Raw genomic sequence first — 236892 nt, 5'->3', positions numbered from 1 at the left:
CCAGGTCACCAGACGCTCAGTCTCCCACCTGTAGGCAGACTCATCGCCATCAGAGATGAGTCCAATGAGAGTGGTGTCGTCTGCAAACTTCAGGAGCTTGACAGACTGATGGCTGGAGGTGCAGGTGTTGGTGTACAGGGAGAAGAGCAGAGGAGAAAGAACGCAGCCTTGTGGGGATCCAGTGCTGATGGTCTGGGAGTCAGACACGTGCTTTCCTAGCTTCACGTGCTGCCTCCTGTCAGACAGGAAGTCGGTGATCCACCTGCAGGTGGAGTCAGGCACGCTCAGCTGGGAGAGCTTGTCCTGCAGCAGAGCCGGGATGATGGTGTTGAAGGCAGAGCTGAAGTCCACAAACAGGATCCTGGCATAGGTCCCTGAGGAGTCCAGGTGCTGGAGGATGAAGTGGAGAGCCATGTTGACGGCGTCGTCTACAGACCTGTTGGCTCTGTAGGCGAACTGCAGGGGGTCCAGGAGTGGGTCAGTGATGGATTTGAGGTGGGACAGGACAAGACGCTCAAATGATTTCATGACCACAGAGGTCAGGGCAATGGGTCTGTAGTCATTTAGTCCTGTGGGCCTTGGTTTTTTGGGGACAGGGATGATGGTGGAGGATTTGAAGCAGGCTGGCACGTGGCAGGTCTCCAGTGAGGTGTTGAAGATGTCCGTGAACACTGGAGACAACTGATCAGCACAGTGCTTCAGGGATGATGGAGAGACAGAGTCAGGACCGGCTGCTTTGCGGGGGTTCTGCTTCTTAAAAAGCCTGTTGACATCTCTCTCCAGGATAGAGAGAGACGTTCCTTTGGTAGGGGAGGAGGGGGGTTCTGGTGTGGCTCTGATGTGGAGGTTAGTGTCAGGCTTGTCCCACTGTCTTTCAAAGCGGCAGTAGAACTCATTCAGATCGTTGGCCAGACGGAAGTCATTAATGGAGTGGGGGGGTTTAGGTTTGTAGTTTGTGATCTTTCTGAGCCCTTTCCAGACAGAAGCAGAGTCATTGGCTGAGAACTGGAAAATTTCTCAGAGTACAGTCGTTTAGCTTCTCTCACCGCTTTGCTAAACCTGTACTTGGACTCTTTAAACTTGTCCCTGTCCCCACTCCTGAAAGCTTCCTCCTTTTGCCTCCTGAGCTGACTGAGCTTAGCTGTGAACCAGGGTTTGTCATTGTTATAACTCACCCTGGTACGTGATGGGATACAGCAGTCCTCACAGAAGCTGATGTATGACGTCACAGCCTCTGTGAACTCATCCAGACTGTTGGAAGCAGTCCTGAACACCTCCCAGTCAGTGCAGTCCAAACATGCCCGCAGATCCTCTATGGCTTCACTGCTCCACTGCTTCGATGTCCTCACAACAGGTTTACACAGTTTTAGTTTCTGCCTGTATGTGGGAATCAGGTGGACCATCACATGGTCAGAGTGGCCCAGTGCAGCCCGGGGGACGGCGTGATCAGCACCACTGATTGTGGTGTAACAGTGGTCCAGAGTGTTCCCCTCTCTGGTCGGGCAATTAACAAACTGTCTGTATTTGGGCAGTTCATGACTGAGGTTACCTTTGTTAAAGTCACCAAGGACAATAACTACGGAGTCCGGGTTGGTCCGCTCCACACACAGTATCTGCTGTGGCCTGTGGTGGGATGGAAACACCGACCAGGATGATTGAGGTGAACTCACGGGGGGAGTAGAAGGGCCTGCAGTTTATGATGAAAGTCTCCAGGTCAGGAGAACAGTGCTGCAGGATCACTGTCACGTCTCTGCACCAGCCACTGTTTGCATAAAAGCAGATTCCTCCACCTTTGGTTTTGCCGGACAGCTCTGTGTCGCGATCCGCTCTGAAGAGCTGGAAGCCGGCCAGCTCCAGCGCAGAGTTCGGAATCGATCCACACAGCCACGTCTCCGTGAAGCACAGGACGGAAGATGAAGAAAAGTCTCTGTTCTTCTGCACCAGTAGCTGAAGTTCATCCAGCTTGTTGGGCAGTGAACGCACGTTGGAGAGAAAGATACCTGGGAGAGGTGTGCGGAGTCCGCGCCGGCGGAGACGCGCAAGCGCACCGGCACGTTTTCCTCTCCTCCGGCGTTTCACTGCGAGAGTAACGGTCAGTGACCTCTGACCAAAATGTCCAATAATCCCGCAGATGAGTCGAGAAAAGTAGGAAAAAAATCCACTGGAGTTGTTTCTCTGATATTAATGAGCTCTTCTCTGGTGAAAGAGCTCCGGAAACCAAAGCAGAAAACTGGATTTATAAAGAAAATAAGGCAAAAAAATGCGCACCAAAACACCGAGGCAGCCATCCGCGGCGCCATGGCAACAGAATTTTTTTTTATGAACTCACCATGTGACACTACACACTGACATGAACATGTTGGGTAAGTTAAGTTTGGGGCAGGGTTTTTTTTTTCAGGCAGCTTCGCAGACTCATGAAGAACGGGAATAGTGAGGACACAGTCATCTGGACCAGACAGGACCACAGTGTCCACTGTCACAGACTCACAGACGGGTGTGTTCCCAGTGAGTTCCTGAGGACTGTCCCACTATGAAACCATCAAGGGCATCAAGACTGTAGACTCCCTGAAGCCTTCATGCACACTTTCCATAAGGCCTCATCTCAGCAGACTTTTCCTGAGGGAATTACCCAGAGTTCATAGTGTTGTGACATTAAACAGTGTTACCATGGTTACCAGGGGGCGACCAGAAGCATAAAAAAAAAATGTAAACAACTGCTATAAAACGGAAAAAAGAATAAGAGAAGAAGAACGTTAACGAACTCAAACATAAACTTAGAAAAAAGTGTCTGTGTGAGAACAAACGGGTCAGGTGACTCAGCCTGAACTGAGTGTCGTTATCTGTGATGACATCATGATGACTTCAGCTTTCATCAGCTCTGATCCAACATTAAGTGAAAATAAATAAAAATAAAAAACCACAACTGTACACAACATGTCAACAAGTAATGTGATGTCACACTCCTCCTGATACTATTTTGAGCCCACACTCAGTCAAGTCTGTGAGGGGTCAGGACTTAGGCCTTGGGGGGGACATTGGAATTGGGCCTATTTGTTCTCGTACTGCACTAGTGACGCGTGGAGACGGAGTTTTCTACATGAAGGAGTAAAAAGTTTTAACGTTAGTGTCTGTGTGTGTGTGTGTGTGTGTGAGGGAGAGAGAGAGAGTGAAAAGGAGGAGTTGAGCGAATCAATGCACTGCTCTCAGCTCTACTGTGAAATAAAGTTTTATCCATTAGAAATAGTAAAATATTTCACTTCGTTATGAAACTGTATTGGGACGAATCAGAGTGTGTCAGTAGAGGAGGCCCAGAACACATTCACATTCACATTCACACTGCTCAAAGAATGTGGCCACATGTAGACTAGACCACATCTGAATGGGGTCTGAGTGATCGGATCTCAAATGCGTCCAAAATGCATCTTGGGTGGATTCACACCTGAACTTAGAGCTGGCCACTGGTGATCGGATCACTCAGGACAGATGTTAGTAGCAGGTCTGAATGGGTCTGAACAGGTCTTATTGGGTCTAAACAGGTCTGAACAGGTCCTAACAGGTCTGAACAGGTCCTAACAGGTCTGAACAGGTCTGAACGGGTCTGAATGGGTCTGAACAGGTCCTAACAGGTCTGAATGGGTCTGAACAGGTCTGAACAGGTCTGAATGGGTCTCAACAGAGCAGAGTGATCAGGATCCTTTCATAAGAAAACACAAGAGTCATCTGGCAAAAGTCAGTTCTGGTTCAGCCTCTGCTGAAACGATGAGTCAATTTATCATCAGCACAAAATTTATCTGCAACTTCTTTATTCTTTGATTTCGTGTTTGAAATACATTTTTTAAAGCTAAATATCAAACACAGGAGAAGATGCTGGAGAAGTGGATGTGAGAAGGACTCTTGAGCTTGACTTGGTTCTGGATCTGAAGACTGGAGGTGGATGGGGTGGAGGAGGGGCGCAGTAATTAACACTGAAATGATGCTGATTGCAGGAGAGAGGAGAACAGATTTTGACAGTGACAACGTGATTGGCCGGGGAAATCTGATTGGTTACTGAAAACACCTGATTACCAGAAGTGGGGTGAGAGAGGGAGGGAGTGAGAGAGAAGAGTGAATGAATGAAGCATAAAGATGAGGAGAGTTTTCCTGATTGTACTTAAGCTTAGGTTCATTTTCCTTTGCTCATTCAGCAATGTAAATTTCAATTAACAGATTAATCAGTGATGAAATTAATTGTTAGCTGCAGCCCCACATACAGTCTCATCCAGCAGCCCACTCCTCTGTAGCATGCACCCTGGACAATGATGCTAATTCCAGCTTTTCCATTGTTGAGACAAAATAACTACTGCTTTAACTAACTTTAACTGTAAAACCCTGTCTCATAGTTTTATAAACTGTGCAGTGCTGAGATGTCTTCCTAGGCTTCAAACTGAAACCTGTTTATTCTCCAGGTTCTACAGCCAGTCAGTAGGTTGCTTCATCAGATTCTGTATTTGTGGAACAATACAACAATGTGTTGACATAAAAAAGTACTTTTAAATAGTTAACTATTTTAAAAGCGAGTATCACAGTACTTGAACTCCAGTAAAAACTGGTGAACTACTTTCACTTGTATTGGAGTAATATTTGACCTGGAGGATCTGGACTGTGATTACCCTTCAACAGGTCAAGAAGACAGGCTGGCAAGGCAACCAATCACAGCCTGCTGAGGCCTCCAGCTATATTTGTAACGTGCAGGTTATTGTAGTCCCTCGAGAATCCTTCATGAGTTCTACGTATCCTCCTCTGCCACTTCAGACAAAACCTTTTTCGATCCCTCCTCCGTTAACATGCTCTAATGTGTGTATAAATAAATAAATGTAACTTGCGTCAATTCTTAACAGTCTCTCTAATCGAGTTCATTCTTATCGTACTCAGTCATTTCGGACAAGTGAAATATTTCAATGTACATGTAATGTGAATGTAAATGTCACATTTCCTGTGGGTGGGTTAGACGTGGTCTCGTTCAGGCCCACGCCCACGTGGCTCATTTCCTCCTATAGAACGGCAGGGATCGCCTGTAGCGGTTTTCCCCGGGAAGCTCCTGTTGGCTGTTTCCTGAGCCGCTCCCACTCTTTGAATAAACAGCACACTTCAGTGTCCGCCCGCAGGCTCCTGCATCCCTTCACGGACAGACAAACAGACACACACTCTCACAATAAACTGGCAGCACATTGCTCTTCTGTCTGAGGAGTTACTCCCAACAAAGACACACACAACCCAGCCCACTCCCTTTCCTTTTCCTCCTTTTCAGCAGTTTTACTCATTTGTCTGTTCATCCTCCCTCCACCCATTTCTTTGTTGTTTTTAAGACACTATAAATAACAGCAAACAGTCAAAGTTCAAGTTTTACTGTGGCTGTTTTCACTACACATAGTGGGGAAGCATTTTACTAGAACTACATTATGGTTCTGATACATGTATGGAGAAAACGGGAACCTGGTGATGTTGCAGCTCCTACAAGCTAATGTGTAAACTTTGTCCTGAGGGTGGCGCTAAAGAAACAGCCATGATGTCATTAAAATCTCCTTTGGAGCATGAGATACTCAGCATATTTCAATGTATTTTCCTTACCAGAAATGGTGTGTAATTGATTGCCCAAAACATTACATTCCTGCCAAGTCAAAATTCTGATAGTGTTGCAAAATACCCATCAATTCACTGGAAGGACCAACAGACAGTTCAACTGACTGTCATCATCATTATTTTGTCTTTATTTTCTACGTTCAACACCAACATTTGAAATGTTCTCATTTTCCAAAGTGTGTACACCTTGCAAGTACAGGTTAAAGGAAGATTGTGGTTAAAGCTCCATCCAGTCTAAAGGTAGATGTCCATGTGTTTGTGATTATAAAGCAGGTCTAGGTTCTATATTAATACTGTGAAAGTATCAAAGCCTCAGTCCCCAGAGAAATGCACACAGCCTGTATTCAGAAACTGAGCCTTAAAACCAGCCGTCAGGACTTCTGGAACTTTGTGATGTCACAACAAAGCAGTCACTGCCCTCAGCCATGCCTCAAGCCCCGCCCACCCGGTCCCACCATCCAACCTTGCAGGTTTTGGTTTCTCTGAGTGTTTACCTGAAATCTGCTATATTTTTATTGGATCACTCAGAAAAAAGCTAGCCAATCAGAAGAGAGACTCAGATCCTCTCTTCTGATTGGCTGACTGAGCTGTTGTTACTAGAGCTCCAGAGAGAAGCCTGAGAGAGGAGATGTAAAACTACACTGAGATGGTTTTTGGTTCTTAAAAGCACAAATATATCTTCTGATGGAGATCAACACTTCAGATAAAACACAGGAGAAGTTTAAGGTTGTTAAAAGTCAGATATTAAGTGATGGGAAGCAAATTCTGGTTTCCTGTATGAAAGTCAGACAGGAAACCAGTCGCCAAGCGCTTGCTCTTTGTGGGAACTGTTGAGTTTTTCTCTGTAACAAAGTGCCTTGACCTGACCCTGTAAAGTGCCTTGAGATAATGTATATTATGATTTGGCGCTATACAAATAAAATTGAATTAAATTGAATTGAATTGAATTGAATTGAATTGATGCCCATCCACCACCCCAAGATCCTCACCTATATTTACCCCTGCACTACATTATGAGAATGCTACTTCCTGTATTGTTACTGAACGTTGGCAGTGGACATAAGTGGTGAAATGTGAAGTCATCCAATATGGAAATGAACTGAAACAATAGCAAAGACGTTGTTCCAGCAGTGTCTCCTACTAACACTCAGTGCTGGTTTCTTTCAATAGTGACCACAATTCTGAAAAATCTGATTGACGCCTAAATCCCCAGGCCCAACTGCAGGAAGTGCAAAAGAAAAGTATTGCTGCATGTCAATATATTTATGAGGTACAGATGTGTGAGAATGTGGATTTGAATTAAACCTCTTCAGGAGAAGTGTGACACTGACAGGACGCAGCAAAGGAAACATGCTCCTTGTACAAAAGGACGGGAGAGTATAAGATCCTGACATCAGTTCTCCCGTTCAAAAGTGTCATACTGATGATGATTTTTGCCAGAGAAGAGGTGAGGAAGAGATTTCCAAAAAAACAGAGCCTTATTCACTGGGGAGCATTGCAGTGGACAGTTTATGTCTGCTGTGGATCGGCCCAACAGGTTGTGGTGTCAGTCAGAGATGTAGCCACATGGTAGCACCTCAAGATAAGTCTGTGCTCTGTACTTCCTATCACCGGCAGATAGAGATATCGGTCTGTCCATTTGACCTCTGCTGTCACGGATTCCTCTGAGACTCCTGAGCCTCAGGCCTCGCATCTGGAGAATGCTCCTCCAGGTCAAACACACACACCACCCTCCATCCTTCCACTCCTTTCTTAGCTTTATCCTACGTCACCTCCTTCCTCCCTTTGGCCTTTGACCCTTGGTCCTCCCTGTCAATTCTGAAAGGGGAAGATGATTGTGTGGCAGAAAGAACTTAAGGAAGGAGGACAGACAACAAAGCTTTTCACAGTCAAAGCAGAGGAAAGGAGCATTTACTTTAAACAGAACCCCCTGACACTGAACCGTCTCAAAACCTCTTTCTCTTTCAGAAAGATAAACACACACACACATTCCCAAACACACACACACTGTACTTAAGGCTCCAGATGTGGCTCCACTTGGTACCAGGCTTCTGATAACAAGGTGTGGAGTGTTCTGCGTCCTACCATTAATCTCATGTCAGGCCTCCTCCCACATCAGATACACTGTGCAGAGGAAAACACCGAAGAACGTTTTCCTGATGAAAGATTTCTTTTCTCATTTCAACCATCACCCAATCAAATATCACTCACCCCTGCAGCTCAACATGATAGAGCAGAATAAACCTTGAGAGAACCTGATTCTGTGAACAAGGAGCTGAAGAAATATTCATTTATAAAATATAAAACATATCTTTATTCATCACATCAGCCCTGGTTCACCCTGGTCTGTGGAGAGCCAGAGTGATGGAGGAGGACTGCTTGTTAGGAATGAATTCAGTTTATAGAAATGGCTCTTATCCTCTGGTGGATCAGTCAGTACAAACTCTAACTGTCCAGCCAAATTTCATTAAAACCCACAGAACTCATAACTTCAAGGACTCCAAGGAAACCAAATTTGTCATGGTGAATTTGGAAGAATGATTCTATTCTATTTGATGGACATTGTAAGTTCATATCTTGACCAAATACTGAATGGATTACTGTGAAAGTTTGTACAAGACATTCTTGGTCCTGAGATGATGATCTCCCATACCTGTGGTGTTCCCTTGACTTTTTCTCTCAGCGGCATCATTTGATAAAATCTCATTTTATCCACCACATTGGCTCATGATGAAATACCGTCTGTCTCAGCTCTGCTAAGTATCAAATGCTCGGTATAATGATGACAAATCTTTGAGTGTGCAGGGTGACAGTAACCAGCACAAACAACAAGAAGGAAAAATATCCATGTGTTACCACATATCCTGTCCCCAATGCTGCCTTCATTTTCATAGGTTCTATATTAATACTGTGAAAATATCAAAGCCTCAGTCCACAGAGAAATGCACACAGCCTGTATTCAGAAACTGAGCCTTGAAACCAGCCGTCAGGACTTCTGGAACTTTGTGATGTCACAACAAAGCAGTCACTGCCCTCAGCCAGGCCCCCAAGCCCCGCCCACCTGGACCCACCATCCAACCTTGCAGGATTTGTGAGATGGTCATGGATAAAAGACACGACTATCTGTTTCACACTGGAAGCAAACACTGGTCTCCGGTGTAAAAGTCCTGCTTCTAATGCTGACTCTCTATACTACATCACGTGACTTCCCTCTAGACAATAAAACATAGCTATGGGCTGCAGAGAACTTGTGGGCTGTCATTTACAGTTGAACGGTCATAATGGTCAGCATAATAATTAGAGTGCATTCAGGCAGGAAACACAGCTGTTCTTCTGTTTGTTGTCAGAATGAAAAAACAAAAAACACCAAATTGGAAGAAATGGTTGATGATTGTCTGTTGAAGGTCCAGCACCAAAATGTTGCAAATAAATCTCCCAGAGCAAGTCAGACAGTGAGCGGGATTTTTTAATTGCTACTTCAGATCCATTCATCCTGCTCCTTCACTCCTGCCTCACTAAAGAGATATGTGAAGTGTGTTTCTGTTTTAATGCAAAGCAGAAACCATATCTTTGTCTGTGCTGCCTAATGTTACACAAAAAGCAATTTGTAACATCAGAACTGAAGCCTTTCTTCCAATTTGATGTACTTGTTTTTCATTTTTCTTAATTCTGACAACAAAAAAGGAAAAACAGCTTTATTTTTCTATTTTTGGTTTAAAGCAACAGAAATGGAAATACCATGGTTTCTTTTCTTCTTTTTTTTGTTTTTGGTTTAAAATGAACTGGCAAACTTCCTGAGAGTACACGTACCCATAATAACCTGTATTTTATAGTCTTTAAAAATGTTTTGTGCTCCATTGTCTTTATTGTGGTTCTGTTGGAACGATTTTCTTTTTCCTTTCCCTGATTACCGACAGTTTCTGTTGCCAAATTAGTTTCCACATTAAAAAAAAGAGAAAGAATGACACGACCATGTTGCTGTTAGTCTGAGAACGTTCTAAGTTTCAGTTATGTCACAAATATCAGTGAAATCTGCACAAGAAGAAGAGAAACTTTCACTCTTGCTCTTGCTGTTGATGTCAGAGGTACACACAATAAATCTGCTCAGAGCCGATACTGAGACTCCAGTAAATCATGGGGAGGATTAGAACATTATCTCCCTGCAATCAGTACCATGTCTCAGAAGAATTTCAGAAAGCTCTGTTATGGCCGGGGAGTGAAGCTGGGAGGTGGGAGCCATCGGTGGGAGAGGAGATGTGCAAGGGGGATGCTATGTTAGAAGTAAAGTGTGTGTGTAAGGAGAGGACGGTGGTGGGGGGGCCGTCAGTGTTTAAAGGAGACCCAGAAGGTGCTGAGGAGGTTACTGGTGGGGAGTTGGGGGGGTACAGAGAAGAATGCATTCTCACATTCCTGGCATGCCCGTGTGATTGTAGCAGGCTAATGAGGCGTGGGAGGGAGCGAGTGCTGCCCCGCGCCCACAGAGCGGACAAAACGACCGGAGCGTCAGCCGGCACCGAGCCCCTGAGCTCACGGCTGAGGAATTCCAAACGCCGGACATGAGAGGGCTCGGCTGGTTGCCAGGACTCTTCTAACTGTGCACACACCACACACACAAACATACACATTTATACCAGGGTGACCGAAGCTGGGCTGGTACGAAAAGTCAGACATCAGCCAGTTCTGACCATCTACACCTGACATGATGGAGACTCTGCCTGACCAAACTAAAACCTGAGGATGAACTGGTTTCATTCCTTTATTTACAAAAGTTTAGAGTCACCTGAGGATCCAAACGCTGTTTCAGAAAGAGATCAAATTTAGGCCTTAGAAAGATGGGTGTGTGGGTGTTTGTGAGGTATTTTCAATGTGTTTGTAAAAAGAAATCTCCCACAAGTCTGAAAAAAAAGTATCACAAAAAACAATTCATTTTTTAAAGAAATACAGATGCCTTCTTATGATGTATCTACACAGGAGGAGTTTCTGCCAAAGGCCAATGAGTAATCTCAGACACAAAGCTGTAGTGATCAGCAGTCTGAGTGGCTAAAGATAACATCAGAGTGGATGGAGAACATCCTTCCCACTCGTGATTCACAGATGACAAGAGAAACAAACTCAGTCACATTCAGGAAGCTCTGTCACACATCTTTCCTCTCCCCCTCCCTCCATCTTTCATTTTTCCCAGTGACTCACTTCACTCAACCACTGATGTGTACACACCTATTGGCAACCCACCATGATGTCACCCACTGGTTTGCAGACTACAGTTTTGAAGCCTCAAGTCTGGCATTTTGCCTGTCGCCATCTTGATTTTTTGGAACAAGAAGTGTTGGGAGGGTGACCTTTGAAATGTAAAAGGTTACATATAACTAATTACCATGTTAAAATGGAATAAGTAATGGAACTGTTTTAATTGCCTCATCAAAGTAATGTAACGTTGATTACCTTTGGCAGGTGTCAGTCAGGGAAGACTGACAAGGCTCATTGCTCATTGTTCATTGTTAGTTGGACTGCAACAGCAAGGCCAGCCCTGTATTACAGCCCTATAAACATGAATGTGACTGACTGACTGACACAGTTGAGTGATAGAGTTACACATTGGTCAGTTGAATGCTATGTGCCTGAGTCATTGGTCAGCCGAGTGTTGGACTTTTCCTGTGAGGTGTACAGTATCTTACCTCAACATCCTGAAGGACAGTTTGATTAACTTTCATTAATGCAGCAGGTTACACCAACACAATACACTGAAAGTGGATCATGTGAAAGAAACACAAAACAAACGTTCTTAGCTTAATGTTGGTTACATTTCTGTTGGCTTTGACTGAATACCATTACCACTGTACCATGGCGTTATGGGTTAACAGTCTATGGTCAACACAGGTTACCAGCCAGACCACGAAGTTGCCACGCCTTGAGGCATACCCTGCTTTATCATCCATTTTACTCTAAACGGGCCCATAATTTACAAAACGAACATGATGCTGTAAATAGTGAAGAAGACGTGAAACTAGCCGTTGAGACCATAATTAGTAATTCATTAGTAGGCTAAGATGTTTTCTCAGGTTGTGTTTTCTGAGGAATGCTGCTTTAAGGCACCTCCGCATTGGCTTCACTTTTCACAGCTGGAGTGTCCATCTATTTTTATATCCAGTCTACGGTACATAAGCCCAGTCTGCTCAGGGTCCAGCTGGTCTGATGAGGTGCTTCTTTCAGGCCATGTAATGGGGGGTGATCTGCAAGGCAGTAAGTGCTAAAGCTAACATGGCATTCCTGTAACCAGCTGCAGGAATTAGGATGGCTGCCAGCAGTCATGCATGTAGGCACACACTCAGATATTTATCAGTGCTAATCAGACTGAGTGACAGTGTAAACATGACTGACATAACTTCCTGATCTTGCCTGACCACTTCTACTACAAGAGCACACAGAGAGCGTTCTGACCAGGACAGACACCGCCTTCAAAGTCAAACAAAATCAGCCAATGTGTCCACTTTTCGAAAATAATTGTGCCATGAAAACAAGCCACAAGTCACAAGGTAAGTGATTGACAAGGCATCCAGACATCAGACTTAGGTTTGACCTGTTCCACTTTCACTCAAGCTTCTGCGTTACACTGGTTGAATCAGACTAAAAAATGTCAATCAATTATCAGCCACAATTAAACTGAGGGTGTTTTTCTCTGCCAGTGTCGGAGCTTATCACCACCTTATCATACCTGGACAGGGGACAGGTCAGCAGCTGTGTCCGTGTATGCTGCTGACTGAAACACACGGTCAGTTAGAGCATCCGCTCGAAAAACTAGTGCCTCAGCTGTCTAATGATCTCTACTAGCAGCTACTTTCTTATACACAGTTTCACTGTAGATCCACTGTTAATAGAAAAATATTGATCATAGCTGCTTTAAGTTAACTGTGGTATTGCTAAACCACTGTGGATCATTTCCAGTTCTAATGACCGTCATTATTCCAACATACTGCTTTTTTTCAGTAACAGAGCAGGGTCTCAAATCTATCCCAGAGGCTAATAGTCCTATTACTGAACTACCTGTTACACACTCATGTCACACTACCACAAGCAATCTGTGCATGTAATCAGACAAATACACAACACACCCACAAAGGATCAGTGGCCTACCATGTGTACACACTCACACCACTACTGTAGCACATATAGTACGATCCTGCACAGCGATCCTGACATCATTTGACCCGGGAGTGAATGCTGATTGTGTCCTCTCACACTGATGACAAAAGCCAGATCTTAGCGGATGCTAGAGGTTTTTTGTCCAGTGAAAAATGTGACTCCTGATGTCGTGATCAGGTCTTTGAAGCTCAGCCTCTACAGCTTTTTATTAATGAGTCCTAACTGTTCCAGTAGCAGGAAACACCCAGGAAAACCTCCACACCCCTGATCTTATCTCTCCTGTGTTTTCCCAGACTGCCCACAAGCAGCCAGTGGAACATGCATCACATCCCCAAAAGCACAATGGCAGTTATGTGATTCTAAGTCTTTTTAAAAAATACATGTGTTGATTGTCGTTTAATTTTGCATTCAAAGAAGGATCTGATTAAATGCAGTTGAGACTCGTCGGTCAATACAGATTTGGAGCTAAGTGAATGGAGGCAGAGGGAAAGTGTCCTGAAAGCAATTGCTGGGATGTTTGTGAATATCTGTCGTCATGGCTACAAACGACTGGCAACAACTCAACGGTTCCTGCAGGGACCCAACGGCCTGACTCTAATCCAAAAATCAAACACAGCACCAGCTGGACCAGTGTTCCCAGTTGAGGATTTTGTGCTGTTCTGTGACCCATCCTCATCATGTTGCAAAAGCAGAAAAAAAAACAAACTAACTGTTATGTCTCAGAGAAAGAAAGAAAAATTCCATGAATGGATGATTTAAAAGGCCTGTTTGTGTTCAGTGATAGTGCCTGACTTGCAGACAAACACCCAGAGGTCTTTTGGGGGGGAGTCTAGGTCGTATCGACTCTGTCAGACTGTCTCAACTCAAGTCTCAAGGCTGCACATATTCAATTCAGCTCAAATCAATTTCATTAATATAGCGACAAATCATAACATTCATTATCTCAAGGCATTTTACAGAGTCAGGTCAAGATCTTACAAAATATAAAGAGAAACCCAAAAGTTTCCACCATGAGCAGTATCCGGCAACAAAAGAAGTAAAAAAAAACAAAACAGGAAGAACAGGACCAGACTCCGGGTGGGCGGCCGTCTGCCTCAGCAATAATCACAGCTGGTTTTCAGTGCAAGTGTAACTCATGAAACAACACCAAAAGTAATCCAACGATCAGTGGAGGAGGTGAGATCCCATCACAAGTGGTCACTGGAGACACATGCAGAGACGCATTTTAAAGCAGTTGTGAAGTGACGTACTTAGAGCTGACCACTTGTGATAGCGTTACTGAAGACAAAGGTCTGTGCGGGGCCTAAGAGTCCTTAACAGAGACCAAATGCATCTATAGCAGATTCCAGGTAAATATACGGACAAACCAAATCGACTATTGTCACTGTTTTGTTGTGACATCACAAAGTTCCAGACAGCTGGTTTTAAGGCTCAGTTTCTGAATACAGGCTGTGTGCATTTCTCTGTGGACTGAGGCTTTGATACTTTCACATTGTTTACATGAGAACTACAGAGACTGTCCTCCTTAGGTTTTGTTGCTAGGGGACATCTAGTGGTCGTAGTAATGATGACAGGAGCATTTGCGGTGACGTAGTTTATAGAGCGACAAAGTCCACGTCAGGAGGGTTGGGGTGGAAGGATGGATCAACAAAACACAGCAATATGACAAAACATTGTTATTATTGTAACCATGACAACAAAGATCATCTAAAGTTGAGGATGTACTTATTTTAACTCATGTCACTATCTTTTCCTAAATCTAACCAAGCCATGACTGTTATAGAAACCACGGCGATGAAGGGAGGTACACTGTGAGGTCCATATCAGCATTTAACCTTTTGGTTTGTTGTGTATGATCGAAGGTACATGATAGGATTACACAATCATATTGCAATATTACATAGGTGGAAAAATGGCGTCCTTTAAATTTGTTGTGTGTTACAGGATCAAAGATCATTCTGAGATTCCTTACGGTGGTGCTGGAGGCCAGAACAATGCCATCAAGAGCAATAATGTGCAATAATAAAAAAAAAAAAATCTGAATTTAATTGCAACTAATTGCTGGTCATCCAGATCTTTATGTCCTTGAGGTTAGCTTAAGTTACACCATCTGGGTGGCCTGATGGCGGAGTGGTTAGGGCGCGTACCACATGAGCGGAAGCCCTTGGCAGGCGAGCGCCGGTTCGACTCCTGACCGGTCTGACTCTTTCCTGCGTGTCATTCCCCCTCTCTCTGCCCCTGTCCTGTCACTCTCTACTGTCCTGTCAATAAAGGCAAAAAATGCCCAAAAAATACCTTAAAAAAAAAAAGTTACACCATCTGATTGGATTCATCAGGCCGACAGGTACAATTGGGTATCGTCTGCATAACAATGTAAGTTGATGGAGTGTTTCCAAATAATATTGTCCAAAGGAAGCATTTGAAAGTGAACAGAAGTCTAGATGTAAGTCTTTCATGTCTGTGAATAACATCCGAACAACACTAAGGAGATAAATCTCACAGCAGTCATATCCATGTTAAATAACTCCTCATTTCTGTGAGCGAAGTCCAACTAACAGGCATCCAACAGACCCATGTTATACTTCAGCCTGTATTTGAGAAAAAATGTTGTGAACATGAAGACATGCTGACTGTATGAATCTAAACAGGTCTTTCCCGTGATCAAAGAACATCAGTGCTGATGTGACTTCACCCCACGTCCTTGAGTCGTGGACCATTTTAGGAAAGAATCAAAACCAGGGGAACACATTGTCTCACAGCTTCCTTTGTTATTGAAAATGTCCCAGCAGCAGAGCATTGAGAGCTGTGGGATTGGACCAGAGTGGGTCTGCCCCTGCTTTCTCATGATAAGGGAGGCAGGGACAGTCTGGGTGAATGATCAGTACTCCGGGTCTGCTACACTGGCTACTAACAGCTGAACACACTGCAGGAGAGAGGACTGACTGAGCACAATACAGCAGCAAGCCACTGTGGGAGAGAGAGAGGGAGAGAGAGAGGGAGAGAGACACTGAGCAACAACGGTGCAGCCAAGGAAACCACAGAAACACTCTTCCCACAAATCCCCAACTCTGCCGAGAGAGGAGAGAAAGAAGCAGCAGAGACAAACAAAAGCATTCTTGGCTTTCAGTTTAAAAGAAGAAAAAGACGACGATAAGTTGGGCAAGATCATTTTCTTAAGATACAAATTCAAGGAGAAAGGCGTGACAGGACGGTTTATGATCTGTGCAACAGTTCCCAATACAAAGTAAGGGATTGTAGTGCAGCGCTGCATGAATGATAAATGCATCTGGGAGAAGCAACGTGTAACTGGATGAGAGCAACAATGAGGATCGCGTGGCTGCTACTTTCACTTGGTGAGTCTGGTTTATTTTCAAATATATATACACCTGTGATGTTTCTCCCAGGCACTCTGGTGTGTGTCCATGAGCTTATGTGGGTCTTTGTATTTTTTTCTGCCCATTTTCTCTCTGAAGTTTGAATTGTCTGCCTGCATACATCTCTATTATAGATTGTCTTCTTGGGTGAAAGCACAAAGGCTCTCCGTGCAGCAGCATTGCTTCAAAGCTGCAGAGCACAAAACATAGTTTAAAGACTGAAATCAGCTGTAAAAAGACGACGTGAGCATCAGCAGTGTGATGCTGCAGGAGGTGCGCACTGAAGACTCAGAGCAATCTGACTTTCCTTAAATCACAGAAGTTAAAGTAGCGTCATGTAAAAAGTGAATGTTCTGTATTTTAAATTTTACTGAAGTATCAGCACGACAGCAGTTAAATGTAATGACTTTTCTGATAATTGTGCAGTGGTGGAAGAAATATTAAAATCCTTTACCTGAGTTAAAGTACTGTACCAATACAATAATGTAAAAAATCCTTAATTCAAAATCCTACTTATGTAAAAATACAGAATATATATTTTTTTTAAGTAGGCTACTTAAAGATGATATACTTTATATTATTATATTTGTATTGCTGATGATGCATCTATGTGTGAGTAACATCTTAATGTTGCATGTGGAGGTGAGACCAATTTTGTTTATCTTATCTTATGTATTTATTTATTTATTTTATATGTCCATCATATACGGTTTTGAATGAAAAATCATCTCAACTGTCCGACAAATGTGGCAGCAAAATAGAAGTACCTCAGAACTGTGATTAAGTACAGTACTTTACTCACCGTCCTCTGCTGGATGTAGTCCGCATAAACTGATTTCAAACATTTTCTTGTCTGCAAACTAATTTACTGTCTTTTTATTTCTATTGATGACACCATAGAAATGATCCAAGTCCTTGAAGAGAAAAAAAAAGTAATGTTTTCCTGAAATTTTGAGGAATGTTTAAATTTTAAAGTTTAATGTGTTGTTCATTTAACCATCACTAGCTCATTGATTTTGTTGTTCAGATTTACCTCCGCATTTGATTTCACTGGGGTGTCTGTGGGAGCCTGTGCTGTACGCTACAGTGTAGGTTACAGTTTGAGCCCATGAAGGTGCAGGGCGTGTGCAGTTTACTGGTGTTAGCAGGTAACACCACATCTAACATCTCATAGGAAAACAGGAGGGGGCTGTTTAATGCAGAAACAAATTCAGCTCTGAGAAGAGAAACGTGTCAGTGGATGCTGCTTGTGAAAAAGCGCCAACACTGAAACGTCCTTTAAACAGGGTCCACGTCCTTTTGTCTCCTCTTTGCCTCTTAGTCCCACTGCTGCTGTGTCAGCTGTATGAAATCTGTAGGAAAGTGGCCATAATCATGCCTAATGACACAGAGCTGAGGTACCTGCCCCTCCACCCCCCACCATCCCACAGTTAAGGCCTCCCTAGTGCACCCTTCCTCAATATACACACACAGACACACACACAGTCCTCCAAGAGCTTCATCCAGGGACAGAAGGAGGCTGAATAATGAAGTGCACTCCTGACCTCCCTCCCTGGCTGAGAGTTTTTCTTTAATTATGCACCTCTCTCTCTCCACTACAGTCGCTGGATTCAGATGGGAGGCTTTTATTTTTTGGACGTGTGAAAAAACATGCGACACAGCCTCAAAACTCAGTCTGAAGGCTGTCACCACTTTTTCTAAAAATAAAAGCCAGGCATGTTTTTGTGCGTGTGAACATGCATCTGTGTTTGTTTAACGCCATTATCACAAGCATGGTTGAAAACCTGGTCATCAACACTGTAGTTGTGTAGCTGTTTTTGTACTCTTTGAGTTCTTCCTACAGTAATACTAGTCAGTAAAATTTCTCTGAGCTCAGTTCTGAGCTCGACTACGTTTAAGAAGGCAGAACAGTCTGATCTGAGCAGCAGGTTTTCACTTGTTGTTTTTACACTTGTTTTTGTGCAGATTTAGCGAACAGGATTTAACATGTTAGTGAGCTTTAGAGTTGCTCTGACCATTGGACGGAGCCAGGCTTCCTGTTTCTCCCTGTTTCTGTTCTTTATGCTAAGCTAGGCTAAAAGTCCGCTGCCTCTTGCTTCATATTTACTAAAACCTACAGAAATCAGCAATCTCAGCAAGACAGTGTACAAGCATAAGCCTTTACCAAAATGTCAAATAACTGCAGCAGCAATTACATTAGTGTAAGGGGCAAATCACCTGTTCAGTGTGATCACCATTGGAAAATGCACCTCAGGATCTCAGGATTGTCTTTTGGCCACAAAAAACACAGCAACTCAACCCCAGCCCTCACATCAGAGGGTTCATCTGCACTTGGAAAATTTCCATATCACAAATGTAGGAGCTTTTTTTTTTTTTTTGGAAAACTGTACACAAAACACATTTCAGAATTATTGGTCGGACCGACATGTTTGTCAGCTTGTATCTGATCTGTGGTCCTCAGTGAGTTTTCTACAGTGTGAGTTGTACTGATCACACTTGTGTTGATTGTAAAATTATTCTGCTGGGGCCAAAGTCTGGACATGTTTGTTGTCATAGTGCTGTCACATCTGTCTTCACAATGGCCATTGTGTCGCTGAAAATTAAACAAATTGATCTCATGCTTTTCCACAATATGTATTTCTTGGTCGACTCAGGCTTCACCTTGTTTTGAACCATGCTATTTGACTTTTCCACTTCAGCTTCTGCCTCCAAAACCTCTTGTTCTTACTAACTCAGCAACTAGCACCTGAAAGATGACAGGTGACTATAACTATTAGTTTAGGGAAGACTCCTATGGTTAAGACATTACTGCTCAAATAAATTCTTTGGCGTCGGGACTATAGGAAGAAGGCAACATGATGAGTTATCAGTGCTCCCCAGGACTTCCTAACCCCTACACAGGCCATCTTTCTTGTGCACTTGTGGGTTCGTGACTTTCCGTTTCCTACAAGATAACAGTTGGTTGGGGTTCCTGGCCTGTCCGGACACCAGCGGCCGGGGGAGACGCTGCCTGCTTGGCACACCAGTCTGGTGTCTGCACTGGCTGATGGGAAAAAAACTTTATCAACATCCCAGTTCCCAAGGAGGGTGTGGTGTCAGGAGATGCCTTAACCCCCCCACCGCCCCACCCGCTTAGACAAAGGGAGGCTTTCCATCCAGCTTGATGGTGGAGAAAGTGATGAGTGGAACCACTGTTTGCAAAGATGTTGACACACTCAGAAGAGATTCTTCCTGTGAACTGACAGATTTGACAGATTTAAACTAACACATCAGTCTCCCTGCAGGTAGATATTCTATGGCAGAGAACACATTGTTCTGTGTTACATCATCATCATATGATAATGTAACAGTGTTGAAAACCCTTCAGAGGTTGGTGCATTCAAGGATCCTCTGATATCTCCTCATTTCCTTAGATGTTCTTTACATCCTTTTTAACCACTTAAAGCTGCTGGAGATGATGAGGAGATGTGTCCTGTCAAACATGTGTCACAGAGAATGAAAACAGTTTTGAGTCTCACAGCTCTCATCAGCCTCGTTTCTGAACAGCTCGTTAGCTCATTCTCATTCTGCACTAAAACTTCATGAAGTGATAATATGTCACTGTCTTTGCTTCAGTGTTTAGTCTGTCCTCAACATTCACTGCTAGTTATTATTAGATTTTGTTTCTCTGGATTTTACATATATATATAGATAGATAGATAGATAGATAGATAGATAGATAGATAGATAGATATATAGATGATATATCTATCTATCTATATATATCTATATATATATATAGATATGTATAGATATGTATAATTTGACATGGACATCACGGTTACATTGGACAAACCAGATGCATTGCTTGAGTGTGTTAGTATACATGCTAATTCTCAACATTTGTCCACGGGAGGCTTTTAAGAAAAAAGTATAATAACAATAACATTAATGACATTAATAATATGAATAACAATAAAAACATAATAGTGAAAGAAAGCGGGGCAATAGAATGTAAAATATTACAAAGACCATTTAAAAAACGGTGTATTCAGAATTAAATACGTGAATGAGCTATGGATTATAGAACATTATTCAGTTTCCTGCTCATTACAACACAACAAAAATATCATGTATGATGTAAAAATATAATGTCATGAATCTGGTGTGTTTTGGAGAATAGTAGACAGGAAGTCTGGGCTGTGGCTCAATAAGTAAAATATGATTAAAAACAAGGGAGTCACATCAGAACCAGAGTCCTCCATCTTTTATTGATTCTACTTTCCTCCTCTTCAACACCCTGGGAATGAAATTACAGTGCGACTCAGACTCCCAGCCTCCTGCAGGTCTCAGGCACCCGTAAGACCCACGTGTCAAGTCCAGATGCAGTGGATCTGTTTTTTAAAGTCCAGGCATGGCTGGCATGTTTCAGGGAGGAACCTCTGTGTAAAAGCCCAGCGTTTCATCACTGTCTGATGCCGCAGATAAAGAGCCGCTCGCCATAACCTCTCACTCCCTCCCTCTACCCAGCATGCCACGCTGCACACGCAGGTGTCCATTAATCAGGCCTGTGGCTGGTACCATCTTGGTCCTTCACCTACCTCCTCCTCCTCATTCTTCTCCTCCCTTCATCATTTCCTCCTTATTTTTTCAGCAATCTTTCCATCTGCCTCATCACTTTGTGTGAACTCCCCTCACGCCTCAGCTTTTAGGAAAACAGAAAATGGCTCCTTCTCCCTTAGCTGTGAGCAAAGTGTGTGTTTGTGTGTGTGTGTGTGTGTGAGAGAGAGAGAGAGAGAGAGAGGGAGGAAACATGTCTACACACTGAGCCCAATCCTCTTAAAGGTGCATTCAGTCAAAGTACAGAAACATTTCCTCACTGAACCTTGGTGGTATCTAGCTGTACAGTTTATCTGCTCAGGTTTATGTTTGATTTTGGGTGAACTGATCCTTTAACCCCAATGACCTGGTTAGTCTTTTTCCAATGGAAAACCTCATCCAGATGTTCCTCAAAAATCTTTTTCAGAAAATAAAAGTATTTGTATAATTTCCAGTGGACATTCATTACTGTAGGAACCACACCTCAACCACTCACTACATTACACCCACCATATCAAGTATTATCTATGTTTTTCATTTCTGTCATTACACTGAAAGCTGTTTTTCATGCTGTTGCTGAACTATAGGCCGAGTTATTTTGGATATTTATAGAGATTTCTATAGTCCAACGTCATCATCACCTGGTTCCCTCCACAAACAGCCAATAGGATTTCTCCGTTGTGTTTTGGATGATTAGAGAAAATCAGCAACAGTTTCTGATCCTGACAGGTTTGGTTCAGCAGGATCATCTTCACTAATGACTCCACTTGATGATGTTTGAAGCCTAAATACAATCAGCAGCAGTAAAAAGCTCATATTAGGCTCTAAACCAACGACACCACAGTCACATGACTTCACCTTCACCACCACCAAACTTCAACCTGTAGTCTGATTCAGCTCTGAGCTCTTCTACAGAAGCCTTTCCTCTGACAGAGTTAGTGAAAGTTTGTAGAAACACAACGAGGCTGCAAAGGTGGACTGGTGAGGAGATCGGATTTCATGTTGGACTGATGACGTTTAACGTCCCCGACAACCTCTGTCATCTCATTTAGACTCTTGTTAGCAACCGGCCTTTTTTAACAGACGGAGAAGCTTCAAGAATCAGGACTGAGGGATTTACTGACGGATTTTATCCTGTAGAATAAAATGTGAAGTCGTCTTGAGCTGCTGTTAAACACAGACCTTATTTCAGTCATCAACCAGAAACACAAACAACCAGAGACCTCAGGAGGAAGGAGTAGGAGGAGCTTTAGGACTCACTCCTGCACAGCTTTATTGACAACTTACTGCAGACATGTTGTCTCGAGTCAGACTCATCTGCTCCACCTTTACTGGATGTCACCAACTATCAGCCCAGTTTACTGAAGTAATGAAAAGGCCAACATTCACATAAACACATCTCTTCTTCTACATTTATTTTAAACTCATCTCTTCTTCTCTGTTTCCTGCTCTGTCCACTCTCCTCCAGAGTTTTCAGGCCCTAAAACAGAGACTTTCAGAAACGCTGCTGGAAGTGTTTTAGTCTAAAACTCCAGGGTTGTGTTGTCGTCTGGACAGACAGAAACAGAGACCTTTGGAAACGATGACGTAGATGCTCACAGAGGCTCCTGATTGGCTCTCATCAGCCTGGACTACCAGTGGTGAAACAACATGGGTAATGAATGAAAGTGCTACTGACCTTGTCGTCTTTGCAGCAGCTGTTGTTCAGTTCAGGTCTGGATTTGAACTACAACTGTCTTTGCTGTTCTTCCTTCAGAGGATTTACTGGAACCAACCAACTGAGAGGAGACAATCTACTTCCTGTTTGTGTGTGTGTGTGTGTGTGTGTGTGTGTGTGTGTTTACCATTAACACACCTTGCAGGTTGTATAAACACACTGGTTTCTAAGGACAGGGATTGTGTTATTTGTGGATGTTGTGGGTGTGAGTGTTATTTTGAGTGTATGTGTGTGTGTGTATGTGTGTACTTGTACTTGCTACATAGTAAGGACCAAAAAAAGTATTTTACCAACAGAGTGAGGACATTATGGGAAAGTGAGGACATTTTGGCCAGTCCTCACTTTTTGAGAAACCTTCAAATCACATGTTGAGGGTTAAGACTTGGTTTTAGAGTTATGGTTAGAATTAGGTTTAGGTTAAGGTTAGGGTCAGGGTTAGGGTTAGGCACTCAGTTGTGATGGTTAAGGTTAGGGTAAGGGGCTAGGGAATGCATTATGTCAATGAGTGTCCTCACAAAGATAGAAGTACAAGTGTGTGTGTGTGTGTGTGTGTGTGTGTGTGTGTGTCCGTGTGGGCGGCAATTTCCATGTGGCCATTAGACTTACAGGGTCTCAGACCCCTCTTCACTTTCTCTCCTCTCACCCCTCCCTCCCCTCTCTCCTCCCTTTCACTTGTCTCTCTTTTATTCTATTCATATATTCACCTTCCTTCACTAGAGTGTCCAGTGTAAAGACCCCCCCACCACCACACACACACACACACACACACACACACACACACACACACACACACCTCCTCACCCTCCTGTCCCCAACAACCAGTCTCAGTCCCATAGAGCTGCATTAACACTCTCAGTGGGACAGGCCGTACCCCTAAAAGGCTCCTGGCTGCAGTAGGGGTCTGCAGCACAGTGCACATTCACCGTCAGACACACACACACACACACACACGCACACACGTGACTATAATTAACGGTATATAATGGCTGATTCCTACAGAACTGCTTACATTCAGTCTACCACAAATATCGGCTGGGCTGTTGCAGCACAGATGTTAGTTTGAAGTGTGAAACATCTGTGGACTAAAATGAAGCCGAATGACAAAGGGTGAGACCACATGATGTCTGTGTGTGGTACGAAGCTGGAGCCAGGAGACAGTAAGCTGAGCTCAGCCAGTGGCCTGGCTCTCTACAAAGTTTAACTGCACATGAACAGACAAGTAAAAATTAAGGCTGTCAAAGTTAACGCGTTATTAACGCATTAACGTAACATGCCTTTAATGGGAGTAATTTTTTTAACGTGATTAACGCTTGTGACATTTGAACCTCGGGCCACTCCGTAGCTCCGGAAATCAGGAAGCAATGACCGAGGTCGATGCCGTCGTGAGCAGTAATGGATTATTATTAACATTATAGTATAATGTTACAGTTAGTAAATTGGTATGCCCATCTGTAATTTTTTTTGTTGGGCTTTTGTTTTCGTTTATTTCAGCATCTTGTTTTACAATGCAGTTTGCACATGTTAGTTACTTGAACTGAGAGTATTTCTCATTGTAGCAATAAATAAACATGATTTTTTTGCATAAAGCAAGCATTTGTCTATTCTCATGTTGAAAAGAGTATTACAATTTGAAAAAAATCAGTTTAAGGTACATTTAGAACAGATTAAAAATATGCAATTAATCCTGATTAACTATGATCACTCATGCAATTAATCGTGATTAAATATTTTAATCGATTGACAGCCCTAGTAAAAATATAAACCTGCTGTTTCACAGTTTTCTGTGCTATAACTATTTTTCATTTTTATTTATAGTTAGCTTTTAGCAGGACTAGTTTTTTTTGTGTAACATTTTTTTTTCTTGATCATGAAAAGCTAAAACTGACCCCCTCTGACCTTCTCTGGTCAGAGGGTGGAGATTGGTTGAATTGTCCGCTCTTCCTTACAATTCCGGACCCTCCCCCTCCCCCATACCCACCCCATCCGCTTAAATCTCAGTGAATATAAGCTAAACACTGTCACGCTCCACATGCTCTGTAAAGGACCTGCTTCAAACTGATCTGGGGCCGTATCACAAACTTTCCGTCTTGAGTCTTAAGTTAAGATCGGGCGAGTGGAACATTTCTCTGACGTGGTATTACTGAGTCAAATCCTGACTAACTTTATCAAACCGGTCTTATCTCAGGTTAGGAAATCCTAGATACTCAATCCAGCATGGGTTATCTACGTCTGTGTCTGTTACCTAGCAACAGACACTGCTTTTCTCGTCTCATCTCAGAGGCATTTTTGTAACGCATTAGATTTCTCATTAAAAATGGTCTCATCACAGCCATAGCTGCTCGACTGACGGCAGGATCGAGGCTGTCCCGTTGTCATCAAACAGGGTCTGCCATGATGCCTCAGAGACTCAGCTCAGCCTGTTGACATGTTGTCGCTTGTGTCAAAGCAACAGAGGAGCAGGGATATAGATGAAACAAGTCAGCTAAGAGCTGGAGACGTTAAGATAGATCAATGGTTAGCAGAGCTGATTTAAGATTTTGGGAAGTTAGAATATTAACTATTCATCAGTAATGAATTTATTCCTAAATTAGGTCCTAACCATAATTACCATGGTCACCAAACAGTTAAGATCTGCAAGTTAGGAAGTTGCTGTGATAGATGGCCATTTCTTTATCAGCCTGACACAGTTTTCTGTGGGGGGTGATTTGTGCTACAAAGTGAAAAATTCAATTAACTAACAATAAACCTCCACTGAATTCATCATGACTGTGTTTGGATCTATGTACATCAGTTTATTCTATTTTATAAACCATTTGGATTTCCTCAGGTCATTTTTCCAGATGAACACGTGTCAGCTCTGCTGCTTTGTTCTTTCAACCTAATGAAGGATTTTACATCTGTTGTTGTAATTAAGAGAAGGTGTCTGTTGTTGCTTCTCAGGAAAATCACCTCCTGCACAGCGATGTGTTTCAGGTTTGTGATTATGTTGGAATAAAGTGATAGTGATGCTGGACTCATGTCTGATGGAGGTTTCCTCCATCCTGTACCATAGTGACCAGTTTTGTTAGTCAGTTAGTTTTACGTCTTTAACTGTGTCAGTTCAGGTAAATTGGACGCTCTCTTCCTTGGTATTCTCTGTGGGGGAATTTCTTCATTTTGAAAACATTCATTTCTCCTGAGGATATACCAAGAACACCGTTTTATTGCTGTGGTCACAAATTTAAAAAAAAATGACACACCACATCACACCAAGAATATTAATCATAATTAGAAACAAAATAATAATCTATATTAATATTCAGGGAAGACATTTTCTTTGATGGGGGGCAGTAAGGAAGCTGGATAATGGACAGGAGGCCCTATTAAGGGTGAGAACCACATGGCTCTGGTCTCAGAACTGACGTCAGTCTGGGGCCTTAGATAGGATCAGTCAAACACAGAGGGCAAATGTCACTGTGATGTACTGTATATCTAAACCCAAGTGAGAATAACAGGTAGACTGGCAGAGAATACATATAAGCACTTCTTTAGGAACAGCTGTACACCTGCTTATTCAGGTAGTTATCCAACCAGCCACTCATGTGGCAGCAGGGTAACAAATTTAGGTGAGAAGCTTCAGTTTCAGGGACAAAATGGGATCTCAGTGAGTTTGACCGTGACATGACTGTTGGCTGGTGTGAGTGGTTCTCAAACTGCTGATCTCCTGGATTCTCCTGGATTTTCACAGCAATGAAGTCAACGTGGAGCAGAGTCTGAGAGGAAAGATTCAGCATCTGGTGGAATCAAGGACATGAAGAACTGAGGCTGTTTGAGAGCAGAGGGAGGAACTACCCACTGTTAGTACAGTTTTCCTAACAAAGTGCTTAGTTAACGCACGGTACAAGTCGCACACAAGCACAGATCAACAGAGCTGTTTCCTGCCACTGCAGGGAAACGGGAGCCAGGGAAAGGACAGCAGGTTGGTTCTCACACCGTCTGCTGTCTGACCCTCCACAGGTCACACCAGGAGGCAAACGAGCTGAGCAACAGGACCATGTTATAGTGTCTGGTCAGCTGGCAGCCATGAGCTCCACACACACACACACACACACACAGAGAAAGAGAGAGAGAGAGAGAGAGAGAGAGAGAGTTAGCCAGATAAAGTTATCTACCTAACTCACTAATCTTGCTTTGTGACAGACGGCCCTGTTGTTGGACGCTGTACATGTGGGAGTAAATGGAATTATTCTGATTACTTGTTTAAATGTAACTTGTTCCACTTTCTTTTTTACTAGTTTTGTGATTTAACTAGAATGAAGTTATTTTCACTTTTTGTTTTTTTAATTATCAAATTTGAGACAAAAAGGGGACATGATCACAATAAACGTATGATCACGTGATAAAGATAACATGCTGCTATTCAAGAACTCCTGCTGTTGTTTAACTTATAGCAGCAACAGGGACACTGCATCAAGCTGAAAAAAAAGACAAACGGCTTATTATTCAACATAAGACGTATAGGATTTTAGTGAGTAGAAGAAATGCCAAGCTTACCCCCTCCTTCCCAAACTCTTAACCAAAATTTCAATTGACTCAAACTCAATCAAAATTTTGATTCTTTTGGTGAGTGCAACAAGCTGTAAACACAGCACTGACATGGAGTCATACTTCTGTCCTGGTGAATCTCAGTCCAGTGTTCCCTCTCTTCTAGCTCAGTGTTTGGTCTGAAATATTTCAGATCTGATCCCTCAGACCACATTCAGAGGTGGTCCGGACCACATGTGGCCACATTCTTTTAACAGTGTGAACCCGAATGCATCCTGGGCCACACTGAAGGACCGCCTCCTCTACTGACGTCCTCCGACACAGTCTGATTAGTCCCAACACAGTTTAAAAATAATATTTTACTATTTCTAATGACTGAAACCTTAATTACACTGTAGAGCTGTGCACAGTGCATTGTTTTGCTCAACTCCTCATTACCACTTGCTCTCTCGCTCACACAAACAGACACACACACACACACGTACACAGAAGCACATTGACAGCAGACCCATCTGTCAGACTGCCTAAAAACAACACCACATACCTGTTTATTGTGGAGTCTGAGCTGCACTGACCTTTGCTCTCAGACTTCTTGATGTGAGCTTCAGCCACAGCGCTTCATCTTCTTCTCTTCTCTATTTATAGTGAGCAGGACAGGATGCTGCACACAATAAACTTGGAAGCACCACACCCTGGGCCACAGCCTGTTTCCAGGACTGTGTGAACAATCCTTGCCTGACTCCCCAGCCAGAGAACAATGGCCTGTGCTGCGTTTTCTGACCTCCACACATCACATCCACACACAGCCGCTCTCAGCATATGTGTGGTAACAAATTAAAACAATCGTGTTATGTAACACATCCTCAGATGTTTTAGCGTGCTGGAGCTCATGTATTTCAAATAACCTTACTACTTTATTCCCATCTTCTTTACAGACTCTTACAGATATCCTTATTATAGTCCTGGATGTGTGTGTGTGAGACAGTTGGTTCTTGTTTTTTTGTTTTTTTATAACTAAGCTACTAATATATAATATATATATATATATATATATATATATATACATATATATATATATATATATATATATATATATATATATAATATAACTAATAAACATCAGTTTGGCTTAAAACTCACATGAGACAAAGAATCCATCAGGTCTCCATTATAATTAGATAAATCGGAATTCTCTGTGACTGTATTAAACCATTTTAAGACAGACATAATGTTCACTTTGGCAGATCAACTATTGCTTTAAAGGAGTGCTATGTTAGCTTTGCTATTGCTACATAGCAAACGTTAGCATTAGCAGCTGTTTACTCACCAGTCTAGAGGAAACATTGTGAGTTCAGAATCAAACTTCATTCTTCACTCATCAACATCTGTCTCAAGAGTCTCAATGTTTGTCTTTCTCACGTCTTTTCTTCTACTGGAGTTAGCATGCTAACCAGCTAGCTCCGGCCCTGGAGACGTAGCTGCTTTGAGGATGTACTATAACCTCTAGTACTGTAAACACAATGACGGCCGAGGTTCTTGTCAAACCACAATTACCACCTCCTGCTCCTGGCAAGAAACCACATTCAGCAGCAGAGAAAACTTACAAAGTTCAATTTTCAGGAGATTTTAAAGTATACACTTTTAAGTATACACCAGGTATATCATCAGCAGCACTACATGGACTCATGGAACAAACCTTTTAACATGTATTTCGAAAACAACTCTCAAATGTTAAAACTGCAGATCATCAAGGTCATTAGTGTGATGTGTTCAGGTCATGTGGGCTGGACAGGAGAAATGAGAGGGATTCTTATTTAAATATTGCTGTCGGTCAGAGAGAAACATTTAAGCATATGCATTTAAACTTGCTAGTGTTGACTGGCACTTCAGCTACTGTAATTCAGAAATTCAGAGGATTTGTATATGTATTTTACACATTTTGAATGACAGACAAAAAAAGTCCCTGAAACCTTCATCAGTTTCCCCTCCAGCTTATTTTCACGAGCTGTTGAAGCTGCAGTTTCCACAGCATGTGAATGCAGCATTAGGACAGTGCTAGGAGTTAGCAGATAAGAGTCTGTTGTGGTCAAGTGGAGGCTGGTAGAGCTGAGCCTGTCCTGTCTCTGTTCAGCACAGACACGTCTTATCAGTCTTCAGCCTGCTGCCCTGAACACTGTGACAAAGAGGGTAAGACTGACTGTTCTCATCTACAGTACATGTGCTGCTTGTTGTTCTGACGCTTTTTAACACATGTAAAATCTGCTTCCTGAGGGTTTTTACTTCAGAATAAAACATACAGCACATATTTTGTACCTACATCCCCTACTCCTTCAGAGTTCCCGAGTTTACCAGAATGACTTTTAGAAACCCCCACAGAGATCCAGATGTTGTGTTGAGGGTGAAACAAATAAAACTTGTTCATCTAATGTGTCATGATCATGGCTGTGTTGAAGTCTGGGATACTTTCTACATCTGTTAGTGTGGAAATGGACCCAGAAATTTGAGATTTCCCCTCATCTGTGGAGCTGGAAAGATGTTCAGCATCTCATCGTGTGAGGTGAATTGACCTGAGTTAACAGGGTGGAGCTGGTTTCAAATCTTCCCAGTTAATCACACTTTATTGGCACTATTTTATCATTTCTTCAGAAATGACTTAAGGAACTATTTCTCTTTTTTCCCATCCACCTGATGTCTCTCTTGTTTGCCCTCCCCCACCTGTGACCCCTGCTGACCTGAGCTGTCACTGACACATCTGTTTCTTAGCAGGGGACAGCAGCTGTTGACCCTGCTGCTATCAGTGCCACGGATGTCTTTACCTCACACACACATTCTTCACCACACAGCCTCCACACACACACACACATACACACACACACACACACAGCACCACCTGTAGTCTGTCAAATCCACTTAAACTGCCCACACTGATTAATTATAGCACCTTAAAACATCTCTACAATATTAGAAGTACGGCTTTTGAGTTGGAGCTGCACTCATTAGTATCCTCACATCAACAAAGGATCCAATGACTGTGTGTAATGTGAGAGGACAAACACCACTCCAATGAATGATCATGTTGCCCTGTAACTGCTAGATGTGGAAATACAGCTGTTTTATAATTGTTGATTTAGTGTTTTCAGCTTCTCACATTGCTCCCAAGTGACCAATGTGAACATAGATAGAACATAGATTGAAATAAATGAGACGGTGTCTTTTCCACTGAATTGTTTGTTTTCATGCTGTGAGTAACCTTTCATGTTTTTCCCTTTAGGTCTCCTACTCCACAGCGTCCGTCCAGTTACGAGTAACACAGGTGAAACACCTACAGGAGCTACAGGGGTTACAACAGTTCCACTAAAGGCTGAATCAATTGCAGCACCTACACCAGCAGCACCAGCTGCACCAGCTACAGCAGCTACAGCAGCTACAGCAGCTCCACCAGCTACACCAGCTACAGCAGCTGCATCAGCTGCATCAGCTGCATCAGCTGCGCCAGCTGCTCCAGCTACAGCAACTGCACCAGCTGCACCAGCTACAGCAGCTGCACCAGCTGCATCAGCTGCAACAGCTGCTCCAGCCACAACAGCTGCACCAGCTACAACAACTGCATCAGTTGCACCAACTGCACCAGCTACAACAGCTGCATCAACTACACAAGCTGCACCAGCTACAAATGATGCATCAGCTGCATCTGCTGCACCAGCTACAACAGCTGCACCAGCTGCACCAGCTACAAATGATGCACCAGCTGCATCTGTTGCACCAGCTATAACAGCTGCACCAGCTGCACCAGCTACAACAGCAGCCAATACCATAGTACAGACACCTCAGGCCTCTGTACTCAGTAAAATGTCCAAGACTGAACCATCTGTCGCGCAGACAGGAAACCCTAACCACACAAAGACAACCATCACAAAGGCCTCAACGGATGCCACAGCAGGACAACAGCCCATGACTCACATCAGCATCACTCCCAAGACGAATGGAGGGGGTAAGTTCTCCTATGAATTCACCATATTGCAACATGATAGTAACATATTGACCTGATGAGACCTCTATGATTGAGGCTTAATTTCAAACTTTGAGAGTCCGGAACTCACCCAGAAAAAAATCCATAAATACTTAACTAATGATACAGATAGACCTAATTAGTATAAATACAACCAATTAAGCAATATTACTCCTAAACAAAATCTTGCTTGCAACAAAACAAGACAGGTGCAATTTTCCTTTAGAGGAATGAAGCATTTCAGTGAAGTCTTTGAGCTTCTCTTCTGATTCGCTGACTGTTTTCTGATCAGAAGAGAGGATCTGAGTCTCTCCTCTGATTGGCTGACTGTTTTCTGAGTGATCCAATGAAAATATAGCAAATTTCAGGTCAACACTCAGAGAAACCAAATCCTGTAAGGTTGGATGGTGGGTCCAGATGGGCGGGGGTTGGGGCGTGGCTGAGGGCAGTGACTGCTTTGTTGTGACATCACAAAGTTCCAGAAGTCCTGACAGCTGGTTTTAAGGCTCAGTTTCTGAATACAGGCTGTGTGCATTTCTCTGTGGACTGAGGCTTTGATACTTTCACAGTATTAATATAGAACCTAGACCTGCTTTATAATCACAAACACATGGCAGCTACCTTCAGACTGTACGGACCTTTAACTACTACATACAGATTTGCATGACAACAAACAGTGTTTTGTTAAACCAGGAATGCAAAAGGGCAACATAATCAGTATCAGCTGAGTTTTAATCAGGGAGTCCCACTGAGATCAAGATCAAGATTTGTTTCATCATTCATCATCATCATGAGCCCGGTTCTGTTGGAGGTTTCTTCCTGTTAAAAGGGAGTTTTTCCTCCCCCCTGTCGCCAAGCGCTGCTCTTTGTGGGAACTGTTGGGTTTTTCTCTGTAACAAAGTAAGGTCTTGACCTGACCCTGTAAAGTGCCTTGAGATAATGTATATTATGATTTGGCGCTATACAAATAAAATTGAATTGAATTGAATTGAATTGCTTCCCAGTAAAATTACACTCAACTGACCCACGTGGACTAAAACCACAAAAGATGGAGCTGTTAGTGGTGGCCTCAGAAGGGGCTGCTTCATTATCTGGGGACATAATGTTTAATGTTCTTGTATTATTTCTGGTTGAAGATGCAGACAAAACAACTGTCACAGTTACAAGAGGTGGGCAGACAGCATCAGGGGCCCTAGAGCCCACTGGGATCTCAGTGACCACCAGCAACCCCACAACCCTGACCAAAGCAAGTAATCATGTGCCTACGGACCTAACTAAGACCATGTCCCTGAAAACCACCACCTCCGCCACCATCACAGAACCTCAGCTAAAGAGGTTGCAGGTGAGACATACTGTAATGAAGGGGAACAGGACGAGCCAGAATGTAGTTGCTCGTTTTTGCTTTAGAAATGACTCTCGTGAATTTTGCATGACTCTGGGGTTATTGATGCTTTTCACTGACACACTTATTTTCTCACTTTTCTCCGCAGTTTTCTCTAAACAGCAAACATGAGGTAAGATTTTGCTTTAGTTTGAGTTGTTTAGAGCTAGACTAAAAGAAAGTGTTAGTCTGCATGTGTATGGTGCTAATGTAGCCAGTATTAAGAGTCTTAGTGTTGGGTTGCAGAGAGTCATGCTGAAAATGTCTCCCCTCCCCTTCTGGGATGCATTGAAGAGCTGTATGGGTCAGGGGACAAAAGACTTCCTCAGTCTGTCAGTGGTGCAGGACAGTGACAGCGGTCTGTTGCTGATCAAGCTCCTCTGCCTCAGGAATATACTGTGCAGAGGGTGCCGGTTGCTGTCCATAATGGACAGCAGTTTATTTACATTTACATTTACTCACGCTTTTATCCAAAGCGACTTACAAGTGAGGGACAATAGTGGAGCTACAGTGCAGTGGGAAACCATTGTGCGAGTTTTAGGGACCATATCTCAAGTCCTCAGAGGTTGCACGAGGAAGTGCATCAAAAACTGCTAGTTAGACATGTTCAGATTTTTTGGAAAGAAGGTGCTCTTGGAAGAGATGAGTTTTCAAGAGATTCTTGAAAATAGAGAGGGACACCCCTGCACTGATAGAACCTGGTAGCTCATTCCACCATCAGGGAGCTACAGATGAGAACAGTCTGGACTGAGATTGCCTTGGCTGCATAAGGCTGCATGATTGAGTTCAAGCAGATGGTGCAGACCCAGAAACCACTCAATTTGATTTGGGCGTCCATGGATAGCCAGTATAGGTCGATGAGTAGCGGAGTGACCACTGAGCAAAGAGGAAGGCCCACCAGAAGAGCACTGCAGTAGTCAAGGCGAGCGATAACCATAGCCATCCATGCAGATATGTCAGAGAGACAAGCTGAGATCAACGCAGCTCCTGCTCACTTAACCAGTCTGTCCAGTCACGTAGCGTCTTAATGCTGCCTCCCCAGCAAACCACTGCATAGAAGAGAACACTGGTGACTACTGACTGGTAAAACATCAGAAGGAGTTTACTTCAGATGTTGAAGGACCCCAGCCTTCTCTGGAGGTACAGCCCCTTTTTGTAAAGTGTGTTCGTGTTAGCTGACCAGTCCAGTTTTTCATCCAGTTGCAGCCCCAGGTACTTGTAAGTCCTGACCCCCTCCACGTCGACCCCCCCAATGGAGACTGAAAACATAGTGGGCCTGTGCCTCCGGAAGTCCACCTCCATCTCCTTGGTCTTGGAGGTGTTCAGTTGCAGGTGGTTTGCCCTACACCACACCAGTCCTCCACCAGGTTCCTGTACTCCCCCTCCTGCCCATCCCTGATACACCCCACAATTGCAGTATCACCAGAAAACTTATGCATGACTCCGAGTTGTATTTGAAGTCAGAAGTGTACAGGGTTGACAAGACAGGAGAAAGCACCGTCCCCTCTGGTGCGCCAGTACTGACCACAGTCTAAAGAGGAGCAGTCCCTTAGCCTGACTCCTCTCCCAATGAGATTATCCAGGATCCCAGGTGTGGATCCACCCTCATCTCAGTCAGTTTGTCTCTCATTAGGAGTGGTTGGATAATGTTAACAGTGCTGGAGAAATCGAAAAATCATCTAAAATAACGGTGATGTCTTAGGTTTAGGAAAAGATGGTGATTTGGGTTAAATTAGGTTCTTCCTCAACATTAGACAATTTTTGTTGTCATGGTTACAATAATAACAACAAACAGTGTTAGAAAATAGAAACAACATAAACTGCTACTTTCACATGGGAATCAAACACCGCTCTCCTGTGTCATATTCCTGTGTTTTGTTGACCCATCCATCCACCTCAACCTCCTCCTGACGTGGACTTTGACGCTCTATAAACTACATCACTGCACTTTCCCCTTTGATCCTGTCATAATTACTACCCCTAGATGTCTGTTTGACTCAGTCCACACACTATCCTGCTCACCCAAATACTCACAAGTCAGTGTTAAGTCCCCACAACCCCCCCCCCCAATTATTTTTTCAATTATTCAATTATTTCAATTATTTTCCAGTTAATCTAATATTTAATAATAAATGCATTGTTAATATGTGAAATATGAAAGTACTATGCATCATTTTAATGGCCTCATAGTTTATATCAAAAGTCAACCTTCTACACACTAGTCCATGACATTAAAACACACTACAGTCAAAAGTTTCAAAAATAACAACTGTAAAAAAAAAAACACAAGCACCTCCCACCACAGGTGGGGGCTGTGGGTGGATCTCTGCCTCTGTTTCCAACAGCACAGGAAGCAGTGAAGTTTGCTATTATAAAAAAAAAGGATTCCAGTCACTGGGTGGAAAAAGTGTATTAGTGTGAACCCTTCCTGCCTTTCACTAGTTTCCTTCGTTCCCACACCTCACTCATATACTCGCCCTCTCTCTCTGAGAGCCTATACACAGCTGTGCTGTCTGTAATACCCCAGAAATAATCCTCACATCAGAGCACAGGAAGATGTGACCTCAGCTGTCACCTCTGACGTTCCCGACCATACTTCCTGACAGTGTAGTAGAGGCTTGTTGAAGGCTTATCAGCTCATGAATTATTTATGGAAAAGGAGGATGCGATGTGACGTTGATGACTTTTCATGTACTAGAATTTTAGAAATTTCTTAAATTTTTTTTAACATTTGTGATATTTTACCCTCAGAAAGATCATGACAGAGAACTGGTGGAGGTGTGCATGCGGCTGATGGTGAATTTGCAAGATGGAAACTGCACCCTGACCTGGAGGCAGCTTAATGGCAAAGTACAGTTTGACAGTGTGGAGATAAATGGCAATGGTAAAGAGCCCTCCTCCCTCTATTCAAATCTTATTTGTTACTTTAAAATAAAAATTCTACAAACTGTCTGCAAACAAATCAATTCAAATTTCACTTACAGTGAAAACCAGCCTTGCAACCCATTTCTATGAAGAAATCTCCAAGGTAAGGTTAATTCATGGATGTTACGTTCAGTACATGTCAGTGCTTCAAATTCCTGTGAACTTTAAAAGGTGCAGCAGGACACCACTGGACACCACGGCGTGAAGAGAACTCATTGCATTGTTGTGTTTTCCACTAGAAGAAAGCAACAGATAACAGAACCCTGATCGCCATCCTGGCCTCCTGTGGAGCTCTGCTCATCATGATCGTCATCCTCGCCGTCTGTGCCTCCCACCACCGCAAGCCGTACAACGAGAATCAGGTTGGTGCTCAGACAGAGTCTCTGCAGGTCTTTCTCCCTTTGGCCTGTGGAGATGAAGCGTTCCCCTGTTCCATCCACTGGTTCTACTCATGGTGTAGCTCCATAGACAGCAGTGGTCAGTCAGCTGATCTGTCCAGACTGAAATGTCTCAACATGTTCCCTGCAAGATAAATCCTTTTACTGGTCAATTTTTTCACTTATCCAATAATATTTCTCCAAACCTGGTTCAGAGGTGTTACTCAAAAGATGAATTGTGACCTCGTCACTTTTCCTTTAGCACCATCAACATTTGAGTTTGAGCAAATATCTAATTAGTAAATATTAATAATAGCTCGCTAGCATGCTAAACTGAGATGGTGAACATGGTTAACCTGCTAAACATTAGCATGTTATCATGTTACCATCCTAAAGGACCAAAAACAAACTTCTGACCTGACCATGTCGTTTTTATGTCTCTATGCCGGGGACAGAAATTATATTATACATGTTATATCCATATCTGCATCTATATAGATAGATAGATAGACAGATAGATAGATAGAACTAATTAGATTTTAATATGAAGATCAAAGGTCAAGGTCACTGTGAGCTCACAGTGGCTCACTCTGGCCATAACTCTAACACTAATTATGACACAATTTAACTCAAATGTCTTCAAGGATAAAATGAAGTGATGACGTTTTATATCCAAAAGGTCAAAGGTTAACTTCACTGTGACATCATAATGTTCTGAAAAACTTCTGGCCATCATTCAACGCTGTAACTCGGGGAGAAGAGACTGTGAATTTATTTCCTGATACTAGAAGACTAGAGCTGACTCTAGTCTTTACAATGAGCCTCTCAGAGCTGTTGCAGTAAGTTACAAATAAGTTACAGATCCTTAGCTGCATAATTCACATAGAATCACATACTGTTTTGAAGTATGAAATGTATAAAAGCTCAACAATAGAAAGATCATGAAGATAATGAGAATCAGAGATTCTGACTTGAGATTGAGTGACATTGCTGCCTTAATACCGCAACATATCAAGACAAATTATATATTGCATATCATTTTTACTCTTAATATTGTTTGCAGGGACGTGGAAATTAAACATATTGCTTTGAAAAACAAACCACACTACCCACTTTCAGAGAGTACTGTGTTTTCAGAGCCCCAGAAAGTGAAAACAGTGAATCTTTCATTGTGACCTCATCTAACACAAGCAAACAAAACCTACCTCCTATCAAATCTAACAGCCTTCCTCTCATTAACTGATAGGATTGGTTTGCAGTTTAGAATAATGTCCTGTCCCCTGCATCCATACCCTGTTACACACATACAACATTTAATCTTCAACCAATCACGTACACTCTAAAAAAAAAAAACGTTGAAACTATTAAAAAATTGGTTCAGTTATTTTTCTTCTAAATAAAACATCAGAAATATCCACAGCAGCATAATATATCTTACACAGATTAGATATGAATACACAGTTTTTCTGGAGTTTACTTTCTTATTCTCTTCAGCAACACCTTACAGAGGAGCTGCACACGGTGGAGAATGGTTACCATGACAACCCCACGCTGGAGGTGATGGAGGTGCAGCCAGAGATGCAGGAGAAGAAGATGGTGCTAAACGGAGAGTTCAACGACAGCTGGATAGTCCCCATCGACAACCTGCTGAAGGAGGACATACCTGACGAGGAGGACACCCACCTGTAGACAGAACAAAGGAAGAGAAGAAGAAGGGGACGGTGACAGGACCTGGCTAGTTCAAGCCCAAGCACACAAAAGAATCCACATTTTCTTGCCTACTTATCTTACACTCCTGACCCTGGGATCTTTTCTTACATAGAAATGGATCCTATGGAGCAACCAAGCCACCACTTTAATGCTGTTGACCTGCTCTGTCTGATCTTTCATTCTTATTTCTGTTTCACGCTCAGTTGCAGCAGAAATACATCAAACACTGTGAGGATCAAGAGCCAATAAAATCAGACAGTGGCCTTGAAAACAAATTGTTTGAAATCCACTAAAACAGGCAACAGTACCTGCACAGTAGACTGGTTTTAAAGGTCCATATTTTAGAGCTGATATCAAGAGGAAGATATGTTAGTGGTTTAAGAACCAAAAACCACCTCAGTGTAGTTTTACATCTCCTCTCTCAGGCTTCTCTCTGGAGCTCTAGTAACAACAGGTCAGTCAGCCAATCAGAAGAGAGGATCTGAGTCTCTCCTCTGATTGGCTGACTGTTTTCTGAGTGATCCAATGAAAATATAGCAAATTTCAGGTCAACACTCAGAGAAACCAAATCCTGCAAGGTTGGTTGGTGGGTCCAGGTGGGCGGGGGTTGGGGCGTGGCTGAGGGCAGTGACTGCTTTGTTGTGACATCACAAAGTTCCAGAAGTCCTGACAGCTTGTTTTAAGGCTAAGTGTCTGAATACAGGCTGTGTGCATTTCTCTGTGGACTGAGGCTTTGATACTTTCACAGTATTAATATAGAACCTAGACCTGCTTTATAATCACAAACACATGGACATCTACCTTTAGACTGGATGGACCTTTAATATAAGTGTGCCTTCCTTCAGAGCACAATTCAAAGATGTTAGTAAATGTATTTTGTATTTGTTATAATCTAAAAAGTCAGAGAGTCCCAGACCCTAGAGGGATTGTGCTTTTTCTTCTGCTGATTTGAACCCAAGCGTCTATATATACAGTATTTTTATATTAGCTTCTACATGCATGGAAGAGCCGGGGGATTTGGCAAACTCTTGAGTTTGTATTATCATTTGGCTCCAATATCAGCTGCCTCGGCAGTTCCACAGTGACTGACTTAGGTAGATGACCTCAGGATACCTGAAAGAATCCTGGTGATTTTCCACAAGTGTGTGTGGGCTATGAGGACACTACCAGTGGCTGTGAAAGCTGCACTGGTACAACTGAGTACTAACCTCATTCATAAAAGATGCAACTTGCCCATAAAGACACTGGGTGTATAGAATAAGAAAAAAAAATGAAGGGCTTTAATCTAAGTGGCCACATGTTGCCTTGAGGCTGTATGGAAGTCCAGAAGGGACATATTTTGTCTTGATATGTGACATTGGCTTAAAGTTGTTTTCATTACAAAATGATTACACAACAATCAAGAACAAATGCTCCAGCTTCCATCTCATCATTTGAAAAATCAGTAGAGCTGGAACAATTAGTTGATTAGTCAGTCAACAGAAAATTTATTGAAAATCTGATAATCAATTAATTGCTTAAGTAATTTTCAAAGCAAGTTCAAGTTCACAGGTTCCAGTTTCAAATGTGAATAACTGCTGTTTTTTTTTTTTTTTTTGGGTCGACTGTGATATTACACCACGCACCTTTGGGTGCTGGGCTCATGAAACAAGACATCTGAATATTCCGATTTTTTTTAATAACATTATAATCAACACAATTCACTGAGAAAATAATTGGCAGCTATCGATAATGAAAATGATTGTTAGCTGCAGCCTAGTCTCAACTTCTGTCCTCCCTGTCCTTCCATAATGGCGGAATTCGCTCAGTGTTCATGAAAAAAATGAACTGATCTCATGTTTCAATAAGCTTTACCTTCTTTAATCACAAAATGATATCACATTATTTAAATGCCTTATTTTGAAAATTCAAGGATAATTCCAGTTGACTACATTTTGAGTCTTTCTGTAGTTCTGGCCTCATTATCATCGGTTATTATAAACTGTATTCACCAAATGAATTGCTGAGGTCTTGACTGTGCTGTTACAAAGTAAGACATGGCAAGAAACACAAGCAGTGAGAGGATCTTTGGAGGTAAAGTGAAAGTAACCCACCTGAAGTATCAAAAATACTCTGTCACTGCACAGGAACTGTGTGGGTGCTGATGGTTAGCACAGTAGGTCAAAGTTCAAATTAAAGCATCTGTGCACTGAGGGTACTGCAGATGTCAGAGCATCGTTTTTGCCCTCAGCTCCCACATTTAATTTCTATGTTTAAATCATCAAATAAATTCAGTCAGGTCAGTGACGACATCTGTGAAGCAACTCTACCAAGAGAATCATGGGAAATTATTCATTATCCTGTGATTATCATTTGTGGCCACAGTTCAGCAAAAGTCTCAGTTTAAAGTGAAGGGAACCAGAGAACCCGACCTGTCACCTTCAGTTCCTCCTCCAAACAAGCTCTGATTATCTGACTGCTCCTGTTTCTGTTGGACTATGTAATATAATTACAGCTGGTAATAACACTCAGCTTGTAATACTGTGGAATTATCCTTCACCTACATTAGTTATTATCTGACCACTGAACATCTCTCACTCATTGTTAGAATGATGTCATTTGGAGTCGAGGTGCAGAGAAGGGTCAGATTTTTCACAACACACTTTCTCACAAAGGCACCAACTCCTCAGTAATAAACATAAAACTGGACTGAGGCTGATTTCACTTCTTTAAGCTGATACTGGTCAACACAGACGCTGCGCCGTGTCTGATGAGAACGCTGTAAATAGTGTGTAAATGTTTTTTATTCTCACTGTTGCTGATGCTGGAAGGGTCGAGTCATCTGATACCTGAAGATGTCGAACCCTCACCTGAACACTTGTTTTTGCCTTACTTTTATTTTTGAATTATGTTTTGTTCAGTTTAGTAACGTACTTCCCTTTAAACCAAGTAAGAAATTTATATACATTTACTTCCACTTCAAACTATATCCAATTGAGTCCATCACCTGCGGCACTCCCAGGCAACTTCTTTGTGTGTGTGTGTGTGTGTGTGTGTGTGTGTGTTTGTGTGCATCTGCACTTTCACTTTTATTATAGCGGTGCCATTTTCACCAAAGTACATGTAAGTACAAGTATTTGATGTATTTATGGTTTGTTTGCTACTGAAGGCAAACAGCAGGGGTCTGACACACTGGAAGCTGTAAACTGTCGATCGTCGTGGCGATTATATTCAGATTTTCAAATAAAGGAAGTTTCTCCACTTGGGCTCTGAAGTCTCTTTCTGTGCAGCTGTCAGTAATTCCCCAACAGGCCCACCAGGCGGCAGAAACACCACAGAGGCAGCAGTTACGAAAACCTGAACAAAATACAGTCTTTATTCATTATATACATTACGTACAATGCAATACTACAAGGCTTTCTACACATTCACTGTATCCACAGAGTAGTGCTCACTGATCTGAGAGTACCAGCCACAGAACTCCTGAGTCCCACTCAGGGGGCTGAGAGGAGGGCGAGAAAAATACTAAATTAGAATCCATACAGCAAACTGTGTTAAATGTAGGAGCTTTTCCCTAAAATAACAAAAAGAAGAGTATTTGGCATTATGTCTTTCACAAAGGTGCTTTCAATGAGTCTTTTTAAACACAGTTTTCCTCTGGCACAAAACAAATTCCACAGTTCCACACCATCATTACATTCTGTAATTTTCTACGAGAGAAGCATCCTTTGTTGCTCTCCTGTCTTTTTATTCATCACACTTCTGTTTCCACTTTAGTTGGTATAAGGGCAGAAAAAGTATCTGCAGAACACACAGAAGTGTAGCACACACGCCATCCTCCTCCAACAAAACACAACATGCATAATTATTCCAGGTGATATTTTCTGCCACTGATGAATGAAAGGCTGTTTGTTTGTCTGTTGCTCCCTTCAGATGCTGAACCGTCTGGAAGCAAACACACAAACAAATAAAGAAAAAACAAACAAACCCTGAAGCTTATTAATGTGAAGTGATGGAAACCACTCATCTCCAGTGTCAACACACTGACAGTGATGATGGGACCAGCAGAGCAGCCACAGTCACAAGAAATGTTTTATACAGCGGCATCTTATATAACCCTTCACTTCATCTAAGGTTTTTCTGTCGTCAGTTAACATTCCACATCAGGTGCATTAACTGTGCAGCATCCAGCTGTTCCTCAGGTTCTGGAGATCTCAAGCTCATGTCCGTACCACTGATTTTTGTTCTGTCAATTTCAGCTCACTGTTACAAATCCTTTCAGGAACAGTTGGACATTTCTGTGAAATGCTCATATTTGCAGACTTACATAAGAGGATTGATAGCACTCTTATGTCTGTGCACTAAATATGAAGCTATAGCCAGCAGGTAATTAGCTTAGCATAAAGACTAGAAACGCTAAGCTAGGCTAATTCTGAATCCATATTCAGCACACAGGCATGAGAAGTGCTGGTGATCTTCTCGGCTAAGTCTCAGTGAGAAAGCAAAAATATGAACTATAATATATAAAATAATGATTGCTCCTCCATCACTGCAGCCAGCTGCTGCAGGTCTCACCCTGCCTTCCATCAGCTGGTCTCCACTGGTTTCAGTTCACTTCAGCACCACAGAACAAATAGATTTTTACTTGTGACATACTGTAATGATGCAACTCATCTCAGGGTTTTCATTTCATACAAGTGACATTACTGCAAAGCGGCACCACCAGTCAGAGGTAAACCAGTCATTTCAGCCTCTCCTGCTCTGGTCTGACCATGTCAACATTTGTTAGTACTGCTTTAGAACAGACATTATGAATATTACATCATGTTTCATTTACCGAGCCCCAGTTTGTATGTTTCATATAACGTTAAAAATCACTGAGCTCAGAATCCAGTTTTCTGAAATAAAAATCAGACAATCTGTTTCTGAGACAAGTAGAATATTTCATCGCTTAATTTATACCACGTTACAAAGACCATGGTTATTTTTATATTTGTACACATATTTTCATAGTTAGCCCCTTTTTTTGTGTTGTCATTTCTGTCTTAACTTTTAAAAATAGGTTCAAAGAACATGGTTTAACAGCCTCCTGCTGTTTTCAAACATCACCAGGGTCGATTATTCATAAACAGACTCTGTGAATCACAATGTGAACACGAGACACACAAACTGGTGACAGTGGCTTAAACTAGTATAGTCGTTTCCTTTCAAAATAAGTGCGTCTATCAGGCGTCTATAAAGTGGGATTTATATAAGTGAAGTATTTAGGTTTCATCTTGAACTCTCTGTTAGAACATTCGCAGCAGGGGTGACGGGGACGACCAGAAGTCGATGTGACTGGGGGAGAGACAATGAGATCATCTGTGGCTCTCACTGGACTCATGAAGGTTTTGTCCACAGGATGTTAGTGATCGTCTGACTGACGCTCAGGTAAGACGACAAACTAAAGGCCTGAACGGTGGGACCTTGGTGAGCACCAAGCACCCTTAATTTGGTGACAGCAGGTAAATAGGTCAGGGTTCCTCTCCTGAAGCTGAGCATGACCTTTGACCTGCTGATGGAAGACTTGAGCAGCGTCTGACGTTAACTCACCTGCTCATTCATACATAGGAAACTGCTCTCCTCACTGAGATGTCACTCTTTTGTCTTTCTTTTGTCATCTGCTGGGGTTCCCTTCTTCATTTACCAAAGACAGCTCAACTACAAATCAGCAGTTTCACACAATATCAAATATCATAGTGGTGTTATCACAAATAACAATTTGAGCAGAAACCCCTCCCACCTCAAAGCATTAATGATCCTGGAGGGAGCTCAGTCTCAGAGGAACACACACCGAGCAGCCAACAGCAGCCAGCTCTGTGTCTGTCACATGAACTTATACTGTGGCCACTGAGATCTCTGGGCTCTGATTGGCTGGAGGGTGGGGAGTAACCTTCAGAGACCAGACAGCGTAACACATCTGTGACACAGGTGTTTTCTTTTCCATTTTAAATAACTGCGGCTGAAATGAACTGGCTGCAGTGATGCTGAACAGCCTGGAGCTGGGGTTATTTGTAGTGAAGTAATTACAGATAAATAGCTGTGAAGTGATTCAAATTCACACAGGTCTGATTAATGTGTGAACCTGGATATTAGAGACATGGTACAGCTGGTAGGAGGGGAATACAATCATACTTCTGGGTTATATTTCATTTGAACTTCAGATTAATCTTTTTTTCTATTAATGAACACATAAACAGAAAAGTGAGAAAAATCTGTTACGAAAGTAACAACAACTTGCTTTTAATTTCATGTCATGGCATTTGTTGGCAAGTGGCCACAGTTTAAGTTATAATGACTCTAATGTAATGTAGTAATGTAACTTGTTAGGCTGGTTCTGCTTCACTCACACAGACTTTTGGGATTTGAAGGAGAAAAAAAAAGTAAAATTTCATTTATCAATTATTTTCAAACTGACGGACAATCCTGTCAACACACCAAACAAACCTTTGTGTCAAACTGGAGCTTCACTCACACACTCACTGTTCGTGGCCCTTGACTTTGTGTCAGAGACGACGAGACAAGGAAGAGCATGATCCAGAGTCTGTTCAATCCAAGAGTCGGCTTAAAAAAATCCTATAAGTATATTTACACATTCTGTACATCACTTAACCAGTTCAAATTCAGCTTCAGACCATGAATGACTGAAGCCAAATTTACATGGATAACAACCAAAACCAATATAACTGTATATTTAGATATATATTAAACTTTATCTATTAGAATCAGTCCTCTATTGTTCCTATATTGAAAATGTTTGCTTGAACATCTGTCTCGGTCATTAATAGGGGCTTGTGTTAGCTGACCAATCATCAGACTGAAAGCTCACATTTAAGCCAGATGTGTGCTAAAGTTTAGCACAGCTGATGTGTATGTACTAAAGAACAGGAGAGCTGACCTCAAATGAAATAAATACCAGTCAACCTTAACTTTCACTACAGCTGACCTGGATGGACGTCAGCTCATCATGTTCTGACTCAAACACGCTTGATCCACTGTGTGGCTACAAAGCACAAAGCCAAATGCTAAAGAAAAGAAAAATGCAATGAAAGACGACTGACAACAAGTCCTTCTTTTTGGCCTAAACCTTTCTGGGAAGAAAAATCAAGTCAAGATTTAAAAAAAAAAAAAAAATAAAACACACAAGTGATATTTGGCAGAGTTAAGAGGGGCTTAGTGTGCTCCTAGAAATCTTCATCAGCAAGGAAAAAATGGAAAGAAATGGGAGGGAAAAGGCACACCCACGCACACACATGCACGCACAAACGCACACACACACCTCAGGCTGTCATGGAATTTTGCTCAAAAATAGTGATGTTGATGTGTGTGTGTTTTTGACTGTCACCATCAGGTAACGCAGCCTGTGATGGTGGCGGGTCAGTGTGGCGGAGGTGGAGCTGTTCCAGGTGAAGTGGACTCCCACCAGCAGGGTTTACCATTAGAAAAGTAACTGGTCTCTCTCTCCTCCGTCCCAGCAGCAGGGGCATGGGTGGTGTGGAGTCAGTCCAGTGGCTGAGGTGATGGGGCAGGGAGAGGTGTGTCAGCAGTGGGAGGGGCTAGAGGGTGATGAGGTCTACCAGGTTGCCCTTGGGCGGGGTCATACTATCTGGGAAAAAGTTGACCAGTGTGTCAAAGAGCTGAGTCCGCTGAGCGTACGTCTGGTCTACGTCTGAGAAACCTGACAGAGACGGAAGGAAACACACATCAGTGGCTGCAGACAGGAAACAGACAGCGATCATCAGCTGTGATCTTCCCCTTCCTGTCATTTAGACATCGTGAGGTGGAGTGAGCGGTGTAACAGTGCCACTAAACCCCTCACGTTGTAATTACCACAATGACACCGTTAGTACAATAGCAATGGAGTGTGGGCTGATCTGGGCTGACTCTCTCTGTGTCTGTGTGTGTGTGTCTGTGTGTGTGTGTCTGTGTGTGTGTGGGTGTGTGTGTGTGTGTGTGTGTGTGTGTGTTGGCGGTGGGGGTGGGGGTGGGGGTCTCGAAATAAATGTTTCCCTGCCTGGCTCTCTGGCGTCGTGCTGGGGCACCAGTTAGGGACAGGACTACCTCCCTCTTATAAACAACAAACAGAAACAAAGGAGTAAAAAAAGAAAAAAGAAAAAAAAATAAAATCAGACAGACTCCCTCCCTCCCGAACGGTCTGGGAGGGGTCAGAGCTAGAGCCCTGCTCAAGATCCTCAAGGCCAAACTAACAATGTGTCAGGACAACCTTGAGGGAATTTGTTTAGATTTGGCACAAACAGTCTCTTGGACTCAAAGATGAACTGATTAAATTTTGGTGAACAAAGGTCAAAGGTCAAGGTCACTGTGACCTCACAAAACATGTTTTCATTAATTCACTAATTCTGACACAATTTAACTCAAATGTCTACAGGATAAAATGAAGTGATGACATTTTATAACCAAAAGGTTAAAGGTCAATTTCACTGTGATATAATAATGTTCTGTAAAAAGACTTCTGTCCATTATTCAACGCTGAGACTGTGAAAATGTTTCCTGACACTTGTCTGGTCGGTGGAGAAACCAGACAACCAGATGTTTCACAGATATGTTATATAGTGTTGCACACAGTTTTTGTTGACGTTTAGTTATATGATTCATATACCTCATGATTTATTTATCAGGTCAGTTCCACTGAACTTTGTCACATTTTGCTTCCATTGATCTTTTCCACCTCAGCAAAGCAAAATACATTTTTATGACATTTGAGGATTTTTTTCAAATTTATGGCAACAAATGGTCAGAGTAAGAAGCTGGAACCAGATCAGTTTCTGCTTCTGCGGAACAAATAACTTCATAATTGTTGCCATTGAATTTTCTGTTGATTGACTCAATTAACTGACCAATTAGGACTAAGACAGTTATCAATAGTAGTGCTTATATAATAAATACATTTTTTAATTGATAACAAATTCATACTTCTGACAATTTTTTATGTTGAGTGATATAAATAAATATTCTGTTTGTTTTATGAAAATCTACTGAATTAAGGAACTTATGACATCACCCATTTACCATTTCTTCCAGCACTCCCACAAGCCCTTGCACTACTGGTGGAACTGCATATAATGTCTAGAAACAGTTGGACCTTCCAGAACATAAAGTTTATTGTTGATGTTTTTGGCTTAGTGAAAAACTGACTGATTTATTTAGTATTACTAATTTATTTGATTTTATCGTTTAAGCTTTGTCTCTAACAGTAAACACCCTCTGACAAAAGTTACTTATATTATTATGTTTATACCTCAGTGTTGACGCAAATGTTATCTGAAGTGAGACATGACAACAGACTGGGAGGTGAGCTGCACATACAGGACATGTGGTTGTATGAACATGTATCAGGTTTTTACCCAGAGGGATGAAGTCAGAGCTGGACTTGAACAGAGCCGAGGGCAGGAGCTGAAACTGAAGCACAACACAAACGTCTGAGGCACGTTAACGTTGCACAGCGCTGAACAATAACAGCCTGAGCAGATGTGACTACATTGTGACTATAAACCAGTTCACTTTCACCACCCCATCCTCAGCCTTTCATCTGGCTCTGAAACGTGATGAGTAACGACACATTTCAATCTAAAGACGGCACCATACCTCTTTGGTCTCGTCGGGGTCTGTGTGGTCCACAGTGAGAGACAGGTCGTTCTGAAGGTACTTCAGTGCACTCAGTGGCTCTGACTGGGCTTTCTCCTCAAACCTGACAAATCAAAGCACACTGGTGGTGAACATCACTGACACACAGTGGGACTGCAGTTACTGCAACTAACCACTAGATGACAACAGAGCCAAAGCAAACATAACCCCAAAGGCGAGCAGCCCAGTCTCTCATCATGACTCTGATGAAGATTTTACTTCATTTTACTACGTCAAAGGTTTGTGTTAAATCAAATATTTGTCATTTTTCCATCTTAAAGTGATAGTTGTGGTTATTTGAGGTGAGGTTGTGTGAGGTAATGATCTAAAGTCAGTATATTTATCACCTGCAGTAGATTCAGATCAGTTCAGAGAATCAGCAGGAGCTGAGTGATGAGCTGCTGAACTACACTGTATGAAACAAAGTACTGCATTCCTATGCACAAGTGCCTCAAGTGAGTCAAACAGCTGATCTGTGGAGTAATACAGTGTGTTTGTGTGTAGCAATGTGGTAGTTTAACACTTCACAAAGTGTAGTCCTAAAGTAAAGAGGTGTTTGACGGCAGATAAAGTGGTGACAATATTCAAAATAAAGCAAACACTTCAACTGATATTAGTTGTTTTCTGAGGTCACTTTCTGGACTTTTTGTTAAACAGATGCAACAGAGCATAAACTGTTATGTAATGACTATAAATGAAACAAATTTTAAATAAAAAAAAATACAGATGCAGGTGAAAAGATTCAGAACATTGAGGTGTACCTTGATGACACTCAGATATCAGTTCATCTTTAAAAGTGTTAACTGTGTGTTACTGTGGGGATGCTGCCCTGTTTAACAAGTTCAGTATTAGTACTGATAACAGATATCTGATACAACACACACAATGCAGCAGTGGCTGCTGGAGCTTAAGAGGCAGCAGACCTGTATTTCCTGATGAGGTATCTGCAGTGACGGAGCAGGTACTCCTTCGAGGGCCGACACAGTTTGAGGGACCAGAAGTCGTCCAGACGCATCTTGGGAGAACAAGACTTCCCAGGGTTTCCACCAAACAGGTAATGCACCTGGAAATACACACAAACCAATGAGAAGTCCTAATCTTTGCCATATAGAAGCGCCCCCCTCTAGGGAGGCACTATTAGATCCCAAGGTCACACACCAAAAGACTCTGGAGAAGTTGTTTCGCCCCAGGCACACCAAGTAATGAGTGAGGACAACTACACTTTGTTTTATACATTTACACAAATTGCACAAATTAATTTGTGACCACAGTATCGTTTGTTCATTTCTGTTTTTATTACAACCTTTGATCTCAGTTCTTTGGCTATTATTAGTGTATGTCTCTGCTTCAGTTCATTTCTGCTTTTATTATTTATCTTGTTCCCTCTGATCTGAGTTTTATTCGTTCAGTCTTTTTGTCATTCTGTACAGAGGAGCAAGTTACAACAGAAAGCATTTCCCTGTCATTATTTACTGAGAGTATTTGATGTGCATGTGACAAATAACCTTACAGTTGAAAATCCTAATGATAACTATTCACTACTTATGACAGAGTCCAGTTTTTATGCCAAGCACAATAAAAATAGCATCGATCTTCTCATTTAAATTTTCATAAGAAATTAACAAATTCCAAAAATGTTTAACTATTCTTTAAATTAAAAAATCTGTAAGTTTATATATATATATATATATATATATATATATATATATATATATATATATATATATATATATATATATATATATATATATATAAATAAAATGCAGCCAAATATTATCCTCCAGAGTTTTTGTGGCAATTTTCCAAAAAAAAAAAAAAAAAAAAAAAAAAGCAGAAATATTTAAAAACTTTGAGTAAGAAAACAATTGTGAAGGTTAAAAACTACTTTTGTTACTTAAAAAATGATTAATTTTTCTGTATTTTTGGAGGAAATATTGCCTTTAAAAGTTCACATCAGCTGTCAGTTTTTTTAAAATAAGTAATAACTGGGATCATCATTTTGTGTCACTATGTGAGTGTTTGTCACAAGATCTAAGCGATAGTTTACTTAATAAGTGTGTGTGCGTTGTTTGTGTTACCTTGTGCATCTCATCGTACACCAGCTGGTGTGCAAAGCGTGGACACGGCTCCTCCTCCTGCATAGCCTTACTCGGGTTTTCTTTCAGTGCCTGATCATTCTTATACACACATGACCTGAACACACACACACACACACACACACACACACACACACACACACACACACACACACACACACACACACACACACACACACACACACACGAGGAGGAGGTAGCAAATTTACATTTGTGACAAAAACTAAACACCTCCTAAAGCCTTCAAAGAAAAACTGTTCGAAAAATCCAGTTTGTCTCTCACACACACACACACACACACACACACACACACACACTTTTGTACTTCTATCTCTGTGAGGCCACTCATTGACATAATGCATTCCCCAACCCTAACCTTAACCTAAACTTAATTCTAACCATAACCCTAAAAACAAGTCTTAACCCTCAAAATGTTATTTGAAGGTGTCTCAAAAAGTGAGGACCGGCCAAAATGTCCTCACTTTCCCAAAATGTCCTCACTCTGTTGGTAAAATACTTTTTTTGGTCCTTACTATGTAGCAAGTACAAGTACACACACACACACACACACACAGGAAACATGAATTAGTATAACCAGCTGTGAGTGGAGGGGTCAGGCACTGCTCTGAAATGTGTGCAGATTTGTGTAAAAGTGTGTGTTGTTTTCATGTATGCTCTCTGTTATCTGTTGTGGTGAAGCTGGTGTGTGTGAAAGTACTTCCTGCAGGTGTGTGTGCACTCTTTCTTGTTGCTGCGGTGATGATCACAGAAACCTCTCTGCTGCTGACATACTGTGTGTGTTTGTTACTTTTTCTTTCTTCACTCTGTCTCATACCAGTTGTTGCGGGCGATGTCGTAGATCCAGAAGGAGTTGCGGACGTTCTCCTCACGTTTGTCCTTGTCTTTGCTGAGGCCTGACAGCACGTGGATCTCATTGAGCTCTGGGTCAATGGTGGCTCTCTGGGTAAAGCCCGTCATTGGCACTGCAAGGCAAAAAACAACAATAACAAATTAGCAGGGAGGTCAACTTAGAAATAAAAGCATTCACTCCTCAGGTAGGGTGGAGATTCAGCTGTGACAGGAACTGCCAATGTTCAGAGATAGAACAAACTCCAGTAATAATAAAACTTCCCTCTCACTAAAATGAAAAGAAAAGGTAAAGCAGTGAGCAGCAGTATTAGAGGCTTCTACAGAAAACTACTGGATGACATGGCAACACGCCGCCATGGCAACAAGGCCCAGCAGAGAGTGAGAAGCGTGCAGATGGAGAAACACCAGTACAGAATCAGAATCAGAATCAGTTTTATTGCCAAGTATGTTTTCACATACAAGGAATTTTTTCTGGTGATTGGTGCAATTGAGGATCAGGGGGATCAGCAACAGTGGGGCTCTCTAGCCTTGTTGATGAGGCTAATAGCAGATGGGAAGAAGCTATTTTTGTGGCGAGAGGTTTTGGTCCTGAAGGACCGCAGCCTCCTGCCAGAGGGGAGTGTCACAAAAAGTTTGTGTCCAGGGTGGGAGGAGTCAGCTACAATCTTCCTTGCACGTCTCAAAGTCCTTGAGGCGTACAGGTCCTGGAGGGATGGAAGATTGCAGCCAATCACCTTCTCCGCAGAGTGGATGATACGCTGCAGTCTGTGTACTGTTGCTCTCTTGAGCTTACAGCAGGCCTGTCACCTGCTGTGGGTAGAGCAAGGCACACAGACTGCAGGAGCGAGGGTTCGATCCCCTGCACAGTTAGGCAGTTAGAAATGACAGATGTAACAGTATTTGTAGGACCGCAATTATTTAATACTACAAATTGCAATCAAATCGACCTCCAAGCCTTTGTTTGCTGAAGTCTATTACTGTGTATCATTATATTTCAATCCAGTTTGTCTGTAATGTATGATCCAACTGAGAGACCAGACAGCTGAGCTCAGTTGTTCTGTTAATTAGAAACTTAATCTAATGTAGCTCTGTCCTGATATATACTGTAGAAATGGCTCAGCACAGCACCGCCATGTTTAACAGTTAGTCCATTTCCAGCAGTCCCACTGACGTGATTTTTTTTCCAATGAAGAGTGCACACAAGAAGCACAACAGGCATGAAATTCATGATAAACCAGCAGCTCCACACTCCACTGACTCAGCATCTGAGCTGCTGTGCTCAACTGCTGCTTTACAGCTGTTTTTACTTCGGCCTTACTGGTATTACAAATTGCACAACAACGTCTTCTCTCACAGTGAGTGAAGACATTTTGTGTGTGTGTGTGTAGTCTGTGCTGTTGTGCAATGATAAGTGCGACAGACAGTAGGCAGAGCGACAGACAGTAGACAGAGTGACAGGCAGAGCCACAGACAGAGCCACAGACAGAGCCACAGACAGCAGACAGAGCGACAGACATGGTGACAGACAGAGCGGCAGACAGCAGACACAGCGACAGACAGCAGACACAGTGGCAGGCAGTAGGCAGAGCGACAGACACGGTGACAGACACAGCGACAGACAGCAGACACAGCGACAGACATGGTGACAGACAGAGCGACAGACAGCAGACAGAGCGACAGACAGCAGACACAGCGACAGACAGAGCCATAGACAGAGCGACAGACAGCAGACACAGCGACAGACAGCAGACACAGTGACAGGCAGTAGGCAGAGCGACAGGCAGAGCGACAGACAGCAGACACTGCGACAGACATGGTGACAGACAGAGCAGCAGACACAGCGACAGACAGCAGACACAGCGACAGGCAGTAGACACAGCGACAGGCAGAGCGACAGACAGAGCGACAGACAGAGCGACAGACAGAGCGACAGACAGCAGACACAGCGACAGGCAGTAGACAGAGCGACAGACAGCAGACAGAGCGACAGACATGGTGAGAGACAGAGCAACAGACAGCAGACACAGCGACAGGCAGTAGACAGAGCGACAGACAGAGCGACAGACAGCAGACACAGCGACAGACAGCAGAGACAGCGACAGACACGGTGACAGACAGAGCGACAGACAGCAGACAGAGCGACAGACAGCAAAAGCAGCGACAGACAGCAGACACAGTGAAAGGGGCAGACATCAGCAAATGAAGACTAACAGAATCAGGTGCTGCTGCTGCTGCTTCAGTGCTGAGCTCGGCCTGAGCCACAGTAAACATCAATGTGTGAGACTCAGACAAAGAGAGCACTGTTTAGGCTTTCTACTTCCTTCCTACCACAACACATACTCTTTCTTGTTCTGTTTCACTCACACACCCATTTGAATCTGTCTATTCCTCTCTGCCATATTATCACAACGTTCAGATTCTCTCTTCCTGCCTGGCTCTGGCAGGGTAAAACAGAGGTGAGGGGCTGGTTCCCAGAGCTCCATTTATACTGTGTTTGATGCAGAGCTCAGAGTGCGGCAGAGTTTTCCTTCAATCTGCCCATCAGGACAGGAAGAGTCTGACTGCTGCCAGAGCTTTTTAAGCGTACAATCTGCCACATTTCCTTTGATGGAAACAGAGAATCCAACAAACAGAGTGTCCATTAAACTGAATGCAGCAGCAGAGACTTTCCCAAAAACTGTAAAGTAATGGCTCAGAAAAAGTTTCTCCAATTCTGCTTATTTTTGTTTATCTTTTAAATACTAGATGTATTACACCCTACTTTGGGGTGTAATGGTTCTGAAACTGAGAGCAAAATTGCAATACAGAAGTCAACGATCTCATGTCGAATGCAAGAAGAGTCTAGGAAATAAAATTCTGTAATCTATCTGCATAATCCAAAAAAATATCCACTAATTCCAATATAAACAACAGTGCTCACAATGTGATTGGAAAACTGTGCTGCTCCAACCACTGACTGCCCCTTAAATTTCCTAAGTGTCAGCACTAGTTTGGATGGAACGAGGATGAACAGAGAAAACATAATTGACCTCAACCAAACATTTTACATTAAGAGAAGGAGTTATATGATTAAATATAAAAAACGTAAACAACAATATATAATGTCAAGCTCCAAAAACCGAGGTAGCATTTATGGCAGGTGTGTCTGACCTCTCATGATTACAGTAAATACACAAAGAATTCAACTCTACATTTCAGTCTGTTCCCCACCAGCCAAGTTAATCTGCTAAACTTTTGTTCATATTTCTGCCCCCTTTAAAACTTACTTGGCGATACAATCAACAGCTATTGTATTTGATGATGAAGCATTGTTAGAGATTTTCTAATATACCCATACTTAGTGATGAGACACCCACACCATCATCATGTTACAGCTTCATTATACCGGTTCAAAGAACTACTTCATCTTTGTATTATTCACATGAAAAATCGCATGTTCATTATTTCAATTCAACAATGAAAAAATCACAATCCTGTCAGTTTGGAAAGGTTTAACATCTCACCCATGCCAGAGTCCTTCTTGGTGCCATCAGATATGATCTCTACGTGGTCTCCATCCACATCGTAGCTAAAGAAATCATTGAGGTAGGTCTTTGACCTCTGACCTCCGAACACATACAGACAGCGGTTTCTCTGTGGAGAGAGAGAATGGGTTTGGTAAACAAAGATACAAACGAAAGATACAAACAAGCTCATGGTGTCTAATTAAATGAATCAGACAGGATTATCCTCACAGGAATAGAAATGGACTCACAGTGTGGAAGAGCATGCAGTGTCCGATGCGGGACTGGACATCCTCTGGCCCGGCGTTACACGAGTCTTCCCGCAGGAGGCTCCACGTTCCAGCCTGGCAATGGTAGGCATACAGGCCACTGAACTGAGGTTCTGACGTTCGACTGTCCTCCACGCTGCCGTTACACGTCAGGATCCGACCGCCAAACGTGTAGATCATGTGCTTCTCTGAGTCCATGCACATCTGCAGGAGGATTAGGGTGCAAGGTTAAATACTCAGCTGGTGTCAGTTACCCAGCCAGTGTGTGTAAAGTGTTAGAAGGTCACAGATTCAGTCTACCTGGTGGTCAAACACCAACTTTGGCCCTCCATCAGCTGACGTGTCCTCGCTAAGTAGTGTCCAGGTGTTGGCATCGATGTCGTAGCGGTAAAAGTCACTCTTCAAAGACTTGCTGTTCCTGACGCTGGAGTCCAGGTACCGGCCCAGTGTGTAGATCTGACGCCGCTGGGAGTCGATGCACATCTTGTGGCAGGAACGAGCACTCGGACCACTCTGATTGGTCAACAGGAGACAGACTTTTATAGTTCAACTCTTTCTCACTCTCAAACAATAACCAGTCTTGAAGAGTGGGGTATCGTGCTATAGCATATAATAACCAACCATTTCTCTAAATGTCACCTTAAATATACAGAAACAACTTCACGCTCAAAACGCTGGAACATGGTGAACATTTGAGGCCTTTAAGAAGCCAATTTTCTCTCAACACAGATTTATGAAAATGATTTGGTACGTATTGGTGTCATTTCTCAATAACCAGCTTCATATCACCAAGGTGTTTTCTGAGCCTTCTCACCTCTTTCTCAGTGTCTCTGGAGATGCAGGCCCACTGGTTCTCCTGAACGCTGTAAGCCCAGAAATCAGCAAGGTCCTGTGTGCCATCCCAGCCCCCAAACAGGTACACGGTCTCTGCGGGGGACAAACAAGTGCTCAACAGTGGGCACGCTGCAACTAACAGGGCACAAAACCTCTTCTCTTTATGTGCATTCTGTTTTAGAAAACACTGCCAGCAGCCAGCCCAGAAGTATTCTACCATCCACTCAGTGCTGTCACACATGCAGGTTAAGGTTTAGCTTTAATGCAGTGTTCATGCTTCCCAAGGTAGGATGGACTGACACAGAGTCAGTTTTTGTAGACAAGTATATGAAGAGGGACAGCAGTAGGGACAGGTACCAAAACCTGTTATTAACAGGCCCGGGGCTAATTTATTAAAGACAATAGTATTGATAAGCTCCACTTTCATAGGTTCTGCCCTCAGCACTGGAGGAATCCAGATAGATTTTTATGGCGCACAGTATGATCACGCACAAAAATATGAAGGAATACTTCAACTGTCAGTGTTGCCTATTCATTAGCAGGAAGAGCTTTTTAATATCTTTTGACCTTGTAGCTCATAAATACTCTCAAAGACATCAAGTCGTCTGCTGCCAGCTCCGAATTTCCATTGAACAAGTGTTTTTATGATCACACAGCGAGGCAAGAACGCTCTCAAGGATGTAAGCAGACATGTTTCCTTGTCAGACATCAAGAGACTTCACAGCCATAAGCTCAGAGGATTCACCACAAGACAGTAGAGAAGGAGTAAAGGTACATGGACTAAAATCAACCTCTGTCGAATGATGCAAAGAGGGCAGGGAGCTCATGACCCAAAGCCACCACCTCATCTGTCAAACGTCGAGAAGAACTGGTGGCACTGGTGGAAGAGCCTCTGCTGATGGTAATGGGTCAAACGACTGCAAAGTATTTTGTTGAATATGATAATTTGTTTGACTTCATGTGCATCTGACCAATCACTCCGAATCCCCAAACCTTGGACACTATCTGTTTACAGGGCTCTATCTCCCACACAAAACTTTTTGTACCGATGTACATCGCCTCAATTTAAAGCTGAGACGTGGCACAAATCACATTCAAATCGAATGTGACGAAGCTGAGACTGAAGACAACTACCCAAATATCTACAGTCTGGACTCTACATGGGTCTTTTGATAGAAGCTCCATAATCATCATTACAGGTTCTATTCTCTGCACACATGTTATCATACTGAGGAACAAAAGGGACTCAGGAGCAAAAGTAACAAGATCACGACAGGAAGGGACAAAAAAAGAATTCACGACAGGAAGGGACAAAAAAAGAATTTGTTTAAAGTAATATGCTCCCCCAGCTCAGACAGCAGCAGACACTGCCCCCAGTTTTTCAGATGGCTGGGGACTACACCACCAACAATGTTGCCAGATACAGAAAAAAAACAAAGGTTATGTGTCTGTCAAAACAAAAGCAGTGATTTATGTGCTGTTAGATGAGGGATGTGCTCAGGATCGTTTACTTTTGAAAGGGCAGGGCTGGAGGTGGGGAGGTGGGGGGTTAATTTGATTTAACAGTAATACAGATTTGGATTCTGAGTCTGTGTAGGAGGATATGAGTCACAGTGTTAGTTGAACAGCCAAGTCATAACACTGGCTGCGTGGGTCTCACCAGTCTGGACGTCAATGACCATTTGATGTCCTCCCCTCATCCCCGGCCTGTTGTCGTCACCGTCACCTGCAAAGAAGCAGAGCAAGGATGGTGTGTGAGCATGTCAGATAGCAGATCATGAAGAGGAAAGTGAGAGAGGAAAATGTAGGATGGATGGAACAGTGGGAGGGGTAAAGGGCGGGAGGGAGGAAATAAGGACAAAAAGGGGTAGGTAGCACTGGTTTAGCTACAAGGCCACAGAGCTTTCAGTGAACTGAAACGTTGGACTGACAGATCAGGAAGATTTCCACTTGAAGAGACGGTCTCACCGTTCATGTCATCTCGGTTGATTTCTTGAGCACTTGTACCTTTGTTGCATTTCGGGATGATCTGGCTCCACCTGGGCTTGTACTCCTGCTGGCTGATATACTGGTTAAACAAGCCGTCTACCAAGGAGAGGAGAAGGTCAAATATGGTTTAAAAACACAAAAAAAACCACACTATTATGTGAGCAGAAACCTGGATTTCACTTGCAATTATTTCAAAAATTCAAAAGGCAACCTTAATCTCAGCATTAAAATCAAATGTTCAAGTCCAAGCACCGTACCTCTCACAGCTTTGTCTATGAGCTCCTCACAGGCATCAAAGTCTCCTTGCAGCACCAGCCGGTCGTGCAGGTGGGTGAGCATGGGGTGCTCTAGTGCTATCCGAGTCTTCTTCTGCAGCGACTCAAAGGCTTCTGTGTAGTTATGCTGCCGGAAGTGCTTGAGGCAAAGGCGGATGGCTTCCTGTTCTCTGTACTGCAGGGGCAGTGGGGAGGGAGAGGATACAAATCAAATCAGTCCCGTTCAAGGATGGATATCTAACTTGAAACAGTACTGAAAATGCCAACTTATTAGTTGTGTTTGCTTACTCTACATCATGTTTATCCTAATTTAAAAGGTCACATTAAGGTAGATGATCATGTGTTTTTGATTATGTAGCAGGTCTAGGTTCTATATTAATACTGTGAAAGTATCAAAGCCTCAGTCCCCAGAGAAATGCACACAGCCTGTATTCAGAAACTGAGCCTCAAAACCAGCTGTCAGGACTTCTGGAACTTTGTGATGTCACAACAAAGCAGTCACCACCCTCAGTCACGCCCCAAGCCCCACCTACGTGCAAGATTTCGTTTCTCTGAGTGTTTATCTGAAATCTGCTATATTTTTATTGGATTACTCAGGAAACACTTGATTTTGCCAATCAAAAGAGAGGCTAAGATCCTGCAAATATATCTTCTGATGGAGATCAACACTTCAGATAAAAACACTGGAGAGGTTAAAATATGGACCTTTAAGTCATAATTTTGTTAGTTATTAACTGAACTTAACTTAGGTTAAGCTCTTATAGAGCTGTTTGTGCTAAAGGAAAATTCCATTTTATTACAACTTGCACCATGAGACTTTTTTTTTTAGTAAAGTCACAGGATTCCCAGATCTCAACATTAAATTGGTGAATCCATGTTATTTCTAGTTTAGTTCTCAGTCAGCTGACTAATCCATCTAATTACTGATTCAGGCTCGCTCAATCTGTAACCAACCCTTCCCATTCAACCCTGCATTGCTCACATCCACGAAACCATCGGGCACTTACCTTGCTATACCAGTTAAGGCAGGGCTGCACCACATCAGGATCTTCAATACCATGCAGCTCAATGTACCAGATGCTGAAGTTAAAACTGGGACCCCAAGACATCAGAGGCACTGAGACATGCAGACAGGAGGAGAAGATGGAGAAAGAGAACAGTGTAAAAAGACTGAGATGTTTAAGAGTCAAGAGTCTTTCATTGTCATATGCACAGTAAGAACAGGTGTTGGCACCATATAATGAAATTCTTACTTTGCCAGTCCCCCATCGACACAATTTAAGATTATGAACAATATAATAAAAATATGTCATAAAATATTATATATATATATATATATATATATATATATATATATATATATATATATATATATATATATATATATATATATATATATAGAATGCATAGATTTAAATATGTATTTACACTTGTGAATATGCATGTACACATTATTGATGTAAACCATGCAACACAAAGCTCACACAGCCCTACAAACAGGATCAACTCTTACCTATTTTGACAAATCTGCAAGGAAACATCTGCTCATCGATCTTGTGCTTTAAGGTGAACGTTTCCTTGTTGAAGTCATTCTTAAGGCCACTGCCAGGAGAAGAAAAGAGTGAGTTCAGTGAGTTCAGATGAGAACAGCTTCTGTAGCTAGTGCATTTTGGGTAGCAGTTCAACTCTGGCAACCATTAATTGTTTCAGTCATTTTCATTCACTCACTCATTCATGGCTTTCTCATGTGTGGATTGGCTGCTTTTTTTATCTGCCATTTTTGGCACCGAGTTGCAGGGCAGCACAACCAGCACTACATGTCTATACATGATTTTATCTCCACCAGCAATATTGTGTCTTCACTAGTACATAGTCAATTCTGTGAACCTACTACTGCAGGTGGGGCCCTTCCAATCATTTATATATTCTGACATTTAACAGTCATTACATGAAAACGTGAAAGAAAATAGATACCAGTAGAACTTTTTCTATTGTAGCTTATTAAACAACTGAAGTGCAGTCACCCATCCTGGTGACGTACACCAACATTTTTCTGTTTGTAAGTGAAATAGAGGGAACACAAGGCACCAGGACCTTTCACAGGCTCACAGGTTATTACGTGCCTTCGGTGGAAAAAGGTCTGTAATGTCAGTGTTAGAAACAACACGATAAAACGTCCTTGCAAATGCTTTATTGCCTCAGGGGGTTGCATGAACTTATCCATAGTCGGATCTTCCTATGTCACCACGTGAAATCGCTAATATGATCATTTGAGAGAGAGAGAGAGAGAGAGAGAGAGAGAGAGAGAGAGAGAGAGAGAGAGAGAGAGAGAGAGAGAGAGAGAGAGAGAGAGAGAGAGAGAGAGAGAGAGAGAGAGAGAGAGAGAGAGAGAGAGAGAGAGAGAGAGAGAGAGAGAGAGAGAGAGAGAGAGAGAGAGAGATCCAAATGTTTTCGACACAATCACACGTTATTATGTGACGATATAGTTTGAGAACTGCTGTCTAGCTAGTCTGAACTCACTGTGATACTAATGTGGAACATGGGCTGAGCATAGACCGACAGTGCGATGACCTCACTCTGCCTTTGTAGAATCCAACTGAAAAGTCTTCAAGCCATAATTCATTTCCCCTGAAGCACCTGTATGAAGCAGCTGATCTGGAGAACTTTTCTACTTCACTTTCAACAGTAGCACCAGGACATTACAGCTGCAAGGTAGGCTCCTCATCACTTTTTACTATAATTATTCTGAGTCAGTGTCATGTTTAATTACTTAGAATTTGTGTACCATTCAAAGATGTATGTGTGTATTCAGAGAATGCACAAAAGACAAGGTGACGATTAGACACATGGCATAAAATAAATAAAATGTATATTATGAATATTATAGGACAAAAAGACAGAAAAAGGAAGAAAATTTCTTACTATAAAAGTAGAGGGCTAAGACTTGCTACGATGATAATGTTTTCAACTTTTCATAAGCAGTGACATCTCACCTGGACAAAAGCTCTGTCATGTTCTCTTCACTCATCCCACCAAACACTTTAAACTTCTTCAGGTTGCAGACATGAGTCTTCTCATACTTCCCAAAGGTGATGCTCTGAACAATTGCTGGCCTTTCCATTTTCAAGATTAAAAACTGGAGGAAAAACAGAGGGAAAAAGAAACAGAAGACCTGAAATAGACTAAAAGAGGGCAAAGATGACACTGTTAGTGTGTCTGGAGGACTGAAGAGACTGCCAGCACCTATGGCATGCAAGCCCAATGGACCCAAGAAGCACTGAGGATGCACCGAGATCTAATCAGGGCAACTGTTTAAGCAGTTGTCCTGTTCAGACCTGGTATTACCATGAGTCTTCGGGGATCCAATCACAAGTGGTCAGCTCTCAGTATGTCTGTTCACACCTGGCTTTAAAATGAGTCTCCACATCTGTCTCCAGTGACCACTTGTGATTGGATCTCACTTCCCCGCTTCATATGCAAATAAACAGGTATGTGGTGTTGTTTTTAGACAGACCAGTCCATTGTCAATGTGCTTGTGCGTATGCGCGCGCGTGTGTGTGTGTGTGTGGGAAAGAGAAGTACAAAGGGGTTGAGTGAATCAACACGCGGCTCTCAGCTCTACAGTGAAATGAGGTTTATCCATGAGAAATAGTAAAATATTTTTGGTTCATGATGAAACTGTGTTGGGACTAATCAGACTGTGTCAGAGGACGTCAGTAGAGGAGGCTGTGGCAATGTGGCCAGGATGCATTTGCGTTCACACTGTTAACAGAATGTGGCCACATGTGGTCCAGACCATCTCTGAATGTGGTCTGAGGGATGGGATCTCAAATGCGTCCTGAATGCGTCCTGGGTGTGTCCACACCTGTATTTAGAGCTGTCCACTGGTGATCGAATCACTCAGGACAGATGTTAATACCAGGTCTGAACAGGGCCAGTGTGTATGCGAATGTGTCCTAGGCCACACTGGAGACCTGCTTACTACTGACATCCTCTGTGTAAGCTGAAGAACATACTCATTCATACTTATTCAGCTGGTTCTCGCATTGCATAAACTGGCTTTGTCCACACTGTGTGAAAATGTAGAAGCCCACAGAGGAATATCGCAAGTGCGTAAAACATCTAGGGTTATTTGGTTTGCCTGGAATAGACCTGGTCCATAGTGTTTTGAGTTCTTCTTCTTTTTTTTAGTTTCCATCAGAATGGGCACAGTGTGTTACTGCCTCTGGCCAGTTAAAAACAACAATGCATATTGGTTATAAGGAAATGATGTACCTGTTCCCATCACAAGTGGTCACTTGAGACACACAGGTGTGAGCTGACGTACATTGAGCTGTCCACTTGTGAATTGACGACCCACAAGTCATGTTAATGCCAGGTCTAAAGAGGACAGTTAACAAAACAACAGGGAGCAACATTTTCTTTCCACTCAAGAAAGATGGGAATATTCTATCACTCCACTTCTTTATCAATATTTATCTGGGATTAAGCTTTAATAACACCAAAGTCATTCATCAGTCTTTCTACAGGAATTTCACTTGCAACCTTTATAATCAATAAAAAAAATAAAAGCAGCTGTACTGCCTTTTGACTTTCCTATCAGGCATTGATCTTGTTCTCTTGGCCCAGTTTGTCATAAGTCAATATGTGATAAAACTGCCTGATTCTCCCATCAAGCACCTACAATGACTCATACGTTCAAGAACATCATTAACAGATCCTCACCTGTAATTTGACCCACACTTTTTCGTTTCATTTTGTTGATAGAGGGGGAATAAACTACTCTAGTCATCTGTCACAAACAGCCTGCTATGCTGTTGTTCAACAGAGATCAAACTGATGTACACATTTCATGTGAATGACAGAAGCCAACACTGGGAGTTCTTGAGATTTATGAGCTGTTTTTATAGATCAGAACTGTATTTGCGTTGAAGATAATTTTTTCAGCTCAACTACAATATGTGGTTCCTTTAAGTATGTCAGTACAAATGAATAATGGTACAAAATCGATTAAACTAGGACAGGCCTATAATAAGCTAATTAAAGCCCCCCCCCAACTACTGTGGTGTTTTTATTTTGCGCCAGTTGTTTTCAATAATACACTCCAAGACAGAAAATAACACAACCACATATCAGCATAGAAATATTTGAATAACTCAAGATTGATATCAGTACTGCAATTCATTCATTACATTTATTTATTTATTTTTGATCAACCAATTCATCTTTCAGTCAATGAACTGAAACAATGTCAATGAGAAGAGTGAAAGATTTCCATCAAAATCTCACAAACCCCAATCTCAATTGTCTGATTTTTTTCCAACAAAGAGTTCAAAGCATTAAGATGTTCAATTTTCTGTTCACTTAATAGAGTTCAAGATATATAATGAGAAAAAAAAAATCTTTTCATGGTACAATGAAGGCAGACAGTTCAGACCTGTTTACTGCTGGGTGAGCTCTCATAGTAGATAACATGAAAAGCCTCAAATGTGCACAATTTCTCTGCACACAAAGTACAACTGTCCATGTGGTGTTTAGATATAAAAGGGCCAATAAGATTTTGAGATGAAACTTAAAAAAAAATAAATCATAAATTATTAACAGTATTTCTATCTTCAAGCCTGTAGTAAAGTAAAACAACACACAAGCCTGTCTGGACTTCACAATATGCTCTCCCATCAACCTCTGTCTACAGAGCACTCAGTTTGTAATTCCTACATCTCCTAACGCAATCGTCCTCAAAACTTATCTGTAGTATCTGGGATCCATTATCGCCTGCATAACTCAATGCACAGGTAACAGTCCTGTCAAAGTGTTGCTGCATGTGGAGATCCACCTGCAACAATGAAGTCATAAGGAGAAACAGTATGTGTGAGCAGCAGTGGACCTACCTGTGGCGGGTAGTTGCTCTCAGAAGACCATCTGGAAGATTGATCATTCGGTTTGTCCACCAAAATATTCCTAAACACACACACACACACACACACACACACACACACACACACACACACAGAAAGGGAGGGTATTAACAGTATCTCTGTTCTTCATCACAGCAGCAACATGACATCGCTGTCATGATACAGGAATCACAGTTCACCATAAGACAGAATAAACAGGGCTGAGTAAACATATATAAGTATAAATGCTGCAGTTTATGTGGTCCAATGAGTCAATTTAATTAGTACAATACCGAAACTATAAGTTAGCAGGCTGTTGTTGTTAGCTAGCTATCATAACTAAACTGTTGGTACTACACCAGCAACAGGGGAATGCTCTAAAACTATGGCCGACTTCACTTCTATGTTATAACATTTTGGAGTTTCAATGTGTATTTGCCAACCATAAAGTGTGACAGTTGGTTTCCTAAATGCAGTTTCAGGTAGCTGATTAGCTGCTGTTGCTAAAGCACAGCTCCTCAGTTAGATAACAGCAGCAGCTAGCTACCTGCTTTAGCCCTACAGTCCAGTTAGCTAAAGTGGACGTTCGTTATTAATGTACTACGGTATCGGACTGCAAATTACTGAACCAACTTCGAAAGTACGGAGCCACTCATTAGTCTGAGGTTGCATATAATTGGCTACACTGGTCTCAAAATTAAGTAGTGGGGGATTATGATCCAACACAAGCTCTTTTCAAGAAAATAAAATATAAATTAAGGTAAACAAAGCAGCTAAAATTGGGGGACATCTATAAGCATGATATAGATGACACAGGCGATTAACTACAAGTTTCAAATAAATATCTGATGTATATCTGTTGTTATATGGACAATCATTAGAAGGTACTGTTTAGCTACCAAAAACGGTTCAATGTGCCATCAGCAACATGATTGTCGGGTGGCTAAGTATGCAAACCAAACGCCCCTGTCGCTCCTGACGAAGCTAACGCTAGCTGGTTAGGATCACAGACGAGCTAGGCCTGTCAGCCGGCTGGAACTAACACCGGTGCACTGTGGCGATAAAAGACCAGCTGTACCCACATAACCGAATGCATACGCTGGGTCAGCATCTGTGTGCATTACTCACTCAGGTAAATATGTAGAGGAGTAAGAGCTCCATTTAAAAACGCTGAAAGTCAGGACTCTGCTCTCAGGAACGACAGCCATCTTGTTGCAGAAAATAACAAGCAACGGGAGGCTAATACAGAGGGAGCAGCAACGGTCTTAAAGAGACAGTACACCCTGTTCTTTTCGGGTTGTATGCAATATAGCAAACTTATTCAGACACATTTTATAAAGTGCGAAATAAGCTGCTGTGCCCTTGTTTTCATGTCAATTTATACAGTTCTTCAGTTAGTCTCTTACAGTTTCTTAGTTACATACTGCCATACAAAGTCACAACATAAACCAGTTGCCATACAGTGAACCTGTGGGGGGTTTTTTTGTGTGCCCAGCCTGGCTGGTAATCCTGCCTTGGTGGACTGTTATTATTTACAACTAAACAGAGAAAATACTGAAAAGTGTCCACAGCAATAATATTTAGTGACAGTTATCTCAAAAAGTGAGAAAATATTTTGGATATTCTGTGAACTGCATCTGTAACAACAACAATACTCCAACAGGTGTATGTAGATACAACACATGTGCTCTGTCTTTACACATATTGTACGTACAGTAGAATGTACATATTTAACTTTGTAGATTTTCATGTCAATATCTTGGTATACAGGTTGGTAAAAGTTAATTCTTAACTTAGGATACACTAGTTGACAAAATAGTCTCATCACAAGCTTTCGATCAGATAACTTGTTGTCCATTAGATGGAGGAGATTTGGGGAAGATCATGTGCTAAGATCAAAAGCTAAATAAAGGCTGAATATAGACCTTGTGGTGAAATTCAATTTGAAATGAAACTGAGTTTTTGGTTACTCAAATATTGTATGGGCTCTGATAACTGGTAACCATCTGATAACGTATGACAGGCACAGCTCATATTGTAATACAAGATTAATTGATTAAAGAAATGGACTGATGATCAAAAATCAGAAGCTCTGTACCTCCGGTGGCATGAGCAAGTACTGAAATACAAGCGTGCTCTCTCCACTGCTAGCACAGCCCTTTTATCTAAGTTAATCAGTAACAATAAACAAAATCCTAGATTTCTGTTTGACACTGTAGACAAACTTACTCAAAAGCAGCTGTCCCCTAGCTGCCCTTTATTGTTCATGATATTTTGGAAGTGAAACAAACATTAGATTCAAGATCAGTTCTTCTTCTCCAGCTTCTGCAGAACCAGATGAGCATTATGTTGAGTCCCAGATAGTTTCTGCTGTAACAAATTTTGAGATTGTATCTCTTGACCTCTGGCCAGTTTTGGGAACATCAGTGCTGAACATTGTTAATTTATCACTGACTACTGTCTCTGTCCCCACTAATTTTAAAACTGCTGTGGTTAAACCTTTACTTTGAAAACCATACCTTTATCCAGGGTCTCTTCTAAAGGAACCGGGAAAGAGTTGTCTCAGGGGCTTTGGCCTCACTTGTCTAACAGTAATCTTTTTGAACCTTTTCACTCTGTCACTCCACTGAAACAGCACTGACTAAAGTAATAATTGATCCTCTACTTGTATGGACTCAGATGCCACCCCTGTGCTTACTGAACCACAGTACAGTTTTTGATAGCATAGATCATTGTATACTCCTGGACTGATTGAAAAACAAGTTCAGTGTGACCTGGCACTTAAGCCCAACTTATCTGAAAGAGCACAGTGTGTCTGATATAATAATACTATATCAGCAAATTCTGATGTGAAATATGGAGTAACTAGGGCTCTGTTGTATTTGAGCCTCTGTTTGAGATGCTCTGGTTGGTGATGAGCTGCAGCTCACTCTCGGCAGAATGTGTAGCCACATTGTTTCTGAAAGATGTCACATCAGGAAAAGGGCGAAAAGTTTACCCCAGTGTCATGTTTACATCACTGCTGATCAGAGTGAGAGCCGATAAACACCAGTGACTGCTGCAGAATCATTTGACCCATGAGTGAATGCTCTTTCACCAGTGTAAAAAGTGCTTGATTCACAGTCATAGTCAATCTTCACTACGCAGATGATGCTCAGCTCTATGTGCATACAAGGGATGGCGATGACTTCTCAAATTTTGAAATTAGAGGTCTGTTTGTTCACTGTGAAAAGCTGGATGTCTTGTAATTTCCTGCTCGTAAATTCAGATAAAACTGAGAAGCTGGTCATTGGCCCAGCCAGTGACCCTCAACAACTGTGTGATTTCTCATAGTCCCAGCCAAGAATCCAGGTGTCACATTTGATCCTACCGTCTCCAAGAGTGCCTTTTTTCACCTTCATAACAGCTAAAATTTGGTCTTTTCTGGCCATGACAGATGCTGAAATCCTTCATGGCTTTGTTTCATTGAGACTTGATTATTGTAACGTTTTGTTTTCTGGCCTGGCACACACTAGCATCAAGTCTTCAATTGGTTCAGAATGCTTCAGCAAGAATTTTAACTAAATCCAGAATGTTTGACCATGTCACACCAAGTTCATGACATAATACCCAAGACAGCAATACACACCACTACCCATAGAGGCTACAACCCATTATGCTTATCTTATTTTCTGCTGGATTTATGACCATTACCACCTTCTTGCAGAATGTATGTCGCCACTCCTGCCCGCAATCGCAAACTTTCTGAACATTCACGCCCACACAATAGAGTTCCATTCATTTTTGTAACATTATTTTTATTCAGCAATAAATAAATAAAACAAAATAAAATACATAGAAAATAAATTAAAATCTCTCAGCTGTTGTGAAAACTTTACAACTGTTAGGCTAAAGCTTCCAAATTACTACATTTGCAAATATCACAATATTAAGAATAAGAAAATGAACAGCAGCTTTGATTTGTTTTTAGCTGTAGCTACAGTCAGATGTAATCATAACTGTTTATGTTATTGCAAAAAGAGACATATGACTGGCCTATGCTAATAAATAACTTAGAATAAATTAACACAATTAATGAAACAAATGAATGAAACTAATGAATCGCTTGGCCTATATTGCTGTGGAGGAAGAGAATGTTGCTGAACGACTGCAGTCCCAGGCTTGTGCATCGTTACATGCTGGCACACAATAGAGGAAACATACAAGTATTGAGAGCAGCCATTGAAGCACACTGTCTGGGTTGGGGTTTCCCGAGAGTCGGGTGCTGAGATATTCAGCTGTTTCATCATTGACAGGCTTTGCCACTGAACATCTCATGTATTGCCTTCCCAGATGAGCTTTGCTTTTTGGCTGGTGATGGCTCATCCTCTGCTGTCTTTGAGGATCTTGAGGTGCTTGAAAAATATAAATAATTGCAAAGTTCAGTTGTGATTGGGCTCGGGCGTTGCCAGCGGGATCCATAACCCCCCCAAACACTGGGTCATGATGGGATAAAGTTTCTGACCTTTGTGGGATTACTGCTCCCATCATTCTGGACATAATACACATTTTGTTTTTGTTTTTTGTTTTTTTGCCCTACAAGAAGTCAGCCATTTTGGATTGAATCAATTTTCATTTTTAAAACATGTTGAAGGTTTTAGGATGTGTAAAAACTTTGCACCCATGTTCAAACTAGTAAGTATTTCAATTTATTATTGCATTTAAGAATGGCCGTGGCATGTCAGCTCTGTAGTGCCCCTCATTACCTTAGAATTTTCAAGGTGCTCAGAAACTCAGAAACTTCGCACATGCATCACAAGTGGCGTAATTTGATATCTGATATGGGTCTTGGGCATGGGTGTGGCAATATAGCTTCAGGGTGCATTGGATTACGTTTCGATACGTTTTGATAACCCAATGTGTGACAAGTTACAAAAGTTCCATTCAAAACAGGAAGTGTTGCATATCTTAGAAACATTCAGTCCTGTTAACACCACACTTAGCCACAAATATGAAAAGTTTATATCTCATAATTGGCTGCACTGATTCATACAAAATTCAGTTTGCTTTATCTAGGGTCATTACTCAGTCCATGCATTAAAATGATAGCTGGGGTTATTTGACATGGGGTTGTGTGAGGTACTTCTAGTCAGTTCACCAGTTCATCAGATCACCGGCACGGGAGCTGAGGGATGAGCTGCTGTGGACAGGGACATCTGCAAAAATGTGTTTTCGCCATCAAACAGCCCGTTCCCTTGTACTACTAAACATTGTACTACTGCATTACTATGCATGAGGACAACTATGGTACACACTGTATGACTCTGCAGATCAGCTGTTTGAGTCAGACAGAGCTAAGCATAGTTGCACCTGTGCGTAGGAATACGGTCGTTCAGCAGTTGAAATATGTAGTCCTAATGGAACATGCTGTTTGACAGCAGACAAAGAGGTGAGAATTTCAAATAAATCTGATATTAGCTTTTTTTCTTAGGGTTTTTAAGTGGCTAAAATATGTGTTGTTGCTGTCCCTGTCCACAGTAGCTCATCACTAAGCTTCCGTGCCGGTGCTCCAGCAGTTTACATGGAGGTATATCCATTTTTTTCTGGCATGTGATGATGTTGACATGGATGACATTTAGTCTTCTGTAGCACTCTGGTACTTAATTTTTTAGTATTACTCTTGGTTGGTTTCTAAAGTATTAAATAGATTTTAGGGCAATAAGCAATATTTTTTATGAGGCAGAAAATGTATTAATCATTAATCATAGGCCTCATGGACACACACGCGCGCACGCACACACACACACACACACACACACACACACACACACACACACATACACACACAGAACGAGTGAATGTAAGTGTAAGCAAAACTCCACAGGCCCCTTCAGTGGATACAGAGGAGAATGTCTGCAATAAACTTGCTGTATTTTGTTAATTTAATCTATGAATGATCTTGTGTGTGTCTATAGCATCAGAAACACTGTGAGGATCTGAGCAGTCACCGGTCAGACGCAGCCTGGAGGACAGAGCTTTACTCACTGTCTGATCTGAGCTCAGAGTTAGTCACCGTGCGGTGATGTCACACACAGCCTGACTTCACTCTGACAGGATTAAATGACCAGCGTCATCTTCATCACTAACTTCATCTGCAGCACTCACACCATCTTCGTCACCGTCACTATCTTCATTACTGACAGTGATCTTCATCAGTGAAGATGATTATGACATTGCTCTTCATCAGTGTCATAATCTTCATCACTGTCATCATCTTCATCACTACACAGTAACACCACTATGATAATCATCTTCATCAGTAACACTGAACTTCAACAATGTTATGACTGTCATCATCTTCATAACCCTCATCATCTTCATCACTATCATCATCATCTCTGCCATCTTCTTCATCACTGTCATCTTCTTCATCACTGTCATCACTATCACCACCACCAGTAACACCACTACTATCACCATCTTCATCACTGTCATCATCTTCATCACTTTGATCTGAGATCAGCTGTTTCAATCTAAGTCAAGTCACATTCATGACTTGACGTCACATGATGATTTACTCATCATCATGACATGACTGTGAGAGGAATAAATGACCAAAAAGAGACATCACCAGCCTCATCTTCGTCATCTCATCTTCATCACTGACATCACTAACATCATCTTCATCACCCTCGGAAAAACAACAGTACAGTCTCATCAATCATCTTCATCACTATTATCGTCACCAGTACCACTTCTACAAACATCGTCATCTTCATCATCATCACCACCGCTACTAACATCATTGTCTCAGGCAAACCATCATCATCATCATCATCATCATTCCGGGAAAAACAGCAGTATAGTCTTAGTGTTTAAGGCCTGCTGATCAGGGGCGCAGCATCTCACTTCACCGGGACGCGCACTTGCAGCCGTGAGCGCGCAAAAGCGCCATCACGTGGGAGGTCCCTTTAAGTTTCCACTGACAGCGGCCTGAGCGTGTCACATGGACATGATATAATGAAAGGGCAGGAACGGAGAGCCAGAGTGCGGAGCTCTTGGCCGATGGAGAATGGGCCGGGACGTACGCAGTCATCTAACAACAAGCAGCAGCCCTGCAGGGAGAGGGACAGAGGGGCTGAGCCGAGCCCATCCGATCCTGGCCGGGGCGGGCCGAGTCGGACTCACTGCGCTTCATCGGACGGGACCTCTCCATTCGCAGTTGCACCTGCCAGCTATGACACGCACTTTAAAAGAGGAGGAAAATGTGGCCTGGTCCCGGAGCAGGAGAGGAGCGGCGTTCAGTGGGAGTGAAGTTGTGTGTAACAGCTCTGCTGATGTGGGATCGGCTCAGTGCTGCTGCCGCAGGTGCGTTTGCGCGCTTGTGTTGTGCCCGGTCGTGTGCTACATTCTGGTGAGGACTCGCATCTCTCCGCTGTTGGAAAAGTGTTTTTGTCGGAGAACCCGCAGTGTTCCTGCAGGGGAGACTCTGATCATGGGCCATGTGCGTTTTCTCGCACTCTGTGGTCGACCGTGTCCGCATTCCACGTGTTGTTGCGCACACAGAAATTGAAGTTGAAGTAAACAAGTGGGAATAAGGCCTCGCTGTGGAGCTGGAAGACAGTGTGCTGATGTTCAGCGCGGCGCTCCAGGCTGGACTGGAAAGATCCCGCCCCTCTATTCCAACCTCAACCTGATGCGCCGCGTCCACAAGAACAAGTGAAGCTGCTGATGATTTTATGAGACATTCACAGCAAGTTCACAAGATCAGTCCCAACGAGTAAGTCTGGCAGACTAATTTCATTTGATTCCTATCAGAAAAAACAAGTTTAGTGTTAAAGCAGAGAATTTAATTGTGGAGCAGTTCTCTGATTGAATGAGCAGTGATGTTGGATTAAAGGTTCAGAAACTGTGGCTGCAGCTTTCTGGCTGTGAACAGGAGAGATCCCAACCCCCCCCCCCCCCCCACCTCACACACACAAACATATACACTCATGCACACACACAGATGTTGTCACAGGTTACACAGACTTGCATTTAGATGACCCCATTGAACTGGTCTTTAATCCAAAATTTGTCCCCAAAGGTTATGAGCCCAAAGCCTATGGGAGAAACACACACACACACACACACACACAAACACACACACGCACACACCAGTCAATATTTTGCTGATTCATAACAGGGCAGTCACATCTGTGCGTGTGTACATGACAGCTAATTTTGGCTTCAGTCTCAAGCAGTGAAGCGGTGAGGAGAAATAATTCACTGTGAGTTAAATGTAAGCGGCTCTTCCGGAGATGCTCACTAGCAGTGGAGCCTGACTCTCAGACTGGGCCAACTGCAGGAAGCACCAGTTGTTGGAAAAGATTGTCCAGATGTCTAGAAGTCTGAGTGATCGCAGAGTAGTGCAGAGAAAAGCCATGTGGTGTTGAATATGACAATATCAGCAGTCAACTGTTTCTTGTCATTGTTTGCCTTATTGATACATCTACCTGCAGGTTACATTTACATGTCCTTTAACTCACATTCATATTATACCATATATCTGCAGGTTTATGCAGATCAAGCAACAATGTATTTGCTTTTGATGCACTTACCACATGAATCATCTCCAGACACACACCATCCCACACACCATCATGTAAGAATCACACTGATCTTATTGTTCATCCTTCCTTCGGGTGATCTGTAAGCAGAATGATACAGATGCACTTGTAATTTGTTTAACGTACAAACCACACAAAACATTTACTATTCCATACTGAGCCATTTAAATTTGGGCTGAAATTATTAGTCAATGAATCAGTTAATTAATCAGAAATGAACAACAAATGATTATCACTTTGGTCTTTAAACTCATTTATGGAGCAGAAATATCAAACTTGTTTTAGCTCTCCTGCTTTTTTCTGTTTCATGACACTGGAGACTCAGTATCTGTGGGGCTGGGACAGAGCAACACATTTGAAGACATAACAGGCACTAACAAGATTCATGAAACCTACATTAACACATAGTTATGGCCACTTGGGGGCAGCAAACACAACACTGACGTTATCACCTTATAAAGTTGATATGGTGAACATGGTAGCAAACAGCTGTCTGTTTACTCATCTAGCAGACTAGCTGATGTAGCATTTCTGGTTCAATGATGAGTCTCAGTGCAGAGATCCCGCTCTTTGAGCTCTGTGTTTGGTCTCCTCCAGCTCTTGAGGGAAACGTCTGGCTCCTCAGCTGCTAAATGCTCAACTCTGTTCAGAAGTTGCTCTTGGACTGTGTCTGGTTGGAAATAACATTGTTGAAAATCAAAACAGTTCATCTGTGGGCTCTAAAACTAAATCAATGAGCATTTCTAGGCAGTAACTAGTTACTAATAACACATACAGTAACTGGTAACTAGTAGCCGACATTGATAATATTACTTTCCCCAGTAATAAAATTTCAGCCCCAAAATGACATTTATCTCAATGAAGTCATATAACGAGTAGAGCAACGATTTACTGTGGGCTTGGAGTAATAAGTAAAGTAATGACGTAACTTTTGAAAAGAGTGATGGCTAATGAGTAAGTTTTTGAGTAACAAGCCCAAAGCTGCCAATGAACTGCAGAGTCAGGGGATCAGTGTTTAGGGTTTGTTATTATGAGAGATACAATTCACATTAAATGAAGTTATTTCATGATACATTATTAATATAAAAAGTTGAATGAGAGCGTGTTTAATTTATTGTAAAAATAAGAACCAGTCCTCCAATCTGAACCACCAACAACCCTCTGATACAATAACGCCCCTACGGCAGCAGGTGTACCGGACGGAGAGCGGCGCACCTACCTCTGTCACCATGGTTACTATAATAACAGTCATGGCTTGGTTAGGTTTAGGAAAAGATGGTGATTTGGGTTAAAATAAGTACTTCCTCATCATTAAATGATCTTTTTGTCATGGGTACAATAATAACAATTAACAGTCATGGATAATAGAAACAACATAAACACCACTTGTCACATGGGAATCGAACACGGCTCTCCTGTGTCATATTCATCCATCCACCCCAACCTCCTCCTGACGTGGACTTTGTCGCTCTATAAACTATGTCACCGCACTTTTCCCTTTGCTCCTGTCATCATTACTATTTTACGACCACTTGATGTCGCCTAGCAACAAAACCTAACTATGGGTCATATCAACCATAAGGACCAGTCTCAAAAATAATCAGAATGAACACACAGCTGCTTTAAGCCTGTCAAGAATCTGATAAAATATGAAATTACTTGTTATCATCATAAAACCAGTCATTAAAGTTTCAGTTTCCCCACTTGCTGCATTTTGTGCTGTAAAATCTGTGGTCTGCGTTAGACTCCAGGGTAAACGTCATGTTACTTGTCAAACAGTGTTTCTCAGTGTGAATTATATCAAGCATAAGATGACGTTTGAGGACATGATAACACTGTCTCCTCCTAAATGCTTCGTCTTATTACTGCTTGCTGCTGGTTCCTGCTTCTGCAGGAACTTGGCTTGTGTCACCTGTGAATTCACACCTCTGCCTCTGCATCCTTGTGTTCTTTTTCTAATCAGAGCAGCTACACATATTTTCCTTGAATGGAGGACTTGTCTTTCTCTTTCTGGTAAACCAATCAACAAATGTGCCCTAACATGTAGGAGCAGGGCAGAACATGAGCTTTGCAGCACTTGCATGATAATGAAATTTCCAATAATCCTGCAGCATTAACCATTAACTAGCATTAATCCTGCTGTGTTTGGCCTTATTAGCTGAGAATAAATCCATCAGCCTTTTAAAGCAAACAGCTCTAAGCTGTTATTTCCGCCCTTGAGAGCATTACTTGGCAAACATATATGCACAGAATTCCACCAATGAGCTTGAAGCTCAGATTAGTGGCATTCTTGAAATGGCTGTGTCAGAGGAGTCCAGTGGTGATAACATGGCCTGCCTGTTTGTGTGTGTTCCTGTTTATCTGGCCCTGTTTTTGTGGGTGCATGCATGTGCTTACTGAAGACAGACTTTCCCATCTGCGTCACAGGCTGTGTGTGACGTCTGTCAGATGTTTGTGTTCGCCTTGTCTCAACAAATAGATCTGTTTCATTTGGACATAAATAAGCATGTGTTGTTTTCGCCTTTTCCTCCTCTACACGTAAATGGCCAGCGCTTACAGATTTGATTCATCCCTTCCTCCTTCCAGTTAATGCAGCTTAACCTTCCTCCCTCCATCCTGACTGACTCTGGCTCCTTTCTCCTCAGCAGCAGGAAAAATCTTTGCAATTTGTAGCCGCAGCATCAGAGGCTAATCTGAGACATGAGCCCATTACTTTTTTCTCTGCTGTGCGTTTGCTGAATACTGAAGTAAAGGGTGCATTTCTGTTGCTATTGTTTTGTTTTGTTTTGTTTTTTTTTTGTTTTTTTTTTAGTCTGTGAACTATGTACCACAGTGCGAGCATAGCTCAAACAGCCAGCTGTGAAATTTGTATTTCCGCTGGGTTTATGTGGTCATAATTAGCAGCTCCCATGTGACTGGGTGTGTGTGTGTGTGTGTGTGTGTGTGTGTGTGTGTTTAAACTTGTATGTGAGAGCATGCCTGCGAGCAGGGGTGTGCATGTGTTTACATGACAGCCAACCAAGAGGGGAAATGACGCAGGAGGCAGCGGATGGGTGAGAGCTGCAGACATTACGCTGCTGCAGAGACAGAGAGAGAGAGAAATAGAGAGAGAGAGAGAGAGAGAGAGAGAGAGAGGAGGGAAAGGAGCAGGAAAACCACAGACAGATTTAAAAAAAAAAAAAAGTGCGACAGGAACAAAGAAACTAATGAGCGATCACTTTCTCTTTTTCTGCTGTGGACTGCAGGATGGTCGTCCTGCCTCTGCTGCCTGATCCACTGTAAACACTTACCTTCATGCAGTAAAAATGAGTCAGTGTCCACGCAGGTTGGGCAAGTGCACATTTGATTATGAAATGTGTTTACCCTCCGCTCAATACAAAAGTAGTGACACAGGCTTTTGTTTGTCCAGGGCTTTGCTTGTTCCAGCTCTGAGCCAGCCTCCCTGCTTGCTATTCACAGTGACCTCATCATCTTTCTGGTCGGCTGCCCTCCCAGACTGGAGCAACCTTCTTGGCTGTCAAAAGACTTTCATAACAACCTGGGTAATGGACACTCCTCAAATATTTCCTCAGCAAACGCTGGATGTCCTAAGGGATGAGAAAGTGACATGGGAAGATGGTTCTCAAAGCAGCTCATGAAAGACCCAATGAACCGTCTGCCAGACTGTTTTATCCAGGGGAGTGGTGAAGGGAGAATAAGCTGAAAACCTGTGTACCCAGTGATTAGGTTTAGAGTGTGCTCACCTTCTCAGGCTGACACTAACATTATTGAAACTGGGCTCTTCTGTGACTACTCAGCATCTTCCTGTAAAGCCCTGCTGGCGTTCCTGAGAGGCTGTCCCCACGAGAACCAAACAAACAATATCATCACTGTTTGGCTTTTCATAGACATTTATTCTTGGTGGGACAAAATGTCAACCTTTGTCTTGAGCATGGTGTAAAAGCAAAGGCCACAGAGTTATCTAAATCAATAGGGTGTATCCTCTTTGGAGCATGACTGTGCTCAGTAAAATTCAGAGACAGCTGCCTGTTAGGTAACTCACATGTTCCAGTGTGTGACATTGAAACGATTTATAAATGTTTTATTTGGATTTTGTCCATTTTATGCTATGATGATTTATCTACATTTTATTTATCATTTTTATTTGCCTTTTTATTGATATTTTATCTGTAGCACTTAGAGATTTGCTTCAAATGTAAAGTGTGTTACAAATGAAATGTATTATTATTATTATTATTATTTTATTTATTCAGGGAAGCTTCACTGAGCGCCACAGTCTGACCTGCTGACCACAGAGCAGGCCCACAGTTCAGAGCCCGACCAGTTTGGGGTCAGTGCCTTGCTCAACCTCAGTGGTGGTAATGAGGGAGGGACAATCACTGCTATTTCACTTTAGGTGCTCAGACTTGTTCTGCCCGTCTGGTCCAAAATGGTAAGAGTGTATCCTCTAGTAATCTGGGTAGCAATCTACCCACTGTAGGTCTGAATTCAATTTGAAAACTGTTGTGGTGAGGGGAATGTTGGGTTCATCACAGAAATCAGTGGGATTCATTCTCTGGGAATCAGGAATATATTTTCATTTACCGCTCTATCGCTGGTTAAACCCAAATAATGTTGATGTTTCTTTCTGCAGTACACAAACCTGTGATGGCTTTGAGTGCACTGCGTGCCTTCTTTGAGGCGTGGTGATCAAACAGTGAATGGGGCTGCTGTGGTCAGAGGTGACTGGCAGATTGCATTGTTAAGCCTGCAGCATGGAGGATGAGTTGGCAGAGAGAGTCTGGCCTGGCACCAGGCTGCTTGGCATACAACTGGCCTGGGGAGGACGTGAAATGAAACCTCAGCAGGGCAGGGATAATGAAGGAGAAAAGTGCCTGTGTCTTTATTAGAGAGGAGGGGAGGGAAGAAAGACAGGGAGAGAGAGAGAGAGAGAGAGAGAGAGAGAAGGCATCAACAAAATTGTATTGAAGAGAAAGAAAGATTATTATTATTAACAATAATTATTATGATTATTATTTATTACATTATTTGTTTGCAGCAGCAAACAACTGTTTTCAATGTAACGAAATAGAGGAGTCACTGCGTCTTGAGTTGAGAACGAAGCCATGCCCCCTCGGTGTGGGTTGTAATCTACGTTTCTCTGTACTTTGTGTAGTATCCGGTCTGCTAGCGCATGCATGTTCGTGCGTTTACACGAGCATGTTAGTGCATGTGAGTCCCTCCTGTTAAACTGTTGGTCCTCCCCACATTTACAAAGACACAGGCTCCGCCCACAGGTGAGATGACACAGTGCAGTACGCAGCCTGACCTTCCAGAATCTCCTCCACTGAAGAAGAAACCACGTTTTTGAGGGAGCCAGTCCTGGTCTGTCTGTACAGAGGTGGAGAACCCTACGAGCTGCTAAAGGCTCCAGCTGGTCTCAGATCTGGTTTTCTTCTCCTCCATGTGTCAGTGACTTGATGCTTCATAATGTTAATGTCTGTTTTCATTAGTGACGGCTACAGAAGCATGCTAACATTAGCTGACTGCTGTTACCAATATTATGAATTTTTTCAGCTAATGTCACTGTTGCTAGCTGGCTTAGTGTCAGCATTGCTGTGGAGCATATCATAGCAATGCTAGCTTGGGCTAATAGTTGTGGTTAGATCGTGTTCACAGGGTAACTTTCCTCAGTTGTGCTTCTCATTATGTTTTTAGTGGCTATACTTTCACTGGGCTTCGTAACACTGCTGACTGTAAACATGAAAGAGGGTGGGGAGGTGGGGGTGGGGGGCTGTTTTGGTCTGAGATGCTGTTGATCTAGTGCAGCATCTAGTGGCAGTGTCGATCGTTGACAGAACCTTTGATATTACTCTGAGTGTTTGTTAGTTTCCATCACTTCCTCTCATTCGGCTGAGCTGCTGTACTGCGGCTTTAACAAAGATGTAACATTTTCTGCAAGCGGCCCACCGTCCATATGTCTGCTGGTCAGAGCAACTAAACCATAAGATAGGGAGGGAAAAGGGACTGCAGGGGCAAGATAGAAACACAGAAATCTTAAGAGGAAGAGAGGAAAAGTGATGGTCTGGGTCGTGGATGTGCTGTAAGTAAAAGACACCACAAGCTCTTGGTAGTTGTGTTTTCTCACCCTCTCTCCCTCCCACTCTCCACTTCTGGCACACATAAAAAAAACACACACACACGCTGTTGTTGTTTACTTTGGAGTTCAGAACAAGGCATTCACACTGTAGAGCATGACCAAGACAGCTCGGCAATCAGAAAGTATTTACAGGAGCAGAATGGAGAAGAGCACTGATAGCTGGAGAGCAGGGATATACAGTATCTGTACACGTACTGGTAATGATGAAAGGATAAGCTGTAGTTGGATGTGTCAGAGAACAAAAAGCTGGAATAGATGTAGTAACCAAAGAGATGAAGGGAGTTCGTTGGAGAAAATATGCTTTAGAAAGACATTGTACAGATTTCAAAGCTCCATATTTTAACTTCTCCAGTGTTTTATCTGAAGAGTTGATCTCCATCATTAGATATATTTGTGGTTTTGAGAACCAAAACTATCTCAGGCTTCTCTCTGGAACTCTAGTAACATCAGGTCAGTCAGCCAATCAGAAGAGAGGGTCTGAGCCTCTCTTCTGATTGGCTGAGTGTTTTCTGAGTGATCCAATAAAAATAAAGCTTTCAGGTCAACACTCAGAGAAACCAAATCCTGCAAGGTTGGTTGGTGGGTCCAGGTGGGCGGGTTGTGGGGCGTGACTGAGGGTGGTGACTGCTTTGTTGTGACATCACAAAGTTCCAGAAGTCCTGACGGCTGGTTTTAAGGCTCAGTGTCTGAATACAGGCTGTGTGCATTTCTCTGTGGACTGAGGCTTTGATACTTTCACAGTATTAATATAGAACCTAGACCTGCTTTATCATCACAAACACATGGACATCTACCTTTAGACTCTAATGAGGGTGCAACAACGAAAGATGTTCTGTGGAGGGGAGTTACTTGGATATAGCAGAGTCTGAGCAGAGATGAAGTGTCTCAGTAAGGTGGCGGGCCACCAGAACAGCTCCAGTGCTCCTTGGCATTGATTCTCCAAGTCTCTGAACTCCTCTGGAGGATGAACACTATTCTTGCAAAAGATGTTCATCATCAACCCGAGGGATTTTTGAATTTCCCCAAAGGATTATTAAAGTATGTGATCGATTTGTCTCTGTGGTGTTTTAATGATGGTGGTGGAGAGCACTGTTGAACGTGTCAGTCCCAGATCTCCCATAGGTGTTCATCTGGGTTGAAGTCTGGTGACCCTGAAGGCCACAGCATCTGATTCGCATCATGTTCATCATGTTCATCCATTCAGTGGATAAATGGTTGTTGTTCCCCAGTGGACCGGGGCATTGTCGTCCTGGAGGAGACCACTCCCACCAGGACAGGAAAGGTGATCACTCAGAGTCAGCCAATCACCTCACTATAGGGTTTGGACCTGTGCCGTTCTCTTGGTGTACGTCACACATGCACTCGCCCACTCGTCGAGAATATGGTGAAGGATGACTCATCTGACTACATCACTTTGTTCCTCCTCTCTGCGGAGATGGAACAGATCAGATCATTACACTCAGGCGCTTTTGTTGCTATAGCCTTACTTGGTCTGGTATGACCATTTGTTTGTTTTGGCTCATGTGAGATTGATATTCCTGTTTAGTGGACATGACTGAGTCAGTGTGATGACTTAATGACTATATTTCCACATGTCATGGATAAACATGTCACTGGTTTTATCCCAAACAAGACACATGTTGTTTCCTACTTGTGATGATGTCTTTAAAGCAGCTGAATTTAGAGAATCTTGGAAAGTGAATTTGATGCTATGTACAGAATCTGTGGGTTTGAGGAATACTTGATGACTCAACGTGAGTTTATACAAATGAATCCAAAGGTGGGTACCTCAGAAGATGAGGTTATATTTGGATGGGGAGCTGGTGGATATTAAAAATGAAGAAGAAAGTTAATGGAGACCTATTTGTCAGAGAGATAGTTTTTGAGGCTATAGCTGGACTTTTGACAGCTGGATGAGTGAGGAGGCAGTTGGAGTGGAGCTGTCAAACAGGAGATAGTTTCAGTGGAAGTGCAGACCTCTGCAGCTCAGCTAAGTAGGCCAAAGGCAGCAGGGAGTGTCACATGAACCAGTGCTGCTATGTTAGCCATTCTCCAGTGTCCTGTTCAGCCACAGAGGGGAGGAGAGGGAGAGAGAGAGAGAGAGAGAGAGAGAGAGTGAGAGTGAGAGTGAGAGTGCGTCATGTATCCCATGCTGCTTGACGTCTGTGCATGACACTCTAAACCACACCACTGAAAAGGGGAAGTGCTCATTTCCATTGGCTCGGAGATGGCACTGACCATCTCTTTAACCACTAAACCACTAAACCAGCACAAAGGTCAGGAGCTGTGTTTTTCCCCCGGCTGAGGGCTGACATCCAGCTTTTATCTGAGGTCACAGAGACCAAAGCAAGTTCAACCTGGTCCTCAGTGTCACAGCAGCTCAGTCCCTTCACCACCTGGCATGCTCTCACACCACCTACTCCTCCTCCTCCTCCTCTTCCCTTGACACTCTCTCACAGCCATCACTCTGCAGGCCCTCTAAAGTGAGATACATCCCCAAGGCAACAGAGGGCACGGTGGCCCAGAGGGGGAAAAAGTGAGGAGGGTCAAAGGAGCAGTTGTGAGGCCAGAGTGATGAGTAGGGAACAAAAAACAGACAAACCCAACAATAGTGCCCCTGCTGCTGACACGGCTGTGTTTGCTGGAGGATTTCTTCCTCTCAGTTTGTACATTCATCTTCTGGGAGAGTTTCTTCGGGCTGTATCTGTCTTTGTCCAGCATGTGGAGGAGGAGGGAGTGGGAGCTGGGGGGGTGGTCTCTCCAGTTTCCCCAGTAACTGGAACCAAATAGACCAGCCATACCAGTTCACTCTTCAGGAGGAAGTTCCAGGGTTATGTGGGGATAACACAAGATCTCGGGTTCCTGCGAATTCACAAAAACAGCACACAGAAGGCTTTGTTTCTCAGAAAGCCTCTTGATGTGGTGGCAATGATGCTGACATTGTAGTGTGTTTTATGCACAAACATGCACACACTCGTTCATCCCTCATCAACCACATCCACTTCTACATGTTGATGAGCGATGCAACAGCTCCCCTCTTCCTCGCTGTCTTTTGCGTCACAGTGACTGGCCTAGATTGTTGGAAATGGACCTGGAACACTTGCCGTTTTTAGCCTTTCCCCTGTCTCTCCCCGATGAAACAGCAGAGCACCACTTTCCCACAAAAATTCCCGCTGCCCTTTCCTACATGCAGAATGATGGAGAAGAGCCAGAGCTGCTGCTTCTACGGGACAGACCAGCTCTTTTCCATTGTGCTGGATTTCATTCTTTGTGTGTTTTTTTTGTGCTTTGTCCAACAGTAAAATGTTACTTATGATTGTGAGAATGTTGTCGTCTGTGGAGTAACAAAGTATTTTGTGATGAAACTCTCACACACACCAACTCAAAGCATTGTCATTATGCCAGAGACACAGACATACAGGGAACAACTTTGTTCACAGCGACGCACACAAATTATGCCACACACACACACACACACACACACACCCATAAACAGGCTTACTTAATGACAGGCATTTCTTATTGCACTGATGCACCACAGTGGCTGCAGCGTTATCAGTCAGATATATGAGCTCGTATCTGTGTCACAGTTCAACCAGTCTCCAACCTGAACAACCATCAACCCTATGATACCAGCCCCTACCAGCAGGTGTACTGGATCTTGGTTGTCATGGTTACAATAATAAACATGTGGACTATGCTGAGAGTGTTGTACCTACCTTCGTCGCCATGGTTACTATAGTAATGGTCATGGTGTGGTTAGGTTTAGGAAAAGATGTTGATTTGGGTTAAAATAAGTGTGTCCTCAACATTAGACGATCTTTGTTGTCATGGTTACAATAATAACAATGAACGGGCATTGATAATAGAAACAACATAAACTGCTACTTTCACATGGGAATTGAACACCGCTCTCCTGTGTCATATTCATCCATCCACCCCAACCTCCTCCTGACGTCACTCAATAAACGACATCACCACACTTTTCCCTTTGCTCCTGCCACCATTACTACAACCACTAGATGTTTCCTAGCTACAAAACCTAACTATGGGTCATAATAACCTGCTGACAGATGACCTGTGGGCTCGACAGTCTCCACATTTCAACAACCAAATTTACCAAATTCAAGGGATGATTATGATCAATATGTTTATGTTTGGTTTTCTTTTTAAAATAAATAAATAAAAGAAAATGTGTCTTTATCAGTTTCTTTTCATATGCGGTTAATGATCATCCTGATAAACATCTCTTTAGAAGAAGACAGTTTCAACAGCATGGCCATGCTAAGTCTAATCTGACTATTGTGTATATTAACTATCATGAAAGTGCAGAAATGTCAAATGCTGTGTTTGAGGTTAATTTAGAAACAGTGGCACTGTTACCTAGTTAGTCCACTGACAAGTTTTCATCAATCAGCTGATCCTGGCTTTAAACTGAGATTGCCTGATGATGAACAACAGCTTGCAGTGCAGAAAAGTTAAAGCTATGTTTGAGGTAGTTTAGAAACACTGTCACCATTACAGAGGTTGTCCATCTGACAGCAGTGACAGGTTGAGCCGTCCTCCTCACTACATACAGTATGTGTATCATGGTCACAGTTTTCTAGTTGCTTGGGAACAAGCTGAAAACACAACACTGATATACAGTATTATCACCTGACAAGAGGAAACACGATCATTCATGTGGAGCGGTGTTTTCCCCCACCTGATGAGTCTCAGTCCAGTGTCCCCTCTCTTTGAGCTCTGTGTTTGGTCTTCTCCAGCTCCTAAGGGAAACATCTGGCTCTCCAGCTGCTAAATGCTCCACTGTGTTCAGCAGCTGCTCTCCGTGTGTCTGTAGCTGTGACTGTGACTGTGACTGTCTGCTGTTTGCTGCTGTGCAGGTTGTGGACAGTAGAAAACCTCTGTCTGCTGCTGCTGCCAATGAGGCTGATGAGACCAGTGAGAATGGATCAAAACATTAAAGCTGCCGTAGTTGCAGATCATGCTCCTTCGCAGTTCCCACGGCAACACATATCTATTGCTTACCTAAAAGCAGCACTCGTGTGTGCGTGCGTGTGTGTCCCTGTGGTTGCCCCAGGACTCAGGAAATCAAACAGGCAACATGCAGCTTTCAGGTCTGACAGGGCTTCAGACTCATGTGAGTGCATTATTGATAATGTTAACACTTATTGCATAAATACATTCTGTGTGTGTGTGTGTGTAGGTGTGTCTGTAGTGTGTTCCATTTCCACTAGGTGGGAACAAAGTGCAAAGCACAAACAACACATGCACATTATGGCTTCTGACAGTCCAGCGAGGTGTTAAATGAGTGATGGATGATGGGTAATATGTTGTCAGTCCAAGCTGCTGATATTTACCATTTGTACAGCTTCTCCTACACAGGTTGTGTGTGTGCGCTATTTCATTCAATAAGTGTCCTTGCTGTTGTTAGAGGTGTGAATGGGGGAATATTTTATGATTAAACAGTGAGGTGAATGTGTGTGGGAGGGTCTGATGAACCAAACACACACACACACACACACACACACACGCACACATTGAGCTGTGGCCTCAGATCCCCTCTAATGGCGTTAGGCAGGCTTCAGCAGGGGAGGCCAAGCTGCTGTTCATTTCAATTAGAGACATGTCAAGGAGCGATCCTGGGCAGAGTACACACCCTAATTTAGCTCATTTCATATTTATGAGGGTGAAATGCAAACAATACTTAAGAACTGCTCTGCTGCTCCCAGAGGAGTGTTTTCACTGAAGATGGCTGTAATATGTCAGGCCTGTGTTTGGATCTTTGACTAAAAGTGTGTGTTTGGGAAAGAAGATGAAGGCTGTCCAGATATTACAGTTTTGCTTGTGTTGCTGAAGTGTTTACTCAGGAAAGGCTGGGAGTGTGTTTGCAGGAGTGGATGGTGCTTGTGGGTATCTGTGTGTGTGTGTGTGTGTGTGTGCATGCGCAGCACCTGCAGTAAGCAGGCTCTGTTATTCAGAGCCCTCATGGCCCCTGAAGAGGAGCTGGATGTACAGCAGCAGCACATTATCAGAACCAGTAAGAACAGTGACCAGTTAAAGCTAAAAGACATGATTATACTTCTGTTTCAGGTGGAAACGATGTCTCTCCTTCCTTCAGCGCCTGTTTTCATTCATTATGTAACGTACCGGCCTCTTGCAGCAGCAGTAGGCTATGCTCTCTGGAAGCTAGCTTGACTACCAGCTGTAACATCTATCAATCCTGTCATATCTGTGGGCGTGGCCGTGTCCTGCTGACAAAGGCTGGGGCTGGACAAGCGGAGGCAGGGAAGCAGCGTTTTCTGGACGTAGTTCACACTTCACTGGCTCAAAGTTCAGTTCACACAGATTAAAATAAACTGGTCATGGTCACAATGTTTAACTAAGCTCAGGGTCCCAAAAACTGTTCATTTCTTCTGTTTTGTTAAATGAGCTGGTCTGAGTTAACCTCCTCCTACCATCCACCCCCACCCCCACCCCCCACCCTTCATCACTGCTACTTCCCAAACTAAATGAATTACTGTTCTGTGTACTACCACAGAATCACAGACACACACAGCGTCAAACATCACCCCTGCGTGATGCTGCCAGCATGCATGCCATGTGTCGTAAAACCCTCAGACACCTTCATAAAACACAGTTATTATGTTTTTTTAGCCAAATTAGTTTGGTTTTAATCGATCACTCTGACAACACTAATCAGTACTTTGGTTTATTACCTCATACCAACTAATGACGTTCCCATCAGTCCCAGATTGACTGTCTGGTGTTTGGACATGTTTAGTGCTAATTAGCAAATACAGCACGCTAAACTAAGACAGTGACAGTGGTCAACATTATGCCTACTAAACATTAGCATGTTAGTATTGTCATACCTACAAAATAATAAAGACATTAAGTAAAGTTGGACCTCATGGTGAGGCTCTGTGGCATCTTTAAAACATTGTACGACTATGTATCACTCAGCCCTCAGCTGTTATCATCCTGATCTCGGCCTGTGTCTTACAACTAGCATGTGAACTAGCAGTGGCATTAAAGGGCACAGGTAAAATAGTAGATGACAGTGGGAAGTGTTAATATGCAGCATATTTTATACATTGTAGTGGTGCCAAAGGAAATACACTCACAGTGGACATAAAGTTTGAATTTTATTGTTTTTTTTTCACTGTTCATTATTAAAGAAGGAGTATGAAACTTCTGAAAGTTGAAATAACATGTTCCACATTTTACAAATGAAACTTGTCAAGGTAGTAAAGCTTGAGTAGATGAAATGGTTCATTGTGGAATGCACTTGGCACCTGTGTTGGACTCGTGGACAGGGAGAGTTTTCTTCTAACTGCAATCTAAAACCTTGATATGCTGTAAATAGTCTGCAATAATGACTTGTTATTAATAGAGACATGTAGAAACTGGTATGTTCAGCATGGTGTCCTAGCTCAGGATGAAGTACCTGTACTTGTGACGCAGAATCATAAGAGTTTCAGCCTAAAGTGGACATGTGACGTGGTTGAACGTTTTTTTTCCTGGTGTGATATTTCATGTGTCCCGGTTGATGTGTGACTGAGGACTTTTTATTTTGGTATCACTTCCTCATTGCAGAGAGTTAGAGGTGGCAGTGACCTGTGAGCTGCTGTAACCTGCTGCTGGGATCATTTCACCTGAGTCATGCTGACACAGAGTCAGGACGGCAAGAGGGGGGTGGAAACTGAAGTAGAGCAATGACTAAAAAAAATGGAGTAACAGTGAAACTGGCACATGCACACACAGCTCACATGTTATTAGTCAAATGGAAAGGAAAAGTTGCAATGTGATAATCTCTATTATCCTCTCTTGATATGATTGGCTCTCTGACTGCTCTGCATCTACAGGTGTTCTCTGTGACTCAGAGAGTCAAAAGTGCTGCCTCTTATGGCATGTTTCCATGGCAACTGTGGTCAGTCGCTGGTGAAGCATGCAGGAGCCATTTCCTAATAAACCAGCTTTTACTGTCTCTCTGTTTTCTCCTGTGGAAAATGTAAATATGCCTGAACGCCTGAGACAGGAGAGAGGGAACAGGACACTGTGCATGTTCGCAGGGAGGGAGAGTTTATAATGGCTTTCTCCTCTCTGCTACAGGTGTTGCACTGCCCTTTAGTTTATGACCGTTAATCTGTCCACAGACCCTGTATGCATGCTAAATGGCAGTAAAACGTACAGTACACGGCAAAACAACTCGACATGAGCTGATCGTGCTCTGTGGAGAACAAATCCTCTGAAGCCACATTTATTTTTTTAAAACAGCAGTGTCTGATTTTTGGGCCACTTGGGGGCAGTGAACACAACTGTGACATATTATTACATTTTAAGTTGATATGGTCAACATGCAGCAAACAGCTGCTTGTCTCAACTCAACCCCCCACCCTTTACCTTTATCATCTCTCTTTTTTAAGAAAGCTAAAATGACATGAGTGTTTCACAGTCTCCAGGGATTAAAAGAGCTGCTGTTTTAACTATAAAGCCATTTTCAGAATATTCAGATTGAATAAGTTTTGGTTTGTAAGATTGGAACAGTGTATGGTTAATTGCTTTCAGTTCATTTGTGTGTTAAAAGGTGAGGAAGTCTCAAAGTGGTGCCTCAGCAGACGAGACATGTAGAGAAATGAGACCTGGAGGACACAGTAAGAGTAAAATCCTTCAATGAGGTGTAGAAACAAATCTTTTGACATACTCTCCATGTGTGGGTGCAAGAGTTGATGCAAAAGAGTTTGTGCGCAGAGGTGAAATTCAAAATGCAGTCATTTATCAACTACAATAGCACTCCCGCCATTTACATACTGAAATGTCCCTGTGGCCTGGTATATGTGAGGCAAACTAAATGTGCTCCAAAACAGTACTGCAGAATGGAAAGCTGCTATTCACACCAAGAATCTGGACTATATGATGACACGTCATTATGTGACTGCAAATCACAGACTGAAACCTGGGGCGTGGAGAAAGCGTTCCCCCTAAAGCAGAGAAAGTTCAACTGAACGCAGGTGAATAGACTAAAGTGTATGGACTCTGTTTCAAATCTGTTATTTATTCAGTGTAAGAAATGAACGAAGTTTAAATGTTCCAATATGAAATGTTATTATTAAGTAGCTGCTATTTGTAACTCCAAACAGCCTATAGCTATGCCATGACAGATTATGATTGTGTCTCTTTGTGGTGGTTTTGCATCCATTTATGATTCATGAATATCCGCAGCGTCGAGGCGACAGGTTCTGGGCATTAGTCTGGGAGGAAGGCTTTGTGTGTTTGACGTGCTTGTATAGGTGTTCTTCTACTGTTTGTCCTAACCTGCTCAGTCTCACAGTTCTCTCATGAAAACACAGGCTGTGTGTAAAATCCTCCCTCTCTTTTGACTTTTGTACCAGTCATGTGAATGTCAGCCTGTGAGTAATACTATGTTCTTTCAGTTTCAGAATTAGCCAAAGTGGATCAAGAGATTATTAATTTAGCAGGAACACAAGACAATCTTCCTCTAAAACAACTTTCTGCTTCTGAGTCACCAGTTGCTGTATAAGCTGTCACGAACAGCACTGACTCATGTGTGGCCAGGATGCGTCTCTTCACCAAAGTGAACGCATTAAACATGGCGACCCTGCTGTGCGACTGATGCAGGTGCTGTGTGTTTGTTTTCTTTCCCATGTGTCACACGTCTTGGCCACTTTCCTCGACAGCCCATCATAACCTTCACTTCCTCCCTGCAAATCCTGACAGAAGAATGGTAGTCACTTTGACATGGCCAGTCTGGGCGAGGCCTTCCATGTTGAGCACAAGCAAATTTCCCATGAATTCCCCAAAGGGTTGATTAAACTTCTGTGTACATCTGGAATTCCTGGGAAGCTCTCAGCACATTACCGTAAGTGTTGCAGATTGTTTTTCATAGGCTGTGACGGGTTCTCTTGCAATGAAGTTAGGAGATTGACTCTAAGATGTGACAATTTTTACATGTATCGTGAAAGATTGTAAAAATCTACTTATATCCCTCTTTGCTGTAAATGCTCAGACAAAATTTATTCTCCCTCCTTTTAAAATCCTTTTTTATTCCTTCCTTTATCCCTTTGCATTGTTTTCAATCTGTCCTGCATAATCTACATGTTGATCCAATATGACCTGCATTAACATTACACCTTTCAGTTGAACTGTCAAGATTAGATGTGCTCACAGGGGTGAAATGAATCAAAATAAACTTTAGTATAAAGTTTAACTTTGAAGAACACTGATATGCAAATAACAGACACTGCCTCAGACTGCAATACCCAGCACAGCAAAGATGCAGAGCACCTCCTCTGTGGTTCTGGGATGGTTTGACAGAGTAATCTCAGGAATGCTGTGGTTGCAATTGGGGCTTGGCCCCATTCAGCGGCTACAGTGTTTTTTTTAAGACCACCATTATTATGCAAAACTTTACAATCAGTTTCAACTTAATGTGTTATCTGCCAGATTGATATAAATGTATTTAAATATCATTAACTTGAATTAAATAGCAGAGAACACCATCCACATATTTCCTCTCTGGTTGAGGAACCTCTGATTCATCGGGTCCTCCCCAGTCATGAAACCAATATGTCATTATTAATATGAGCAGCTTTTTGGTGTACTTGTATAAGTGCTGATTCAAGTTGGCAATTTTATTGAATAGATTTATACTGGAGTGACACACTTCACTACACATGACATCACATCCATCAGGCACTCTGAATAACCACTGAAAAACTGCCTGTTGTAAATTGGCCAAATGTGGAGCCAGTGTGTGACCAGTGTAGAGCTCAACCTCCCAGAATTCTTCAGGTTTTATACCTATACCTGAAATCTACCCGTGGGCACCAGATGCTATGACACAAAGTCTGCCAGCTGATTTTACAAGCAGCAGGAGCCACGAAGCAGAGTTAGCACTGAGTGGCTAACTCAGTAAGGAGCTAACAGTGACCTCACAGCCATCTCTTATCCTAGCACCTTTATCCTCCATGGATTGGCCTTAAAGGTCCCGTGTTGTATAAAATGAGACTTTCTTGTCTTTTTTTAGTAGAATGGAATAGAATAGAAATAGAAATAGAAAGCCTTTATTGTCATGGTTAGCTCTGTATACAATGAAATTAGGAGGGCTGCTCCTCAATTAGCAAAAGGCAAACAACATAAAAGAAATACAAGACACAGATAATTTTCAGTAATAAAATAAGATTTAGTATAAAGCATTAAAATATGAGTTGAGTGTATTATATTGCACAGTAGTAAATAATATTATTAAATTGGTATTGTACATGAATAAATAGCAGAGTGAAATGAACAGCAGTTTGATTGTTGATTATAACAGTAGTGACAGTACTGCACAAAAGTAAAGCACTATCTCAATACTTATTTGCATAGAAATTATAATAAATTGGTGCATATGAAGCAGGTCTAGGTTCTACATTAATACTGTGAAAGTGTCAAAGCCTCAGTCCACAGAGAAATGCACACAGCCTGTATTCAGAAACTGAGCCTTAAAACCAGCCGTCAGGACTTCTGGAACTTTGTGATGTCACAACAAAGCAGTCACCACCCTCAGTCACGCCCCACAACCCGCCCACCTGGAACCACCATCCAAGCTTGTAAGATTTGGTTTCTCTGAGTGTTTACCTAAAATTTCTGTTATATCTTTATTGGATCACTCAGAAAACAGCCAGCCAATTAGAGGAGAGGCTCTGAGTCTCTCTTCTGATTGTCTGACTGATTGTCTGTCTGACTACACTGAGATGTTTTTTGAGATGGTTTTTGGTTGGTTTTTGGTTCTTAAACAGATTTATCTTTTGATGGAGATCAACATGTCAGATAAAAAACTGGAGAAATTAGAATATGGAGTTTAAAAAACACACACTCTTTCTCTCCCACATGCCCGGCAGTCCCAGGTGCTATCTTTTATTGTGACAACCATTTAGTGTGGTCTATTTTCCTATAGACACACACAAACACACAAGTATAGGCTTATATAATTCTTTAGATATTGTGGTACTATTGTTAGCTTATAAATAAATGCTTTTGAATATACCTGCTGGTCTATGTAATGTTCCACAAGAGTGAATCCTTCAACCTTTACTAACTATTGACATGGTCATCGAGGTTGTAGTTATTAGGTTAATTCTAAATCAGTCAATTGCAATCAATCAATAACCAAATTTTACTAAACTGAATGGGTAATTTGACCATACTTCCCTTTTTAAAGGGTGGTGTCCCAAGGTAGATTTAATGTAAATTAAATTCCAAGGCTGAGTGTCACAAAAGACGAACAAAAAACAAGAAACAAAAAAAAAACAAACCATAAGCTGGCTCATGAAAAATACCCTATGACAATTAGTTAAGTAGAGGGATCTGTTTTTTTGCTGTTGTAATTTGAAATTTCCAGTCTTTTCAATTAGATTAATGCGCTGTCGACTCTGTGCTCTTATCTTTTTGGAATAATCACGTCAAGCTCCTCTATTTCATTCAGACATTCTCTCGTTGAAGTTGTTGTTACAAAATGACCTCATGTAAGGGCCAGGGAGAAACGACCGACAGAACAGTTCGTCTTTGTTTAATGATGTTTTGATTGGAACGTGTGCCTCTTATTGCTGTCAGTTTGAAACTTGTTCTCAGAACATTTCTAACGGTCCACAGAGCTTACATTCGCTTCAGCGAACTTGCAATTACTGGTTAAACCACACCAGCAGTTTCCTGCTGCAGAGAAAGAAAAGTACCTGCATGTGTGCATATGTGTCAATAATAAACCTTTATTATTAACTGTCTGTGTCATTCTCTCGCTTAATGTGTCATCAATAGGCCTTTAATGTTAATGTGTCCTCTGAGAGAGAGAGAGAATAAGAGCTCTGGTTTTGAATCAGAGGTCAGCGTGGTGTCATGTTATTTTACAGTTGGCAACTCATCTCGTCTTTCTTTTGTTCAATGAAAAATGAAGCAGTAAAACAATGGCTTACAAGTTTTTTTTGTAAAAACAATAACTGCGGGCTTTTGACGGGAATAAACCTTGTCTGTAATGTGTCACCAGAAGCCTGTCAGAGGGGTCACACCCTCTGATTTAAAAAGAAAACACAAAAACCATGAATATGTGGAAGTATTAACTACACAGCAAAAATGAAGTGTGTTTTGAGATGAGTGTCTGTGGGAGGGTTTTTTGAGATGAATGTCAAAGTTGCTGTGAGGCCTGTTGCTGCAGCCATTTAATCAAGAGAGAAATAGAAATAGATGTAAAGGCTGGCTTCTTTGCTGTGACGTCTGTGCAGCCCATGCAGCAGTCCCTCACCTAAACAGGGATCCAGTCCAACGTGGCTGAAGTGCAGTAGCACGTCACTGAAGTCTGTGGTTTTAGCCTGGACAGTTGAGGCGGTGAGGCCTGAGGCTATGCCAGCAGTGTGGAGCTCTCCATCCGCTCCCTGGTGACATTCTGCCGCTGCTGCACCACCGAGTTTTAGAAAAAACATTTAAGAAAACATACAACAAAAGGAAAATGTAAATCTAAAAAGGCCTAAATAAAATTGGCATACACAACAGTGCAAATTGTTGCAATGTGCCATTTAGTAAGCTGGGTGGTGCTCTAAATATCTGCCACCATAAGGAGCCTTTTAAAAGCACTATGGCAAAAAAAAAAAAACAACCTTTAGGAAGTCACATGAGACATATGAATTGGCCAAAGAAATTATGTTCCGTTTTCAGTCACAGTTTGGTTAGGTTTAGGAAACAAAATTAATTGGTTATGTTTAGGAAAAGATCATGCTTTGGGTTAAAATGAACCCTTTCACAATGTTAACCACAAAATAAAGCCTCTCTGCCAAACTTCTCCCATGTTGCATATTCAATTGTTCCAGGAGATCTTTAACCGGGTGCAAATATCCCTATTGGCTACAACTACCAAGTTATAAATAGCATCTGCCTTATTAAAAATACAGTCTTGAGGATTTCCCTATTTCAGCCATTTTTAGGAGCTAAATTTTGCATGAGATCCTAAAGCTTTGAACAATGTCATTGAATGAGTAAAAGAAGTGATAAAAACTGACGGGTCCTGTAACATCTGACTGATAACTTTACTTTTTGAGTATTGCTTAATTTTTCATTCAAGTACTTTTTTCTTTATCGTATGTTTTGTACATTACCAGGCTTAAGGTGTAATACATGTTTTAACATTGTTTATTACCTTTTCCTTAAAGAGCTAAATAAAACAGTTGTAAACCAAAAAATGAATATTGGAAAACATTCATTAAGAGCAGAATTGGATTTTCACAAAATATTTCTATGAAGAATCACAATATGCAAACCTTTCCAATATGCAAAAGATGTACTCGCACTCATGGATCTAAATTAGTAGAGCTGCTGATGATTCTTTGATGTGTTACTATCTTGGTGCAGTTTCTGTGATTCATCTAATTTACACAACACTGGAAGTTCCGTGCTTTATCTTTTTTCCAGGGAATCATCTTTGGTCGGACATCCTCTTTTAGGGTGGATGTTAATGCCAATGTGGAAAGATGCATTCTTTCATAGTTAGTAACAGTGCACGACTTCCAAACATTTATATGTAGTTGTTAGCTGATTATAATGATACTGATACATAAAGTGGCAAGGATTAAGTAGAAAGGGAGATGCAGTGTGTTTTTAGGGCAGAATTAATGAGTGCGAAGAAGAATAACATCTGGATAATGGGATAGAGAGGATTGATTAATTAGAGGGTTCTTGACAAATGATTGGACATAAGCTGATCAGGAGGAGGAGAAACTGAATCCAGTTGGAGATGTGTGTCATGAACAGAGAACTGAGAAACCTCAGACCATTTCCTGTCAGCTCAGCTCTTTTTTTCTCCCTCTCATTTCCTGTCGGCGTAAATGATCAGACGAATCAAACCTTCACCACTCATAAAGTGATCAAGATATGACCGCTCCTTTGACGTGGACTGTTAGATCGGTTATGATGCGACTTTTAGTTTGCGGTGTTGTTCAGTTCAGACGCTGAGCACTCCCTCAGCGACCGTTGATGGAGCGGACATGGTACCAACGTCTGCTGCTGCCTCAGGCTCACACAGCACACAAAAAAAATGTGAATAAGGTGAAATCTATAAAACAGAAACCCCTGCTCCTCAGGTGCTTAGGTGATCACAATGAGATCAAGCTTTTCTCTCTAATAACAGAACAGACACACAACCTGCAGAATTCAACTGTAACTGATAAAATGTCAATAAAAGTCCCAATTCAAGTAAGAATACAGATGCACACATAAAAACAATAAGAAAAGTAATAAAGTTGAGGCACTTTAAGATGACACATGTTTTCTTGAAAGAGTCTCTAGAGCAGAGGTAATCAGAGGGAGGGGGCTTTGAGATATAGTATCTGAGGTGAGTGTGACTGTGAGGGATTTGCAGTACAGAAGAGATTGTGTTCATCATTTCAATGTGGCACGGCTATCCTCAGCCTGTCAATCCAAAAGTGATGTTGGATTCTCTTTCCTTTTTAATCTCATCTTCATATTCATTTCCATGGGGCAGCTCCAGTGAGGCTCTCCAGGGCCATTATGCTTGTTAATCTGGTCTGATCACTGCTCCCTCCAAAAAGCTCTTTGAGTATCTTTAAATGTAAACACCAGGCCTGGTTTGGTACCTGGTCCCAGCTGCAATTGGCCTATTTTACAGCTGTGGGAAAGGACCTAGTCCTTGGCACTTTAAGGGCGGGTTAATCTCGAGGTGTTGCCTGGAATGTATCACACTTCACTGCTGTCTTTCTTGTGTTCTGCTCAGAGATGTTCTTCACATACAAAGTGCAGAAAGGTTTACAGAGCTAGGCATGTCATCTAAGCACGCAATATACATGTAATTTAAACATGTAATGTAGTATAAATACACATACGTGTGTGTTATGAATTATATATATGTGTTATACAGTATATGTTGTATAGATGGTGTGATGTGATTGAATATAAACTGTACAACTACACACATAGATATGGACAGGATGCATCTCAGTGTTGGTTCTCAGGCTGCCTCTCCTGACCTCAGCACTGACAGCAGGCCATGGTCCAGGTCCAGGTCACAGGGTCCTTAACTAGCCCTGGTTCTGCACTGTTGTGTGTAAACATCCTGCAGGGCAGGGAAGGGGCGCTGTGTGGCGCACTCAGCTGAGTGCGAAACCCTAGACAGTGCTTTGTGGTCTTGTTCCATGGTCTTGATCCCAGCTTCTGTCCCTGAGTTTTGTTGAGCAAGGAGGGAGATATGGTGTTAAAGGCCGAACTGTAATCCATAAAAAGCATGCGTATGTAGTTTGCTCCCCTCTGGTGCAGGTGGGTGAGGATTGGTTCGACCAGTAGGTGAACTGTAGTGGGTTGGGCTGGGGGAGTGGGGCAGTGATGAGCAGATGTCGCCATGTTGATCTGGCTGAGAAACCTCTGCAGCTGGTCTCCATGGGAAACAACCATGCCTGCCATCTTTTTTCCTTGCAGTCCTGGACTAAGAGCTAGTACTTCAAGGCCTTTTTCTCCTGGGCTTCTTCACAACTCTCCTCCCACAGCACTGTCAGCTCAACTAGAATTATTATCCAGCTTTCAGTTGAGCACAGTACAATATCTGGGTGAGGGGTACCACCTCCACGAACTGCAGCCTTCTTCCCACATCTGTGCTCATCTCCTGGGATCTGGTGGTTTGCAGCAGGTTGGGCTTTGGTCTTTTGGTTGAGAGAGGCCTGGCTCCCTCCCTGATAAAGGTGATGGCCTTCTTCCTGTCTGTGCCAGCTGGCCTCTTCTTTGGCTCTCTCCTGCTCTATGGTGTCAGTAAGAGATAGAAGCACCTTATCATAGCGCCACCTATACTGTCTCTGAGTTAGGGATGTTTTACACCTGGACAGTATATGTGCCAGTGTCCCCTTTTGGCCACATAACTTGCAGTGTGGGTCCTCCCTCAGCCCCCATGTGTGCAGTTGCGCTGGTGAAGGAAGGGTATTGTACACAGATCACTAGAGGAAGGAAATACAGAAGGGCTCTAGTCTATACAGCTCTGCCCATGAGATTTTACGCTTGGGTAGATCCCATGTGCCCTGGGACCCTTGCTCCACTGCTCTTGACATCAACTTTTCCTCCTCACGAGACTGCACTTCTGCTTGGATCATGTCTTGCGTCTTCCTTACACTTGCAGTTGGAAGTGTGCAGAGCCAAGGCCTTGCCGTCCGAGTTGCCGATGATGTCTCAGTTTCTGCTCTACAGCTGCACCCTGCACCCTTTGCACCCTGATCGGGTTGGGACGGCTGCTTGCTTTACCAGTTCGTCAGCTAGTCCCTCAGGCTCCATAGGACTCTGGTATTTCGCCACCTTGAATTCCTCCACAACTGATGACGGGGAGGTTGTAGTTGCCCTGATAGGATGTAAAGGCCCACTGAAGAAAAGCTTGGGGGAATTTCTAGCCATCTCCACCGGTGCTTGTTGGTTTTCCTCTCGATGCCCTCTACAGCAGTCATAGGGAAGTCATACACTGTGAGGCGCCTTTGTCTTTCATTTATGTGTTTGGTGATTTTGTCAGATGACGTCATAGTTATAAAATCAGGATTTGACCATTGGCGGACATACCAGGTTTAGACCTGGTCTTGTTTCAAGTGAATTCAGTATGGTCAACTCTGTATGTGAGCTGTAAGTGAGCGCTGCTGCTACAACTCTTGCTGTTGTTTTCACCTGCTGATGTGAAACTCTTTTTTACATAAACACATAAGAAATGTGACATTTGAAAGTCAAGCGCTGAACTTTTGATATAAGAAATGACCACGTTCTTTGCACAATGGCTCAGTGCTGGTCTTTGTCAGATTTCCTGACAAAGCTGTTGCTATTTTGCTCACCAGCTCGATTAATCTTTCAGCTTCCTTAGACTGAAGTTCCCAAAACAGTCCCTGCACCCACCACAGTATCAGATGGTAATTTCATAAAAATTGCTATGAGAACATTATGTTATAGATATGAGTGTGTGATGGATTATATAATCTGCAGAAAGTCTCTCTACACTGTAAAACTAATTCATGTGGTCAGTTTAAAACTGAGGTTAAATTGCTGCCTTAAAAATGTGACTAAACTCAAAAAGATGAGCTTTGTTTCAGTTAAAAAACATATTTATCTAATGATCATTTGTTGTTGAAAGGTATAAAGTGTAAGCTCATGCTACTTTCTCCACATCCATAAGTGGCAGCATTTCACCTCTCACACTATTTCAACTCACAATTTCAAATTAAGATAACCTGTATTATATTCATATCAATTGTAATTTCTTCTTAAGTTAACTCTGTTTTTAAGTTTTCAAATTAAGTTGACTAATATTTCTTATTTTCAAGTTTGCCCGTGCTGCACAAAACCATACACCATGATCTGTGTAGGATAGACTTACTAATCTTCATCCTGGAGAGCACTGTTTTCATTATTATTACCTTTGCACTATAAACACACAGCAACTTTACATCACGTTTGTTTTCATCAAACAACAAAAAAGCAGCTTCTCTGGAGAGTTTTGCCTCCTCAGCAATGCATGCTGGGAAGTGTGTTAATATATTTGTTCAAATTTGTTTCTTTAAACACTTTCACCTTCAGTGGTTCATTCATTCAACTCATTTCAAGTCAAAAGACTTTCACTTTAGAATGACTCATGTTTATAAGTTCTTGTGTCAAAAGTAGAATTAACTTGGCATTAACAGAATTTACATGTTTACATTAGGTTAATGAGAAAAGTGTATGATTTTATACAGTGTATGTCTGGAATGACACTTCTGCAAAATACAAGTAAGAACATGAAACTGGAGATCTATGCAGAAAAAAATGCAACTGTAGTTTGTGAAGTCTTACAGAGGAACTAATGCACACACCTTCTGAATATCAGCAACACAAGCAAAAGTGCAGAAAAGAAAGAAACATTTGGAAAAATCAGTCATTTGCCTCTGTGCAGTCTGATGAAGTATGTCCTAAGCAGGTTTTTGTAGCAGACTGAAATAAAGTAAAAGCGATTTCTGACAGGAAGTTCGCTTCGGAATTTTTGGAAAATAATCTGCAGAACTGTGAAGTATCCACAACAGGTTTTGTAGTTAATGTGCTTAAACTTGCCAAAGCCAACTAGTCAAATGTCCAGAATGTGTAGATTTAGTTCAGGTAAAGCACTGAAGTCATGCTCATATGGGCTGATCAGCAGTTTTCAAAATGCTTTACGATGACAAACTCATAGCTTGTAACATCCAATCACATTCATGCAGGTCTATAGCATGGATGTTATAACTGTTCACTGCTGATCACACTCATGGCAACACTTCACTGCCACAGCTCCCTCCACCGCAATGACCTCCTCCTAATGTGAAGTTTTATATTGTTGATATAATGAAGATTTATGCTCATATACAGTATGTGTTTAAGGGGAATCAGCTCTTTTAGCAGAATCCTCATCACTGCTTGGATTCATTGAGAACCTCCTCAAACAGCAGAACCTTTTTCTGACAAATTTACAGCACCTGAATAACCATTTGCTATAAATGCTATAAAACCTGGGTTTTAGCTCCACTCCACTGTCTTCTTCTAGAATACATTTTAAGGTCATTTTGTTAGTTTATAAAGCTCTCAATGGTCTGGGAACGGCTCACATTGGTGGTTCTCTATTGTTTGTAATCCTTCACAAGCCCTTAGATTTTCTCCTGCCAGGCTTTTAGATACTGTTTTATGTACAAGAAAACAAACAGTGCAGTTTTTTTTTAACTATGCTTCAAAACTAGGCTGCCAGACACTATAAGAAATGGGGCTCTGTGAACATTTTTAAATGAAAGCTGAAAACCTATTTATTTAATTTGGCCTTTGATTAATTCTCTAATATTGAACTATTCTACTGTTTTTTCATTTACACATTTCATTATCCACTGTCTTTCTATTGTCTAATTTCAATGTCCATCTCTTCGGCCTTATTTTATTGAACTGTTTCATTATTTATTGTAAAGCTCTTTGAGCTACATCAACATCAAGTCTTTGACTACTTAAAGCAACATGATCAGTTCTTTGATATAAGTGTCTCTGACTGAGGTGTGGACTGTTAGTGTCCAGCTGTGTTCCTGAGCTTGTGGTGCTCTGCTGGCCTGACCCAGGTCCCTGGTTTACATCGCACTGGGGACCTATGTTGCATCTCTCTCTCTCCTCGTTTCTTATCATCTCTCTCCTGTTTGCTGCAGCAACAGTAACCCACCACACACTTCATGTTCATCCTGCTTGTCATCTCTCATCTGCTTCCTTGAGCCACTTGAGTTCTACACGTAGCGACAGGTGACCCACAGGTGTTACAGCAGCGGCTCCGGTTTCACCCCTGAGCGGCTCTGTAACCTGCCTGTTTTACTGTTTACACTTATGATACCAGATTACATCGTCCTCCTGCACGAACAAGTTGGGTAATATGATTGACAGGTTGCTGAGACTCCGCCCTGCCTGGTGCTTATTGGTACTTCTGGTCCAAATGTGTGCACCAATAAGATCTGCCACTACGGCTGCTGACAGATTTAGTGGTGTGTTTTTGGAGGATGCTCTCAGTAGCTATTCTAAGAAGAAACTATGACCACATGTGAGGCTTTTCTCCAGATAGTGTTGATGGGGCTGACTTTCTTTTCAAACACAAACTCAATTTGACTTTGTAATTAAGGTTTCTTTTGTTTATTATAGGTGGAGTTTGAGCCAGCACAGTGCAGGTAATTACATTTTCTCCCTTCTGCGTCTCCATTCTCTACATCCGGCTGTTTATCTTTAAATGTGTGTGTGTGTTTGTGTGTGTGTGTGTGTGTGTGTGTGTGTAGATATGAGGGTCAGACCCTGACCTCAAATCCCTCATCTTCTTCTGTTGTTGCTATCTGTTGTTGCTATGATTCATCCAGTCATGCAGGTGAACACAGCTCTTCAAAGGAACACTGCGCGCGCACACACACACACACAAACACACACACACACACACACACACACACACACACACACACATACACACGAACACACCCACATACATATACATAAGAAAACTGGTTTACTTAGAACTGTGTGTGTGTGTGTGTGTGTCTGTGGTTTGTGAGTGGGACTGCGAACTGTGAGTCATGTTCCTCTTTTCATTCATGATCGTACGAGGCAGCGACACTGTGACGTCGAGAGCAGAAAGGAGAGGAGATTAAAACAGAGGAGAGGACAGGAGAAAGAGGCACAGGCTGATGAAGTATTTATTCCCACTGCTCTCTCCCCATGTGTTGCATGCTGGGTAAAAACATAGCCGTGAGTACTCTGAGATAACGTAGCTTGTTCTGTCTGCTGGTGTCTGTTATTTGAAGATCAAACAGTCGTGTCTGCTGTTGGTGTGTCCGTCGCTCCCTCTCAGGCTGATGTGACTGGGTGTGAGGGGAGCAGGGCTTTGAGGTCAAAGTGCACTCGTTTTGGAGGATTCATCCTCAAAGATCAGTTTGCTGAAGCAGGAGTCTTGTGCGTGTGTGTATAAATGACCTCAGACTGGACTCATTGCCTTTGAATCGTCTTCACTGCTTAAAGATGCAGCATTTCGCTTTTTGATTGACGTATTCTTCTCATTCAGAACATTGTTCTCATTACTTCTGTGTAATGCTAGAAGCTGCTATGTGGAGGAAGTTGCCATGTAAAGCACTTTTTTTCCTCGGCTGACAGCAGCCACAGAGGTTAAGATTAATATATTTCATCTGCAGAGGGTGAAGGTAAAAAAATCCAAGTATTGTTATCATTGTAATTGAGTTTCTGCTGTACATGGTAAATTGATAAGTTGCATAATTATCACAAGTGAAAGAACATGAGTTTTGTAAACATTTTACTTTTGCAGAGGCATAGTAGGTCTCTAGCGCCCCCCTGTACTGTAAGCTGTGATTACACTGCCTGCCCATTTATGATGAAACAAACCTTCATTAGCATTTTATTCAAGCAGTGTGACCCTTCATTTAACTATGTGACTACACTACATGTGTCGATATGCAGTAAGAGTCTTTTGATACCTTTTGCATACAGTATGAAGCAGCTCTATGTGGGACCAGAATACGCTCGATGCAAGGCCTCGAACCGCTACTAAAGGTTTATTTGCTGGGAAAGAAAAACCCACCATCATATAGAGTGGCGGACAGAAGTAGACAGTTATGAAGTACTGTACTTCAAAATATTTCTTGAGTATCTGTACTTTACCTGATCATTATTAATTCGGAAACTTGCGATTTTTACTCCACTACACAGAGGCAAATTTTGTACACTAAGACAAATATTGTGTTGCATCTTTGACACCGCTGCATTTCCATGAAGTTCTCGTTATATTTAATTTTATTTAATTTTATTTTGAAAATCTGATAGACCATAAGCTGTGTTCATCACAGCAGAAAAACCAATCACAGTCAACTCCTCCACTGTTAGTCATGTTTGAACCTGTCAGTGCCCTAATGAGGCCTCGTTAGATGAAGATTCTTCATCAGAGACCATGACCTGATCTGAGGTCTGTGTTTGAAGGTTTAGAAATAAATGTATTATCTATTATCTATTGTTGATTCAGTTGTGTTCTTATGGTCATGTCTTCAGTCTTTGTATCTGTAGTCACTTTATTCTCCAGGTTCTACAGTCAGTCAGTCAGTCAGTCAGTCAATCAGTCAGGAGTTTGTTTCAATAGGTTCTAAAATGTGGAACAACACAATAACATGTTGACATTAAAAACTATGTGTTTTTGAATACTTCAGTATTTTTTTAAATGAAGTACTCCAGTACTTTAACTCAAGTTGGAGTAGGAGGAGCTGTACTGTGGCTCCAGTGATGGAGCTGTGGACTTCATCCAGATACCACTCTCTCAGAAAGTGATGCAGCAGGTGTTTGAAGGATGAAAACTGCTCGAGAAAGAAATTCAAACCCTGCATTGTCACATCTTCATACCTGGCCAATCACTGCACAATGTGATTGTAAGATTGTTGGTTTTGCAGATTTACATCAAGCACTTACACCATAAGACTGAGAAACACTGGGTTTGGATTTGCAGGTCTGAACCAATGGGGTGGGAGAAGTCTGAGCAGCAGTGAGATAGTGTGGAAACAGTGTCATTTAGTCCTAGTGTCTAGTAGTTTAGCACCTGACAGTGGGAGTAACTTTATAAGCACTTAGACAAAACCAACGAGTGTTCATCTGTTGTGGTATGATTCAAGCTGGTGGTTGTGCTGTGTGTCAGTGTGGCAACTGGCAACTGCATGGGAAGTAGTAATGTGGTGATTTGGAGCAACACACACACACACACACACACACACACACACACACACACACCCACACACAAAAAAAAACACACACACATGCATTCATTCACCAGCAGTCCTCCCAGACAGAGCTGTGTTCACTTCAGTGAAGACACTCCTCTGATGTCATTATGAAAAGGACACACCATGTGCAGATGAGACAGTGAGGACAGACATAGAGAGGGACTGTGTGTCAGCTGACCAGATATCAAACTATGGTGTTTAATGGAAACATCTCTGTCTCTAAATCTTCCCTCTAGTCTGAAATTACACATTGGGCCAAGAAAATCCCCTCACTGGGGGACTTTTATCTGCTACATACAAATATTACTCACTAGGCTTTCATTTACGACAGTCAGATTGTGAAGATATTTAAAGGAAAGCTCAAAACTAAAAATAGCTGCATTACTGGAACCAGTATGTAATTTCTTACCCTTTCTTACTGGTTGTAATATTTGTTTTTGTATTCCTATGTTGCCTTTCAGATTTTTTATTACTTCTGTGGAGTTTTATAGTAGAAGATTATTTGTCAGCAGTACAGTACAGTATATCTGTGACAGGATGTCTGAGCAGGGATGAGCAGCCACCAAGACTTAATGTCATTGGCTGAGAGACTAACAAACCTTCTTATTAAAATTCAGATGCTAATTATGACAAAATTTGACAAAATGTTGTCTAATAGGATAAAATGAAGAAGAGATAACATTTTATATCTAAACGGTCAAAGGTCAACTTCACTGTGACATCATAGTGTTCCATAAGTCAGGAAGAGATGGGAGATTATGAATCATTAGTTTCATCATGAATTCACTGCTGACTTAAAGACAGACTGATTCAATTTTGGTGGTCAAAGGTCAAGGTCGTGGTGACCTCACAAAGGTGACCTCCCATTCTTGGCCTCGTGAAGGCAATATCTTAGTAAAGCCATCAAGGAACATCTAGAAATTTGAAATTAATGTCCACTTGGACTCAAGGGTGAACTGATTAGATTTTGGGTGTCAAAGGTCAAAGGTCAAGGTCAGTGTGACCTCACAAAACACTTAGCCAATACTCAAGCCTTCACACAGCAATTATGGCAAACAGGGATGTAATCTGAAACAAGTCTGAGTGGCGGAGGCAGACAACCTAGTTTAGTTTATTGTCTCTGGAAATCATGTGAAAGGTCCCTGGGACACGTCCTTTTGGCTGCTGTAAGCTATTTGTCTTCTCTTGTACAATATGTCTTTCTCATCCTCAACCCATCAGTGTTTTGTGTGCCTGTTGTGTTCAGAGTGATTACAGGAAATCTCCGTAACATACTATCACCTGCAGCTTGACTGGTTGGTGGAAACCAAAAGGCAGTAATTCTACTTCAATCAAATGTGACTGTGGCCGACAGGCTCAACTTGGCCATTATATAAAACCTCTGTTGACCATTGCTCGCAGGTCAGTGTCAGTAGAGCAACATCAAAGCTGGAAGTTTCTAGATAGATTAGATTTCAGTTGGCAAAACCTGTATTCATATTTCTAAAAGAGCATGGGGGTCTAATGTATGAATTTCCCTCCATGTCTAACGATGTGGGGGAGAGAGGTGGTGGTAAATGATGGTAAGACCGTAGAGATGCTGTAACTGTCATTTCACTATTCTTTTAAGATGTATCACCATGACAACACATATCAGAGATGAAATCAAGTATTGAAACCTGAACTACTTGTGGAAAACGTATGTTTGACTTCAGGACTAAATCTGGGGTTTTCCCCTTCACTTCAGCACAGCCAGCATCTGGAGGCCATTAGAGGAACCTTCACATGGGCTTCAACACTCAGCTGAAGGGTCTGCTACTTAGACACCTCATAAGAAATGGTAAAAGCTTAGAAATGCATCCTGGGAAATGAAGAAAATCCACTATGGAGATTGGTGACCCAGGTTTAGAGAAATTGGTTATATGAAGGGAGGAAGTAATGGCAAAAAGACATTTCAACATCATAATGTGTGTGTGTGTGTGTGTGTGTGTGTGTGTAACCCCACTGACAGCACACACACCAACAGTGTGTGCCTGTAAATGCTACATAATGAGGACATCCTGGTCCTGACTTTCTGACAGGCCTTCAAAGAGCTGCTTGAGAGTTAAGACTTGGTTTTAGGGTCAGGCATGGTTACGGTTAGAGTGAGGGGCCAGGGAAGGCATTATGTGAGTGTCCTCACAGAGATAGAAGTAGTGTTTGTGTACAGGGCAGTCAGAGGTTCAGGCTGTTGCCAGGATTGACTTTGTTTGGCAGCTTCAGAGCTGCTGTCAGATTCCACTCAGGAACACGATGTACGGTGCTCTGGATGTACCAAAACCAGCACCTTGAAATTAAACCACACACACACACACACACACACACAGCTGAGATGGCTGGCAGAAAAGGTGCTTTGTCATAGTGCTGCAGTTACATCATTAACAAAACTGTGGTGCCATTGGCAATGATTGACGTTCACTTCCCACCAGTGAGATGATGCTGACTTTCTCCTCATGTTAACACTGCAGTTGATAATAGTGCTTAAGAGTCATCTGAGCCAGGGTAGTTCCTCAGCCAGTCAGGTGATCTCTCTCTCTCTCTCTCTCTTTCTCTCTTGGTTGTGGTCCTTGTCTTTCAAACCCAGTGAATAAATGTCTCTGGATCCAAGGGCAACAGGAACAACAGCACCACTGTGTTGCCCTCTGCGGACCTGTGTGCACCCTGCTTCTGTCATTCACACTCTGTGTGGGGAACCAGCAGCCTGTGGTGGGAAGAGACTTTACACTGCCCTCATCTATCAACACCACCCAGAAGGATTTATAATGATTAGATGAGGAGAAAGTGAATTTTTTTTTAGATGTTAAAACTGACAGTCTGTATACCTCCATGTGGATTACAAAATGTCACCAGTGACTTACTCACACTGTATATACAAGCATGACATGTTATATATTGGTTAAAGGGAAAATTTACCCTAAACCTGAATTTGAGGTTTTTCATGACAACGATCTCATCTTAAGCATAACAAAGTAGTTTTAGTTTAAACTTAACCAGACCTTGAAGGAACCCTGTGAATGTGATATATTCAGTGTTTCTGCCTGCTGCCCCATCTCTCCCTTCTAAGCTACTTTAAGCTAACACTTGCCGCTAGTCCTGTTCATATAACAAAGCACCACAGATATGAGCGTGTCCCAGTCCTGGGGCCACATTCTTCAGATGCTGCATTCATAAACTGATTGTGTCACAGCAGCACCACTAGACTGTCACGTTTCTTAGGCTCCTTCAAATGTGGCTGAGAAATACGACCTTCTTTTCCTTGGCAGCGAAGGATCCAACAGGTGGATCCTTTATGGCCCAACATATCCCAAGATTCATTGCGCGCTGGTAATGAAAATAATACGACAGCAAGAGAGCCTTGAATGTTAGTACTGGGTTTTCAGCTCAGAACAGTTAAATTGTGGTGGGTTTATTCATAGTATTTTCTGTAACTAATGACCTGCAGAATCTGCTTCCTGTTTACACCAGCTCGCACATGCCCAGTGTATGCGAACGGTCATGTACATATATGTTTTCAGGTGTGTTAGTTTGGACAGAGATGGTTTCTGAAACCGAGCTCAAACACTCGTCTGGACATTGTTGTCAGATGAAAAACAGTGTGCAGTGTGGACGTAGCCTGAAGATGCTGTGGATGCAGTCTGCTTTCTCCACAACCGGATGAGTGGCACCAAACATGCAGCTCCACACATGAGGTCGTCCTTCTGCTAGCACAGCTCATTCAGTTTTCAGTGTAGATAAATGTGTTAAATGATCAAACTCCTACATGACAAATGTTCTTCTGTACATTGTGTGTTGTACACACTACTAACGGTTTTGTGATATGATGTGGAATTCTTCACTTTTTTGCCTGTTAATCAATCAATCAATCAAAGTACTTTAATGATCCCAAACTGGGAAATTGTTGCGTTGCAGCAGCAGCATAACAACATAAGTGCAACGCCACCATCGGGCTGATTGGGTGATATGTTTTGTGAAGCATTTACACATCATTTCTAGTCATGGTGCCAAGTTTCATGTCTCTAGCTTGTTCCAGCTCATGACAAACTCGTCACTCAGTCAGTTCTTCATTAGTACTTGTCCTGTTCCTAAAGAAGCTTTGTACCAAGTTTTATGATGATTCAGCAAATGGAAATTTGCATTTTTGGGCTTGGATTACAGCGCCAGCACGTGGCTGATCTGTGGCTGAACCTGCTCTCAGGTTTCTTGCACATCATTTCCAGTTCTAACACTTCTTTGCTCAACAGAAGGAAGCAGCTTAATAGCTCAAAATTAAAGCTGCGGACAGCAACAAGTGGGTCAGCTGTGTTTTGTCTTAAGTCTTTGCATGCAGTGAAAAATAAGACATGTCTTATTGGAGTATTTGATCAAAGCTCGACGCCAACGTCACCTTTAAATCAGTTTTGGACCCGACCCAGTCTCACAGGTTAATACGAGATTGGTGACTGAGCTGATCGAGCTGCTGCTGGTCACTTCAGGCCACAGCATAGTGACAGGTGCAGATGTTGCAGACAAAAGCACTCCACACGAGTTCAGTAAATTACCTCCACTTGTGTTTCCTCCTGCTCAGGCCAACAGACACACACACTCACTCCTCTCCAAACACACCTTCATTACTTATACAGTGAGATCATTTTCACAGTAGGAGCAGACTAGCATCTTACTCTGAAGGACTAAGAACTGGTTTCAGTTGGATAAAGAAACACATAAGGTATAAAGTAGATAACATTTTTTCCTGTGGGACTGGCTGCTGATCACAGAGGGCAGTGAAGACACGGAGCTCCTTATGTAAAAATGTGGTCTCTGTCTTTACAGGTGTCACTGGAACTTAATGTATGCTGCAGACGCCTATGTGCTCCAAATTATCAAACAGGACTGGGATGGCACACTACTGGGACAAAGGTCTGAACCTCTCTATCTCTTTGTTTGTGTGTGTGTGTGCACGTGCGCACACATGTGGTTAATACCTCTTTATGCTTTTGTCCTCTGGACCAAATTGTTTACCTGGCTGTGGAACGAGAAGAATGTGTGTGTGGGCGAATAGTGTGATCCTACCTGTTGTGAAAGGCTGTGTGTGTGTGTGTGTGTGTGTGTGTGTGTGCGCTTGTGGGTTTCTCTGGCCCATGGTGCCACTCCCTCTCTCTGTGAACTTTGCCTCCTAACCACAGTGCTTTTGTAGCTCCATCTGGGTGTGTAGATGTGTGTGTTTTGACAGTGATGTGTACTGGCAGCCACACAAGCAGGATGGGAGGAGTAAAAGGTCGAGAAAAGATGGAGGGAGATGAGTAAATGGAGGAAATGAAGCCGGTCGTGTTGTATTTGACGACTTGTTTGAGTAGGTGTGTTTTTTTTTCTTTATATCTGAAAAGATAAAGGTAGAGAAAAAGGAAATACTGTGTCACAGTGTCCGAAGCCTTTGCCTGTCCCCTGTAGATCATTTATTCTGCTGCGTCATGCTGCCATGTTAGCGTGTAGCTACCATATTTATGGGGTGAACAAACATTAGGCAAAGTCTTTTTTCACAATAAAATGTTTGTTGCTCACGTAAAAGCTGGACTGTCATGGTAACTTGGTTTTGTCCATTTCCATAAAACTTACCAGCATCTAACTTCATTTTCTCAACATTCTCGCTCCCGCTTCGTTATGAGATTTAACTAATCACACACTCGACGGCCTCGCTTTTAGCACAGACACGTCTGAACCAGTGGACTCTGAAGGCAAAGCTGAAGAACTCAACTATAAATATTTACCATTAACTGACAGTGACACAGTGAAGCTGCAGGATCCTGTATTTTCCTGTGTTGTGTCTCAAACTTCTTTAACTCACTGCACAGAGCTACTTGATTAACAGAAAGGACAAGAAATGAATACAAAAGAGAGTGCACAGAATGAAAAGGCTTGGCTATTATGTTCCATATACTGTAAATATGTAGACTATTGTTGTTATTTTCTAATGCGCTGGTAAAGTTTCCACATGTATCTGCACATGTGTCTAAAACTGCCATATCAAAACTGATCTCGGAACTGTGGAAGCTGAGTAAAGCTACTTTCAGACAGAACACAGCAACAGCACCGCCAACAACAACCCATTATTTCCACTGGCTTGTGTCGCGCCACAATGGTTTGCACTTTGGTCGGCGCAGCGCACAGCTGAGTAAGCTTGCGCAAATCAGCTAGATTGAACTTTGACCGATGTGCACTGTGACAAACACGTGCGCAGCCAATAGAAACGAGGCATCCAGCCAGGCACGGAAAGTAAACGGACGGTGGACCTGAAACTGGTCACTGTGGAAACAGAACTCCTTCACAAGTCTAAATTCCTCAAGCTGCTCTCTGTACCTGAGGACACCCACAGACTCTTCTCACCGCTCCACTGCCTCTTTTTACCAGGGCTAGTGCTCTGTCCTCCACGACTCCCCTGAACAGTGCGCTGAACATGGCAGCAAGGGCAGTGCAAATGGTGTTCTGTCTGACAGCCGCGTAGAGGGCAGCTGTAGCTAGTCACCTGTGAAAGATCCCAGGATTATCCACAATGTGCAAACCTCTAAAAAATGGCCACGCCCATAAAAATGACAAATGAAAGATAAGATGGCTGGCCAGTGAAGCGGCCTGCTGTGGCAAAAGGGCAGTAAATTACAAGATGAATACAAACAGGTGATGTCAGTTCTTTCACAGGACAGAACGATGTGAGGAGAAATATCGCTTCAACTTTGATGTCGCTCTATTTTTAGTTTTACATTTACATTTACATTTAGTCATTTAGCAGACGCTTTTTTCAAAAGTGACTTACAGAAAGGGGAACAATCAAGGTTACATTTAATTTAACTGGTTAAACACTGCTAGCTCTACTTGTCCTGAGTACGCCACTAATCTGAAGCCACTGACATTCAATCGTCTACCTGTTATTACACACGTCTGAACTAACCACAGACCCTGGACTGTCCCGTTGTCATCGCAGGCATGTGAACTAACCACAGACCCTGGACTGTCCCGTTGTCATCGCAGGCATGTGAACTAACCACAGACCCTGGACTGTCCCGTTGTCATCGCAGGCATGTGAACTAACCACAGACCCTGGACTGTCCCGTTGTCATCGCAGGCATGTGAACTAACCACAGACCCTGGACTGTCCCGTTGTCATCGCAGGCATGTGAACTAACCACAGATACTCAACTCAACTGCCCTGCTGTTATTCCAAATGTGTCCTTAGCAAAGACACTTGACAGCCTGGAGCCCTGCTGTTATTAAAGACACGTCTGAACCTCTGGATCTATCTACAGACACTTGACTTTCTCGCTTTACAGACATATGAACCAACCACAGATGCTGGACTATTTAGCTGTTATTATAGCCCTGTCTGAACCGACCACAGATGCTCGAACTTCTTGGGGTTATTTCAGACATGTCCGAACCGCCCCTGACTCATTCAGGTCTCTTGTGTGGAGCTGGTGACGTTCAGCCTGTGAGTAACTGACTAACAGGAAATGTTTTTTTCTTAAAGGCAGCTAGAGTCATAAATATTGAACAAACAATGATATGTCCTGTGCATCCTTGAGGCATGATATGATACTGATGAAAAAGGGACACAAGTTAAAAATGTCAGTGGGATTTTGAAGAGAGAAAAGGTTCCTGCACACACAGAGTTTTGGTAATTTTATTGAATTTCCATGTTTAGGTCCTTTGAAGTTCTTGCATTCAGGGAAGGGGGAATTATGCACAAGATTGTTTTTACATAATAGAACAGCTATAAATAACTGTGGCTTGGACTGGGAGAAGTCAGGAGTGTGATTTACAGTAGCTTGCTCTGGTATTGTAACATCATAAAATGATAATGTAGACCTTTTTGGTCAGATCTGTTTTTTCTTTCTGAAGAGATCTGCCAATAGAATCATCCCCATAGATCTTTACTCGGCTGCTTCAGGCTACCATTACCATCATAATGACCAACAGTAGAGACTAGTCCACTGTTTCAGTGGAGCAAATAAATTGACCTTGGCTAATCAGATGGAGATGCTAGTGCAGCAATAAGGACACATCCCTCACTGGCTTCCCATCAGGTACACTACTCCCAGTGTTTACTGAAAGCAGCAAATCAGACACAAAGACAAACAAGCAAAAACATGCACATAAGGCAGTATTTGGTCTGTTGTATGTATGGTCTTGGATTTTAGTACATTTTAGTACATTTTGCAATGATTTATAAGTTTAAAATAATTACTAGTTAGCAAAGTAATATTGGCTCTTTAATTACAGTAATTAGGAAGACAATTTAGCTGGCTAGTAATAACTAACCAGCAAAAACAATCCAAATACAGCCAATTTAATACTGGGTGTTAAGCTAATTGATGCATAAATTCAGTGAAAGGGGAATTATACACAAGATTATTGTTACATAATGGAACAGCTATAAATAACAGTGGCTTGGATTTGCAGAAGTCATGAGAATTACTTAAAGTATCTTGGTGTGGTATTGTAACATGATGATGATGTAGAAAATGTTAAGTTCAATTTCAATCCCTGTAAGGGAAAATATAAAGGCTATAACAGAAGGGTAATAATAACATCATTTAGATGTAAATTTTATCATTTGCAATGAATGTTTTTTACATTTTCTGATGTGAGAAAGGGATGAAAGCAGAAAGCAAAATATTGTGAAAGGCAGTTTGGGATTGTGGGTAAATGATGAAACAGTGCAGTGCAGAATTAGGTGAAAGTTCATGAGCAGGGGGAAGGTAGGGCATAGGACATATATATATATATATATATGTGTGTGTGTTTATATATATATATATATATATGTGTGTGTGTGTGTGTGTGTGTGTGTGTGTGTGTGTGTGTGTGTGTGTGTGTGTGTGTGTATATATATATATATATATATATATATATATATATATACTGTATATGTATATGTATGTGATGTATGATGAACAAATTGTGTGGTCTGTGTGTGTGTGTTCTGTGTGTGTGTTCTGTGTGTGTGTGTGTGTTCTGTGTGTGTGTGTGTGTGTGTGTGTGTATACATGCAGACAAATTACCCTTTCCCACCACCGAAACTGAAGGCACCTCTCTGAATTCCTGATCACTAAGTCACTTTCTATTGAGCACCAGCACACACACACACACACACACACACACACACACACACTCACACACACAGCCACAGTGTGTGAGAGTAAACCACAGTAATGCATTTTAGGTTTTGTGTGTATTTTGATGCAGAGGCACACACACACCACACAACTTACTGAAGGCTCCCTTTCTTCTTTAAATTCAAGCCCAGATAGATACAGTAGATGGGAGGAGGAGGAGTGGGGGGTTCTGCTTGTGTCTTGCCTGTTGAGTCAGAGCTGGTATGATGACACTTTTATTGGTGTTGCGGTGTTGCGCACTGAGCTAGCGCTTGTGTTGTGGATTCAGAGATACTCTGCGCTGAAGGGAAGAGGACAGACTGAGCCTTGAGTGTGAGTCTTTCTCCACAGACACAGTAGGCAACTTCCAGCTTTTTCTCTTGTAAGTGTGTGTCGGGAGTGTGTTTGACTTATTGACTCTGTCTTTAATTTGAATTTTTTTTACAGCTTGTGTCATGTGAGGAATTCAAATTGGCTTTATTTGCATCTATGTAAGCACTGTCACAAGAACAGGTGTGTGACACATACTAAAAGGTGCCTGTGGTGAGGGGTTTATAAGTTGTAAATAATGACTTGATTAGTTGTTAATCAATGATTATTATAGACATTAATAACAACAACCTTTGTCTCTCTCTGACTGGTGTTTGTTGACACCTGTGCTCTTTATATTTGCTCTTGAATTCATCATTCCTAACCCACCATAGTCGTGAGTCCTCAGAGTGAACAGCAGTGGACTGAGCACACAGCCCTGGGGGCCCCCAGTGCTCAGTGTGATGGTGTTGGAGGTGCTGCTCCCAATCCAGACTCACTGAGGTCTCCCAGTCAGGAAGTCCAGGATCCAGCTGCAGGGGAGGTGTTCAGGCCCTGCTGGCTCAGCTGTCTAGTTAGCTGCTGAGGAATGATTGTGTTGAATGCTGATCTGAAGTATATGAACAGCATTTGGACGTATGTGTCCTTCTTGTCCAGGTGGCTGAGTGCCTTGTGCAGGTTGGTGGCTATGGCGTCGTCTGTTGACCTGTTCTGGTGATACGCAAACTGAAAGGGGTCCAGTGTGGGGGTCAGCAGGGTCTTAATTTGCCTCATGAAGAGCTTCTCAAAGCACTTGATAATAGTGAGTGTGAGTGCAACGGGACGATAGTTGTTGAGGCAGTACACTGAAGACTTCTTTGGCATGGGAACATTGGTGGTGGCCTTGAACCACTTTGCAACAATGGCGTTGCTCAGGGAAATGTTAAAGATGCCAGTGAGGACATCTGCCAGCTGATCTGTACATCCTCTGAACGCTCTACCAGGGATATTGTCTGGTCCGGCAGCCTTCCATGGGTTCACTCTTCTGTGGGTTCACTCTGCCATATGCGCCTTGTGTTGCCGCTCTCCTGGACGTGGCTGTGGATTATCTGGGCATGTGCATGCCTTGCTGCTGTGATGGCCCCAGACAGTTTGGCCCTCGCTACTCTTAGGGCCGCCCTGTGGCCTGCTCTGAAGGCAGCGTCTCGTGTCCTCAGTAGCGCACGCACCTCTGCAGTAATCCACGGCTTCTGGTTGGGGCGTGTGACGGTGGTCTTGGAGACAGTGACGTCATCAATGCACTTGTGTTCCAGAGAGGCAGCTGCACTGCCACTTCTCTCCTAAGAGATGGCAGCGTGAACGTATACTGTGGCCACCAGTCTGAATTCTTTCCACTTTGCTTCTGGGATTATGTTTTTCTGTCAGTTTGGACAGTGGGCAACTAGAAATAGCCTCCACCAGCACTGCTATGGAAAAAAGCTAGTTTAAGTTACGAATCAGAGCTGTGGATTCCAACAACTGGTCATTGAATTTGTGATGAAAACATGATGCTGTAACAGAATTTAAGAATCTAAAAGTGAAGTTATTCAACCTGCAGACAGTACCATCAGTTTTCTCAACGCTGTCATCTTCAGCTTCTGTTTACTGTTAGAGGTGCAGATAACAGGGCTTTAAGGATGTATAAGGATCCTTGTGACAGGAAACGCCTATAAAAGTTCTTCCTGTCTGCGAGCTGCATAGCTATCAGTTAGCAAATCAATACTTATTATTGAAGAGTCGTATTTATGACATCAGCTTCTGTCCCATAACTGTCTGTTGACCATTTCTGTTGATGCTCCAACAGAAAGGTTCAGTAAAAGTGAATGGAGCCAAACAGCTAATAACAGACAATAGCCTCAGACCTTCCAGACAGTTTGTTACAGGACGAGTCATCTGAGTGATTCCACTGAAATTAATTGATTTTGCCCCAAAATGATCATCTGTTTTAAATGCTCCCTAGTCTGTGCTCACACACACACACACATACACACACACACACACACACACACACTGTTGACTCAGCACTTTAGCGCCCCAGGTTTTGCTGGTGTTGGAATCCGACCAGTGTTCGTGAATGGCTGTGAGGTCTGGGCATGGCAGTGATGTGCCTTTGTTCAACACTGCAACGGCATCACATTCATAAAAGCTTTATTTCTGCACACACACACACACACACACACACACACACACGTTACATTTACATCTTTAGGTGACTCTATTGTGTTGTAGCTCACCTGTGTGTGTGTGTGTGTGTGTAAATAGAAGCCTCATTCTGTCAAAACGTGAATCTCTGCTGGGGGTAAACTAGACTTCGGCCTCATTAGTGAGGAACCTGCTCATCACTCAGTTCACACGTGTTCTGTTTCTCCCTCTCTTTTACACACGCACACACAATTACACACACTTGTAAAGCTCCCCACCCAGGTGTGTGTGTGTGTGTGTGTGTGTGTGTGTGTGTGTCAGTGTGACCATGGAACACGCTCTCTAATTGGAGGGCGAGCTTGTGCTCTCACCTCCTCTGAGCAGCTGTATTTTTGTTTACTGCTGTGACCCAGATAACTGTGTTCCACCTGTCAGACAGAGACAGACGACTGGAGGTGGTTAAAGGGACAGGTCACCCCAAAGATGAACTGAAACTAAGCTTTCCCAGGAGTGTGATGTGGTTTCAGTGCTCTCCTGTTGTATACCCACAGAGAGGAGATACAGACCAGACTCTAGTTGCAGTTCTGGGATTATATCCACCAAACAAAGCACTTCGTATATTTGTAAAATAGAATTTAGAGACTAATCTTGGTTGTACGTGGAAGTAAACAAGCTGCCATTACTGCACTGGCATCTCAATTGTAAACCTGCCCAATGACGCTGTAGTTTACACAAAGAACTTTATTTTTTCACTTTTATATAGTTTTTACCAAAATATAAGATCCATGTAAACAACAGTTGTTCATAATCCAAACAGACACTTCCTGCCTTACGCTTCCTGGCAGCATAAGAAGTGAATTTATAATTTCAAATGTTTCATTTTATATTTATTAATTAATGGATATATTTAATCTACACACAATGTAAGAAATCATGGGACTTTGTTACATTGCTACTTTGTTGTTTAATAATCATGAGCTTACAAACTACACAGCACTTGGACGAAAGTGGTGCAATAACATCAATTTCTCTCCCAAAGCTTATCATAAACAATTTCATACCAGTGTGTTTGAGATTAAATTACATTCAACTGCATGACTGTGTTTGACTGTGTTACCACAGTAACAGCTGAATCAGGAGAAGGACAATAGTTTTTAATGTGTTAAGATAATTGTCATGTCAGTAAAGTTTTATTTTGCTCAGTGTAGCGTTGATCAAACCCCAGGACAGATCTGCACATGGACAGTCATATGATGTGGGCATATTCTCATATGCATATCAGAAAACCTGATGGTTGTGTGGACATGTGGACCTGGGTGGCGACCTGGGTGCATGTGGATGCAGAACCCATGAACAGCCTGTGTCAGGGACTGTGTCAGGGACTGTGTCAGGGACTGGTACATCTCTCTTTAAATGTCTGGTTAATAGAGAGTAAACACAGAGGTGTGAGCAGGTTATTATTTGAATACAGAAGAAGCCAAGAGAAAAAAACCTACACAGTAATTTGTATATGAATATAAATGTACATACACTGAATCTGAAGGGTCATTCCTTACCAGTGTAAACAAGTGTAGTGCCCTTGACCTTTGACCTCGGTGTGGGAGGAAATGTGTCTTTATTATTGTGACCCTTAGCAGCAGGCTCCTCTGTGTGAAGACAAGTGTGACTGTGAGGGATACCCGGCAGGGAGTGCATGTGTACTGTGTCCGCTTTTCCACAATGCCCTGTGTGTCCAGAGAGAGGATGGGGAGGGTGGGGGTGGAGGGCAGGAAGTGCAGCCACTTGGACAGAACCGCTCTTTGGCTCTGGCAGCACCATGGAGACGGGGGCTTGTTTTATAGAGTCCCTCGGCCATTCGCTTCATGTGTTGGTGGCTAACGGCGCACAGTTCAGAGGAACTGTTGGTTTCTGTTGTTTTCTTAGTGATGGTCGATGATTCGTGTGTGGTCCTGCTGTGTATAATAACACCACCAGAGTGGTTGGTTTAAACTCATTAGCTGGTATTCCACTGTCTTCTGTCATTCTTCTGGCTTCGCTGGGATCCTGTCCAGCTGCAGGAAAATGAAGCACTTGGCATCACGCACAAATCCAGGTACCTTTACCTTTACAAAAGTGTTTGTGCACACAGGAATCAAGGAAATGCTGACAGAGAAACAGAAAGAGGAAAAGTAGAGCATGGAGGAAAACACGCACATGCAGTTTCACCTACATTAATCACACACGTGCAGCAGAGCAGATCCATCACTGCTTCTCCCTCTTTACTCACATTTTTTGGCTTGTTTGAGGGAGACACACCCACTCTGTTTCATAGGACAGGACACACACACACACACACACACATACATCGAGGGGAGTGTGTAACTCTGTCACTGTCAAGAACTATCACTGGAAGTAGCTGCTCAAGTAGAGGATGGTATAAGATGTTCTGAAGAAACAACAGGGGGGGAAAATGAAGTTGTTCTGACGAACCAGACAGTCTGAAGGAATGGAAGGTATCTGTTCACAAATGTTTCTCATGAGGGAAAACTGGGAGAAGGCAGGAGGAGAGGACAAAAACCCACTCACCTACACACACCACAGCACAGGAGATGGTGAGTGAAATAGATATAGCAGTAACTCTTATTTTATGGCTGTATAAAATGCAGATCTAATGCTGGTAAAGTCTGGCTTTTGGCTTGTTTACAGGAGTGTGAGTGTGCGTGTGAGTGTGAGTGTATGTGTGTGTGTGTGTGTGTGTGTGTGTGCTTCATGCATGCTCTCTTTTCCTGAAATTCGACCCAGGTGATTCAAACTTCTTCTACAGTCGGGAAAATGCACCAATTTTTCCAGCTTTCCCATCAGATCCCAGTGGAGACAGGGAGAGCATCAGGGTCTCCATGGAGATACTGGCAGGTATCAAACACAGATGGAGACAGAAGCAAGGATGCTACCGTGATGCTACGTAATGATTATTACCAAAACTCTGTGAAATCCAGGAGTCCTTGACACAGCTATTGAGTTTAACCCCCCCCACATGGAGAGCAACAAGGACTCCCATAAGAGCGTGGGAGGTGGTCTGTGTAACGTTATCCAGCTAGCTAACAGAAGCATGAACAGAAACATTTCCTCCTAAATTTTCTTTGCCTCTTCTTTGTTAATTGTTATTCAGACCCTTCAATTATTTTGAATCAATTCATCTGTGAACAAGTTTGACAAAGTGGGAAAACTACATGGCTAAACAGCGCTGTCACTGTCTCAGATGATATCTCACGTCCCGATGCTGTATCAAGAACCTAGAACACTGACCCCTGCTGGTCTTTTCATCTAATGACAGCAGGACTATATCCTTACTATTTGAATAAAACAACCACACTTCATAAAACTATTTGAGTATCATTTGTATATTAACAATCCAACATAAGTATAAGCTGCAGTCACTACAATGGACACCAAGCTAAGTTGTTAATGAAGCTCATAAAACTATCCCCAGGCTGCACAGACCAAGAACTGAATGGAAATTCACCAGTACCCTATTTTATTCAATTCAACCCAACTCTCTCTTTACATCAACATTTTGTGATTCGCTGCATCATCAGCCTGTTTCCTCAGGCTTGTTAAAAGCACGGTTATGTTCACTCTGCTGTCCACAGTGATCTTGTACCTTTAAAATTAAACAAAGGTCCACAGTTATCACCTTAAGGACCATTTCTGTATCTTACAGGGTACTTTTCTGACATATGCACCTTTAGGTACAGAGGTAATACCCCTATTCCTCTGTGTGAATGTGCAGTCACAAAAAAGGCATTCTAGTCTATTCTATTCAGTACCTGCCTGGGTCTGTTTACCTGCCTGCGTGTTTTCCCACATGAAGTCACGTCAGTGGAAGGTAAGCGGATCGCCGGGCTCTGATCCATCCTTTCTGCCAGAAACAATTACCCCACCATGTCTCAATAATGCTCCGCTGTCACCAGACAAACGCCAGGTAGACAGCACAGAGAGAGAGAGAGAGAGAGAGAGAGACAGGTTGTATGACAGGCAGAGGCTGTGTGTGTGTAGAAGTCAAGAGGTGAAAATCTGGGGGTATTGACGAGAAGCCAAATGCTGGTAGGGAGTGAAACAAGCAGCAGTCACACAGTGTTCACATGGACTGTAACAGTCACAGCTGTACAGCAGACACCAATCCACTTTCCTGGTGACACATCCGAGCTGTCAGACTGGGTGACACAAGTAATAGATTATGATGTTAGACGACAACCTTTTATACTCAGGAAAGTTTGATACTTAGTATTAACATCATGACAGCCAGGTTTCTGCACCCCTCAGTGCAGGAGAGATGAGGAGGCAGTTTTTATGTTGATATTGAGATAGATTGAGAGTGAGTGGTTTGGATGATTCAGTGTTAGAGAGGTGCAGTTGAATGTGACATCCCTTCATCCGTTTGAATGCATCTGAAAGACAAGCCGAGGTCAGCGCAGAGACCGTGGGCTCATCTGGTGGGAGTGACAGGCACACTTGTGTATCATCTGTGTGGCAGTGATTTGAGAAGCCATGCTTGTGATAACCAGACCCAAGGAGGTGGTGTATATTTCAAAGAGAGGGGGGCCTCAGCGCAGAGGCTTGGGGCAGCCCTGCTGAGAGCTGATGGGATGTGCATGTTTGTGCTTGCTGTGACAAAGCAAAAGAATGATCAGTGAGATGGGATTTATAGTTCTGTTATTGTTTGATACATCTGTTGTGGTTCTACAGTATTTTCATTGTTTTCATTTCCATCTTATGAGAAATTACATTAAATATATTCCATGTTCACCAACCTAGACTAGCTTGATAGTAGCGTGGTTGTTGAAATGTCAGTGGGTCACCAAAGTTGTTACAATTCATTAACAAGGTATTCCATCCAATAGCTATGGAGATGCTTCATTCAGAACTAAAAATGTCAACCTGGTGCTGGTGGTAGTCACAGGATCACCAGAGTCACCAAGATTCATCCTCTATGGAATAGGAAACTATTAACATCTGTGCCATGGGAATACAGTATGTGCTTTCTTAATGTATTCTTATGTGATACAAACTTTAGCAGCAAACCCAACAGATACAGCCCAACAACCTTGGCAGCAACTTCACTCCTCAGCTGCCAAATGATTAGACTGAAACACTGATATTGTCCTTTTATCTCCAATCAATGAGGGAATTTCCACTGGCAATTGATTAAGCTCACACACATTTGTCTAACTGCCCAAACCTAATTCCTCTCCTGTACCTGCTCAGCCTGTCCAAGCTTAGAGGTTGGAGCCAGCCTCAGTGAGACCTGTGATGTGAGCCTGCCTTACATCATTTCCTGCTGGGCTGGGAGCTGGCTGTGGCCACGCCAAGCACTTTGTTTGAGTTGGAAGTAGTGATGGAGAGCCCGTGTCACAGTGGGTTGTGTGTGTGCCGTGGTGGGTGTTAACGTGCTGTGAGAGAGCCTCTGACTCTGCAGCTCTCAGCGAACACAAACACACAAATACGACTGAGGAGCAAGAGCTGTGATGTCATCCTGCTGTTTGATGTGTCTTTATGTGTGTGTGTGTGTGTGTGTGTGTGTGTATGTGGTCATTATTATAGTTTTGATCAAAATGCCTTTAAATTCTTCTTGAGGTCACGGGAGGGACATCAATTCATTATAATGTCAATACAAGCTGCTTGAAAAACATCAGTTGCTCCAGTGCAGATTCTGGCCTCGGCTTTTAAAAGTCCAGTTCCAGTCCCACAGCTGGCACGGACCACCCCTGACATCAGACGGCTTTATGCTGCAGTCAGACAGGAATGGCAATATGAACACCAGTGTACAGGAGATGATATGGGCAGAGTCGCTCACAAGCGTCACCTAGCAAGCTAGCTCTAGCATTCAACTGGTGGGAAATGGTACGACAGATCAGTTATTTGAATGAAAAGCCTCACCCTGTCTGTATAACTGGCTGGATATTCGTGACTCAAAGTTCAGACTCACCTCGAGGGATGTGCAGGTTGAACATGGTTGGATCTACTGGCAAAGGACGTGCTTTTCTTCACTGAAACGAATGGGGGCCAAATTTTGGTGTAACTGTGGACGACTGGACTGATGATCCATGTTGGGGTTCGGGATGTCACAGTACTAGAATTTTGGCAGTCGGTACCTATACCAGTGAAACTGAACAGTTCTCAATACCAAATTCAATACCACAGCAAAGAACAGAGAACAACAAGGGCAGGGTGTGGGGTTCACCCAGGGCACCATACAAGCTAGAACCACTACTGCTTCCCTGCATATTAGCTATGAATGATTTTGTTATATTGATATATAATATATAGATATCAGGTCTAAGCCTGGGGACTCTTACTGGAGTCTTGCCCTGATCCGGATTTGAATCCCCTGATCTGCTGCTTGAAAGATAGCGACACTATCACCACTAACTCATCAACCAATACATGGTCTGTACAGATTAATGTTGTGTTATTATGTAACATTAGTGAAAAAATGAACAAACTTCTTCTTAGCTTAGCTGCAGTCCTTTAACTAAAGTAGGGTTCTGTCCTTTCAGAGCAAACTGAAAACCTTTACTGAAGACTGATTTTGACAAGAAGCAACAGGTCTGATACGAAAAGAAGGCTGTACTTAAATTCCTTTGTTAATGACACCTTGTTCCGGCTCCTGTTTGTTTACAGTAATGATATTTACCTGTTAGTTACTGTAGCTAAGGTAGTTTCATGTGGTCTTCTGTAGTGCAGTGGAAAGTCATTTATAAACTCTCACAAGTCAATTTGTCTCATAAATTGTTCGATGGGTGCAGGATTATGGTCACGCTGACAGAAACTTTTCATCATGTCCCTCAGTGATTACTACTCTGTCATCACAGCCATGTTGCCATTGTTGTCTCCAATCCCTGGCAGAGCGGGGGGGGGGGGGGGGGGGGGGGGGGCTTAATAAAACCACAGTTCCTGTTTCAGTGCAACAAGAGAAGGCCTTTTGTTTCATTTACACACCCTCCTGTTTTAAAGTAGACACAGAGTTGTCATGTCTGACATTGCCAGCAAACACAATACACTGTATCTGACTGACAGCCCAGTGTATGACATTAGTGTGACACGTTCAGTGGGTGTGTGTTTGCCGTGTGTGTGCTGACTGTTAGTTGTACGACTCAGTAACACATATGTGCTGTGAGTCAGTTTCTGGCATCAGGTCTGCAGAGTTTTCTCAGTACAGCTGTAGTTTCCCAGTAACTTTTTCTTTTTTTCTTTTGACTTTTGTTATCAGTGCTGAAAGGTCACAGTCAACACCTCTGTACTACCAGGATTAATCAACTGATTATCAGAATAGGTCTGAGTGTTTGCATGTGTGAGCTGGTTATCGAGCTGTTTGAAGTGAGGAGCATGGAACTTGTTCAAGTAAGTGTTTTACTATCCTGACAATGTTTGTATGTTCTGAAACTGACAATTATGTGAACTTCACACAGTGATTAGTCAGGTATGCAAAGGAGGGCGTGACCTTCTCTTTTTCTCTTTTTTTATTCTTCATTCAACTACTGTCATTTTTTGTGTGTACAGCCAGATGTGGGTTGTCCCCACTGGTACAACCCACTGTGGTCCAACAATATGTTGTACAACTTGGTTTGTTTCTAAGCATATTGAGCCTTTACATGTCTCTGGCTTGGAGGGGCGTCTCCATCTCAACATAACCTGTCTCACGCTGTCAGCATATTCTTAGTCCAATCCTGATCCATTCATGCTCAGGTTGCAGTCTGCTCTCCCTGTGTTTGATGGCTGTTGGGCCAGACTGAGCACGTAAGAGGGAACCTGCCAATAGATTTTTTGCTTGCTTTATTTGCCCTCTTTATTACAGTCTACAGAAAAACTGCCTTTTTCTGTTTCAATGAACTACGCAAATAAAGTTATGGACAGGTAATTCATTCATTGGGCACTTTTTGTGTCTGTCTACAGACAGTGTGGAGGGTAAACCACTAACACAACACAATCTACTAACACAACTCCACTTGCAGGCTAAAAACATCCATTGCACTTCCTGTGCGTGTGTGTTCTCAAAATATATTTTGCACTGACTAATGTGTCCCTGTATGATCTCCGATGTCGATTGATGGATGACTGCTTTGTGTTTGCTCACTGATTTTGTCTTCACTAAACTGCCAGTACGCACATTTTTTGACCTCCAGTTGGTGATTGCTCAACCATATGTGGGTTGTGTTTGTCTTGGCCCCCTTTACATTTCTGACAGTTACTCAGCTTTATGCTTCCTCAGGTTTAGTATCTGACAGATTCTGTTTTTGAAACTACAGATCTGAGGTGCTTCCTGCCTGTGGATATTAATTATTGATAGAGATGTATAGAATACAACCGCCATGAGGGTGTGTCTCTTAAGCTGTGGAAGTTTTTCAAACAGAACTCGCCCTCAGGCCTGACTGGTATCTTTTATTTCCAGTGATTTAGAATTCCAACCTGGTGTGATGGGAATGACAGATTTTGACATAGAGGTGCAGGACATCCTGTCATTATAGATTTTTTTTTCAGAGGGGAAAGCGGCTCTGCTCACTTATCGATTGTTCAAAGGCAGACAGAGTCAGCACTGGCATTCAGTTTACTGAACAAACCCTGCTACATTTTGATGGAAACTGAGGAGAGTGAGAAGAAGAGAGAGAAGGTGATGCGTGAACCTTATGTACTTATGCTGCAGGGCTCTGTGCTGCACTGGGTGTTGCTTTAATTAATCAGGTTTGTTCTGTATCCTTGCTCATGGTGGCCCACCTCTGGGTTTGAGAGGGAAAAGGCCAGTGAGGGAGAGAGACAGATGCAGACAGATCATGTGAGTGTCTCAAGGTGAGGAGACTGATAAGGAGTGTTAAAAACTCAGCTCTAGATCCCAACGTTTTGCAAGGACATCAATTTGTCTGAATGTCTGGACTTAATGTGCAATAATGTGCAAGACATTTACCTGTAGGATAAATTTAAAAAAAGAAAATAGAAAAATGATGAATGAACAAATAAAGAACACATTATGATTTAAAACACAGTGAGAGACAAAACCAAAGCAAAACAAACCAAAGCAAAGCAGGGGACTGACTATAGATTACCTTTGCCTATAAAAATTGATTTTTAGAAGTGGTCCAAAGAGTCAACAAACCTGATTGGGGAAGATGATTCTAGAGGGTTGGAGCTGAAAACAGCAAAGGGTTATATGTAATCAGTAGGATCTTGTAGTATGTTCTGAACTTTACAGAAAGCTAATGGAAGGACGCAACAGAAGTAACGTCGGAGCAGTGGTTAGTCTCGAAGCTGCATTTTGAACCATCCGATTCAGAGCAGCTTGACTGAGACACGTGTTGATTATGATCAGGTGATTATAATAATCAAGACTGGAGAAACTGAAAGTGTGGATTAAAAGTACAAGATCTGTATAACATATTATGAAGATCTGTTTAATATAAGATATGACTTTAGTGATATAAAAAGGACTGGACGAGTTGAGTAACCTGGTGGTCAAAAGTCATATGCTGGTCAAAGATGAGAAAAAAGATTCTTAGCAGCAGATTTGATGTTACAGTGAAATAGACCAATAAACTGATGAACTGCAGGGGCAATGTTATCAGGTGTAATTAAAAGAAATTCAGTTTCATGAGGGTTCAGGTGGAGGAAATTTAGAGATGTATTTTGTAGTGGCGGCTCAGCAATCATGGAGGGAGGACAGTTGATTCAGAAGATTGGGTTGAGCAGAGAAATAGATCTGTGTATCATCAGCATAACAGTGACATGACAAGTCTTTAAAGCAGCTGAACAGGAGGAACCAAAGAGAAGAGGACTGGTCAAAGAACCAAACCCTCTGCACAGCAGGGGAGTGATTGTTGATCCAAACATTAAAATGTCTGTTAGTCAAACAGGAATTAAACCAGTTTAGAGCATAAAAGGGCAGGAGTGATGGTGTCAAAGGCTGCAGTCAAATCAAGAAGGATAAGAATTGTATATTCACCTCATGCATAGATGTCATTGGCCACTCTTAGTAAAACAGTCTCAGTGCTATGTGATGAAAGCCTGATTGAAATTGGGTTGAATTGGGTTTTTAATAAATGGCTGAACGCTGGCAATTTTAAAGTGAGTTGAAGAGTAGTTGATAATGGAGAGCAGGCTGGGACCTTAAACAGGAAGGACGTAGTTTAGGAATTTTGTGGGAACTGTATCACAGAGACTTAAGGTGGCAATGCATACGAGTATCAGTGTTTAAAAGGATCTCCAGGTAGATGGGAGAAAATTCAGACAGTAAAACAGGACAGCTGAGTTGGGTGGAGGGTAAAACAGTCCGGGGAAAACTGGACCTCAAACCATCGATCCTGCCGACAAAAAATGATTTGAAGTTTTTACAGTCCTTAGAAGATGAAGGGGGAAGGAGAGGAAGAGAGGGATTTAGAAGCTGGTTAATCATACAGAAATATAGGGTTGTGTTTATTACTATTAATCAAGACAGAAAAGTAGGCAACTCATTCATCTCCTATACTCTGGTTCAGGTTAAACAACAGGGCTGTCATGTGGAGGGGGTTCAAGATACTTTCTGCTTTCCTGTACTCCCTCCTTAACTGTCTGACTGAGACGGTCCTGAGATGGAAGTGCATGGAGCTGAAGAGTCAAGGACTGATGTGCACCAATCATTAAACCAATGAACCTGATCGCTCATATCAGTGAAGTGAGGAGGGCAATTTAAAATGAGCAGGCCACTCATTAAAGATGTGAGAGTGGATTATGCATTTCTTGGTGGTTGTAGGAGGTTGTAAGGTTAAAGGTAATAAATACATTTATGGTCAGAGACAAAGTGTTCAGAGTAGAAACTAAATCAAGACTGTGTATGCGGTTAGGAAATCTGTGACATGTGAGTCAGGGGGATTGTCAGTATGACTGTCAAAGTCACCAACAATAACACATGACAGTCACTCAGTAACTCACTTCATTGAGGTTGGGGGGTGGATACATGATTACACAGTAAATCACACACAATTGTTAAAGTTTGGATTTGAAAACTGTTAAAAAACTGAATGGAGTACAAGTCCAGTGAGGGGATTCTTAAAAACAGTTGCAATACACCCACTACATTAACCCAGGTGCACTGAGAAGAACAAAACTGGTGGGCAAGCTTCAATAGAGGGGGTCACTCCTCTGATTTAAGAGGGGTCTCAGTTATACAGGAGTAAGAGGCTGAACTGGAATCACTACAGCAGACTGTTATCAATCAATCAGACACAGAATGCATCAGGTAATGGGTATTAAGTCACTGTGGGGACCCAGACAGGTACAGTCAGACAGACTCACTTCAGGTCACGAGGTAAAAGCCTTGCAGGACTGTAGTCGGAGTAGACGTAGATGATTACCTGCTTCCCAGTGTCCGACAGTTTGTCGACAAGGTTCATGAACTCCTCTTTGAGAGTCTCAGACTGTTGTTTGTGAAGTTGTTGGTGCTGACATGCAGGAACCTGGCCAGCTGAAGGTTCGGTCACTTCATACTACTACATGCCCGACCGTAGAGGTGGCGACAACAAGCACCAGGTGCCGACATCCACAGTGATGTCATCAGCGCCTTTCCGAAAAGTCTACAAAGCTCAGAACGGCTCTACAAAAAAGGTGGAGTGCTCTGAAAAAAGACACTTGAAGAAACTTGAAGTGACCAGACAAAACAAAGCAAGTCTCAGCAGTTGGAACTGACGCTCATGTCAGGCTGGTTTTCAGTCCGATCTGAACTTGTATCAACACAAAAAACAGGTGAATTCCAGTATGAGGTGTGGACAGTCTGTCATACTCTTCAAAGGTCCAGTGACAGCTTACAGAAAACTTTACCTGACTCGTTTACGAGGGCTGAAATACGACATTTGGCTTCCCTCCAAACCAGCGTTTGGGTATAAATGATTACAAACAGGTTCACACATCAGATTCTCTATGACAGAGATACTGATGCTGAGCAGCTGCCAACAGGTTTTGAAAGAAGACTCCTCATTTGCTCGCAGACTGTTTACGCTCTTGCCAGCGGACCTTGACATGAATGTTTCACTTACAGTCAGTCTACACTTCTCACAAAACACCCACATGCCTGTAGCACAATCAGACATCAAGTGGTCTGTTTGAAATTGGGGGAGATTAGGCTCCAGATGAGGACATTTTTGTAGAGTCACAGGGGCAATGCGTCAGCAGTCAGGAGATTCCCGGAACAGCTCTTACTTTAACGGGCCGCTCAGTTTTGGGAAGCTGCTGTGGCTCAGAGCCGAGAGGGAAGCAGAGGTTCAAGATTTACAAGCTGGCTTGTGGTTACTGCTCCTGCTGACTAACTCTGTGTGTGTTTGTGTGTGTGCGTGTGTGTGTGCGTGTGTGTGTGTATAAGCTATTAAGTGGCCGAGGGGGTGAGTAGGTGTTGTTCAGGGCTAAGAGGTGATTTAAAGACTTGCTTTACTGTAAGTCTGTGATGTGTAAAGATTACTTCATGACCTCCCCCCAAACCCCCCTCTCTCTTCCTCTCTCTCTCACACACATACACACACACACACACTGATATAACTCCGTATTTTTTCTTGAGTGATTTAGGTTACCCCTCCTACCCATGGTGACCCTACATCACAGCACAGACACATATGTCTTGTCTTGAGATAATATGATTTAGAGCCATCCAGTGATTTAAAAACAACAAAAAAACTTTAAAATGAATTCTGTGACAGGTCACAGTTGGCAAGTGTAAAGACTTTAAGGCTGGAGTAATGTCAAGACAAATAACAACAAAGGCTGAGAGTCATGTTAAGGGCGTCATGTCCAGATAAAAACCCAGTGAGGTTCAATCCACCCCCAACTGGGATAGATACACTTGGGAGGAGCAAAGATTATTAGATGGATGAATTAATACCTTCTCTACATCCGGCAGTCAGTGTCAAAGGCTTCATCCTTGTTGCATTTGAACATGGATGTTCTTATATCAGAGAGCTTATGGCTGTTAGAGAGTCTACTGGTTGCAGCTGCATCATGCTCCAGTTGTGTCATGTCCCCGTCAACTCTTCATCATGATTCAGATGACACAGTCTGATTCACAGTCCTCAGGGTCATGACATATCAAGACATGCTAAGTCAAATTTTCGATTCTTCAGGATATTTCCTCTCATGCTAAAAGCTTCCTCAAAACATCTTCAGAATCTTTGACGGAGCAGTTGTAGATTTACTGGAGGAGTTTCAGAAGTGGAACTTCGAGCTGTTCTTCAGCAGACACATTTTCAATAAATGTTTTTCCTGTTTTTTCTGTTCTTCAAGTGCAACGAATATATAATATATTATAGCTCATTTATCATCAGTGTGGCAACAGAAAATACTTTGTGGCTGCACTTGTTCTCCAATATAAAATATATTAGCAGAAGGAAAACTTCAACATTCTTTTCCTCTTCTGCACAGACTCTGAAGAAATGACAAACTTGTCTATGAAGTCAATAACACAGTACATGGTTCATTAAATAGCAGTCTCATATTAACTGTCAATAGATAGAAGCTCCTCTCACAGAGAATGAATCATGGATGTACAGGATATAACAGTGGACACGGACACGGCACCTGTACTGGCAGAGAGAAACAGCTCTTCTCCAGGATATAATGTGGAGCAGACACGCTGCCTTACTCACCGCACTGTCACCATGTCATGTCATATGGGAGGTCTTTGTTGTCCATGACAACAGTCGATTATAATCTGAAACATACCATGAAGGATAACACCATTACCTACACAGCTGTTCCTGGTCTCTCTCTCTCTCTCTTTTCTCCTCTCTCCTCCCCCCACCCCCCCTTTTTTATCTCCTCCTAAACCCAACCGGTCGAGGCAGACACCCCCCCACCCTGAGCCCGGTTCTGTTGGAGGTTTCTTCCTGTTAAAAGGGAGTTTTTCCTCCCCCCTGTCACCAAGCGCTTGCTCGTTGTGGGAACTGTTGGTTTTTTTCTGTAACAAAGTAAGGTCTTGACCTGACCCTGTAAAGTGCCTTGAGATAATGTATATTATGATTTGGCGCTATACAAATAAAATTGAATTGAATTGAATTGAATTGAATTGAATTGAATTGAATTCAATTGAATTGAATTGAATTGAATTGAACTGAACTGATGAATTCTGGAAAATCTGCTCGTGGTGTGAAAAATGCCACATTCTGTTGCTTTAGTGTGTCACTGCCTGAGCATCTTTCTCAGCTGTGTGTCAGCTATGTTTACTGTGTGTGTGTGTGTGTGTGTGTGTGTGTGTGTGTGTGTGCACTGTGAGGCAGAGCTCCCTAACTGACTTTATGTATCTTAGCTGAGGTTGGTGCTCCCTCCTGTCGCCATCAGCTCTGCCTCCATTAGCATAACTCTGCACGCTGGGGCTCATCGGCAGGAGCTCCGCCTGGACTGTGCCACTGATGCACATTAACATACACAGGAACCCAGGGCTGTACAGACTGCTTTATGGTAATGTCACTGAGGAGATAACCAGCAGTGGTTTGTCTCAGGGTCTGACATTTATCCATGCATCCAGAGGCTGGTTAATAGTAATCAAGGGCCCTATAGCAAAATAATGTGGGACAAGGCAAAGTTTGACTGCTTGTATCCAGAGATTGGCATGGTTGGATTCAGTCTTGGAGGAACAATGCGTTTAATACTAAATTTTGATGCAACAATAGATAATTCACTGACCATTAAAAGGGTCAAGTCTTTAAACCCAAACAAGGCACTTTCCATGCTACTGGTCTGATTTTGGTAAGAGTTATTTAGTGTGATCAGGAACAGAATCACATTTTGACTGAGACTGGAAGCATAAAGCATTTTTATCAGTCTGATGGATTTACTGTTCGTTAAGGTCAAACATATAAAAGACACATGACTGCTACTATACCTGTCAAAATCTGGTTAAACTCTGGAGAATGGTGGAAATGGATAGACGACGTATTGCAGTGTGAACTGCACAGTAGGTTTACAGTTTAATTCTATACAGGACGCCTGGTTTGATTTCTCATTTTTCAGTCAGATGTTGAATATGAATCACAAATGACACTCTACTGAATTATTAATGATGGGTTGGATCTTTGACTCTGACGTATTAGCTATGCATTAATTGGATTTCTAATGAGACAGAGAGCAATGTGAGAGTATGTGAGGGACAGAATGAGGATTCTTCATCAGTGGCAATCACCAGGAGCTGTTTTATTGTTTCTACAGATTGTCCAGCACATTTATTGGTGTACTTCAACATTTGATATGTTGTCTTTGTTCTGTTTTCAGTTAAATGTGGGTTTACATGATTTGCTGTTTTTATTTACATTTTACACAGTGTCCCAACTTTTTTGGAGACGGGGCTGTAACACAATGAACAAAAGTAAAACATGACAAAACAGATGACAAACAAGATGCAAATGCAGAACAAAGTCGACCATGAGACAAAGAGAGAGAAAGGTACCCAATGTAACAATCAGTGTGACTGAGAGAGAGAGAGAGAGAAAGGCTCCACCACAGGTGTGAGTTATATTTGCTTTCCAGGGAAACTCTTCATGCTCGGACACAACAAAGCATCAGTTTTTATCACCTACACTGTGTCAACTGAGGATCGCTCACTTTCATCTCGCTCTCACTTTCAGACAGCGGCGCCGCAGTATGACTAACAATCGCTGCTAAATGGCGTGAATATCCTGTGCATCTCTTCACCTTTACATCCATCTGTTCTTTCACATCTCCATCCCTTCCTGAAGGTTAACTGTAGTGTACGTGAAATGTATAGTGTCTGCGATGATACTATGACTCAGAGAAGATTCTGACTCCAAAAAATAGACTTGTTATGAAAGAAGCGCGATTATCACTGCAGTGGAGTGTTGCACCAAAAAAATAAATGTTATATAAACTTGCCGTCGTCATCATTTAACATCGTTTCTACGTCTCTGCCTCCAGGCTCAGAGGCAGCGTGGACAGACGGAGCAGCAGGGAGGATGACATCACCATCACCATAGGAGCCAGGGCCTACCATTCATGCCAGCGGTGTGTGTATGTGTGTGTGTGTGTGTGTGTGTGTGTGTGTGTGTGTGTGTGTGTGCCTGTGTTTCAGCATGTCACTTCCTGGGAGAGAATAGAACAGGAAGCCGGAGTGAGAACCAACAACAAGCACTCACCTCACCCCCACAAGGAAGCCTTTCTCCCCCAAGAGAGACAAAGGAGGGGTGCTTGTGTGAGTGTGTGTCCCTAACTAACTCCTGCATTCATATGACAAAGGGCCGTTTTGCATGAACCTTTACTGATTCCATTTTCTTGTGGCTCAGGTCTGACCCTCACAAAACCTCTGTAATCACCTCTTCTTCTGCACACACTCTTTAAAATGTCAGATCAAAGTAAGGTCTTGATAACAAAGTAAGGGCTTGACCTTACCCTGTAAAGTGCCTTGAATTGAATTGAATCAAATCAAACCACTTTATTTCTGTAGCACAGTTTAAAAAGAAGCTGCAGTTGACTGAAGTGAAACAAGTAAAATGTGCAGATAAATTACAGACAACACACATGCACACACACCTAGAGAGCCACAGAAAACAAGTTTTTGGCCTAACTTTAAAACATTGACCGGACTTAGGCACAGTCCCACCTCAAACCACTGCTTAGGAAGGAAAGGAGCAGCTCATTGGACGACCTCAGCACTCTGAGAGGACAGTGAAGATGTCCACCATGTCCATCCACTTTAGCAGAGGCCAAGGGCTGTTCAATGACTTTCTGCTATGACATGACAAGTGTTGCAAGCACTAGAGAGCACATCCATGTGTGTTTATGAGGGTGAGAGGCAGGATGAGAGGCAGGATGGGAAGCAGGGTGAGAGGCAGGGTGAGAGGCAGGATGGGAGGCAGGATGGGAGGCAGGATGAGAGGCACGGTGAGAGGCAGGGTGAGAGGCAGGGTGAGAGGCAGGATGGGAGGCACGGTGAGAGGCAGGGTGAGAGGCAGGGTGAGAGGCAGGATGGGAGGCAGGGTGAGAGGCAGGGTGAGAGGCAGGGTGAGAGGCAGGATGGGAGGCACGGTGAGAGGCAGGGTGAGAGGCAGGATGGGAGGCACGGTGAGAGGCAGGGTGAGAGGCAGGGTGAGAGGCAGGGTGAGAGGCAGGATGGGAGGCACGGTGAGAGGCAGGGTGAGAGGCAGGGTGAGAGGCAGGATGAGAGGCAGGATGGGAGGCAGGATGAGAGGCAGGGTGAGAGGCACGGTGAGAGGCAGGATGGGAGGCAGGATGAGAGGCAGGGTGAGAGGCAGGGTGAGAGGCACGGTGAGAGGCAGGATGGGAGGCAGGGTGAGAGGCACGGTGAGAGGCAGGGTGAGAGGCAGGATGGGAGGCAGGATGAGAGGCACGGTGAGAGGCAGGATGGGAGGCACGGTGAGAGGCAGGGTGAGAGGCAGGGTGAGAGGCAGGGTGAGAGGCAGGATGGGAGGCACGGTGAGAGGCACGGTGAGAGGCAGGGTGAGAGGCAGGGTGAGAGGCAGGATGGGAGGCAGGGTGAGAGGCAGGATGGGAGGCAGGGTGAGAGGCACGGTGAGAGGCAGGATGGGAGGCAGGATGAGAGGCAGGGTGAGAGGCAGGGTGAGAGGCACGGTGAGAGGCAGGGTGGGAGGCAGGATGGGAGGCAGGGTGAGAGGCAAGGTGAGAGGCAGGGTGAGAGGCAGGGTGAGAGGCAGGATGGGAGGCAGGGTGAGAGGCAAGGTGAGAGGCAGGGTGAGAGGCAGGGTGAGAGGCAGGATGGGAGGCAGGGTGAGAGGCAAGGTGAGAGGCAGGGTGAGAGGCAGGGTGAGAGGCAGGATGGGAGGCAGGGTGAGAGGCAAGGTGAGAGGCAGGGTGAGAGGCAGGATGGGAGGCAGGGTGAGAGGCAAGGTGAGAGGCAGGGTGAGAGGCAGGATGGGAGGCACGGTGAGAGGGTGTTTTCAGGTGAAAACGTTTTGAGTCCACTCTAGCGTTTCCAGGTCTGGTAAGTAGATATCTCTGTCAACAGTGAAACACCAGGACAAAGGAAAAGCTGCTAAATCTCTTCTTCTTCTTTGGTTTAAGGTGACAGAGTGAGCCCCCCACCCTCACTGAGCAGCTCACATCATTTATTTGCAAAAGCTCTGTTTACTCAGTGCACACTAGAGGACCACTTTAAGATTTGTGGGAACTGTTTTGGAACAGCTCAGTCCTGTAGGGAGAAAAACGCCATTTTACTCTGGGAGGAGGGAAAACTAGGTTTGTTTACAAATGTAGGACTCAATCATTTCCAAAGTCATTTGCTGTACAAATAATGTTATATGTGTGTGAGTAAATATATATATATATATATATATATATATATATATATATACACACACACAACAGCACTCTGAAGTGAGATGATCATCTGTCTGCTATGTTGCGCCAATTATAACATTCGGGATTAGCACTGGGTCATGTCTTTGACAGTGTCGCTGACCTTTGAACTCCCCAAACTAAGGACAGGGGAGATGGGAGAGCGTTCCCCATGTAAACAGATAGGCGGTCACATCACCATACTGTTTAACAGAGTAGCATGGGAGCTTGTAGATGTCACGTCGCCCTCATGTGCCTACAAGTAGAATTACAGGATTCAGGGTTTAAACCTACATGACAGTCTGACAAAATACTGTGTCATGAATTTAATTGCATCTCAATATGAGGTCATATCTGCCTGATTCATTCCCACCACTGCCCCACCCTCCACCACAGGTGGGAGTCATTTAACCCCAGATAAAGATTTTCCAACCTGTCCACCCTTTGCCGCAGTCACTACAGATCATCTGACACCCACCGTTCAAACACCTGTAAGGCCCACTGTTACAATGCAGCATTTGCTGTAGCCTTGTTGTCATGGCGATCTGGCCGATTATGTAAGTGCAGGGTGCCAATTCCCACAAATGGCGAGAACAGAGGTCTTTGTGCTGTGACACGAGACACCACACACACACTGTCACTGCTTCTCCCTGGATGTGGTCCTCTGTCACACAGGAAACAGAGGTGTGTGGACGGCTGAACAACACAGCCTGTGTTAGATATTTAACCTCATGTTGAGCTTTTAAAATCACAGTTTTCTTCAGTTGAGTGGGGAGAATTTGTCTGCTGAGTGGCACAATTTGCCGTCAGTTGAAATAGATTAAACATTTTCTTTATTGTGTTGGTAAAATCTGACGTTTAAAATTTTCTCACATTCCTGTGACCAATGACATAATGTCACTGATCTGATTTTCTTTGGTTTTCAGTTGACAGTTTGTTAATTCCCTGTCCTGAAAAGCAATTATTTTTCTCTGTAATCACATAATGTGAATGTTGATATGAACACACAGCAGTTGTCATCACCGTGTTGTTGGCTTTGTGAGGTTGCAGTTCAACCATAAGATAAGGATGTGTTAAGCCAGTATGTCTGTGCCACTTCTCCCCAGATGTTGGCTGAGATGCACAGTGTTGTTTTTTGTCAAATGAAAAGAGGAACAAGAAGAGATTTAACAGTTCTAATGTGCAGGTGTTTCACTGTGCACAGAGCTCTCCACTGAAACTACCTGGAAATGTTACATGGACCTGTTCACATGACTAAACTAAAAACACAATATGAGTGTAAGGACTGCATAGGTTCAACAGCTTATCAAATGTTTTTGCTATGTTTTGCTTTAACTCAATGCTATTATTATCAAAAATATATACAAAAATATGTATACACTCAGTTGCACAAGTCAAATCTGGACCAAACACAGCATGGTGGCAGATTCTGCTTCCAAATCTGGACCAATTCTCATGCACACAGAAAATCTTCCGGATGTCAGCCATTACTGGAAGATGACAGCCAGAATCTGCAGAGATGTGGAAGTATAGGGGCCAGACTTGGGTTAAGGACCCAGGCATATGTTTGGCCAGAAGTTTGATTTTGCTTTCTGGAGATGTCCTTTGCTCAGTAAAGCTCAGTGAGCTGCAGGCTGGTCTGGCTGTGAGGTCACTGGTAGCTCCTTACTGAGTTAGCCACTCGATGCTAACTGTGCTTCGTGGCTCCTGCTGCTTGTAAAATCACCTGGCAGACTTTGTGTCATAGCATCTGGTGCTAAATTCAACTTGTTCACTGTTGGTTAATCTTAGGCAGGCTCTCATCACTGCTGCTGAGAAGGAGTTCAGTGCAGAAGCTCATGCTGCAGAGAGAGGGGCAGTTACTGCTGTTGTTGCCCCTGAAGGGAGCACAGGGGTTTTGTTGACATGGGTCTTAGACCACACAGTGACCAATGGAAGCTGGCTGTTTATGGGCAGAGTGGTGAAACCTGAGGAATTCTGGGATGTTGAGTTTTAAATTAATCTTATTTCACCATACCTAGGTGGATATTGGAGCGCTGAGGCAAGGAAACGCACGACAGATACAGTCAGTTATTAAATGTGTGTGAGCTGTAGCTGATGGGAAGTTAGATGAGCTACTGTTGGAGTAAAGGCTTGTATGCAGCACAGTCGTGAACTATTGTCATGCATACATTCACTGGGCTTTCCACTCCATTGTCATGTGATCCTTCTTCCTGCAGGATCAATGACAGCGAGCATGAGGCAGTAGTAAGTAGATGTCATTATGTTCTCTATGACTAAAGTAACAGCATGTTTCAGTCGCTGACAACATCTGGTATGAATTTCTAGGAAAGCAGACACGACTGTCAGCACTGTTTGTTGTGATGTCTGTTCTGTTTCAGTTCCTCTCTGCTGCTGCAGGCAAATTTTCATGTGCTAACCGCTGCCATGACAACCACATTCATGTTTCAGACAGACCTCTTCTGGATAAGAAGCACTGTTATTTTTCTCCTCCTCATCCTCTGACAGACTGACACATGGAAGGATGTCTGTCAGAAAGAGTACGACTGAACTGACTTGACTTCTGTGTGTATTTTTGACAAATGACTGAGTCTGGGTGTCCTCATTCTTCATTACTGGCACTGCTCAATGCAAAAATTAACAGTGGGCCATTACTCAGGGCCCCTGTTTGACCCAGAAACTATGGGAGTAGATTTGTCTCAATATTATTTGTGTGAACACATAAAGAATGTGTGATGTGTTAATATAAAACACATTCAACAAACACACAAACAAAAACATTTTACAAATATAAAACCCCTCTGCAAATACACAGATTCCACAAAGCAATTTTTTTTTAAACAACCAGCGATAATTCTGATACATTCCTTATTTTATTGTATTAATGTGACACAGTGATTTAATATATGTTTATTTGTTCTTTGTATCCAGCGCACACCTCTGTATTTCTGTTTGAGTAGAAAAGGTGAAGGATTAGTGAACCATTCATCTGGATTTCCAAACAATGTCTTTCTTCAGAGAACATTTACACCAAGTAAGTTCAGTTGATCAAGATTTAAGCTACAAGACTTCTGTCTCATGCCACTGCGCCGGCGACAGCCAGGCCGGAGGCACTGGCTCTATTTTAATGATCCAAAGCACATGGTGTGAAGTACATGGTGCAAATGCATCTAGGGTGTGCCCATATCACTTTTGCTGCAGAAGTCACTGTGCCAGGCACATGGTTTAAAGAAGTGTGCACCCGCCTATGTAGACAAACTGAAATACTGCACCACTGACTTCAGACCAGGTTTTTGTTGGTCAGTCGTGTAATCACTTTCTGCTGCCTCAAGATAGCAATGCACCAACAATAATGCGCCTCAGACGGTGCTCAGACGGGCGATGGGTGTCTTTGCTATTTGAACATCGTGGACACTTGACAGGAAAATAACAACTGTGTTACAGAGCCCATCATGTTTTCAGGTTGTCTGTCCTTCACATTCATGTGAACGTGGTATCTCAGAAACACCTTGAGGGAATTTCTTCAAATTTGTCACAAACATTCACTTAGATTCAAACTGATTAGATTTAGGTCAAAATTCAAGATCACTGTGACCTGACAAAACACTAATCATGACACAATTTAATTCAAATTTCTGTAAGGATAAATTGAAGTGATGATGTTTGACCAAAGGGTCAAAGGTCAATTCGCTCTGCAAAAACACCTCTATTATTCAGAAAGGACAGATTTTAGACTTGTTCCTGCAACTTGTCGGGTTGTTGGAGTAAACGACCACGAGGCAATGATTCTAGTTTTTCTAGTTTTTTCTTTTCTTTAATTTTTTAGTTCTCCATCAAGTGGTAATGAGCTTTCTTACTGGTCTTTTTTCTGGATTTCTTGATTGATAAAATAAAAATAGGAAATATGAATACTCTGCACAATCGCTGTTTTTTGTGCCAAAGCACAAATAATGCCATACCCAAAATGAAAAGATTACTGTCCATGAACCCTTTTGTTTACAACCCTGAAAGGTTTCCAGAATAAAACTAAACTGAAACTTACAGTGGCACAAAAAAATCTTAAAAACAAAACATATATACTGTGTCTATATGTTTCTCATGCCTGCTTTTCTTCTTTGACTGCTCTGTTTTATCTGTCTGGCTCTGGTATTGCAGTGATACTGGGATCTGTCAGATGATGTTTATTTAGAATAAAGATTCAGCTTCAATCATAACAAAGATAACAAAGCCCTCTTCCTGTTTGGATCCAGGTTCCTGCTTGTTAAATATGTAAAAAAGTAGATAAGAATAATAATAGCTGATAAAATATAAAACATAACTCTCGCTCCCCGCCGTTGGCTCATCTCACCGCTGCAGCTGTGGTCCAACACCAAATCATCTTCCCCCAGAAGCTGGTTTCACGTGGTGGTTTAGATGTGTGTTTCTGTTGTCTAGCACCATTTGAAATCAGTGTTCTTGGGGACAGGAGGACAGCTCCGGCAGTGAGTGAGCCTCAACAGGACAAGCACAGGACAGCCCCTCCTCATCCGCTTTCTCCACTAAAAGATAACTGATTTCTCCTGATGCTTAGAGCCTGCTGCGGCCTTCTAGCACCATTTGAAATCGGTTATAAAACCGTGGTTCAGTGCATCTGTGAGTCTTACTTGCTAAACAACCAGAAGAAAGTAACTACTGTCTCCTGGCTCTTTGACTCAAGCTGGAGGAGATCACTCCAGAGTTTGAAGGACTCTCACATGTTTTACCTTCTACCATTAAAGGAAAACAACTTGACCTCAGTTGTAATAAATCCAGTTTTTTCATATTTATTGTAAGAGTGAGCTTTTGTGTCATTTATGCTGCTGCAGTTCCTGGAGGCTGAGAGAGGTCACAGTCATCCTCAGTGAGTGAAAGGCCTTTTACAAATACACACAGCTTATTATTTCCATGAAAATCTCTCACATGAAGCAACAGAGATCCTGTGTTGGAGGAGGTTGAACATCGTCACAGAAGACTCTTCCTGACAATGAACCACAGGTCAGACAATGTCATTGTCTGTTGTCAATCCATGATGTGAAGAGGACATTCACTGTGTCCAGTTCAGGGGCCTCATCCTTCAGAGGCTGCTGTTGAAGACTGACTGCATCACAGTGGAGCGACAAGGCTGTCCCATTTCAATGGCTCCTTCAAATGCATCCTTCTTCCCCAAGATTCATTTTAGAACAATGACAGCAGACGGTTGATGGGGCGGCAGTTATATTCAGACATGAGCAGGATAAACAGACTTTTGACTTTTTTATAAATTTTTTAAGTAGAGAAAATTCATTTTTAGCGCTGTGAGCAGGGTTTTGAAATTACATTCATGTATACAGTATATTGTTGTTAATGATGATAAAGATTATTTGTTTGCTCTTCATAACAGCATTATCTCCTTTCCCTTCGTAAAGGAAGGTCCAGTGCATCCTATGCTAAAGGAGATAAGATAGGAAGCACTGAAGCTCCTTTCCGTATCGTTTAGAGAAATCGAGCAGCATCATGGCTGCTTCTCTGACACATACGGGTCAACTCACTCAGTGTGAACCTTCCTAAGAAAAAAGACTTCTGGACCGCAGCCTCTGAGGGGCTCTGGTGTGCAGGTCGTGAATGGCAGGGAGGGGGAGGTCTGTAACTGTGACAGTTTGTACCATCATAGCATTTGTGTCAGAGTGGTTGTGTCTGAAGGATTCTACAGGAGATCCTCCTCACTTTGACTGAATGAATTTAGTCACAGTAGGAATTTATTCTGTAACATGTTATGGATCATACTTCCTGGTGGCTCTTTCACATCCTGCTCCTTTTATATTCAGTACAGAACCACATACACCCTCTGTCCTACATCTTCAATATATGGCAACAATAACCAAGCAGTTCCAGTGACTGAGTCTGTGACTGAACTTCTCAAACTGACTGTGCCAAGTCTAATCAGACGCCTTGCAGCATTTCAACTAAGCTTAGATAGTAATGTCAGAGTAAGGTAAGTAAGTAAGAGTAAGGGCTATACTATTTTATGAATTCCTTTTCTGACAGATGATCCATTTGTGAACTGTTAACTTATACGTTGGCCTGAAACTTTAAATTTGTTAATACTGTCTGCACAAAAATATAAACTGAAATGATCAGGGCTTCAAAGGATCTGTAAATAACATTTTAAACAATAATACAGCAACAAACAACTTTTTTCTATGTAAATATATAGAGTCACAGTGTCCTGAGCAGAGAACGAAGCCACGCCCCCTCTGTGTGTGTTTTTTTGTTTTGGTATCTGGTCTTCATGCATGTGCCTGCCCAGTCGCACACTTCTGGCAGCAGAACTGGTGCTGTAGGACGAACCGAAGCTCAGGTTAAGGTGCTCGGTACCGACACTCATAAATACCTTAACCTTACCCTGTAAATTCAAACCATGGCTGATTGGTGTTATGGGCCAAAGTGTGCGACACAGCATCCCCACACCATCACACCTCCAGCAACAGCCTGGACTGTTGACCCAAGGCAGGTTGGGTCCATGGATTCATGAAATGAAATACATGTCTTGCACAACTGATGTTCTGTTCCACAGCGTCATCATTAAATATTTGGATTGGAAACGCTGGCAAGGATGTATTTGTTTGAATAGTAGTTTGTTAAATACATTCAGAAAAAAAAAAACAAAAAAAAAAAACAACCTGTGGCCTTTTCTCTCTGTTCTCTTGGCTTCCTGCGTCACCTCTGGCTCCACCCACTGATCCCTGGTCGGACATACATAGAAATTGTGTTATAGCACATGTTTACCTATATCAAAAATATCACAAATATGATTAATAGTAATGTGACCAGACACACATCATTCTTGTAGGTTTCACCATAATGTTTTCAGGTGCTTCTCCACGTCACAAAGACTAATCTGTATCTACAGCAGCTTTCATCCCAGAAATAAAGTTCAAAGTGCTCTGCAATAACAAACAGGGACACAATACAATAATGACCACACAAATGACTTCAAGCAAGCTGTTTAAAAATACATTAATATCTCGATGTGCCTTAAAGGGCCATAGTAGCAGGACAAACTGCTCTAAGCTGTTAACTATGGCTCATATGAGGGCTGCATAGAAACAAATCTTAATACACATGTATGAAAGGATGTACTGAGCAGCTCCACTCATCGTCTGCTTCACTATTTGCTCTCACAAGGTTTGTTTTGCTATTTTACCCACAATCATTTAAGAGGAACAAATGATTGTACAAGTGTAATGCTTCACTGTCTGTCAGTGTGATATGTAACGTAACATGTTAACAGCAGGCTTTCTGTATGACATGAAAACAGGCTTGTATTTTGTTTGGATTCTCTTTAGTGTGTTCCTCTGTGAGGAAGCTCCCTGCAGGTACACAGCTGTGACAGGTGATGGTGCTGCAGACTAACACCGTGCTGCTGTCCTAAATACCCACTAGATGATTCATGTAAATAATCCATGTTAATAATGAAAATAGCCCCAACAAATGCTTCATGGGGAGCAATGGTTTTAAAAGAAATGGGTACTGCTGCTTTCATGTTTTGACTTGATCCAAAATTTTTGTAATAGAAATGTACTGACCCTGCCAACCTTCACATGCCTGTGATTTTTAAAGGTCCCATGTTTTACTCTTTTCCTATGTTTTATTTTAAGTGTTGATCTCCATCAGAAGATATATTTGTGGTTTTAAGAACCAAAAACCATCTCAGTGTAGTTTTACATCTCTTCTTTCAGGCTTCTCTCTGGAGCTCGAGCAACAACAGGTCAGTCAGCCAATCAGAAGAGAGGATCTGAGTCTCTCCTTGATTGGCTGACTGTTTTCTGAATGATCCAATTAAAAAATAGCAAATTTCAGGTAAAAATCCTGCAAGGTTGGATGGTGGGTCCAGGTGGGCGGGGCTTGGGGTGTGACTGAGGGTAGTGACTGCTTTGTTGTGACATCACAAAGTTCCAGAAGTCCTGACGGCTGGTTTTAAGGCTCAGTTTCTGAATACAGGCTGTGTGCATTTCTCTGTGGACTGAGGCTTTGATACTTTCACAGTATTAATATAGAACCTAGACCTGCTTTATAATCACAAACACATGGACATCTACCTTTAGACTGTGTGGGACCAAAAGCTTTTTTCTGTTGCATATTGTTCTTTTTCTTTCTTTACATTTTCTATCCCTCTCTATTATACTTCCTAATGCTAAATTCCAACCTGCAGAGCCCAGAGAAAGCTTACACTTTGACTGTAAATACCTTAGTTAACCAAGCTGACAGAATGAGTTTAAAAATACACATATAAAACACATATCAAGAAAAACATTTTCAAAATGTATTCAATGTTTAGATTTTGAGAAAGCAATTGTCATGAATGTGTTTTAACATAAATGTGAATGTGTCTCATCACCATTGTTTTACCTGTCATCTGTCATGTAATGTGATTTATATGTGATCTGTTTGACACTGTTCTGCCTGTGTTACATTTTGATCCTGTTCAGCTGTGTCATGTCTGCTATCTCCTGTTCTACTCTGTCTCTCCATCATCCCTGAAGCACTGTGCTGATCAGCTGTCTCCAGTGTTCACGGACATCTTCAACACCTCACTGGAGACCTGCCACGTGCCAGCCTGCTTCAAATCCTCCACCATCATCCCTGTCCCCAAAAAACCAAGGCCCACAGGACTAAATGACTACAGACCCATTGCCCTGACCTCTGTGGTCATGAAATCATTTGAGCGCCTTGTCCTGTCCCACCTCAAATCCATCACTGACCCACTCCTGGACCCCCTGCAGTTCGCCTACAGAGCCAACAGGTCTGTAGACGACGCCGTCAACATGGCTCTCCACTTCATCCTCCAGCACCTGGACTCCTCAGGGACCTATGCCAGGATCCTGTTTGTGGACTTCAGCTCTGCCTTCAACACCATCATCCCGGCTCTGCTGCAGGACAAGCTCTCCCAGCTGAGCGTGCCTGACTCCACCTGCAGGTGGATCACCGACTTCCTGTCTGACAGGAGGCAGCACGTGAAGCTAGGAAAGCATGTGTCTGACTCCCAGACCATCAGCACTGGATCCCCACAAGGCTGCGTTCTTTCTCCTCTGCTCTTCTCCCTGTACACCAACACCTGCACCTCCAGCCATCAGTCTGTCAAGCTCCTGAAGTTTGCAGACGACACCACTCTCATTGGACTCATCTCTGATGGCGATGAGTCTGCCTACAGGTGGGAGACTGAGCGTCTGGTGACCTGGTGCAGGCAGAACAACCTAGAGCTAAACGCTCTGAAGACAGTGGAAATGATAGTGGACTTCAGGAAGAGCCCAGCCCCACCCACCCCCATCTCCCTGTGTGACTCCCCCGTGGCTACCGTGGAGCATTTTCGCTTCTTGGGAACCACCATCACAGAGGATCTCAAATGGGAGCTAAACATCAGCTCCCTCATCAAAAAAGCTCAGCAGAGGATGTATTTCCTGAGGCAATTGAAGAAGTTCAACCTGCCAAGGACTATGATGGTGAACTTCTACACCTCCATCATTGAGTCCATCCTCACCTCCTCCATCACCATCTGGTACGCTGCTGCCACGGAGAGGGACAATAACAGACTGCAGCGTATCATCCACTCTGCTGAGAAGGTGATTGGCTGCAATCTTCCGTCCCTCCAGGACCTGTACGCCTCAAGGACTCTGAGGCGTGCAGGGAAGATTGTAGCTGACTCCTCCCACCCTGGACACAAACTCTTTGTGACACTCCCCTCTGGCAGGAGGCTGCGGTCCTTCAGGACCAAAACCTCTCGCCACAAAAATAGCTTCTTCCCATCTGCTATCAGCCTTATCAACAAGGCTAGAGAGCCCCACTGTTGCTGATCAATTGCACCAATCACCAGAAAAAATTCCTTGTATGTGAAAACATACTTGGCAATAAAACTGATTTTGATTCTGATTCTGATTCTGATTCTTTATGTTGTGTCATTTATTGTTGTTTCAGCAGCTGGTTTAACACCTGGCCAAGGAACAACAAACACTGACACAGTTACAGTGATGCTGATTAATATCCCTGAGAAAATAAACAAGACAACATCTCTGCGGTCAGTTGTATGGATGGTGAAGTGCTCTATAGCTACTCTACTGCTGTCTCATCTTTTGACTGTCATTTTTCATTGTTTTTAAAGATCTCATCTTTTCTAATTACTTGCATATAAAATGTTTTTTCGAGGTGTCCCATTCACCAGATGATCTTATTTTTGTGGTTTCGTTCAAGACACATGGGGAAATGCATGTTAATGCCAGGCCTGGACAGCGCCCTTGATAAAGGCTGTAACATAGGTGAGAGAGTGTGTGTGTGTGTGTTTTACTTTCATTCCAAGTTGTGTTGTCCTTCAACTAACTGCAGACATATGTTTTTGAGGGTAAAATAAATTCTTTGGGGATGATCCAGACAGAAACAAGTGAAACACTTACTCAGTGTATCATGTCATCATCAAAAGATCAGAACTTTATTTTTAAATTATGGCTAATAAACAAACAGTCAGAGAATACAGTATTTTTTGGAAATTTACTGAAAATGACTGTCATCATAACAGCTGATCAAAGTTTAATTTAAAAAAAAAGTGTCCTTGAAAACAACGCATTTCCACCTGGGAAACATCTGGATCAACAGAAAGAATCTTACTGTACACAGTATCAAAGAGGGCCTGGTACAAAGTTTATTTTCTTCTACTTTTTCTTAACATGCAAAACTCACTTAATGTGGGGGTTTGGAAGATTTTTCCAACACTGTCCAGTGAATATAACAGAGGAGGTCCACCCTGCAGGGGTCACAGACGGAAATCCGTGCTTCTCTAACATGCCCTGCAGAAGTCGTACAACTGTGTGCTGCAACAACGGTAGCAACAGCTGAGTTCAGAAGCTTTGTGCAGTTATATTTACAGGTGTCATCTGACACAAATGACAAATTATCACCTATTAATCAAAGTCCAGAACTTCATATTCATGGAGGCTCAGGTATGAAACCTGGCACCTGTTTGTGTTTGTTGGAAAACAGCACAAGTGTGTAATGTTTTGGTTTCAGTTCATCTCAGTGTTCCCAGGTCAGATCTGTGTTTTACTGCATAAATCTCCCTTCACTGGAATGTTTTCTTTCATCTGACCACCAGATTTGTCCAGGTCAGACCTACACACAGTGGCTTCTTAAGCTGTGACAGTAATTATAAGACTGTATGAGAATATACCTGGACACACAGCTGAGTGTTTCCTGCAGCTGACTGAATCTGGGCGTCAGCGGTGAACCAGTTTCTGCCTGCTGCTCACTCGTGTCCACAGGCTGCGGGCCGTCTGAGCGATGGTCACCCTGCGGGGCAGACGGAGACTCTTCAGAGGCTCCCTGATGCATGCCAGCACTCCTGGCTCTGTGGGCTGCCCCAAGTATTCATGGGAAATGTAGTTTATTCTCCTCAGCTGTTTGCTGTAGTAGTTCCTCAGTTCACAGAGCTCCTCAGCTGCAGTCTCAGAGATGCCTGAGGCCTGGGACGGAGAGCTGGGCACAGTGTTGGTGTGGGTGTCACCATCTGGGGACAGAGACGGAACATCCACCACCTCTACGTTAGCACGGGGTTTCCTCCTCACTCTCTGAGGGGTGGTGGATTTCCTTTTTGAACAAGGTTTAACTTGATGTGATGGTGTTTTCTGAGCATCACTAACACCTATGTTATCTATGATGTTAATTTCAACATCAACCTCGACTACATGTTGGGTCATTCTGGATCCTCTCTTGTCTTCCTCCTCCTCTCCATGTCTGTCTGTCAGCTGCTGGTCTGGTTGCTCTGTCCGTCTGTTTGTCTGGCTGAGTGGCTTCAATTCTTTTTTCCTGGACAGGTTCCTCTGTTCTTTAACTAGTTTCTGTTTGGGCTGTGGGGGACAGCTGTTGTCCATGACAACGGGGTCAAAGATTATATCATCCTCCTTCTCACTGGCTTTAACAGCTGATGTGTCCTGTAAATAAGAAAACCAGTGTTAATGAACAACAGTAGTGAATTGTTAAATTATCATCCTGTACCAACCCAGAGGATGTGTTTGTAAAGACAGTTCAACATCTGCAGCCACAGTCATCTTTTCTTACAGGTCCTCTAAAGCAACACGTAGCTGCTCTGTTTATAAGTTTATCCTACCGCTCTATGTAGTCAGTGTCATGTTAGCTGGTGCAATGAAATGTTAGTGAAAGTTAGCAATAGCATGCTCCTGAGTATGCACACTGGCACCAGAGACCATGAGTGACAGGCTTGGGCAAAACTTATATTTTAGTCTTCTAAGTCGTCAGACAAATAGAATCATTTACAACCACAATGTCTGCAAAGAGACAGAAAACCTGGCTGCTGCCTTCCTGTCAGTGAACTAGTGAGCTGGGTAAGTAAGGCTGCCCTCTAAAAACACAACTGATTTTCCATCAGTGGCAGGCCTGGTTTTTACATCTTCACAGAAGAGTCTGAGGCTTAGGTAAAGAAAGCTGTGGGGCTCTGATGTGCCGTGAACAGTTATTTTCCAAACAGGCAGTGTTGTTAGACTCTTTCAGATTCGATTTTACTGGGTCAGATTAATACATACAACAGCAATTAGAGGAGATGGTGGAGGTTGTGTAACGCCCAAGCCTGCTGGTCAGGAATGATGAGATGATATCATGCTTATGATTATACAACTTATAAAGCTTTTTATTAATTGTTGACTAATATACATATAGACATATTATACATCATATATAACAAACAGATTCTCAGTGCTCAGTCCTCCAACACCCAGACAGTCTGATCTAAATGTAAAGATGAAGCACAAGTCTGGACAGAGCCATGTCAAAAGAAGCAGTAGTGAACAGAATAAAGAATGATGGACTATACTTTGTCGGCTTGTCCTCTCAGTGGGGTGGGGGACTAGGGGAGGTCTGTCTTGATTTTCTTGGACACACGGGCATCTCCAGCACTTTGAACTGATCTCTTTCCCCCTTTGGCTTTGCCCTGGCCACTCGCAGCTTTTACCTGCAGGTCATTGACAACAGTCTTTTACCTGAGAGGGTTCACACCTACATGGAGTGGACGAGGGACACTAGAGGGGAGGACATGGGACACTCAAGTCTGGACAAAATGTTCATGACAGCATCTTCCATTTTCTCACCACAGTGGCCGAGGACAGGGATCCAACAATCGAGTCTGTACTTAAAGGATCCATTTGTAAGTTTTGCTATTGCTTCATAGCCAACTTTTACTTTTAATGAATAGTTGCTAAAGCTACTAAAGTCACTAAGATAATGTAATACTCTAATTAGCATATTCATGATGTCATCACGTCATATTTTTCATCCAGCCTAGTGTCAGCTGGTTTAAACTGGTTATCTGTTTGCTTCTCTGCTCACTGTGCTCATATATACAGTATTTTCATACAGCTGAATTCACTACATTTAACCAGCAGTCACGTCCACATCTGCATGGTAACACTGGCGACTCTCTTCTATGGAAGGTTTGTCCAAAAAGACACTGTAACATTTGTCATTAGGTGCTTCACTTTGAAAAAAGTCACTAAAGGTGTCTGAAAAGTCAGTAAATCTAGTGATAAAAGCTGGTTACACTGTCAAGACACTTCTGATGATGTAATAGAAGCTGTTCATGTGAAAGAGCGATGGCCAGTAGGGAAACTTCAACACTCTGCTGGCCGACCAAAAGTGGAACTTCACCACTCAGTCATTTGTGGAGACGGAGACAGCAACTGGAAATATGTTGGAGACTATGGTGGAAAAACCTTGGAAGGTTCTAAAAAAAGTTTCTGATGCTCCAGATAATGAAGAAACTTGACGTTCAGAGGAAGGATTAGAGTCTAAAAAAAACATGGATGTGGCCTTGCTCTTGGACAGATGGGTCTTTGTAAAACAGTTCTGCACTGCAGGTTTAACTGCTCTAAACCTAAAGAAAAGCAGCATCTGTCTTACTGACTTGACTTCCTGAAACCAGCTGTTTGGTATTTTAGCTTGATAAATTACTTTAATGTTAAATTATCAAAATTAAATATTTACATAAAATTATTTTTAACTCAAGGATCACTTGCTACTTCTCACAGTCGATATCATTATTGCGCCATACTTTGGTCACATAATGGCAACCAAAGCCGAATCCATTACAGCTGAGCCAGTCATGATTTACTGATGAAGACAATGAGAAGCCTGCAGACATTAAGTATTATTTTCAATAAAAATACTTAACTGACTACTTATTTTAGTGCTGCAGCTCATAATCGTGAAGTATTCACATCATTATGAATCAAAGGGAGCGGAGATTATCTCTTATCATCTACACCAGTAACACTGTCACCTCACACATTTTAAACAGCTGGGCCAGTCACAGCAGCAGGGAAGACACACAAAAATGTGTGTTTTAGATCAGCGGTGGAATCTACATGAACTACAATGATTAAGTCTATGATTAATCACGTTAGAATACTAATGATCATCAGCAGCAGGTGTGTGGTGACGGTGTGAAGCTTCTTTGTCAGATCTTGAAAATAAAAACACAAAAACTCAAGTCATCACTATGTGAAGGACAGAATCTGATATAGACTGAATGATGATACGTATACAGAGTAAAAGTGACAACATTTAACTTAAATTCACTCGACTTACCTCCGTGGACTTTTAGAGACAATTACAAAATGTGTGAGAACATTTTAAGTGATATGGAGGAAACACATCAGCCACATAAGAAGAAGAAGAAGAAAGTGATTAGAGAGACTTCACACAGAGAACAGAGAGCGCTGGAAGAAAAAACACATTACTACACAAACACAGCAGAAGAAGAAAAGAAGAGCCCAACATCTACTGGAGTCAGAAGATTTTGCTTGCTTTTACAGTATGTGGTGACCAGTATGAATGACTGGTCTGTTTCCAGCAAATCACCTGGAAGAGAAGAGCCAATGGTTTACTTATCAAAGCAGAATCCACGGCTGCTAGTGCCATCATTATAATGTATTCCTATCCCCAAATGATTCTGTTGTGGATGATTGATGTTTACTCCCAGAAAAATGTTTGCTTTAAGACTCCAGTATCAGTTGGACTCAAGATTTCACATCATTACTTGTGTAAAAAAGGCACAAATAGTTGTGCAAATTCTGAGTCCTTGTTTTTTTTTTTCAGCTGGTGAAAGCACCTGGCAACTCTCCTTCAAGGCAGTTTACAGCTTCTGAGATTTAAAAATGATCTGAATAATACTGGTATAGTGGTTTAAACAGGACACTAACAACTGTCTTCAAAAGCTGAAGCAGAGCCAGATGTTCACTTAATACAACAGTTTGGGGCTGGGCAATACGACTTCAAATCAATATCATTCATATTTTCAAACTTTTGTGTCTCTACAACACAACCCATGAATATCTTACTAAAACGTGTCCAGCAGTGTTTCCATAGGTTTGTTTTAGGGGCTGAAACCTCAGAGTGAACATCAGGAGTTAACGTAGCACAGGTGATGTGTTTTAAAACTAAAACATGTCAGTGTGGATGCAGCCTGAGGCTCAGTGTTTGTGCTCATGTCGTCCATATTTCCAGCTTCACTTGGAGTGAATGCAGACTAACATTAGTGAGACAGGGCAGAGTCATGTGACTGAACATGAGGTAGTATTTTTTTCATTACAACAGACAACACTTCTACATGATGCAGAGTTTGCTCAACATGCTAGAGCATCTATCCAACTGTTCTGTGACGGATCAGCGTGGACTGTACTCACCACAGCAGACCCAGACTCTGTGGTCCTCATCTTCATGCTGAGTGTGTGAGCCTGGCTCTTCAGCAAAGGAGCTTTACGGCCCAGCTTCATGTAGAAGTAGGTGGTGTATGGAGTGAAACTGAAGTCCTCTCTGAGGTCAGTACACACAAACCAGACAGAGAAGAGTTACTCATGTCAGACAGAGTCCAAACTGTCTGTGTGTGTGTGTGGAGGGGGGTCTAGTTTCTTCTTTCCACATTCTTCACATTGTGTTATATCTGGGTTTATTCTGATTGGTGTCAGAAAGCGGTGCTGTTGAGAGACTGATCAGAGAGTTTGAGAGGGAACACTTAATCTAAGCACAGACTGCTACAGGGGACTCATCAGGGCTCAGCTCCTGGGTTTAGAGATCTTTAGAATGGAGGGGGTCTGGAGCTGATTTAAGGTGCATAGGTGAGTGCTCTCTTTTGAATGTTAATACTCAGCAGGTATCAGTCTGGTTCTGCTCCACAGGCATCTGTTGGTGTTTTTCTCTGCATACGTAAAATCACTCTGCAGAAACTGCAGGATGATTGTCCCACAGGGCAAAGCTGTGATGACTGAGTGGACCCCACACTTCACTACTTAACAGTGCAATGGGCAGGATAACACCATCAAATGTCTTAAACCAGTTTTCAGTTTGTAATATGTAAATTATAAAATTGTCTCTTAATTGCATTTGGAGCTGTTAGAGCTTTTTGTGTCACTGCATTAACTGACATGTTGAAACTCCTCTTACTACAGCTGTCCGGGTTTGAATCTGGCTCAGACAGATTAGTTTCAAAAGAAACTACTGCCAGCTTCACAGTTGAATCCCAGCTTCAAAGCTTTGAAGGTGAGAAGCTTAAAGTGTTGTGTCTGAAAGCTGTCTGTCATTTTAACTGAACAGCTACTGAGCTGCCTGCAGCCTGTGTGAACATGAGGCTGTTATCTGAATCATTTCTTGGGAGCCAGATCAGTGACCCTGTTAGTGTATCTGAACAGCAGAAACAGGCAGAAACAGAACAGACTCTGACATGCAGAGAGCACATTAACCTGACAACAGCTGAGAATTTATTTTGTTTTTGTTTGGCTGTTAATGAACAATAATTAACTACAGCTGAGTGAATGGCAAAATCAATGAATGCAGACTGAACCATCCACCTCCTACAACTTCCTACATGAGAAAATATGTAAGTTCTAATTAAAAGTTCTGCTGCTGCAAAAATGCGAAAATTGCACTCAAGTCATAATTTTTAACAGTTAATTTGTTGCACTGCCACTGGTAACCAATTAACTGGGCCAATAATGTAACAGTCAAGTTGGTGATAAAATCAAAACACTGTCCCACTGATAAATTTGAACGGAAGTTGAAACACTGAACAATGTAAAATCCCTAACAAATGAACACAACCAACAGAGCATGATGTCACCTGAGATATCCCTGCAGCAGCAGACACACAATCACAGCTTCAGCCTGCAACCGCGAAAGCATGGTGGTCTGAATCATCTTCCTGCGCTTGGCAGGACCTTTCCCCATCCAGGCCTCCACCAGCTTCAGAGGAGTCAGCCTCTCATCCATCGATGCTGCCAACTCCAGAATCTGCACCACCTGCCTGGCATGCTGGGTAATGTCCACAGATGTGCAGTCTGGAGGAGTGGAGATGAGATGATCACTTAGCTGGGTCACTCAAGATATATTTTCAACAAGAAACTAAACAGATAGTTCAAGTCAAACATGCAAGCATGAATCCTGTTAAAATACATCACAGACACACACCTTTTGCATGGCGGCAAGTATCACACATCTGGTTGCATCCTTCATCGTCCCACACCTCATCAAAATGAACAGCCATGAGAGAGCGGCGGCACCTTCACACAGCAAACATGAGACTCAAGAGGCGTTCAAGTCATGCGGTGAAAGCGTAACAGTATGTGAAGTATTCTGTGTGAGTGTGAGTGTGTGTGTGTGTGTGTGTGTGTGTGTGTTACCTGTCGACATTCTGGCAATAGTCGACCATCTGCAGCAGCTTCTGTTGACCTACGTTCTCCATCACCACCATGGTGCTGATCCTGAAGATGTCAGAGAAGCCAAAGTAGACGATGCAGTCAGCTGGACGGTCATCTCGACCTGGACACACACACGCACAGGAATTTGAAGGAGGTCTATTAGCAAAGCAAAAATGCAGGAGCAGTATACTGATAAAACTGGGTCTACCTGCACGTCCACTCTCTTGGTAGTAGTTCTCGATGGACTTGCTGATGGTGTGGTGGATGACAAACCTGACGTCAGGCTTGTCGATGCCCATGCCAAATGCCACAGTGGCTACAACCACCTGGAGAACAACACAATCATGCATGACATGTTCAAACATGACACCTACAACTGCAGTATTTATTATTTACCCTTAAATTTCTTTATACAAGGCAGCTGCACATGTGGCCCTGATCTTCCTTCGAGATCTCAGCCCCCCCCCCCCCCCCCCCCCCCCCCAACACCAACACCAAATACCACAATGTGTATCACATCCAAGTACCTTAATTTTGTTGGAAGTCCACTTGCGGTGAACCCGGGACTTGTCGTCAGGGTCCATGTTGGCATGGTATGGATACGCCAGAATGTCCCTCTGCTGCAGTTCAGATGACACAGACTCTGCATCCTTCTGAGAGAACACATACACAATCCCTGTGACAAACAAAACACACACACACACAAAGACACACACACGTGAATATTTACAGTTCCATAATATATTCTGTCATATCATTATCGCTTTAATTTTACTGTTTGCTGCAGTACCTGACTGGTCCTTGTATCTGCTGTTGATCAGAGAAGCGATGTCCCTTATCGATGCATCATTGTCAGAATCTTTAATACGAACCTGAGAAAAATCTGACTGTTAGTGACACTCTTACATTTCTTATAGGAGTTATATCAGTTAAGGTATCTCTGCCTCGGGAGCAGCAGGATCCAGATCCACCACTACTCATCTTTACTATTAACCACTGTTACCTGTCATTATTATTGATAACACTATTACCTACACAGCTGTTCCTGGTCTCGCTCTCTCTTCTCTCCTCTCTCCTCCCCCCACCCCCTCTTTTTATCTTCTCCTAAACCCAACCGGTCGAGGCAGATGGCCGCCCACCCTGAGCCCGGTTCTGTTGGAGGTTTCTTCCTGTTAAAAGGGAGTTTTTCCTCCCCCCTGTCGCCAAGCGCTTGCTTGTTGTGGGAACTGTTGGGTTTTTCTCTGTAACAAAGTAAGGTCTTGACCTGACCCTGTAAAGTGCCTTGAGATAATGTATATTATGATTTAGCGCTATACAAATAAAATTGAATTGAACTGAATTGAATTAAGTCCAACAGATGTGAGCAAGAATCCAAACATGTCATTCTGGACTTGTCAAGAAAGTTGCAAGCTGGTTTTAATAGAGAACTGCAATGAATTGAAGCTAATATCTGTTATAAAGTTTCATAATAATAATGGGCTAAACAAGCAAAACACCTTCAGGTCATGTTTTTTATAAACAGGTGCAGATGATTTTTAAAAAGTCAGATACGTGTGTGTTAGCAGGTGGAAGTACAGAGAAGCATTTGGTGTGTGTTTGTCCATAATGCAGGTGGCTGAGGTGTGTGAGTGAGTGTAGTTGCCATGGTGACCACCTCGTAGTAGAGATTGGTCCGGTTGAAGGAGGAGGTGAGTGTGATTGGCTGTGGCACACACAGGATCTTCTCACAGTCCTTGAGGACGCTGCTGGTTGCCGTGGCAGTGAGGCCGAGGAGCGGCACTTTGGGGAACTGCCTCTTCAGGATGCCCAGCAGCTTATAATCTACACAGTGACACACACACACATTTTATCAACTCTGAACATGAACCGTCTATGTGATCTGACAGGGATGAATCTTGGAGGAACCTCTCACCTGGTCTGAAGTCATGTCCCCACTGGCTGCAGCAGTGCACCTCGTCCACAGCGATGCGACTCAGCAGGTTTGCGCCGTAGGCTTTCTCCAAACGAGACATGAGCAGCTTGCTCTTTGCAATCTTCTCTGGAGTCACATACACCAGCTTGAAAGGGGTTTTCACATCTGTCATTCCAGCCATGACTGTCTTAGCGTGCTCCTAAAAAAAAATTATAAGAATTATTTTTCAAATTGTTTCTCATGTGAAAGCAGAGATTCCAGTAATCTGATTTATAAAAACAAACTGCTGGTCCTAACAGTGATACGATCAACATCATTCAGTGTTTGTCAGATGACTCCACACTTCTCACAGAATGTTAGAAAAGCTGCACCTGTACAGCAGGAGATAGATGTCTTTATCATTGTGTGCTAGAAACAGTGACTGTAAAAGTAACAGTGAAAGCTACAGGCTTGTAATCTGAGAAGGTCTGACAGGTGATGACTCAATGTTAACTTTTAAAGCTGTAATCCAGGTGAACAAAATTAAAAGAGATTCTTAACTTTACTTTATCTCTCCTTTGACTCTTGTTGTGTCTAGGTCAGAGAAAATCTGTTTTACTAGTCTGACTAATCAGATCTCAAATGCGTTGTGAATGCATCCTGTACTTAGAGCTGTCCAGCTATGATGGGATCACCTGAGACAGATGATGTTGCCAGTTGATGTTGAAAAAGTAAATACAGACCACCAATAATAACTGTTGTTTCTTTTTGGCCATATGGGGACAGTGGAATCAAGCTGTAAACACATCAACATATCATCACTTTCAAAGCTCTTTTTACGTGCCTGAACAAATCTTCCCTTCATCACCTACAAACCATCCAAAACGCTGCTGCCAGGCTTTGAACCAAATCTAACAGATGGACACATATGACACCTATTTAACCTCTCTGCACTGACTTCACATTGATATTAGAATCCACTCTAAAATCTTAGTTCTCACTTTTAGAGTTTTACATGGCCAGGCCCCAGAATACATCACAGAGCTCCTTCACCCCCACACCACGAGTCGAGCTCTGAGGTCCTCCACCCTGGGTCTTTTGAGCACTCCATGAACACGCTTGAAGACCACCCGGGGGTGATTGGGCCGTCCAGTCAACAGCTCCTAAGCTCTGGAACAGTCTTCCACTAAGTTTGAGAACCCTGGACTCTTTTAAAAAGCAACTGAAAACCCATCTGTTCAGACAGGCTTTTAGGTAGCATGTGGTATTTTATGCTATTTTATGCATATGGTATTTTAGTCTTTCATGTGTTTTCCTCTTGTATATCTTCTGTTTATATTGTTTTTATTTTTGCTCTTATTTGTTGTATGTTCATTTTAATTCTTTCATTTCATTTTATTCTTTGAATTATGAAGCACTTTGTGACTAGTGTCTGTGAAAAGTGCTAATAAGTAAACTTTGCTTGCTTGCTTAGCTTCGAGGAGAATGAGACGGATGGACAGTTTGTTCTGTGGAAGGTGAAATCTGTGTAGCTCTCTGGAGAAGAAGGTGAGCTGAGGTGAGATGTTACCTTGCTACTGGACGCATTCAGCATGACTGCAGACACATCGATTGACTTCAGGTACATAATCTGGTCCTCCATCAGGGACACCAAGGGAGTGACAACCAGTGTAAAACCTGACACACACACACACACACACACACACACACACACAGACAGTTACAACAGGACAGCTGAGTCAGTAGCTGTGACCAAATTCAGGAACCATATCCATCAGGGGCTGCATTTGAGTCACAGCAACATAACCAGACTGTCCCATTTCAAAGGCTCCTCTAAATAAGGCCAAAAAATGAGTCCTTCTTTTCCTGGGCCACAAAGGATCCAACTGGTGGATCCTTCGTGGCCCAACCTATCCCAAGATTCACTGCGTATCAGTAATGGAAATAATATGTCAGCAAACACCACCAACAGAGAGTCTGTAGATCACACTGTTAAACATAAGTGTTGTGTTTCAGCTCAGTTCAACAGTAACTGTTAAAACTGAGGGCCCTAAAACCTCAAGTTCAGGTGAAAAAAAGTTACGCATTGTCAAGATTGCTAGGCAACAGGAGCCTCGCTTTGTGATGCAACGGTACTGTCGGGCACAACTGGTGATGTTAGAGAAAATCCTCCGTAGACCAGAGCGGCAGCCTTCGCGGTCTACGACAGCTACCTTCGTAGACCACTTCCTCTGAAGGATGCGGCCACTGAATTGGAACACAGCTACTGAGTGTGTAAGTACTCACAGAACAAACAGAATTAGCTTTTGAATTGAAAAAGTGGTGCGAGCATGAGCAGTGTAAGGACAACATTGTGTGTGGCTCAGTGTACCTTTGGAGCAGACTGCAGGCAGCTGGTAGCAGAGGCTTTTTCCTCTTCCTGTAGGCATTACAAGGAAGAGATCTTTGCCTGACAGGGTCAGATTGATGGCCCTCAGCTGCAGTGGTCTGAACTTGGAGAGTTGGAATGAGTCCTTTAGGTGCTGTTCCACTTCTTTAGACCATGGAAAATCTACCAAACATCAAGACATTAACAGATTAACACACAAACCTACTGACTCTCAGTGTGTAGCCAGGTGTGTGCATTACCTGCTCCATCATAGCACTGCATCTCCTGCTTGCTCATTACGGGATCAGCTCTAGATGACTTTGCGGAAGCTGAGGATGAGGATGATGATGACTGTGCAGCGTCACAGGCCTCCTCCAGCCGTTGCAGCAGTGCATTCTTACGAGAGGTCAGCTCGGTCTGTTTCTGCAGGAGCTCTGTGATCTGCAGCTCCACCAACTCCAGCTCAGCCTCCACTGAGTCCAGCTCTGCCTGTGCATCTGCAGAGGAAGAAACAGCAGGAACACTGTCAGCAGGCTACACTAAACCAGTGATCTGCTGAGTCCTAGAAGACAGAGACACCTCTGGTACTGTCCTACCTCCAGCTGCTTACATTTTACACTTTTGAATCTTGCAATGTCAATTATTGTTATATGTGATTTTTATTATAGAGAGAGACACAGACAAAACTGGCAAATTCTATTGATCTGGGTTTTTTTTTATTGAATTAAATATATCCTAAAAAACTAATTCTAAGATGATATGGTTGCTGATGTGGATATATCAGTGGAGAAATGACTCCTTTTTGTAGGAATACAACCACTAGAGGGAAAAAGCTGACAATGTTTCTTGCCATACAATTCCAAATGGGTGCAGATTATATGATAATAAATCTAACCAAAATTTTAGGCTAAAATTAGGCTAAATGTGGGATTTAAAAGGTAACTGGATTTGGCATCTAGAGCCATGCTAGCATGTAAGGCTGCACTAACATCCACATTGCTGATGATGTCACATAATCACAATGACAACGCTAACAAGCCGACGCTAAACTGATATACTGTTCACCATGACCATCATCTAAGTTTAGTGTTTAGCACTAAAAACGAAGAACAGCTGAGGCTGACGGGTATGTCATTAGTTTTGTTGGAATTTGCTCATGAACAAATTGAAATCAGCAAAGTGATCACAGCTCATCTTGAGGGGGGCATGACTGTCTGAATCAAACTTCATGCTAATCCAGTGAAATGTCAGAACGACCAACAGACTGACAGAGCCAAGTTGCTATAACAACAATAAATGAGGTGCTTCAGTCAGTATCAGTTAACTTTATGAAGACTGTTCAGTCTTGGAGACTGACGACCCGAGGTCACCTGTGCCACAGTCTCGTCCACACTGAGTTCATCATGCTTTGTGTGCACTGAGGAAGGAGACCGAGATGCTTTGGCACAATAAAACTTACTGAAGGGATGATGTTGCTGTCCTTTCCTTAATTTTGAAATTTTGAAATATATAAAAACTAATTTCCAGTTGTAATGTTTGCGGTCCTAAGTACAGTCACTGTTAATTAAGTGCAAGACATGGTGACATCACCTAGCAATAAAGATCAGGGCCCGTATTCACAAAGCATTCTATCTCACCACTCAGAGTTCTCCTAAGTTGCGCTAAAAGTTTCTAACTAAAAGTTTTTTAGTACTAAATTCTCTTCCCAAAGCTGCTGAGACCAGCTTTTACTTAGGAAAAGCGAAAACTCCTAAGCTAAGAGTGTAACTCAGTTACTATGGCTGACGTCAGTTTCCATGGACAAGCTTGCTTGCAAGACCATAGTGATTGGTTGATGAAAGATCGGCATGTGCCGGTGAAAACGCATGCGCAACCTCCCGCAGTAAAAATTAAGAAAACAGAAATAAACAAGCAAATTAAATAATTACGGATGACATGCTGTTTACATAAGGAGTGGATTCTCCAAAATACATCTGTATGAAAAGGTTTGTGTAGACCCGGAAGAATTTAATTTTACAATAAAAACTTACATTCAATTCACTCAATGTTGTTTTATTTAAAAATAATAAAGTTGAAAACTCATTCAAACCTTACTGCGGGCCTATTGACCACCTGTTGTGCCTGTTAAAATGTAGCTGCGGCCCCAGCTGCGGGTTGAGGGAGGGTGTGATATCCACCGTCCCTCACCAAGTGTCATACAGCTGGAATATGATGCCTTTCAAACAGCTGCCTCAGACCACTCTCCATTATGATCCACGAATCGTGTGTAGATCCTCACCAGTTTGCAGAAGTATAGTAGCATTTTATACAATCCATGTGTTGATGGTGCGTTTTTTTTCCTGTTTACAAATAATAATAATCCTCGTCTTGCGATGGTGCAATAATGATTACATGCGTTCCATATGTGGCACCGCTCACACCGGGTAGCAGCCTTGCAGCGGCTTTATTTCTCTGTCGTTGGCGTATTGCTGCATGCAGTTGCATTTTCCCGTAGCCATATAGCGCAGCGTTGCGAGGTGACCACAGCCCTTTGACAAGTCTCTGTGATCTGGTCTTAGTGAGTCAGGAGTCCTCTCCACTACTTCTAACTTCTCCCAGACTTAGATGCTAATTTCAGCGCTAAGAATACTCTTAGTCAAAAAAAATGAGCAGTCCAAAAGTTCGAACTGACACGGCCATTATTTTTAGGAGTTTCTCCTACATCGGCAGGTTAGAAGCTACTTTTAGCCTTAAGATGCTTTGTGAATACGGGCCAAGATGTTTGTACTCCTTACAAGCTCTACACGTTTTAACGCTGTAGCTCAACTTAGAGCAAAGTGGTCTGTTAAATTAAATTAAAAATAAAAACTGATATCTAATAACATTTATTATTAGTGAGGCAATGATTCATCTTACTCTAAGCTCACACTTTAACGAACATACTACAGATTTGGTCATTAAAACATTAACAGTGTTAACAGAGAGTTCCTCTCTGTAAAAAAGGGACACCAGACAAGATGTCAAATTAAGCTCTGAATTCAGACCTATTGCTCATAATTGATTTTTAAATTTTTTTTTTTTTTTTTTTTTCAAAAGAGCAGTAAAATGTTTTTTTAAGCTTTTTTTACAGGTGTGTTCAATTCCTCTCCACTGTACATTGCAATGTGGGGGACTAGTGTTCAGCCACACCACACACAGATATGAACAATTGTATCATATTAGTTTCCTTTTTAACAACATATTTAGTTGGTTGTTCCAGTATGAATATACTGTATGCTTGAAATAAAGATTTAGTATTAAGAACAGCTGAGTACCCATCCCCAATAATTTAGTTCTGTTCTTGGCATTTCTTTTAATTTGAAATTTTTATATAATGTGAGTCTGACATAGTGGAAATCAATGAATACCCTCTTCTCTACCTGCGAGTATAATGGCAGTTGGAACTGTGACATCAAGGGCAGGCCCTTAATACCCAATCCTAGCATGAATTATGTGCAGCAGGTTTCAGTCACTGGACTCACTGGAGGATACTGTCAGGTCTCACACATGCACAGGTACTAATCTTCAGAGGCTCACACTTACACAGCTAATGATCTCTTTCTTTTTGCACCACCCCTATTGTCTCTTCGGGGATGTGGCAGAGTTATCTGCTGTTTATCCCCATGATGTCAACCTCCCCTCAAATAAAAACAAGTGCAGAATTACCACTGAGGATAATGCTGACCGTTTACATCTAGCGCTGTGGCCGTGTTTGGTCTTCAATGAGCTTTAGTTCATATCTTGAGCAAATGAAACTGATGCAAAGCAGTTCAGTCACTAAATATGTCAACAGTTTGTTTTTGGACTCCTGGCTGGATGATGACTTACCATCATTTCCACCACTAAGATCCATATTTCTCAGACTGATTTGCTCAGGAAGGATGTTGTGATTCCCTGTAAGACAGAAAAACATGCTCAACAAGTTCAGTTTTGAACTACTGTTAACTTTTAACCTTCAAGTCCCATTTTAGAAATGCTATACTTCTGACTGATCTGTACTTTTAGAGTTGAACCTCTCTTGTATTAATGTTATGATAATTAGGGCTGAACAATTTACCGAAATACATCAAAATATCAATATGGTCAAGTGCAATATCCAAATTACAGGAGTTACAAATTTTTGAAAAAGGTAAAACATATCACAATATACCATCATAAATGAAGCATTGTGGTGTTACAGTGATGCCCCAGCCTACAAATCATTTTCTCCAGATCTAAAGCAACTTGCTGTTTGGTACAGACATAAGCAAAAATCACATCATCATCATTCTTATATTTTTCAGTTAGAATGAAACGCAAAAATTACCATTCCCACTAAAAATTCTTTTTTGCATACCTTTCAGCCCTAATGATAACATATGGTGTTATTATCATATTATCATTATATACATGAGATGCTACATACCTGACTGCACGTTTATGTTCACTGTTATGCATTTAATAAGTTGATGTAAGTGAAATCTTACATAATTCCTACATTTATGATATTGTTATTAGGTGGAATATTTATTCCAATTTCCCACCACTGCCAGTTCACCTATAAAGGAGCACTCTAACAAATGTAACAAAAGTTAAAATTGAAGATACCCCTAAAATACAAAGTAAAATGAGGGTACAACGTTAAACGCGTTAAATGCCAATTTTGTTCCATTATCTACATAGCCACATTGAAAGCATCATCACGTAAGCTAACTTAGCTCGACAGCGTTGCACCTGTCTCATCACACAGGCAGTAGTAAATCACCGTTAGCTGTTAGCTTGTTTCAGGTTATTTTAACCAACCCCGGATACTGGAGCATTGGATAGACAAGTCTCTCTCTCATGTCACAGTCCTCTCTGGCAAACAAGATATGCAGTGTTCTATTGAACTATCCCTCTCTGCTGTAGGATACATTTGTGTATACGTCTAGGACAAAACCCTGAAAAGGCTAAAATACAACTAACTCACCATTCAGCAACTGCGACCAGGCCCCTCTCTTGTTGTTGAACTCCTTCACGGTTGCTACAGACAGACCGCGCCGGGAGAAAGAAATACTTTTTGTCAATGAGTAATGTTAACCCTAAATTTACCCTGCAAGGCTGCCTAAAAATTTAGCCTGCTGCTCCAGCATTGACACACCCATATCAACCATAGCCTCCCCTTTAAGTATTTAATTGGTCAAGTTTTTATAATCAGTTGTTCATATATAACCCAGGAGGCCTGGATCATTGCAAAAGATCCTGCTATCCAACTCTTAGTCAGCGCTGCCTGACAGAATAAACTCAGGACAAAAGTCCCCATAGCTAACTGTGATGCATTCAAGAAACATGAACATTTGAAGAATCGAAATGTTTCCCTTTTTAGTAAACATTCTTGTAATATCCACTCTATATCCACTGTGTGATATACCAGTAGAGTAGATGTAGTTTATACACGCTTCTACTACTTATAACTTAAAAAAAAAGAGGATGGTGGAGTTGATGCGTTGAATGCGACACGGGTCTATTCCGGAAGATAACATCGCGAGAAGATGTGTTTCCGGAAGACGTGGCTGTTGCTGCAGTGGCAGCTGTCATCCAAATTATTTTAAGAGAAGCACTTGAATAGCATATATAATATTTTCTCTACTTCTGTTTTACCTTTGCCTGTTTATTCGACGTCAGGATGATTTCGCTAACGGACTCCCAAAGTAAGAGCCTTATTATTTGTGCATCTCTGTGGGTTTCTGCCATTTCTATCAAACCGGCTTTATTTGAGCTGCAGCAGTTGGCTAACTAGCAGTTAGCAGCCAGTGCTAGGAAAGTTAGCTGTGATTTTTCTATCTTGCCATGCCATGCACTGTGGCCGAAATAGCTAACAGCTAACTCTTACTACATACCTGTGTTGTGTAGCCAGTGGTAAGCCCATGATTTGACAGTAATGTTCAGTTATGTTGTGATTCCAAACCTCAGAAGCTTTGACCAGCTTCAAACACAGAGTGAACAACGGAGCTCTTGTGGAAGCTGCAGTGAAATCACTATTTTCATTTCTACTGTGATCCTTTTTAGAAGCATTACTGTTTATTTGTTAACTTAATTGCTTTCATATGAAATAGTGGAATACTTGTACACTTAACAAACAATGACACGCAGGACAAAGCTTCTTTGACACTGTGTCCTGTTTTTATCATGTTTTTATCTAGATGAAGAACATGGCCTGAAATCATTACCTGATTGTCAAGAAGTTATGGTTGACTTGGTCACATATAATAATGTGATAAACAATCAAGACAATTTACGGTCCACCATATGGTGGTCAGTCACATTTTAATAGTCTCATTTTAAGGACACCCAGCTGTACATTGTATTATAAGAGCTAAGTGACAAACTCAGACAGGATGATTTAAATTAACTGTGGTATGTGTATGCCCTGCAGAGATTGGGATGGGATTAACAGGCTTCGGCGTGTTTTTCCTCTTCTTCGGGATGATCCTGTTCTTTGACAAAGCACTGCTGGCCATTGGAAATGTGAGTGTTGCCACTTCATTGAACTGATGTTATCTCTGCAACTTTCTTTCCTCTGTGTTACCTGGTGTTGGCACTGGTTTTTCAGGCATTCAGGTCTGATGGACAGAATCTGTAGTATGTAATATATCCATAACGTATTCAGCCACGTGCTATCATAAAACACACAGGCTGGTAATTTTCCAGGGTTGGATATCCCCTTCATAGTTTGCTATTGACAAATGGTGACCACCCACCTGGTTTACAGTGCTGATAAAGTCAGTCCAAGTAAGAGCCAGCGCAAGAAACGTGTCTGACACCATGTTTGTACATTTCTGCATAAGTATAAGCACACACTAGCATAAGGCCAGCAGTGTCAGAAGTGGCTAAATGGCATGATCTTTCAAGGCCAGACTGAGTTAACCCTGATGACATCACCATGTCTGCCTGTAAAGCACTTTGTGTTTGCAAGAAATAAGAGTGTTGTAGTGTTTTAAGTGTTCTATATAAATAGTGCCATCTAAATCAATTTTACTCTTGTTATAATGACAACACCAGGGTTATTGTATTTTATCAGGCTTGACAAATCTCCAGAGCCAAAATGTCAGTTTCACAATTGGGCCAGCACACAGAGGACAGTGAGGTATTAGTGCATCTCCAATATCTTTGTATCTTATATAATACATGATTTTGCTTTATCTGCTGAGCTTTCCTCTGAACTGAATTTGATGTAGGTTGTTTTTAGGTAGCTGGTTACACAACTATAATTAATCAACAACAGTAAGGAAATTCCCATCTCTTGTCCTTATATTGATACTTGCATCAGCCAGTGCTTTCTTGCAGTCTGGCTGGATGCTGTGCACAAGGTGCAGCAGAAAAGGTCAAACTATTCTAAGTATACTCTCTAATGTTGTTCCACTCTTCTTTATTGCTGTAGATCCTGTTTGTTGCTGGACTTGCTTTCGTCATTGGGCTGGAGAGGACCTTTCGCTTCTTCTTCCAGAAGCACAAGATGAAGGCCACCGGTTTTTTCCTGGGGGGCGTGTTTGTGGTGCTGATTGGCTGGCCCATCATCGGAGTGGTGCTGGAGATCTATGGCTTCTTTCTGTTGTTCAGGTAAGAGGAAACAAATGAGGCACAAGCTGAGAAACAGAGAGAGCAAACTGTGTTGGAATTTCCCATCAAATAGTGAAGATTATATAAAAATGTCCATGTGTTCTTAGTTTCCACATCAAACAGGATGTACATGTGGACATCCTGCTAGGGTTACAGTTTTTCAAGTCTGTCTAAAAACAGCAGTCAGGAGCCCATATCAACACTGAAACCTGAACATTTGTGAACCTATTATTTAATAGTGGGAGGGACATTACTTGAGTGATTTCACTGAAAGTCCAAAGGCTCAGACCTAATACACTATCTAAATCCTTGACACAGGCCAACAAGACCTTGACTGGTGTTGCCCACCACCACAGAGACTGTTCCCCTGTAGTGGTACTTATCACCTAGAAGAAGAGATGATTGTCCCACACATTGCATCCTGCCACCCAAGTATATCAGTGGCAGGTGTAAAGAGGCAGTGAAGTCAGAGTAATACTGTGCTGTTTTACCTGATAAACTATTTGTCACTTGTACTTTACACTGAACTGTGAGGACAACATGGTGATTTCTGACGTCACAAGTGGTCTGAAAGAATACACCCCTAGTTTTGTTTTGTGTTTGACCTGGGAAGGTCAAATCTTGGAAGAAGATGGAGGTTCAGTCAAGCTTCCAGTTCCTCCAAACAGCCCTCCCTCAGGATGATTCAGAACCCAAACTGAGACTTGATTAGGAATGGTTCAGTGCTCCAAATATAATGAATATTGCAGCAGCTAAGACAGAACACTCAGGTACAATTTGTTATTTGTGATTGTAAATTTAGTTGTTATTTGTTAATTGACTCTGTTCTTGACCAAGATTCAGTTTTCTATCTGTATCTCATGTCCTTTTGTTTCCCCATCCCTCACTCTCTCTGTCACTTTCATTACATCCAGGGGTTTCTTCCCAGTTGTAGTAGGCTTTATCAGAAGAATACCTGTCCTGGGCTCCATCCTAAACCTGCCGTTCATCAGTGCAGTGAGTATTATCTGGTGCTGCAGCAACCCTGCAGCTCTGCTATGTTTACACGCAGCATGGCTCATTTTTGTTCATTAATCACCCTGTTCAAACACCACAATCACAACACACTAACTCAGCTGCCCCAGTCAGATGACAGCTCAGCTCCTGCACATCCCAGCTGCTCAATCAGAGACTGCCTGTAGTTACTGAGCAGGTGAATTCAACACAATAGTGATATTCCAACATGAAAAAGGCAGTTTTAGAAATGAAATGATGTCAAGGTGATCTACACTTAAACTTCGGTCTTAAAGGTGTATAGATGGCCTGTCACTGTGAGAGGTAGCAGACACACAGTTAGTTTTGTGGCTAATGAACATGCTCCACCATGCTGTTGTGTGGGAAGCTTTGTTTTGAGGTAAATGTTTCTCTGTCTGTGTTTTTTTTTTTTTTTCCTTTTCTTTTCTTTTCTTTTCTTTTCTTTTTAAAGCCTTCGTAAGGCTCTGAGGACAATCAGCAGTCGTGGTCAGTCACTGCCGATTTTCCCTTGCATGCTAACATATTAAACACGCTTACAATATTCAGAAGACCAATGTCTCATGAATCATAAGGAAAGCATATATTTTTGTTCAGGGAGTGGTACCTTTTCTAATTTATTTATTTGACTTTAAAGGCACACACCACAGATAATATGGTGATTTTTGAATTGCTCAATACTGAGACAAATTTTCCTCTATTTTATAAACTATTCAAAAAACAAGTTGTCCAAGTTATTCATTCAATGCTACTTTCAACATCTTTGCAGATTTTTTTCTGAACTTTTTTTTTGACAATAGTTGGTGATCTACAATAGCTAGAAAACAAAATGGTACCATGTAGAGTTGTTCTGATTCTGATGCTAGTATTGGAATTGCCTCAGAAGTAAATTAAAATTACTTCTGACGAAGGTCGAGATGGAACAAAACGTTATGATGACTCATATACTTGTGATGCTGAGCAAGAGCAGTGTGTGAGATCTTCTTTCTTTTGAGATGACATTACCCAACACATCTGGATCAGATCTCTGGATGTGCAAATATCCTCACTGAGATAATAATGCATCTAAAAGCAGAAATCTGATGAGATGGGGGTCTGTGGTCTAATTTGTCACTTTGACCTTGACATGAAAAAGTTTGAGAACCACTGCTATAAACAAATGATTTAAACAGCATTTGTATATGACTGAATCTGCCCCAAGTTGATAACTCTAACAATGGTCACCATACACAGCTTGTATGGTTAAAAAAAAAAAACACTTACAAAGGGTTTAATCTGAGCCATATAACAATGACAGCAATGATATCACATCCATACAGGGTTAGTAATACATAGCTGTTAAAATGTTTTAACACATTAGTGTCAGGTCGGTACTCGGTATCAATCAATACCAATATCATTAAGGAAACACTGGGATTGGAACATCTCTGTTAGCATGCTAACTCACTGACATTAACTGGTAGTTAGCAGGCTAGCTAGCTTGGTAGCTAACAAGACAGAAATTTAAAATAGTTTATTCAACAGACAACAACTGATTGACAATCAGCACCAAATAATGAATGTGTTGTGAGACCAGTTTGAAACAGTCCACCTGAGTCTCACACGTCACACCTCATGTACAATGACTTCATCATCTGAAATTCTTGTTGTTTTAAGTAATAACCATTTAGTACAGAATGAAATCTGCACTCAGACAAAATTTTTCAACATGCTCACAAATTTGATAAATCAAATGTCTAAATGACAAAATAACCAAAAGTGTCAGGAGCAAATTCTGTTTGTCCTGTTCACCTGTGGTGTGTCTCTGTAAGTCATGCATGCTTTCCTATAGACATGTTTCAGGAGACTGGCTAGACAGTGCAGTGCAGCAGAATCACTCTCACACTTTGCATCTCATTGACAGCTCCAGGTCTGTGTCAGATCTTTACACATGAGGAGGACGACAGTTAACACGGTTTCTTTCTTTTCTTTCAGTATGTGGACAAAGTGGGCGAGAGCAACACCATGGTATAACAGTGACTTTTTGTACAGCTAGCTGTTTGAATACAGCAGGTTTTATAAAGCAACACAATCTCTTATTTGGCTGATTGAAAGCAGCTAAGGTTATATGTTCAGATCCCTCCCTCCTCCAGCAGGCAAAGACTGCTTTCTGTCTATCTGTGATTTCACTGGTCGGCGCTACCAATCAAAGGTTCATAAGCGCATCACACCACCAGTCTGTTACTAAAGGATGGAGTTACTAAGGTCACTACAATAAATATTTCAAATGCTATTGATCCCCTCACCGTCGAGTGCATCTGGCATGATAATGGAGGATGGAAGACTCCCTCAAAGCCTCATCGACTGAGGACTTGCTTACTCCGTGGAGAAAACAGACAAAACTACCCCCCTCCACATTGATGAGAAGTGGACCGACAGCTTGCCATGTTGTCATGTTTCTGTGCCTGTGCTTTAACTTTATTTGGACAAAAGCTTTTAAGTCCAGCATTTTGTCTCTTTGCAGTTACCCTGTGACACTTTGTCTCTTGCAGCTATCTGAATACCAAATGTGGCTATTGTAAAATTTCCCCATTGTTACATGTCATTTCTGTTTGTGCTTGGCTAATGAGTACTTAAGTATAAATTATTTTTTAAATGATCAGTGCTTGACTTTATGTATAGTGAGGGGCTATGGGATCATATTAGTATTTGTGAATTGTTTTACCCCATAAACATTTGACTGTGTTGACTATTAAAGTCTGGTCACACCAGAAAGGCAGCAGCTAACTCCTGATGACCCATGGATGGTGAAGTTCATCCAGGTGGTGCTACTACTCACAAGGCTGTAGCTGATGATCTAACCGCTAACATGCCAAGAACATGCTAGCGCTAGTCAGTCACAAAAGCTCTCCAAGATAGCTGGTTTGCTAACTGTCCATAGTAAGATAGGTAGCTGAGTTGCTAACTGGAAACCACTAGGATCTCATCAGAGGAGCCTGATCCCACTGAGGCCGAGGAGGTTCCTACTCTATTTTAAGGCAAGAGGGATATGAAACTGTAAAAAAGAGTAATTGACTGAAATAAACCATTAGCAAATTTCATTTATAAAAAGTTGACAGGCTCCTGCTAATCTGTCAGTGTCCAAAACACCTAAAAATGCTCCGAAGGCGGTCTTCCTCCCTGACCAATCAACAACCAGAACACAATATTTACTTTGCGTTGGTCCCTTGATAATTTACATATATTTTACTGTGCTCTCCACCACTGTTGTACATGAGTGTGACAAACTGGTGGTAAAGCAACAGTCACACAGGAGCAGCATATCAGAGAAGAAACCCACTTTAAAACAAATCGCTAAAAACATTTTTTCAGATACGTTTCCCTTTTTTTATCCAGCAGTAGCTAGCTACTTGTGTTAGCCAATGTAATAGATAGTGCTTTTATACAGCTGGAGGAAGAGGAGATGCATTGTCCATTTCTACAGTCATTTGGGCAGTCTGGCTTTCCATTCCCTCAAAATTCAGAATCGTGACGATTATATCCTGCCGCTTGCCACAAACAGCAGCAACTCAACTGAAATGATTTGATTTCCTTTAAACTTTAGTTGTTAAAAATGCTGGTGTGACCTTTTGTCCTCTTCTCCAGAGCATATTAGTGGTTTTTGGTCTTCCGATCTTCCAAGCTGCCATCGTTTTCACTTCATTTTGGTACACCGCTACCAGAGATTTAAAATTTGCTACATATTGCTAGTCATTTTTATTGACAGGATAGCTTGTGATGATAGCATGATAGCCTTTGCTTTGTTAAATGAAAGAAAAGGTACAAAAAGGTATCAAAAAAAGTATTGCTCTGTGTTGGTGCTGAATCTTCTCACTGACAAAATTTTCAAACAAGTCCCAACTTTTGAAAACTCATCCTTGTTTCAGTTAAAATCTTAACATTTAAGATTTAAGAATTCGCAAAGTAGCAACTTTTTTGATGCCAGAGGCCAAATCTGTATTTTTGAAGAAGAATGTTTCCTTCAAAAGTTCTTAAATATATATATACAGAAACATGGTTATATGAGCAGCATGTTTTTAATCTCTGCAAGATGTTTTCACAGTTTACTAACCAGAACTTTATGAAAATAGTCAGTGATGTGAGTGTAAACCATTTTTTAGCATAGTTCTGGTTTATTTAAACTTGGACCCTATTAAAGTCTATGAAACTATGGAAATAAGACTCCAGTGGTAATAAACATCCTGTGGACTCAAACATGTAAAACACTGGTATGATCCTTCAAAACGGAAAGGTCTCCCTTGATTTCAGAGTATTCATAGTTGAGCAGATTCACGCAGGTTTTAAATGTTCACATTCTCCTGTTTTCATTTGTTTTTGAAAGAAAATTTTTCTTCAGTCACCAGAGCTGAGTGAGTCCATTCTTCATCTGTGAGCCTCTCTGTTCAGAGCGTAGAGAAAGCTGAATTCACCTGTGAAATGTTTTGCTCTATGGCAATTTTGTAAATATACTATAGAAGTTAGCTTTGTATCTGCCATCCATGTTGTTGGTAATTTACTCTTGTTACTGATTCTCTACAACATCTGACATCCATATATCCTAGAAATACATAAAGCTCAAGCAGTGGAGTAACTTACCCAAAGGGAAAAGTGGAGGAGAAAGAGTAGAAGAGGTGTAGCAGAAATGAGCCCAGGGAATCATCCATCACAATGGCAACAAATCACAGGACAAACCTGAATGAAATGAAATTTAAATATTAAAGATGTGTGGATTATCCAGCTGTAAAAAAACTATGCTGCACTGCTAACCTGCTTCATAGCAAGTTAACTTCACATGATCATATCAGCGCCTGCCGACAGCCTGACCAATCAGATCACAGGAAACACGGAGTCCCAACGTGGACAAATGAGTTTACAATAAAGTGGCAAATAATAAACATCACTAGATATATTTATAGATCAGACCTATCGTTTTGCTGTTGCAGGTTTCTGGTTTTAAAACAGAGTTTCTAACAAATTATGAAATTATTAAATACACAATAACCATAAAAGCGCTGAGTGGTTAGGCCACATACCAAAAGTTAAAACTCTGTGAGCAGCGAGACCGTGGTGCTCTGTTGTTACAAAAATAATCCACACAGTGTAAAATATTTCCCATGATTGTCAATCCAACACGCCAGTCAGACTGAACCACCTTCTCTTCCTCTCTCCTCTCCTCCATCTCTGCAGCAGACATTATACTTATATAAATATACTTAACTATACTAAAGATAAATAGAAATACTGTCCTGAACCCTTGCTACCAATGCTAGCACTCGTTTACAGTCCTTATCCTTTACAGTGTATCCTTACTTTAATATTTGGAAATTATTTCCAGAGGTTATACAGCTTCTTATCGTCATGTGATCATATTGTTAACATTTCACCTGATGGAATATCACTCTCTGCTGTCACTTTGACCAGATGTACCTGCAGGTATCACTATTTCATCTCATATGACATGATTCAACCAACTCCACCTCTTTTACATGTACACACTCGTAGCTGGAGGTTAACCCAGACGTCCTACATCCAGCCCTACTCCTATCTCCCTCTGGATGTCTGAGCTCCTTACCCTGTCTGTAAAGGTGAGCCCAGACACCTGGAGGAAGCTCCATACATCTGCGGTCTCATTCTGAGGTGGTGAGGAGGGGTGAAATTTAGATCAACTGGTAAATCAACCAAGGAACGCGATGCCAGTATTGTTCTGGTTGTTGAAGATGTCTCTGTTGTAGCATCATTCTACATGTTTGACCAATAAAATATATAAAAAAATTAATTAAATTGGTATAAGAGATCCCATTTTCTATATAGCGACCTCCCTCTTTCCTCTCAAAAACAGAGAAGGAACCTCCTCTGCCTCTATGGACCAGCCTCCTCGGGTTTATAAGAGATATCATGTAATGGGCAGGATGAACAGGAGTGACTACAGCAATCAAGAACTGTTCAAAGTTCATATTTTCCTGGGACTATTGTTTTAAGACAGACTTGAAAAATAGTGAACCTGTCCTTTAAGTGCAGGGTAGGAGGTGTTGTGTGACCACGTCTCAGGGCTAAAGTGTTAATATCTGTTGTGAACGGTCCGACTCAAAGATGAGGGTGAAGAGCTGTACAAACATGGCAATAATGGCACACTTCCTCGGAGACATTTATGCTGTTGCACTTGGTTGTTCACATGAAAACTGATGCAAAGTTGTGTGAAAAATGAAGAAGTTCACACCCTGCCCACTTTCACACCTGCACACACCTGGCTGTCAGTGAGGAGAGTGGCTGACAGTGTGGAGAGGGCTTTGGCAGCATGTAGACCTTCAAGTGGGAAATGCACAGAAAATATTAACCAATAAATTAATAAAAATTAGGAACAATGATAATATCTACCATTTTTTTTCTGGTGCCTGTAGTGGACTGGTGTGTGGGGGAACTCATGATCACACCCAGCAGCTTATGCTAAAATAAAAATAATAATTCTTACCGTATCAATATTGTACCTGGTCTGATATGATGTTCATATCCAGCCAGCTGTTCATAGTTCTGGCAGACTATGAATGTTTCGTTACTGGTTAACCTACTTTTTAGGCTCAGATGGGGACTTGAGATCTACTGTACTTTTGCCTGAGGTTTCAGCAGCCAATGTTTTTCTGAAAATTAAACATCCCCCTAGTGTATGACTGTAACAACTTCAGTCATAATCAACCTGACTTTAGTATTTATACGTCTGACAGCAATGGAAAACACAAGTCAACTCAAAATGCAATTACATTTTTTAAATTTTTGTCATGTTTTTAATGTTGTTTTGTGGTGTTTTTTATTGATAATGCGGAAGGAAACTGGAGCACTGGGAGTAAACCTGCACCAACACAGGAAGTATAGAAACCCCACACAGCAAAGACTGAGGCTGGGAATCCAACCCTGGCCTTTGCTGCGAGGCCACAGTGTGAAGCACTGAGGCACCGTGCGGCCCTGGACGTTTCTCACAGCAGACATTTTGACTTAAAACACAAGTGTGACTGAATTAGATTTACAATCAGTTGGCAGTTTATCAGTCCTGCAGGTGTTTCTGTCATATCCACCTCTTTTCTCTCAGTGAGAGATAACAGAAACAACTGTATAAATAATGGAGCTGTATCAACTGCTACTGTCAAAATGCTGCTGTGAGAAAGGTCTATTAATGGCTTTCATCTTGAAGGAAACAAGTTCTCTAGATTCTTGGATGTTTCTCTCCACCTCATCGACCTGCTTCAAGTCAGGTGAGGTGGAAGGTGTGACGATGTGTGAACCTATCAAATTATTTCCTTCATGATGAAGGGTGTGCTGTAGATGGGTTATGCAGAGTCATCATCATTAGGAGTGATGCACATGAAAGTCTTCCTTATTGCTTTTCTGAAAAACCTGGCAACTTTGGACTTCTTTGGCTTTAGAGTGAGCTGGGTTTTCAGATGGATCTGTAAGTACTTCACAACAGCATCATAAAAAGATGTGTCATCTGATGCTGCTGCAGCCTCCTGTAGTTTTTCTGGAGAGCCGAACTCCTTGAGAAGGTCTTTAATCAGGGCCTGGTTGAGTTTTTTCATCCTGTCTTGGGTTTTTGTGTCAGCAGAGCCACAGGTGTTGGTCTGAGCCTGCACCATGTCTGACAGATGCATGATGATGTCTGCAGTCTGGGTTCTGCTGGCGTTGACTGAGTCTTTTGTCATGAGCCATAGCAGAAGAGAAGTGAAGAAGTTATTGGTCATTTCCTCTCCTGTAGAAGAGGAGCTGTCAGCTGGCACTGCTGAGATTCCCTGAACTGGTTCTTCAGGGGTCGAATCCAGACTGGGGTGACATCCCTCCGGACTGTGGTCAGGCACTGGTGTAGGCTCAGGGCAGTTTTCACCAGATTCCTGTGAAGCCAACTTGTGTGAGCTCAACATAAGACTATCAACATGGTCTCTGTCATTCACGCCATCATCATCATCACCATCATCATCACTGAAGGATTCAGATAGTGCAGCCTCATAAGGTGGTGACCTCTGACCTGAAGGACAGGGTGTTGACAGGGGATAACTGTCTCTATCTTTGTCCATGTCTGGTGTCTCACTGAGCCATTTGAAGAGAACGTCATGCTCTGCAGTGATTCACGTTGCTCTGGTTCCTCTGGTTCAGGGATCTCTGGTGTTGACTCAGAGCTTTTATAGCTTTTTGTGGACTGTTTGTTGGCTGCCAACACTCTCCCAGGCACTGGGATTTCAGCTTTTTCAAATATCTTCTCAGACGTGGTAGCATTATGCCCCATGAGATGAAGAGAATTTGTGCTGGCCACTCAGAGCTGTTGATTACCTCAGATGCTATGGAGTTTACCTTCTGTGAAAGGTAAAAGTGCTGACAGGTAAAAGTGCTGACAGCTCTTCAGCACTTTGATATATGTCCTGTGGGACGTGAAGAGCGGCAGTAAAGCTACGAGAAAGGGAGTCTCCTAGACATATGTACAAAGATTTGCTTATATCAGCCTGAGATTCCCTGAGTAAGCTCTCCTCGATCACTGGTCTGACAATTCTCAGGACAATAGCAGAGAGTGTCTGAACCACTTCTGTACACAAATCAGTCAGCGTAGCTGAGTCCTGAGCCCCCTCAGCTAACATACTACACTGTACGTGGAGAATCTTTCAAAGTATTTTTTCACTATGGGCAGAAGAGCCTCTGATGTGATGACAGTACAGTTGTCCATTGTAGACAATTTTTGTTTCAGTTTGTTTGAAACTTCCTGTAAATGTTCTCATATGATCAATGATTTTTTATGCATATTCATATTCCTGTATAAAGTGTGCATTAAGATGTGATCAGTAGAAACTAGACTACAGCTCTGCCTTAACGCTTCAGCATTTTGTCGGACATACAGATTGACAAAGCTGTCACACAACCAAATAGAAAGCAATACCTTCTGTTATCTAAAATGTATTGTCTGGTTGTGTCACGTGGCATGAATTGGAGCACATCAACACTGCTCTCTTCCTACAGTTATATTAAACAGCACCACTTCATTTCTGAAAAAGCTCTTTTCTTCCAGAGATCCACAATGTGTCTGGTGCCCATCTTCCAAATGCCTTCTCAGCTGTTGTAAACACCCTGGCCACCTTCCTGCCTCAGTGTCTGGGAGCTGCCCAGACTCTTAATCATCTCCTTGTAAACTGGCATCAGTGACAGTAAAATCCAGGGACCCCAGCCTCACTCATTCTGCAGACGTTGGGTGATTCCATCCATTACTACTGGATGAATTCCAGCTCTCATCTATTGGTGTTCTGCTTCAGTGAGCACGGTGCAAACATATTAATATTCCCACAGGGCGGGGAAATATCACTGCTCCTATCGACAGTGACATCACCCAGAGCCAGGCCACATTTTACATTAACGGCCTGCAGCTCCAACCTGAGTGATTAAAACTAAGGGCCGCTGGAAGTGCTTATGGCGGTTGTTTTAATGCAGAAATATTTACAGGCTACCGCATTCCCCAACGAAAGGAGCAGCATTGATCGGTAGCTCTGTTCATTCACTCTCCCAACGCCCCCGTTTCATCATATTGGCGTGACCTATAGCTGCTGGCATCATGAAGGAGCGGAGCCGCCCCCCCCCCCCAGGATATAAATACGGAGCAGGACAGTGTGCAGTTACTCTGAGCCTGTTACTCCGTCTGCTCTGCTGGACGCCAGGCCCTTAGGACCTCTGACACAATGAAAGTAAGTACATGACTTTTGGTTTAACCGCTTTCACTTTTTTCTAGACGTGGTATCCAGAATTATTTGCAACCTAAAAAAAGTTAAAAACATTTTTCTCCAGGGCTGCTTTAAACACAATAACATTTTGATAAACGACTTATTCAAAATTTGAAGTGTTTTCAAATACTTTCTGGCATCACTTGACTGTCGATGAGTAACATCTTTTAAACAAAGCTCGTATCTACATTCACAGCCACAATATTTTTCAACGTTTAAAAGTTACTACATTAATTGAATCATTGCTCATGACGCGCCTGTTCTGTGCGTAATGCGTTAATTACGCACCAACATGCAGGTGTCAGATTGAGTCTTTGCTGCTTTCTCTCCCACAGGGCTTGAGGACCATCACGATCACTTATGTGCTCACCCTTTTACTCCTGGCGACGTTTATCTCACAGTCGTGGAGTGCGCCGAAGGTAAAGCTGCTTTATCTCTCTTCATGAAACTACTGACCGTGACGTTTTCACTCACTAACTGAAGAAAGGGCTCATAGTCTGAGAAAGACTGGATGTTAACGGACAGGAGGGCAGAATTAAAAGACAACAACAAAATCCTTTTCTTTTCTTCCTGAAGGGCTCCTTCCAGCGGAGAAACTGGACCCCGCAGGCCATGTTGTACCTGAAGGGCACACGTATGTATTTACCTTCTGATTACATGCCTGTATGGAGACCCAGAGTGTTCAGTATTAAATAAACAGGTGGAATAAATTGTCACATGAATGAATACACGCACATTATGTCATATAATTACATTATACATTTTTTCTGTTTTATTTCATAAGGTGAAGTTAATCAAGACAAACATGGCGCAGTTATGACTTTGTGATGAAGAGAGACTGTATGGGAAAGAGAGAGAGAGAGAGAGAGAGAGAGAGATGGCAATCATTGTGTGAAATAATAACAGCTGTAACCGAATTAAATACAACTCTCAATGTGAAAAGAATTAACTGAGTTTTAAAATGTATTGGATCATTTCACAGTGGCATGGTTATAATACATAACGTGTGTGTATTCATTTATGATATTGTTATCTATTTCTTCAATAAGTGAGCACTTGGGTCTCCAGATTTCTCTTAAGACAAGGAGATAAACTGGTATTGTAGCTATTTAAAGTCCTTTCTTATCTGGTTCTACCCAAAACTATTTTTTCTTTCCAGAGGGTCGCAGGTTCATCTCAGAGGACCGAAAAGAAGGAGATGTCTATGACACATTACACTTAGGTACACTTAATTAAAACAAAATATGTCACAGCCTCTTTTATTTGATTTGATATTTGATAATTAATAAGAAAGTTTCCCTAAATGTTTTCCAAAGCAGTCTGAGAGCTGGAATCAACATGAAGCGCACAGATAATGTGTGTTTGCTGTTTGTTCCCATCAGAGACCCGCAGTCAGAACACAGAGAAGCTGAGTGTGGACCAGGCAGCCACCGTCCTGCTCAACTACCTGCAGCAGGCCAGAGAGGGAGGTGAGAGCAACAGCTGTCCCAGCTGTTTATATGTATGTCTAACCCTATGTAAATTGTTGTATTATAAATCACATTTACCTTTATGTGTAGATAAAGCTGTGTTTGCACCTGTATTCAAAAGAACGCCATCTTTTACTCTCTTGACTGACAGTCAGTTCTAGTATTTTCTAGTATTTCCGAAAATCAAAATATCAAATTTAAGGATTTTTAGCCCAAAAAACGTGCAGAAGAGGAGGTAGTGCTTGTTTCAGTCCTCAGGAGTGCCTGGAGGTTTGGAGGTTGTTCAGCAGGGTCAGGGCTTCCTGCATCAAGCATAAGAAGCAAAACCCAGGGCAAAAAAATGTAAACAAAGCACCTGCTGCCGCTCATAAATCTCACTGCTGTGAGCACACCGTGAAAAGTGAGAGTGACCCAGTTGAGCACATCAGCATTTTTATTGAATCAGACCTTTTCCATCTGGATTTTGGCAAAATGTGATTTTGAAAAGTGAGGGGTCACCACCACTCCCACTAGAGATTATTGTGGTCCAACTGGATAACTATTACTATGACTAGTGGATAAGTACTGGATAACCCTCACTGTAACACCAGTGTCTGCAGTTCATTTATGTGCAGTTTTAATGGTTTTAAACTCAAAAACATCTGACCCCCCTCTCTGAGCACCTGCTTGACAAAGGTTTTGGATGCATTTTTAAAAGCCCCCCCCCCCCCCCCCCCTCCACCCTCCACCCCCCAACACACACACACACACACGAAAGTTTTTATTTGTCCTTTGCTTTGGCTTTATCGCAAGATCCATATTTTAGTTCCATGATTTAATGTTAATTTTCTCTCTCTCTTCTAGCTGATGAAAACCCAGACGAGGTGTATTTCCAGGAGCTGCCTGTGTGGAAGAGAGAATTCTTCTGATAGGCTTTCAGACATTTGTGAAGCTCCCAGAAAACCCCATGTTTGTTTTTGAATCTAAGTTGTTCGGTCCTGTGTGCAGGATACAAACAGCTGTTTTGTAAATATAAATTCTGTTTGAAATGTGATGTTTTAATAAAAAGAGGTTGAATTCATCAGTCTGGGATTCTCTGAGGTTTTACACTTCCTTCACAAAATGTGTCTCAATATCTTTCCGCTGATCACAAAGTGTAAGATAAGCGTACAGTAATTATAATGGCATATAAAGTATATAAATCATTCAAGATTATACTATATGAGCATGTAAATGAGGGACATCACCAGTTGCTAAATTGTCTTTCAGCATCAAATATTTACCCCCTTTTTATGTGCATACACAATTTCTTTAACATTTTGTCTCAGAAAGATGTGGTCAAAAGTATGTGGACACCCCTGCCCACATATACAGCATAACTTACTGCCCAGTATCGGTGCTAGCTGTGGGCAGCAAATCCCAACCAGCTTCTAACATCTGAGGGAAAGACTGAAGTCAGATAAGTGGAGTCTGTTTTACTGACCATGAATCACAAGTCTGTCTATATATAGCTTGAATGTTTTGGTTGTCATACATTTTAGGCCATGTAGTGTATTAAGATTTCATTTTGTTTCTCTGTTCAACACAAGATGTATATCACAGTCTCAAGACAGTCAGACAGAGTTATGGAGGCAGGTGGGGCTGGGTTCTTCCAAAATCAACTGTCTTTACAGTGTTGAGCTCCAAGCTGTTCTGACTGCACCAGGTCATCAGACTTTATGTGTTCTCAATCATGTAGTCTTCCTTAAAACACAGAGAATTATTCCATCTCTGAGAGCAGCACCAGGTTTATGCTCATTCATTAAACTGAACATAGAGATATGATACCAGAGAAAAGGGCATGTCCAGGCCGGAAAATAAAAGCAGGTAAAAAAAACTCAATGTAAATGAGATTTTTTTTAAAGCACATTTTTTGTTATTTTCTTAAGTTGGAAACAACACAACTGAAAAATATTCTTCACTTTGTCATCAAAGCAGAAGTAAGAATCAAAATGTCTGGTAGAATTTGTCAGTCCAATTTAGATGACCTCAATAATGTGACATACGTCGAAGTGAAACAGAATACATGTGGAGTATATGAGAGTGATGTAAATCAGATGCTACAAATGTAATTGGATCGCCCAAAGTGTGGCTAGAGGAGGACTGTTCTCCACCCACACCTCCCTCGTCTTTGCTGTTAGACCAGGAGGAGGATGGGTGAATAAACCAGACCTCAACTACATTCTCTGGAAATGAAAACAAAGTTTTCACCAACTGAAATCCAAACATGTTCGTCTGACCCATGAAATTACTCTGCTGGCTTTTACAACCCTGGAGCTCGTGATCGAGATTATTTTAAATACTATGACTGATAAGCTTGTTACCCCAAATTACATTTGATTGGATATATGTATGTACTTTATACGCCCCCAAGAATGAGTGATGAAAAAATATTTTAATGTTTTACAGGAAGAGATATTGAGATGAGAATTAGCATGTATGCTAACACACTCAAGCTATGCATCTGGTGCGTTCAATGTAATTATATTTATTATATATATAGGAGAAAGATTTGGATATATAAATACTCAAAGAGAGCTGTTTAGACATGTTATACATTCGACAGAAACCAAACAAAAACTGAGCAGCACAGGAACACAGGAGTAGAACTTGTAAAATGCATTTTTTATTTCACTGTTTCACTAAGCCAGACAAGTATTTAGGCTGTTAGAATTCTTGGATTGCATTGATAACATAAGACAGTGTCATCTGCATAGTAGCTGAGGACAACATCTTTATAACCTGACTGGGAGGAAGCATGTACACTGAAAACTGCAGTGGGCCAGAAATAAAGCCTTGAGGAACACCACTGAAAAACTGAAATCCAGAGGAACAGGTCCAGGCCTGTCCAGATTCATTGAGATCCAGAACAATGATATGTAGTGTGGCCATCCTTGGAAATGGGGTCACTGTAGTATAGCCGACCCAATTGCTATTTAATGTATCCATTTACAGAATACATTAGGGTCCTTTTGCAACTGTTTTAAATCCACAAACTTTCAAACACCCATGGATGCAGTTGAGGGAGGTAAGGTTTGACCTGGCAGCAGCAGAAGTGGGAGTACAGTGGAAACAGGTACGTTTACTGTAGCAGGGTAGTGTGCTGTCCCTCACTGCTGTACAGTAGCTATATGTGGTAATCAGAGATATTTGGTTTATTTCTGTGGTCATTCTGTACACACTTCACTGATAAACCTGTGTACAATCTGCTGCTGCTCAGTTTCCTGATTCTCCTGGTTGCTTCTTCTTTCCCTCAGGCATGGCACCCAGCACAAGGGGGGCCTTGATGTTCAGCCGGTCCCTCTCAGCCTCCTCGTCATCATCGTAGGGCTCATCATCATCATCCTCCACGTCACTGTGGTGGGGAGTGGAGTGGAGGGAGGCTGAGGGAGAGGGGGGTACTGAGTAGGGGCGTGGGTAACGGAAACCCTCCATCTATGGAGATAAAGTTATTGGAAAATACGGTGATTGTCATTTTCTAGAATATACTACAAACCTTTCAGTTCTAGCACAGACTTCAAACTTCCTGCAAACAGATTATCCATCATAATCAGTTGCTCCGTGGATTGTACTCATCAAGTGTTGCATTTATGTGCTGGTAAGAAGCTGCGACATCAGAAATCTCAGACTTGTCCTCCTCTTGGAACTTTTCATCTTTTCTTCTCATTTTAGCTTTTTGCTACATTTTCTCTTTCCCTTCCTTCTTCACTCCCTTTCCCTCTCTTTTCTTTCCTCACTCCTTTCGTCCTTTCCTTCCTTTACTTCTTTCCCTCCTGTCTTTTCGATTAGATAAATTATAACTCTGTCATATGGATATGTTTTCACCTATATTTAATCTAAAATTGATTCTAATTATGACTTTGAAAACCAAATGGATATGAATCCTGGAAATGATGTATCAGGTGTAGTATCAGCTCCAGTAATTGAACCAGAGGAGGAAGAGCCACAGTAGAAGGGAGAAAGTCTTATTTCATGTAGCACAGCCATGTTCAGCCTCAGCACCATCCAAAATGATGTCTTGTCATTCATCCAAATGTTACACTGTCAATTAAAGCCTTACCAGTGTGGATCAAATCCAACAATATGCACTGTGTGTCAGTCAGTACATGAGAGGGATTATCATGTACATCCATGTGGAATCAGAGGAAGGCTGTGGTGCAGTTTCTCAAAGGGCATTTCACTGGAAACCAACAGCACGAAGTTTTCAGTTTGTTGCACCACTAAGATATTAACAACCCCACAAGTGTGTAAACCTGTTAGTCTGCTCCATTTTCCCAGGGAGAACTCTTATAGTAAATAACATTTTGAGGAACTTCTCTAATTCCCTGTAAACATAAAGTAATTGAAATGAATAAAACTGGCAAATAATTTGGCAGTTTCAAATTGCTAAAACCATTTCTAGCATTAACACCAATGATTTAGACAAAATAAATGTATTGATTCTCTTGTTCATTCATTCACTCATTCACAAACTGTGTCATTTCTTTGTGCAGCATTGCTCACCTTCATGGGGTCCACTTTATACTTCTCTGGGAAAGCTCTGCTGAGGGCAAGTTGGCGAGCATGTACATAGAACTGTCAATCACAAGTCAGCAGAGATGTTCAATCAGACAACATTTAACTGAACTTCTAGCATGTTTGTCTCATATGTTTTGAGTTTCTTTAAAGGCATCTCAGCTTCATAATCATCGTTTGGGCTTTTATAGACCGACTGAAGTGGTGTGATACTTTGATAGGATCAAAAAATGTCTTGTCATTTGATACCAAATATCAGCATGCAGCATACTGGGACCAAGATCTAATACTGCTGGTGACAAACATGTTTGAGTGTGTAAAGACAGCAAACTGAAAAATAAAACTAAAGTAAAACTAAAATTTGTGCCGTGATGTGTACTGTCATTTCTGTGAAATGGATTTAATTTAAAAAAGTCTTTAAGAATCGTTAGTGAAATCAAGGTATTGGTGTCAGTACCAAGATCAGAAATCTTTGAACAATACCCAGCCCTAAACAGTCCCTAGTCCTCAACACTGCACAAGAGTTCCTGTGTCCATCCCAACTTTAAATCTGAGACGCTGTCTCTGAGTACAGTGGCGCCGGCAGCTGTAATCCTGTATGCACTGTATGTACTTTTTTTTATGATTTTGATTGTTTATTAAGCTAATTGAGGGAATCCATTGTTTCTTAATGCCAAACATTTTTTGAGATTTCAAAATGCAGATACACACTCTCTCATGTTCTTATAACCCAACAATATCAAGGGTAACAAAAAATGCAGTGAACTACAGCTTTACAATTAGTATTAGAGAGAAAAGCAGCTGAAATGCAGCAAAGGGCCTCTGGCTGGAATCGAACCCGGACCACTGCAGTTGAATATGAGCTCCTGAAACCTGCACGCTCAGGTGAGTTACAACATAGTGTGGTCACTTTTATGCACAAAGGCAATCATACATGTATTTTCTCCCAGCACTTGTCAGTCTACTGCTCATTGATAAACTTCTCCAATACATTTTGGACTATGACTAGTTTGGTTATATAATCCTGCTGGCACCACTGTCTGTGTAAAGCCAAAGTAGATATAAATTTACTGAGAAACAGACCCGTCCAAGGTATCTCCAGTCCAGCAGGTCTGACAGCCTCTCAGTGCGGTTGCGCTGGATGATGCGCTGACGTCGCGACTGCTGGCAGAAACTGAACATGAACTGGGTCAGCTGGTTACAGGACTCCTCGGCGGAACGGAACCGCCGGTCCACGATGTAGATACCTGAGTGGGGGGGGGGGGGGGGGGGGGGCATAAGGATGAGGATGAACACATGTAATGCTTCAGACCAGAGGAGGCTGGTCCAGAGAGGAGGAGGTTCCTCCTCTATTTCGGAGAAGCAAGAGAGAGATCAAAATAACAAAAACAGAAAGCAGTTGCAATAAAAAATACCAAATCTCATTATCATTTATAAAATTATATTCTCTCTTCTTATTATTGAAATTCTGACTGAAACGCTCCAGCGGCGTACAGCAGCATATTACAAAAGAATCACTAACTAATTACATTTGTATATGTTTAGGCTTTTTCAACCACTCCAAAATCTTTTCAGATTTATGTTTTTTTTATCAAGCAGTAGCTAGCTCCTCATGTCAGCCAACACAACAGTTAGCTTGTAGCAGCTGAAGGATCGCTAAGCTAACCGTTGTTGGGCTGGTTTTCCTCCTGTCCTCCCCAATTATTTGAGTCACCAGCTGCCACTGCCTCAAACTGTGTGTGTCTGTGTGTGTGTGTCCATACCATAAGCAGCAGGATCTGTGATGTGCTCCTCCATAAAGCAGCCGAAACCTGACAGGTTGGTGGTCACACTGGGGATGCCCATAACAGCACATTCACCTGGAGCACAGGTCAGAAAACAGTTACAGGTCATAACATCATTAAAAGATTCAAAAAAACCAGAAAAATCTTCTGTGTGCAAGGGGCAACTTTGAAAACCAATAATGAATGGCCGTGAGCTTCAGGTCTTCAGGCAGCACTGCATTAAAAACAGATACAATTCTGTAGTGGAAATCACTGCATGGGCTCAGGAACACTTCTGAAAACCACTGTCTGTGAACACACTTTGTCACTGCATCCATAAATACAGGTTAAACTCTACCATGCAAAGAAGTAGAAGAAGTAGAGGAGTCCAGAAACTAAACTGGCCTGCTTGCAGTCCAGACCTGTCACCCACTGAAAACATTTGGCCCATCATGAAACTAAATATATGACAAAGGAGACCCTGAACTGTTGAGCAGTTGAAGTCCTATATCAGTCAATAATGGGACATTCCCACATTCCATTCCATTCCAAAACTCCAGCAGCTGATCTCCTCAGCTCCCAATTGTTTACAGAGTGTTGTTAAAAGAAGAGCTGATGAACACAGTGGTAAACATGACCCTGTCCAAACTTTATGAAATGTGTTGCTGCATCAAATTCAAACTGAGCAGATATTTTTCATAAAACAATACAATTTCTCATTTTCAACATTTGATATGTTGTATTTGTTCTGTTTTCAATTAAACATGGATTTACATGATTTGCAAATCATCTCATTCTGTTTTTATTAACAGTTTACACAGTGTCGCTACTTTTTTGGAAACAAGGTTGTAAATAAAATTTAAAAAATTAAAATAACTACTCGATCGGAACATGTGTTATCACTGTTATCTGTCATTATTATTGATAACACCATTACCTATACAGCTGTTCCTGGTCTCTCTCTCTCTCTTTTCTCCTCTCTCCTCCCCCCTCCCCCCCTTTTTTCTCCTCCTAAACCCAACCGGTCGAGGCAGACCCCCCCCACCCTGAGCCCGGTTGGAGGTTTCTTCCTGTTAAAAGGGAGTTTTTCCTCCCCCCTGTTGCCAAGCGCTTGCTCTTTGTGGGAACTGTTGGGTTTTTCTCTGTAACGCTATACAAATAAAATTGAATTGAATTGAATTGAATGTGTGACCACATTCAGCACAGGCATGTGGACAGTAACCTGCAGGGCAAGAAGGGTGGTGTTATGACTGCTAACATTAGCCACACTCAGCAAAACAATATGACATTATTTACTCACAGATGCTGAGATCCTGCTCAGTTAGGTAAGGTGTTCAGGTAACACAGCTCATCGTGGAAGTTTTGACTGTTCTCTGACCGTTTTCTCACTTTTAGACGAGTCTTAATTTAATTGACATTGACGTTACTCATAGGACCGTTCCTAGTGTGTAGACATTTATGCACTTGTATATGATAGGTTGCAGTGTTAAGGCAGAAAGCTACCAGGTGTGTATCCCCATGGTTCATAGTAGGAGGGGAACACTCCGAGGTTACAGCCACGAACAAAGTCCTCATAGTCCATGGGCAGCAGGGGGCTGGTGGAGGACAGGAACTCAGGGTGAAAGATAATCTGAGAGAGAACAGAAACATGAGGTTGTGGAAGTACAAATGTTTATTTTATTATTTTCCATTTATCAACTCAACAGGAAAGACTTATCTTTGCTGCAGTATGTGAATGGTAAATGGAAACATTCACCCATTCACTCGCACATTCATACATCACACCCACACACACACTCATACACTGGTGGGTCAGCCATCAGGGGCAACATGGGGTTCAGTAACCTGCCCAAGGATGTGAAACAATAAAGATCTTAAACCTTATTCATGTTTCTCTGAGGATGAGTCTCAGTGTTGTGGTGACCTTATCACCCTCTCATCTTTTTTCTACATATAACAGCAGATATCCATGGCCATCAGAGCATGAGCCCCACTGCTTGACATCCACCTGTGCTTATCTGGAATTCATCATCATTTTCCTGCAAAATATCATGTGACTGCAAAAGAAACTAAATATAAGTAATTACTTTCCACATCTTTGCAGATGAAAAAGTCACTATTCTCCGGATTAAACAAACTCTGTTTATGTGTTTACTCTTTTCTAATAGATGAACAGTCAAATCTACCAACAGACCAGTTACCATGAAAAAAAAAAGTTAATTAAATAATGATGTATGATAATAAAATGTGGCGATGAGGCAGCTGAACTCTTTCGAACCACAAAGTGCTCTTCACATGTCCACATAAAGTCCTTCACTAGTTCTGATCAAGAGCTTGTATTTCATTATGATTCACAGCCCACAGAGGACGACACAGTAACGATGAACACAAACGCACAGGACATGCTGTCTACCTTAACGCGGTCGTTCCTGGAGTTGAAGAGACCGATGCGTCTGACGTTGGACAGGATGGGGTCTGTTGAGTCATCCAGCATGTTGTGAGTGGTCACTGGAGGGAGGCTGTGTCTCTGCAGCAGGGAGTGAAAAGTGTGTCTTAAAACAGTGAAACATACAAGAGGGAAAGGTAAAAGGGAATTACACATTACTTACAAGATTATCATTATAATTTTATCATCATCATCATCAGTCATTTTAAAGGGAATCAGCTGATTCCTGAATTATATCATTCTGAATTTTTTTTTTAAGATATTGATGATGATGATTTTTCATCTTTGTTTCGTAGCTAGTGTTATTATCCCCACACTGCCAATCAATTTCACCTCAGGGATAATAATATTAATAAATTGATCAGTCAATGCGGTTTATTCCCACTGCTTCAGGACAGAGGACTGAATGATGTTGTAGTCTGGACAGATAATTCATGTCTCTGAAAGTCTGTCCTCTCCTGTGTCTCTGTGGAGGACAGCGTCAGAGTCATATACTACATGTCAGGTCGAAATAAACACCAATGTCTAAAGCAGTGAAGTGACAAAACGGGTGTTTGAGTTTGAGGGTTGGTCACCTTTCAGAGATTGATTCTGAGAAGTACTGAACAGCGCAGGGGAACAACATCTGATTGCACAACAGCACAACACAACACAAAACCAGCAGTGCTTTGCTTATACGTACAGGTTCCATAAATGGTAAATGGGCTGCTTATATAGCACTTTTCTTGTCTTATTGACCACTCAAAGTGCTTTACAACGTGAGCCGCATTCACCCATTCACACACACACACACACACACACACACACACACACACACACATCTACAGTGGAGTGCTTCTAACATTCACACACACTTATACGCTGATGGGACAGCCATCAGAGGCAACCTGGGTCTCAGTGCCTTGCCCAAGGACACTTCGACATGTGGACCGGAGGAGCCAGGGATCGAACCACTGACCTTCTGATAAGTGGATGACCTGCTCTACCTCCTGAGCCACAGCCACCCATTTGATGTAATCCTCTAAAGGATTACATCAAATACAACAATACAATTATATCATAACCCCCATGAATTTTTGAATAGTGTGTGTGTCATGCCTCAGCTGGATAGCTGAGTTCCTTTTTTGTTTCCCCCAGTGTTCTTTGTCTTGTACTTCCTGTTTTATTCTGATACTCACCTCTTTTCTCATTTCAGGTTCTTCACTTCCTGCCCTCATGTGTCCTCCCCTTGTGTGATTACCTGCCCTGCCCTAATGTGTTGCACCTGTGTCTCATTGTCTTCCCTCTCCCAGAGTATTTAGTCTCAGTGTTCCCTTCCTTCTGTGCCAGTTTGTCTTTTTCTTTGTGACTATGTTCCAGCCTTTATTCCCCGTGAGCCTTATTAGTGTCTTGTCTTGTTTTTGGTTTTTGACCCTGCCTTTGCCTGCTGATTTGGATACCTTTGCTCCACTGACTGATCACCCGTGTACCGACTTTGCATTAGGACATATTGAGAACTTGCAAACTGTGTCTGTCTGCATCTGAGTCCGAGCCATTGTTCAGCCCTGACAGTGTGAGCTGACCCTCATCAATGCAAACATGAAGGACTGCAGCTTGTGTCTATTAAAATGTAAGAATTGTGCACATGTCGCTGGTTGAAGAGGAGCAACATCCTTCTGAGTGTCACGAAGATTTGTGAAATAAACGAAGCTGGTTATGGATGAAAGAATGACAAACAGAAAAATAATCACAACAGCACTTCCTCCAATCACCAATCGGAGTGGGTCTCTGTTCCGTCACTCCCTCACACTTGTAGTCAATACTACTTGCATTCGCTCCATTTCCGATGAAATATTGACATTGGCATAAATTCATGTAATTGAGAAAGACCTTTGAACAGGCTCTCTGTGCTGTGACATACATCACCTCGACACAGCCAGCCTATTGACCCCATGCTCTGGGGCAGAGGAGGGTAATTAACCCACGCTTCGCTTGGTTACAGCTCTGATGTTCATTCATGCTTTTTGCTCAGTGGAATCTCATGTCCCATAATTCATCCACAGCGGGGGCTGTCGCTTGCATCAATCTCTCCTGAGGAACCAGATCCTTTCATGAAAATAGAGCCAAAGACATGAGAGCAATCTGGGGGAGAGATATCTTCCAGAGCATTTGCTATTAACATAGCTGTCACTGACTGACCAACTGACCGACTGAATGATTGACTGACTGACTGACTGACTGACAGTGTTGCCTTTGTTGCTTTTCAGACCCCTTTAGCAACTTTCTCTTTTTCAAAAAAGCTACTCTTTAGACAAAGCTCAGCTACTTTCTGTAGAGAGTCACCTGTACTGTCCTGCCAGCGTGAGCTCAGGCTTCCCTCCACAGGCACACTTCTCTAAGCACATTCAACTGACCGCACAGCAGCTGACATAGATGTGAATGAGTTTCTAACTTCCTCACTGATCATTTTACATTAAATCAGCTTCAGTCACAGCTTAGTCTTTGTCTGTAAGTGATGTGTTAGATTCTGTCAGACGACGTCATGATTATAAAGTCAGGATTTTAGCAGCAGCTTGAAGTGACTGCTGGTTAACATGTCGTCTTAATGGACCACAGCTCAGTCACTGTTTCAAACTTCTTCTGCTGTCATGACAACAGAAACAGAAAGACCTGTCAATGAGAACAGATTTATTGGGATATATATATATATATATATATATATATATATATATACATACATGTATTGTTATAATACTTTAATAGCTCATCAGTTATGTCCATTTCCAACTACTGTTTCCTGTATATTCTGTTTGGAATTCATTCTGTACACTTTTGTTTGTAATTTGTAGAGTTATGTTATGAGATGGATGGTTGAACAGGACTCTGGGAAACAAAGTTTTGTCACCAACATGAGAGGGTGAGAGAAACAAGAGACAAGACTGGAGAACAGCAGGTTATAATGAAACTTTACTGCTTGCTGACTATGTAAGACTCAAACAAGGCCATATGTGGTCAATACAAGGTAAATATTAGAAGCAGACGCAGGTATCAATAGGTTTGTAGACATTAGATGGCAGAAATGAACCAAAAACCGGTGCTTAGTACTTATTTAAACAGAAGATGAAGGAGAAACACAAACAGGCTCCAGTACCTGAGTGGCATAGATGGCTCGCTTCATGATGGTGAAGTCATCTCGGTCCAGAATTGAGTTCATGTCGGGGATATTCCCTCTGAAGACACAGCGAACAATAAAACACCAAAAAGAAACCCTGCATTATCTTCATTTATCACACAGGAGCAGTGCTGATGCACACACAATTTCACATCAGTGTAATCTCTCACCAAAATCAATAAAGATATGGCTTCACATGCAGTATCCATGGACTTACTTTAACAGAGCATCATACAGCTTTTTTCCAAACTTCTCCTTCACAGTGTGAGCTGTGTCCCTGTGAGAGAAAAGTCAAACCTGCCTCAGAAATTCACGAGCTTCCACTGCAACGTTAAACTCATTCAATCCCATACAATTCACAAACACGATATTAGAACAAAAACCGAGGCAGTCGGCCTGAATTCTGAGACCATCCTGTAATTCTTGAAGTTAGAGAAGTGGGCTTGTGCCTTGGAGCTACCAGTCAGTTCCTGGACCAGCAGCATAAATCTGGGCAGGAGACGTGAAGGAGCAGTGTGTTTGCTCTTTGATAGCAACTGCTGAGGTGCCCTTTAACCCCCAGCAGCTCAAGTGGCAACAAGTCCTTCAAACTAAACAACAGAATAGGTGGTGGTTGTAGACGCCATTCAGAATGACTCACGAGTGTTTTCTGACCCAATGCTCCTCAGAGCACATTCGACAGACGTCACAAAAGATGCACAAACCTGTTTACCACATCCCAAAGGTTCTACTGGATCCAAGTCTGGAGACTGTGGAGGCCACTGAAGTTCACTGAACTCACTGATTGAACTCTAGAGACTGTTGTGTGAGCAGCATTTTTTTTTAAGGAAGTGCTCGAACCAGTCTGGCACCAACAATCATGCCACGGTCAGAGTCACTGAAATTCCAAGTGGAGGTCAGGTGACCCTGATGAAGACCACAAACCGACATATGTTGGGCTAATAATAAAGTTCTCCTCTCAGTACTCTACAACTGAGACACAATCACCATGGAAGAACAACACCTCTCCAACATCATCCAGTCTCTCACTGGAAGCAGTGATGGAGACTATGATGTCAACTGTGAAACTATCACCTGAAGAAGTTTTATGTTTTACGCCAGATGCTTCCCAACAGGTGGCACATGCAATCACCTTGTATTAGTACATCAGAAAACAAAGTCCCTGAGATCACAGTTCTCCCCTTTCTTATGTTTGATTTGAACATTAACTGAGGCCCCTGACCTGTGTCTTTAGGCGTTTATGCATTGGGCCGCTGCCACGTGATTGGCTGGTTGGATAACTGCATGAATAAGTAGGCACACAGGTGTTCCTACAGTGCTTGGTGAGTGTATTTCTGTTTGCCATCAAAGGCGTGTCCTGTTTAATCACTGTACCTGGATGTGGGTTACAGTGTTAGTCAAATGTTTTATATGTAAATGTGCAGTATCTAATTCTGCTGCTATTGGACTGTTGTTCAGACTACAGAATGGCGTACCAGAGCTGTTTGCGTATCGCCTGCCCCTTCAGTGATTCCACATTGAAGTTGTCAGTTTTGGCGGGCATAATGATGAAAACTACCACTGTTACATCATTTCTGTGGACCTGTGAAGAGAGTGGAGAAGAAGAGGGGTGTGGGGGGAGGGTACGGAGGGGCACAGGCAGAGATGCATGGTTAAGTATAAATGTACAAACAGTAGAGTGGTTCTGAATGCATCAAGCCAAAGCACCTCACCCGCAACAGGTAGTTGAGTCTGGACAGTGATTCGAGGAAAATATCAGCTCCCTTGTTGGAGAACTCATAACGTCCAGCGATGAAGAAGAAAAGAGTCTTGTCCAGGTTGAAGTCCAGATGGCTGCCAGGTGGTTAATAATCACCATCAGGTTTAATGAAGAGGAATATGACAGTCATCTATCTATCTATCTATCTATCTATATATACATATACATACATACACATATATCTAGCCAGCTAGCAACTCGCTAGCCACCTCTTCAAGTTGAAACAGAACTGCATGAATAAAAAAGCCTCACCCATAAAAGTGTCCTCTGACAAACTCCTGGATACGGGCCTTGCTGGTGGAGTGCAGGTTCTGGAACTCGTGCATGGCTGAGAACTTCTTCACATTTAGTCCATTTGGAGTCACCACATCTGCACCATCAACACAGCAACAGGAGAGCTTTGATGACAGTAGGCTGACAGTTATATAATTGGTCAGTTTTCCCTGATGGTGGTGCTAGAGGAGGTAAGGGGGTCAGCAAAACTCCGGGTTCATCTTCAGGGCACCATAAATATTCATACTTAATTTCATACTGTAGACCCATTGTTGGACAGATGGTCAGACCAACAAAGTGACCAACCAAACTCTGTGCAGGTAATCCACTGAATTACTGAATCATTCTAATTGTACTACTGAATTAGAGCAGTGAAGGGCTCCCCACCTGGCTTCCTGTGCAGCATGTGGTTGGCCTCCACAGCAGTGATCTGAGAGACTGTGGTGAACACATGAGCACAGTGCACTGCCGCTCTCTCCAGACAGTAGCGATGGTAGATCTGTCTCTCACCTGCCTCCTTGTCAATGTTGAACTGAAACACACACACATAGCTTTAAATGTAGACATCATTCACAAAAACAAATTCACACATTGAAAGAGAGAAAAAAAGATAAAGTGTAGAGTCTACAGACTGTGCCTGACAGGAGGAGTCAGCACTCAACACGTATGTCATGATTATAAAGTGTCTCATTTCTGTGATATTTAAAAGCTCAGCGATATAGGTCAGCATTGGGAAGTAGATGACTGTCATCCAGGCACATGTAAAGAGCCTCTGTCTTTGTGTAATGACACATCAGGAGTTTCTGGGAGACTGCAGCTCACACTAGCTGTGTTACAGTTCCATACAACATGCAGTAGTTTGATGGGGCCACTCTGGGTTCATCATTTTATCTATATGTATAATTGTGCTTAATAACCATATTTATAGTAGCTTTAACTACATTAAAACCCTGTGATAGTCTAGTTTGACCACAGCTATAGAGGCCAAACATCCTCACACACCAACCTGTGAAACACAACAACACAACACAACAACCTGTGAAACATTGTCCTCAGAAACAAACAATATCACAATATCCTTGACTTACAGACACGGGAAGGTCATCATCTGACACACTTCACCTGGGCCTTCCTGACTATGAAAGCTGGCCCATGTGCTCATTTGTTCTCCCCTTCCAACTGCTTACATCCCTTCATTTTGGTATCATCTATTGCTTTTGCACATACAACACCTTCACAGTACATATGCCACTCATCATCCACTGCTTTCACAGCTAAACATGCTGATCGCCACACCCAGTTACTCATTTCTCTTTTTCATTATAATAAATTGTTTGTTTTGAGTAGAACTTTGTGTGGACTCTCTACTTGTCATATTCCCTGAGCCAGTTTGTGACAAAAACAGCTGTTTATATCATTCTGGATAAGAAATGCTATTGTGAAAGTCTGACCTATAAAATCAGATCATATAAGAGATAACATATAACATATAACATATAACAGATAAGATAATAAAATCTCAGTTAAGATATAAGATCCATCTGAAAAACTGTGTATTTGCATCACTGTGTTTGAATGTGTGCATTTGAGTGAGTAGAGCATGTAAAACAGGAAATGATGCAATTATTATTATTATTACATTACTCATTGGGATTATAATTATACATAATATAATTATCAGTTTGATTTCCTTTGTTTGTGGCTACAGTGTGTGTCACAGTCAACAAAGCTGAAAATGCATACTGATGTGATTCCATTGACAGAACAGCTGAAGTTCATCTGGACTTCCTGTTCAGGCTGAACGGATAATTGACAGACAAGGTGTTTGTCAATTATCCATTCAGTCAGTGAGTGGCCTTTAGGTCCACACTGACCTTTAGGATCGGAGCAGAGCAGAACCAATCACAAACAACACACTGACCCCTCCACACAAGTCAGCATCACTAATGATGCTCTAAGTGCCTGTAAAAGGGCTGAACCTTAGAAAGTGAAAAGGAATTTGGCAGCTGCTGAATATAGCCTATTTGTGTGTGTGTGTGTGTGTGTGTGTGTGTGTGTGTGTGTGTGTGTGTGTGTGTGTGTGTTCTATATAAGTTTAGATTTCTGTTGTTTTCATGGAACATCAGTTGTATGTAACTAGCATGGCTGCCAACGGCAATCCATTTTACACGTCTGTCAGATCGGGATTATCATCTGGATCTGCACCAAACCGTTTAAACTCATCAAGATCAACACCATAAATATGTCAAATTCTTTACATCAAGATCCAAACATTATTCATTCATTCATTCATTTTCCATACCGCTTATCCAAAACCAGGTCAGGGGGGGCTGGAGTCAATCCCAGCTGACATTGGGCGAGAGTGGTGTACACCCTGGATAGGTCGCCAGTCTATTGCAGGGCTGACACATAGAGACAGACAACCACACACTCAATCACACACCTACGGGCAATTTAGAGTCACCAGTTAACCTAACATGCATGTCTTTGGACTGTGGGAGGAAGCCAGAGTACCCTGAGAGAACCCACAAAGACACGGGGAGAACATGCAGATGGAAATTAGCTAATAAACTACAATCTGATGCAATATATCTTTTCTCAACTGAGTTTAGTGTCTATTGTACATGGTCCCTGACAAATAAAAAAAAACATGCAAACTCTACACAGAAAGGCCCCTATGAAGCAACAGCACTAACCACTGCACCACCATGCCACCCCCAAACATTATATCCTGAGAAATTAAAAATGAAAATGTTGATTAAAAACATCCCCCTTCAACCAGGACAGGTACCAAAATGTAATCTGTCTCCTCATCCTTCCACCAGGTTCTGTGCATATCAGTTCAGTACTTTTTGCATAATCCTGCTGACAAACAGACACAAAAACATGACCTTTTTGGCAGAGGTAATAATCACTTGTGGCATTATGAGAAACATATTCCATCATATGGTTCAATTGAAAAATGGGTCATTCTGCTGTCCAAAAATAAATATAATATAAATAAAACAATGTAATTTTAAAGTACAATCAAAATAATATCAGATCTGATTTGTTATCAGTAGATACTTAACATTACAGGACTTGAAATGGGCTCAGGAGCAAAAACACATTAAACTCAGCCCTAATTTGACTGAGCACTTTGACTTTCCACCAACACCAAACAGAGATCTTATGCCTAACAAAAGAGTGTATAACTATCACAGTCAGATTTTTTGCCACAAAGGAAAAGATTTTATTTCTTCAGTAAAGATGGAGACATGAATTGAACACTACACTACTCCAGACTTTGAAATCCTCCCTCAGAAACCCATGACCAGATCGAGGATCGAAATAATTAGGAATATGCACCATGTATGGTGAAATTATGTAGCTCTTAAAATAAGGTGTAATTCACAGCCACTCAGATTAAAAAGTAATGCACAACCTGCGCTGTCACCTGCAGTAATAATGTGGCAATCATCTGCTCTGTGCCTGTATTTGTTACAGTCTAGCTTTCAGCAGTGACAGTGTGGAGCGTGCAGGTGTCTGAGTACTGCAGCCCTGGTCAGCCCTGCTGGCCTCTCACCTTGTCCAGGTTGTTATAAAAGTCAGCATTCCCTGCGCAGAGGTATCGTCCCAGCAGGGTGGCATGTGTTGTGAATACTGTTGCCATGGGAATCTTGCGGGAACGAGAGAGAATAAGCCCAGGTCCTGCTTGCCACTCGTGGAAATGAGCAATGACATTTGGCTTGTCTCCGAGGTTGTCTGTTAGCTGCAAAACAACAGAAGCAGCAGCGTTCACATAAGTTCACATTGTCACTAACTTGAAGCTGCAGCGATTTCACAAACAGAAGCAAGGCTTAGAGCAATGTAGGGATTTGACTGATGGGCAATGGGCTGAACATCAGGCTGAACACCAGCTGACCTCTTTGAAGAACCATGCGATCAAGGAGCCCAAGATGAGCGAGTCATTGGCCTCTCGGTCGTGATAGGGCAGGCCAATCTGGCAGGTCTGCCACAGGTCCCCCTTCCACCGGTCCAGGTTCCAGGCAGCAGAGCCAATGTCGAACAGGATCACATAGGGGCTGCCCTCAATTAGCCAGCGGCCAAAATGAACCTGCAACATCAACATAAACAGAGAAGACCCACTGAGAGAGAAATTTAAAAAGTTTCATTTTCCAAAATTTCCACTCTGCTTGGAAAAACTGAAAACATGCCATAATGAGTGTTTTGCTTAAAGGCACTCTGGCAGACACACTGCTGACCTGCAACACTTTTCTGGCCAATAACAGCAGAGGAAAAGTTGCAAATGTCTTGAATTAAGTAGAGGAATAAGGAAAAACAAACTGTAAAAGTCAAAGTCATTTAAAATTCCCCTTAAATTCCCTTTAAAATAACCTAAGCTTCTTTAGTAGCTACAGCGTTGCAGCTAAATGATGCATTTATTATTTTACACATATATTTCCCTGCAACTGCACCTGACATTATATTTTAAAACTCTGCCATCTTAACCAGAATGAATCTTCTGGAGGTCATGGAAGTTAGCTTTAAATATGGAAGCACATCGTAGTTACTATAACATATGCCATAATTTGCATACCAAATATATTTTATAGAAATACATAGGCTCAAGAATGTAGTTATGTAGAAAATCTTTCTCAGAAGTTAAACTAGTCAAGTGCAAGTAGCTCAAAGTACTTCAGTAAAAATCTTTAAATTTTTATCTTTAAATCTTCTTAAATGTTTAACTCATGAATTTGCAGGCTTTTATTTTAACAGACCAGTCAGCTGACCATGGCGTGTTTAGTTTTTACCAAATATAAGCAAGGCAAGCAATGCTTGTCTTCATTGTGTAATTTTCATTTTCATGGGTGTGACTGTGTCCTGTCAAAGGCTGGAGCTTGGCAAGCGGAGAGGACAGCAACTTAGTTTGGAGGTTTGCACAGTGAGGATAATTCTGTGATCTTTGAGTGGTTACTGGCTACAGCCAAAATGTCCCTGTCTCTGCTTCTACCGTTCTGAGATCAGTTATGATTATTGCACACATCACGCACATGCACAGACATGGGGAAACTAAACCTGCACATTAAGCGTGAAGAGCATATATTGTAAATAAAGAGGCAGTGGTAGCAAGAAAACAAACTGCACTAATGCATCATCTCTGTGCAAGATCTGAATGCAAGTTTGAGACAGAATATTGTTACTGGAGGACAGCAGCTCCTTTCAGGAAGAGATCAGTACATAGGTTGTGTGCGTAGCAGGAGAGAGAGAGAGAGAGTAGTGAGGCTGGCGACCGCACCAGAGAGTTAGCTCGTTAGTTAGCAGTTAGTAGTGTAGCTATGAACGTAGCAGTGTAAGGTATGTGCACTTTAGGCTGTTTGTCAGTAAATAAAAGCTACGACTCCTCAAAACCGAAGTTTCCGTGTCTCTGAGCTTCAGCTACAGTCCAGACAACGAACCAGGAAGATTAACAACACTGAGGTGGGAAAAAATAGGATTATATCAACAATCAACAAAAACAAAAGATGGCGTTGGGTGACATCATGAAGTAGCATGGGATCATGGGAGTTGTCTTCGCCACCCTTGCCATCAGCTTCTCCTGATTTGGATTTCTTCAGTGTCAGTCTTTCAAGAGACCCAGTGATTATAACCGTTAAAGGCACTAAAAGCACTTTAAAGTCAGTGTTTCACCAACGCTGTACGCGTACACAGGACATCAGGGAAGGGTTGGAAGCTGAGACTGCTGGTCTAATTAACTGCTAATTTATGAACCAGAGATTTGGGAGGTTTTCACCGGCAGCCAAATTTACAACAGAGTTGTCCCCCTCTCCATAACAATCGGATCAGTGGATTAAAACTGGTAGAAGAATAAGGCAGTGTCACTTTTAAAATCTGTGATTCTGGCGCTGTACGGTGGACACACAGTATCAGTGATACTGCTAATTTATGAATCAAACATTTTTACCAGCAGCTGAATTATCCTCAGAGGTGTCCTTCCCTATGTAAGAGAGCGATTAAAACCTGTAGAAACACTGATTAAAGCAGTGTCAGGATATTTTTACAGGCACACCGCATAGCTGTTAATCCACCAAGCAGAAAAATACCGGGTGGGACTCTTTTCTGCATGTCAGCGGCCCTCCTTGACAAAGGGACCAGGGGGTTAAAAGAAACAACAAATAAAGCAGTTTCAGTTAAGAGATCAGTGATTCCTCAACACAAGGCATCTCAGAGTTGATGCATGGACATCCATGAGTGGATGGGACCTGAGCTGCCATTTGCCTGGGTGTTTTCTCAGATAACTTAAGACGACTGATGACTAAAATCCTTCATCCAGTTAAAATATATAGGTGAAAATGACCAAGGTGTAAAAAGTGTTCTCGTTCCACTTGCCTATCTATAAGAGTCACTAAAGGCCTCTGATCTCACATGAAAGATATTGGACCATGCAACATGTCATGTCTCTGGACCATCAGGGTCTCTGGTGTATGACTGCCATCTAGTGGTGAGTGGCTGGTGATGGACTGCCCTGATCTGCTCACTGACACTGAGGTAAGCACACTGACAGACGCCACAGACAGCAGTGAAACTGTCGGGTTGGTACAATTCAAATCATTTTCACATGAACCAAGGTCAATAATACATATGGAAATGTAATATAATATATAATATTTAAATATACGTGTGGCAATATTAACAATACATTCTGTTAATATTGTACAAATCACTAAAAAAAACTACAAACTTCACTGCTGGTGGGGGTCATGCTCCCTGCAGAGAGAGAGCAGTCCCTGCTCTCTCTCTCTCTCTCTCTCTCTCACACACACACACACACACACTCCCACCTGGCAGCCATTGTGGATGAGAGCGTCCATGGCCTTCCTGATGCTGGGGTTAGGGGGTTCGCAGGCTTCTACCTGGGTCTTGAAGTTTTGTTCGAAGTACGGTCCCATCATGTAATAGTTCTCCCCCCACTCATCCACTGTGATCTTAGCCTTGGTCTGGATCACTGTGTAGATTCCTCCAACTGTACATTCACACACAGTGAAAGGAAACACACCTCTCAAGTCACATTTTTTTAACTTCTTTTCTATATTTAAATATTAATGTTATTAACAAAAATGAAGGTCATGCACTTTTACACGTAGAACCCTGTTCTCCTTCAGCATACCAGCAAAGATCAAAGGTTGCCATTTATTGGTTATTCATTTGTTTTGATGCTCCATCGCAAGGTTGATACTGCAGTATTTTGTGTGTTTTGTCGAGTGCTGTGTGTCAGAACTTTCTGTTTAGTGACAGACTAAAACATGTGGAAATGTTTTCCCAGTCTCTCACCTGGCAACAAAAAAACAAATATTTATGTGAAAGACTGTCAACAATCACTGAGCCTATAATGACGTCTAAACTGCATCAGAGAACAGAGGTTATATAAGAGGTGAAGGCAAAGATAACAGCAGGACGACCAATAACCTCTGAACTGTTTGACAACATGACTACAAATTGCATTAGACACATACACACACGCATTTGGGACTGAAAACTCTAACAAAGAAACTATTTATTATTGCTGTAAAATGTGATAATCTGCAGGGCTCTCATGGAGGCCACTTAATACAACTGGCTGTCTCATAAACTGACAGATGGGTCAAAGGTCACGTAGTGTTTTGTGGTGTGTAACCTCTGACCTGTATCCCTGATTAACAAATTCACGGAATGATAAAACGGAGTGCCCTCCACTGTCAAGATATTTAACATTTATTAAACCTTTTTTTAATTGTGTTTTTTAAATACATAGAATAATTGTTAAATACAACTGAATGAAAAAAATGAATTAATAATCAGAAAACGGATTTATTTTTTCTCCAAATATCAAGATTCCAAAAGGATCTTATAACTTTTTGAGGATTTGATTTGAGGATTTCAAGGTCAAGAGTTTGGATAAATGTGAGACGGTTTCAGTCTAGTATCAGCTGGTTTCAGTCTAGTGTTAGCTGGTTTCAGTCCAGTGTCAGCTGGTTTTCAATCTGATGTGAGCTGGTTTCAGTTTAGTGTCAGCTGGTTTTAGTCTAGTATCAGCTGGTTTCAGTCCAGTATCAGTTGGTTTCAGTCATATGTGAGCTGGTTTCCGTCTAATGTCAGCTGGTTTCAGTCCAGTATCAGCTGGTTCCAGTATATTGTCAGCTGGTTTCAGTCTAGTATCAGCTGGTTTCAGTCCAGTATCAGCTGGTTCCAGTATATTGTCAGCTAGTGTTAGTCTAGTATCAGCTAGTTTCAGTCTAGTATCAGCTGGTTTCAGTCTAGTGTTAGCTGGTTTCAGTCCAGTGTCAGCTGGTTTTCAATCTGATTTGAGCTGGTTTCAGTTTAGTGTCAGCTGGTTTTAGTCTAGTATCAGCTGGTTTCAGTCCAGTATCAGCTGGTTCCAGTCTATTGTCAGCTGGTTTCAGTCAAATGTCAGCTGGTGTCACTTCAAGCTCCTACTAAAATCCTGGTTTTATAATTACGACAGCAGCTGACAAAATCAAACACATGTGACTTCAGCTGATTTACTGTAAAATGACCAGACAGGAAGTTAGAGGAGTCTGTGTCTCTCACACAGAGCACAGCCTCTGTCTGGGTAACAAAGTGCTCCACCTCTCTCAGACTCACTGAAGAGAGAAGACACAGAGAGAATGTATTAGTGATGTGCTTCTATGTTGCTAGATAGAGTCTAAATCTAATGACAAACCTAGTGACAAATGCCAACCAATGTGGAAGCTCCAACACTCGGACGGCCGACCAGTGATATATCTGCATTACTCACGTGGCATTCAGCTGACCAATAACCAATGTCAGATGGTCAGTCACCAATATTCATGTTTATAGGGCTGGCCCTGCTGCTGCAGTTGTAGAATAACACAATATTATATTGGAGAAGATTCGTGTGACCTATCAAATTTTGAAGGACTTCTACAAGTACCGTTGACTTTTATAATCTGCTGAATCTATATATATTGGAACTACAAATGACAAAAACATTCACCATTCATACTACTATACTACTACTATACACCATGTTCAAAATAATCATGATACAAATATGCAAATCTCATTCTGTGCTGCATGATCCCAGACATCTGTTGTACAAACACAGGCAGCTAGTGTCTCATGTTTATATTCATGACACCTATTAGCCTCAGACAGATGAAACAGTCACATAAGATCTGCTCCTCTTCATGACTTATCTGCAGTTTAATGTTTAACTCTTCAGAGGGAGCAGACTCTGACTCCACTCTAACTAGATTTCAGTATTTGCTCTTTGAGGGGCAAAGAGTCACAGTTTGATACAGAATATTACCCATACAGTCTGCCGTAGTGAGCTTATTTCATACATTACTTTTCTCAGATGCTCTGTGTTTTTACTGTGGAGTAATTCCTGCAGGCTCTGTGTGAAATAAATATCATAAAATGTAAACATATTTGCATTGTATAATTTTGCAGTGCTTTGGAGGGCTTTCTGCGGGACCTGTGTGGATACATCAGTTGAAACATGCATCTAATTTCTTATGGAAATTAAAGAATCAATACATGTTTCTGGTCAGACGTACCTTTGTTGGTGACTTCCCAGGCCACCTCGAAGAGCAGCAGGTCCTCCACAGGCAGCTCATCCTCCTCCCAGGCCGGCAGCACCCCGCTCAGGGACGTCATGGACAAGGAACGAGACAGTGGCATCGTGAAACGTGTGGGGGGGTCCGAATCCACTGGAATCTGAAGCAGATCTGTGGCAGTCTGAAGAGAAACCCTTCAAGCAGGCCTGTGGGTGAAGGTCCTTAGCTCAGCGGGGACAGTCCTCCAGGACACAGCAGGACAAGATAACTTGTGAAGGCAAAGACCTCCCACCCTGCCTATTGAGGCTGACCCTCCACGCACACACACACACACACACACACACACACACACATGTTTGCACAGATACCCTTGTTAGGACATTGCATTGACTTCCATTCAGTGTGGACAACCAAACTCAAACCCAAACTAGGACTTCAGAAGTGCCCTTTTACCTCATTAGGACCAGGTTTTGGTCCCATGAGGACTGCTGGCCTCGACAAGGTCGGTGTTTATAAAAGAAAAGGCATGAACAAAATGAGGTCGACTGTTTGCTTTGAGCCTGACTGGCAACACACTGGTGTGTTACACTGGTGTAGAAGGAAGTCTTGGAACAAAAAAGTACATGAAATACAATGAATGATGTGCTAATAAAATATAATGTACTAAAAATGTAGCTTCCAACATTTTTGGCTCTTGAGCTGGTTGGGCCCCTCGACCTTTCCTCTGTCACTTCTAACATGGTTTATCTGAATAACTGTTCAAGGTCCAAAGAGGTGAAATGAACCTATGTTTCACACACACACACACACACACACACACACACACACACACGAACAGATTGATGTATCAGAACTTTTCTTTCCTCTCCCTTTCACTTTCTCACAACCTCCATCTAATGATGTCAGAAATACAGCATCATCGCTTTTTTTTTTACTTTTTATTTATGCATAATCACATTTTTGAGAACAGTCAAAAGAACATGATTTCACACATTATGTGAAGTAAACAATCATCCTTGTCACATAAACATTTCGTCAATAATACACAATATAAATGGGAAGAACATGGCTCAAAGAAGGAAAATAAATAAAATAAGGGCTGAGGAGGGACAGATCAATCCCTAACCCCCACTTTGAACTCCAAAGTAACGGACCCACCTACTCCAATATTTTATCCCCTTGTCTTTCTCTAGGTGAAGGGTATAGGTAAATTTTTCCATGGAATGTATATAATTGACAATTCCTATGAAAAGATCCGGAGTAGGGGGACCTCTCTGAAGCCAACATTTGCATTTCACCAAAAAGATTTTAAAGAGGTAGATGTCTCCTTTACATAAGCTTTCAGGGACAACACAGAGGAACAAAGAAGAAAATGACACATCAATTTTAAGGCCCAGGATCCCTGAGACTAGACGACCCACATTATTCCAAAAAGGTTGAATTTGTGGGCACAGCTAAAACATGTGGGCGTGGTCCACATGTGTTGACCCACATTCCCCCCAGCAGGGATGCTGGGTCACTGTTAGCTTTGATCTCATCTTTGGTGTAGTAAAGTATCTAATCAAGCTCTTCCAGCCTAAGTCCCTCCAAGTCAGTGAGTTAGTGGTGGAAGCACTTTTACTTTTGATACTTGCAGTACCTTTTGTACCAAAACTAATACCAATAAATGTAATAGGCTACTAGTAGGATTACTTAAGTAGGATTTTAAATGCAGGACTGCAGTGATTTTTGACTTAAGTAAGGAATCTGCGACATCCTCCACCACTACTCAGCTGAATAAAGTAGAACTGAGGCTCTTTGTGCTACTGCACCCAAACCACAACCTGGTCCGTGCAATTACACGTCCTGGTGTTTTAGTCCTTTTTCCGTCCTTCACCATTTTCCAGCATGCAGTATCATATTATCTTGGGCTGGATGAATGATCATTTCCAAGAAGAGCAGATGAATGATGCATTTCAGCACCACTAGGAGTGCCGCAATTTACAGCACAGAGCCGCAGACAGCTGTGATTGGCTGTGAGTGGGAGCGGGGTCGTGGTGGTCATATAAAACAGGTGTGAATGGAGGGAAGGCGTCAATAGCTGCTGATCTGTATCTTGTGCTGAGAGATGAGACTTGTGGCTCTGGTTGTGGTGTGTGGGCTGATTGTTGGTCAGGACGGAGGCAGTGTGGAAACAGCTGTGCCAGGATATGACTCTGCACGAAGGACACGAACCACAGGTGGGCTATACCTGCACAACTGAGCTGAAGCATTTTAGAGCTTTTGTAAGATTTTATTAAATTTTTCTAAATGGCTAGAATACTGTTCAGCCTACTCTGCTCAAATAATGGATAGTGGTCCATCATTTACTCAAAGTACTACTGAAATATTTCCATTTATACTACTTGATACTCAGCCAGCCGCGGCTCAGAGGAAAATATGGTACTTTTTACTTTATCTGATAATTATCAGATTTCAGGTATGAAAGGGCTGTATTCTGCTACCTCATGTTTATTTTTGATATTTGAAATCTATGAATATTATAATTATAGTTACTTTTTCATATTGTGGTTATTGTGTAAATACATGACTTGATATAGTTCTATGAATGTACACTATATTTACTACATCACTTTAATCTGGAATGTGAGGTTATTTTATGAATTATTAATTTTGTGTTAGTTTCTGTATTATCACTGTTCCAAGTCTGTCAACTTGTCAACACAAATATATTGACAAAACACCTGACAGACATTTAGTCACATCATGGAATTGTGGGAAATCTTTGTTTATTAGTTTGATAATTTTTTTTTATTTTTTTTTATTTTTTTTCTGAGAAACTTTGCATTTGTAAAAATTAAAACAAAGAAGTTTTGAACAAAGAAATGAAGCTACTGTGGTGAACAAGTTACATCTCTTCTATAAATACTGACTGATGATGGCCTGAACTCCTGTGTGTGTGAACTCCTGTGTGTGTGAACTCCTGTGTGTGTGAACTCCTGTGTGTGTGACCTGGTGCCCTCCCAGCTCAGCTGATGTGTCTCATGTCTCCTGACCCAGGATCAGTCCTCTCTGTGCTCAGGAGGAGGGCCGCAGCAGACTTCCTGGATGAGGACCCCAACCTGTGTTTCTCCCTGAGGGAGAATGAAGACCAGCGGCAGCTGCTGTGCAACGACCGCAGGAGTAAATTCAACTTCAACCCGTTCGGCCTTCGCTTCGGGAAACGCTACAATGGCTACATTTACAGGAGAGCTGTTCAAAGAGCCAGGACAAATAAGTTTTCACCCCTTTCTCTTTTCCCGCGAGAACTGGAGGTGCCTACCTGAAACTGCCTGTTTAATAAGACCTTTACTTCAGATAACATGATGTTTCCCTGAATAAAACTTTTCTACCTTCATTTCCTGTGAAACTGTCTTCAAATCAACTACGACGGAGGGGTAACAAGAAAGAAAAGATGAAAATAAAATAAAACTACAAAAAAGGAAAAGTGATGCTTTAGACAGGTCTTTTTGTGCCATGTTTTCTCTTAATCACCTCAGCAGTTATAGTAAAAAAAATCCTAATGAAACAGAGGAACTCATTTTTATAATGAAGGAAAAACGTCCTTCATGCTACAATAAAAATGTTGGTGCCACAATAAAAAGCTGCAGTGGCTTAATCCGACCACAGGGTGACACTGCAGTGCCGCCTAGAATTACTATACACACGTCTGTCAGCAGCTAGATTCCTGCAATGTTGTGCTGATAAGTAGACATAAATATAATACTCTTTACAAATTATATAACACTAAAATATAAAACTAATATTTAATAATAATAAATCATGAATCAAGTAAACAATAAGTTAAAAAGACAATAAATAAAGAGTTGCGTTGCTCAAAATACAGTTGGCCTAATGTATGTATATTCCTCATATATCTCAAGAGATTTATGTAGGAGAAGAAGAAGAAGAAAACAACAACTCTCTATGTGAAATTTACCCCTTTTAGAAATTTAGCCTATGAGAATTACAGTGACTTTCATGACAGTTGCAACAGACTGCCCAGTTCTACTGAAAAAAAATTCCTGTATATTCAAAACTCAACTGATGAGAAGCAATCATGAGATGGTGACTACCAGTCAGAGGTTTCAGAACAAACCATTTTTCCATTGTTTAATCTTCTTTTTTTTTACTGTAAAGCCAGAATGCAAACTTACAAAAAGAGAATAAAGAGAAACAATCCACAAAGAAATTGAAAAACAGAGGACACAGTCAAAATTAAATCAAGTGCAAAGTAGTATTTCTTTAAAAAGAAAAAAACGATATCCCGGTCACCTGCCTTACAGGAAATACACAGCTTGGTGCTTTACACTGGACCCAACACATTAATTCTTACCCTGAAAGGATTTCATCACAGGGTCCCACATCCTATCAAACACACCTCCTCCATCTTCACTGTGAAATCTGTCTCTCCATGTTTTTTCTCTAGCCACAAATCCTATGTGTATGTGGGCACACAGTCCAGCTTCCACTTGCATACAACTATCTTCTTTGCAATTACCATTTCAACCCAGACAGCCATTTTTTCATATTTATTGGCAGAAGATAGAATGGAGAGATCTGGTTCCCAGTGTTCCCCCCTAAAGACAGTGGAAAATGTTTTTCCAAGGTGTCAACGTTACAACATGACCAGTAAGAATGTGTTTGATTATTAATCCTAGATTTACAGCAATTACAAAAAAGTGAATCATCAGACAGAAACTGTGTAGCTTTTCCTGGGAGTACTAGGGTCTGTGTAAGGTTTTAAACTGTATGAGGTTGTGCCTGACATTGACTGAGCAGTCACAGTGTGTTCTCTTTAACACTCCTTCCAGACCCCATCATTTAGTTCCCCATGCAGGTCATTCTCCATGCCTGCTTATGTCCTGCTGCTTTCAGAGGAGTTTTCTTATGAGGATCTGATGTTTTGTTGAATGTTAAGTCACTGAATGTTGCCTCACACATTCGTGACTCCATATTGGCTGGTACCTGGTTACACTTCATACACGTGACATAAACAAAGACGGTCAGGTCATTCAGCAAAACCTTTATTTTCATCTGACCGATCTGTTTCACACAGTATTTAACACTGTTCTGCTCCCAGAGAGGCTGATCACAGGTAGAGGTCAATGTAATGTAAATCTTAAAAATAAAATTATAATTAATTAAACAATAAAAAAAAGGAGAACCATGATTGCACAAATCAATGTTATTTAATTGTGGATTAAAGTGAAGTTCTTTCATCATATGTTGGTTTGGTTTTATTATGTTCATTCTACTGACTTTTACCATTCAGTCTAAAGGCAGATGTCCATGTGTTTTGATGATAAAGCTGGTCTAGGTTCTATATTAATACTTAATAATATTTAGGTTTTGATAAGCTACACAAAATTTTCATTAACACATTTATACCAGTCTGTTATGGAACGGCCATAGTTATAGAAATGAACTCCTCATATTCTTATGGCATTCTCATCAATTCCAAATAATATCCTTATTATGATGTTTGCATGTGATTATAAACTTTCAAACATTTTAATTCTTTAGATGGTTGTGTCTGTTCCCACCAAATATATTGTACAAATGATAAACAAGTTGGGAGGAAAAGTCACCATGAATACTCATTTCTGTAAGAATAAAAGACACACACACACACAGCACCCTTCATGAGTTTTAGTTTATTAACTTAGACGTTACTCTTTCCAAAACAGTTTCCAACACAAGGTCACAGTCAGAAAATGATGTTTAAAAAAAACACTCCTCCTCTGCCGCTCCATCTCCCTTTGCCAACACCAAGGACACAAGACAGGAAGAAAAAGCACCTTCACACTCACAATGTCAGTTGAAGCTGTGTTGACCTAAGTGTGCAGTGGCCTGTCTGCTGTACCACGTCTAGAGGAAGGCAGGAGGATTTTTAGGGTCTGACTCTAGACTTCTCTCAGTGATTCTCTGCAGCGAATTCAATGAACAACTCAGTACAGGAAGTGGTAAAGGAGGACTTTGACACTTTTTGAGGGTTGTGTTTCTGGTTGTGTTGTGATCCTGGTCTAAACAGATGAAACACAAGAATCCATACAGAGCACATAACAGAGGTCAGCTTACGTCTCCTAACACAAACACAGGAATACAGCAACTTCAGTCTACGAGCTGTCTGGGAGCAAATGTGCTTTTTTTAAAGGAGCATACAAGTGTTGTCAGATTTCCAGGTGTTAGGAGATTGACTCAGCACTGAATCAACAGCTACATCAGGCCTGATGAGGATTTTAAAGAAAACACTGATATGATCCTTTAAAATAAGAGCAATACAGTCTAAGAGAGAGGGACGTTATAAAAGGAGTGTGCGTGTCTCTGGCCTCTGCATCAATGGTGTGTGCCACAGGTGTTCAAAGGTCCTTGAGGTCCTTCTGGATGCCCCACAGCGTGTCAGCACTCTTCTTCAGCTGGGCCACCTCAGCATCCGTCAGGGTCATGTTGACCACGCTGCTAACACCGTTACTGTTCAGCACGCAGGGCAGAGACAGGAAGACCTCCTCACCGATACCATACATGTCCTGAGGAAGCACACATACACACACACACACACACAGCATGAGGCAAGGAGGAAGCTCTGAGAAGCACAGCATACAGGCATGTAGCTATATGGAGGCGATTAGTGGCCTAAAGCCCTATTGGTCAAAGACCTGTGTGATTTTAGCATCTTTCAAACTCCTCTTATGGTGTAAGAGCTTGAATGAGACCGTCTGAGTGAGAGCTGGTTCTGTCTGTGTGTTTCTCACCTTCACTCTCAATGTCAGAGATAACAAAGAGCAGTAATGCATGAAGGTCATGTGATAACAAGACCAAAAATAATCACACAACTACAGCCTCCATGAGCAACAACTACTTTATTTAGGCTTTGGGTTTTGTGCAAGGTTAAACTAGCAACCAGGTGTAGTGGGCATCTGCCCCGGCGCCCAGAGGACAGAGTGCAGACACCATATTCACTGTTTATGAGCTGCACATTTGTTCAGGAATACACACTAAAGCTCAACAGCAGCTGAAATGATGCGAAAATGAAGGCATTATTGTGTGTGTGTGTGTGTGTGTGTGTGTGTGTGTCTTACCTTGACCATGGTGGACACAGGGTGCACTCTGCTCATGTTCTTGATGATGCTCTCAGTCAGGTCAGCCACACTCAGGCCAATGGCCCAGTTGGTGTAGCCCTTCAGCTTGATCACCTCGTAGGCACTGAGACACAACAAGGTGCTTTGTTAACACAACATTGTGCTTCGGTGTTTGACAGAGGCAGGAAGTGAGATCAGGACTACAGCTCTCTATAGATCTCTTTATGATGAGACAGGTTAGTCCAGTCTGTGTGATGGAAGTGAGAAGCTGTGAACGCAGGATACTGAAAAGGTAGATCACTACTGTATCCAGGTTTGAACTTACATCTAAAAGTATAAAATAAGCCTGGAAGAGGAAAAGCTCTCCTCTGTCACATAAGATATCATAATAAAACCTGCAGGTTTTATTACATGCAAATGCTTTGATTAGAACAGATGTGTGTGCACATGCACAACAGACACTGTGACAATATCAGTTCTACAAAAAGTGTTTCATCCGCTGAAACACCAGAACAGCTCTGGCTAAAGCTGCTAGCGCCAGGCTTTAGGCAGCTCCATGAACTACAGTTACCACAACTACAGTTACAGGGAGTTGATTATAATATGTCGAAACATAGATAACTTGCCTGATCAGCCACTGACTGTGCAGTAGGAATAATTTAAGTGTGGGCACTGGGTGTTCAGGAAGCATAAAGGCTTCTGCTGCCTGCTGAGATTTGTAGAACTCAGTCCAGACTGTGTTGTTATCTGCTCGTACTTCCTGCTCTTTAGGTACCTCCCTCTCCCAGCCCCTCACCTGTCCACCACAGCCTTGTGTGTGGCCTTCCACTGCTCTTTATCAGCATCGGTGCCGATCTCAGGGTTCAGCTTCTGCAGGTTGACTCCAGCCACGTTTGCCCCGCTCCACACAGGCACTGGAACAAAACACACAGACACACAGTGAAAAAACTGTGCTGTTTGATGTTCATGTGCAGCTTCTACCCATGATTCCCTGCAGACAACATATCTAACAACTATTCCTATGACTGTTAAGTGATAATAAATAACCAAGTGTGTTCTCTGTGTGTACTCACCGCTGGTGTCTCCGTGCTCGCCCAGCACCCAGCCGTTGAAGGAGGTGGCGTGGATGCCAAGGCGTTCAGCCATCAGGTAACGGAAGCGGGCTGAGTCCAGGTTGGTGCCGCTGCCGATGACACGGTGCTTGGGCAGACCGCTCAGCTTCCAGGTGACATAGGTCAGTACATCAACTGTAGAGGGTGAGTATCAGTAACCCAGGGATTATCCATATGTAATATACACAAACACACACGTGCAAACACACCAAAAAAGGATATGTGTGATTAGTGTATTTACCGGGGTTGGAAACCACGATGAGTGTACAGTTGGGGCTGTACTTGATGATCTGGGGAATGATGGACTTGAAGACGTTGACGTTCCTCTGCACCAGGTTGAGGCGGCTCTCACCCTCCTGCTGACGGACGCCGGCTGTCACAACGACCAGGCGGGAGTTGGCTGTCACTGCGTAGTCTGCAGGACACAGAGATAAGGAAGATTTACAGACTTTATTATGGTTGCTGTTTAATCCCTGTTACTCAGGAACTACATGCTGCTACCTTTATCTAAACCACTTTATACCCTTTAGCAATTTGCACATTATGTACATATTATGAGTATTTGTTTATCTTTTATTATTTGTATCTATAAGTTACTTGTCTTGTGTTTATGTACACTGCTTTCTGTGATCTGAATTGCCCCTTGGGGACCAATAAAGTTTTTTGAATTGTATTGAATTGAATTGAATGTACTTTATGTAAATGTGAATGAATTACATAACTGCATGCATGCACATTCGCCTGAGCTCTGACAGTTAGTGAGTGAAGGTTGGAGGTTACACTCCCACTGGGACCAGCAGCACTAACACTGTAATCACTCACAGCCTCAGACAGCAGAGGTACTCACTGCTCTCACACTGACACAGTTAAATAATGCAACAGTCACTGCTCCTGTACTGACAGCAGCTGGTTTGATGTTGGAGATGTGTTACAGCTGTGGACACAGTCTCTGCTCTGGCAGCTAAACTGTGAGACTGTACCAACTGAATTCAGACGTGATGAGTGAATGTACAGTGCAGCAGGGTGTGAGCAACAGTTTCTAACCTTTGTCAGCGACTATCTTGGAGGTCTTGAGAAAAAGGCTGCCGTGCTGCAGGTCCATCATCTCTCCTTTCAGACGATCCTCCATCACATCCACGAGAGCCAGCTCATCACACAGGTCCTGACCGGAGGAGGAGGAGGAGGAGGAGGAGGAGGAAGAGGAGGAAGACGGTGAGTAATTACACTTTGAATTACAACAAAGTAACCAGTATCATGTTCTCTTTAATAAAAATCAGTTCAGAATGAAGTTACAGTTGATCTTGTAGTGACACTGACTGGCAGATATTGACCACTCCAATATGGCGGACACACAGACACAGTGACACACAGCAGCGGCCAATGAGGTATCTCCATTTCTATATATATGATATACTCTATGAGCTAATATGCACATTAGCTTTTCAGACATGTTAATATGCAGTAGAAATATTACTTACATATATAATATGTACATGAGCATATGTGTAGTGTATTTGTAAAACATATTTTATTGTGTAATATACATCAAATTTAGATATGACACTGAAATTTAAAATATGGATTTGATTTGATTTCTTTTTAATTTTAAAAAGAGTAATATCTTTCTTGCTCCTCCAGCTGGTCGTGACGACTCAACTTTTTCACACGCTGCCTAACTGTGATGCATCATGGTACTACAGCACCATGCTACATCACAGCTGCATGTAGCTGTGGTAACTCACAGTGAAGATATTGCCATGTGCAGTTTTCAGTTTGTTTTACAAAGCATTTGAAAATAATACTATTGTATGTAAGATATTTTAAGTATGGCAAAAATGATCACTCTTGTCTCATTACATTAAATGTGACATAAACAAAATTATTAATCTCATGCTAATAACTCCTACATATACACAAAATCCCATATTCTGGGATAATTGTCTTTCAGAAACATGCAGGTTAAGATGACTGACGTGGCCTGAAGGTGTGAGTGTGACTGGTTGTCTGACTGAGTGTGTCAGCCCTGAGATAAACTACAAGTATAGACCGCCTCTCATTAGCTGTGGTCATCGTTACCCTCTAAGCGAGTGGATGAATGGATGTCAGTGGTCAGCGCTAGCACTGTTTGAATCCACTGGAAGTGCAGTATTAATGTAAATATATTTCATACATCAACATTTACAGTATAAAAACATATCTATATAGAGAACATACATGAAAATGATGCTACACTTACATCTATGTGGAATACATGGCCTTACATGTGACTCTTGCTGGTGAGAAGAGTTCTGTATACTGACATGTATATTATTTAGACTTATCTTCTATTTCTCATCTCATGTAATGAAACTCATGCTGAGGGTGTGGCTGTGTCTTACCCGCAGCAGGATGCTGATGGCGCAGGCCATGCCCACCTGGCCCACCCCAACCACCGTCACTTTGTTCCTGGGGGGCTCAGCGGGGGTACTGGCCAGAGGGCTGATCAGCTTCTGCAGAACTGAGGACATGATGACAGCTGCAGGGAGACACAGAGAGGACATGTCCCACTGTTACCGTCAGATACAGCCTCAAACCTGTGGACTCTGCAGCAGCAGTGTAGCAACACACACAGTGTAGCTGAACACGTCACTAACTCACACTCTATAAAGCAGTGACTACATACATATTTCTACTGACAATAACAACGTGAATGAAAAGTAGGTCTGCAACTTATTATTACTGTCATCACCGAATCTGAGCCTGAAAACTAAGAATGTCCACCAGAAGTTCTCAGAGCTGAACTGTGTCGTTTTGTCTGACAACAGTTAGAAAACCCAAAGATACTGAGGAGGAAAAGAACATGTGACTGATCAGTGACTCAAATAATTCATCAGTTATCAAAACTGCTACAGATTCATTTCAACTAATCCAGTGATTGATTAATCAGTTTCACAATCCCTAACAAACACCTGACGACAAACAGATAAACACAAAGGTGATGAGCAGGAGCTGCAACCATTATTTCCATTATTGATAAATCTACTAACTTTTTCTTACCTATGAAGTATTTGATGTACAGTGGTTTAAATGAAGTATTAACTGATTATTAAAATTATCAATTGACTTATTGATTATTCATTTTAACACTGAGGACCAGCACTACTTACTCCAAATAAAGCCAGTTATTCGACATCAACAACACATTTAATCCTCAGTCCAAGTGTACAAAATCCACAACCAACAACTCCACCAGTCTTACACAGTAACACAGTGAGGGAATGACCGTGGTCACAGACACTTACAGGAGGAGGCGCGGAGCGGCATCAAAAACAGCGACATTGTGACAGTGTCCGAGAGCAGGAACCAGACCCAGAAATCAACAGCTGACTGACTAAAAACGGTTTAAATACTGAGGTCTTATCAGGAGAGTTAGTGTCATCACTTCTTCATGTTCAGTAACAGCATTATCACTGTCCCAGCACAAATGCAAAGGTGTCTGAGCATCACGCTAATCTGTACATACACCTTATCATAGCTGATGTCATCTCTACAGCAGCTTCAGCTCTGTATGTGAAAACTGACTGAACGTATCTTCTCTGATTCTCGGACACACAATGGTTGATTCAGGGTCTGACACTTATCATGGGAATGTGGAGTTCTTCAGAGATGCCTAATGTTGCATGAGGCCTAATAAAACCATTAGTAGCACAAACTGGATCTAAAAAACAAAAACAAATATCACTAATACCTCTTCTCTTGTACCACAGACAAAGAATCACTGTTTGTGTCGTATGACACAACCTCACACTTCTGTCTCAAGTATTTCAGTTTGGGGCCCTGCAGAGGGCAATGTGACACACTGGTTTAGAGGTGTTCTGAATCAGGCCCCGGTCCAAGTCCTGTTCAGTCTCAGTGGGTCCTGTTGTGCGACCTTTTAAGAGGTTCTGTGTAACATTCTTAAATAACTTCCTCAGCTAAGAAGAAATCAAACCCGAAGTTTCAAACTTAAGTAGAAAATTTAACCTGCTCCAGGTCCTTGTGTCAATATGTGTAAGACATGGTGCAATTTAATCATCACAGAAGGAAAGTGTGGTTTTTAAGGAGGACAGTGAGTTGAACTGTGACGTGCAGTAAAAATGATGAAGACTTAATGTCTGTGTTTGGTTGTGTCGTTCACTTAACATGAAGATGTCTGCAGATTTTTTAAGTTGCCCCAAAGGCACAAAACCATGAGAACAAAGAGAGAAGTGAAGGACGTGCTGTGAGCTAACTGTTGTGTGAGGACTGGATGTAGTTCTTAACTGTAATAAGGGCATGAGGAAAAGAACTGAGACGAGCAGCAGCAGACATGTGACCCCCACCAGGGGTGGACCAAGAGGAGGATTTGAAAAAAGGCACTTTGAAGAGCAATAACTTGACATCCAATTGATTTTACCAGTACTGCCTGTGCTATGACACTCAAAGAATGTGTAATGTTTCATAATGAAATTAATAAAACTTCCTTGTAACTACCAAGAACCTTTTCCATGGAATTTTTCTTCTCTGGTCCTTGAGTTAGACCCCTGCCCGCAAGGTCATTGTCTTTAACAGTGATATAACACAGACATGGACAAAAATGTGGGTGAATTTTTTTTTTTCACAGGGACTAGTTTTTAAATAATAAAAAAAATACAACTGAACAACTGTAATTTATTGCAAAATACATCAAAATAGTTATAAATTGTCTGGGAGACAAGACATCAATAAATTCATTATTCAATGTCTTATCAATATCATACAGCTACATTGTGCCAGTGTATTACTTAACAATGATGCCTTTGTCTTTATACACACAAAGATTCCTAACTTGTCAAAGTGTCACAAGTTCATTCCATCCTTCAGTGTTACACTTCCTCATAGACAGTGCTGCTCATATCAACAGTGAGGCAGAGATTTAATGATCAGTTTATCAGGTCCACAGACTAAAAACGATCACCGCAAAAATACAAAAACACCTGAACTGAGTTGGCAGCACAAGTCAAACACAGCACTGTGCAGCTGTAGCAACAGATTTCATACCAAATCAAGGTCAAGCTAAAAATGACAGAGGGAGGTGCTGTTCACAAAAAATAGACAGCGTACAACTGAAGCCAGAGCTTCCCCAACCCAAGCCCCATTTCATCACACTGTGCTGAGAGGAAAATCATCCGAGTTATTCTTGTATAATGAAGCATTACATAATAATCTGCAGGTCTCAGAAACACAGCCTCAGATGGAGGGATTTATAGGCCAATTATGAGTAATAAAATGAAATGATTTAACCAATTGATTAGGACACCCAGGCACCCCAACACAGATCTTTGCAGGTCCCAGGGCCTCAGTTTGGAAAGCACTGACCTTCACTATCAGTATTCATAAAGAACAAAGGCCTGGGAGCTCATGTTGTCCTGTCATATTTAGCCTGCAGGCACAGGCTGCCAACAAGTCAAGATATCAGCTCATAACAAGGTCAAATGGACACTGGAAACAGGCGGTGGAGGGGGGGGGGCATACGGAGACACACCTCACGGCCTGTGGGCTGTGGCTAACGGGCACACACACGGTAGAGGAGCAGTACTATGAGTCCAGCTCAGTGCTTGTGTGTCCTCTGAACACAGGCCGCCGGTGACTGCAGCACCGCGGCGCCGCTCCTCGCCGTGTCCCTGCACTGAGGTTATGTAAGCGGCCGGGCCGGGGCTCCGCCGCCGCCCGGGAGTCCGGTGATGCTGAGACACGGTGAGCGGAGACTGAGCTCAGCGCAAGCGACGGGAAAGGCCCAGGTCACTGTGAACTGAGAAAGGAGCTCCATCACGTTCACTGCGGCCGTTTCCTGCCTGTGCACATTTCACAACATGGCTACACACACATGGTCCATCCTCACAATCAGTCAGTCCGTAAAATGAAAATACAAATAAATACAAATAAATCAAGTGTAAAACAACAGACGCACAGCGGCCGCGCTTCGCACTGTTGGCAGCCCACAAGTGTAACAGGCTGAAATAACACACATTTCACACGGAATTACAAAAGAGATACCATCACCCGACCGCGTCTGGGCGACCTAAACTGAAGAGAAACCACGGAACGCTCCGCCCTGTTGGTTCCAACAGTTGACCGACACTCAGCTCAGCACGATGGGTCCTGCAGCGGCTGTTCGAGCGGAGCATCCATCGCTGCGGAGCCGCCCTGCACGCCTCAGGAGCTGCAGCCCGCTGGGGAGAAAACCCCAGGAAACGCAGCAATACTCACATTTCCACAGATGCTCCTGAAGGCTGATATTCGTTATCTGCTCCGGTGGCTGACAGGGAGATACACAGCAGAGGGCTGGTGTGGAGCGGAGTGGGCTGCCGTGAGGAGGAGGAGGAGGAGGAGGAGGCGCAGGAGGAAGAGGAGGAGGAAGAGGAGGAGGAGGTGAATGGGTTTCCACCGTGGCCAGGCTGGGTCCACGTGTAAGGAGGGGTGCCTGCGTGGTGTTAATGTCATGGAAGACTGGGAAATATCCCTGGCACATTTCTGGGGAGAGTTTTGACTCAGTCAAGCAGACGCATGAAGGCTCAACCGACTCGATGGTGTTATTACAGTCAGATTTCCCTTTTTGAATATAACTTGAAAGCATTGTGAAGTATTCTAGTCTTATGCATGAAAGAAAGGTGGTTTTTAAATTACACCTCAAACTATAAGCATGGTGTGTTAGTGTAACTGTGTGTGAGACTCTTCAGCTGAGCACAGAGCCAGTGTCAACCTCTCCTGGGAGCTTTAGATTCGACCCACATGCCTCCTATTAGGCCTAATTCCCAAGCGTTCCCTGTGCAGTTTCCCAAGCAAAAAATCTGAAAGTATAATCACTTTTTACGTGTATTTTTTCTGACACTGATGACCAACAGGAGTTGAATATACAATACACAACAATAGTACAATACACTTTTATGTAACCTGTACTTCGCTTCCATTTCTTTCTGCAATACCTAGTACATTCCAGGAGAAAGTATTACTTTTTACTACATATATTCTTTAACTACATGTCTATCAGCTGCAGTTGCAGTACTTGTAGATCAGTCTTTACATGCAAATTATCATCAACTTGAAAGATAATATGCACTGCTATAGAGACTTGTATTGTCTACAGAGGAAATTATATATGACAATATGTAAAATAATCGACTTAGCTCCACGTTTACAAGGTACAACATGTAAATGCTCCTGAGCAGCAAAAATGATGCAGTATTATAATAATATAGCACAAAAAATATATATTGACAAAATAAAAAAATACATTTTACCTATTACATATTGAGCAACTGTGTGATTGTGATATTCTCATTTCCACCACTGACCCAGACACTAATTCTTGATTGTGAAACCCAATTCCTCCTCTGACATCTCAGTAGATATTTAACCAGACAGTCACAGAGGCAGTTTCCTTCATTGTAAACACGACAGGTCTGTCTACGCCTTATCTGGGTGGACCCGGACACAGATGGACTTTCACCTGTAAATTAAACATTAATTATGCTTCAAGGAGAGTGTGATTGTAGTGGATAAAATATTTATTTCCACCAAGTCGTGCACTTTGTCCAGTCTGCACAATCATGTGGTTTAGCTTTGACCTACATTACGTTATGTGATGGGTCATGGTTCATTTACCACCTCTGATACTTTACATCACCCTCTGCAGGATGATATCAGCTCTGTGACAGTGACACAGGATGCAGGTGAGCTCCTTTATGTGAGTACACTCTGAATGCTCATTGTTCACTCAGTACAGAGCAAAGGAAGGACTGTCTCATATTGTTCTTGACTGTAGTGGACTGTGACCATGCACATCTGAACACATGTAAACAACGTTGTCCTTTCCAGCTACATCTCCTCCCGCAAAGGTTTATAGGAAGTTTACTTTGCCCTGTCATAAACAAGCAGGTTGAGTCTCCTCTGGGCTTTGTGCTTTGTGCTTTGTGCCTCAGACAAGGTTCATTTCAAGTGTTTTATGGGTTCAACAGCCACTGTGTCACAGAGAAAAAGAGGAAGTCCTCCTCCTCTTCCTTCCTCCCTCTCTGCTTTAGACTTCACAAGGTTGAAGAATTTGTTAAATCATTTGCTACTTTCACCTTCATTTATTCACAGATGATCCTAAGCAGCAGGGAAGACGTACTTTCATTTTATGTGTATTGGAACAAAATAATGAAATGTTTCGCTTTCATACATTTTTGCAGTTCTTGGACTGAACCCACTGCACTTTGCTGAGACAACAGACATGACAGCCACTGGTGGTCCATACATATGAACATGTTGTTCCCTGCATCCCCCTGCTGACGCTGCACACATGCACACATGATGATGATGATGATGATGATGATGATGATGGCAGTGGTAATACAGGCTGGTACCCAATAGGATGCTGCTGTCGTGCCTCCCTCCTCATCCAATGGGATGAGAGGATGCTGATCCCTTAAAGGCGCCCACAGCTGTGGCTCTGTGCGTGGGGGGGGGGGGGGGGGGGGGGGGGCTAGAGAGGTCATAGCATGCGAGAGTGAAGAGAGTGAGGAAGGGATTAGATTGGGCAGTGGAAGAAGGTGGGACTAACATGCTGTTACATAACACCCAGCCCCCCCTGCAGCCTTCTCTCTCTTTCCCTCAGTCTGTCAGTCTGCCCTGCTCTGTTTCTGTACCTCTGACATGCAAACGTCCTCAGTGGCTCCTTACAGCACTCTGTATAAACAGTCCTCATGTTTGTCTTAGTGATGAGTAAACAGGCTGCTTCATCCTTGAGGCTTCTGGACTGGTTTAAAGAAGGAACAAGGTTTTTTGGGATAAAAAAAATCAGTTGTGGCTGCAACCAATATGGATGCCAACATTTTCAAGTTCCAGTTCACAGTGTTCAGGCCCAAGGTAACCTCCAGGGACTTCACTCTAAGGGCTAAAACAGAAGGGAGTCAGGTGCACAGAAGGAGACAAATATCATTAAAGGGAAGAGACACAGATATTATATTCATTTCGCAGACACTGAGTTAAAAATAGAAAGACATCAAATTATAAATACAAATAGAAAAGCACAGTTTTCACCAGCAGACATGTCACAGAGTGTATTTCACATGAAGCTTTGTGGTTGTTCCAGTGCACCAGCTGTAAATTGCATGGTCTGCACAACACCTGCATAATTCTGATTGGACTCCGTCACAACTAAAAAACATTGCTAATTTTTTTTTTATGCCTATTTCTTTTTTATATAATAGGGACATACACACACACACAAATACACACAATTTAATTAAGAATTTAATTCTCCCTCATGTTCTTCCCAAACCAAATAATACAATAATAATAATAATGTTACAATATCCAATCAGACCTTTTCTCTTTAACTTCTAGGGTCACTCCAAAATCAGTTCAATGTTATACTACTTGTTTATTTTTCTGTGGTCACTTTCAAACTAATGATGAGGTCTGTTGCTTGGTATTTTATTTTATCCTTTGTTCTTTGTTGTTTTTTTCAGTTGAATTATGTGGTTGCATGATGGCTGCCCTTTGTAAAGCAGCTCTTTTTAATTCATGCTATATAAAGTACATTATTATCATGAAGCTCAACAAAAATTACCAAAGTAACACGATGTAAAGGAGCACCAAACAGCTTCCTCTGCGTAGCACCTATGCAAAGCTGCACATCATGACTTTGAAGGTTGTATTTCATTTGCTGTAGATAGTAACTTGTTTGGTCTGTGTGTTTCCTGTTGAAACCAGAATACAGAGCTGAACCCCGCTACTCAGTTAGTCAGACGGCTAAATACCTGGGTGATTGTTCTTACTGATGTGGGTGTAAAACCTAAAGCACTTTCTTCACTGAATTTTTGCAAAAGAACAAAATCCATCTTCAGTGACCTTGAAAATGGTCATCACCAAGAAAAGACAGAACTCTTTTCTCAACTTTACTCAGCTCACTTTCTAAGAGTGAAATGAAGATCGCTTTCTTGTCTGTGCGTTGAGGACACAGTTAGAGTCAGAGTGTGGTTTGTCTGACTTACCAGAAAGATGGAGGCCTCTTTCCAAAGTTCAAAAATGCACCTGCCAATACCTATAAAACTCACCGATTAGCATGTTCATGTTTTATTGTCACACAAAAATGTGAAAATAACAATATGATGCTTTAGGGGAGTTATGTTCCATTTCTTGAGCAACAACAGTTTATCCATCTGCCCAGTATTGTGCAGGTTGCCAGTGAGTGCAGGTTTTGGTGTCCCTCTAAAATCACAAACAGTTGTTTTTACATTTCTGTCATGAGATGAGATACAATCTAAGTATTGAGATTTAGGGGTAAAAGAAGGTACTGGTTGTTCCCAGGAGTCTCCTCAATATTAACAATATTAGATAACTGAATCTGACGACTCCTCTATATCCTTGCCATAAGTTGCTGAGGTGATAAAGAAGCTCCTTGGTGGCAAGGTGCCAGCAGTGGATGAGATTGGCACTGAGATGTTGAGGGCTCAGGACACTGTAGGGCTGTCTTGGCTAACATTCCTCTTTAATGTTGCATGGAGACTGCAAGTAGCAGCTCTGGACAGGCAGACTCAGGTGGTGTTTCCCATTTTCAAGAAAGAGGACCAGACAACGTGCTCAAATTATCGATGTATTACACAACTCAGCCTCCCAAGGAAAGCCTATGGCAGGGTACCTCACAGGAGGCTCTGATCGATTGTCAATCCTTGGATGCAGGAGGAGCAATGTGGATTCTGTACTGGTTGTAGAACTGTGGACCAACTCTTTACCCTGGCAAGACTACTTGAGGGGTAATATGAGTTTGTCCATCTAGTCTACATGTGATCTGAGAAGGTGTGCAAAAAGGGATCATGTGGGGGTATTGCAGGAATTCAGGGTTCTGAGGCCGTTACTTCGAGTTATCCGATCCCTCTATAACCAGAGTGAGTGTCAATAATCCTGTTTGTGATTTTCATGGCGAGGATTTTAAAGTATAGCCAGTGGAAGGAGTGTGTCCGGTTTGGAGGCCTCTGAATTTCTTCCCTGCTCTTTGCAGATGATGTGATTCTGTTGGCGTTGTCAGACCAGGACCTTCAACATGCATTCGGGCAGTTTGTGGAAAAGTGTGAGTGGTTGGGATGTCTGCTTCAAGTTAAGGAGTTTAAGTTTCTCAGTTTACGAGTTTTATGAGTGAGGTTAGGATGGAGTACGCGGTAAACTGGGTGTTGTCCCAGACCATTGTGGTGAAGAGGGAGTAGAGGGAGAAGGCAAAGCTATGGATTTACCTGTCAATCTTCATTCCGACCCTCACCTATAGTCATGAGCTTTGGGTAGTGACCAAAAGAATGAGATCGCAGATACAAGTGGCTGAAATGAGTTTCCTCTGCAGGGTGGCTGGGCTCAGCCTTAGAGATAGAGTAAGTACAACACAGAGCAAAACCTGACATCACAAATAGGCCAACATTTTATTCATAACCACACAGACAAAGGCAGAGACACACAATAACACACTTCACATGCACAAGTCTGTCCAGGTTTTCAGATTGACAGGAAGCTTATTCCATTCTTTAAAATCCAGTGACACATTGGATTTTTTACTTTGCTGATACTGTGCTGTCTTTCTTTTGTAAGAGTTACGTTTCAACTAGTTTAGTGAACTCCTCTGTGCCACTTAACCCGCAAGGTCACCACGAGTGTGACTGCAGGCCAACATAGTGTGACTGCTAGGTGTAACAAAACAACTCAACCAATAATGACATAATAATTACATATAGTTATTATGTATATAATGAGAGGTGAGCGGTTGCATGTGTGCTCAGTTATTGAATACAACAAGCTGCAGTCAGTCAGTTGTTACTGTAAACATGAAAGTGAAATGTTAAGTGCCAGTGTTTACACTTTAGTGGTACTATGCAAAGTCAGCATCCTGACAAGGAGCAGCAACACTCAAGCTTCAGGATGCACACAGCTCTCAGACAGCAGGAGCCATCAGTCATAAACCAGCAGGTGGACAAAAGTTCGCATTGTGTTTCTTACAGGGATAAAGTTTAGCAGGGTGAGGGTTCCACTATTAGATAACCTTGTGTAATTATTATGTAATCTTATGACCTTATGTAACTGGAGCTAAGGTGTGAAGTTAGACTTTACAAGTCGAACACAAAATGTCATCAAATGTTCATTCAGTCTAACAACTGTCAGGTAGTAGTTACCAGTTGGGTTCCACTAAATTCTGCACAGAAACCTGGATGCAGAATTTGTCACATCTGCCATACATTTACAAGGGGACATTTATTTTGAAAGCTTTTGGGTTAGGGTTAGAATTTGAATTTACTGCTCACTACCATCTTTGTCAGTTACTGGAGCATTAAAACCCTTAGTAGGGCAAAGAAGACAGTGACAGATGTGCTGGGGCTTGTTGGTTAACTCCTTTTTGGGTACACTCTCAGTGCAATGTGTATAATGTTTCTATTGTAGGAATACTACCTGTCCCCAGATTTGCAGAAAAAAGATAGATAAAAATAAACAGAAGGAACTGATAGGCTGAAACACCTGTTAATCAAAGAAACACCTCCCAAAACAAACTTTAATATCTCCTCAGGGCAACAACGATCTTCAAAATCACCACCATAGTAGGCTATTTAAAGAAGTGACAGTAACTGTTTTCTTTAAGGGTCAGCTAATCAGTATTCTTTAACCCTTATGAACCAAATATGTAACTGCAAAATGTGACTGTGTCACTCACAGTGATGAACACACAGAGAATTAACTGTGCTTTTCTCTCGGGTCTATGGGGCTTTTTAGCCTCATTTAGATAACTGTTTTGTTTTTACAGCACATTTACTCTACGCTTCAGTCTAACTGGTCTCATCAGCCATCAGACAGCTGTCGTCCGTGAAAAAGTTCTGATAAAGCGTACACTGTATACAACCTGCTGAGCACCAAACAGCAGACAGACACAATGAGAGACCAGCTTGTGAACATAGAAGAGCGACCAAAGAACTAGATATTTGTAGTAGACAACTGTCCCACTTTCCACCTCATTTACAACGTCCGGGCATTAGATGAGAAGAGACGGGGGCTGTCCCCCTCTCTGGATCTGGATCTATAACCCATAAATTATTCAGAATTAGCTAATTTGATGGAGTGTTTCTATTTTAGCCAGCCCAGCTTTATTAGCCTTTACAGAACTGGTCACATGATGCTACTCAGCCAATCACTGCAACTGGAGTCAGTGGGACTGGAGGCAACAGTCTGAAGTAAGAGGGGAAAGTTCTGGAGTGGGATATAAGGAGGTGTTAAATCTGTTCATGAGTTCAGATGTGTTGAGATTGTTTATTAAAAAAAGGTTGAGAGTCTTCAGACGAGAATGGAGTTAGAAAGAGAAGAAACATGAAATTGTTATGATTTATAATCCCTTCATTCACTTCTCAGCTGTTGTGGCTGCTGCTTTTTTTTTAATTTCATGACAACTCATTTCAGCCTCCTTCAGTTCAGACACAACAAAGGGCTAACTGCAACAACAGATATCAAACTGAATCTTCAAAAAACAGAAATCTCTGAGATTGATTCTCCCTCAAGTTGAAACAAGCTCAGTAGTGTGGTTGTGTAACAGAACTCTGACCCCCCCCCCCCTTACCATCTAACACAGCATGAAAACTAAAAGCACTGGTTGCTGGGGTGTCACACATCTTGGCTGTGAGTCTCCTTAAGCCCATGTGTGTCACATTTATGTGGTACAAACATACATTTTTCCTGCTCAGTCTGTAGTCCAGCTGACATTCCAAGTGAGGCCCCCCCCGCCCCCCCCCCCCCCCGCTCACAGAGACAGCCCAGGCCTAGTGTGGAATGCACTCCTCCCACTGCAAATGACTCAGAATGAGCCGAGCCAGCCCCCAGTTCATGTGACCAGGAACAACAGCTGCTGTTTCAGGGTGACCTCTAAAACTCAGCACAAGGCTGGAAGGACAATAGCGAGATGCATGAATGCACGGATGAATGTTTGCACATGCGTCAAAGCGGTCTCCTCTGTCCCTGTTCCTTCTCCCCGAGGAGTGGTGGAGTCACCGTTCACTTTTCACCTCCTCACTGTAAGAGCCAGACAGCCAAAAAAATGAAATTCATCCAGGAACTTTATTTTTATCATGATTATGTCAAGTGTAAACTAGAGAACAAGTAACATGTAAATATGGGAACAGGCTCGGCTCTGCTCCTTTGACAAGGCTCAATTGACAACTGAGTGAAGCTAGAAACTGCCCAAAGGGCCCAGACCCCCATAGGCCCCAAAAGACCCAGGTCCACTGCATATCAGTTGGATTTGATAATAGAGTTCATTTCAAATGTTCTTGGAATTTACATTACAAAATTTCTCTACCAACCTGAACAGGCCCTGTATTATTATTATATCAGGGCTCTCAGCCCCAGTTTGTGTTTCTCAGCATGATGTCCCAAAACCAGCAGACCTGACAGTCTTTGGAAACCCAGAAGACTGTTTAACAACACTTTAAAAGACATTTTAACCTGTTTCACAAGTTGCGACTCTGTTGACTCTCCAAGTATCCAGAAATGATATGTAGGGGCCCAACAGCAAATTGTGCTCCTAGGCCCCCTCATATCCTAATAGGCCAGTGCAGGGGTGCAGCTTGTGATTGGGCAAGGGAGGCAGCTGGCTGGGAACCCAGGCTGTTCAGCCCCCCCCAAGGGCTGATAGACTTTACTCCACAGCCATGTCTCAAAATGCAGCTCCCTCCTGCTTAAAGAGATATCATGAAGAGAGCAGTGGAAAAATTTCACTTTTGTTAACCCTACAAAATCAAACATAGACAGTAGAGTGAAGTCATTTCAAATAAAAACAATGGGGATCAGTGATTGGTTAGTTGGTGCTGCTGCTCTGTCCCGCCCACTGAACACTGTCAGTCCAGAGCCACATCAGAGCTTCATCAGTGACGGAGAGGAGACAAGGTCTGCCCGGAAACTCTACAAATCCAGTGAGGAAATGGTTAAATGACCAACACAGCTCAGTGCTAAACCTCCTTCCTGTGTTGATGAGCACTGGTCTTACAATGTGGGTTATTTACAATGTGACAACATTAAAGTCATTTAGATCTTTATTTAGGTTTTTATTTTTCTTCATATTTGTTATATGTATTTAAATATATATTAATATTTATATTTTGAACTAAAACTGTAAAACATTTAAAATAAAAAGAAAGAAATTAGATTTTGTACATTTTTGTTGGTGTCAGATTATTTATTACATGATGGTGATAAATGCTGGTTGTTTGCCCAGGGCCCAGCCTGGGTCAGTGCTGTCCTTTCATTCTGTTTTTCTAAAATGATACGATGTGTGTCGTCTATTACTGCATATCAGACAGGGAACACTCCAAAGATTGGGGGGAGGGGAGCCTTTGACCTGCTTCAAGTGAACTAGTTCATACACAAAATAGAGTGAACACACCTGAAGTGCTAGTTACTGATCAGGGCAAAGGTGCTGCTGTCTAGAGAGGGGTTGTATCTCTTCTGTGATCTGGAGGACTCCAGCAGCCTCCTGTGATGCAGCTTGTGGAGATGGGAGCTGATTGGTTCTGTTTTGTTACTGTACAGTGATGCAGGGCTGCCCCGCACAGTGGTCATGCTCCAGACCCCTTGGAGGAGGCCGACCACCCGTTGACCAGACCCTGTCTTTCAACCTGAACTGCTCCCAGAGGTCATTCTCTGTGGGGTACCTTCACCTTTTCTTTCTTTATCCCCCTCAGTCATTTCCTCCCAATCCCAGGATGTGTGCACTCCCAATAAAATAAATGATCTTTCAAAACCAATCGCAGAACACATTTATATAGAGCAAACAGTTGCTTCCAAAAAGAACACTGAGTCTTCAGAGATATCTGGAATCCAAAACAGAATTCACCCCAGAACCAAAGTCCTGTGTACGGCCCGGCTGTGATAAGATAAGATAAGATAAGAACCAACCCAATCACTTCCATAACACAACAATATCAATTTTATCTTTGACAAACTCACATCCTCTTATTTCTTATTGTTGCCTTCACATCAGTCATATTTATTATATTTTTCTCTCTTTTTCTTTTCTTTTCTCTCAGTTTGTTAATTTGCATTGCTAAGTATTAGCCTGATGTGTTAGTGTTTGTGTGTGTGTATCAGAATCAGAATCAAAATCAGGTTTATTGCCAAGTATGTTTTCACATACAAGGAATTTTTTCTGGTGATTGGTGCAGAGCGCACCAAAACACCGAGGCAGCCATCTGCGGCGTATGTATGTATATTCATGTATATTCATGTGTGCATGTTTGTAGATGTTTGTAAGTGAATATTTGTTTGTATTGTAGTTATTTAACTCCTTTCTTATGTATTTATCCTCTTTTCTTTTTTCGGTCAGTGCCCATCACAAACACGTTTTGATATTTAATGCTTCGCTTTGTGGAACAACCATCGAGAGGAAACATGTCCATCATATCTGGCTGTCCAAGTCATGCATCATGTACATTTAAAACTACAACATCATCTGATCTCATTCATCTTTTTTTTATCATTTTGATTCCAGCAGTGGAATAAAAATATTACAGAGCTGCTGATTGTGTCCACTTCATTCATTGTGACTGTGGTTCTGCTTCATGAAATGCTGGAGAAAGTGCAGATGCTGCATGCTGTTGAAAAAAGGAGCAATAACACACTCACATCTCTGAAGACTTTTCTTATTGCTGCCACATCTGCTTCTCTAAACTGACAGATTAGGACCTGAGAGCTACTTGACTGAAATGAAGAAAGTATTGTAAAGCACCTGATGTCCTCTGCATATGGCATATTTTTTATAATAAAAAGGGGAAAGAGAAAAAGTTGAAGACCCGCCCAGCTCTCTGAAAAAAGTCAGACTATCCTCTTCTCAAAAAATAATATAATAACCCCCTATTGTTCTGCCTCACTACTCTACTCTCCCCTATTCATTTTAATATTTTAATAAAAAACAAATGTATATTGTCAGAGTCCACACACTTGCAGGTGTATTGTGGCTGAGAATGATCTGAGCGCGGTCAACATTTCCTAATAATAATGATCACGACCATAATACCTGCAAAATACAGCATGTTGTTTTAGAAATAAATCATTCAGCCTCAGAGGTGAGGACAAATCCAGTGAAACGCCATTAAAGCTGGAGGTTGGCGGGGTGGTTGGTGTGTAATGTCTCATTCTGCCTGTCTAGACTTGGCACAGTGCGATGGAAACACAGTTTGTATTGAACCTGATGATAAAAGCTGAAGACTAACGCCCCTGATGGAGCTCACAGCTGTTTCCATCAGCTGTCAGATGTGCTGGAGATGGAGCATTAAAACAGGCCATGGATCCTGTTCAAGTTGTGTGGAAGTCAGCAGCTAGAACAATGCTAGCAGGGGGGCAGACAGGATATGGAGCTAATAAGTGGACTGCACATATTTTCAGGTTATCAGTGAATGCGGAAATGACGGCTGATAAAAACCCAAAAAGAGGATCTGTGCTAACGGAGCTCTGGGAAACCTTTTTATCTCTCGTATTGCTGATGTTTTATTCCACGAGACCACAGTGACATTATGATCTCACAAACACGGAACACATAAATGGACCCCATTTCCCATGACCCCTTGCAACCTCAGCCTGTGAGCAGGCTCTGGTAGGTGCAGACAAACTAACAGGAGAGGACAGAGGAAAGCAGTATCGTAACACCTGCCAATTTCATCAGCAAACAAATGGATTCTAATGACAGCTGCAGCACATCTGTAAAATGTGAGGGAGCTCATCCCCCGTCTGTCAATGTGTGAGTCACTCCAACACACACACATACACACACCTTCCTCCACCATCAACATCAGTGGTGGTATAATACAACACAGGCTGGATGGTACAGTGGATGTGTGCAAATCAAAAATAGTGACTGGATGCCTGAGGCGGCGCAGCTCCTCTTAAATAAAGGTTTGTTGGTTCTTCTTAACTCTACACCTGCTTTATTCTTTGAGGACATGTATTTCTAGAGAACATGCTGAAATGAAATATTCTGGTCAAATCAAGGTTTTTAAACCCAGAGTACAGACAGAAAGAACATAATAAGAGTAAGTGAGCCAACAGTAAAGAGATGGTAAACTTTGGTCCATCTCAACCAGCTACAGCAGTGAAGTGCTGCTCACACGTGAATGTGTCAGTAATAACCCTGTACACATGTCGAGTACTTTTACTCTTAAATACTTGAAGTTAATTTGCTGTACTTTTACAGAATCAAAATTGCATCAGAGTGAAGTCAGAGTGGAGTAAGGCCGCCCTCTAGTGGTGGAAAACGACCTGTGAGAACAGGCTCCTCTTGTGGCCCAGTGGCCTGACGCTTCACAAAGAGCCGTACCACTGAGCTTCAGCTGTCACCTACAAATCATTTATACTTTACATTCTGCAACAACACACTGCAACACACTGTGCCCCACTGTTCCCCTACAGCTGGTAACACACAAAGATATGCAGTAATGCACCGACAGAGAAGGGAAAATATGAATGTTAACATAGGTTTCACATTTTGGAGTAAATCAGCTGGTGAGGAGTTTTGCACGCAACACATTTGTTAAACCTCAAGGACACAGTGTGTTTCTGAGAGTCACACTGAATTGAAACCATAAGGACATGAACACCCAAAGACGGCCTGCTGGACAAAACTAGACATTTTTATGGCAACAGCATCCTTCCATCATAAATGATCACTGCAGCATCATCAGCTCCATGACCACAACACCCTGCAGATAAGTCAGACTGGATTCATGCCTAACCATTGCATATCTGGCCACATCTGGACCACTCTCATTCACACATGTGCACCAGAACAAAAATAAAATGTATTCATGTTTTGTAGATTTCAAAAAGGCCTTGGACTCCACTTGTCAATAAGGGCTCCTAAAACAGGAAACAACTGAAGCAGGTACTTCAGTGTGGGCTGAGACAAGGCCACAATCTGAGCCCACTCCTCTTCAATATATAAATACAGATCAACTTCAAAAGCACGGCCCCTGGTGTTCTCCTGCCCCTCTTCAGACAGAGGGCTCACAGCAGAGCCCAGACATCCTCAGGTAAACATGGGCACTGTCAACATGATGAGTATTAAGCTTTCATGACAACCCTGTTGTGAGGAGCAGGACTGGAGGAGCTGTCTCAGCTTCATCACAGGTTATACAGACGACTGAGCTCAGGTGGCGCCTGCAGCAGGACCCAGGGCTCTGCAGGCAACAACTGTCTGTGCAGATGTGGGTTCCTTTGTTCCTCAGACCTGCAGTTTTCACCTGAGATCTTAAATTTAAGTTAGAATGTTACTTGTTCATTGTGACTCTTAGATATTTACTTAAACCATGTGTTTATTACAATGTTTAGATAGTTTTTAAAAAAAAAAAAAAAAAACAACAACCAACTGTTGTCCATCAGCTTAGAGCAGGGGTCGGCAACCCGCGGCTCCGGAGCCGCATGTGGCTCTTTCATCCCTCAGCTGCGGCTCTCTGTGGCTTTGGAAAATAAATAGAGTATTTCATTTAAATTTATTTTATTTTAGTTCGTTAGTCTTTTAAATGTAATTCTAAATTTAAAGATTTTTTTTGTCACTCAAAATATTTGTCAAACCGCCAATGTGTGACACCCGCCGGCACATGATTTATTGAGCTTTTCGACCCCCGGTAATTTTGTTTTCTCTGTAGCAGTTCATTGATTTCATAAATGCAACACACTATAGTCTTTTTATACATAGCATAAAGGTAAAAAATGATATATGGAGTGTTATCTTCATTTTAGATGTCAAATGTTCTGTGGGAAATGGGTCCAAATGGCTCTGAGTGTTTCAGGTTGCCGACCCCTGGCTTAGATCAACCACCACCTGTACAGGAGCCTGAGAGACCACAGCTGCACCGGATTTCTCCTGTCGTCCGATTGTGATTGCAGTGTTCAAACATTACACACACACACACAGAAACTGATGATACAAAACATCAGACATGTTTAGGTTTCAAAAGCACTTCCACTGAACAGTGGCATGGCTGTGAAAGAGAACAAAAGGCTTTTTACACCATTAGAAGAAAAATCCTGATTTGACTTTCCACCTAGGACCTGGCTCCAATTTTTCGAAATTCAGTAATAAGCCCAGTAATATTGTACAACAGTGAAGTGGGGGGGTCCATTAATCAGCCAAGACCCCAGAACAGGAAAACCAGCCACTGGAAGGTCTGTGTTTGCAAAACCAGAGTTCAGACCCAGCCAATAATCAACTGGTAATCTGTTCAACTGATGAAACACACAAACAACACAGTTTGAAGATGTAAGAGGGAATTTAATTCTTTTATTGGAATATCCACATTTTCTATTGACAGGAAATGATAAAACCAGACTGGTGTTTCTACAGAGGAATATTTCCTGTCGGACTCTTGCCAAGACAAGAGCGACAGCTCCATCTTCTCTCCTTTCACTTTTCTGTTTAAATATACATGAGTAGTAGCAGCTCTGAGCTCTGTGCAGAGCAGGACGAGCTGAGGACATAAATATAGAAAACTGCTGTGTGCGCTGTGGAAGTTGGGGGTTCAGATGTGTCTGCCGGAGGCTGCGGCTCAGTGGGAGGATTTGGGGGGCAGGGTTTTACTCTACGAGGCCAAGCTTCTTTTTCAGGGACTCTGGCATCTCAGGGGGAGGGGGGCGGGGCAGGCGGAAGTACACCTTGACGGAGTCGTAGATGAACCACTGCAGGGCGGTCAGAGTACCAATCATGATGATACGGGCTACCAGACCCTTCCACACACCTAAACAGGACATACAAATTTAGAATAAACAACATTTCTCATACTTTACAGGACTGGAGCACTGAGTCATTTACAAATAACGGTGTGAGGAATAAAATGTTTTACATATTGAATGAATATAATGCAGAACACTGGATTTACAGAGTTGGAGATTTTGTGAATAATGTAGAAACAGAGCAGACATTCAGATAAGATACTGCTCCACTTCCTTTCTCAGCGGATCCTTTCACCTTTCTGTGCCTCTGTGCCTGATCTTGTATTGAACAGCATTAGACCTGGTCTGGACCACCTACATTTGGGAATTTGGATCCTACTCTTTAAGGCAGTGGCAATTCATTACACTGAAAGTGTTTAATTTTCTGACCTTATTTACATTTGGGTATATGAATAAATTAACAGGAAAAAACAGGGTTTCTGCAGCCTTTACCAACTAACTTTTAATACAACAGTGAAATTTTACTGGAAAACCAGTGGGACCATAGACAGTTGAAAATGGACGGATTAACCAATTAAACATGATTAAACGAATGAATCTGAATTAGCTTAATGCAAGTTCATTTAAGTCAACACTTGCCTGTTATGAGACAAAAATATTTAAGACTGAAGTATATGAAATTTCAGACTTTAAAACCTTTTAGAAGAGACTGAATTCAATGTTTTTTTGAAGACAAAGATCTGCATATCCTCAGCAGAGGAGTGTCTGTTGTGTATCTTGTATTTTGATTCATTAAGATGCTTAAGTGATGCAAAACCACTTGTGAATCCAATATCATACAGCAGCCCTGTTCACTGCATATTGAACACATACTGAGGAGAGAGGTGCTTCAGTATAAACTGTACACAGTACATTTGAAACATTTACACATCACGCTGCTCAGCCCTACCATAAATATAAAAACCAATACAAGTAGAATTTAGTTCAGTATCACTGCTGCATTTGGGTGACTATGGCTGATCAGTTACAGCAAGAATACACCGCAGTCAGTTTCAATCAGCTGCATGTCCGTCCCCCAGGCTTGCAGCACTGGGAGCTCCCCGCCTGTAGAGGACGGGGTTGCCAGTGATGCAGGTGGGCTGGGGGACAGGTAGACTGTTCTCACACACCAATGACTCAAGCACCTCCAACTGTACAGCCAGAAAGCTGCTGAGGAGCACTGCTCAGAGGACAGTGCCCTCCAGAGGTGGATCTAAGGAGCGTGTTAATCAAATTCTCATAGTTCACTACGCTGCTGTTGAAATAACTGGACTTTTGTAGATACAGACCTTTAGGGCCAAGCTTCTTGAGGACCTGGACAGCAGTGCTGCCCTTCTCCTTGTTCAGCACAGACACCACAGAGTCAGCAGGGTGGGACACAATGGCACAGAACACACCAGCTGCACAGAGAGAAGAAGAAAACACATCAGAGAACTGGAATCTGCAGAACTTCACTATGTACAGTTCAGGAGTGATGCATTATTACTGGAATCAAAACTGACAAATTAATGCCAATATGTAGCAGCATTAGGATATATTCTTAGAAATTACTAATTTAGCTGAAACATTTCAAAACACTTCAAAAAAGTGTTTCCCTGCGTTTAGTTTTGGAGAGGAGGCCCACCTGCCTAACAGGACCCCTGCACCCCAAGGAAAATTTATAAAATAAAATAAAATACTAATATGTTCATTTTATTTACCTACGTTGTGTGCATGTGTATTATTTCAGCTCAGTGTGAGTCTGTACTGACCTGACCCCCCCCCACAGATGGAGCAGTGGACACAGGTTAACAACTCATTGCAAAGCTTATTACATTTGTCATAAATGTGTTATAAATAAAACAGATGGACAAACATTGACCCCAAAGGCCTTTAAGTCAGGACAAACCAGGTGACAGCAACAAGGATGCTGGCAGCCCTGCTGCCACTGACAGGACAGCTAGTCCTGAGAGCACCAGCAGCTCTCCTGCTGTTACAGCTACAAAAAGAAGCTGACGCTATGCACCCTCCCTCCAAGAGAGATAAATAAAGAATCAGCCTAGTGGAAACACTGCACTCCATGAACAGATCAAGTGTTTTCTGGCTTTAATGAGCACCAGGTTTTGGAGTTCACTGGTGTTCACAGAAACATAATTTTATTCTCTACTGCTCAAATGTTCTCACTTGGTTTTTAATAAATCAGTGTTTCCAACGTCAATCCAAGTTCCACAGAAGAATACTGGATTATTGTTTTCAACCACCATTACTCACCGATGTAACCTGCCACGAAGGTGACAACCAGCTGCTCAGGTTTGCTGCACTCACTGCGGGGCTTGGGAACAACATACTTGTAGAGCAACTCCACAGTGCGCTCGAAGCACGCAAACTTCATCATGGTGTAGGGGATCTGTCTCATCCACAGTGGCACCACTCCCTTATAGAAACTGGAGTTACAGCAGCAAAGACAAGAAGAGTAAGCTCACAACCAAGCATCAAGTTTTACAGTCACATACACATCAATTCAGCTACATTGTTGTACAGATGTGAGACATGAGAGGTATCCAAATGTCTGAGGTCATTTTCATGACTCCATGAGGAGTTTGTTTTTTTTCCCCTTGTGGTCCCCTCTGACACAACCACTGTGGTCAAAGTGACGTGACAGTGGTGAATCAATGTGACACAGTTTGCACTGCATCTTATAGTTTTCTCGCCAAATAAAATGTGATTAGAAATTGTATTAGGATTAACATTAACTCCTTCCTTCTTCAGCCAGGCCCAGACATCACATTACACACTTAACTCTTTCAATGGCTTCCTGATCTGCACAGTAACAGTGAAGTATGTCCGTCCCCCAGGCTTGCAGCACTGGGAGCTCCCCACCTGTAGAGGACGGGGTTGCCAGTGATGCAGGTGGGCTGGGGGACAGGTAGACTGTTCTCACACGCCAATGACTCAAGCACCTCCAACTGTACAGCCAGAAAGCTGCTGAGGAGCACTGCTCAGAGGACAGTGCCCTCCAGAGGTGGATCTAAGGAGCATGTTGTCATCACAACGATTTCATCTTTATCAATTATTTAATCTCTAACGGAGCCATTTGAAACTACTTCTGACTGTGATCATGGAACTGAACCCTGAGGAACTACCACACTTACGCCCAGAGCCCCTCTTCTGCGAACATCTTAGGAACACACTGTCTGAGGGTGTTGGCATAGCCTGGCTGGGTCTGGATACGAACTTTGACAGCCTCCATGGGAGCCAGAGCAATGTCGGCGAAGAACTCTGCGCTGGCTGAGGCAGCCAGGTACAATGATGTCCTCCACAGGTAGGTGTTCTCCTGTTGGGTGGGACCACACAATAAATGGTCAGACCAGAGTGAAAGAAACAGCAGCTCAGGTACCCCCATGTCACTCCGCAGCAGACCAAAAAAAAGTTAATAAATTAACACCCAGGTCAGATGTAATGGCTCCAATGATACATAAAAAGGCAGTTTTTTATTGCATTGTCTCTATAAATTGTTGCAGTGTAGAGCCCTTTAAGCCATTTCTCACTGTCATGAGTAGCCATTCCCTGTGAGGATTTTTTTCTATCAGGAGAAAGCACTATTTTAATCACACATAACACAAGTAGAAGCAACAGATAATTGCTTGAAGTCTTAGTGCTGATAATAAATGCAGTGTAGACAGAACTGAATGCTGAGTCAGCAGTTGAGCTGGGTAATGACAAGTCCAGACAGAGACAACTTAATGCTGACAGTTTGAATCTTCAGTCAAGGTTTGATGTCGAAAGATGTGCTCCAGGCTTCTCAATGCACATCTGAACAGACATGTAAGTAACACTACACACATCCGCTGCTGCACAACAATCAAAACTGATGAGACAACTTAATTCCATGTATTTAGTTGAACATGATTCCTTGTCACCAAAAAGGTGATATTAAGTCTGGCACACAGATGAGAAACAAGTATTTGTCTGCCAGAGCAGAGCTGTGTGTGGACTCACCTCTCCCAGTATGTCACTGTAGAAGATCTTGAACACTTCATAGAAGCCAAACTTGCACAGCCCCTGCATGGAGTAGCCAATGAAGGTGGGAGCCCAGCCCTTTGCCAAGCCTCTGACACCATCTTCCCTCACTGTGACTGCAAAGCCGTTGCCAATGCTCTTGTATTTATCTGGGTTCACCTGAGACAGAAACACTGCAGTAAGTATGCATGTAAATTAATCACTGGCAGCTCTACAACCACTGTTTTAGGTGATATGTATAAGCTTGTGGGATAACTTATCAGGAGAATGTGCCAATAGCTGACTTGTAAACCTCATGTTTTTATTATTTGTACAAGTGCTTTAAAAAAATAGTTTTCATTCAGAGAAAAACATGTCTTAATACAATATGTTTGTACTAGAAGCACCTTTGGTGGCCTGTAATTTATGTATTTACCACATTGCTATTTATTGCTGAATACAGCAGAGTCATCAGAAAATGTTGACCTGCTGTTTGCTCATTCAAAGTGAATGGGGTTTCCCTTATTCTACACTTAAAAAAAAACAATTTGAAAATATTTATGGGTCAGTTGGGCTCTGAGGATGGAGACGCTGCTGGCTACTTGTGAGCTTCCATACAAACCTGCAGACGGCACTTGACAAGGTCGAGGGGCACCACTGCTGTGTGTGTGATGCCGCAGCTCAGGATACCCCCAAACCCACACAGGGCATAGTATTTTGAGGAGCCAAACTCGCAGCTGACATCCTCTGTGGTAGAAGGGAGGGGACACACAACATACATGCAACATGCAGGGTCACATGCAACACAGGACAGAAATCATCACCAAACCAGAGCCACAAAATGGAGGAGTTGTCACTGTAGGAGGAAAACTATGGTTTGACTTCAGTGCCAGGACTCTTCCCTTATTGATGGCTCTGCCACAAACATGCCACCATTTATTAGGATCACACACCAAAGGTTGATGAAATAAATCATTGTACACATGTGATTTCAGCATGGACTTTCAAGGACCACAGGGGTGTCTCACAAAATAAATTACATCTCATCCTTTTTCACAGCACCATGAGTTTTTAGATTTGTTTCCCATCTTGCACGCAGCCACTGGTTTACATTCATCTCAGTCAACTATGGAATTTAACTTACAGGGACTTCAAACTTGAAAGATTTATAGATATTTGAATAATGTATTTAGACACCAACGGCTGCATAAAAAGGTAGGAATCAAGCTAAAAATGTGGTACAATTTGAACATTTTAGCTTAAAATGTTTAGGTGTACAGATTTGTAGTTAATTGGCCGAAGACACAAAACAGTGATCAAAATAGGGAATAAACCTAAAGATGAGAGCAATTAATTAAACAAAGGCATATTTTCCTTCCCATTTTTTCCATTCAAACTACATACAGTGGAGTCAAAAGCCTGATCACTTTCTCATGGTATCAGATTTATCACCATAACTCCTGTTTATTATCAAGTGTACTTTTGACTTTCTACTGGACATTCTTACCTGACAGGAGATGGTTAACCTGTATGAGTTAATGAACAATTAATGGCTGTCTGGTATCAGTCAGCCCTGACGGACAGACAGCCCTAATGGTGTCAAATAACACTGTCAACATTCGGGACATATTCTCCCTCAGGTCTAGCTCTCCTGACCTTCACCTACATGAGTCCTCTACTGTGGACTGAGTGCAGGCGGGAGGTGGTGGGTTGGCAAGGCGGGCAGAAATCATTAAACACGCAGGAATGCTGGTGCAGAATCATGCGGCCGTGTTATGATCACTCCAAAACATTAGAATCATGGGAATCACTACACAATGACGAAAAATGACTTCACATCTGGGCTGACGACATTTCTCCCATGCAAATTGGTGCATTTTAAAAAAAGACCAAAACACACAGTTATGGATAGGCGAGGTGTGATGTGAAGAAAATGGCACTGAGCCATGAAGACAGACCTGCATTCTGCATTTGACCAGATCAAGGGGAACGACAGCTGTGTGTGTGGTTCCACAGCTCAGAATTCCACCAAAGCCACACAGGACGAAATACTTCTGAGAGCCGAACTCACAACTGTCACCCTCTGAAGAAACACAGGTGAGACTTAAGAGCTGTGCATCTCTGAGCTTAGGAAAGAGGATGGTTTCTTTGAGAGTTTGGATGTTAAACTGGCTGAAGGTTTAAAGAATTCAACTGGATAAATAAACATATGTGTGCCTTCAATCCACCTGGATATCTGATGAGCCAAAAGCTTTAACTGCATTCGAAACAACTTATTTTACCACTCTGGTCCTAATGAGACAGATAGTGGGTTAACATGAACACCAGCAACTGTTTAGTCTGAAAACAAAGCCATGTAAGCCAGTAATACCCCCAGTCTTGCCTAACTTGATCCACTCCCATGTAACAAACACGATCAAAACGTACCACTACTGTTAGGATAAGCCAGGTAACGAAGTTCAAGACTTATGGCTGACACATCCTTGTCTTTGCAACACTGTACAGATACCTTTTCAACCTAAAGAACAAACTGACATTTTTGACACTCGGTAGCATTGCTATTGTATGATGTCACAGTAATTTTGGACATCGTCTTTAAAACGTGCTATAAATGCTTCAAGCTAGGACAGTTTGTTCTGGTCACCCCTGTGCAGCTCATAGTCGGGGTCACATGCATTTGTGGGCTAATTTGCAATTATGTAATGCAATTACCGATTCGGCACTAAAACTGTTTCATTCGTCTTATACCCTGTATCTGAAAGAAAGTGCGACACGCCGAATACAGTTTACTGCAGTGCAAAGGCAAGGTACTTCTTTGTCCTTCCTTGTCCTCCAAAGGCGGCTTGTGAGCAGCGAAGGCCTAGCAGCTCACTGCCTCAACAATCATATTCTTCATTATTCATAACGGTTAAAAAGGTTTGATGATTAGGTATGGAGCGCACAATGTCAACTGTCCTTAATAGGTACGACTATGATACCTTACGCAGTGACGTTGGCCACAACCAGGCGAATCCGGTCCGCTAAGCTAATGCAGCTAACACTAGCCTGCCTCTGGATTCTTTGCCGGGGGTTACCTTCTGCAGTGGCTGCTGCTGCCAGCCTGCGGGTCCTCTGTCCACGAAGGCTCTGATGAGGTTCTTCCACCTTCTGGAGGGTGAACAGGGGGGCGCTGAACGGATTAGCCCGTGCCAGCTGCGTCAAAGAGGTCGGGTACATGGTGGTGTCCTGCCTGCTGGCGGAGCTGCGGTGCGATGAGCAACTAGTTAGCTGTGTGCGTTAGCTCGGTCTGCTTTGCAGCGGCGAATGGTAACACAATCCACCCCCACGAACCCTCATACACACACCAACACCTGAACTGAGGGGCCATGTCACGTGCTTGTTAGCTTGTTAGTTTGGAGTCTGAATGACCGTGAACAGGAAATGCTAAGTTTACTGAGAGACATAATACTAAGCTACACGAATAATCACATAACGTCAGTACAAATTACTATACAGTTATTAGCTATGAGTAAACCCCATCTTAAGATGCCTGCCTACACACTCAAATAGTATTTCTCTTGCTCTTTTCTAGCTGACGCTAAAATGCTATGCTAATTTAGATGCTAAGCTAACTTGACCGCTCCAAGGTGGAAGGTCTCTTCTTAATAAAAAAGATAAAAGTCGCGTTAAAAAAACGGCTGGCATGGGTCACTACGTAGAAATACTTCCTTCATTATAGAGTCACGATGTAACATTTGAGATGTACTATTTTAAATGGATAATAGCACTCACTCTGTCTGAATCTTAAGATGGCGCCTCCTCTTAGCTGTAGCCGGCTGCTCGGAGAGGCCGAATGACCTCGCGGTAAATCGATTTGTCCTTTCGTGACGTCACTGAGAAGCCTGGGCGGGCCCGTGCGTTTCTCTGTCCCGTAGAGAAACGCCGCGGAGCTGTCAATCAACGCCTTTGGTCCAATCACAAAATGAGTCAATGATAGCCCACATTAAGGCGGCGCCTGTAGGAAGCTGGGAAAGAATTCTTTAAACTGAAGGGTTTCATGGAAGAATCAGTGTCTCTGTGCGTGCGTGTGTCCGTCAGGAAAACAGAGGAGGGATGATTGTATGACCAAGAATGATTCCTAATGACAAACTGTGTGAGGAACATTAAGTGGATTAGGTAACCTGTTGGCAGCTGCTTCTATTCCTGTCCCGTCTAATGCGGCTGAGAGCGAAGCCCCCCTTTAGAGATGATCACTTTTGTGACGTCACTGCACACCTGGTTGCCTTACCTGGGAGCGGGTGCCTTCGGTCTGGGTTTGCACATGAAGCATGGGTGGAGAGTCTCAGTCCTTGTTATGAAAGTCTTTTAATTGTTTGTGCAGAAGCAAAGAAAGAAACATAAAAATGTTCTCTTCTTCTAGTGTCATGGAGGCCTGGCACAGCCTATGTGGGTTTATTATAAACTCTGATTAGATGGATATCATCTCCTCTTTGATGCACACCTCTGATGTGGCAGTGTTCCATCTCCAGTCTTTCACAAGCTGCTGACATTAACAATTGTACCATCTTCTGCATTCTTTACTTTTTATTTTTGTCTGTTATGTTGTTATGTTGTAGTCTGGTAATGGAGCTGCATGTGTCAACAATGCATTGCCAGACGAGAACTGTGAAGGTAAAAGCTACTAGAATTACTGCTCTGCAGCTGTTTCCTCCGCCAACCAGCCAAGCTGCAGGAAATATGGTCACAATCTCCCCTTTACAGCATTGAATAATGGACAGAAATTTTTTACAGAACATTATGATGTTACACAAAAGTTGACCTTTGACCTTTTAGACGCAAAATGTCATCACTTAATTTTATCCTTGACATTTGTGTTAAATTGTATTAAATCAGTATATGAATTTGTGAGTCATCCCATTCAAGCCAAAACCATGATTTGTTCGTTTAGGAGCAAACTCTTATCTTTACATAACAATGTTATGTATTTTACTTTATTTTAAAAGATATGAACCTGAATAAAAGTGTTCATGAGGCAGTTTATAATTCAGCCCTAACTGACCCGAAAAACAGATCTTTAACCAGAGATTTATATGAGCAACCAAAGCCAAATTTCCCATCATGCTTTGGTCCATGTCCTTGTCTGTCAGCCCCTTTAGGATTTTTTTCTCTGTTATTACTGGAAAAAGACACGTTTGATTTGAACTGTGAATCTGTGTCTGGTAGAACTTGTAAATCTACATATCAGAGGGGGATGTTTAACACTGGCTGCTTTGACTCTATGAGATATTATTATGATACAACATATACACAACAACATAACAACAAAGATTTCCTCAGGTGAAATGGTCATTAACAAGTGTTAAGTAATGTGGAAGTTAATTAGTTGATTGATTCATTGTTTACTTAACCCTCCTGTTCCGGGTCAAATTAACCCGTTTTAAAGTTTGAAGATCTAGGAAAACTTCTTCTGCTTGCCTTAATTAGTGTAATCAACATATAATATGAAAATGGTTCATCTCACATATTTGCAACCACCCCCTGCATGTTTATATCACATAGATACTGTTTGGGTCAATTTGACCCAGCAGTCAAACTGGAGGTAAAAGAGTGTCAGAAATGTCACAGCTGTGAGACATATTTCATCCCAATCACACACACACACACACACACACACACACACACACAGGTGCAGGTGTTATGATATTTGACGAGAACCATTTATGTTCTCGGGGGGGGGGGAAAACTCCACCCACATTCAGTAGACACTCAACAGGGGAGGGGCAAAACATATAAAAGATTCTCTGCATGGGAGTCCAAAATGTTACAAAATGAGCAGCAGAAGCAAAGGGATGACAGTCCAGGAGGCTCTGGAAGTCATCATTGATCATGACAGTGAAATGGAGGAGGATGTGTCTGAAGATGAAGACCATCTTGAGCTAAATTCTGATTCTAATGATTCTGATTTTGAACCAGATGAGGGAATTGCTATTCCTATTCCTCCAAGCAAGACATTCATGTCAAAAAATGGTGAAATACAGTGGTCTTCATCCCCAAACATGCGTCAGGCAAAACTGTCTGCAGAAAACAGTGACTCGTGTGACTGACATCAAGTCAACTTTTGAGCTGGTCATACCAGATTCAATACAGAAAATCATTCTGGAAATGACTAATCTGGAAGGGAGGCATGTTTTTGGGGAGAATTGGAAGGACAAAACACATTTAGATGCATATTTGGGGCTCCTCATCCTTGCTGGGGTCTATAAGTCGAAGGATGAATCGACAGCCAGTCTGTGGGATGCAGGGACAGGCAGGGCCATATTTCGAGCCACAATGTCTCTGGAGACTTTTCACATTTTCTCCAGAGTAATCCGATTTGATAAGAGATAAGGGCTGGTAGACGAGAGAGAGAGACAAGCTGGCAGCTATTAGGACTGTGTGGGACAAGTGGGTAGAGCAACTTCCACTACTCTGTAACCCAGGCCCTAATATCACAGTGGATGAAAGGCTGGTGACATTCAGAGGTTGCTGCCCATTTAGGCAATACATGCCTTCCAAACCAGCTAAATATGGAATAAAAATCTGGGCAGCATGTGATGCTGTCACCAGCTATGCATTGAACATGCAGGTTTACACTGGAAAGCCGGTTGGAGGAGCCCCAGAGAAGAATCAGGGCACAAGGGTCGTGCTCGACATGGCACAGGGTTATTACAATGTTATGTAAAAACTATTGTGTTTCATATGTTGGTCTTTCAAAAGCAATAAAGTGGTGAAACATTTAAAAAAAAGTTTTAACATGCATTTTTTCTTTATGAAAAACGAGTGAATTATCCTAATTGAACCATTACCTGTTAGAGGTAAGGAACACCATTGCACTAAATATTGATAGAATAGTTAGTAATGGAGTTAGTAATGAAATATTCACAGTGCTTGTTAGGATTTTTTTGGTTTCGGATAATTAAACATGCACTGGGTCAAATTGACCCGGGAACACCACTGCTGTTCCTGACAAATGAACATAACAGGAGGGTTAAGAGAAAATTCACGACTGGTAAATTTGATCATCAATTATCAAGTAAAAATACCAAACACTTCCAGGTTCTCAGGTGAGGGTGTGCCGTTTTTCTCTGCATCACATCACTGTAGAACTGGACAGGTTTTTAGAACTAGTCATTACTGTGGGCTCTGGTTACCTAAGATGTGCGTTTGCCATTAGTTTTATAGGTGAACTGAGTGATGAGTTAAAGAGCCCATTCATAAAGATAATAATACTACTAATAAAAAATATCTGGTATCGCTCTAGATTTGCTTTTATGTTTCCAGGTTTTGAGATTTCTGTCTCTTCCCATTATGACTAAGCTGAACTGAATTATATGTGGTGCTCACAGCAATGAAAACTCTCTCCAGTGTCTCTGCTACTTTGGATGATCCACAGATCTCAGTCTGGACAGTTAAATATGTAACTGCCTTTTATTTCCATGATGCTCCTGTCATGTCATATGCAGGCAGGCAGGTGTGTGAGTGAGTTACTATCATGTGTCTCTGTCTCTGAAAACTTTTTTTTACTCTCTTAAACTTTCTCCTGATTCAATAACAGGTTTTTAGGTTTGTATGCCTTCACAAAATGAATGTAAGAGTGCCTCAATGTCAAATGATATCACTGTAATGTAGTGATATAAATATATATTTTATATAAATATAATTTTAGAATATATTTTTATTATTACATTAATTGAATTACCCCCATGATTGTTGTTTTATATTTGCACTCTGACTGGAGTTAATTTCTGCCAAAGAAATAATTCTGATGTAAACTGTTTCTAGGGATGATCCAGAATGGCACGGTCTCTGGAGCAAGATGCTGCCGGTGAATCTTTTGCCTTGGTCTGGCCTGGCTCGGTGGGTGGGATGTTGGTCTGAGGGTCAGTCAGTGGCCTCGGTCCAGACTGAACTGTCCTTCCCCTCATGGTGATTTA

The 236892-nt window shown here is 42.2% G+C and overlaps 9 protein-coding genes, 1 long non-coding RNA gene and 2 other non-coding genes across 19 annotated transcripts; 5 read left to right on the top strand and 7 right to left on the bottom strand.

Annotated features, from left to right (window-relative positions):
- The first annotated feature begins 15635 nt into the window (after positions 1-15635).
- Positions 15636-40594, top strand: podxl (podocalyxin-like). 2 transcript variants are annotated; one of them, XM_071503041.1, is made up of 8 exons: positions 15636-16112; positions 30224-30943; positions 32098-32303; positions 32452-32475; positions 35094-35226; positions 35327-35370; positions 35507-35629; positions 37139-40594. In XM_071503041.1, exons 1-8 carry the CDS (start codon positions 16040-16042, stop codon positions 37331-37333), a joined length of 1518 nt encoding a protein of 505 aa, XP_071359142.1. In that variant the 5' UTR covers positions 15636-16039; the 3' UTR covers positions 37334-40594. The 2 variants fall into 2 exon arrangements, with proteins under 2 accessions (XP_071359142.1, XP_071359141.1); XM_071503040.1 differs by having other exon boundaries at positions 15893-16112; positions 35510-35629.
- Positions 40595-40680: 86 nt separating this feature from the next.
- mkln1 (muskelin 1, intracellular mediator containing kelch motifs) lies at positions 40681-63994 on the bottom strand. Of its 2 annotated transcripts, none has more exons than XM_071503038.1 (18): positions 63879-63994; positions 62745-62814; positions 59847-59989; positions 58367-58455; positions 57861-57970; positions 56836-57028; positions 56558-56674; positions 56250-56315; positions 54570-54682; positions 54056-54268; positions 53738-53959; positions 53487-53616; positions 49949-50096; positions 49096-49210; positions 47941-48080; positions 46979-47081; positions 46738-46792; positions 40681-45050 (listed from the first exon to the last, which is right to left on the bottom strand). In XM_071503038.1, exons 1-18 carry the CDS (start codon positions 63956-63958, stop codon positions 44929-44931), a joined length of 2229 nt encoding a protein of 742 aa, XP_071359139.1. In that variant the 5' UTR covers positions 63959-63994; the 3' UTR covers positions 40681-44928. The 2 variants fall into 2 exon arrangements, with proteins under 2 accessions (XP_071359139.1, XP_071359140.1); XM_071503039.1 differs by having other exon boundaries at positions 44787-45050; positions 56597-56674.
- A 5754-nt stretch (positions 63995-69748) lies between these two features.
- LOC139635144 (uncharacterized) lies at positions 69749-129233 on the top strand. 2 transcript variants are annotated; one of them, XR_011694130.1, is made up of 4 exons: positions 69749-70509; positions 98163-98188; positions 105608-105694; positions 128302-129233. It is a non-coding gene; the product is annotated as an uncharacterized lncRNA (long non-coding RNA). The 2 variants fall into 2 exon arrangements; XR_011694129.1 differs by lacking the exon at positions 98163-98188.
- An 11912-nt stretch (positions 129234-141145) lies between these two features.
- Positions 141146-157983, bottom strand: recql (RecQ helicase-like). Of its 3 annotated transcripts, XM_071501960.1 has the most exons (16): positions 157662-157981; positions 156542-156607; positions 152956-153192; positions 152699-152878; positions 151898-152004; positions 150349-150547; positions 150091-150257; positions 149227-149308; positions 148964-149112; positions 148645-148762; positions 148419-148557; positions 148207-148298; positions 147860-148076; positions 146430-146559; positions 143564-143701; positions 141146-142667 (listed from the first exon to the last, which is right to left on the bottom strand). In XM_071501960.1, exons 2-15 carry the CDS (start codon positions 156564-156566, stop codon positions 143597-143599), a joined length of 1947 nt encoding a protein of 648 aa, XP_071358061.1. In that variant the 5' UTR covers positions 156567-156607; positions 157662-157981; the 3' UTR covers positions 141146-142667; positions 143564-143596. The 3 variants fall into 3 exon arrangements, with proteins under 3 accessions (XP_071358061.1, XP_071358060.1, XP_071358059.1); XM_071501959.1 differs by lacking the exon at positions 143564-143701 and having other exon boundaries at positions 157662-157983; XM_071501958.1 differs by lacking the exon at positions 143564-143701 and having other exon boundaries at positions 146430-146564; positions 147865-148076; positions 157662-157982.
- A 237-nt stretch (positions 157984-158220) lies between these two features.
- golt1ba (golgi transport 1Ba) lies at positions 158221-165680 on the top strand. 2 transcript variants are annotated; one of them, XM_071501962.1, is made up of 6 exons: positions 158221-158382; positions 159108-159199; positions 160113-160291; positions 161206-161287; positions 161757-161791; positions 163277-165680. In XM_071501962.1, exons 1-5 carry the CDS (start codon positions 158358-158360, stop codon positions 161763-161765), a joined length of 387 nt encoding a protein of 128 aa, XP_071358063.1. In that variant the 5' UTR covers positions 158221-158357; the 3' UTR covers positions 161766-161791; positions 163277-165680. The 2 variants fall into 2 exon arrangements, with proteins under 2 accessions (XP_071358063.1, XP_071358062.1); XM_071501961.1 differs by lacking the exon at positions 161757-161791.
- Positions 165681-170262: 4582 nt separating this feature from the next.
- spx (spexin hormone) lies at positions 170263-173603 on the top strand. The gene is made up of 6 exons (XM_071501964.1): positions 170263-171027; positions 171399-171482; positions 171640-171697; positions 172223-172285; positions 172446-172532; positions 173376-173603. The coding sequence occupies exons 1-6, from the start codon at positions 171022-171024 to the stop codon at positions 173438-173440; spliced, it is 363 nt and encodes a 120-aa protein (XP_071358065.1). The 5' UTR covers positions 170263-171021; the 3' UTR covers positions 173441-173603.
- Positions 173604-175154: 1551 nt separating this feature from the next.
- Positions 175155-196529, bottom strand: gys2 (glycogen synthase 2). The gene is made up of 16 exons (XM_071502085.1): positions 196018-196529; positions 193279-193460; positions 190362-190553; positions 190023-190208; positions 186845-186989; positions 186437-186554; positions 186138-186258; positions 185901-186007; positions 184643-184702; positions 184405-184483; positions 181242-181355; positions 180332-180458; positions 178829-178924; positions 178149-178312; positions 177054-177125; positions 175155-175985 (listed from the first exon to the last, which is right to left on the bottom strand). Exons 1-16 carry the CDS (start codon positions 196139-196141, stop codon positions 175767-175769), a joined length of 2106 nt encoding a protein of 701 aa, XP_071358186.1. The 5' UTR covers positions 196142-196529; the 3' UTR covers positions 175155-175766.
- Positions 196530-198078: 1549 nt separating this feature from the next.
- On the top strand, positions 198079-199393 carry kiss2 (kisspeptin 2). The gene is made up of 2 exons (XM_071502210.1): positions 198079-198236; positions 199057-199393. The coding sequence occupies exons 1-2, from the start codon at positions 198125-198127 to the stop codon at positions 199320-199322; spliced, it is 378 nt and encodes a 125-aa protein (XP_071358311.1). The 5' UTR covers positions 198079-198124; the 3' UTR covers positions 199323-199393.
- Positions 199394-201673: 2280 nt separating this feature from the next.
- On the bottom strand, positions 201674-210657 carry ldhba (lactate dehydrogenase Ba). Its single transcript, XM_071502209.1, has 8 exons — positions 210476-210657; positions 206608-206744; positions 205274-205391; positions 204471-204644; positions 204191-204364; positions 203914-204031; positions 203118-203241; positions 201674-202565 (listed from the first exon to the last, which is right to left on the bottom strand). The coding sequence occupies exons 2-8, from the start codon at positions 206734-206736 to the stop codon at positions 202398-202400; spliced, it is 1005 nt and encodes a 334-aa protein (XP_071358310.1). The 5' UTR covers positions 206737-206744; positions 210476-210657; the 3' UTR covers positions 201674-202397.
- Positions 210658-224516: 13859 nt separating this feature from the next.
- slc25a3a (solute carrier family 25 member 3a) lies at positions 224517-232852 on the bottom strand. 2 transcript variants are annotated; one of them, XM_071502066.1, is made up of 8 exons: positions 232712-232852; positions 232015-232181; positions 230899-231023; positions 228941-229120; positions 228094-228275; positions 227213-227385; positions 226252-226362; positions 224517-224988 (listed from the first exon to the last, which is right to left on the bottom strand). In XM_071502066.1, exons 2-8 carry the CDS (start codon positions 232154-232156, stop codon positions 224828-224830), a joined length of 1074 nt encoding a protein of 357 aa, XP_071358167.1. In that variant the 5' UTR covers positions 232157-232181; positions 232712-232852; the 3' UTR covers positions 224517-224827. The 2 variants fall into 2 exon arrangements, with proteins under 2 accessions (XP_071358167.1, XP_071358166.1); XM_071502065.1 differs by lacking the exon at positions 230899-231023 and adding an exon at positions 229563-229687.
- On the bottom strand, positions 225987-226189 carry LOC139635597 (small nucleolar RNA SNORA53). Its single transcript, XR_011694269.1, has one exon. It is a non-coding gene; the product is annotated as a small nucleolar RNA SNORA53 (small nucleolar RNA).
- On the bottom strand, positions 227781-227983 carry LOC139635596 (small nucleolar RNA SNORA53). The gene has a single exon (XR_011694268.1). It is a non-coding gene; the product is annotated as a small nucleolar RNA SNORA53 (small nucleolar RNA).
- Positions 232853-236892: the final 4040 nt, after the last annotated feature.

Source organism: Trachinotus anak, unplaced genomic scaffold, assembly GCF_046630095.1.
Source record: "Trachinotus anak isolate AG129_WGS33_773 ecotype Australia unplaced genomic scaffold, CSIRO_AGI_Tana_v1 ptg000018l, whole genome shotgun sequence".
Classification (NCBI taxonomy): Eukaryota; Metazoa; Chordata; class Actinopteri; order Carangiformes; family Carangidae; genus Trachinotus; species Trachinotus anak.
The sequence above is the reverse complement of the archived record's forward strand: the minus strand, read 5'-3'. Positions and strand labels throughout refer to the sequence as shown.

What these genes read in the sequence shown, in the direction of transcription:
- podxl (XM_071503041.1), top strand. Translation starts at nt 16,040, where the DNA reads ATGCATCTGGGAGAAGCAACGTGTAACTGGATGAGAGCAACAATGAGG. An exon ending in TCCCAAGACGAATGGAGGGG is followed by an intron (nt 30,944 to 32,097) that starts GTAAGTTCTCCT and finishes TTCTGGTTGAAG; the next exon opens with ATGCAGACAAAACAACTGTC. An exon ending in CTCTAAACAGCAAACATGAG is followed by an intron (nt 32,476 to 35,093) that starts GTAAGATTTTGC and finishes TTTTACCCTCAG; the next exon opens with AAAGATCATGACAGAGAACT.
- mkln1 (XM_071503038.1), bottom strand. Translation starts at nt 63,958, where the DNA reads ATGGCTGTCGTTCCTGAGAGCAGAGTCCTGACTTTCAGCGTTTTTAAA. An exon ending in GGTCATTGACGTCCAGACTG is followed by an intron (nt 54,683 to 56,249) that starts GTGAGACCCACG and finishes TGTCCCCCGCAG; the next exon opens with AGACCGTGTACCTGTTTGGG. An exon ending in AGTTGGTGTTTGACCACCAG is followed by an intron (nt 53,960 to 54,055) that starts GTAGACTGAATC and finishes ATCCTCCTGCAG; the next exon opens with ATGTGCATGGACTCAGAGAA.
- recql (XM_071501959.1), bottom strand. Translation starts at nt 156,566, where the DNA reads ATGGATCTTAGTGGTGGAAATGATG. An exon ending in CAGATACAAGGACCAGTCAG is followed by an intron (nt 149,113 to 149,226) that starts GTACTGCAGCAA and finishes TGTTTGTCACAG; the next exon opens with GGATTGTGTATGTGTTCTCT. An exon ending in TATTGCCAGAATGTCGACAG is followed by an intron (nt 148,299 to 148,418) that starts GTAACACACACA and finishes TGCTGTGTGAAG; the next exon opens with GTGCCGCCGCTCTCTCATGG.
- golt1ba (XM_071501961.1), top strand. Translation starts at nt 158,358, where the DNA reads ATGATTTCGCTAACGGACTCCCAAA. An exon ending in GGCTTCTTTCTGTTGTTCAG is followed by an intron (nt 160,292 to 161,205) that starts GTAAGAGGAAAC and finishes CATTACATCCAG; the next exon opens with GGGTTTCTTCCCAGTTGTAG. An exon ending in ACCTGCCGTTCATCAGTGCA is followed by an intron (nt 161,288 to 163,276) that starts GTGAGTATTATC and finishes CTTTTCTTTCAG; the next exon opens with TATGTGGACAAAGTGGGCGA.
- spx (XM_071501964.1), top strand. An exon ending in GTTGTACCTGAAGGGCACAC is followed by an intron (nt 171,698 to 172,222) that starts GTATGTATTTAC and finishes TTTTCTTTCCAG; the next exon opens with AGGGTCGCAGGTTCATCTCA. An exon ending in GCAGCAGGCCAGAGAGGGAG is followed by an intron (nt 172,533 to 173,375) that starts GTGAGAGCAACA and finishes TCTCTCTTCTAG; the next exon opens with CTGATGAAAACCCAGACGAG.
- gys2 (XM_071502085.1), bottom strand. Translation starts at nt 196,141, where the DNA reads ATGCCACTGTCTCGTTCCTTGTCCATGACGTCCCTGAGCGGGGTGCTG. An exon ending in CATGCTGCACAGGAAGCCAG is followed by an intron (nt 186,555 to 186,844) that starts GTGGGGAGCCCT and finishes TTGATGGTGCAG; the next exon opens with ATGTGGTGACTCCAAATGGA. An exon ending in CACAGATCCTGCTGCTTATG is followed by an intron (nt 178,313 to 178,828) that starts GTATGGACACAC and finishes CCCCCCACTCAG; the next exon opens with GTATCTACATCGTGGACCGG.
- kiss2 (XM_071502210.1), top strand. Translation starts at nt 198,125, where the DNA reads ATGAGACTTGTGGCTCTGGTTGTGGTGTGTGGGCTGATTGTTGGTCAG. An exon ending in ACGAAGGACACGAACCACAG is followed by an intron (nt 198,237 to 199,056) that starts GTGGGCTATACC and finishes CTCCTGACCCAG; the next exon opens with GATCAGTCCTCTCTGTGCTC.
- ldhba (XM_071502209.1), bottom strand. Translation starts at nt 206,736, where the DNA reads ATGTCCTCAGTTCTGCAGAAGCTGATCAGCCCTCTGGCCAGTACCCCC. An exon ending in CATCGTGGTTTCCAACCCCG is followed by an intron (nt 204,365 to 204,470) that starts GTAAATACACTA and finishes CACCCTCTACAG; the next exon opens with TTGATGTACTGACCTATGTC. An exon ending in CTGTGTCCACCATGGTCAAG is followed by an intron (nt 202,566 to 203,117) that starts GTAAGACACACA and finishes GTGCTTCCTCAG; the next exon opens with GACATGTATGGTATCGGTGA.
- slc25a3a (XM_071502066.1), bottom strand. Translation starts at nt 232,156, where the DNA reads ATGTACCCGACCTCTTTGACGCAGCTGGCACGGGCTAATCCGTTCAGC. An exon ending in ACAGTGACATACTGGGAGAG is followed by an intron (nt 228,276 to 228,940) that starts GTGAGTCCACAC and finishes CCCACCCAACAG; the next exon opens with GAGAACACCTACCTGTGGAG. An exon ending in CTTCGTGGCAGGTTACATCG is followed by an intron (nt 226,363 to 227,212) that starts GTGAGTAATGGT and finishes CTCTCTGTGCAG; the next exon opens with CTGGTGTGTTCTGTGCCATT.